Source organism: Triturus cristatus, chromosome 3_1 (genome assembly GCF_964204655.1).
Source record: "Triturus cristatus chromosome 3_1, aTriCri1.1, whole genome shotgun sequence".
In the NCBI taxonomy this organism is placed as follows: Eukaryota; Metazoa; Chordata; class Amphibia; order Caudata; family Salamandridae; genus Triturus; species Triturus cristatus.
In genome coordinates this window covers 315,687,028-315,975,385 of record NC_140583.1, presented here as the reverse complement: position 1 = coordinate 315,975,385, position 288,358 = coordinate 315,687,028, and the positions used below count along the sequence as shown (strand labels likewise).

Here is a 288,358-nt window from a genome sequence, read left to right as displayed (position 1 = left end):
TTCATTATCAGCCACATGTACTATCCCCCTGTAGGCCTATACTTGCCTACATTTTGTTGAATTTCCACATGTAAACTCCAGGGTCCCCACTCTCTAACCAATATGCAGATGCCACTCACCTTTACTCCAAAGCGTCATCAACTATTAATTTCAATTTTAAAAAAATGAATACCACATGCTTTGACACCACCCTACCCCAACATGTGCTACATATATGAACCTTAATGCATCCAACGTTCAGTTCATACTCATCAAAATAGCGCACTCTCACCACAAATCCAGGAACAGCGATCTGACATAAACCTCAACATTTTTGCAGGTCGCATAACTGCTTGCCAAATCCAAAGGCTTTTAAATAGCCACCAACCTGAACTTCAAGGATCGCATGAAGAAAAAGGCCCAAGCAGGCTGATTCAAACAAAGACTTCTTCACAGAATCAAATCTATTCATAACATTGTCCTAACAAATTTAACTACACCATCCAGGCCCCCATTGTTTCTCATATACATGGTGCTTGCACCCTACCTATCAGTCTTCCAAACACCACTCTGACTTGTGAAAGACACCCGGAAACACTTCAGCCCACTCTTAAAGAATTACCTTGACCACGCTCTGCATCCAAATCAAATGAAAATCAGACTGCCAGACTGGAAGCCAGTACATTTCATTTCAAATAATGGACTTTTGCGGAAAAGCTCCATAACTCCAGAGGACTCTCCTTACATAACAGCGTTTTCCTCCTAAGAATAAAGATTTAAAAGGACAAAAGGAAACAATTAAAGTGAGTTTTCCCCACTTATGCCTAAACCTTTGATCCAAGACTACCTCCTATTTGGATGGAAGTTTTTCTGGTCACATAGAGTTGGTGCAGTTGAGATGAGAAGTTGCAGACTTTGGGTATTAAATACAGATGGTGGCATTCTTAGTGGATAGTTGTTGGATGAGTTCTTGGCCAATCCACACTTGCTCAGCGGTCTGCGCTGATGGCTTCTTGACTCTGTCTGCATCTCACCATAGTCTTCATAGCAATCTTAAGTCGGGCTGGGCAGCAGCCTCCAATCTCAGCAGTACCTTGTCAGGCAACGCTTCCTTGTGGCAGTATGTGGAACAGCTGTACTTGAGGTGCTGGACTGCACACCACGGCACATTGCATACATGCCAGGTAGTCTACATCTTGTTTTCTTTCAGGATACTGCAGCAGCAAATCTATTCCTCAGTCCTGGAGTCTGTTGTCTCCGTCTTCAGGGTATGCAGTTAAGTTATCCTGCCTTTGCCCCTGGTCTCAGCCATTCTCTGTAACCTACCACTTGCTCTGAGACTACTTCAGGATCTGCTGCCCATTAGAAAAGCCCTTAAGACATTGTTGTTTCAGCAATAACTTACCACTATGTTTTCCTGCATATTACCCCGCCCTTTTATATTAGTCTTCACTCACTCAGCGCCGGGACACTCAGTAGAGTAGCTGTGCACTTTATAAAACCCCTGTTAACATAACATAACATAACATAACAGGTGTACATAACTTTGTCAAACCTGAAATTATAACTCTGAGCTAACCCACGAAGCCAGCATCCACCCAGAAACAGTGGCTGTTGCCCCCCACCTCCACCTCCCCCACTCTTGGAGAAAATCAGGTATAGCATTCTGCAGACTTGATTACATGTCTCAATATTTTCTTCTTGCACAATCCCATTGGTGCTTGCATTGAGATCTACGCTGAGGATAATATAATCCCCCAATGGACAGCTCTAAGGATGAACATTCGTGATAATCTCTGCAACTGCTCCATCCATTACTTTTCTGTTGTCTTGCATGATCCGCTGTGTATTTTTACTGTTTCCCTGAACCCCAGGGACCCTCCGGAAAATCTGATGCTCCTGAGGGACATCCATATTATGCCCTAAAACTTGACAGATTGATCTCCCCATCATGAATATTTGAGGGGGCACTATCTTGACTTACATCTGTTGAGAGAAATATATAGATTTCGGGTGCAGCAGAACTGAATATCAGCCTCCCCATGCAATTTAAGTCTCATGCGATGTGTCAAACATGCTCTCTTCATGTATATAACATTTTTATTGAATATAAAATGGTCATCATGTACCTGTTTTTACAATAGTGATTACGAATACTGGAATAGAAGTAGACATGAGGCTCAACCTGATCACCTTTGGGTGCCCCTGTTTTTGGGGTTACCCTTAGATGATTAAAAAAAAATTTGGATTAAAATACCCATTACAAAATGAAGAATGGGTGCTGCCCACAGGGCCTCTGTGATGTGGAGTCAGGGGGGCGAAGACGGGTAGGTTTAAAAGGTATTCTGCCTGTGCATTGCACCGAATACTCGACTTGCCTGGTGTCAGTAGGCCCCAGCCCTAAAGTCTGGTAACAGGGCAAGGTTGGCCATTGCCATCATCCTGTCTAAGGGGGAATACTGCCCCAATCTGGTTGGTTTGGACTTTAAACTTTGTGAATGGGCAGTCCATGTCCCAGAAACTGTGAATATAAGATTTAGTCTAAAGCCTCATTTCAGCATATTGAAGAGCTATGTCTACACAGACCCATGTGGATCCTACTGCGGTGCCTGAATGTCAAAAGTGCATGCCACCCATTTCATCATGGCTAGGACTAAGATTGATGTCCTCTTCAAGGTATTGTGCATGACATCTATATCAAGACGTAGCACTGTAAGACCAGGTAACAGTCTATTGCATCATTCATCCTGGATACTCAGTCCACGCAATTCACAAGGGTTCTTCCCTCCAACCCATGATTCATCTAGTATGGGGCCATCACAATGAGCACTGCCTTCTTTGATATGAACTTAGATCTTTCTTCCCTGAATAGCAGGTTTTTGCAGGTGATAACAGGTATTTGCAATCAAATCACGGGACTGAGGTAATTCATGTGAGGTGACTAACAAATCAATGCACGATCCTGGATCTCTCCTAATATTTCATGTAATTATCAGTGGTTTAACAATGCATGTACTTTAGGTATTGTGCATTACCATCCTGCATTAGATGAATACAATTAATGACAGCAACTGAGTGAGCATCAGTGGTGTCAGCCGGCCCATGCGATGGGTCTCAGCATCACGTGCTTGTAAGCATTCCCGAAGTTTAAGGCCAGATGTACACAGATTTCATTAGAAAAAACCTGTTGCAAATTGTGCACTGACTTTTTGGGAAGGACATCAGATTTATCAATCCAACCTATGGACGATTAGGTCGGACTGCAAAATCACCTTTCGGAGTGGGTCGTAATTCACCCTACATCATCAATATTCATGAGGTAAGTCGCAAACTGCTTCTATGCTATTACCTGGATGGTGGACTGCTGCGGTCAGCAGACTACCATGTCTATGATTGCGTTTAAATATAGTACTTTTTTAAATGTAGCCCATTTTCTTTAATAGAAATCGGTCTGCATTTAAGGAAAAAAAATACTTTTAAAAAAAGTGAATTTAGGAGATGGACATGGGACCCTAGACCACTGGCCATTCTCAAACAACCGTTTTTCCATGATGTGCAAAGGAGAATTGGTCCTACAGGGCCACTTTTGCTTTGCAAAGTTGGGTACCATCTCCTTTGAGGAGTTATTAATCTATTGATGGTTTGCAACCAAAATTGTGGTTGCACACCATTGATACACATTTTGAATCGGAATTCGGAAGAGATGCTCTAAACACACCCCTTCCACACTGTGATATGTACTGCATTTCTAAACCCATTTTACAATTGTGTAACCAGTTACTGCATTGAAAAATGTGTTAAGTGCATTTGTGCAAGTCATTTAGGGCCATATGTAGGTAGCCAAATACCGGTCGGTAACGGCCGATTTTCGGTAATTATACCGTTACCGACCGGTATTTTGGCTTTTGGTATGTAGGGGGCTCATTTTTGTATTCGGTAATTTACCGAATCGGTAAAATTACTGAATCGGTAATTTTACCGATTCGGTAAATTCCGAATACAAAAATGAGATGTAGGGGGAGTGTGTGGGTGTTTTTAGGAGTCGGTATTTACCACCAACTAATAGTTGGTGGTAAATAATTAATGGATGTGTTTACGCATTTTTAAGCGCTTAGAAGTGTGCAATGTGGCAGACATACATGCCCTTAGGGCATGTATGTGTGCCACATGTGCACACGTGGCCGAATCAGGGGTGCAACAGGGTGTCAATGTGACACCCTGCCACCCTTGCATGTGTTCCCCTAATTACCGAATCGGTATTTACCGATTCGGTAATGAGGCATACCTTCCCATCAATGGGAAGGTATGCCTCATTACCGAATCGGTAAATACCGATTCGGTAATTACCGACTTTTACCGAATCGGTAAATATTACCGACTCATTACCTACATATCATTTACCACTTCATAAATACCGAATCGGTAAAATTCGGTATTTATGAAGTGGTAAATGGGTCCCTACCTACATATGGCCCTCTGTGATCGCAAATCCTGTCAGCCAGCAAATTGCAGGCTTTGCAACCGCTAAATGACTTTGTATATCTGGCCATTAGTAAGATTTATAGATTTACAAAAGCACACCTCTTTACAGCATCCATCTTACTCTCACCAATTACCTACTTTGGGAACATACACTTCATGAAACTCGCTCCCTTTGCTGCCCACAGCTTTCAAGTATTGTGCATCCTCCCATTTGCCATTTTGAGATATCATCTTCCAAAGTATTGCCAATTTTGAGCCGAGTGATTATATGAAGCTAAATAAGTTAAACAATTTGATACATTTTCAAAAATCAAAGTTGAACTATGTGTGCTTCAGTCAAAGTAGAAAATGTGTATGAATTCCATTATCCCAGTAGGATTCTTTCATCTAAAGGAATTTGAAGTAAAAACTAGCACAGCGACTTTTATATGGTGCTATATAATGGGAGGTGCAATTTGTGAATGCCGAGGCATTAATGCCAAGTACTCTCACATCTAAAATACACAGGACTAATGCAGATACATGCTATGTATGCTTTACAATGCAAATTCTAAAGTTAAACGGCCCAAGATGATTTTGCAGGAATTGCTGAAAAAAGAGCAGCAAAATTGTGCTTGAAAATGAAGGGTGAGGGTATCTAACTGTGAAATGTAAGTTAGCGCCCCCCCAAGAGTGCAGAATGCAAAAGTCACAACACTCTTAGATTAGGAGAGCATGTATGATTATGCTATCCCACAACTATTATTTGCCAAAATGCCAAAAATAGTCTGTCAAGTTACAATAAACTTGTGGCTAAAGTTGAGTTTGAATCTTATCTTTTAATTTGCAAATTATGTTTTATTATTGTAATTTTCAGAACCTATAAGAAAAATTGATTTAACCGTGTATTTTTAAGCACAAACCATTAAGGGCCTGATTACGATCTTGGCGGACAGAATTACTCCATCACAAACGTGTCAAATTACAAGGCCATTATATCCTATGGAACTTGTTATATGGCGGACGGGATATCGGTAACGTTTGTAACGGAGTATCTCATCTGCCAAGATCATAATCAGGACGTAAGTTATCCTAGGTAGCTGCCTTGAATGTACACGCATCCAGAGTGGCCATCTTTGAACAGGATTTGTTACAACATAACAAAATGCATTAAAAGAAGGGTTTCCAGTTTTAGTGTATTTATTTTTTTCACATTTCCGTCTGTATTTATGCTTTTTTATTTTTTGCTAATTTTATCTGTATTTATCCACATCTATTTACCTGAGAGGTCTCGGGGATAGGAACACCCAAAGATGATAAATCAATGCACTTATATGGAAACCTGCACACTTTACTACAAGTCTTGTACAAATCTACTGCTGTTTAAGCATCTTTACTTATATTCCTTTTTTGTTTTTAACACCAATGCATATCAATCAGCACAGCTATTGGCTTAGCAGTCATAAATGTCAGCATTTAGAATCATGTAGAAAGCAACACAGTTTCTGTTTTTATCCACATTTAAAAATAAATACAGGAAAATAAATGTTTTTTTGTCTGAATTTGTCTGGAAAAATCAGTAAAAACAGAGAACAGGGAGCCTTAATTAAAAGATGGCCATGATGGATGCGCACACATCCACAGCAGCCATCTTTTAATTCATTTTGTAATATTTTACCAAATTCCATTCCGAGATGGCAGCTGTAGCTGTACATACATTCAGGGCACCTATCTAGGAGAAAAAAACACTGCCAAAGCCAATAGTTTTCACAGTTGAGAGCTACTGGCTTTACCCATGCTTGTTAAAATGTACCGTTATCATCACAAACTCCGAGCAGGACCTTAATTTGCAATGGATTTATTATGGATTACTTTTTGTAACCAGGATGCCTGCTTCTTAAATTGAGAATACGTAGAATGATTTTATGTCAAGGACTCTGGCGACTAACATATTTATACAATTTGTATAAAGTGGTGCAGTGTCCTATATTCATAGCTGCGCTTCTAAGAGGTCCTTCAAAGTTTGCAATTGATTTTAAATAATCATGTGAAGATCGGAAAGATAACCCACAGAACATTGTTTCTGTAGATTTTTGCCAATATTCGCAAATCATAAATTCCTGTAGCATCTGCACAACATAGACTTGATTGACTATATGATGCAAAATGTGGAGCATATGTAATATATCTGCTCTGCGGATTAAATTCTAAATCTACTGGGAAATATATGCCCATGTCCCAAAGCTACCTTCAAAGAATCATCACTGTGAGAGCCTTTAATCCTTTGAGTATAGCAAGGAAATGTGAAGCCAAGATTAGAGGGTTGACCACTTTTCCCCTTCTGACGTCAAACAGGACATGGCTGTAAGATATGGAGCCCTAAAGACATAAACCCATGATAATGTACCTTTAGGTAATAACTAGACTAAGATTCACTCATTAGCCTGATCCACAGATTTACTGGAACCCGCCTCATCACTATCGACCTCTCTTGGCTCTGAAGGTAGGAGGTGGCAGGTCCCTGGGTTCTTCGTTTATCGAATGTACGATTGTGGGAATCGCTTCACCGCCAAGACCAGACACTATTGTTCTGAATTTCTTTATTCCTCTGTGGAATCATGAACTTGAATCTTGTCGAATCTATACCGTTAAACAAGCTATACATCCTCTTTAAATAATTTTTAATTTCACATATCCTTAAATCTCCGAGTTGGACATAAGCCTGCCAACATATACTACGACACATATACAGAGAAAAGTGGTGACGTGACTATATATTGAAACCACTTGATGAAGCAGCATCAATATAAACATACATACTGCCGTATACTACTACACAGTACCAACACGGACAACCAAGTTCCAACTATTGGTCTTGGACTCTAAGGAGCAAGAATTGTTATTCCCAACCCTAAAGATTATTACTGATTACATTATTGAAGAAAAAGGTGAGCTGGGTTTTCCTGACGAAGGCACACACGCCGAAACGCGCGTAGTTTTCATCTACCACCAGCCTTTGAACTGTTCTATAGCCTATCACTTTTCCGTGTATTTTAATTTTATGTATAGTGTTGTTTTGTACAATCTTTGTCATATAATGCTTGTATATATTTCTGTTCTCATAGGCATATAATTCTGTATATGATTCTTACAGAATTGAGAATAATATAAACATATGTACACAAAATTATATATTTGATATATCTAAAAAAACAATCACAAAAAATTAGAGTATTTTCTTCAATGAAATATCTTGAATAAAAAAATATTTTGTAATATAAGAAAAACATAAACGGTCTCTGTCATATGTATATGCCTATTTAAATGTATCTCACTGTGTTTCTTGATGAATAAGATATGGAAGTGTATGGGCTGATATGCTTTATATGATTACTTGACTTGCATTAGCTGTTACTTTACCCCATTTGCGTCAAACACTTGCATCACTTGGTCGCCAGTGTCAGTGCAGATAATCCAGTAGAAAGGTTCCTGGTAGTTTTCTCGTATAATTAATTTCTCCTTGAATGCAGTTATTAAATCTCTGCTCTTCTGACTAACTCAAAGCTCTAACAACCCTTCAAGCTGTAGGATGAGCGATTACGCGTATGACATGCCCGGACAAAAGGCAAACAGGCGACATGCCAGCTGTGAAAGAGAACACATCCGAGGCGATGATGCACTCAGAGACCTGGGAACTCAAATGCAAGCTACCTTTCTACCTGCATGCAAGTTGCTGCTAGTAACTGGAGCCTGGCAGTGGTTGGGCCGACTGTGTGACAGTGAAGAGCCCTGAGTCTCATAATAAGTCTTTCTAGGTTATATGTTACAGTGCCAAATAGACCCAACAGGTATCTTGGCGCTATAGAATGGCTTAGGTTTATAGATAATGTAATCATTGCCTACGATTCGATTTCACAGAGCCATGTTTGCACTTTTTTTCTAAACCACAGATGGTCGGTTTAATTTTTAAATGCAATGGCAGGGAGTTTCATAACTTACTTCTTTGAATTCAGAAAGCTCTCCCTTCCAGCCTGTGATCGACCTTCAGGGGTAGAAGGAGAAGATGTGTAGCACAGTGACTAGTGTGCGATGGCTGGATAGTGGTGTAATAGTGCCATTGCATGATGCGTGAGGGCTTAAATATAATCATTTTCCATCTTTCCTGCTTTCGAGTGGTATGAAACGAAACAAATGATCCTTACAGATGTTTCTGCTGTCTGAAGCTTTATGGTCTTTGCGCCTCATTTAGGGCCTGATTTAGAAGTCGGCAAAGGGGAACACTTCGTCACAAACGTGCGGGATATCCTGTCAGCCATATCACGATCACATTCTCAATCAATCAATCAGGGTTTGTAAAGCGCAGCTACTCACCCGGAAGGGTCTCAAGTCGCTGGGCGAAGGTGGTGCGCGCAGCACCCAAGCCCTCGCGGAAAATCATAAGATACCATAGCCCATCACGGTGCGTTATGTGCCGGACGCTCATAGTGATTCGTCGAAGAGCCAGGTCTTGAGATCCTTCAGGAACTTGGAGATTGTTGGTTTCTGGCGGAGGTGGAGCGGGAGGGTTTTTCATGCTTTGGCCATGAGGAAGGAGAAGGAGCGACCTCCTGTTTTGGTTTTTCTGATATGTGGTACCGTTGCGAGGGAGAGCTGGGCTAAGCAGAGGGATCTATGGGGTGCATAGAACGAGAGGCGGTGGTTCATGTAGGCGGGGCTGGTGTTGTGGAGGGCTTTTCGGGCATGGGTGAGAAGCTTGAAGGTGATTCTCTTCTCGACAAGGAGCCAGTGTAGTGCCCACAGGTGTTGGGTGATGTGGCAATGGCGCGGTAGATTGAGGACTAGTCTGGTGGCGGCGTTTTGGATGTTCTGAAGTTTGCAGGTGAGGTTCTTGTTGATTCCAGTGTAGAGTGCATTCCCATAGTCCAGTCTGCTGCTGATGAGGGCATGGGTGACGGTTTTCCTGTGTTCGAGGGGGATCCAGTTGAGAGATTTACATAGGAGACGGAGAGGGTGAAAACAGGAAGAGGTGACAGCATTGATCTGGCGGTCCATTTTGAGTTTGGAGTCAGGATGATTCCTAGGTTGCGTGTGTGGTTCATGGGTGGGGGTGGGTTCCCGAGGACAGGGGGCCACCAGGTGTCATTCGAGGCGTCACAATGTGGGGCTAAGATGAGTACTTCGGTTTTGTCTGTGTTCAATTGTAGGCAGCTGTTATTCATCCACCTGGCGACTGCTTCCATTCCTTCTTGAAAGTTGCGTTTCGAGATGTTGGGTTCGTTGGATAGTGAGAGGATGAGATGTGTGTCATCTGCGTACGATACGATGTTGAGTCCGTGTGCTCTGACAAAGGAAGCGAGGGGGGCCATGTAGACGTTGAACAGGGTCTGGCTGATGGAGGATCCTTGGCGGGACTCCGCTGGTTGTTGGCGTGGGCTCCGAGATGAAGGGAGGAAGTCTGACCCGCCGCGTTGTGCCGGAGAGGAATGAGCGTATCCAGTCGAGGGCTTTGTTCCGTATTCCTGAATTGTGGAGTCTGCTGGCTAGGGTGCAGTGTGAGACTGTGTTGAAGGCTGCGGAGAGGTCTAGGAGGATGAGGGCCACAGTCTCTCCTTTGTTGAGGAGGGAACAGATGTCATCTGTCGCTGCGATGAGGGAGGTCTATGTACTGTACTTCCTGAAGCCTGATTTGGAGGGGTCGGGGATGTTGTTCTCATCGATGAAGGAGGCGAGTTGGCTGTTGACAGCTTTTTCAATGACTTTAGCCGGGTAGGTAGGGAGGGAGATTGGTCTTAAGTTCTTGAGGTCAGTGGGGTCCACCGAGGGTTTCTTTAGGACAGGGGTTAATCTCTGCGTGTTTCCAGTCATTGGGAAGGAGGCAGTATCGAAGTATCGGTTGATGATTCTTTGTAGTTCGGGGTGATGATGTCTGCAGCTCTGTAGTAGATGTGGTGGGGGCAGGGTTCCATGGGGGCCTTGGAGTGGGTGGTCTTCATGATCTTTTGGGTGTCCGTGATGCTGAGGGCGGTCCTGCTGTTCACTGTCGGCTGTGTGGTGCAGGAGGCGGAGGGTGATGGTGCCTCGTGGAGGATGTTGTTGTCCAAGTTGTCATAGATGGTCTTGATTTTGTGATGGATGAAGGGGCTGAGTTTGTCGCAGAGGTCCTGGGAGGGTAGGATGTCGGTAGACTAGCTGTTGGGTTGGGCAAACTCTTTGATGATCCCAAAGAGTTCCTTGCTGTTTGGAATCGTGGGTGGAGATTCTGTCCTGGAGTGCTTTCTTCCTTGAGTGTCTGGAGATTTTGTGGTGGGCAGTGGTGGCTGTTTTGTAGTTGTCGAGGTTCGCTGGGGTTTTGGAGATCCTCCAAAGTTTCTCAAGACGTCTGCATTCTATCTAATGGGGATCATAATATGATGGACGGGACATCCCACACGTTTGTCAATCAATAAATCAATCAGGGGATTGTAAAGTGCGGCAGAGGGTTTCAAGGTGCTGGGGAGTGGAGCTGCTGATCTGTCTGGGCGAAGGGGTTCAGCCATAGAGTCAGGTCTTGAGGTTCTTCCTGAATTGGGTCAGCAAAGGGGATTGCATGAGGTGGAGGCTAAGAGTGTTCCAGGTGTTGGCGGTGAGGTAGGAGAAGGATCTTCATCCGGTTCTGGTCCTGTGTATCTGAGGTTCGTGGCTAGGACATGTTGGGCGAAGCAAAGTTGACTGGCAGGTACGTGGAATACAAGGCGGTGATTTAGATATGCTGGTTCTACGTCATGGAGAGCTTAGTAGGCATGTGTGAGGTGCTTGAAGGTGATTCTCTTGTTGACTGGGAGCCAGTGGAGTTGTCAAAGGAGTTTGTTGATGTGGCTGCGGCAGGGTATGTCGAGAACAATATGACGGCGGCATTTGAATGTTCTGTATTTTCCTAAGCTGTTTCTGAGGGATGCCAATGTAGAGTGCATTGTCGTAGATGAGTCTGCTCGTGATGAGTGCATGGGTGACCATCTTTCTGGATTATGTGGGTATCCATCTGAATGTCTTTCGAAGCAGGCGGAGCATGTGGAAGCGTGATAAGGATACAGCATTGATCTGGTGGTTCATTGTGAGCGAGAAGTCCAGTATGATGCTGAGATTTTGTGCACAATCCGTGGGTGTGGGAGGGATTTCCAGTGCAGTGGGTCACCAGGAGTCACCCCAGGCTGAGGGGGCGGGTTCCAGGATGAATACTTTGGTCTCGTCCGAGTTGAGCTTGAGGCAGCTATCTTTTATCCAGGTGGCAATGGCCTTCATCCCTCTGTGAAAGTTGATTCTGGCGGCTGTGGGATCATTGTTGAGGGAAAGAATCAGCTTGGTGTTGTCGGTGTAGGAGACGATGTTGAGTCTGTGATTTCTGATGATGGCCACGAGGGGGGCCACGTGAACGTTGAAGAGGGTGGGGCTCAGGGAGGAGCCCTGGGGCACTTTGCAGCTGATCTCTCAAGGCTCTGAGAGGAATGGAGGTAACCTGACTTCCTGTGTTCAGCTGGTAAGAAAGGAGTAGATCCAGTCCATGGCCCAGTCACAGGTCCCTGCGTTGTGGAGACTCGTGATTAGGGTGCGGTGGGAGACGGTGTTGAAAGCGGCCGGCAGCTCCAGTAGGATGAGGTCTGCGGTTTCACCTTGGTCGAGGAGGGAGTGGATGTCGTCAGTGGGGCGAGGAGTGAGGTCTCGGTGCTGTAGTTGCCTCTGAAGCTGAATTGGGAGATGTCCAGGACGTGGTTCTCTTTGATGAACTCGGAGAGTTAGGCGTTGATGGCCTTCTCAATGACCTTGGCTGGGAAGATATTTGTCCTTGACTACATTTTGAAGTCAGTTGAGCTTTCCTCTGCTATTATATCACAGAATTCTTGCATTGCGCACGCCCACCATTCCCAATGGGTCCTTTGCACTGCTTGATGTTGGTGTCCTGGTGCTTGGTTAACCCTGTAAGCAGGGTGTACAGATGCAGTTTAAATTTAAGTGACACTAGGCAGCAACCTGTAGCTATATATGTGTGTAATTATTCTTTGTGTAGTTGTGATTAAGCCTTTATTTGTCTGGTGCTGCTTTATATTAGTAGTTGTGCTTTCTCATTTTCGAATTCCATATGGTTTTCCGATTTACCATCAGTCAGATAATAAATCTGACCAAATATGGGGGACGAGGGATATATATGATGTCAAAGACTTTATCTTTATTATATGTAGTACATATCTTGTTGTCATGTCCCTTGATATTGTGTGGTGTTACCTATGAGTTTCCCTTGTGTTTCTCATTGGCTCCAGTGGCACACTCCCGGTGGTATGTGCGCAGGCCTGGCTGCCTTATAAGATTTTATAATCTCCCCTGCTTTGGCCAGACCTACTGCAGATTTGAAATTTCTCCACGATCTACATGAGGTTGCTTGATTCCATTGAGGTATGCAAAAGGGTTGATCTAATTGTCAGAAACCCTAATAGAGGGCTGTGGGGCAATCAGGACCTACTGTATTCATGGGGTGGAGCATGGAAGCTCTTTACTCCTGATGTTCCAGGGCTGCTGTACTATGGGTCCTGAGCAATGTTCCCTCTAATTTTTTTTCTTGGTGTGCAGCAATGCAGTGTCTTAATGCGCACCATTCTGAGCTTTGTGCAGAAAACATATACAACCGGAGTCACTCTGCGAACAAGCCTACTATCTCCTCGGGGCATGATTGTGAGGAACACTGAGTTTCCTTTTTGAAAGAAGTGACTATAATAAACATATTTAAATATTATTATTTCATCGCTACTGGCAAACATATTTAGAGTGGGGGCTCATAAAATAAATAATCAATTGCTGCACGATTTGAAACCACACCTAGAAGGAATATTGCTCTGAGGTAGAAAACGAATGTAGGTATCTCTTGATTATTATTTGTGGAGAACCAGATGCTGCTAGGGTGCATGGTAGACTTCGTATATAGCACAGGAGAAATAAATCATGCATGTCGGAGAAACCAGGCAATGGCTAAAATCAAGACCTATAGCATCCATCATACATTCTACGAAAGGGTATAACTGGGTACGGCATCTGCTATGGAAGACAATATGCTCAGCAGAACTACCATGCCACAGAATGAGTAAATTGGGATTGATATGATAGCCAGAGAACAGTGTAGAGAAAAAGTTTGCTGTTAAGAGAATTATCTAACAAACCTATGAAGAGCTAAGTACAGTGCTGCACAGAGGAGCAGTCTGATTAAAGTCATGCACTGTATCTTGTCCCTTGCCCCAGGACTCTGCATGCAGCCATCTGCAGAGTGCAGCCTCAGCCTCTTGCGCACACGTGAAGATCCTTCCAAACTGCATCCCTCTCCAAATATTCCCCCAGGGCAGCCATCGTCATGGTCCTGACTCTGCCCTAGATGCATGAGTGACGTTGGTATTGCACCTGTACACTTGCTCAGACATGTTCCCTTTCTCACTCACTCCCTATGACTCCCTCATTCTAAGTGTTTGTGCTTTATTTTGTCTTGGCTTTGCAACACTCTGATGAGGGCCCGGCAGCTTCCCCAATAAGATTTAAAAAACTATGTACTAAAGAAAATAGTTAAAAGCAATTATATTTTTGGGTCTCCAATAGCACACATTGCCATAGTAGTTCCTAGCACTTAAGTGAGATACTTTGTGTGTGGCTTCAGAAAGAGCAGAAGGCCATCACTCGCAGTGTAGTTAGCCTATGGCCAAAGTGAGCTGATCCATTAGCCCATGCTTTAGTGGACAGGAGAAAAATGTAATTGACACAACACAGACCAATGGATGAAGAGAGCTGGCTGAAAGCTACCATAAATATATATAATTTTAGTAAACCAAAATGTCTTGGCCAATGTCATACCTAAAAATGTATATGTGAGAAGTGAAGTGTCTATTTTAGCACTATTTTAGGACTTCATTTTCCTTTCAGTAAACATTGTCATTAATTAATTGGCTTCTCCTTTAGATCCCTGCCCTGCTTCCATGACTCACATGGCGCTGGGCATTTTAGCTATTGTTAACCAACGTTGTACCACTTCCCTTGCTAATGTGAAAATTGCTGTTCAATTGAAAAAAATATTAGTCATTTCCCTGCTAATGAAGCCCACAGCAGATCCTCAGGTCTAAAGTAAATGTAGTCCTTTTTCCCTTCTCCTGTTTCAATCAATTAATGAATCAGTCTGGATTTATATAGCCCGGCTAATCTCCCACGAGGAAATCCAGGCGTTGAGTGTGCTGCTGTAGGGGGTTCAGTTGAATAACAAGGTCTTGAGTCCATTTCTGAATTCCAGAAGAGATGGAGAGGTATGTAGGTGAAGGGAGAAGTTGTTCCAGGCCTTCGCAGTGAGGTAGGAGAAGGAGCATCCTCCACTGCCCTCCTTCCTCTGCCTCGCCCACCCCCAGATGCAAGGCATGTTGGCAAGGCAGAGGAAGGCGGAACACAGGTGTCTGGAGGGAAGGTGGAATTTCAGTCAGTGGTTGATGTACACTGGTCCCTGGTTGTGGAGGGCAATGAAGGTGTGGATCAGCATCTTGAACTGGCATCTTCTGAATGGGGAGCCATTGGATCTTCTTGAGGTGGAGGGTGATGTGGGTCCATTTAGGGGGGTCTTGGATGAGTCCGGCTGCTGAGTCCTGAATAGTTTGCAGCCTTGAAAAGGTGCGAGGTGATTTCTACGTTGAGTGTGTTGCTGTAATCCCGTTGGCTGGTGACAAGCACCTGTGTGACTGTGCATTTTGGTGACGATGGGGAGCCACTTGAAAAGTTTGCGGAGCATGCGAAGAGAGAGGAATTAGGATGATGAGACTGTGTTGATCTGTCTTTTCATGGAGAGCTTAGTGTCCAGGTTGATCTCAAGGTTGCGTGCATTGTGGTCAGTTGGAGTGGGTAAGGGTCCTAGTTTGGGGGGCCACCAGGTGTTGTTCCTTGGGAAGGTGTTGCTCCCAAGGATCAGCACTTCCGTCCTGTCAGTGTAACACCACTTCCGTCCTGTCAGTGTTGAGTTGTAGGCAGTTGTCTCTTATCCAGTTGACACTTTACGTCATGCATCTGCTGAATTTGATCAGCGTGGCAGAGGGGTCTTCTGAAAGTGAGAGCGGAGCATCGGACTAAACTGGCCAAGGGAGTCATGTAGGTGTTGTACAGGGTAGGGCTGAGGGATGAATCTTGAGGGACGCTTCACATGGTGTTCTTGGGTTTCAACTTGATAGGTGGGAGGCCGATTCTTCGGGTTCTCCCTGTAAGAAAGGAGGCAGTCCACTTGAGGGCGTCTCCTTGGATTACAATGCTGAGAAGCCTTTTGATCAGGGTGCGATGTGACACTTTGTCAAACACTGCAAACAGGTCAAGGTGGATCAGGGTTGGTGTTTTTTGTTGGTCAAGGAGGGATCTGATGTCAACTGTGGCTGCAATCAGGGCAGTTTTGAAGCTGTCGTTAGTGCGAAATCTGGACTGGGACGAGTCAAGAAGTTTGTTGTTCTCCAGATGTTCTGTGAGTTGATGGTTGATAGTCTTCTTGAGGACTTTAGTGGGAAAAGGAAGCAGAGAGATGGGGCGGTAGTTCTTGGGTTCGTTGGAGTCGGCAGATGGTTTCTTGAGTAGGGGTGTGACTACTGCATGCTTCCATTCTTCGGGGAATGTGACGTGGTGATGGATGTCTTGAGGATGGCAGTGAGCTCACAGCTGAATGTTTAGTTTCTGAGGTTGAAGATGTGGTGGGGGCAAGAGTGCGTGTGTGCTCCCGAGTTGACGGAGATCATGATGGCTGAGGTGTCTGCCCCCAGGTGGTGAGCAGGTGGTCGTGTTCCTTCTTCATGGGGTTGAGATGACTGTGGAGGTCAGTGGGTTGTGGTCTGAAATGTCTGTAGATGTTGGAGTGCTTGTCATGGAAGAAGACCACCAGAAAGTCTCAGAGTTCCTGTGAAGGGGTGATGATGTTTCCAGAGGCTGGGGGGCCGGAGAACTCTCTCTCGATGTTGAAGAATTCCTTGCATTGGTTAGAGCTTGCTTCAATGTGGTCAGCCAGGGCACTTCTTTTCGTCTTTTACAGGAGTTGGTCATATCAGTTGAGGGCAGTTTTGAATGTTGCTTGGTCCGCGGGCTCCATGCTGGTGCGCCATTTCCTTTCGAGTTGGTTGCAGGTATGCTTCGTGGTTCTAAGTTCCATCATGTACCAACTGGCTTGCTTGGAGGTCCTTTTGAGCTTGGTGGGCTTGCTGAGTGTGACTGTCAGCACAGACTGAGATGCAGGCAGAGAAGTTCACACAGGACGTGTTGAGAGGGGTTGGTCCATTGACTCTCTAAGATCTTGTTCTAGCTGTGGTGTGATGTGTTGGGACTCATGGGGGCAGTGCCGGGGATCCCCAGATGGTGAAATGGAATATGGCGTGGTCGGTCCAGGAGAGCTCAGTGACATGGGTGTACTTTATTCTGTCACTGGTCGTGAAAATCGGGTCGAGTGTGTGTCCTGTGTTGTCAGTGGGGTTGGTGACTAGTTGGGTGAGGCCGATGTTGCTCATGCTTTTGAGGAGTCTGGCAGTGTTGTATTGTATATGTTATTGAGGTGAAAGTTGAGGTTGAAGAGGAAGATGTAGTTATCGGAGTCACTGACGAGCAGAGCGATGAAATCTGGCATGGCATTGTAGAAGCTGGTGTGAGGTCCTGGAGGTCTATAGGCGAGGGTGCTTCTGATGGTGGCTTTGCTGTTCGTTCGGAGTTGGAAGTTGAGGTGTTCCATGACCAGAGTGATGTTGTCTGCAATGGCGGTGCAGTGGATCTTAACTTGTGAATGATGGTGATTCTACCTCTGTGCTTGTTGATGCAGCCTCAATGTGAAATCTTGTAGCTGGCGGAAGTGGCCAAGGCAATGCCGGGTGAAGATGAGGAATTGAGGTCTTGGTAAGGATTATGACATTGGAGGTGAGGGAGGAGATGGATGCAAAAATTAAAGGCGTGCTTGCGAAGAGATCGTGCGTTGAGCAGTGGACTTGGTCTGGGATGGTCATGGTAGGCGTGGAGACACAGATCGCAAAAAATGGCGAGAGCATCAGAAAAAGTCATCAGCTAAACAGGAGAACACCAAAGTACAATAAATACAATACAATAAAATGGAATGAAATACACTAAGCAACAACAGAGCAGGGAGTTATGCAATTGGGGGACTATGGCAGTCCCAGTACCAGTGAGTTATTGGCAGAAGCGGGGGAGCAGCACACTGACCACGAGGTCCTTGGCTGATCACAGGAGCCGCGCTGCCGCCTGCATAAGTAGAGCTGGGCAGTGGGAGGGGCTAGCAGGAGGCAGGAGGGCACGGAAGCCAATAAAACAGCAGGTGGGGTGAAAAACAGAAACAGAACAACAAAAAAACAGCAAAATGCAATAAATACAATACAATATAATGAGATACAATGAGCAACAACAGAGCAGGGAGTTAAGCCATCGGGGCACTATGGCAGTTCCAGTAACCGATGAGCTATTGGCAGCAGCGGGGAAGCGGTACACTGACCATGGGTTAGGGTAGCTGTTTGCAGCTAAAATCCTGGAGAATAACATTTCCCACATCTTTCTCTTTCTAGTCAAGTAACAAAAGTGGCAGCTGTTTTATTACCATTCTCTTGTTCTAGGCTAAATCTACTTCTCCTTTCTGACTTCCCCGAAACAGTCATCCAGGCTATTATCGCAGCAAGGACTGACTCTTGCAATTCCCTTGACTTGGGTCTCCCTGCTTATATTATCAATAGCTGCGGTTAGTACAGAATGCTGATGCATGTCTGATATTGGGGCTTCCCCCTCTCTCCAGTAATTCTGCACCTTTAACCTTTCTGCATTGGATACCAGTGGTCAAACAGGTCAGCCTTCAAGACATTGCCACAAAGTCTCTCCCACAAAGCCATCTCTGGCATCGGACCACCTTTTCTTCAAGGGGTGGTATCTCGCTAATCTCCTTCTAGATCTCTCTGCTATGCTTCTGTCAATTTATTTCTGGTCCCTGGACTTGGACGATTCAGACATTGGGGCAGAAAATGTTCAATACTTTTGCCGAAATACTGGAACTCTTTTCAATCTCTAACTCTTACATGCCAGTTTTAGGGGGGGGGAATTAAAACCGCAGGTATTCTCAAGCAGTTCATTTGAGCCAGGATACCCTTTCAGGTTCACAGTGTGCTTTCTAAATGGCTTTCATTAATCTAATCAGTGTTTTCCCGCTTGGGTTTCCACAAAAGGCAGAAGGAATGATGTGGCACACTTTCCTCTAAATCCTCGCTGCTAACGATAGCAATTACCATACACTCTTTCCACAGTGCTGCTGACAAACTCCATGCCCAAGATACAGTCAATGGCTCAACTGAAGACCACAGTCTACTCTTGGAACTAAGGCAAAGACAGAAGGGGCTGGTGCCTCTTCTGAATGGCAAAAGAAGGGATCAACATCACTCCAGTATTAGTCTGTGCACATCTGGATTGACTACCAATCACGTGCGTAGGTTAATAGTTGAAGAAAAGCACAGTAATGCAGTCTGATGAACAGTAGCAGCATGTCCCAGCTGGATTTAAAGGGACAGTACAGCTTCCAAAGTGTGGGAAGGTCTCCTAGAAGCACCCCGCTCAGAGTTGGCATCTGTAGTTGGCAGCTGAAACCCTATGTTTAAAATAGCAGAGGTAGATGTCATTGCTTTAACACTTTATTGATCAATCAGACTCCTCCAATTAACACCATCCTAACCAGTAGAAATCTTACTGCGGAAAGTGATGCCTATAACAAAGTAGGCTGAGAATCTATGCTGTGAACACCTACTTGCAGAAAGTGGTTTTGAAGGCGGAGAGGGAATGACATTGATGTCAAGAGTCAAGACTATCATTGTGCTTGGATGAAAGTGTTTTTGATGGTATAGGAATGGCCATCAAGGCCACTGTTTATTATTTAAACCAAGGACCTCTCTAGCCTCCTCGTAAAAAGTCTTATTTATTCCGGAAAAATTACTTCCCATAGTCTGTATACATTGAAATGTGGAGACAGTGACACCTCCTCAACAATGCTTGGATTACAATTATATTTCTTGGGTCATTTTTACAGAACACTCAAGTTTCCCAATTCCAGGCACGAGGAGCTCATCCAGTCCAGATTGTTTTCACTGCATGCTGGGATTTGTAGTTCTGATGAACCCATTTAAAACCAGGAATACAAGTCCATGCTTTCAGAGCAAAAGCCTAGACTGGGTGAACTGGAAAACTTAAGCGCTCTGGTCTTATAATATTATGAAGTTTAATGCTGGTACTTATTCTGGGAGTTTTACAGTCATCTATACTGTTGAGCGCGTGCCGCTTCCAACCTCTTTCTGCACACCATTGTTTCCTTTGAAGCACATCAGAGCTCTGCTGAAAATGAACATGCTTACACTGCTTATACCAGAGCATAAGCTCTGATTTATCTCTTGGTGCTTATTTGACAATGCAAGCAGGCAACCTTGCTAAAAGGCACGTAGCAATGAGGTGGATGTGTTATTCACACAGATAATGACATACTGTAATGGCTGGCAAGAAGTTTCCTATTGCATCAGTTCTATACGGGCACGTAAGCTCTTTTGAACATCCCGAACGTCTTCTGGTATTTTATATAGTTGAACTGCCTCATAATTTGCATTAAGGAGTGCGTTATACTTGCATTACAAACTGCCTGATTATATGCATTTAGGATTGAATTATTCTTGCCTTACGAACTGCCTGATTACGTCCATTGAGGATTGAATTATTCTCGCATTACGAACTGCCTTATTACTTGCATTGATGATTGCATTATTCTTGTATTCCGAACTGCATTAGTCTGACAATACGAACTGCATTACGAACAGCATAGCATTGCATTAGGCCACATTTGCATATCGTGAACTGCTCATTAATACCGCAAGAACCTACAAGTGTTTGTTGGTCTAATAACCGGCAGAGTGAAATATTACGAATACTCATATGTTGGATTTCTATCGTTTGGTCTTACCGTATTTTTCGTCTTGATAAAGATACTGCTATTTTCAAACATCAGTGTGGTGTCCATTTGTGGTGTTATCACTGTGTCACTGGGAGTGTGGTTGCAAATACTTTACACATTGCCTTGAAGATAAGCCTGGCTGCTCGTGCCAAGCTATCAGGGGGTGAGCAGGGGTTATCAAAGAGGGTGTCCCTCCTTTCCCTGACTAGAAGCAAGGGTCCCTATATCGACTAAGGTAACTGTTTCAGCCAACTAGAGACCCCCAGTTCTAACATTGGTGGTCAGCGGTAGGGGATTGGAACGTGTATTTGCAATTCACTCACAGTGATTGGTGTACATCACTGATTTTAGCGCAGACCACAACGCAACCACATATCGTGTTTTTGATTTTTTGGTTCTATTTTTGAGTGACCTTTAAGCCACACATTATGTCTCAAAGGAGTCAAGTTGCCAGTGAGGCTGCAGAATTGAAATTCAACATTGAGGCATTGCTTACAAAGTTGATCAATTGAGGCAATTCTGCAGAGCTTTGGGATGTCCCATGAAAAGTAGTGCCAAGAAGGAGGACCTGCAAATGGCCTTGGGGGCCTGGTGGGAAGCTAAGGAGGCTCAGGAGACAGGTGATGCTGAGGTGGATGAGGATGACCCAGGGAATGGATTTGGTCCACAGGATTTTCGGGTGGGAAGACAAGCCTCTGGGGCTGGTAGTAACCATTCAGGGAGGAGCTTTTCCCTAGAAGAATTGGAAGAAAATCAAAGGGTCAGAGAGCGTGAGTTGGAGGTTTTGAAACTAAAGGCTCAGGCAGATGAGAAGAAGTTGCTTATTGAGAGCAAAAGGTGGGCAGAGGAGAGCAAGAACGCTCTCGCTTTGGAGGAAAAGAGATTGTTTTTGGCACATAAGTTAAGAATGAGGGAGCTTGATTTGGAGCTTGAAAGGCTCGAGGCCATGATTGTCTCAGCCAAGCCAAAAGAGATGTGTGTAGCTCAGGAAGTGAGCTCTGCTGGGTTGGAGGTGGAGTCCAGCTCAGATGGTGGCAGCAAAAATGTAGTGTCTAGTGCTGGGAGAAAAGTACATACACCCAGAGATGTGGCACCTGACTTGAAGGAGGAGGTTAACATACACCAGGGGGTTCAGGTTTCTGAGGTAGCTCCAGTGGTGTGCAGTGTCCCTGAAGTAGATTGGGGAACTGACACCGGGGATCCTATTCTTAGTGGTGGGAGGGACACTCTACTGACCCTAGATGAGAGGTGCAGGGAGAGGGGTTCCCCCATGGTAGAAACCTTGGTGTGTCAGTATGGAGACCGCCCAGAAGAGTGTAGGTTTAGTGACGAGGACAGTCAGACCCTGTCTTGCCAATCTCAGGAGAGTGGTGTGATTCACTGGAGGGTGAGGCAAAAGATAGCTAGGTTAACAACTGTGGGGGGCTGTGTGAGTCATTTGTTGGAGAGCATATTTTAAGTCCTGTTTTCCAGAGCTATGCTGACACCCAGTTGGGTGCGAGTTCTCTGATTCCAGGGAGCTTGCGCAGGAGGCAGACCTTTGGGTGGACTCCCGAGGGTCTGAGGAAGCTTTTGGGAGTGACCCAGAAGGGGGTGGTTCAGGTTTCCCCAACCAAGTGAGGTAGGGGAGGTGGGTGGTAGCCCAGATAAGTCTCAATGTAGTGGGAGAGGTATAGGGTCCCACGTCCTGTCTCAGAGGAGAGGGAGTGGGAGGGGGCTGTGTCCCAAGGTGCCCAATACCCAGTCCCAGGACCTGGTTGGTTCCATACGGGAACACCAGGAGGGGAGCCTAGTCTGTACCGGGAGGCCACTTCCTGGGGTGGATCCCAAAGTGTCAGGTGAACTTAGGGGGACTGCTGTAACCAGCATCCCACCAGTTCTGGTGTCTGGTAGCACCACTCCAGTGGGGAGGGTGTATGGGTCCAGAGAGGAAGGCAGGGTGTGGGAGAGCCCACCCCAGTCTCGTGTCCAGCTGGAGGGTACAGACCCTGGGCTGTCGGGCCAGTGTCAGGATGCCATACAAGACTTGGAAAAAGGGAGAGTGGAGGAAAGGTGCCAGGCACATGGGGCTACTGCACCCCGCTTTCTGACACCACAGAGGTTAGAAAGGCCTCGCTCTCATTACTGACAGCTGTCAGTGGCAACTGTGGCTGGTTGTCCTGGTGGACAGAGTTGCCCCTGGGAGAGGGGCTGGAGTCACACCTCGAGGGTGGACTGGGTCAAACCACTGTGTTGGCCATGTGGGTACTGTCTACCAGTGTGGACACATCTGTGAGCAAAGTGAGTTTAGGCGCTGCACAGATGGGGTCCCCAGGTGAGGAGATGGGTCTCCCCTGGGTTAGCTTAGGGGGCCCTGAGAGTATGGACAGAGGGATCCAACTGAGTTCAGATTGGCGTAGAACTGGAATATGCCCATACAGTTGCGGGCCAGGGTCCGTGTTCTATCGCCCAAAGCATGGAAGCCCATCAAGGTAGTGATTGGTCCACCCTGTGTTTTGGCTGGAAGGGGATCGTGTTGGACTTGGCCCTTTTTGCAGGATCATCACTGAACTTTGTGCCTTCCTCCTGTATTGTTTCTGACCTGTTGTTGTTGGTTTTATGACTCTGGGCACTTTACTACTGCTGATAGTAAAGTCCTTTGTAAAGTGTACTATGTGTGCCAGGGCTGGTAATGGAAATGCTACTATTGGGCTGCAGCACTAATTGTGCCACCCACACAAGTAGCCCTAAAGAGAGAACTTAGGCCTGCCACTGCAGTGCCTGCGCGCTGTTTGCTAACTACCATGTTGTCCTGACAAGTGCACCCACTTGCCAGACCATACTCTTCCCTTTCCATGCACATCAGACACCCATATGGTAGGCTCAAGGTACCCCCCTGGGCAGGGTGCAGTGTCTGTAAAAGGTAGGACATGTAGTGAGGTGTGTACCATGTCCTAACAGTGAAATACTCTCTGTTTCGTTTTTCGCTGTTGCAAGGCTATCTTGCCCATAGGACAGAATGGGGAAGGCTGTCTAATATGTTTCCAGCCTATCTTCCCATAGGCCAAAGATGGCGAAGTGAAGTTTAGTGTGCCTGAACTCACAATTTAATAACATCTTTTGTGAAGGTGGTTTTTGAATTGTGTGTTTAGAAACCACGCTTTTAGAAGTAGCTAGTTTTTTTGTTCTAACAAATCTGTGTGTCTCTGCCTGGTTGTGGATGGACTGTCTGGATTTGAATGTAATAGGATCTGGGAAACGTTTTGACCCAGGGGAGGAGTAGGTGAGACAGCAACAGGCTGACCTGCATCTGGAGTGTAGAGGGGAGGAGAAGTCCCCCAGATGTGAAGAGGCCTGGGCTGCTGCCATAAAAGAAGTGCTCCACCTCCTGCTGAGTGATTGAGGAACTAGACCCCCACTATCAAAGGAAGAAGGTGTCGCTGGCAGGGAGACACCCAGAACTGGTTTGGACAGGGGTCAGTGCTCCCTGAACACAAAGACTTCAAAGACAGTTAGGGGTATAACTATGAGAGCTGAAACCCCTGAATGATGGACTGATCAAGACTGAAAAGGATTGAAACTACTTCGTGGTCAAAAGGAACCTCTGCCAAGGAAGAACAGCTTAAGAGACTGGAGAAAAGGATCGACCTTACTGGGTGTTCTGGGGCTGGCCTGCAGTTTGCTGATTTAATCAGGGAGAGTCTAAGCCTGAGACCTTCGTAAGCATTGCCCCGGGACTGTGTGGCCCGAAACCCAATCGAGTCTAAGCTAAGGAAGTCGTGAGGTAATCGTGATCGTTATTTGCAAAAGGAATCTGCCCAAGATCGTCAGCAACGGAGAAGGCAGCGCCATAACCTTTCCGGCTACAGCGTCGCCTTGCATCGGAGCTGCGTCGTCATCGAGGGCGCCCAGCAGGACATCCGACTAGGGGGGAGAGAGAGAGAGCGAGGCCACGCATCCCCCAGGTAAGGCTTGGACTCCTGTCGGGAGCCGCAAGCGTGTGTGGCCTGGGGAGGCGTAGGAGTACAGGAGTGCTCCTGTCTCTCTCCCGCTGCATCGCGTTAGATGCGTGGAGTCCTCAAGCGGCCCGGCCCTGCCCTGCCTGGCAGTACCGGGGCCGCCCTCGGAGGTTCAGTACTGTTGTCTGTGGTTGGGTCCTAGTGGTGCCCGTGCTAATCGCATCAATTGACCTGGTATTATTCCCGCATTACGAACTGCCTTATTACTTGCATTGAGGATGGCATTATACTTGCATTACGAACTGCCTGATTATGTGCATTGAGGATTGGATTACTCTCGCATTACGAACTGCCTTATTACTTGCATTAAGGAGTGCGTTATTCTTGCATTACGAACTGCCTGATTATGTGCATTGAAGATTTAATTATTCTTGCATTACAAACTGCCTGATTATGTGCATTGAGGATTGAATTATTCCCGCATTACGAACTGCCTTATTACTTGCATTGAGGATTGCATTATACGTGCATTACGAACTGCCTGAATACTTGCATTGAGGATTGTATTATTCTTGCATTACAAACTGCCTGATTACTTGCATCGAGGATTGCATTATTTTTGCATTACGAACTGCATTAGTCTGACATTATGAACTGCATAGCATTGCATTAGGACTGCATTTGAACATGGTGTACTGCTCATTAATACCGCAAGAACCTACAAATGTTTGTTGGCTTAATAACCGGCAAAGTGAAATAGTACGAATACACATATGTTGGATTTATATCGTTTGGTCTTACCGTATTTTTCTTCTTGATAAAGATACCGCTATTTTCATACATCAGTGTGGTGTTCATTTGTGGTGTTATCACTGTGTCACTGGGAGTGTGGGTGCAAATACTTTACACATTGCCTTGAAGAGAAGCCTGGCTGCTCGTGACAAGCTACCAGGGGGTGAGCAGGGGTTATCAAAGAGGGTGTCCCTCCTTTCCCTGACTAGAAGCAAGGGTCCCTATTCGGACTAAAGTAACTGCCTCAGGCAACTAGAGACCTCCAGTTCTAACATGTTATTGGCCTTTTCAAAAGCTTACTTGAAACACGAAATAAGGCTTTCACATTTGTAAATTGAGAACTATTATATTTGTAGTGCTGAAATGATACCACATCATTCAGGCTGCTCCACAAACTGTAAAACATAAATTTTGGAGATGGAGATACCCTAAGAGTATGTGATCTTCATAGGCATTACCGTGCATCAGTGCAATAATGTGAGTTTTGCAAAGACTTTGAATTTGGTGCCACCCTCATTGGGCCAGGCAACACAATATTGTGCTCCTCTGAATAAGGCATTAGAAGGGCAAGGTGAATTGAACCACCTTCACCAACATAGCTCAGGAGATGCTTGGAAAAGCGACCTTATATGAAGCATACAACTGCCATGTGACATATGCCACCTGTGTGTTGGTAACAAACACAACTGAATGAAAGTTAAAAGTTTGCCTCAGATGTTGAGAGACCTCGAAAAGGATAAGGCTTGTTGAACCAGAGACACTTATCAGCATGCAAGGCAGTGAGCACCCCAAGAGTTCAAGGGTAAAAGAGAGAACTAGCACATTAGCAAACAGTTATATGGCTAAATATACCGCTGCAGTTAACCTGCAGACATTGACTAACAGGTCCAACTGCTTGTCAAACCAACAGGAAAACCAAGGCATCGGGGGTGAATCATCAAGAACTTCTTATTCAAACTAGTTCCTCAAAGTTAAAATCCTGCAGAAATTGACTAACATTTTCTACGGCTTGTCAAAGCAACCAGGAAACCAAGGCATCCGGGAGTGAATCACCCAGGTCTTTTGAATTCATGTGTAAAGTATTTATGCAGAACACAAACAGCTATAAAGTGAAATAACAACACAAGAAAAATACTGAAACATATTAGAAAACAGAGAACATTTTAATTAATAAACAGATGCCAGAATTTCAAAAATCTAATCAGTACAACCGAAGATATGTAATTTCAAAGATTTTTTGTGAAGATATCGCTCAAAGACATCGACAACTCACAGTCATCTGGTCGCACTAGACTGGTTCAGGCTAACTGTGATGGAGCACAGGATCAAGTTAGTCCCATTAAAAAAGTTACTGTCTCAAAATCTGGCACAAAGAGTTCCATTCACGATGGAGGAAGCAGTGAGGAGCAGAGAGTATCGCAGATGGTCATCAGTGTTGCATGAGGAGCAGGCTTGGTGTCACAGGCTGTTATCGCTGTAAAGCGAAAAGCCAGTAGGATTTTGTGGACAGTTGTGGCTAAAGCCTTGAATTGGCGGTCACCACAGGCTGTCATTACCGTAGCATGGATGTACAATTCATATTGCTGGCCGTCTCTGGTGGTCACTGTAGTGGAAAGACCTGGTCTCACTGGTGCTTCATGTTGGCAGTCATTGCAGGTGGCAGAGTCTCGGTGCAAAGGAGCCCGTCAGTAGTCGCGAAGAGCTCAAACTTCAGGACTTCACCTATTTTTCTTTGGAGGAGCTCAGACTGATGGCAGTCAAGTGTGCAGGATCTAGGAGCACTTCTTGGGGATCAGAAACTCACTTCAGCAGAGGCCAGCTGGGCTCAGACAGGTCCAGTTGCAGGTCTACTGCAGGAGGTCAGCTGGGCAGTAGCAGGGAGGCATCTGGAACTTGTAATGTCCCTGTATCTCAAATAGGAGTCAGCCAACTGACCCTTGGAGTCAATCAAGTTAGTCTGGGATGCAAGGGAGTCCTCAGCAGCAGGGACGTCCTTCATCTGTAAAGTCCACAGGCCCAGAAGTGTTCTGATGAGTGACTCTGTAAGTCCAATATTTACCCCTTGTGCCAGCCTTTGTGTGTGGCGGGACACCTTGTCCTATCCCCACACCTGGTTCTGGAAAGTTCTTCCTTTAGCCTGTCAAGACTACATACTGCCTGGGGTGAAAATAGGCTAGTGTCAAGTTCCATTGTGTGTGCTGTAGCACATGTGGGACAGGGCACAGCTCTGCTCCCAGTCATCCTGGCAGGATGGCCCATCCTGCCCACACCTGGTCCCCTTTGTGTCCCTGTCTGAGAGGAAAATACAAACCCCAACAGCAGATCCATTCACAGACTACTGATCCAGGACACTAGCAGAAGGTACAAATGAGTAGGACAAGAAGATGCCAACTTTCTAAAAGTAAAAAAGAGGGGTTTGACAGCATGCACTCCTTTTTATCTTCTTTTTATCCTGAACTCTTATTTCATTTTGAATTAGATTGCGTGCTAGCCCGGAAATCGTGGTTTGCCCTGTCCCACGTAGGTAATAGTATCTGTCAAAGAAAGGGCGACGTCTCACCCCAGCCGGACTCACAGCATACATGAAGCATAACTCTGATGCCATAGTATCCATTTTCATCATTTTTATTCAAATTTCTTCAAGCTTAAACATTTTCATCCTTGGTACTTCTCGTCACATGAGAGACATCTTATGTATTTTAATCCTTATCAACTACAAACATGCCAATCCTGGCCTTATTTTGTAGCGCGGTACATAAGTATTGCCCATTCATTGATCCAAATAACCCAATGCATTTCGGGCCTCCGTTCGGCCCTTCATCAGGGGTACTCTACAATTTAAAAACATAGTTGTCAGAACGTGCCTTTAAATCAATACACCGCACCAATATCTATGTTGAATTGTACTGCTTTTACCTTGTATGCATTAACGTTTTCCCGCTAAAAGTAACCCTAGAGTTACCCCTAAATTGATGCCCACAACCATCTCAACAATACCCTCATACAAACCCTTCAATTTGTATCCCAATCCAGTTACAAAACACCCCTTCAAAAGCAAGTTGTTGCCTACCAGCTAAATCACCCCAAGCCTTTACCTTCTAAATCAACTTTCTAAAAGTGCCATTTTTAGGTTTCGCCTGCACAGCACTTGCGCTCTGCTTCTGAAATCTATTGTTTTTCAATAGAAACTTAAAAGGAGCTTACATCCCGCCTCCTCTCTTTTCTGGCTGTAGCATAGTTTCCTGCATCTACCATTGCGTCTTTTATCAGTTTCCCATAGCCAAAATACTGTTAACATTCACATTGGTGAAACTATTTTTAAATAAAGTTTTGCCTCTTTTTCCTTTTCTGTCCTGCAGCATATTTTTATAGCTACTTATGGAGTGATTAAGTGATTTTCCCAGAATTGCAGGATGTTGCACAGCTGAGACTCGAACCGGGATCCCCAGCTCTAGAGTAAGGAGCTTTGGCCGCTACACCACTCCTCTCCATTCCTGTGATACTTGTTTTCCTTTCCACCCTCTGTCAGCCCTTGTAAATAAAATAATTACACACAGCAGCTTTTAAAATAATTTACCCTGCCTCATTCATCTTCCCCCAAAGATAAGCAGGTTCGTCTGCTCCCCTATCTCATGTACTTGATTCACCCAGATCAGTCTGGATTCATGCCAGGACGGAACACAGCGCGCAATCTGCGTCTAGTGCATGGTGCACTGGGCAGTGTAGGTACTCTAGAAGAAGAAGCGATTCTACTGGCACTTGACGCCAAATTGGCATTTGACACTATAGTGTGGGAGTATTTGTTTGCAGTCCTTGCCCGCATCGGGTTCGGACCCAAATTTATTGGGTGGGTTAAACTGTTATACATGCAACCCATGGCTCACGTCTCAGTAAACAATCATCGCTCTACCCCTTTCCCCTATGTCGAGGCACAAGACAAGGATGCCCGTTGTCGCTGCTCCTTTTTGCCATGGTTCTTGAGCCTCTAGCGGTTTGGATAAGGGGAGACCCGGATATTAGGGGCATTAGATGGACGAATGATCATGAAGACCGCATATCACTGTATGCGGATGATATTCTGCTTTATCCGGCCTCCCCGGCACGCTCACTCTGCCGTGTACTTCATATTTTTGGGGCGCACTCTGGGTATCAGATAAACTGGTCTAAATCCCAGATGTACTCCCTTTGGGGAGAGCCACCGCAGAGTCCTCGAGGATACAATATTCCGGTGGCATCCCAGGGCTTTCGTTACTTAGGGATTTTTATAACTATCAATGCCACACTATTTTTTTAACAGAAACTGTTGGGGCCGCTACAGAGGTTTCGCTCGGATGTTACACATTGGAAGACGCTCCCCCTTACTCTGTTAGGATGTGCGTCTTTATTCAAAATGCTCACTCTGCCACGCTTTCTTTATGCATTGCAAAACACTTCCATTCCGGTGCCCAACACGTACTTTTCGCATATCGATGCAGCAGTGAGAGATTTATTGTGGGACAATAGACCGCCTTGAATAGCCATGGCCAAGCTTACGATGGGATGGTATGATGGGGGTATAGGGCTGACGGATATGCGCCTCTACTATCAGGCTTCACAGCTCACGGCCATCAACCAATGGGTGTTCGGGCGACATGATGATCCCAGCTTTCGTACTGATCATTGGTTGTTAGGAAAGGGGGCTACAATAGAGCGCTGTATACGAACCACAAGAAATTGTACCTGACCGGTCCGACGGCGCGTACGGTGGAAGTGTGGCATGGAGCGCAGACACGGATGGGTTGGTGGGGGCGCCTCACAAAGGCTACCCCTTTATGGGAACCGGACTTTCTGGGACGGCTTAGTGCCTATGCAGGGTTTGATAAATGGGATATGATAGGGATCTCTACAGTGGGCGATATGTGGGGCAAGGGCAAGAAGGCATCATTGATGGATCTCCAAACAAAGTACCAGCTAGCGCCGTCGAAGAGTTTTCGGTATCTCCAGATCAGTCATGCCATTGACTCCACTCTCCCTAAAGATACCTCTCCCCTGGAGGACAGCTCTTGCTGAATCCTATGAACCGCAAGGCCATCTCTCTCACATATAAAAAGTTGATCAATAATCGGGTCGATCCAGTGTTGAAGCTGAGGGCGTGTTGGGAGGATGAAATAGCCGATGAGGACTGGATAGAGACGTTGTCCTCACCCCGAGAAGTAGCAATCCCGATGCGACTTCGCCTGGTGCAACTTAAAATTCTCCACCGGGTATATTTCGGTGCCACACTGCTATACCGGTTGGGTAGGAGACCGGATGCACTCTGCCTCCGACACTGTAATCAGACGGGTACATTCCTACATATCCTATGGGACTGCCCTCACATACAACAATACTGGACAGACGTCAACAGACAACTGACTGGGCCGTATGACAAGCCTATCCACCTAACTCCCACACTGTGTCTCCTCAATATCTGTGAGGCAATGGACCTCACACATGCCGAACAATCATGGGCCACGATGGGGTGGAGTATAGCAAAACGGAACATTGTTTAGAAGTGGGGTGTAGACACCATACCACAGCTGAGAGATTGGGCAAAAGATATGGACCACGCCATGATTGCCGAGAAAACAGTATATTAAGGGAGGGGTTGTCCACGTAAATGGGATCACAAGTGGGGGCGATGAAATAAATATAGGGGGGAGATATGCATTTCTCCGACAGTGGAACTGAGGAGGGAGAGACTCTTGGGGTTGGAGGAGGGGGATGATGAGATGATGGTACAGACTGTGGGCAATCGGGAATAGATATGGACTAATGAAGTTTCCTGACCCGGGGACATGATATTGACCTGCTTGCAGATTGTTACGAAGTAGCTGGAATACGCTCCCCTGGGCTCCTGCTGGATTGCTGATTGGAAAGATAACGCTGTAGTATTATGAACATTTTTGCCTAAGCTGTCAATGTAATGTCTTTATTGCTGCCTATTGTTTCTAATCAAAATTGTTTTTAAAAAAAAGATAAGCAGGCAACAACGAGACAGCCTCATCACAGCTAACTCCTCACCACAGCGCATAATTCTTTATTGAGACATAATCAAATATCTGTGTGCTGTTTAAGCAAAAAAGGTCTCCCCCAGTCATTCTGAGTGAACTAAACATTCAATTTAATGGTTCAAGTAGAAGCGTTCAGCGGTGTGCATCCTTTAGCAACAACAAAACAAATTGCATATGATATTTACAGATGTATTCTCCAAACTGTCCTAGTGACACTTTAATTTTGATAAAGTGTGCTGTTTCCTTTGGGCTCCGTGTACCACATGATCCAAAAATGAGGTTAGGTTTTGAACGCCTTATGTGGTGGAACAGTGTGCGTCTCTTTCAGAGGGGAGCCGAAGTTACAGGCACATAACAATCACAGTGACAAAGAGGAAGGCGTTCGACCCTTCAACAATTATTTCAATTAGTACATGAGGCTTGGAACGCATCATACTCTAAGCCTCACTTTCATCCCTGAGCCCTACCCTCCGCAAAGCTTCAACGTTTATTTTTCATTTCGCGTGTTCAGTGGCACAGACCATGGCTTTCACATTCGCTACAGGTGAGAAGCCTTTTGCAGTTTGGCACTACTTTTTCTACTGCTTGCATTACAGTTGTAGTCGGAACCAGCTATTCTTTTGAACATGTCGTTTGAGTGAGGGATGAGCAGATGGGGCATGGAGTACAAGCAGGCCCTCACTGCTCATGAAAGTATATTAGGCTTTTCATTAGTTAATTGCATCAATGCCTAGTTGTAGGGTAAATTGATCACCGCTTGTGTGTTCGTGCTAATTATCCATTGTGTTGCGCTTTTTATTATTTACAGGCGAAACCGATGCATTACCAATGCTTGTTAGAACTGTGACTTAAAACGCGACTTTACCATTAAAGAGTACTTTAAATAACAAATCATTTGAGCATAAACACCATACATCTACCTGCTCCCAGTCCAAAGTTATCACTTATTAAATGTAATAAGGTAACCCAGTGTTAGTTAATGGGGAAGGTAGGCTTTACAACAGTGAAAAACGGCTTTTGGAGCTTTTCATTGCTAGGACATATACAACTTAAGTACACTTGTCCTACTTTTTAAATACAATGCCATAGGAACCTGTAGGGACTACCTTAGGTGTGACATATGTATTAAAAAGGAAGCTTTAGACCGGGAAAATGGTTTATTTTTCCCGGTTAAATGGTAGTTTAAAACTGCACTGCAGGTTGCAGTGGCAGGCCTGAAACAATTTTGAATATGCTATTTTAGTGGGTAGCACAAGAGAGTGCTGCAGGCCCATTTAATTTACAAGCCCTGGGTATGGGGAGTCTAGTTGTTGCACTGACCCACTTCCTCCCGGGATAAAACCCGTTGATGGACAAGGTGATATTTTACGATCTCCTTTAACACATAGTCGCCGCTTTTTATACTGTTTGCTGTTTTTATTCTTTTTAAATGTTAAGCATGCGGTTCTTTCTCTTTCCGGCATTGCTATTTGGGGCAGCAGCCAATCTTCACTTCTCCCCGGTCCACCGCAACACTCGCGTGCTGATTGAGGTGAGGAAGGGTTACTCATTTATGTCCTCCCATTTAGAGATGTCACTCGGGGAGGGTGGCAGTCTAGTTATTGCATTGACCCACTTCCTTCCTGTGATAAGACCCGGGGTTGGCGCCGCCACGCAGTGCATGCAAGCAGTGGGCGCGCCGCAGGCACGTCAAGAGCGCGCCAAAGGCAAGCCTGTCAGCGGCTGGACCGTGCCCAGTGGTTGTTCCCATCCAGAGTCTTTTCAGCAGTTTAGATATTCATGAGAAGCTTTATTTAATTTAAATACAGTGAATGTCGCAGACACATGTCCTCCACTAAGCCTTTCAGATCCATCAGAATCAGATTCTATCTCTTGCGGTAGGTGTAACAAAACTTTCCAAAACATGCACTCATCTAGACTAGGCTCGATTTGCAAAGCATTTGCTAATAGTTTTGACCCTTCAGTCGATAACTATCTTTCTTTGTGCTCTTGTAAATTCCAGATTGCTGGTCAAGCACCATGTGGAAGTTTCTGTCTTTATTCTGAATCAGCAGCTAGATCTGCTTTTTTGTCAGAAACATGGGCAGATGACCTTTCAGGCCCTGAAGTCATTGCAGCGATGCCTGCTGGATATTCCTTGTTCCATCTAGATAGGCCTATTAAAAGGAGCGAGGCGCAGGAGATATTTTATAAAGACCATTTGCAGACCCTGTTCACTCCAGTTATCATTGAAGGTATAGAGGAATTAAGCTTTAATATCGAAGTCTGAAAGACCCAATCACTTAATGGCCTGCTCGTTTATCGCCCGCATGGGGCAAAAGAGTTATTTATAGAAAAAATCAGTCACGAATTGGAAACACTTTTGTTGAAAACTGATTTCACAATTTTGGAGAATTAACATTTTCAGCTGGAAAATCAGTCCAACACTGTTACAGAACATCTTGTAGTCATGTTGGCGAGTTTTAGCCTAGCCCAGATAGTGGAGGGGCCCACTCATATTCCGGGCCAGTCAACTCATCTTCCCGCTATCTTTTCCGTCATGTTCAACACTGGCATTTTCCCCACCACGTAGAAAACCGCGTCAGTGCTCCCTCTTATAAAGATGTCTACTCTTAACACGTTAGACCACAACAATTACTGACCCATAGCAAGACTTCCCTATCCAGCCAAACTAATGGACAAAGTTATGAATCTCCAACTCTCTTCCTTTATTGAGGCTAATCATCTGTTAGATGATACGCAGTTCAGCTTTAGAAAAAAATCACAGTACCAAAACTGCTCTTCTCACAGCCACAGAGGAAATCATAGTATCTCTTGACAGTGGGGGCAATGCAGTTTTGATCCTGCTGGATCTCTCAGCGGCTTTCGATACGGTCAATCATGAACTACTGGTTGACTGGCTGCAGGATTTAGGGCTTGACAACGCTGAACTGGCGCTAACTAAATCTTTTCTTTCAGGGAGCCAACAAGCAGTATCTCGGGGTACTTTCAACTCAGAGCCTTATTATCTGCCTTGTGGGGATCCTAAGGGGTCCTCATTGTCCCCCACCCTGTTTAACCTCTACGTCACACCTCCTGCCGCTCTCATCAAATCTTTTGGTCTGTCCTTGGCGTCTTACGCCGATGACACAAATAATTGTCTCACAGTCAAAAAATGAAAGTTACTCTGGCAATATGGTTAACAACTGCCTGAGTACAGTGAGTTGTTGGATGGCCAATAATTGCCTGATGCTTAACCCTTCAAAAACAGAGGTTATTCAGTTTGGCAATAATCCAACCATCTGGTCTCCTATCTGGTGGCCTTCTGACTTCGGCATGGTGCCTACATCCAAAGTAAAGAACCTGGGATTTCTGTTGGACAGGGAGCTAAAATATAGCAAACAAGTTAACCTGATCACATAATCCTCCTTTTATTGGCTTAAAATAGTAAAAACAAAAAAAATCAAAGCTTTCTTCTGGCTGATCTTGTGAAGGCTGAACTATTCTCATAAGACACAGGGTCAAGACTGATTTGCATTTAGCTGGGTCTAAACTTAGGTGGTGAAGTGAGCTACAGAACGATGATGGATTCAACCCAGATCTGTGACTGGGTGTGAGTGTCTGAAAAGTTTCAGCACTCAGTCCATCATCTCCTTGCGTTTGCTTTGTTCGCCCTAAGTTGGCAGGGTATGCCCAGACGTGGGTCCCTTACTCACTTTGCCACCGGATTCAAGCTAGCCTGGCTGAAGAGGGGTGTTACCCCGAAACCGGTCCCAGGATGCTTGTTTCCGGTTCAGGGAAGACCTGGCTTGGCAGTTCGGGCTGGACTGTTCCCACGAGGCACAGGGTCATGACTGATTTGCATATTGCTGGGTCTGAACTGAGGTGGCGAAGTGAGCTATAGAAAGATGATGGATTCAACCCAGATCTGTGACTGGGGGTGAGTGTCTGAAAAGTTTCAGCACTCCGTCCATCATCTCCTTGCGTTTGATCTTGTGAAGGCGGTGGTGATCGCGACTGGACTATTGTAACAGCCTTTACATTAGCCTTCCGAAAGGGTCACTCAAGAAACTGCAGACCACTAAAAATGCGGCTGCACGTTTTCTCTTAGGGATCCCTAAATTTCAGTCAGTCAGGGCCGTCATCAGACAATTGCATTGGCTCCCGGTCAACCACTGTATCACCTTCAAGGCTCTTTATTTAGCAAAGAAAACACTCCATGGAAAAGCCAAGTCTGCCACAAGAAGACTTTTAGGCTGTATATTTCAGGCAGAACGTTGGAGTCATGTTCAGCCAATCTTTTGAGAGTTGCTCCCTTCAAACGCGTCACCTGGGGTGGGAAATGTTTTTTCTGAATTACGGCTCTCCATTGGAACCGTCTGCCACTTGAACTGTAAACAGCGCCTTCACTCGCGGTCTTTAGGAAGAGCCTTAAAACCTGGTTATTTAATATATGAGCTTTACTTACACTACTCAGCTTGTTCTGGTCCTTTTTCTCTGTATAGCGCCAAGACGCCTCCAGGTATTCGTACGCTTTATAAGTTGCATCATTCATTCATATGAGGCACCATAAACTGGGGAGTTGCTGGTAAATTAATGTGCCAATCAGGTGTAGGCCAATTTTAACATATTTAATGGCGTGAGCACAAGCACTTTAGCACTCATTAGTAGTGGTAAAGTGCACAGAGTCCTAATAGCAACAAAAACTAATTCAGCAAAGCAGGAAAAGTGAAGGGAGATATTTTGGGGTATACCACGCCAAGGATGTCAGGTCTAACACCCACATAAGAACAACAAATAGCATAATCTTTTGAAGAGATTGAAGTTTTCTAAACCCTTCCTAAGAAGAACCTAGCCAGTATTTCTCCCTGTTTCTTTTAATGGAAGACACTTGTTCCTTCTCTGAACTTTTGTCTGTTGATCAAGACTCTTAACTGCAACTTCATATTGGCTATTTAAACTGTATGGTAAATTACTTAGACAAGCCTTGATGCAACCACAAGTAGAGAGAGGAATCCGTTTTATAAAATCATCCACCCAGCACCTTCCCAGGGTAAGTGTTGAGCTTCAATAAACAAACCTAGCGGGTCCAACAGGGGCACTTTAGTTTAGGTCTGTGGAGTCTTCTTCAGAAGGGTAAGCTCAACCTATACCAATATAGAGGCCTCTATATACTATTTCAACTGATTGTGTCCACTTATCAGGGCAATAACTTGCACGACCTACAGAAAGTGAAAAGAAAATGCATGAATCCAAAGAAAACCAGGTCTGGTGGGATTCAAAGTGGATATGCCAGTGGAATTACAGGCCCTGTTCTGCCAGCAATTTTGGACAATGTTGCATATGCCAACCATCATCTACAAGACATTCTATAAGGGTTCAGGAGTCATGCCAGTAGGACATGCCTTGGCCACAGAATTTTGTAAAGTGTCATTGACGTGCACCCAGTGAGGTAGAGCTTCTGGGAAACGTGTCCTCAGCTAGTGTTCACATAGCTTCTGCAATGACCTACTGATACTTTCTCCCCAGCTTTTCTACTTTCTGATTTGATTTAGGGACATTCACTAACCATGAAAAAGAGACAAAATACTGCCCATCAGTGAAGCCATTACCCAAGATGTTTTGTAATAAAGAGACAATGACAAAACGTTATCCATAACATCGATTTAGGTTTTCACCCAGTGCCACCTGCTTTATCTTTTGCACACACATGACAGTTTTGAGTGGCTAGGAGAGGTGCAAAACCACAAAGGAAGTAAAGTTACCTGACATGTCACTTCTGCCACCTGAAATCTGCAATGCGTCACATCAAATGCAGCTCTTTATTACGTTGGGGACAACACAAAACAATTTGGCGACTATGTGTATGGCACTACATTCACAGTTAGGTTAATTAAAAATACCCTCTACTGCTCTATGTGAAAACAGTGGCTTTGCTGGGCACGTACACTTCTTTGAGGACTGATCTGAGAAAAAGAGCATCAAACCAATCACTCTGTCCTAGCATCGGCATACGAGGCACCTGGAACAACTTTAGAGAAACTTTCTACTATTAGATTCAAGAGCCTCTGCCAGATCATGGAAATCAATGATGTGGTGTACCCGCTCCCTTCTGCGGATAGCTCAGGTGGCAGCCCAGATGATATGTTATCTGCATATTCCATGCAGGATACTGAATTTACACTTTCAGCTACACAGCAAACATATCAATGCAGAAAACGGGGATAATTCAGTCACTCTGGGATCCTGGAAGCCAAAAGGTTGAACAAACATGGGTTAGCTGCACTCATACAAAGATCCACATGATTCTTCCAAACGTGGACCATCTGGTTATGTGCAGAGGCCTCCTTGCTGGACAGAATCAGAATCCACAATTTCACACATGTCAAAGCACTGTACTACCCCTAGCATTGCACAATAACAAGGAGTCTGTCAGAAACTCATCTATCTATATTATGATTTTTAAAGTGTGGATTTACATCTCAAGGAGGTCTCCTGACACTGCATGTACTACAAAGAAAAACCCAGGGGACTGAGTATGGTTTACAATCAAGAAGCCTGATTTATAACATTTTCTTTACCTTAAGGACATTTTTCCAATTTCTGATGAATTGAGGAGGTTTCTTCCAAAAGCTGGCTCTCAGGATTTGAAATATTTCACTGTTGTGGGAAGCAAGCATAAAACTAGGAACCACTAAGAGCCTATAAGAGGTTAATTGAAGCGCATGGGTAGACACATAGTAGTTAAAATTCATAGCTGGACAACTAACGAGACAACAATTAAAATGTTTGTGTATGAGGCATGTGTTGCAGTTTGACAAGATTTGTTGAGGCTGTGGTTCCTAAAAAGATTACATTACAGTAATCAATACAGGAGTGAATAAAAGCATTTATGATTGAAATCGTGTAGGTCATTGACAAAAAAGGAAAAATGCACCTGTTGGGAGAAAAAAGCTACTTTTTTGATAAAGCTAAGATGAGCTCATCTAAAAAAAGAAAGACACCAAGATTTCTCACTGTGGAAACAAAGTCAGGAAAGATGATGACGAGGATGACCATAAAAGACAGGTTCAAACATTGGGAGTGCTACAGAAGAGCTTGATTTCACATTTTGATAGATTTAACTTGAGATGGTTGGAGGACATCTCCAGACTTTCTTCAATGCTATGGAAAACAAAATTAGCCATTCTAGTATTTAAGCCGCTCTTTGTTTTCTAGTTCGTCTTCTGTTGATTTTTATTTCATTACCAAATATTTATACACAGTTTTTAAACACTTCCTGCATTCATGATTATTATTATGTCTTTGTCCTTCTGGCTATGTTTCTCAGTAGTTATTGTTCAAAGAACACATTCTCACAGAATGAAGGTAAGTAAAATGGCACCAAGCCATTTTAAGCTAATTGATTGCTGTGACAGATTCAACAATGACTAAATAATGTTATATAAGGTCAGGGCAGGGTGTGAGAGATTGGAGAAGTACTTCATTTCAGGTGACACAGATGAGACAGGAATCGCATTATTCATTCTTGCTGAAGGATAGCAGGAGGCATTCACCTTTCACTTGATGAGTGCATCAGCCCGGTTGCGACAGCAGACAAGAACAGCAGACCTTGCTTTTTTAGTGAACACAAAGCCTTATTGTTCACACAGATCTGCGAGTGTGAACCATCAGAAACTCAAATTAGGCCTTTTTTGACCAAGATTAGTTTAGCAAAAAAAAGAGGGTGTGATTAATCTAAAATACGAAATGCCAAAATAATAGAATATTTCTTGCTGTTTAGTCAACGTTGCAGTTACCATCTTATTGATCTTTATTGTAGTTACAATTCTCATTGTGTGCACTAGGATAGGGTTATGATTTTAACAATAATTAAAACATATCCGCTGTTTGCTAATGTTTTTGAGTATGCTTTTCCTTCATGAAAAAGGGTCTGTTTTTCACTAGCTTTGCTGTCATTTCCTGAAACACATCTCACTCAAATATTGCTTAAGGAGTTCTGGGGTGGTTACAGTCCAGCTGTTTTCCTGTCTCGGGTTGGCACCCTAAGTCCTTAGTACTAGGGGGTCTAGAAAAACAAATTCTGGGCCATGCCCTAGAGGATATCTAGAAAACATATCACTGCCACTGGGGGTCGTGTAATTTGTTAGCAAGGGAGGATTATTGCTCATTTTCAGAATTACCCACATAAAACACTCCACCAACTAGGAACGGCCAGGTACCATCATTCACAGAATTGAGAAAGAGCAATGAGTCGGTCACTTCTTTCTGTATCAGGGGCAGGTAAGTTTTGCAGAGAGATGAAATCTTGTCAATTAACAGAGGGAAGAAAGACAATGTTGCCTATCTACACCACTTCCAATGTTCAGAAGAAGTTGGATATAATCTGTATACACGTGTCCTTCAAACGGGTCAAATTCCAATGTCCTGGAAAGATGCATTAACTAGCCCATCTACAAAAAAGGCCAAAAAGTTCATCTGAAAAATTACCATCTTGGGCTCGGAACTGAAGCTTTTTTCCATATTTTTATTAATCCATTTGCAGGATTGGGCAGTTGATAATTAGTCCCTTTCAATCAAACTGTATCGAAAGCGGGCTGCTCTGTCACTGATATAACTGCCCTCAAGCTTTGGTTAACAAGACAATAAGTCTGTCATTATATGGGTGCTTTAGCAACTACTCACAGGCCTGCGATAGAGTAAACTGGAGCAAACTGTGGGGCAATAACTAAACCCTGCTGTACTTCTTCATGCTGTTGTGTTACAATACATGGCTGCCAATAAAGCTAGCGGGAGGTGTCTTACCACCAGAATGTATACTGCAGATGGCCTAAAACAGGGATGTGTTTTTAAACCTTTACTATTTTCCCAATGCATAGCTGATTTATCTTTGGGATTGAACCATCCAAATGGTTTAGCACCCAAATTTGGTTCCAAGGCAATAAGTTACCTTGCTTATGTGGACGATATAGTTCTCTTTTCATTAACCACAAAGGGCCTTCGATGCCACCTGGCAAGGTTATGCGACTTCAACAAGCAGAATGACTTGCAAGTTAACTTTGACAAGACCAATGTCATGTTTTTTGGTCATGCTAGAATTTGCACAAGACTAATACTTGATAATAATTGCCTTGAACAAACTGACCATTATATTTATCTGGGTGTAATAATTGATTAAAAAGTATCTAGGGTAGAACACATAACAAATAGTCAAGCGAAGGCACACCTTGCCACTCAGTCGCTTAAAAAATACAAATTACGGACCCGCCATCCTCCAAGCTATTGAGGTGTATTTAACAGTAAACCTATTGCAACTCTTCTACATGCTTCCTTGATCATCCATGATAAAACAATTACAGCACTGAATAACTTTTATATGAAGGAAATTAAGCTTGTTAGACCTCCGCTCTTCTACTCCGCATTGTAAAATCTTACTTGAGTTTGCTTTTTAGGTCTCGCCTCGGCAGCACTTGCACTGTCTCTTCGAGACATGCTGTATTAAGGATATGTGCAACAAGCTTCGCCTACTTACCGCCCATCTTTTTAATTAGCTCCTGTCCCTGTACTTTGTAAATGGTGGCTTTTCATTGGGCAGTAGGCTTTGTAGTCTCTCCTTAGTACTACCTTGTCTCTTTTTGTAACCTCCCAGGAGGACACCCCCTATTACATGTGTTGTTATGCCATAGGTCTTAATTACAGCCTCAAGGCACTATTTTCTTAAAGGCCTTCAGACAGGACACTCACTTGGTGTCCTAAACAAGGTTGGCAGTGGTTACATTACTCGCTATAATCAACAATAGAAGGAGCTAGTCCACCTGATGCAAAAGGTAGTGCATTGGATGAAAATAAATGAAATATTCTTTAAAAAGAACCCTCACTCACCAACCTAGTTGGTGACATGCTCCATCATAGGGTCCCCATCTGAGTGGGCGAATGCCGCTCGGGTGTGCTACAATGCCCGATTACTGCGGAGCTGGTTTTAAGGCATTGCAACATGAGTAGTGGTAAAAGAACTTACATTTGCTTTTATTAATCCCTAAACTTTTATATTGGAGTAATAAGGCAAGTTTAAAACCAAGGCGGATGTCCTGTCCGGTATAATTTGGCCCGTGACATCCAATGGATGAAAATGAGTGACAAAACTACGGTCTACATGTTTCAGCCTCAGTATGCATAATCGCAGGGCTTTCTTCAGGACCAACAATGACACGAGCGGTATGCACACGCTAAGGTGCACCTGTCCCTGTGTCACAATGCAACCGCACACTTACGGTTTTACCTTCTCAGCATGCACTGAAAAGGAATTGTAATATGGTACAAAGGTATGTCCTACCTCATGGATCCCGTCTGGGGGCGTTAGCTATTGTCATACTTTTGTCAAGCTCAATCGCCCGCCTTACGCACCTATTCTGTGCACTGTTCAGGACCCAGAGGGGACTGGGAGTAGTGCCATTGTACCCTTTCTCTCTTTGTATTTGATTATACTTTACTCCCTAGCACATCTCACATTTATATTAGACCTTCTATAAATGTCCCTTCATCAGCTCCACATACAGTACAACCTAATCCGGAATTAATATAATAATTCTTTTCACAAAATCCTCAGCACACAGTCTGTAGAGTAATATTAAATACCAATGCAAGTATACACAAATTATAAACACAGTGTCAGAAATCTTCTCTTTCTTTTATTCTTTTTTTTCTTTTCAGCCAACACAAACTGGGAAATTGTCCAGCGACTTCCTCCAGGCTGAGTAAACAAGAAATAAAATAAACAATGGCCATTGTGACACCATACATAAAACTGGTGTGCACAAGCTCAATTCAGATATAAACGAGACATAATGTGTAAGTGCAATTGCATGCACATGGTGGACCTATAGTCAATGATAGTGACTCAGTGAGCATCAATTTGTGAAGTTAAAACAAACTAATCGTGCAAGAATATTTCATATTAAAAAGCTCTCAATCAAGGTGATGGAGAAAAACCTAATGATGAAAAAGCTCCCAAAGCCCCAAACTGTATAAGAGCATCTAGACCAAGCCACAAATACACAAGACCGAAACCATAAAGAGACACCTGGGCCGTGTATGTCAAACCCTTCTCTCATTACTGTCAGTACACAAATAAAGTCCTCAAAGACCAAAAGGGGTGATCACTATCTCACCCATCTAGCCAACTACATGCATCACCATTGTGATATTTCTTCTAAAGGGGGTACCTTCAATGTCATTGGTAGCAACCTATGCGGAAGTAACAAACAAGCATTTGCAATGCAATAGGTCTCGCATTTACGCGAGTTGGAGCTATTGACATTGCAAATAATGCCTTTTATTTTTGTTTTAAAAACATAAATAAAAGGCATTGTTATTTACAATGCCAATGCCTGAAACTCTTGTAACTGTGAGACCTATTGCACTGCAAATGCTTGTTCTCATTCCCCCCACCCCATGCGCTGTCAGGGGTTACAAGAATCCAAGGTTTCCCACCACACCCACACTCTTTACTTCCCTCTCCACGCCATGGATGTTCTGCGAGCTCTGGGTTCTGCTAAATCAGAATGATGATAGCACTCTTATAATTCCTATAACTCTGCTCTCCCCTTCTTATACTCTGGTCTTTCTTTTATGTCTCCTTAGTTTCTCGTTGGGTGTAATTTCTTATACTTATGTTTCCCCTTATTCATTGCATGATTTTTCTCACAAGAAAATGTCACTCATAGTCATTCAAATGTCACTCTTAATTACACTGAAAATATGAAAATTTCACACATCGCAATTTGAAACCTTGGCAGCTATGTATAGGTGTGCTGAACCACAGCATTGTCACTACCAGGCTATGTTTATATACTTTGTGCCGGCTGAAAAACGCAGCACAGTCACTCCGCTCCAAGTTCTAAACTACTAGGAGCCTGGTGAACATTCACATCCAAGGATCTGATAGTTGGGGCCCACTGAACTGGAGCTTAATTTAAAAATTTGCAGCAATCAGTACAGTGCAAAATCCCACTTGGGCATTCAACTCCTCCTCTAACTACAAACACATAGGGGTTTACTGTTTTTACACATATGCTACAAGCTTTGGAATGGCATACTAATTGCAGGTGCTCACTATCAACTACTGGGGCAAGTTGGTAACAGACAAACCAGTCCAACTCGCTGCCATCAGCAGGCCGAAGCAATCGATACACTCGCCAGCCTCGCCGCTCAAGCGCTCGCCGAAGAACTGAGCGCGGCGGTCCACGTAATAAACCGACGCTCCTAACCGCCACAGGCAGGTTTATGAGATTAAAGCCCAGCACCTAATGCATAATTTAGTGGCCTGCTGCAAAAACACACAGTGTATATGAGTTAGCATCTCCAGCAGCCTGATGTGTACATACAGGACATTTACAATGCACACACCTTTCATCAGCTTCCAACTGTCAGATGCGGAAGCCAACACGCATTTTTAATAGTTATCATTTACAACAACAAGAAAATTACGTGGGAACGATAACGGAAAAGGGTCATTTGAAAAACAGGGATAGAATCTCTGCTCGCCTTGGGGAGGGGGCGCAGGGGACTCTCTCTGTATAAATAGAATTATTCCGTGTTCGTTTGACGAGGTTAGTCCTCATCTCTCGATGTATGGGACTGGGCCTGCAGAATCATAAATCCTTTGCCAGGCAATTACACATTCACAATTTCAACAAGCACGACGCGGTCCCGAAAGTGAAAGAGGATCTCTTGTCTTTATAGGGCCATGTGTTTAAACATATGACCCCATAAAGATAAGAATCCTTTTATGACGCAAGGAAGGCAGACGAGCCCATCCAAATGGGACGGCTCAAAAAGCCAAACGGAAACGTCATGAACAGCTCTTTTCCAATGGCTGGCCACCGTTTAGCATAAACGGTGACGCCAGCCAATGGAAAAGAGGGGCGGGGCTTAATGCCCTTTACAGAAAATACCCAAAATGATTAAATCTCGCCAGCGAGAATGCGCATGTGCGCTGCCCACGCCAGGCAAGACCTAAAAAGTACAGTTAAGAGCCTGTCAAAATTGATCCTTTTGATCAAATATATCCCCAAAATAGCCTTATGTATCATGTTACCACCTACTGTCCATGTGGTGATAATTCCATCCCACACGCTTCTAGTATCTTTGCTTCGAAGTGAGCAAATTCGTAATTTTCAGTAAAAGCACCCCTGTAATGAAAAGGAATAAGCTCCGATGTGACCGGCTTCCCAGACGATAAGTGCTCACTTCGATACACTTTCCAAAATCATTAGTAACTGTATGGCGCTCAAGCGAGACTCACAAGTAATAGATCCCTTAATTCAAACAAATTCCTGCACTGTTTAAACTCCGGTTGCAAGCCCAGAAACTTACCGCTACGCGCCGTAGTACAGCCGCAACTAGATCAGTCAGTCCGGTCCACAAGTACGAGAGCCGACAATAAGAGTTTCCCGCTCGAATATCCCTGGAGCTATGATAATAGAAAGAGGACTAACTCTGCCTGAACATGGAAGCCAGCTTGTAGTGTGAAAATGTAAATTTCATATACATACGAGTGTATGCATTAAAGCTAGGTAAAAAATATTGATTCATAACCAGATCTGATTGACATATGCGACCCCCTGTTAAATGCACCGTTAATTCCAGCCATTCGGTTCATATGTTTTTAAACACAATTCACTAAATTGCTGGACTGCGCATATCGCTGCCTTTGATTTTATTTGTCTGAACTGTTTTAATTTATTTTTAAAAAATTGGGATTTTAACATTTTGTATTAATTAATTTGATCTTAATATTGTAACTGATAGTTTACTATGCCAATACAATATACAAGCATCCATTCATTCATTCCTTCACATGCAGATTTACTCATGAATAAAGTTACTTTTGTGACCAGCCCCCAGTTTTTATTTGACTGTCAACAGACGACAGTGTGTCAGATTTTAAGACCAAACAAGATTTGAGACTAAAGGGATTCTCAGGAAAGACAGCGGGAAGAATTGACAGCCACATCTAGTAGGTTGCACTGAAACCTTAGGAGGAGCCCTTCCCACTGTGGTTGTTGTCCAGGAGCTTAGCGCTTTGAGTCTTCCACACAGAAAGCACAGAGAAGAAAAAAACCTGAAATAGGGGAAGTTTTCAGGAAATAGGTGCACATAGATTTACAGAATACCTCAACCTGAATGAATTACGTGTGAATAAAAAAGCATTATATTGAAACCACATTGACAAAACAAATTAATGACTTATAAAGAGCTAATTAATTAATAAGTTTTGCTTAACACTGGATGTAGTTGACTTTATATGTTTTGTTTTTTCATTTGCAACCGAACCTAGTAAGGCTACTCAATCACAACATTAAAGCAATAAAAACAATGTCAGAATAAGTTTGATGTTGAGGATATTTATAAGCTTAGGGTTCTTTGAACGGAAAGGGTCATGTCAGTGTTATGGTAAGCCTAGTGCCCAGGCCCAGCACTCAACCTACCTCTGAGTGGACTCCCAGCCAACTCCAGGATCCGCGTTCTCCTACTCATTCTTCAGGCCGATTCCCTTCTGCTGCATTCTTCTTCTAATTTCTTCTCTATGGGCCACATGCATCAACGAGAAACCTGCTTGCAAACGGGCAGATTAGCAGAATCTGCCCCTTTGCGACCAGTATTTTTGCATTTGGGATGCATCATCCCAAATGCAAAAATCGCTAATTAAGGAATCTCTAAATAGCGATTCCTTAAATTGCGATTGCATTTAAGGAATCCCAAATTGAGATTCCTTAAATGCAATGCATGAAAGTTTAAAAATTAGTGATTTCGCTAATAGGGGGAGCAAATTACCATGAAGTTGAACTTCATGGTAATTTGCAAAAACTTTGAAAAATGCACTGAAGTGCATTTTTCAAAGTTCCATTTTACACACACACATGCCCTTGGGGCATGTGTGTGTGCAAGATGTATTCCTATGCAGATTTCAGGGGTGCAACAGGGTGTCCTTTTTGACGCCCTGGCACCCTTGAAATAGCATGAGCAATTTGCGATTCTCTAATTGAGATTAGCAAATTGAGAAAGTCCTCCCATTCATTCCTATGGGCCTCTAGGCCCATAGGAATCAATGGGGAGGTATTCCTTAATTGCGACTCGCAATTTGCGAGTAGCAATTAAGGAATGTTTAGAAATCGCTATTTTGTAAGCGATTTCTACATGCATAGCCTTTTGCTATTCCTTATTAGCGAATCCTTATTTTTCGCTATTAAGGAATCGCAAATGGCATTGTTGATGCATGTGCCAGTATCTCTTTTACTGCAATTCTCCCTTTATTGCTTTTCATTTCCTTTCCTCTTCTCCTTGTCCTCTTTGGCCTCGTGTCGGGCTTCCCATCTTGCTTCCCCTTTTTGCTCTTCTTTTCTTCTTCCTTCAACCTCCTGTGTTTTGCTCCGTTTTTCACCTTATCCCTCTTTGTTCTAAGCTTTTCTGCTCATTTTCACCTTGCTCCTATCCTCTTAGCCTGTTTGTTTTTGCTGCTGCTTCCACCCTTCTGTTGCTGCCTTGTGCCTTTTCCCGCTCTCCCCGCCAGCTCCCATTCTCTCCCACCTCCCCTGCCACTCTCTCCACCCCCTCTTCATCTGCTCCTGCTCACCTTACCACCTTTTGTCAGCCCCGCCTACACCCCCCTAGCACCCTTACCAACTCCCAGGACCTACTTAATGGCTGCTGCAGCGCTGTCCCATTGAACAGGTGGCCATACTCAGCACTCAATTTACCTTGGAGTGGGCTCCCAGCCAACTCCAGGATCCTCGTTCTCCTGCTCATCCTTCATGCCTTTTCCCCGTCTGCTGCATTCTTCTTCTCATTTGTTCTCTTCCTTTTCTTTTACAGCCATTCTTCTTTCATTGTTATTTACTTCCATTCCTCTTCTCCTTGCCCTCTTTAACCACGGGTCTCTTGTGGCAGTTTTCCTTCTTGCTTCTCCTTTTCACTCTCCTTTCCCACTCTGTGCTGCTACTCCTGCCCATTTTACTTTCCTTTTTCCACTCTCAGCCTCTTACTTCATTCTCAACTATACTTCTTGTTTTGTTGCTTTTTTGCCCGTGCTCTGCACGCCTCAACCTCCTGTCTTTTGCTCCATTTTTCACCATATCCCTCTTTCTTCTAAGCTCTTCTGCTTATTTTTCACCTCACTTCCCACCGTCTTAGCCTGCCTGCTTTTACTTTGCTACTGCCCTTCTATTGAGGCCTCGTGCCTTTTCCCGCTCACCTCACCCACTTCCGCCGTCTCCCACCTCCCGGGCCTCTCTCCTCCTCCACCTCTCTTTACCTGCTCCTGCTCACCTTCGTGCCTTTCGCCAGCCCCGCCCAGCACTTCAAAGCACACCTCCCAGCACCTACTTAATTGCAGCCGCATGCAACAGGTGTGTCTCTGGCATGCCGAAGAAGTGCCAAAGGCTGGCCCGCCTGTGCCCATCTGCGCCTGGACCGAACCCCGTGCCAGGAACCCTGGGCCAACCACTACACACAGCTACTGTTTAGCCAACCTCCACACCCTTGACGCCGCAACAAACAAGTGCAGCACCACACAGTCCAGTAGGACCTTTCACCTGCACCCACTGCCACTTCAACTGCCACAACATGCACACCCCCACCCCTCTCACCACCACCTAAAGCACCTAACATAATAAACCCTCTGCCCACCAGCTCGCATGCAGCCTACTCAACACACGCTCACTCTGGGAACACCCCACCGAGGTCAGACCTCATGGACACTCGCGCCTGAGCTTTTCCTCACAGAGACCTGGCTCAACCCCACACCTGCCCCTAACATCACAACTGCTTTTCCGCCTGGATACAGGATTACCCACCGCAACTGCGTCAACAAGCTAGGTGGAGGGATCGCCATCATCCACAGGGATTCCATCAGATGCACCACCACAGACAACACCACTCCAACAATGGGACACCTCAACTTCATAATCCAAATGGACAAGAAAACAACCATCAGAGGCACCCTTGCCCACCGTCCACCAGTACCCCCACAACCCTCTGTAACCTCATCACTGACTTTATCACCCCTCTCGCCATAGACTCCAAGGACTACATGTTCCTGGGTGACCTCATCATCCACCTCGGCGACCCAACTTTGCTAATCTCCTTGATAGCCTGAACAACATCGGCCTCACTCAACTTGTTCATGACCCCCACGCGCATCGCAGGACACATGCTCAACCCTATTTTCAACTCCAGTTACCACATCAATTACAGCCACACCACAGAGCTCACCTGGACAGACCACTCAATCGTACACTTCAACAATATAACCCCTAGGTCACCCACTGCCCAGGAGCTACCCATCACCACTCGTCATGGCTGGACAAAACCTCAGAGACAGAATGGACCAACACCCTTGTACTCAACCCACCCAAACACTGCAACATGAGCCAGGACTTTAGAGGTTTCAACACCTGGATCAAAGACTGCGCTAACATTATCAGCCCCATCACAAACACAAAACATAGAGGATCTACCAAGCAAGCCAGCTGGTACATCAAAGACCTCAGGACCACCAAGCTCCACTGCAAGAACCTCGAGAGCATGTGGCGCTCCAGGAAGGACTCAGCTGACAGAACCTCCTATAAAACCGCACTCAACCTCTACCACCACCAATGATGGGAGACCAAGAAGAGGGCCCTAGAGCATGCATCAAATCCAGCCCCAACGAAGCAAGGAGCTCTTCTGCATCGTAAACGAATTCACCAACCCTACAGCACTAAAAAGCAACATCACTCCCTCTCAAGACCTAAGCAACAGGCTAGCAGATTTCTTCCATGATAAGATCGCCAAAATCTACAGAAACTTCAACCCTCTTCTCACGCCCGAATATTTCTACAACTGGTACACTCTCACACCCACGACTATCCTCCTGGAACCACCTCGGCACCGAGGACACCATTACCGTTATGACAGCCATCCACTCAGAGGCCCCTCTGACCCTTCCCCCCACCACATTTTCAACCTACGAGCATATAGGATTGGCTATGAACTTTCCACCCTACTCAACACCTCTCTGGATTCCGCCACCTTGCATGAAGACTGGAAACAAACAGAAGTCAAACCCCTGTTAAAAAACCCTCAGCGGACCATTACAAACTCGGCAACTACAAATCAATCTCCATGATTCCTTTCCCGGTCAAAGTCATCGAAAAAGCCATCAACTAACAAATTACCTCGGACACAATTACCTCCTGGATGACTCCCAATCCTAATACCACAGCAACCACAACACAGACAGTCCTGAACGTGGCCACTGACAACATCCGGGCCCTCCTCAAGCGAGCAGAGACATTCGCTCTCCTACTCCTCGATCTCTCAGCAGCCTTCGATACCATCTCCCACCACAAGCTCATCACCAGGTTACATGACATAGGCATCCAAGGAACCGCCCTCAGATGGATCGCCTCCATCCTCACCAACAGAACTCGAGTCCACCTCCCACCTTACACTCCGAACCCAAACTGATCATCAGCGGAGTCCCACAAGGTTCATTGATCAGTCCCACCCTATTCAACATCCATTCGACTACCCTGGCCAACACAGTCTGATCCCACACACTCAACGTCATCTCCCAAGTTAACAGCATATCATCCTCCTTCTTCTGCATCCTGTGCATGCCATTGAAGATCTTCAAGTGTCGTCCCCAAAATGCAAGACGCACTGTCACCCAGGCCCTCGTCACCAGTCTACTGGACTACGGAAATGCCCTCTCCGCTGGACTCTAATCCCCCTTGCTCAAAGACTGCAGGCTATCAAATCAGAACACTATGTCTTCCTAGGAGACCTCAACTTTTACCTCAACGACCCTACAGACACCAACTCCACCGACCTCCTGGAATGAATGGAGAATATAGACCTTACACAGCTGGTCCCAGACCTCATACAGAGAACTGGACACACGGTGGACTACATCTTCACATCCAGCAGCAGAGTCAGATACAGCCACACCATAGAACTCACTCGGTCTGACCATTTCATTGTACACTTTACCATCGCCGGATCCCTCAGCACCACCCCCAACCGCCACAGCGCCCCTTGCTGAAGCTGGACCAAGGTCATGCAGCACCAATGGACCAACGCTCTCAGCCTCTCCCAGCCAGATGCCTCCACCAACCTGAACCAGGCAGTAGAAAACTTCAACGCCAGGATCACCTGCGCCACTGACCGCGGTGCCCCCACCAAAACAGCCAGAGGGCATGGACCCATCAAACAAGCCAGCTGGTACTCCCCATATCTCAGCACGGTGAAACACAGATGCAAACAACTGGAAAGAAAATGATGCTCCAGCAGAAAGAACAGGGATCGGGTCATTTTCAAGTCTGCCCTCAACAACTACCACCACCTACTCAAAGCAGCGAAAAAGATGGCCATGACACATAGCATCAAGGCCAGCACCAACCAGACCAAGAAACTCTTCGTCATCATCAGAGAGTTCACCAGCTCATAAGCCACAGAAAACTAGATGCCTTCCTCACAGGAACTCTGCAACACTCTTGCAGACTACTTCCACAAGATAGCCACCATATACAGAAATTTTGATCATCAAGTTACCAATCTCATTAGCATCCTCATGTCAGTGGAGACTGCCACTGGCCACCCACTCACCACATGGGAACAACTCAGTATGACAGGCACCAAGGCCCTAATAAACTCCATCTACTCTGGAGCACCCAGCGACCCATGCCCCCAAAGGCTCTCTAACCTCCAAAGCAACGAGATCAGCCACCAGCCCACCACCATCCTCAACGCCTCAATCTCCACAGCCACCTTTCCCAATGCCTGGAAATACGCAGAGGTCCGACCCCTCCTGAAGAAATCTTGCGCAGTCCCGAACAATCTCCAGAACTATCACCCCATCTCGCTGCTCCCGTTTCTTACCAAAGTCCTGGAGAATGCCATCAACCTTTAACTCACTGAACACCTGGAGAGAAACAACCTTCTAGACTCCTCCCAATCAGGATTCTGAGCCAATCTCAGCACCAAGACAGCCCTGATCGTTGCGACAGATGACATACGCACCCTACTCGACAGAGGAGAATCAGCTGCCCTAATCCTTCTCGATCTCTTCGCTGCTTTGACACCAAATGCAACCACACACTCAATTGACTGCCACAGATTCATATTTGTTTTTTGTTATTTATTAAGATATTGTAAAATTCATTTTTCTTTCTAACTGGGTCTTCCAGTCACTTCATAAATGTATTTCTTCGTTTTTCCATTCACCATTATCACAGATCCTGTTTGAAGACTCCAAAGGAGCATATAGCAACACTGAAAAAGGTTGTACATTCCAGATCTCCCCCTATTCCTTCTCGCTTCCACTTGAGCCCAAATCATAAAGAACACAAATCCATTTCAGATTACTTGCTTTAGTCAGTCTGCAATCAGCTACTTTGTGAGAAACAAAACCAATTCGCAATTAGGGGTTTTATCACCTTCCAAAATGTAATAGGAGGATGGTTCTAGATGCATCAATTTAATTAGTATGATTGTAATCATAACAGCGTTGATTCAGTAAAGTTGTACAGAGAGAACAATTTAAGATAAGACATTATTTTACAATCCGTTAACGGCAGAAGGTACTTTAAAAATAGAAACTACACAGACCACTACAGGTTTTACAGAGTCTACTGTGACTCCTATGGTTACATTTCGAGGACCTTATCCTACGCTTTTCTTGGACTGCCAAGTTTCTTCCTCCGCTGAAATCTGATGGCCTTGAATAGATGCGCGTGTGCAGCTAACATCACTGGTTCACATGGATGGCTGGGTTTCCGTTTCACTAAAATTCTGCCTGGAGTCAACAGGCCGTTGAAAGGATTGCAAAAATCAAAGATAGTTTTTTTTCTGGTGAAATTGATAAAGGATAATAATTATAAAGCTTAATTGGATTTTTAATTTTTCTTTCTTGTGCTCCTCCAAGATGGTGGCACATATGAACACAGATGCATAATCTTGGCGAACTTGTAAATGCTGTCAAGGATTCTGGTCACTCTGGTCACATTTCAGCATAACCTTTACCCCCAAGCCTTTCCGGGTCGTCTCAAAGGCCTCAAGGGCTTGCTCAAGAGGGAAACGGTGGGTCACCAAGGGAGCTACGTTCACCCTTCCTGAGGAGAGCATAGAGATTGCCATGGGCCATCTAAAAAACAAACAATATTTATAAATAAAAATAAAATTTGAGCAAGTCAGAAGCTAAACATGATGAATAATCAATACATCAGGCGCACAAAAAAGGCACAATATAATACAGGGTGCACTGGATTCCACCATAACAAAGTACATCATTTAGGTAAGAGATATATTGGCACAAGCAATCCTAGGCAATTATGCAGTGCTGTCAAACAGAGGTTAGAATAGAGATTGGAGCCATTGCTAAATTAGGTCTGGCTACCTTGAATGCTTTGGCTGGTTACCGTACAAAGAGCAGCTACAATTTGGAAAAGTCAAGCGTAAACCTGTGTTCTATGTCTGTAACGATATGAAATATAAACAGAAAGCAGAGTATTACCTGATGGGCATACTGGGATACAAAAGGCTTACTTACCTGAAATAGTATCACCTTAAATCTAGGGTTGTAGTGTTGGTAAGGTGTGTAGTGACCAAAATAAATGCAGCATGGAATGATGAGTTTGCATAGCTATGCATGGATAGGTGAGATAATCTCAAATCACCTCCCTGTCGCCTTGTGACCCTTTCAGTTAAAGTGAGCGATTTGGTACCTAATTCGCAGAAGCGGAATGAAAGCCACCGAACACCCTAACTAAAACTTTGATGGAGCTAAGGAGGGTGCAAAAATGCCACAACTAATGCTTTGTCAACAACCTTCAATAGAGGACTTTCAAATACATCATGCAGATTTCACTGACACAATAGCGGCCCAGTGGCCCACTGCCATATGTGAGTTGAGCCAGTCTTGTCTAATATCCAACAGTTATAAGAAGGGGTTTTTAACTCATACTTGTGATTATAAAGGTCCACAAATCCGAGAAAGTAGAGTGCTGTTGGCCAATGGGCCAGAGCTGGATCAAGGCGTCACACATTCCATGCAATGGCAAATGGAGGAGCAAAGTGGAAATGTGAAATAGATGTGGGAAAAGGTGGTGGTCACACACAGAACACCATGAGGGGGACAGGAGGTGAGGGGACTGGAAGGAGGAGTATGGAAGGGTATGTAGAAAAATCATGGAAGTAAAAAAACAGGACGCGGACAAGGGGATGACACAAAGGGTGCAGGAGACTCTTGGTGTCTCGTCTGATTAAGCACAAGCTAAGCAAAGGAGAAACGTAGGGGAATAAGCGTGGTTGGTGTAAACAGTGACAAAAATAAAGAATAAGGACAAAGGTATAAGTGCCCATACCCTATCGACCTCAAAGAGGCATCAGGCTGGTGTATTCCTGGATCTTACCAATCTTGAATATAACTTCTTTGACACCACCTTGGTTTGTGACTTAATACATGCCAGACGTTTTGGCCTCTCAGAGTCACAGGCTGTCAAACACTTGGCTAGAAGCATTTTCCGGACGTTGCTGACTCCTTGCCTCAGCACAACTTACACTCTAGAGACATTGGTCTAATATGAGGTTGGCTTTTCCAAGACCCACTACAGTCTAACAGGATCAGACATGAGAAGATTAATTGTGTCTCATTATGACCAGCCATTTAGAGGCTTTGTCCCGACGGGCTCTATCCCATATCTAACAGCTTTTTGAAGGTACTGGGTCATATGTCACTGACTGGGCACCTGGCGGTCTGTCATTTCTGAATCATACACCTGGCATATGGTCAGCTCTGATCCAGCCTTAACGGCCATTAAGAGACGCAAACTGGCCATGTGATCATATCTGCCCCAGCTATTCTGCTTTTGAGGGGTGAAAGTGATGGGTCTTGTTTTACAGTTAACCTAAATGCCTTATGGGTGACAATTGCATGTGGACTGAGAGGTGAGCCTCGTTTTCAACTGGCTTTGCCCTCTTTTTCAACTGGCTTTGCCCCCAGTGGCATTGCAGAAGGACTGGTCTGATGTGACTAACTCTATTCCAAGCTCACCTGGACCTGCACTTCAGTCTGTACCCTTGCAACTTATGTCCCAGCACTTGGCATTCATAACAGATTGTGGGCGAGGACCAAGGTAATGATGAGGCAAATACACATTCATATTCAGCTGAAAAGGAATGCACTCCTTTATTATTCCAACAAGGCCCATGAGTGGAAAAGTAAACATCAGATGTGCAGTGCAACCTACCCTTGCAGGAAAGGCAGATGTCACCACCCAACATTTTCTTAAGTGCGACAGATGAGTCTGACATGGCAGGCAGAGCTCAAAAAGGACAATGTAGGGAGGAGAGAGAACGTTTAAAACCCCTGCGAAACCCAGACATATAGAGAGGACAATGCTTGGCAATATACTTACAACAGGTATAATCGTAAGGCGTGGAGTCAGACGCAGGGCCCTTCTGAGAAGGAATTCAGGGATCCCAAGCCTGCAGGGCTCATAGGTCAAATGTTGGTGGAGAGGGAGAATAGTAGGCAGTACCACCCAAGTGAGTATGTAAGGGTGCTGTGTGAAGGGGGGAGGTACTGAGCCCGATTTGGAGTTTGGAAGACGGGTACGCAATCACAAATATGATGGATATCCCGTCCACCTTATTACGAGTCTATTATACCTAATCCTAACATCAAAGCATGTTTATTCAACAACAGGACCAGTGTGTACATTTCAGCATGAATGCTCAGATTATGGAGGGAAGTACCCAGTAGGTCAGTCCTGTAACTAGTTGATGAAGAGTGGAGGTACATTCATTGGAGCCCAGAGTAAATGGCTTTTACTTCTGTTTAGACTGGCATGGTGGACGGTTTCCCAGCATGCCACCCTTACTGCTAGCAAGCAGCACGGTTGGCAGGGATTCAAACAGGGTTTCAGGATACCACACTGAGGTTCTATGATGGGGAGGTGGGCCAAACACCTGTCTTTACTGAACGTAAGAAACTGAAAAAGGCACTGAAAGAAGAAACAGAGACTGACCTCTTAAGGGCCTCGCTTTCACACAAATCAATTCCATGACTTTTAGGAACTACCCCCAGAAGGTATAAGAGATGTTCCGTTTAATTCGCTACCTCTGGTGGCCGAAAGGGAATCTACACATGATATTACTGAGCACGAGAACTGCACTGAAGTGTATTCGATCATGCAAAAACATAAATCTTATTTGGTGCATAGTTTGGTGCTAGGAGCCATCTGGGTGATGCTGGAGGGTGCAGCCGGAACATGTGGGAGGACTGCACTTAGACACTTATAAAGCACTTGTTGTGGAATATTTGGGGGGCATGGGAAAATGTAATTCGCAGTTTGAGATAAGGTCATTTGAAGCAGCATTGTCTTCAAGCCATTTATCGTACCCGATTGAACAGTGAATATTGCTGCTAAATATGGACGGATGGATATAGCGACCACTTTTCAGCTCGGAACATACAGATCAAATTGGGAGCTCTGGGCACCCAGTAGGCCGGGCACGGTGTGTCTGGTAGCTACCCTGCACAAGCTGTTGACTGTGACAGTCGGTGGGGCAGGTACTGTTGCAGTGAACACACGAGACCAGCCTGAAGGCATGGACTCCGTGCAGTTGTTGGGGAAGGCTGGCTGGGAGTGAACTTGCAGATATGGCAGTGGCTGAGGGCTCCAGCATGGAAGAGGGTGAAAGGGACAATATGCTTCTCAAGAGGTGGAGTTCACAAAGAAAGGTGCGTCTTGAGGTGAATGACTGCCAGTGGAGATATGTGGGTAATGTCGAACACTGTTGTCTCTTCTGTAATGTACGGGGGGGGGGGTTTAGAGGCGTGTACCGGTGGATATGGCCAAAAAGCATTGCCATGCCAGGACTGGTACAGAGACAACTATACAGTAGTGCCTGGCAGCCAAGAAAGAAATGAATGGTCAGTGTAATGTGCTGTGGCTATGGTGCTTTTCCACCTCTTCAAGTCCATCAAGAAGAAAACGGTGTTAGTTCCAGTATCACCTGTGGGAAGTCATTTAGGGGCTGGCGGTGCCACTGCCCTGCTGAGAGGTGGGCAAGGCTTTAGCTGGTTTCCCCATTGGAAACCTATGACCAACGGGTGGCACCTGCGCTGTCGGTCAATGCAAGCCAAGAGAAGATCCGCACTATAGAGGGGGCTCCTTCTCAGGTATACTGTTCTGACCAGGGACCACCGGGAATAAATCGTGTTAGGAGGCACCTAGCATGTTCAAATGCTACTGCTGGGATGCGGCTGTCCCCCATCTCTACATATGTATTTTAATGTAATGGTTGTTTCTGTTTTTGCAGTGCAATGGCAAAAAACGTATGGAATTTTACACATGCAAACGCTAACATGCAGGCATAACACAGCCTATGAATACATCCTAGGAACGAAACATATGGCGAGAACCATCACACGCAGCTGTAGGCAGAGTGAGAGCTAGAGACGGGCCAACGGAGGGACCAATGGATAGCTTAAGAGGAGAAAATGTAAAAGAGAAAGAGAAAGCAAGGTGACAGCGTCATTCCCAGGATGACTCTACAGTAGGACACGTATGGCGGCAGGAGTCACTGGAACTCAAGAGGAAAGGACCGGGCAGATGCGCGCGACACTGCAGCCTGCCTACGCTCCGCGCGGCACGGAGTCCACAGTCCCATCGGTGCCCCGCGGTCAGGAGCCGAGCGCTCCCTTCTGCAGAGTCCAGACACACTTAATACAAACAACTAAGGAGCGCTCTGAGTCAGCTCCACGTCAATACATCCATGACGTTGCATCACTGACTAAACAACATCGGAACTGTAGGATTAAATATTAACCTCTGATGGAGGAAATCTTGCGGCACGCAATACCCCAATATCATGCAACATTCTCTCAATGGTAGTCAATAAAAAAAGTGGAAATGATAACAGTAGGTCACACAAAGAACACGTAATCGCATTTTTTGTAAGTTCAATGATTTGTAGTTAGCAAAAATATTGACCGCATACTTCACAGAGAAATTTGACGGCAGCATCAATAGCGATTTTTAGGTTCTGTTTAAAGTGCAAGGTGAACACATCGTGCCCGTGAAAAGCACACAATACCCCAGCAGGGCGCAATCCCCGAGGCTTCCAAAGCAGACGAGAACTGCAAGGAAAGTCACCCGCGCTGCGATCGCGGTTACTCCCTGCAGGGTGCGAACATTTAAGTACAATGCACATTTACAGCATTTCCTGACCAAGGAGTCACCAAGGAAGAATACTGACTAGAAACCCCAGAGGATCAAAATCAACTGTTTCGATCTTACTACCAGCAAATGGCATTCCTAGGGATTGGGGTTACAAGCATTGACAAAGCCAACGGGTATGTCTTTTTGAATAACAAAGTGTTTCATTACTGATTGGCAAGATTGAGCGTGTTTTTCAGAATTGATGAGTTGCTTATGAAAATGTCTCAATGGGTGGATCAATGTATAGATGAGTGCAGGGATGATGACTGGGTGAGAGTTGCATGGACGGATGAAGAGATGTTGGAGAGATAAATGAGCTCAGATTCTGAAGACCGAAAACGAGGGACAGACTAAATACATTGATGTAGTACTTAGTGTTGCTCCTGTGCAACAGCATCGTAACAATACCTACTACTTACAGCCTGGAGACAGGTTGGAATGAGTGTTGGAAATTCCCGATGTCCAGGACACAAACTCCTGCACCTTCACTACACTTCGCTCTGTACACCAACCACCACATGAAGAGAGACAGTATTGGAGCAGGCTGAGACAGGAAATGCATGCCCCAAGACGAATCCTACAGAATAAAGCCATTTAAACTACATAGAGAAGACATACTGTCATGAGTGTAGACTCACACAAAAAATAGAAGAAATACTGTCATGCGTATAGAGTTATTAGTGAATCACGGTTGTATGACATTACTACGCATTCTGTTGCAACGCATGCCTTTACCACACATGCGTTACAACGTGAATGCCTTCTCCACGCATATCCTTTACCACGAAAATGCCTTTAACACGCACACTTTTACAACGATTTTCGTTGTTAAACTATGCATGTTAATGGCATTTTCATGTTAAAGGATATCTCCGATCACTACTAATTAACCCTAAAAATGAATCCTTATAATTTACCCCTGTGCGACACCACCCCCTCATTCCCCCTTACCTCTCCACATCCTCTCCACTTCAATCACTTCCGATTTGCGTTTCACGTCGTAAAGAGGAAGCAGAAGTGTCTTTACGTTTCCTCTAACGATGCCGATTGCCTCCACATCTTTTTTCTTCAGATTCTGAAAACGACAATATCAGGTGAGTTTCTTCCCCCCCACCCCCCAAGTCCCCTTTTTTAAACCCGCTTTTTTTAACCTTAAGCACAAATGCCTTTACTACGTATCTCGTAGTAAAGGTATGCGTGGTAAAGGCTATTCGTTGTAACCACGCATGCGTTGTAATGTATGCGTGGTTATGGTTATGCGTGGAAACGGCCACGTTGTAGTGGCCGTTTCCCGTGAACCACCCAGCACATCATACGCGGCAAGCCAAATGGCACAATTGAAGAAGTGAAATTAGATATTTTTGCTCACAGAAGAACACCACAGCTGAGACACTTATTAGCTGTGAGGGGATCTTTCTGCTGCTGTGGGGGCTTAGTCACATTTGTAACCCTTAAATAGGCATGGCTATGTCTCCCAGAGCAGCTCTTACTGACCTGATCTGACTGGCAACTCAGAAGGCTGTCATCAGGATGTTATTAAATATTTAAAATATATTTTAGCAGTCACTTGTAAGTAACAGTAATAGTACAGGCCTCCCTGTCCTTTTGCTTATGGTAATTTATAGTAGCTGTGGATCAGGACAAATTATTCCCTGCTGATCTTCATATTATTCATAATTCATGATGTTCTCATCGATGCACTGTTTCCTCATGGGTGACTTCATAATCTGAGTAGATTCACCTTTAAATGCCTTTGTACAAGAAGCAGTGGAAGGCAGGAACAATTTAGGACTCTTGCAACTGGCATCTTCACCTTGAAACAAATAATCTACTTTTGGCCAAACTACAGAATCATCAAGATAGACCTTGTTCTCATCCGCTTTTTCGTAACTGATAAATTTACCTTAAAGATGGTTCAAAACCACACTGGGTACCAAACTCCTGAGCACCTAGCATCAATAGCATTGATGGCGACGCCGGCCTATAGTCCTTCTCTGAAACAATGTTTTTACACCCTTAAACACATTTTAGCTCACATTTTCCAGGTATCAACCGCTGTCCTTGTACTGGTGGCCTCTCTGCTAAAAAGAGATTCCAATACATGTAAATAATGTAATAATAAGTGGTTCCTCTAAAAAACAACTCAAAAAGAAAAGTAGAAGGGTCTTTAAAGATTTAGGAAAAACAATGTGTTTTATTCATGACCATAGATACGTGCACCATTATGAGAGCATCTAAGTGCTTTTGAAGCAAATCATTATTTGACGTAATATCTTAATTTATCAGGCACCTCAGGAAGCACTCAAAATAGGGGAGTTTAAATGGGCAAGTGAAATGTGATCTCCATTAAAAAAGAAATGCAAACTCTTGAGTACCCTCACCAAACTGAAGCATCTCAACAGGAATATGGTGCACACTGCTCTACCGTTCCTTGATGGGATCACACCCTCCCTGAGAACTGACAATTTTTCGTGCAAAAACAATATAACGTTTCCAACCAGCCATCAGGCAGAGCATCACAGGGATCATCTAAACTTCCTTAATGGCAGGCTCCCCTGAATATTAAGCATGCTATTGCTACTATCAAATTAGGAAAACAACTGATCTAGAAACCTCGGCCTACTACAGCCGATCTTTGGCCAATCAACTTTCACAAAGATTCTTGCGACTATAGCATCTTTGCAATTCTCCATTCACCCTAAACTCATTGCCCTCCTCAGCCACTTTCAATCAGACTGCCAACAACGTTGGGGTACTGAAACTTTCCTAATGAGTCAGGAAGGTCTATTGATCTTCTGATACCCCTCTGCTGCCTTTAGAACTATTCTATTCTCCTCATGCACCTAATGCACCGCTGTTGACATGCAGAGAGTGTTCTTCCATGGTTTAAGTCTTTCCTATCAAATTACACTCAACAGATCAAACTTCCAATATGACATACAGCTACACAGTTGTATTTTCGTATAGTCCTAGTGCTGATCTTCAATATACCTGCCAACTATCATCAAACACAACATAGTGAATCACTTGTACAATGATGACGCCAACGATAACAAAGAATGCAGGAAACAACCACTCTTCCTTGAAATGCCTCACCCACATTCAAAAGGGAATGAACTTCAACTAGTTCAGCTTCAACAGATCCAAAACTGAGATCTGGCTTCTAGGTCTCACTGCGGCAACGATGATCTGCCTCGATTAGCTCTATTCAGTAACTTCTCACCCACTGAAACTTGCCATTACCTGACATCCAAACACCGTTAAGCTCAGTCTAAAATCTGGGGTCATCTTCCAGTCAGTGCTCTCTTGAATCCCAGATAAACAGAGTTAACAGAAACACGTTTCATCGCCTTTGCTGTCTCTGGCTTTTAACTAGATTGAGCTGAAAAATGGTTATTCGATTCAAATTTAACACATCATGAACCAACATACTTACAGCTTAGTTACCCAAAGAGACCCTGGAGGATCACACTGCTAAAAAAAAATTGCACGCTTTTCTAAAAGCGATGAGAAGGAGGAAGCAAATTTGAATAAACAGATTAATGAAACAGTATCAGGGTCTACAATGGCACACACTCTGTCGCACTCAAGGAGTGGACATCGGAGTCTTGTCAGTGTCAAGTTTTATGATGTTATAATAATGTTTCCAAACGAAGGGACTTCTTGCTTTTAAGATCTCTTTGAACAATGGAAAGGATAGGCATATGGACAACCTGAGGGGGCTGCTTTAAAGAGGTAGCTTTGAAAACCAGGCATCAGATTTGGTATTCCCAAAATCCAAGTAACAGATAACTATTGTAATCAGCACATTTATGACATATATAAAAGCACAACTATTACCAGTGCACTTTACAATTAACAAACCACAAGAATATGTTCTCTACAAAATACAAAGACCAAAAGAAAAAAATAATCATAAGTACTAAAAATATGGCATATAGTAAAATGCACTGAGAATTACAGGTGGGAAAGTTTGGAATTATATAAAGGCATACTGAAAAAGGGAATTTGGGATTCTTCATATGCCAAGATGTGCGGGACAAGCACAAGAATATAGGCTTAGTTAGTAGCCAAATAGTAGAGTATCAAGATTTGCACAAAATGAGATAAAGTTTGAATTTCACCAAGAGGGAGCAGCTCCAAAGAAAGATTTGCATGTAGCAGAGTCAGATTTAACTCTTTTCCATTCTAGTTATAGACATTAAAACAAAAAAATACCTGCTTTCCAAGCCATTCTTACAACTCTGAGGGGCCTTGAACACTGTGAATCGTCACACTTGCAGCACTGTGATGGCTAAAAGTTTTCTAAGTACTGTCATTGGCCGAGACATCACTGGCAATGGGTGGTGCAAGCCGGCTATGGCCTCCTTACGGTGTCCCCGGCACTTATTTTTTTACAAATTAAGCATTGGACCAATCAATCAGCATTTGTATGGCGCAGTACTGTCCCCCATAGGGGTATCCAGGTGTTGTGGATGCGACATCTCCATCGAAGAGCCAGGTCAGAAACGAGCAGAAATAGGAAAAATAAAGGTCAGAAACTAGCAGAACGAGCAAACCTAAAGGTCAGAAATGAGCAGAAAGAGGTAAAATAATGGGCCAAACGAGGAGAAAGAGGCAAAAATAGAAGGCAGAAGTGGACATTAAAACAAGCAGAAAGCATGCAGAAAAGAAGTTGGAAAATGAGAAGAGGAGGCACAAACCTGAGGCAGCAGAGAGTAGTGGACTGTGGGCAAGCTGGACAGGAGAACTGTTGCAGGGGGAGCTGGCATGAGGACCATGCCTTTTTATATGTGTCAATGGTCAAAGTTCCACTTCTAAGCGCTAACCCAGACCCTGGCACTAACCAGGCAAGTGTCTATGGTGCGTGTTTGTGTACGGTGGCCAGTACAGCACATGCATTGCCTGTATGAGTGAGCCAGAGTAATAGAGGTCTGAGGATTCCATTTTTTGAGCTGCAGGCCTGTTCCCGTGCACAATATGAAGGCATGGTTGTTTTTGCAGACAGTGGTAGGGGATTATTGACATTACTGAACCTGGAGGGGAGACCTAGCCAATGAGTGGGGACAGAGAGGACAAGGATCTTTTGGGAATTAAATGAGCACTTTATCTGTGCACGGCTGCTAATTAGTCTTCCTGTAACACTGTTAGTTGGTAGACTGTGGAAGTAAAGTGTGGCATCGCAATCTCTGTTTTTTGAAGGTGAGGCCAGCCTTTTGTCTCTTCTCTCATCACTGCTTATGATGTTGATAGCTAGGTGTGGGTATCTCACAAGTCTTTGTGCTTCTGTTGTGGGTGCTTCAAACTGGAGACACTCGAAAGGTGACTTACCACAAACCGGTTCTGAAAGGGCCGTCAATCCATGTCTACTGTCTGCTTTTGCTGAATAAAAATGGAAGCCACTTGACCCACTTGTTTTTCCAGTTCCAAGTTTCCTTTGACCAATGAAAGGAATGCTCCATAATCTACTCAGAGACTGCTGTGCAACCCAAGCTGGAGTCTGCCTGAGAACCATCTTCCCAGTGGTGAGGGGACATCACCTGAAGTCTTGGCAAATGGAAGGAACTGTTCCTCTGACCTAAAGTGCCTATACTTCAACCTGTCTGCAGAGAGAAGGAAGAAGTCTGACAAACCTGCAGGAGGTGTGACTGCCCCGGTAGGGTCAGAAGCAGCTTGACTCCTGAAGGGGGTGTGGATCCACCAGAAAAGTAGTACTGTGAAAGGCGTTTTGCATGCTCCAAGAAGCGTGGGCCCAGTCTCTCTTTACAAACAGTTCTGGAAAGGATCCACAACAACCAATGTTGCCCTAAGTGGGCAGTGCTGCTGCATTAAGACCATTATATCCAAATTGGCTGGTGCCACTGTATCAAAAAAGTTGTGCCTGAAGCAGACTGTGTATCTGCATCGAGGAAGTTGAGCGAGACGTGGACTGTGCTGTTCCATTGAAGAAATTGTAACCAAGAGGGATTGCGCCAGAGGTGTACCATGCAGCTAGACTTGTGCACTGTACTGAGGAGACATGCTGTGCAGTCGCTAACTCTTGGAGCTGCTACATACTGCAGTGAGCTCTGCCCCAGCAGCCCAATAAGACCGCTAAAGTAACTGAGCGATATAAACTAAACAAATCGGGTGATCTGCACCTGAGTCTTGATATCTGGCCACAAGTACGGGATCCTAAAAGGGGGGACCTGTCTAGAATTACTGAAAAGAAAGACACACAGGAATTGGGCTGGGGGAGGGGGTACGAGTTTACAAAGTGCAATGGCCCAAGCACCAGTGTGGTAATTGTTTCTGTAGCCAGTTCTGTGGAGAATTACGTTTTGAGTGTGCATTAAAGTACTTTTATTTACTCAAATCAAGCTCTGGGTTGAGCAATCAGTTTTTGCGATGAAGCGTGATTTCTGAATTCTAAGCTTGCGCACATCACACTACCTCCCTGAGAATCCTGTAACTGCCAGGGCAGAACTGACCGTAGTGGGCATCAGGCGTTTCCCCTGGAGGCTGTAGAGGTTTTGCAGCAGTGCTGCAACATCAGGCCAGGTAACAAAATCAGCAATCCAGCATAAAACTCAGCCCCCACTTTAGTTTCCAGACTCCCTGTGTTTTGAAATATGTTATCGTTTTAAAAGCACCTGCTGCAGAGTCCCTTGCCTATCCAGAAGTTTCAGGCAACAATAAAAGTGTCAAGATGTGTCTGGTGATTAATCTTCCTGCTGGAGAGAGATCTGAGCTTTCTCTAGTGGCAGTTTTGACTCATCTAAGGTAGCGCAGAGGGTTAATATGCCTGCTGCAAAGAACGTGTACCACATAGATCACAGAACCTTATTTTATATGCATAGCTCAAAGGCTACTGCTTTTGTCACAGAGATCCTTTTGTTACTGGGCAGTTCTTAAGTTACAATCGTAATCTAGCACAGTGAGCTATAAACTGCCATCAAAAATCTGTGTGGTACAGGTTAGAAAGGCATGTTTTTCCCAGTCTTTTATCAACCTAATCTTGCTGAAAAGGATTTACTTAGGTAGAAATACATTTTTGTTAGTAAAGCCAACCCTAACCACTGTGTTACGTTTTGAATCCTGAGTTTGTGCTTCTCTAGACCAAGCAATCTTAAAAAATGCCTACATGGGGCTGTATTACACATTATCATTGTTTGCGCCCGGCGCACCTTTCAAATGATGCGCCAGGCACAGACAATGATAATGTGCCCTATTATGGTGAATGCGCTGCCCCCAGGGCAGCTGCGAACAAGCGCTGCCCGGGGGGCAGCGCATTCATGTGAAGGCACGGAGTAGCTGCTCCATGTTTTCACTGTGCAGGCGGCACCCGCAGGCACTTTCAAAGGGGAGTAGAGATCCCCTTGCAGGTGGCTGCGGTCAGTGACTGCACCCGCCTGCAAGTGCATGTCAGGGGGGTCCATGGGACTCCCTTTACCCCCTGCAGAGGGCTGCTCTCAGGGGGTGCACTGCCAGAGCACCACCTTTTAAATAGCACAGTCAGTGCGCCCCCTGCGGTCTTCTTTGACTCTACACCACTGTCTGTAATATGACGCGGGCGCAGCGTCAAAGGAATTCCCTCATTTACATAGGGCACGCCCCTATGCAAATGATGGAACACCCTCTGAAGGTAGCACTAGCACATTAAGTGTGCCAGCGCTGTAGGTATTACAGAAGGGGATGCACAATCGTCTGTGCAGCCTTCTATAATACCAAAGTGCCCCAGGGGCGCCCAAAGCGGGCGCAATCGTCCGTTGCGCCCCTGGGGCACCTTCTGTAATACGGCCCCAGGTTGGATGACGTTTATCTTACACACCTTCCAGTTCCCTTTATCTTATGTCAACTTTTTCTAAAATTTTCTATGCACAGATATACATTGTCTCTACATGTGTGTAATATAAAGTGCTCCGACACAGTACACAGGTATGAGAGGCACTATATAACAAATTAAATACATGTGAGAGAGAGAGTCTATGGAGAGATGAGGGGTATGTTTGAGGGTGATAGTGAAGGAATCACAGAAGGTCCCCATAAAAATTCTGGTATCCTGGTGCACTGTAAGGTCATCATTTACTATGCTTTAATAGCTAATACTATTCATTATATAATAGAACATAGGTTGTAGATTGCACCATTTTTACTACATTTTCTTGGGAAAGAATCGCACACCCTCCAGCCCCTCCATTGTAGTGATCCGACTCACATGTTTGCTACACAACATATGGGGGCTGTCTGACTAAATTTGCCAGGGCTCCTATGGGCTGTCAGTCCGGCCCTGGTGACTGCTCGCCATCGCTACCGCTAAGAGTCAAGTGCAGAAGAGGTTGTACTTGGGTCAGTTTGCAGAGCCATGCCAGCATGACATTAGGACATCAGAGGCAAACGACCCCTGCCCCCACAGCTGAGGCCCTGTTTGCCCGTGGTCGCCCACTCCCAACGAACAGGGTATGACACTAGGTATGCCTGATATTGATGTCTGATGGCTTTATAAGTGAGGTACATAAGTTTAAATCAAGTCATGCCTCTAAAAGAAGCCAATGAAGTATTCTTAAAACTGGATTTTGAGGCAGTGGTGTCTAATTTTCTTAAGGGATAAACTGAGATATCAGGCAAATATTTTGCACCATTTTGACAAATGTAATGTGTTACATTACCCTTGACCCTGTTCCAGGCAGATTGCTCCCCAGGCCGCACAGCTCCACCGGTTTTTGCCCGTGGTTCCCGCCCTCGCTACTGCCGTGAGTTCGAGCCAGTCCCCTGCCTTTGTTTTTCTCTCCATTTGCCTGTCAGACGTTTAATTTCACTATCACTGTATTTATTTCCACCTTCACTGTATTTGGTTATATTCTTTGTATTTCTCTTTATTATCTCCTTTATCTCTCTTATTTCTTCCCCTTCCCACCACTACGTCCCCTGCGGCCTTCCCCCCTCGCTCGCTCACTGGCCCCGCACCCGCTTTCCAGCTGCTTCTCCCTCCCACCTCCCCTTCTTAATGGCGCCCGCTGCGTGGTAAAGAGAGCGACCCTTGACCCTGTTCCAGGTAGGTCACTCCCCACGCCGTACAGCTCCACCGGTTTGTGCCCGTGGTTCCCGCCCTCCCTGCTGCCGCGTGTTCGCACCAGTCCCCTGCCTTCGTTTTAGTCCCCATTTGCCTGCCAGCCGTTTTCTTTCACCATCACTGTATTTATTTCCACCTTCACTATATTTGGTTATATTCTTTGTATTTCTCTTTATTATCTCCTTTATCTCTCTTATTTCTTCCCCTTCCTTCCACTACGTCCCCTGCGGCCCTGCCCCCCTCACTCGCTCATTGGCCCCACACCTGCCTCCCAGCTGCTCCTCCCTCCCACCTTCCCTTCTTAATGGCGGCTGCTGCGCGGTGAAGAGAGCGACCCTTGACCCTGTTCCAGGCAGTTCGCTCCCCACGCCGCACAGCTCCACCGGTTTGTGTCCATGTTTCCCGCCCTTGCTGCTGCCGCGAGTTCACGCCAGTCCCCTGCCTTCATTTTTCTCCCCATTTGCCTGTCATCCGTTTTCTTTCACTATCACTGTATTTATTTCCACCTTCACTGTATTTGGTTATATTCTTTGTATTTCTTTGTACTTCTCTTTATAATCTCCTTTATCTCTCTTTCTTCTCCTTCCCACCGCTGCGTCCCCTGCGGCCCCGTCCCCTCCTCGCTCGCTCATTAGCCCTGCACCCGCCTCCCAGCTGCTCATCCCTCCCACCTCCTCTTCTTACAGCCCATCTGGACCGCACCCAGCATCAGACCCCCTGGCCCCCGTGAGAGCCACGACGCCCGACGCCGCTACGACACCAACATCCTCCACGAACTCAACGCCGGCCGATCATCCACCTGCTTCCAGGCCACACCGAAGCTCAGGCACGGACCCTTTTCCTGCCGGAGCTGCAGTTTCACCAGCCACCGAACATCGGCACGTCCTGCCCCTCCCACCAGGGCAGGTCACAACCATCTCAGATGCATACTTCTCAACGCTCGCTCCATCCCCAAGCATGCCATCAAACTCTGGGACCTACACGACTCATCCTCTCCGGACGTCGCCTTCCTGACGGAGACCTGGATGAACCTTCCTCGGCACCCGACATTGCCATAGCCATCCCGGACGGCTACAAGATCACCCCCAGGGACCGCACCAAAAAACCAGGAGGTGGAATCGCCATCGTCCACAGGAACACCCTCAGAATTTCAACCAGCACCAAAGACACCCTCAGCACTGCAGAACACCTGCACTTTCAGATCCACATCGACCCTCAGAGGAACCCTCGTCTACAGACCCCCCGGACCCTGACCACTGTTCAGCGACTCCTTCGCCGATGTAGTCAGCACGCACGCCCTTCCCTCCACAGACTACATCTTCCTCGGTGACCTGAACTTCCACCTCAAGAACGCCAACGACAGCAACTCCACCACCCTGCTCGACAACCTCGCCAACCTCGGACTCAACCAGCTCGTCATGACACCCACCCACTCCGCCGGACACACGCTCGGCCCCATCTTCTCCTCCAGCAACCACGTCACCTTCAGCCACACTACTGAACTCCACTGGACCTGCGACCGCTGCATCCACTTCTCCTACAAGAAACACACCACCCACATCCACCCGCAACGAATCCCCCACCGCAGCTGGAACAAGGTAACCGAAGACCAACTAATCACCACCCTCGCCTGAGACCCACCAACCGACCACACCGACACCGAAACAGCCGCCCGCAACTTCAGGCACTGGATCGACGACTGCGCCAACGCTCTCGCCCCGATCAGGAAACCCTCAAACCGATGCACCGAAAGGAAGGCCATCTGGTTCACCACCGACCTCCAGGCATTCAAGCAGACTTGCCGAAGACTCGAGAAGAAGTGGCGCCACGAACAGACACCGGACAACCACGCAGCCCTCAAGAACGCCAGACGCAAGCACCACCAACTCATTCGAACCGCAAAAACGACCTCCTTCAAGGAACACATCAACAACAACGCGCACAACAGCAAAGAGCTCTTCAACATCGTGAAAGAACTCGCCAACCCCAGCTCCAGCTCCAACGACATCCAACCGTCGCAAGACCACTGCGACTTCCTAGCCACCTTCTTCCACCGCAAGATCGCAGACATCCACCACAGCTTCAACACCTTGACCGACCCGCGACACTACAGACTGACCGCCCCCCAACCACACAGGCCTCCTGCTCTCCTGGAACCACGTCAACGACGACGACACCATCAAAACTATGAACACCATCCACTCTCGGCTACCCATCCGAACCCTGCCCTCACCACACCTTCAACAAAGCAAGCTCCATCATCGCACCCCAACTCCGGAAGATCATCAACAGCTCCTTCGAGACCGCCACTTCCCCAGAGAGCTGGAAACACGCCGAGATCAAAGCCCTACTCAAGAAACCCAAGGCGGACCCAAAGGACCTCAAGAACTTCTGGCCCATCAACCTGCTTTCGCTCCTGGCGAAAGTCATCGAGAAGACTGTCAACAGGCAACTGACCCGCTTCCTCGAGGAGAACAACATCCTGGACTCGTCCCAATCTGGATTCCGCAGCAACCACAGCACCGAAACCACCCTCATCGCCACCACCGACGACATCAGGGCCCTGCTGGACAGTGGCGAAACCGCGGCCCTCATCCTCCTGGACCTTTCGGCCGCCTTCGACACCGTCTGTCACCACACCCTACGCACATGCCTTCACGATGCAGGGATCCGCGACAAAACCCTAGACTGGATCACCTCCTTCCTCACCGGCAGAACCCAGAGAGTCTGCCTCCCCCTTTCTGTTCCGAAGCCACCAAGATCCCCTGCGGCGTACCCCAAGGATCATCCCTCAGCCCGACCCTTTTTAACGACTACATGACACCTCTCGCCAACATCGTCCGTTCGCACGACCTCAACATCATCTCAAACGCTGACGACATGCAGCTGATCCTCTCTCTCACCAAGGACCCCGCCACCGCCAAAACCAACCTCCACGAAGGAAAGAAGGTCGTCGCCGAATGGATGAAGAACAGTCGCCTGAAACTGAACTCAGACAAGACGGAGGTCCTCATCCTCGGCTCCACCCCATCCGCCTGGGACGCCTCCTGGTGGCCGGCCGAGCTGGGAGCTGCCCCAACCACCACCGACCACGCACGCAACCTGGGGTTCACCCTGGACTCGTCACTCTCAATGACCCAGCAAGTCAACGCCGTCTTCTCCTCCTGCTTCAACACCCTCCGCATGCTTCGCAAGATCTACAGATGGATCCCCACCGGAACCAGAAGGACGGTCACCCAGGCCCTCGTCAGCAGCAGGCTGGACTACAGCAACGCCCTCTACACGTGAATCAGAGCCAAACTCCAGAAAAGACTTCATTGCATACAGAACGCCTCCGCACGCCTTATCCTCGACATCCTCCGCCACAGCCACATCACTGCCCACATGAGAGACCTGCACTGGCTCCCTATCAACAAGAGGATCACCTTCAAGCTCCTCACCCACGCTCACAAAGTACTCCACAACGCAGAAACCAGCATACCTCAACAAACGAGTCACCTTCAACTCCCCGAACCACCAGCTCCGCTCCGCTGACCTCGCCCTTGCCACTGTTCCACACATTCACCGAACGACCACCGGCGGCAGATTATTCTCCCACCTCGCTGCCAAGACATGGAACACCCCTCCCATCCACCTGTGACAGACCTAGGACCTGCTGACCTTCAGGAGACTTCTCAAGACCTGGCTGTTCGAGCAGTAGCAGCACACACCCCCCCCCCCCCCCCACTCCCTCTCTTAGCGCCTTGAGACCCTCATGGGTGAGTAGCGCGCTCTACAAATGATTGATTGATTGATTTAAAGCATAGTGATTTTACTCTGCAAGTTGGTGATAGTGAGCTGCATTCCACCCTGGAATCGGCATGAAATGTTGTGTTTGTTTCAATTTTTTAAACAGTGCCAGAACTCATGCGAAGCCCTGAGTAAAAACCACGTGACATTACTAACCTTCTGGAGATGTGTTTACCATTCTTCACTAACTTACAACGGTTGTAAAGGAAAGAAGATTAGAGATGCAGTTTGGCATTTTTACTTTTTGCTTGTGGCCTGCAGCCCAAACAGAAAGTCAAAAACGTAGCATATTCTCTAGGATGCACACTCTTTTTGCTTTGTGCCATTAGGTTTTCCACAGTCTCTGGATTGAGGAATCCTTGCTAACTGGTTCCAATGTGCTAAATCGTACTACATAGGCGAACATTTCATTTTTGGTTTTGTAATACCATCTTGTGGTTGCAGTCACCACAGTTTTTAACATTAATCGATTGACAGCGTATGACGCAATCTAACACGTCCGCCTTAGTTAGACTTCCACTGCAGTAAGGTGTATGTGACGAGGGGGGTGGGATAGCCCAGCTAATGCAACAAGCATTCGAGCTGCTGCTGCTGCTGCGTGTCCTGACACCATGAGCAGCAGGCCGTGCGCTGTGATAGGCCGGCTGCTGTCACGTGCTTCTGAAAGACGCTGACTCTGAGGGCAGGAAACGGAGGTTTAGGGCTGTATTAGGATTTGCACGGAAAGGCTCGTCAGCTCGGACGGACGGGCGTAATTTACGTCACTGAATAGTTGACATTGAGTGTCTCAGCACTTATTGGGATTCCATTATATCCAACAGCTCACGAGAAGGCGCGGTCATGGAGTCACTGGGTGCAACAGGTCAAGGTCTGAAGGTGTGACTGAGAGCGGAGACTGAAAAGGGCTATAAACAATATATATATATACTATATTATCCTCTCACCTACAGGTGAATGCTTACAGAAAAAACACCTACACTCGTGAATGATGAACAAACATGTTTTAGAAAACCATATCCTTTATGTGTTTTTGGCCTTTCACTTGCATAGAAAACTCTGCATCAAACCACACACTTAATTGATAGGCGAACCAGGTTTTCTAGATTTTTAAATCATAGTTCATTGACGTGTAATCACTGTACACAGCCTGCACACTGCTGAAAAGGACCGATTTCACTTGAACTACAAATGACACAGGTTATAGCAAGATCGCATATAAATATAAGTGGAAACTGAAATTAAACTACACAAGAAACAAGCACTGAGAAAGCGCTATTTTAACTTACAGCCATGTTGTATAGGAGCTTCTGTGCAATATGTCTCTCTGAAAGGCATTTTGAGAAGCGCTGACGCGGCAGCTCTTTAGTTACAACATGATGTATGGTGCTAGGAACGACACCTTAGCTGATTGAAGCGTTTGCTTTTCAGGGCTCTTTGAAGGACTTGGTGGGGGAGCACTCGGGGACTAAGTTCAAACATGACATCTTTTTGTAGACGTAGACATGGAAATCATATGTCACAATGGAGAGAGTCATATAAGGGACGCCTGTGGTGCAATAGTCTTGTATTTTAACATCCTGTTTGAAAATAACTTTTTAAAACAAAGTCAAACTTACTTTTGCCGAAGCAGGGTTGGCACATGACTTCCGTTTACCAGCAAAAGCACATATGGAATTATTTTATCCATGGTCTTGTCTCTGTGCTATGCATGACTATTGCCCATCCAGCTCCAACCCCTGAACTCACCACGAGCGGCAGAGCCACGAGCCATTGGACTCGCACGGGCTGGGGCAGCAGACCCAGATGACTGGAGTTTGATCTCTAAAAGGCAGGGCCAGTCTCCCAACTTATCCAGGCCTCTACCAACAAGAACGATAGACACAGGCAGAAGCCCACTAACATGTTCCATAGTCTGTCATCACACAGTGATATCAGGCCAAGCAGATATGCTACCATCACGATGAGGGGTGAAGTGGGACCAACGAAGACCCTTGGGATCGAGGGGTAGCAAAGGAGAAAGAGGGCCTGGATGAGGTGTGGAGATTATCAGAAGGACAGAAAGAATACTGGGGACAAAGTGAAAAGAGGGACTGGGTAGGAGACTGTTTGAAAGGAAGTTGGGACATGAAAGTTAGAGAGAGCATGATAACAGGGAACTATTCTGCATGAGAAAAAGAAAGCCGGAAGAATATTAGTTAGTGAGGCTAAAAAGCAAAGGTGAGAAAGAGAGGCAGAACAATAGTGGAGGGGAGAGATCCCAGGAATGCTGAGTCGGGAGTTAGTTTAAAAGTACCCATTCTAAAGAAGAAAAGATCAGAAGTGGGCTACAGCACAGTTCTGAGAATGTTTAAAGGGTATTAAGATGTAATACATATGACTGTCTAATGATCGTTCACCATCAAGCAAGATTCTGAGCATCCATCCTGTTTGAGAGCTGAGTTAAATAAACACAAGGGCGACGCAACGAACACAGATGGAAATAATGGTGATATTAAAGGAATAAAAGGTTCTTAACAGACTCTTAAAACTATATCTTTGAAATTCTTTACATTGTTTTACTTACATTTCGAACTTGATATTTTGGGGCAGACAAAGATGTTGCAGAACGTTTTAAATAGATATTCTGGTTTCAAATATTAAGCAAAACCACTTATGGCCACAATCTACATTGGGCAAGAGCCCCTGTGATAGCAACTGCCTTAAAATCAAGCATTTTCTTTCCAGTAAACTAGGACTGGAGTACTTCAAATCTTCCCAATTTGTCTTTAAATCTGTAAGTAACGTTAAGAGGCTCAGTTCGGCTTTTTTTAACCTATAAATACAATTAAAAGTCTACGACCCAAAATTATTTTGAAATGCAAAGTGAATCTCAGCCTGGGTCTGGACTATGAATCTGCAAGCATCAGAAAGCCGTGGGAGGAGCCTCTTTTCTTACTGACATCTAAAAGAGCAAGGAGTGGGCTTTCCTTGGTTTTACCCTTCAATGCGCCTTTTTGATATAATAACCTTATCTCAGCCTCAAGCAAATCCCTTCCTAAAAATTAAAAAAGTTACACAAGTTGAGAGACTTCCCTTAAATCATGTGATTTAGCAAGAGCTGCTCCCATTTTCCCGGTGCGATAAATATTTCAAATAAAATGGGCTCCAGAGAGGGTAAGTACATCCTGAAAAATGAAAATAAATGATATGAGGAGTCAAAATCATAATTTCGAGCTTTTAAAAAAAATTTGGAACATTATAAAACTGCAGCCTTTTTAAAGTGAATTCTTCACCCCCCAAAAAATCTACTCTCGTTTCATCATATGTCTTTACAACAAATGCACCATTTATTTGATCTCTGCGGTGCCATTTTGCAAACCCCAGTCTAGGCCACAGAATGGGGCTGCTTCAGTGCCTAAGTCTCACTTGAATGGCGCAGCGTGGATGAAACTGCCACATCAGCAACATGTGCCAGATCAGCTTTTTAGTGTAAAAAAAAAAAAATGAAGCATTGATACAAAGAAAACTGTATTTGATTCGTAGAACTAAACTTCCAAAAAATCAAAAAGTCAAAATCTGGTTATTAAAGCACTTGCTGATTTTTGGGAAAACACAATTTTCCTCTTATTTGTCTGGAAGATGGCTCAGTGCGGTACATGCTTGCCGCCGACACATTTCGTTTTCAGAGGCTTTTCTTTTGGGAGGAGTAATTTTACCACCATAAAATGGACAATTGTAGTATGCATGTACTACTTACAGTGCTGGCAAACAGTGAAGTGCATATCTAGCTTTATACAAACAAGTTAATATTATAAATATCAAACTATCACGAAATCACTCCAGCAATTACATCTATGGTAATAAATAAAAGGCGACGGAGTTTGCGAATATTGTAAACACAAGGAGATGATGGATGGACGCTGAAACTTTTCAGACACTCACTCTCAGTCACAGATCTGGGTTTAATCGATCATCTTTCTTTGCGAATATTGTAAACACAAGGAGATGATGGACGGACGCTGAAACTTTTCAGACACTCACTGCCAGTCACAGATCTGGGTTTAATCGATCATCTTTCTTTAGCCCACTTCGTCACCCCAGTTCAGACGCAGCTATATGCAAATCAGTCTTGACCCTGCGCCTCATGGGAACAGTCCAGCCCGAACTGCCAAGCCAGGTCTTCCCTGGACCGGAAACAAGCATCCTGGGACCGATCATGGAAACAACCCTCATCAGCCAGGCTAGCTCGAATCCAGTGGCAAAGTGAGCAAGGTACCCACATCTGGGCATACCCTGCTAACTTAGGGCGAACAAAGCAAACACAAGGAGATGATGGACGGAGTGCTGAAACGTTTCAAATACTCACCCCAAGTCACAGATCTGGGTTTAATCCATCATCATTCTTTAGCTCACTTCGCCACCCCAGTTCAGACCCAGCCATATGCAAATCAGTCTTGACCCTGTGCCCCATGGGAATAGTCCACCCTGAACTGCCACACCAGGTCTTCCCTGGACCGTAAACAAGCATCCTGGGACTGGTTTTGGGGTAACACCCCTCATCAGCTAGACTAGCTTGAATCCAGTGGCAAAGTGAGCAAGGGACCCACGTCTGGGCATACCCTGCCAACTTAGGGCGAACAAAGCTAGCTTGATTCCAGTGGCAAAGTGAATATTGTAGTCTCGAAATTACTGTATTACATTGCAATTCATTCAAGCCTGTTTGTCCTGGATGAGTTAACTGAAAACAGCTCCCAAAGGGTGGTTAAAGCATTATTCATAATCACGATTGGCCTGTTAAATCATTTTCTAAAACTGCGTTCACCGAGGTAGACATTTTTGGTTGTAAATGCATTATGCCTCAACAAATGCCTATGGCATAGTGAACAATTCAAAACGCTGGGCGCGCATTCACCTGAGGGCACCTGACAAAGCCTGTGTGACTGTTGAAATGTACTTAGCTTGGATTTGTACATGGCCACCCTGATGTGCCATTCAAATGTGCCTTCTACTGAGCGTGGCTTCCCCTCTTTGAGAAGTGTGACAGGGCACTGCCCGAGTTGACTAAAGCATCCCAGCCAAGCATATTTCTCGAGTGGGAAATACAATACCATTCCCGCAACACTCTGACATACACAGCTCAGAGCACTGCTGTGAATGAAAGCCACAAATCCCATGTTCCAGTGAAGAAGTTAATAAATCGTGTTCAGAGAGTAAGGCGGCTAAACCTTTATATTTGAAAGCTCTGGTGAGAATGGGGGGCCTTACTGCAAGGAGTCACCTCTGGTCAGATGCCAGCATGCTGTTGGTGGCCATAGGAATGCGCCACTGGTTAATTTATAAAAAGATAAGTGCGGGGTCTCTCCTCAGGAAGCAGTTTGCACCAGCCCATTTGTCCGATTAGCGCCGCCTAAAACAGAACCAACTACTAACCATGAAAGTGGGGAGAGGATGAGGCGTAACAGCCAGAGCTGTCAACTTCAGAGCTGGGAACCAGGTGCGAGTCTCGGTGTGGGCTCAATTGTGGGCAAACCACTTAATCTCTCCGTAAATGAATGTGTGTTTAACTGGTGCTGGTGTGGTTGATTAAGTTCCGGTGCTGAGCACCGTAAACCACTGGCTCAGATTAAGCACTGGAATGCACTCTCTCTCGGGATGGAGCGGCAGGAGATACACAAAGAGGCTGGGAAACCCAGACTGGATATACGAAGAAGTGGCTAACGGGGGTAGAGAAGAAACGGAGATGAGGTGGGCAGGAGGGGGAGAAGGGACAGGGAAGAAAAAACAGGGTGCCTATTTCAATGACGTACACCGCTGCTCCACCAGTTTGTCGACTTCTACCCTTTTTAAGAGGAAAACACCACACTTCTAATGCTTTGTCACTGTGTTTTTAAGCAGAATAAAATGACTCATGTGCAGCACCTCTACTTTAAGAGTACTGGTAGCTGAGGAACTCCCTCAAAATGTGGGCATTCTTCCTATAAGATACGGCTGTTATACAGTCTACCTTCCCGCAAGAGTCCCACTGTCCATTACAGGAACTGCCTGTCTGCCAGAGCCTTCTGAATGTAACGAGCCACGCACAGAGAGTATGTGCATGCGCAGTGTGCCGAATGTCAGACCTGCCCCTCCCATGACAGATACTCTCAGACGCTCTGGTTCAGCTAGTGGACAGGGCGTTGTCAGGATCAAAATGAGCAAAGAAGCTTCTTACATCACATGCCAACATTTTAACAAGCCATAACTGTGAGAAGTTGGCCTGGTATATGCTGTCCACTATTTAAAGTGGGCACCTTGTACCTGTCCAAACGACCCTTCTTGATTATAACGCTAAAAACAACCTTTATAGAGAGCTATCCTAGTGGCAGTTGTGGAGACCAGCCATTGGCTAAGTCTCAAAGGAATGCAAAGCAGATGTTTTACCAGATCAGAACCTCCTGAATGACCAAATGAAAGGAGAACCACACAAGAGATATATATAATATATGTATTTATTACTAAACACTCTCTCCTAACCTTTTTATGAGATTAGGGCACAAAGCACACAATATTAAATTACTAGAACAACAGTAAATAGCACAATACACAGCGGGCTCCAGGGGGAGACTGAACCATATCCTAAAAAAGTGGTATAACAACCACGACTTAACTATACACAGTGCCTAAAGCATGTAGAATCGCTGGGACCCCAAGGAACCACCCAAAGTAGTGACACAGGGGACCCACGGAGGACGGGTGCAGTGTGAGAACACAGGCGCGAGCTCCATACAACCCTATTGGAAAGTCGCGGTTGGAAAATTACAGATTAAGGACACTTCGGAGAGGACTTCAAGCAAACCCTTTGGAACATAGAAGGTTCTAAGGCCAGCACCCTTGTGAGTACCCATGTTACCTATCCCAGAGGAGCCGGGTGCATAGGGGTCAAGTGGTGTCGGAAACCCACGTCGTTTTCAATGGCGTGATGCGAAGAAGTGCTGCTGCCGGGAAGATGAAAAGTGTCCGGTGGAATCCAAGCCTGGATCCGAGGTGAGAAGAACTTGAAAGCAGAGGGGACAGAGTGTGGGTCACTCCAGGGTGACCAGGGGATCAGTAGACGAATGCCCACCGATGTCGGGTGCTTCAGGTGAGAAGATAAGATGCTTGATTCTGCAGGCCCACACAGGGACCAGGAGACGCCGACGATGACCAAAGTCCGGAGGTGAGCTGTCCCATGAAGGATGTCGAGTGCTGGGGGGTCAGTGTCTGGATCGAACACCAACAAGCGTTGGCAACTGCAACCCATGCGGGCAGAGGAAACAAGCTACGGTGAGGATCAGCAAGGTCCTGGGGACCATCCAAGCAATGGAGAGTCAAGGCACGTCTGGAGCAACCAGGAAAGCCCAAGGAAAGTCAAAGTTACCTTCACAGGGACCCACAGGCCAACAAACCAGGGATCGCAAAGGGACCTCGAGCTGAATCACGAAATACCAGCCCACGGAACACTTGTGGAGTGTAGGCTCGGAAATCTTTGGTGGAAATACTGCTCGGGGTCAGGACTACACATAGCCCAAAGCACAGCCTCAGGGATCGCCACAAAGCATATGCTGCTGCAAAAGTACTCTGTGCACAGGGGTTCGGGTTGCACGGTCCCCACGAGGGATACTGATCTCAGAATTGCTGAGAGAGCAGATCGACCTCAGAGACCTCGGGAACCCACCTCCTATGTTGCAGAAATCTTCGGAGTCCTCAAGAGCCCGGGAGATGCAAACCGGTCAGATGCATTAAGGTGCAGGGGAGTAACTCCTTTACTCCAAGGGAGATTCTTTAGTCGTCCAGCGAAGTGTAGATCATCGAAGCACTTGGTTTCTGTAGCAGAGTTTAGTCCGGGTAAAATCTAAAGTCCTGTAGTTAGGGTTCCTACTTTATACCCAAGGAAGGGGTGGGACAAACTCTGGGGACCCACCTATGGGAGGGTCAGAACAGAGTGGTGGCTACACCCATATCCTTTGTCCAGTTTCGTGCCAGAGCAGGAGCAAATGGCTCCTGCAACCGGTTTGAACTGGACTACGCACAGGGACAACAAATGTGCCCCCAGTGCAGACTTTCAAACACTCTCAGAGTGCACCCACCCAGCCCCAATACACTAAATCCTGTCTAGGAGGTGGCGACACCTCCCTGTGACAGGAAACCTATTGCCAAGCCTTCCCCTGCTCGAGCTCAGCTCAGCAGCAGGAGGGCAGACTCGTGTCTGTGGCTGGCAGCATCCATTTTGTGATGCCCAGGTTGAGAAAGTTGGTACCAGGTGTACCGGTGTTTCACATAAGTCCCTCTAGAAGGGTGGAATCATCCCCTGCCAGTTACTGGCGAGGAGGTATGATTCCAAGGTGTTTGACACCAAACACAACATGTTTCTAAGCGCCGTTTTAATGTTAGCATTTACCGCGAGGTTATAAAGCACTTAAATATATTTAGTTGGCTGCATCACAAACAACCCCGGAAAATAGGTTCCGAAGGCTGCAGAGGGGCTCTGCTCATGCAGGGACACCCTCTCACATAAAACCAGCACCCTGCCTTCAGGATTGTGAAGGCCTGCCATAGGGGTGACTGATCAGTTTATATGTGCAGTGATTTACAATAGATATAGTGAACCTAGATCTAAGTAAAGGGTGCATGCACTACCTTACACAGGCTGCTGTAGCAGACCTGTGGTGTCAGTTTAAATGGTCTCTCAGGGGTGGCAAAATACATGCTGCAGCCCCTGGGAGGCCTCTGGGGTACCTAAGCCCTGGGTACATGGTGTACCACATACTAGGGACTGATAAGGGTACCCCAGTATCCAATCTGTAGTGTACCTAAAGTACATGCACAACCAATTTAGGGAGAAAGCAGAAAAACTGGGGTCCTGTTTAGCAGGATCCCAGTCAGACTAGTCAAAAACCAGCAAAACACTAGGAAAAAAGTGGGGGTAACCATGCAGTCAGATTCCACCTTCCTACAATAACTTTTTCTTGATTTCCTAGAGCACTCTATTAGTTGGAATTGCAATCACTTGCTTTCAAGATGGTGGCTTCTGTAGCGTACTTTTTCATTGTTTTGAATTAAGCAAATCGAAGTGGACAAACGAAAGGGGTGAAAGGGGAGTAGACAAACCCTCCAATAAGGGCGTGCACAGCTCTGTGCATATAGCCAAGGAACATTTCGGGAATGTAGGAATAGCTAAAAACAACTGAAATTGTGAAAATATTTCAACTTTAACTATCTATGCCGTTCATATTTCATAACTGCTAAGGTCACATTCAAAGATGGTAAGACCCCGTGACAAAGTGACCACAAACATGAAATATTTGCGATATCTCTCTCTTTTTTTGTTTTGTGGTTTTCTTCAAAAAGAGATAGAAAAGACAAAAAGAAAACACCTGTAGTCCACGCTAAACCAGGCCACCATGGCATTTAATCTTACTCCAAATGCAGTAACCAAAAGAGAGGTTGCTCAGGCGGGACGTCATTTTCAAGATAATTTTACACCAATAGAAATATTAAACCACAACAACCATCTTTAAAAAAAATAAGCAGAGAGTGAGCATATGGGCAAGTAGTTGACTTGGATAGCTAACCGGTAAAAATAATATTAACTCTATAAAGATTAAACGAAATCCTGAGGCAGGCAGAGTAGTATCTCAGCCGCAAACGATAGCAGAGGTTTTTAGGGGTCACTATTGAAAACTGTATTCAAAGTCTTATAGCCCCTCTTTGGAGGCAATTAAAAGCTGGCTAGATAGCACCAGTATGCCAACAAGAACAATGGACTAAAGGGGAACCATCAGTGCCCTGATAACTATGACCAAAGTTACACAGGCGGTTAACTCCTCCCCCAGTGCTGAAGCATGTGCTAAAGACGGGATACCTGCGGAAGTTAATAAAACCTTTTTTTCCGCAACTGAATACATTTTTAGTCAGGCTCTTTAATGAAATCCTTTCAGGCTGTGAAATCCCTAATACTTTTACTGAATACATAATCGTTAGCTTTTAAAAACGATAAAGACAAATTTCTTTTGTCCAATCAACCTGCAAAACAGCAACTATAAATTATTCACTAAGGGGCATATGCATCAACCAAACTAATACCGATTCCTTAATAGCGAAAAATAAGGAATCGCCATTAAGGAATCGGTAATTGGCATGCATCAACAGATTCGGTGAAATTTAGCGATTCCCTAAAAATCGCAAAATTCACCGAATCCTTAATAGCGGGGCACGCAAACGGCCTCACTAGCAAATAGCGAGTTCGGTAATACCGATTTGGCTAATAGCGAGTTCGGTAATACCGAATTAGCTATTACCGAATCGGTAATAGCGAAATCGCAAATTGCCGCGTCGCTCCAGGAACAGGCTGATGACATCAGCAACCAGGAAATACTGCTGCCCCACCCACATAGCCTCGACAGAGGAGCAGACAGGAGCTGGAAAGAAGGACAGGCTGTGCAGAGTGAGGCCACACAGATTCTGCCATTCACATCACACATCCATCATGTCGCAGGAAGTGCCATCCAGCGCAGAATCTGCACGCAAGCGCAAGAAGAAGTTTTCGGACAGGGAGCTGGAGTACCTCATCGAGGGAGTGTCCAGCAAACACGACCGCCTCTTTGGCAAGCTGTCCCTCAAGGTGCCTGAGACCGAGAAGCGACGCATCTGGCAGCGCATCCGTGAGAGGGTCAATGCGGTTGGCGTCACTAGCCGCAGCATCGACGACCTTAAAAAACGGTGGTATGACCTGCGGAAGCGCGCAAAAGAGAGGATTGCTGAGAGGCTCCGGGAGGCACGAAGGACTGGAGGCGGAACAACCACTGCATCATCCAACACAGCCCTGGAGGACCTTGTGGAAGGGACGATAGAGCGGGAAGCCGTCGTGGGGGTGATCCAGATGGACACGTCCGGCGCAGCCACAAGTGCCCAAGGTAAGATGCATGCCTGTGCCACACCCAGCATAGCGTAAATCCATACCCATGCCCCCAGCCCAATCTCACTGTGTCTGCAGCTCTAGCACAGACAGCTCCACACATGACACTACTGCATCTTGGGAGTTGTAGTCTAGTCAGCCCAGAGTGCAGGTACAGGCGTAAATCCTCTGAGCACACACCACATATTTTGTACATGGCTGTAGACTGTTCATTTGTTGGACCACAGAGGGACATCAATGGGTACAACACTATGTAGGTGTAATCATCCCACTAATCATGCACTGTTTCACACACAGATGCATCACCTGGGGACTCTGACGACAGCGACCAGCTGATCATTTCTGAGACACCCGTGGAGTCAGACCAGGAGACTGCGCAGGATGCGCACGCACCGCCAACACCTGCCACCCCACCAGCACCACCTCCACCAGCGCCACAATCAACGGCACCAGCACCAGTGCCACAAGCCAAGGCACCAGCACCTGCGCCACAAGCCAAGGCACAAGCACCTGCGCCACAAGCAACGGCACCAGCAAGACAGCCTGCAGCTAGTACAGCCACAATACCGCAGAGGCACAGGCACCAAGTTGCGCCCTTGCAGGAGATGGCAACCCCCCCCCCGCAATTGGCACCCACGCAGCGCACATCCACACCACCTGCTGCACCACCTGGAGGCTCAAGACACGCACGGCGTCACAGGGCCCGTCGCAGTTCCGTCTCCTCAGCAGACCAGGATGTCCCAACAACCTCTGCTATCGAGGAGAGGATGCTGCGTACACAGAACCTGCAGGGAAGACATGTGGCTAGCATCAGCTGCAATATCGTGCGCCTAGCGAGGGAGATGCGCGCCATGACTGCAGCAGTCACCGACATGGGCTCCGCGGTCAGGGACATGGGCACGGCGGTCAGGGACCAGACCACTGCGGTAGCTGATGGCAATGCTCAGCTCAGGGAGGAGGTACGTGAGCTCACCCGTGCCATCAGGGAGGGCCATGAGTCCCAGAGGAGGAGTAACCGGCAGCTAATGTTGCGTTCTGCCGCCGCTACCAAGGCCATACAACGGCACAGCAACTGCACCGCTGTGTTGGCACGCCGCACAGTCTCCCTGCAGGTGGACCTTGGGCACTTCTGCGGTGATGTGGCCAAGTCACTGGGACACATCACCACTGCTGTGGAACAACTTCAGAGCAGCACATGCAGTGCTGCAGCATTGGGAGGGGATGACACCAGTGAGGCTGCCTCCAGTGTCAGCAGCGTGTCACTGGCAGAGGCCAGCACCAGGCGCCGAAGTTCGCGTGCCTCCACGGGGACAGGCCGTGGTGAGGCTTTGGATGCACCTGAGCGGAGGCTTGGTGTACGTGGCAAGCGCCACTAGAAATTTGGACATGCTGCAGGTCCATGGTGGAGCAACCATGGCCATCCAATTATTGTGTTTGCACAGGCCTGACTTTAAGGAACCTTTTATTTACATTTATGCAATCGGAGCATGATTCCCAATGCTAGTTCTGTTGCACAATCCTCAGTGCTACTGTGCATTAAACAGTTGCACCCAACACCAACTTGTAATGTCTCATTTTAGCCAGGGTCAAAAATGATTTTGCATTATGTCTGTCCGCCTCCTATGGCCCTCTGCTGTGTTTGGGATGTGTGCCGGTCGTCGTTGGGCGGGTGGTTGGTCAGCCTGGGGTCGTCATCCCTGTCCACCTCCATGGGTATCCCCCTTCTGGTGGCTATGTTGTGCAGCATTGCACATACAGCAATTATTCGACAGCATGTGTCTGGTTGGTATAGCATGGCGCCGCCAGTCTTGTGGAGGATACGGAAGCGGCTCTTGAGAATCCCAAAAGTCCGCTCTATCACATTCCTCATGCTGATGTGTGCAGCGTTGTAGCGATGTTCCTGCGGGGTTGCTGGATTTAGGTATGGGGTGAGTATGTATTCCCGCAGGGCGTAAGCACTGTCACCTAGAAGATAGAAGCATAGACTTAGCATTGGTGATGTACATACATGTGTGGTGTTGGTGTGGGGAAGCGTAGTTCTACGTACCTAACAGGAGTCCCTCTCCAAATTCTCCATTGAGTAGTCGCCTGTGCATTCCACTGTTGCGGAAGATGTATGAGTCGTGTGTGCTCCCTGGGAATTGTGCCACTAGGTCCGTTATGATGTTATTGGCATCGCACACAACCTGCACGTTGATCGAGTGGTATGACTTGCGGTTCCTGAAAAGGTACTCATTTGCTGACGGAGGACATATGGGGATATGCGTGCAGTCGATGCATCCAATCACATGTGGAAATTGTGCCACCTGGTAGAATGCCTGTTTGGTGCGGTCCAACTGCTGTGAGGTTGTTGGGAAGCTGATGTGTGTGTGGAGCATTGTCAGCATGGCATCGAGGAATTTCTTGAAGAAGCGTGACTGTGCGCTTTGCGAAACACCTCCGGCAACCGCAATTACCCCCTGGAAACTCCCTGAGGCCAGTAGGTGCAGGCTGCATAGGACCTGAACGTGCGCAGGGATAGCATTTGTCCTGTGTGTCTGGTGCTGCAGTAATGGTTCCAGGTCTGCAATCAGGCGCATGATCATAGCGCGATTGAGGCGATACTTCTGGTACACCTCGTCCTCATTCTGGCCGAGCAAGGTTATGCGCAGTCTGAACACTCGCTCCTGGACCCTTCTCCTGCGCTGTCCTGCTGCATTGATCCGCATCCTCCTTGCAAGCACGTAGAGGGCAGCCATTTTGTGGGAGCCAACAGGGTCTCCTGGGCCACATTTAAGGGTTTAGTGATTGCCTCAATCATTTGCACATGTACGAAGAATTTGTATTTTTTTTTTTTTTGTAACTTTACCTCCAGGTTTTGATTCCCCTTATTTAGCTCTGGCAAAATAGCGATTTTTGGGATTTTCGGTATTAGCGAGTTTTGTTGCATTGGGGTGCGATTGGTTATTTGCTATTGGCAATTTCCGGGAGCTAATAGTGATTTCGGTAATTGCGAATTCGGTATATAGCGATTCGGTAAATTAGCATTTTGGGTATTAGCGATTCGGTGTGTTCGAGGTTATTTATTTAGCGATTCGTTATTTGCTCGGGTTTTGGGTTGATGCATTGGGATTGGTTATTTTTCACACAATACCGGGAGCTATTAACGAATCGGTATTTTACCGACTGGATTTTGGCTTGATGCATAAGGGTGTAAAATATTTACAAATTGACTAGCACTCGTAACCCAATCAATTGCCCATAATGATCAAAAGGGTTTCCTACCCCCAACAGAAGCATTACCATTAACACAAACTATCTGATTCAGGCAATCGACTATAACACAACCCAGAGAACTAAGGCATAGGTCATAACTTAAGACACGGAAAAGGCACTCACCCTGGTCCAATGGGAAGTTCTAGTTGCTCTTCTTCTTAAATTTGATTTCCTCCCTATAATTATACAGCTACTCCAAAATATCTATCTAAATGCAAAGGCCCATATAATTATCAACAGCAGGCCAGCAGAAGAGATTACTATTAGGCAAGGAACACGAGAAAGTTCGCCCTATGTCACCCATTCTGTTCTCCTTATTCTTTGGACCATTCGCCTGTGCTACACGTCAAGACCATAATATTAGTACCCAGTTATCGGAGCAGCTAAACTAAAACTTTTTGGAAATGATGGTTTTATATCTAGCAGCTAAGGAAACAAACATCTTGCACATTTTTGCAAAGATGAATCAATTTACGGTTATAGGCGGCTATATGATTAACCACTCCCAAGTCAGAGGCTCTCCTTTTTAATTGTTCCCCAGAAATGATGGCAACAATAATGAAAGCCCATTATTGTCCAGCTCGTTCTATAAGATATTTAGAAATTTCTGTTATCTCGAAAGTTGACGATTTATTCGCACTTAACTATACTCCCACATTTATTAAGATGCTCAATGTATTAAACCAATGCCAAAATTTGCAGTTGACAATTGTAGGCTTGGTTGCTCTGATTAAAATGAATATTTAACCGTTCTTTTTAATTAAAATATTATGATTTAAGTTTCAGAACTCTTCAACGCAGTTGATTCAGAAATATGAAGTTTTATTTGGCAAGTTAAGAGCCCAGGCTTATAATTCAAGCCATTCAATTAGATTTGGAGATAGGAGGGCTGGCACTTTCCAGAATGATATCATGCTAACAAGATCTGCAAGAACATATCACATGATAGCATTTTATTTTTTTAGACTAGGTTGAGCAGGTCTGAAATCGATACTTTTGCTTTTAAAAAAATGTCTAGATTACCTAAGAGACACTCCGGATCATAATGGATTGATTCAAAAGGATCTAGGAAGAATATGAGGCCCCCCAGCTCCATTCTCATTGGAAACTGATGGAATGTACTAAAACGCTTTAGTCGCTCAGCTCATTTAGAATTACGGAGGGTGAGAGATTTTTATCATAATAATGAATATATTCAATGGCACACTTTAATTAATAACAGCCCCACCAATAGCTGTTTTTTTCCTTTTTAGCTGTATACAAATTAAACATTTCTGTGCAGGCCATAAAAAAGGCATAAAGATATTAGCTGAAAATAGTAGTAAATCTTATTTTATCTCAAAACAAACGGGTGTAGGAAGTTGGTACAGAATTCTATATCTTAAAATCAGGGAAAATCTGATTCCAGACTTTTTGAATAAAATGACATCTTTAACGGGTTGTAAAATCGATTTTGGCCAATGGAAATTTAAAAAACGCTTGAGTTCTAAGGCCATACATGCCGCCAAATACAGGAGAATTGCATTTCATAGCAAATGGCTTCTTTATTATACCCTGACCATGATTAAAAAAAATGCATCTTGGGGCATCATCTTCATATTTTAGGTACACACATGGGAATGGAGATTTGCTGAATGCAAAATGTACCTGCCCTAGAATGAGTCAATCTCGGTGGGTGATTTTTGTAGAAATCAGTACAAAATTAAAATTCAAAGTATCGCCTGATGCCCACAGGGATCTATATGGTGTCATGACATTGCGTAGTGCAATACCGATAGGACAACGGCGATTTGATTTTTTTAATTTGCACACTCTTGGCAAGGTCATTGATACTAGCCAATTGGAAATCAGAAACAATCCCCACATTAGATCAATTGATTTCGAAAATGCACAGGGTTAATTTAGGCGAAAATCTGTACGCTAAGAGAGTGGGGGTCTCTAAACTGATGATCTTATTAAAATGACTATGTTAGTTAAAGAAACATTGAACAAAACTGAGCCAACTTGCCGTCTAAAGAGACCTTGGCACAAACTTTCTACCAGTGACCTACATGTCACCCTAGGAGAATTCCATCGTGAGGCAAACCAGGACATCAATATGACCTATGAGGCTTTCCACGGCTGGATTACTAGAGGACTAGATGCTCTCATCCCAGCCAAATGGACCAAAGGGCGCAGCTCTCCCTCCAACCCATGGTACAACGACACCCTAAAAGCCATGCGAAAAGACTGCAAAAAAGCTGAGCGTCTCTGGAGAAGGGAATACAATAATGGGGACAAAGGCCTTTACCTATCCAAACAAAAACTTTACCACAAAGTTATCTGCGCCGCACGCGCCTCCTTCTACGCAGAAGAAATTAACTCGAGCTCGAATCCTGCAAAAATCGTTTTTAAACTGGTACAAGAACTACAGAGCAACAGATCTCCCTCCTCCAGCATTTCCTCCGCGCAGCAATGTGACGACCTTGCCACGTTCTTTGTAGAGAAAGTACAAAGAATATACAGATCATTTCCACAGCACTCCCCCAATCCGACCAACCCCCCCAATTCCATTACCAACGGCTCTACCATGACGCACATACCAGAAATCTCATATGAGGACCTCATTAAACTATGCAGGAAAGTCAAATCCGCTTCCCCAGCAGACCCCATGAGACCTACCCAATTTATGGAATCTCTCGAATTCTTTCTGCCTTCCCTGGCCTCCATACTGAATCTCTCCTTCTCATCGGCTAGTGTCCCGACAGCCTGGAAACAAGCTTGGGTCTCCCCTATCATCAAGAAGCCCACCCTGGATCCTTCCAAACCGGAAAATTTTCGACCTATCTCCCTGCTCTCATGGCTGTCCAAACTTGCTGAGGCCCATGTCAACAACGTCCTGTCCCTACACATGGACCAAAACAACATCCTGGACCCATCCCAAAACGGGTTCAGACCGGGCCACAGCACTGAGTCTGCCCTCCTGGCCACGACTGAACACCTCCGGACGATCCTCGATGCCGGTCAAAGTGCTGCGCTGATTCTACTAGACCTCAGCGCAGCCTTTGACACGGTGTCCCATAACATCCTACTCAATCGTCTGGAGACAGTAGGGATCTCCGGTCTTGCCCTGGAATGGTTCCGTTCCTTCCTGAAAGACAGATCCTTCCGGGTGTCAGCTCCCCCATTTCTATCAAAACCCCATCCCATCGGACAGGGAGTCCCGCAAGGCTCTGCACTGAGCCCATCCCTTTTTAATCTTTACGTGCAGCCACTTGCGGTAGTGGCTAAAGAGTGGGACCTAACGCTGGTGTCTTACGCTGATGACACGCAGCTGGCCATCACTCTCACAGAAGGCCCTTCCACCCCGGCCTCGAGATTTAGGGATGGCCTTGCTGCAGTGGCCCAATGGATGACGGACAACTGCCTGCAGCTCAATGCAGGCAAGACGGAGGTGCTGCTCCTTGGAAAGAACACCAGTTACTGGAATGAACACTGGCGGCCCTCGTCACTAGGCACCATCCCACCTCCTAAATCCCTGGTCAAAAACCTAGGAGTTTGGATGGACTCCTCACTCAGCTTTCAGACCCACACAAAAAAAGTGGCAGCTACTTGTGTCGGTTTGCTGAGGAGTCTCAGCCCCATACTTGGCTTCTTTGACGACAAGGTTCGTCAACTCATTGTCCAAGCCACGATTCTCTCCCGCCTGGACTACGCCAATGTTCTTCTTCTTGGCGCCAACAAAGGAGAGATAGCGCGACTGCAACGCGTGCAGAACTCTGCGGCAAGAGCCTTGGTTGGTCTTTCTCGCAGATGCTCCGCTAGAGCAACGATCCGTAAGCTGCACTGGCTACCTATCGACTCCAGAATCCAGTTTAAAACCCTCATTATGACATTCAAAATCATTAAACTCGGACGCCCAGAACTGTTGTGACCTCTCCTTACACCCTATGTACCGCGGCGCAATCTGCGCTCCTCAGGCCAACACCTACTGAGCGTACCCCGCACAAAGCTCTGCCGCACTGGCGGTCGCTCCTTCAGGGTTCTGGGAGCCAGGCTTTGGAACACTCTGCCACTGAACATCCGCTCCTTGGAAAACCTGTCTACCTTCCGGAAGGCCATCAAGACCCACCTGTTCCCCTCCCCCTAGGCCACCTCTTCCCCTCTCTTCCCATCCTCAGTAGAGTATCTGTAGTTCCTTAGCGCCGGGACGCCTCTTTGCTGGGGCAGCTGTTTGCGCTTTACCAAACTATAACATAACATAAAGGAATATGGCAAAATTGGGATGATGGAGACAACATATTGATTTCAAGATAATTAAAGAAACTACTTTTCATGAAAAGTTTAGTGTTATAAATGAATTGGTTGATATGTATCTAATATGTATTTCTATACAATGAATTGTATTACATATATCTTTTTAGTCTACTATATCTTATAAATAAATAGATAGAAAAATGTGTTTGCAATCTATTGGCCCGTTACTGTGGTAAATTAATCACAAGGGAGAGGGGTTCCCTGGGAACCACTTACCTTTTCAGAATCATATCAGGGAACCTCAGGGGAAGCAGGCAGTTGTCCATGAGACCACTGCTAGATCTCACTGATGACTTCCCAAAGAGAAACTATTTTTTTTTATAAAACAGTACCTGTTCCTTTAAAGGAATCCCTGTGGTCTCCTACTAATGAGATGCCTAAAAATAATTGTCCTCACCTGGCTTAAATCTAACATGAGGGCTCGGACTGTGACCTCTGTGCATGCCAACCCCTCATAAAAGCACAGAGATTGTGCTTAGAACTAGGCGAGCAGATCCTCTGCTCTTTATTTGCCAAATAACAACAGAATTTCCTTTAGTCCACTGTGGTTCTGAGCAGAGAACTAGTCTAGCCCCCATTTCAGCCCAACATGCAAGAGAGCGGGGGCTGGCTGGGTCACGGTAGCGAAAGAAATTTAATACATCTCTCCCAGCAACCTCCATAAAGCCAACTCATGGCACCACATGCTTGCACATTGAAGGGATGTATTTGAACCCCAGTGTAAAGACAAATAACAATCATAGTCATATGAATAAGTTTTAGTTCTAGATGTATTAACTTGTTCAAAAGACTGAACCTGTAAGATTGGTTTAACCTATGTTTGCTGAAACTGTAAGATCTGTCACTCGAGGAATAGAGCTGCCTTTTAGCGCCTGAGTGTGACAGTTAGGTAACTTTTCATTTTTCCATGCTTCCCTTACCAAGAGGATTAGTAAGGAAAAAATTTCCAGGGACAATCAAAGAAAAAAAAGGTATATGTGAAGGAGATACTTTATACATTTTACAATACAATAGAGTAATTTAAAATTGCACACAAGATCACTTACCTCCCTGAGACTAACCACGTTCTGACAGGGAAACTGTTTGGTTCTATTTTTGCAATATATCTGGATGAGCAAACGAACAGTATTAAAAGTACCATTTAGCTCCATATCTTTCACCATTTTTTGCCCCATGAGGAAGCACAGAGGCAGTGGGGAGGAAGCACCGAGGCAGTGGGGGGAAAGCTGTAATCTGCCCCACACTGTTTTGGTGAATATTTAGCTCTTAGTAAACACTAAGTATTAGCACTTTGCTTTGCCTCTACAACCTCTTTGTCTGTTTTCTCATTTATTTTGGATTTATACATTTAAAAATGCTTCTAGTTGCAGCATTTGAATGTACTTTCGCTATATTCTTGTTTCATATTTCCACAAAATGCACAACTAGTTCACATCCTGCTGTGGCCTTCAATGATTTAACCATGGGTTTGATTTGACATTCATGTTGATCTTGAAACCAGCTTCTCTCTTTCACCAATTTCTCTGAACGACTCTGATGAGGCCCGAATGCAGCGTCCATTCTTATACTGTGTCCATAGATATGAAATCAGAGAAATGGTCCTTTTCAGTAGGCAGTCCTCAAGGGTCCTTTGACATTTGACTAAGCATTTCATAGCAGCCTTCCCTACATAGTCCCTTCCAATCTCCCTTAAATCAACATTCAACCAATGAATCTGGCAGACTAAAGATGACATTGTTGCACTATTGCATGGTCAGCTCAAAAGAGATTGACGTAGGTGCCTTAGATGTTCACTTAACTCAGGTGACATCAGCTTTAATTGCGGGATTCAAACAGAGGATCTCCCTCCTGGTAAAGCACAGCACATGAGGCGGAAACACCAATATCAACACGTTTCCACCTCATTGGGTCTGAGTCAAGTAATCCCTTTCACTCCACTGTTGAGCAGCACATTTGTGACAAAGACTTACAAAGCCACAAGTAACATTGTTAATATTTTGCATTTCATTCCTTGAATGCCTGATGGCCGTCAGCATGGGTTTTGGTTGTCAGGAATCACATCTTTTCACGCAGGGAATGGCGGCTCTTTTGTGTTCCCTAATCCTTCTGACCATAATCGGATTAACAAGGAAAACCCCAGCAGGGTATGAATCACCATTTGCATCAGAAATGTGAGCAAGTACAAATAATTGTTGAGGGTTAACAATTTCACTGTTCCTTTTAAACACAATCCTGTATTAAGGTGTGCTGACCTACGTTCTCAAGGCACCTTTTAACATGACATAGCATAACACAACATAACATGTATTTGTAAAACGCACGTTCATCCAGGGGTATCTTGGCGCTGAATAACAGATGTTTATGTTTGATTATTTAGGTGGTATTTTCCCAGGGCAACATGTGCTTCTCTACTTCCTTGACTGACCGAGGCTCATAGCTGAGACTTAACAGAATGATTTTCTTTCATGTCTACATTGTTGATGAGGAGGTCCCAGAAATTACTTTAACATTACATCATCTTAAAACAACAAACCTAAGTAATCAGTAACAGTCTGTCGCCAGACAATACAGTCCTAGTCATCGCTCTACAACAATGGAATGCACTGACACCATTTATTGACCAGATTACAGGGTTTCATTGACTTTAGTTTTTAAAACAATCCCAGTTACAACCTCAAACTGGATATTTCAAATTCCTAATAAATAATTTCACAATAGGTAAGTGGGCACATCTAATACTTGCAATTGTAGGACCCTATTTCATTATATAGCGATAGCCACCAACAAGTGTAAGGCTTATACTTTTTTTTGTTGTCTGTATAGTGTTCATGCTGCTTGCTAGTCTTCTTAGAATACTTTTGTGGGTTTCCCTTAGAAGTTGCAGACGACACAATGGGAGTAAAACAACTATGCGATGGACTATAGTTTTGGTGAGTCAGTCTAGGAGCTGGGTTTTCAGTTGCTTGTGGTACTTCACAAAGTTAGATTGAAGACAATGAGAGAGTGGTAATATGTTTCATCAGGTAGAGCATATGTTACCAAAATGTCCCTGGGCCAAAATACTGTGGTCAAAATATCTACTAACTACAAATATCAGAGGTACGTATTTTGTGAAATATTGTAACTTTTTTTCTGTTAAAAGTTTACTGTTTATTATTTATTTTAATAAAAACCATTTTGAGATCCTTTTTATGTCATTTTACTTTTTTGGTTCTTACATTTCACTTTTTTAGTCGGGGTTTACGTTGGTAGTTAAGGTGGGTAGTGTTTTATTTAACTTCTTAAAAAATAAATATTTTATGATAATTTACTTAATCACTAGTCATATTTAAGTATTTTTACCCAATAAGTGTGTGCGTCGACCAATGACTGATGTCCGCACTACCTCTCCAGTAAGCCCGTAGGCCAGTTGCCAAAACTGGAAGGTATTAAATGGTTCTTTCGGTACTTGCACTGGGGAATTTCTTTTTTTTCTACAAGGGAGGTGGTGAAGCACAATCGCGAGCCTTGCTGACGTCAAAGATCCCCACTGGAAGCAGAGGAGACAGCAGGTGAGTGATATCTCTGGTGTCCCGTGGGATTTTTTAGACTCTCCGTGCCAGTCTTAATTTAGGGGAGGCATCGTTACAAAGATGAGAGTCTCAATCCACAACCAGGAGACCAAGAGACCGGGAAATGTGTTTGGGGGGGGAGGGGGGGGGCGAGGGGGGTCGCCCCTTGAGGTGAACTGGCCAAACCTTCCTGTGGGGCAATATATTTTACTGGGCGTAACGGGGGGGGGGCACACATATAAAAAGAATGTAAATCGGAGGTAGGCTTGCCTAGCATACGGGTCGACCCCCTTCGGGGCATACATATTTATGTTTTAGATGGGTGTTTTCCCCGGGGGGACGGGGAGGGGGTGGGGGCGCAGTAACACATTTAAAAAAATAATATTTGTAGGGGGTGTGTATTGAGCCCTCTTCATCCATTGGTCTGCTGTATCATTCACATTATTCTTCCACCCTGAGCAGCATGGAGCAAACGTAATTGCCTGATGGCAAATATCAACCTTTTATCTCATGAAGCACAAATTCATGTAGTAGTTTTGCCTTCAGGAAATTACGTTTACAATGGCAATGGCCATTTAGGGCACACCGGTGGACTTGCACTTCGCTTGAGAAGTTGAGGACATTTTTTTGCCTTACACTCACAATAGGGATAGTTCACAAACCAAGCTTGCAGTACTACTGGGGTACTCACATGGTTTTGGTAACACCCATCTATGCATCGTACATGAGCAGAGATCGTTTTTGCCATTGCATCATATGTGCATTTCAGTGATAATTCTGCTGCATTGTCCAGGGACCACCCAGACCATGACAGGTTGCTCAAAATTAGACCGGTCATGGAAGATTTGTCTGCCATGTTTTCAGAGATTTATACTCTTGGAAGTAATAAACCCATTGAGGAATCCTTGATCCTGTACAAATGGCAGGTGCTGTTCAGGCAGTACATACTAAGCAAAAGATCTTGTTATGGCATAAATTTGTGCATGCTATGCGAGAGCTCTACTGGCCATGTATACAGCTTGAGAGGGTATACAGGGAAGGACTCAGCTCTAAACCTTGTAGGTTGCCTTCCTTTCTAAGAGTCACAGCAAATATTGCATAGGAGCTTTTCCAACCACTCCTTAACAAAGGCTATAACCTTTATGTTGAAAACGTCTATACAGGAGTAGAGGTGTTCAGTGAGCTCCACAAAGATGGCACTGTGGTGTGCAGTACATTTGGACGTCACCGCAAAAGATTCCAGCAGGAAATTGTTTGTTATAAGCTCCAAAAATCCAGGTCACTGTTCTGCGTTCCAACGAAGTGCTTGCAGTTAAATTCTCTGATTGGCGGGATGTGTATGTGCTCACTACAATCCACGATGAGAGCACTTTCTCCATCTTGGTTTGTGGTCTGTTGGCCGAAGTTCACAAGGCCACCTGTCTACTTGATTACAACAAGCACATGGGCTGAGTGGATAAGAATGACCAGGCTCTTCAGCTATATAAAAAGAGTTGTAGACTCAATTGCGGTGCATGGATACCTACCTTCCATGGGCCACTACTTCAAAAGGCAAGCAGCTTTACAAATTGTTTCCCTCTATTTGAGGAAATCATGGGCTTGTTCATGGAATGCTCTACACCTTCGGTCAGAACATGGTAGGTGTTCTGTTCACCGTATGACAAGTGCATTACAGTCACCACACTGCACATAACAGTGGACAGAACATAAGCCACATTGTCACAAAATGCAAAGTCTTTAGTAGTCTTTGAAGTGCTCTTTAGGGAACTTAGGCAGTCTTCCTCAGCATGTTTAGCTTAGTTTCCAAGGTAGATATGCTCACTTAGTTTGTGGAATGTAGGCCTATGAAGGCACATTTTGACAACCCCCAACTTGCATCCACATAGAGGAAGGAGTTGGATTTAGCACAGTAAGTGCACTAAAGGCACAAGAAAGACACATCTACCTGAGGCAGTCGTGGCTCTCTTGGAAGCCGTTAGTAAAGGTTCACTAGGCATGTGTTCGGTAATGCTCAGAATATCGACAGAGGTGGATACTTGACAGGTAGTAAAACCGTAGTAATTTCTTTCTTTATTTCTAAAGGTTATTGGGGCACCACCTATGAACATATCTAGCCATATATGTTTATAGAGATTTGCTTGTGGTGTTTTGTATGCAAGTTGGTTAATGACATGGTGAAAGGTGTTTTGATTGGGAATTTCGTCATGTGGTGTATGAATGTGATGGGCCCGTGAATGGTGGACCTATATTAATGTGAGTGCACTGATGTGTTAAATTGGGCACGTGGCTGGCGGTAGGAAAGTCTTGTGTGTGGTGCGTGAATGGTGTGTGAATGGCTCATTAAGCAGTTGGTGCCTTGATAAGGCTTTATGGCTCACCTTTAGTGACTTGGTTTCAATATTCTGACTCTGATAATATGATTAGTATTTGTTCTTTGAAGCTAGCGTTTCTGGAGGCTCCAAAACAAACCTGTACAAGTAATCTTTTCACTTAGAAAAACGAGTAGCAACCCCCCATTTTTTGGTCAACCGAACACCCACAGGTGTCCAAGATGGTTTAAATTGCATTGATCCCCCTCACTTTCCTACAATGCCCTGCAAAACTTGAAGGTTTGCGTAAATGGCTAAGATTACTTCATTATTCAAATTTGGTATGGATATTTCTCAAATCTTTTGTGATCCAGAAATTAAACAACCAACCAGTGTTCCCACACCTCCACATAAAAGTTCCCTCAAGAGGGCTCCCATTGACCTTGGTTTGAGCCATTCCTGTCATGGGGCACTAGGCTCTGCCCACAACTGGGACAGCATTTTTATCGGCACATGTGGAGTAACGCTTGGTGGTAGGACTATTGTCGATTCCTGCTGATTGCGGAAGATTTCATCACAGAAATGTAAGGAAAATGTTTGATTTGAGACAAAGTTTGAGATTTGCAGGGCATTGTGGATAAGAAAACCTCATGGGATCCACGCAAGGCACACTGCCCTGGAATCCCCTGGTTCTGTACTTTTCAAAAATGTCTGAGGTCGATGGGGGGGGTTCCCATGGGGTGCGGCCAAGCATCCCCAAATCCTGCAGCTAACCCTATAACTGATCTCTCTAAGTAGCGCATTAGAGTTGTTTGTGTCTTGTGCTCTTGGCCCACCCACACAAGTGATGCACCATTCTTACCCAGAGATTGGTGGGCACTCAGGATAATAGGACATTAGTGTCTCTATGCATATTTCAGAACTTTTCATCACATAAATATGAGGAAAAGTTGGGTTTTTGCCAAAGTTTGAGTTTTGCAAGGGCTTCTCGGTAAGACAATGTGGTGAGAGGCACACAAGTCACCCCATCCTGGATCCCACTAGGTTTCTAGTTTTAGAAAATGTGCAGGTTTGCTAAGTTTCTCTAATTGCAGCCTGAGCTAGGGCCCAAAACCCACAGCTACCCACATTGCAAAAAAAGGGCCTGTTCTCAGTGGAAAAATGTGATGTGTTTTCGAAATGTATTTTGGAACATAGAATCTTAGAACATTTGTTCTCTCCAGTTGGATTTCCCTGCACTTGTGCCTAAGAAGAAGACATTTTAAAAAATGCCCTCTGAATCACATGCTGATATAGATACCCACAGAGATGTACAAATAACCATGCTCCTAACCTACATATCTGGTGCCCATTTCAGAAATACATAGGTTTCCTTGATGCCCATTTTTCATACTATATATTTTACAATATGGATTGCTCTATAACCAGTACAAAATTAAAAACTACTGAAAGGTGCAGCTTGGTTTTCCTACAAACCATTAATATATCCACAACCAGACATCTAGCAGATATATATAGTAATGATATATTGCTTTTGTAAATCGGCCATGGTGAAAAGAAGTTACAGATAAAAATGTTTTTTCCTACTCACTTTTTCAATATTTATTTAATTTCCACAGTTAGTTTCCTCTGGAAAACCTTGAGGGATCTACACAAATATCCCCTTGATGAATTCAAAATGTTGTCTACTTTTCAGAAAATCTAAAGCTTTCCAGGCTTACTCATGGGTTTCAGACTGGTTTCCACCGCAAACTGGAGGTAGACTGAAAGCACAAAAATGGGCTACCGCTTTCAAAAATACCAAATTGTGGTAACAAAAGAGATTTATTGATTTAGTTCAACATGTTCCTATAAGCTGGGAAGATGGAGACTTTAGCACAGCAAACCATAAATTGATGATATATTTTAGTTAAAAAATGTTGCTATATTTTGGCTATGTTCTTAGTCCCCTGCAAGGGAATCCATCAACCCTACCAACCTATAGAATCCCCAGGATGTTAGAAAAACACACATTTTGTGTGGATACCTTTTGCGGAAAAAAGTTATGGGGGCCTTAGCATGAAATATCCCAAATTGCCAAAAAAAGGGCTCAGCACTTAGGTGAAAAAGCCTCAGCAGTTAAGGGTTCAACACTAGTTATACATTTTTCCATAAAGGTGTCATTCACTTTTTTCAAGCTGCATCATTTTTTTTAAAAATATTGCAGGTTATGATTTTTGGGGGGGAAGGGGGGAAGTTTAAGCACTTCCCTAATGCTGGTCTGGAATTAAAATAGGAAAGAACACATTCATTTCAATTATGCACATTCTCCAATTTTATAGGAGAGGGACACACTGACAGCACCAGTCCCCTACAAGACATTATAATTAATGCTGTCCTCTATAGTGCTGTTAATCAGTCACTCAAGTATTTGCCACCCAGTGATGGCATAGCCCGTGCTGGATAACCTCAAACACACGTTTTAGTTTAGTTGGACCATATCAGCAATAAGCAATCCAGCTTAAGGGTGGCTGTCAAGCTACTTTATTATTTCAGGCTCTGTATCACTGCATGCACAAACATCCCCAGGATTTGTCAACCTAAAACATTTGAATAGTGAGGGAGGGGAGCTCATTGTCTGACTGCTTGCACCAGCTCCCTCAAAATGTTATGGTAGATGTAGTACTCAACAGCGTTTATATTCACAGTCACACAAGTCCTTGCCAAGCAGTGTTGGCAAATACAGTTACTGGTGAGTAACTGAAAAACAAGCACTTCATTTACCATAATACTTTGGGAGAATGTGTATTGTTCTGCTGTCAATGTGCTTTTCACCAGTTCCTTTGAGTGTTGCACTCCTACAGGAACCTTAAGGCCGATGATCCTCAATAGCATGCACATGAATACTTGGGAGTTGCAGTTCATCTGACAAACATAAAAGGAACACTTCAAGCACCACCAGTATGAATGCTGCTTCCCTTTACAGACAGGAAACAATGCAGAAATGTGTTCAGGAGTGCAACTAGCACCAGCTCTGCCAATATTGACCGCAAACATACTTTCTTGTGTATCACTGAAAAGAATGGGAAATGATCACTGACGCACATGCGATGACGTACTAGCGCTGTGTTCACGACTGGACTTCCTTGACACCTGTTGTATAGTGGACAGAGCTATACAGCTCTAACAAACATAAATCATAAAAGCAAGACTTAAAGCACCCCAATGTGAATCCTTCTTCATGCTGAAGACAGGCAACAACACAGAAACATGTGTTTAGGAGTGCAACCAGCACTAGTTGTCACAACACTGACGGCAAACATACTTTGTTGTGCGTAATTGAAAAACATGAGAAACGAAGGCTGACGTGGTTGTGATAAAGATGCACCAGCGCTGTCCTCCCAACTGGACTGCCATGGCATCGGGCTGTATAGCCACCCACCCCTAGCCGGAGAATGGAAGGGGAATGAAATGAAAGCAGCAGCCTTGAGTGCAAAGGACACCACATTCGCAATGATGCAGCCAGGCTTAGTGGAACGTGGCTAGCTGGAGCGGGAAACATGGTCGGACTGGGATTGCAATTGGGCCAGGGACGTCCCCAAAAAAGTGGCCCACATACGCGGATCATGCCCTTTCATGAAATATCATTTGGTTAGTCTCATCAGACTAATTTTTAGATAAATGTTTGGTTACCTAAGCATTTTAAAGCCTATAGAATCAGTAAGATTGGTAAAAGCGAGAAAGATTGCATTTTGGCCAGGTAGGCGAAGTGAAATAAAATGTTCCAAGGATCTCTATACCAGTTCTGGTTAGAGCTGCCACCTGGGCATTTTTTACTGACATGGCCTGTGTTTTAATATCCTGGCCGGTGCAAAAATGAAGAAAATCACTGGAAGTTTGTATTTTTTCCTCTACTCGGTATGTATTCTAAACAGTCAACGTAAGGTGAAAGCACTTTAAAATGTAGATAATCATCCGTACTAAGTCGCTGCAGTACATAAGTAGATGCTCATTGATAGTATATGCTTTGTGTTCTTTTTGATATATATATATTTTTTTCTTCTTCTTGATAATTAGTACACTTTGTAGTATTGTATTTATTTTTATGTGTGTTGTGTATTCATTTGTACAAGAAAGTAATCAATAAAAACTTTGTAACATCAAATGTGTCCGAAAGCTGCTTTACTCATCCATGATTAATAGCTAAACATAGACAGAAAAGTCATGTAAAAAATAATATGGATATTTTATATAAAGAGTGCTCCCTAATTATCATGCTTTGGCTCTTGCAGAATCTTATAACATGAACAAATTGCAGTTTTTTCGTAATTGCTTTTTTATAGTTTTACACAGGATAAACTTGCGCTGGGGCATTGGAGCGATTTACGTGAGTATCAGTTACACTACACAATATCAACTACATTTTTACTTTAGGCGTTGGGAGATTAAGTGAATCACAGGATATTGAGCGGACACCGGGACTGGAACCTGGTTTGCCACTTCCTGCCCTGATGGTACCCTACCATTGCAGCCTCTGTGAGCAGTTTTAAACCTTCCTCCTTATTACAGACACATCACCCCAAGGGTAGGACCTAAATAGTTCTTAGGGCAGGGTGCATTGTATTTAAAAGTTAGGCATGTACTTTTAGATTTTTAGATTTGAACTGGCTTTCGGCAGCCGTTCACACTATTCCCAACTCTTGAAGCCACGCCAACCAAATACCACCTGGCTCCCCACTCAGCAACAGCTTTTCTATGTGCTCATTGAATACAAGGGTTCTGACAAATAAAATGAATCACCCTGAACTATTACAACTCTGGGGGTTGCATCAAGTGGTAACGTTACAGGAAACATGATTAATGGCCCCCATCCCAATTCCGGGCAAGAGGTGGACTTGCAACTTACATCACCGCAGCTATCCAAGCAAAATGTGCAGCTTTATCAACACAAAACACAGGAATCCCGATGGTACAATTAGATAATTAGCTAGAAGAAAATCAAAGATCGCTGATAATAATGAACATCTAAGTGTACCTGCATCTAAAAAGCAAACACTTAATTGCTGAGAAGCTGACCTCATCCATTATCTAAATTTAACAAGCATTGGCATAGCCAATAGGTCTCGCTTTTGGGACCTTATAAGTATTTAGTTATGCAGCACAAGATCCTTGGTGCAACAACATCAACTGTTGCATGGCTAAACACTTATAAGGTCACAAAAGCGAGACCTATTGGCTATGCCAATGCTTGTTTTCTTTCCTGCCTGCGGTGGGGGTCTACCTCAAAAGCAATGTAACAGGTGCTCATGTAGGATGAGCCAATGTGCTTGGGCTGATTTAGCGCTATATAAACTACAAATATTGAAAGAAAGAAATGGTGCACTGAATACTTAATTATGCCGCCCCGTGGCTAACAGCTCTGCTCTTCCAGATTAAAAATAAAAATGTTGCACTGCAGAAATATATTTTGGTGGCCCGGATACAGCCTCGTAAAAGCAGCCTTGAGAAACAAAGTTTTTGTAGGCGGTGCACTCGCGAATGTCGTCACATTGACGCGAGCCCTGTTAATCCCGCCCACATAATCTAGAGTGGAAAAAGAGTCCGCAAAAAACATGAGCATGGAAGCTGGAGCTATAAGTCTGGTCAGACAACTCGAACAGGATGTAGGCTGGAGAAGATGGTATGGAGTTTCAATTACATGACCGAGAGGCGTGACGCGGCAGCTGGGGACCAATGGGAAAACGTACAGGGAAGTGCGAAACCAAAAGTGAATATGAGACCGAACAGTCAAAGTCCTGCTAATCTTTATTAAATCGCACAGTTTTACCCATACTTTAGCGGTCTCACATGCCGATTTTGGAGCGAGACTCTCCCTCGCAAAAACAGCTTACCTTTAAAAAAAAAAGTTGCATTTGTATCGCCCACTGTCCGTCACTGCTTGTGTATGTGAGCTTTGAGAAAGAAGATAATTAGACATAAGAACCATGACTTAAGAAGGAAGCCTGACACTCAAAGTTTTTCTTCGATATGGCAATAGGTGTTTCTCATCAATAAAGTAAACAAACATTGGCCGCGCTGCCGTGAAAGTGATCGCGATCACGCATGGCGAGCGATGCAAGCATTGGCCACATGTGAGCAGCTGCGAGAAGTGATCTGAGGAGGGGAGAAGCGAGATTTGTGTGATGGAGGAAAGAGAGATGGCGGCTGTGTGCATGCACGCGAGCGTGCACGCAAGCTAGAGGCCACCAAAAGCCTGTGGTGGCACTTTCAAAAGCCGCTTACTAAATGTCTCGCAGAACAGAGCATTTGTGTGTGGTTGTGTGTGTGTATGGTTGTGTGTGGTTGTGTGTGGTTGTGTGTGTGTGGTTGGGTGTGGTTGTGTGTGTGTGTGTGTGTGTGTGTGGTTGTGTGTGGTTGTGTGTGGTTGTGTGTGTGTGTGGTTGTGTGTGGTTGTGTGTGTGTGGTTGTGTGTGTGGTTGTGTGTGTGTGGTTGTGTGTGTGGTTGTGTGGGTGTGGTTGGGTGGGTGGTTGGGTGTGTGGTTGGGTGTGTGTGGTTGGGTGTGTGGTTGTGTGTGTGTGGTTGTTTGTGTGTGTGGTTGTGTGCGGGTGTGGTTGTGGGTGTGTGTGTGGGTGTGTGGCTGTGTGTGGTTGTGTGTGTGTGGTTGTGTATGTGGTTGTGTGTGGTTATGTGTGTGGTTGTGTGTGTGTGTGGTTGTGTGTGTGTGTGGTTGTGTGTGTGGTTGTGTGTGTGTGTGGTTGTGTGGGTGTGGGTGGGTGGTTGGGTGTGTGGTTGTGTGTGTGTGTGGTTGTGTGTGTGTTTGTGTGTGGTTGTTTGTGTGTGTGGTTGTGTGTGTGGTTGTGTGTGTGTGGTTGTGGTTGTGTGTGGGTTCGGGTGTGGTTGTGGGTGTGTGTGGATGTGTGGTTGGGTGTGGTTGTGTGTGTGATTGTGTGTGTGGTTGTGTGTGTGTGTGTGGTTGTGTGTGTGGTTGTGTGTGTGGTTGTGTGTGTGTGTGGTTGTGTGTGTGGTTGTGTGTGTGTGGTTGTGTGTGTGTGGTTGTGTGTGTGGTTGTGTGTGTGGTTGTGTGTGTGATTGTGGTTGTGTGTGTGGTTGTGTGTGCATGGTTGTGTGGTTGTGGGTGTGTGGTTGTGGGTGTGGTTGTGTGGGTGTGGGCGGGTGGTTGGGAGTGTGGTTGTGCGTGTGTGTGGTTGGGTGGGTGTGGTTGTGTGGTTGTTTGTGTGTGTGGTTGTGTGTGTGGTTGTGTGTGTGGTTGTGTGTGTGTGGTTGTGTGTGTGGCTGTGTGTGTGGTTGTTTGTGTGGTTGTGTGTGTGTGGGTGTGTGGTTGTGTGTATGTGTGGTTGTGTGTGCGGTTGTGTGTGTGTGGTTGTGGGTGTGGTTGGGTGTGGCTATGGCTGTGTGTGTGTGGTTGTGTGTGTGTGGTTGTGTGTGGTTGTGTGTGTGGTTGTGTGTGTGGTTGTGTGTGTGTGGTTGTGTGTGTGTAATTGTGGTTGGGTGTGTGGTTGGGTGTGGCTGTGTGTGTGTGGTTGTGTGGTTATGCGTGTGGTTGTGTGTGGCTGTGTGTGTGTGGTTGTGTGTGTGGTTGTGTGTGTGGTTGTGTGTGTGGTTGTGTGTGGTTGTGTGTGGTTGGGGTTGTGTGGGGGTTGTGTGTGGGGTTGTGTGTGTGGTTGTGTGTGTGGTGGTGTGGTTGGGTGGGTGGTTGGGTGTGTGTGGTTGTTTGTGTGTGTGGTTGTGTGTGTGTGGTTGTGTGTGGGTGTGGTTGTGGGTGTGTGTGTGGATGTGTGGTTGTGTGTGTGGTTGTGGGTGTGGTTGTGTGGGTGGGTGGTTGGGTGTGTGATTGTGTGTGGTTGTGTGTGTGTGGTTGTTTGTGTGTGTGGTTGTGTCTGTGGTTGTGTGTGTGGTTGTGTGTGTGTGGTTGTGGTTGTGTGTGGGTGCGGGTGTGGTTGTATGTGTGTGGATGTGTGGTTGGGTGTGGTTGTGTGTGTGGGGTTGTGTGTGTGGTTGTGTGTGTGTGGGGTTGTTTGTGTGTGGTTGTGTGTGTGTGTGTGTGTGTGTGGTTGTGTGTGTGGTTGTGTGTGTGTGGTTGTGTGTGTGTGTGGTTGTGTGTGTGGTTGTGTGTGTGGTTGTGTGTGTGTGGTTGTGTGGGTGGGTGGTTGAGTGTGTGGTTGTGTGTGTGGTTGTATGTGTGGTTGTTTTGTGTGTGGTTGTGGATGTGTGGCTGGGTGTGGTTGTGTGGGTGGTTGTGTGTGTGGTTGTGTGTGTGTGGTTGTGTGTGTGTGGTTTGTGTGTGGTTGTGTGTGTGTGTGTGTGGATGTTTGGTTGTGTGTGGATGTGTGTGTGGTTGTGTGTGTGGTTGTGTGTGTGTGGTTGTGTGTGTGTGGTTGTGTGTGTGTGGTTGTGTGTGTGTGGTTGTGTGTGTGGTTGTGTGTGTGTGTGGTTGTGGTTGTGTGGGTGGGTGGTTGGGTGTGTGGTTGTGTGTGTGTGTGGTTGTGGGTGGGGTTGTGTGTGTGTGTTTGTTTGTGTGTGTGGTTGTGTGTGTGGTTTTGTGTGTGTGACTGGTTGTGTGTGGGTGTGGTTGTGTGTGTGTGGTTGTGTGTGGTTGTGTGTGTGGTTGTGTGTGTGGTTGTGTGTGTGTGGTTGTGTGTGTGTGTGGTTGTGTGTGGTGGTTGTGTGTGTGGTTGTGTGTGTGTGTGTGGTTGTGTGTGTGGTTGTGTGTGTGTGGTTGTGTGTGTGTGTGGTTTTGTGTGTGTGGTTTTGTGTGTGGATGTGTGTGTGTGGTTGTGTGTGTGTGGTTGTGTGTGTGGTTGTGTGTGTGTGGTTGTGTGTGTGTGGTTGTGTGTGGTTGTGTGTGTGTGTGGTTGTGTGTGTGTGGTTGTGCGTGTGTGGTTGTGTGTGTGGTTGTGGGTGTGGTTGTGTGGGTGGGTGGTTGGGTGTGTGTGTGGTTGTGTGTGTGGCTGTGTGTGTGTGGTTGTTTGTGTGGTTGTGTGTGTGTGGTTGTGGTTGTATGTGTGGGTATGTGGTTGTGGATGTGTGTTTGTGTGTATGTGTGGTTGTGTGTGTGTGTGGTTGTGTGTGGTTGGGTGTGTGGTTGTGTGTGTGTGTGTGGTTGTGTGTGTGTAGTTGTGGTTGTGTGGGTGGTTGGGTGTGGCTGTGTGTGTGTGATTGTGTGGTTGTGCGTGTGGTTGTGTGGTTGGGTGTGGCTGTGTGTGTGTGGTTGTGTGTGTGGTTGTACGTGTGGTTGTGGTTGTGTGTGGTTGGGGTTGTGTGTTGGGTTGTGTGTGTGGTTGTGGGTGTGGTTGTGTGTGTGGTTGTGTGTGTGTGGTTGTATGTGTGGGTGTGTGTGGTTGTGTGTGTGTGGTTGTGTGTGTGTGTGTGTGTGGTTGTGTGTGTGGTTGTGTGTGGTTATGTGTGTGTGTGGTTGTGTGTGTGTGTGGTTGTGCATGTGGTTGTGTGTGTGTGTGTGGTTGTGGGTGTGGTTGTGTGTGGTTGTGGGTGTGGTTGTGTGGTTGTGTGTGTGTGGTTGTGTGTGTGTAGTTGTATGTGTGGTTGTGTGTGTGGTTGTTGGTGTGTGTGTGTGTGTGTGTGGTTGTGGTTGTGTGTGTGACAGTAATACTAAAAGCATATCAAAATAAAGGAACACAAACATCGAGTTTGTGGAAAGAGAAAGCACATTGTAAGTCAAACGGGCAGCAGCAAAGCATTAACACAACAACATGTTCTTTGATGTTCTTTGAACGAGAACATCAAAGGGGCGCCGCGAAACTGATCGCGACAAAAGTGAAAGTGATCGCGGGCGCTTAATGAGCATGATGAGGTTTGCCATATGGTGCCTCTGCTTATAAGCGCGCGCCCGCGCACATGCACTGTACTTCTAGGCTGCCATGGTAGCATTTTTATAGCCCTCACTAAAAGTCTCACCAGATCAGCGCATGCGCTGGGTCAGGCAAGACCTAAAAAATAGAGCAACTCATAAAAAAACGTTAACAGTTCGGGCTGACGACCCTAAATGGAAGGTTTTCAGAAGACAACCCTCCTGTCCCAACTCTCTACTAGACTACACACTAGTGACCATGCCACACTCCAGCTATATAAATACCATCAAAATAGCCCAGCAGCTAGAAATTGATCATCAGCCACCAACAAATTGAATTGTGTCATCCCCAATGCTTTATCACTGAGAAAACAGCTCTCTTGATTCATTAAACACCGTGGACTATAAAAGATTAAAATGAACAGACAATTCCATAAAATAAATCGGACAAGCAGAAATTTTAATAGAGGAGTGTCAAAGCACCAATCTATCTCCTGTAAGAGTCCTGGGAAAAGTTCAGGAAGACCCTTATATTGGTGTTCAAAATCAAAAAACGCCTTCAGTTATAGGGGACCAGGGTCTTGTACATGGATTTAAAAAGCCGTCAAAATCTGTATGTTTGCAATAAGAGGGGTAAATCAAGACTGCGGAACCTTACGGAAAGTCCAGACAAACCACAAGTTGATAGATAATTATCGGAGCCAACAGGCCATATAAAAAATAAAATCCTCTGGAAGGAAAAACGGCAAGATGAGAATAACTTGTGGATATAACTATTTTATGCTAGCAGAGATCGTAACTCAAAGAACTTCTGGCATACAGTCAACACTAGTGACAGGGGACCTCACAGGGTAAACAATTCAAATATCCCAGAACCTACTTGGGTATTATTTCTAGAAGCTAATTTCAGTTTGCCCAAAAGAACAATGGTACCAGCAAAAAAGAATGAAGAAAGAGATGCCCTAAAGAGAGCATCTAATGCAACATGCAGTGGCCATAGGCTCGTAAACAACAGAATCAGGCTAAACAGATGTCACAATATACAGAAACCGACTCAAATCATGAAGGTGATAATGGAAGGATGAAACAAAGAGGCACCCGGCATATCTATAGAACAATCAACACTTTTTGGGCTCTGCAATTAGAATGTGTATTTGACGATGTCCTACAGTGAGAAATACTCCCAGACTGTCAGAAGGGATCCAAAATAAATCCACAGGGTCAAGACTGATTTGCATATAGCTGGGTCCAAATTGAGGTGGCATGGTGTGCAAAATAACAATGGATTTGGATGTAGCCCGAGTGATTGTCAGTGGCTGAGATTAATTTAAGCATTCCATCCACCACCTTGTTGTTTTTGCATTTAACGGCCTAAGTGGGACGGGTATGCCCAGAAAGAGGTCCTGTGCGCACTGTGTCAATGGAACCAAGCAGTACATGCCTGATGAACCCATAACTAGGGCGAAACCGGTCATGGGTTGCTTGTGTTGTTGTTCAGAGAGGACCAGGCTAGGCAACTCGGGATAGACTGTTTCTACTGGAGCAGGGTCAAGACTGATTTGCATATAGCTGGGTCCAAACTGAGGTGGCATGGTGTGCAAAACGAGAGTGGATTAGGATGTGGCCCGAGTGATTTCCAGTGGCTGAGATTAATTAGAGAATTCTGTCACCACTGCTTTGTATACTTAATGTGTTGCCCTAAGTGGGACAGGAATGCCTAGACGTGAGTCCCATGCACACTGTGGATCTGAAACCAAGCTGTACATGGCTAATGAGCCCATATCTGGGGTGAAGCTGGTCATGGGTTGCTTGCCTTCTGGTTCAGGGAGGACCTGGCTTGACAGTTTGGACTGGACTATTCCTATTGGAGCAGGGTCAATAAGCACTGGAAACTGTGTTTCCGACAGTGAAGACAACTTCGGCTCTCACATCTGAAACACAGCAGTTCTCTGCCTGTAATCGTGGGGGAAGTAAAACAGAGAGCTGATTGGTCAGAGAATCAACCAATTGTTGACCAATGCCTGTTACTGTCCAGCTCTGAGTCAATTCTTTTAGTCTCGTATTTTTTTCCCTACCATTTTGATAAACTTTTTGATTATTGCTAATTTGAGGGACTTGCCTCTGCCCTGGGGTCATTAAGTGACATTTAGATTTGTTCACCAATCCCATTGTCATTTGCTAATTCACTCGACTATCATACTTTTTTTATTCTGAATTGTGTGCTGAAGTCACAAGATTTAAACCCAACTACCTAAATCTGAGGATCGCCCTTGCCCCAGCCCTGTCTCAATATCGCTATAAAATCACTTTAAAATGATATCCAGAGATATTTTGGGTGGGAGGTGGAGGAAAGTAGAAGTCATAATCATTAATAGATACCTCGTATTCTGGGCTTGAAGACTACAATTAAAGCTTGGGGTTAAAAGAGGGAAAGACATGGCTGAAGTGGCTGCCAGTCCCTAGGTATTGCTCCATCCACGGGTGACTGAAAGAGAATAGCTATGTAGCTCCAGCATCCTCAGTGAATCACCTGTAGATGCTGCTCCGAATCGGGACATAACCATGTGAAAACGAAATGGCAGTTGGGCATTTGCAGCAAAAGGGCCTCTGGAAGCTTGTTGTGTCCCTAAAGCTCAAATGGGAGGTCAGCCAACTAACCCTTGAGGTCACTTCTGGGTTCCTGGGTTCAAAGCTAGCAGGTCCAGTCTTCCTTCAGGTTTGTCAGACTTCAGGGCAGTCCTTCTGCTTGTTCAGAGGCCCATGGCAGGAGTGGTCTGTGTGGTCCACTTTATGCCCAGTGCCAGTATAAGGGTGAAGCGAAAGACTTTTTCCACCCTCTAAACCGGTTTTGGTCAGTTCCCCTACCGCCACTGGTTTGGTGCGAGACTCAGTAGAGAGACAAAAGGGAGGAAGGGAGGGAGGCTTAGTTGCGAGCTTCATCCGGCATTGGCACGGTAGGCATCCTTTGAAGCTCAGCAAGTGGTTTGGCACTCCATTTCCAGGGCCCTTTTTCCACTGTCTTAGAGCAATACACATCTCACCACATGAGAGGCATCAAGGGTCAGGTGGCAACTTTCTAAAAGTCTAATTTCCAAAATAGTAATATAAAAACCAATTTGACCATTATGTTGGATTTTCAATTAATATTAATATGAGGCCTTGAACCATGTTTTGGTTGCTTCCAAACTGAATTTAGCACTTATTAAAGACATTAGTGTAAACCAGTGTTAACCTATGGGAGAGCCAGCTTTGCCACAGTAAAAATAACTGGAGATTTAACACAGTAAATAAACATGTCCGACTTTTTAAATATATTGCACCTTGGGCATCTGAGGCCTGCCTTAGGGGTGACTTATAAGTATTAAAAAGGAAGGTTTACGCCCGACATGAGTTTTATTTTACCAGGTTGAAATAACAGTTTATATCTGGAGGGGCAGGCGTGGAGACATGTTTTATAGTGCTACTTTAAAGGTTGGTACACTAAGTTCTGCTGCCGACTCGTAGCGTTATATTTCCAAACCCTAGGTACAGGTTGTACCATAATCTAGGAACTAAAAAGGATATAAAATTTGGCAATCATACCAATTTTAACATGTTTGAAAGGCCAGGCACAAGCACTTTACTGCTGGTGTAATGTGCGCAGAGGTCAAAGGGTTCAGTAAAAAGGCAAAAACAAATCCCACGGTACCCTGCAGGAGGGTATATTTCCGATAGCTATACTATATATAAACAAAGACATTTTCTCTTTCTGGGTTAACAGTTCTAGGTTATTTGGTTTTCAGATAAGAGATATAAGAGGAGTTAGAATAACTATACTCTCCTGTTTGTAATAGGTAGTTTATGATATCACTAAACTTATTCTATTTTTGGGTACCTGTTTATTGCTACTTCGATATTTTAATTACCAATGTTGTTATTGCCTCACAGTTAACGTTTTAAGAACTTTCTACACAACTCAACATCACTGGTAAACTCTGTCTTCGAGGAATGACAGTACAAAAGACATAGTGCAGCTTGTGCAGATGCTACTTTAACATGTTGGTGCCATATTTTCACTTAATCTAGATCAAAATTAAAGAATATTTCTCGACACATTATTGAGGAAAAGCTAAAGTTAATGTACAAGTTAACAGAAGTCTGTAGAGACGTGCCTTACCAGTACATTTTGCATTCGATAACGATTCTCATCTTACTAATGGCACAACACAAGGCAAAGTTAGCACCAGGCCTCACATCAGAAATAACCCAAGTATGGAAGACAACTTTACAATCAAATTAAACAGAAGCCATGGATTATAGTATGAAGAGCATATATCGGCATTCCTACATGCACAAATGAAATGAAAACAGCAGGGAATGTTTTGTAGGAGCTTGATAACAAAATCACTTAGGCTCTCCAACCTTGGCACCCACAGGACGCAAGATGAACAGGTCTGGGGGAAAGGGGCCTGTGATTGTTGGGTCCACTGGGAGGGTTGGAAAGACTGCTCTCTGGCATCTCTCCTACCCCCTCCCCCTATGACTGGCCGGAGGCTGACTTTTGGACCTGGCCCTCTCTGCAAGGTCAGACCCAAACTTTCTGCCTTAACACTCCTGTTTTCTGAACCCCTTTTTGTTGGTGTTTAGGACCCAGCACACGTTACCACTGCTAGCCAGTGCTAAAGTGCTCGTGCTCTCTTCTTCAAACATGGTGACATTGGCTAGCACTCAATTAGCACATTTAGTTTACTTGTAAGTCCTTAGTAGAGTGGGACAATTGGTACCCAGGGCTCGTACATTAAATGTTAGTACTGGGCCTGCAGTACTAATAGTACCACCTACTTAAGTTGCCTTTTAAAACATGTTCTTTGTCTACCATTGCATCCTGTGTTAGCAGTTTTAAACTGGCATATTGACCTGGCAAAATAACCCTTTTGCTATGCCTAAACCTTCCTTCTTATTACAGACACATCACCCCAAGGGAAGGCTCCGAAGAGCCCATAGGGCAGGGTGTGTTGTATTTAAAAGTTAGGCTTGTACTTTTAGATTTTTAGATTTGAACTGGCTGTCGGCAGCCGTTCACACTATCCCCAACTCTTGAAGCCACGCCAACCAAATACCCCCTGGCTCCCCACTCACCAATGGCTTTTCTGTGTTCTCATTGAATATAAGGGTTCTGACGAATAAAATGAATCACCCTGAACTATTACAACGCTGGGGGCTGCATCAAGTGATAATGTTACAGGAAACATGATCAATGAGACCCATCCCAGTTTCGGGCAAGAGGTGGACTTGCAACTTACATCACCACAGCTATCCAAGAACAATGCACAGCTTTATCGACACAAGACACAGGAATCCCGATGGTACAATTAGACTGTTGGCTAGCAGGAAATCAAAGATCGCAAATAATAATGAACATCTGAGTGTACCTGCACCTAAAAAGCAAACGCTTAATCGATGAGAAGCTGACCTCATCTATGATCGAAATTAAAAAACATACACACACTTCAAACCAAAATCATGAGTCCGGGGAATTTCAATTTAAACTTGATGTGCACACCTGAACCAGATGAGCAATGATGGAAGTAGCAAAAAAAACAACCGAATAAAAAATAGAGCAACTTATAAAGGAACTTGAGCAGCTAGGAGTGAGGGCCCTAAATGGAAGGGTTTCAGAAAAGAGTCAACCTATCCCAACATACTATTCAACGAAATCAAACTCTCTACTGGACCACACAATAGTGACCATGCCACACTTCAGCTACATAAAAACCTTCAAAATAGTACAGCGGCAAGAAAGTGATCACCTGCCACCAACAAATTTATTGTGTCACCCGCAATGCTTTATCACTCAGTTAACAATTCTCTTGGGTCATTAAACACTGTGGACTATAAAAAATTAAAATGAACAGACAATCCCATAAAATAAATTGGACACGCAGAAGTTTTCATAGAGGAGTGTCAAAGCACCAATCTATCTCTTGTAGAGTCCTGGGAAAAGTTAACGAAGTCCCTTATATTGAAGTTCAAAATCAAAAAACAACAAACTCATTCAGTTTTAGGGGACCAACGGCTTGTACATCGATTTCAAAAGCCGTAAAAATCTATATGTTGGCAATAAGGGGGGCAAATCGACCCTGGGGAACCCTACGGAAAGTACAGACAAACCACAAGTAGATAGATAATTATCGAACCCAACAGGCCATATAAAAAATAAAATCCTCTGGAAGGATAAAAGGCAAGATGAGAACAACTTTTGGGTACAACAATTTTATGCTAGCAGAGATTGTAACACACAGAATTTCTGGCATACAGTCACCACTATTAACAGAGGACCTTACAGGGCAATCAATTGAAATATACCAGAACCTTCTGGGGTATTATATCTAGAAGCTGGTTTCAGTTTTCCCAAAAGTACCAGCAAAAAACAAGCATTTGCAATGCAATAGGTCTCACATTTGAAGGAGTTTTAGTTATTGGCATTGTAAATGACAATTACTTTTATTTCTGGGTTTGGAAAACCTGGAATCGGTGTGTAAACACGCACTTTAAACTGATAGTCCTTGCTTAAGAGAAGCAGGGCTGACAGTAAAAGAGGTGCAGTTACCGCCAGCATTGCTTCTCCTAAGGAACGACTATATGTTCAAAGTGTGTGTTTACGCACCTCTTGCAGGTTTGCAAAGCACATAAATAAAAGGCATTGTTATTTACAATGCCAACCGTTCAAATATTCGCAAATGCGAGACCTATTGCATTGCAAATGCTTGTTATATACGTCACAAGCAAAACACTTTTCTATAGCATTAGGAAACATCTATGTACATCTTACATCTCAGTGGGCATGGCGTAAAAAGCATGATCCACATTTTTTCGTATACCGACAGCTGGGTTATTTCTTTCCTGCCGCATCTGACCCCATGCTAGTTTAGAAGTAACCTTTATGCAACCGGAATAAGGGTTTCTCTCCTCATTAAAAAAGGTACACTGCCTTTCAGAAATGTAGCAACAGGTACAGCAGATTGATGTGCGGGCCTCCTAAGTGATTTATACATTTAAACAACAAAGCAAACTTTAGGTGAGTCATTGGTATGCTTCTGATATGAGCATTACCTTGAAGTGTTGGTATTTTTAGAGCCCCAGGCTTACTTTTAGTGCTCCCTTTGCCTTAGCAACAGTATGTGTGAAGTCCGAGATGCGTGCTAGCACCCACTTAAGGCAGCACCATAAAACTCCTGCCTACTACTTCTTTAATGTGCCACATCGATGACCAGGAACATGGTAATGATTTTTAGGTCGAGGACTGCCGGTTTGCCGAAGGCAGAACCGGAAGTCGGAGATTTAATGACTTGGAGAAGAGGGGCTTGAACCCGCCCCTCTTCTCCCCTGTTCTCCATTGGCTGGCCTCTTGAATGCTGGCCAGCCATTGGAGAAGAGGTCCGTCACTCTGAACAGGCGCCGTCCTTTTCGGATTCGGGGGCGTGTTTTTTTAAAGAAGACTAATTATCTCCTCCAGCCAATGGCAGGAGGAGAACACGCCCCCGAATCCGAAAGCTCCGCTGCCTTTCTCCGAGGCATTTCTGCTTCGCCTCGGAGAAAGGCGGTGGTGTCTTCCGGTGCCCTCGTTTTTTTTTGCTCTTTAACTTTCTGTGACTTAATTATTTTTTTTGTTTTACTCGGGCCCTCCCCCTGTATTGCAAGCCGCGACAGAAATTGTGCAAGACTGTTTTGTGACCTTAACTTTATGCGCTTTGGTTCGTCTCCGTGAGCCTCGGGGACTTACAAAAGGAAACGCTGAAAACAACACCGAAGATTGTTCTCCAAGTAAACGCAGCCACAGAGTGAGCAGGCCCGTCACCGGGCAGTTGAAAGGCAGTGGAAACAGCCTGAGTAAAAACATACCTGTTGCATTATGAATGGAGGAGTGCGTTGTAAATAAAAGACACCTACCTCCGCCGTTGTAAACCTGCACAGACAACCTTTCCGTATTCGTGTCAAAAACCTCCTTTTCAGCAAAGAAAAAGATGTTAAGGCTCTGTATGTCAGCCGTCCACGCTTTAGGAAGGCGATTCCAACCCTCGTTCAAAACAGCCCTGGTGCAGCTGTGGGGCCCCGTCTCTCTCCCAGTCCCCCGCTGGGCTGCTGTCACTTCACGTGGCACAGCGAATCACCTTTCCTGCCGGTTGAATTAGCCTGTGCTCTCCCTCCAAATGTCGGAACCACTCGTTCCGACATTTGAGGGTGAGCACTGACTCGTAGCGTGAGCAGTATAGCCTCTGGCTGCCGTCTTCCGTCAACCAAACTGGTGTCTTTGGGGCCCGATTCACCCTCCGGCCTCTGTTGCATTTCCGTCACCACACGAGGCCACCGAGGGGCCTCTGCTGCTGTTTGAGACAGACCGGGCCGCACTTGTCAGGGCCGACCAGACTGTCACGCCGCGGAACCCTTCAAGCACACTGAAATCCTATTATTTATTTTATTGTGCATTTTTAACTCGTGGTAAACCCACACTTTAATGTTTATGTAATGGTTTCCGTAAAGCGCTCGTTGCAACCCTTCAGTATCGAAGCGTGACTCTGTAATGAAGTGCGTGTGACTCATGCGCGAGGCACAGGTGATTTGAACAGGATCGTAGTTCATTAATATCAGCTTTAATGTCATTTAATGTGGGCTTGAGCAGTCATTATATTTACCGTGGGGTAAGCCATCAAAGAGGGCCGCAGCTGCAAGCCAGTCCCTGGGCCCCGCTCTTTTGGTTGTCGGGTATGTTAGTGCATCACTGCTGTAATCCGGCCATATGCCAACAGCAATAAGCATTCAGGGACTCCAACCTAAAATGCCACGAGTGACCATAAAGGTCTCGGCATGCTCACTGTAGCTGGCTGAAAGCAGGGCTGGCGGAAAAGCTCTCAGATGGTATGTGTTGTGCACCAGCTGCTCAGCCTCGGACAGAGACAAGCAGCTGGGCATCCAGAGAAGGTTCTTATCCCCGGTGCCTGTATTTGGAAAATTCTCTTGCACCAGCTGCGATGTCCAGCTGCATATACAGAGCATGCACTCTGCGGGGATTGAAAAACGACACACATACTCTTAAAATGTAACGAGGCGCTACATATGGAACTTTACGCATACCTATACTGGAATTTTAAAATGCTATCCACGTGCATTTGTTTGCTTAGATGTTCTGCGCGCGCACACAAACTCACTTGAAATATATGGTGATGCTAAACCTGTAGCTGAAAAGGTATACGGTCCACGCGATAGTTTTAAAATAGTGTTCATTATGCAGAGCCTGTTATGTGCACACCACACACACTTAACATGTAACGCTCTTCTTGAGGGGCACACACATTCTTTAAGAATGTTAAAATGCCACCCGCAGTCGAGGCATGACTATGGTACAGTTCATATTGATCTTATGTGGAAGCAGTCGAGTAGGGCAGGCTGACGGGAGCCTGTTGGCATTGGCCGTTTGCGGTGACGCCTGTTTTTCAAGAGGAGGAGGAATGTTGCAGGTTCAGACGCCGAAAACGTGAAGTTCATTTCAGCATACATTCCCAAGAAACCATTCAGTGGCATCAAGTCACACTTGCCCCATTTGATGTGTAAGTAGTCTACTGTCACTCAGCATTATGTTAATTCTCGTATCTTTCTTCTGTTGCCAACTTTACCAATTATTGATGTAGGAGAAAGCCCAACCCCCCATCTTAAATGGATCTTCCGGAAATTTATAAGAAATCACAAGCCAGCCCCCCTACATTAAACGCAGGCCAGTGAGTGCACTATTTTATTTGGACAACCCTACATAACTTGATAGAACTGCAGATGTACAAGTAAGCCAGCTAATTTCCCCTGAAATGTCTTGCAAGGCAAATAAACGTATTAATATTAAAAACCCGAGGTCAAGCACATTAATAGGAATAGTTCGTTTAGCCGGACACTAAATAATGCACAGAAAGCTCAACACTGTGGACCCTTATAAGGTGAGTGAAAAAAGACTGTCTGCTGAAGACCTGTTTCTCTCAAGGATGTTCGGCAATCAAAGACACATTTTGTCCTGTTTGCGGCTCACCGAGTGAGGCAGCTGACGGTGCAGGTATAATTTTATGATCTGCATTTGCATTTACACCCTCGTTGTTTCTGTGTTTTGTACTGCACACAGTGTGCTTGCATATGGCTCTCTGCGCTCTGCCTTCGCCAGCGAAAACCGCTCTGGCCACGTGGCCCGCGCTATATAAAATCCAAAATAAATAAGCCACGGAGAGCAGTGCTTGGGTGTGGGGGAGGGGGTGTTTCCTATAGGACAGGTTCTGAGAACCCACTAACAAGGTCTCTTAGGCACACGAACAAGAGCTACACCATATGCTAATAACATTTGCACCCCTTTTCACACTTGCTCCTACGAGGGCAAGGTGTAACAAGCATTTACAATTCAATGGTCTCGGCATTGGTAAAGTTAGAGCTATTGGCATTGCTCATGACATTATTTTTGTTTTTGTTTTTAAAACATTTAAAGAAACGGCATTGTCATGAGCAATGTTAATAGCTCTAACTTTAACAATGCCGAGACCGTTGCATTGTAAATGCTTGTTAGCACTGCAGGCAGCATATAAATTTGCCTTCTAGAGCACTTGCCAAAAACTTAGAAATGGCAATTTGTTGGTCTTTTGTATCACATTACTATCGGCAAGAGGTGGTGCCTTAAGGTTTCTTAACCTTTTGTTATCGAAGCACCAACCATGTAACCTCCTTGCTCTGCCACATTACAGTCCGATGCTGTGGCCCTTAAAGTAATTAAGGAAGTAGACGAGTGAGTTTGAAAACCGGACCCTGTGAAAGGAGAGAGATGCAGGAGTGGGGAATGGAAAGCAGCAGGCTCTGCCATGTACAGTTTAGCAGCCGTGCTCATACAGAAACTACAGAGATACGTTGCAGCAGGAGCTGCGTCACAGAGAGGAATGTCGCTAACAAGCCAGCTGGTAGAATGAAGCGAAATGAATGAGCAGGGTCGAGTAGGGGATGAGAATAAACCACAGGACTGTTTGGAGGGAAGGGGGGTTCAAACTTTCCAGTGACAAAGCCCCTGCAAAGGTTCCTATTGTTACATCCGAAACCTGATCAGCATGGGTGTCCACTCCACTCTGATCCCCAGCTGAGAATATACGTTAAACCTGTCCCCTTGCTACAAAAACAAGATACCTGTTTATCTTTATTTTTAGAAGATAGACTCCGTAAACGAGGGATGTGCACTGAGACAGACATTATAAAACAAAGTGGGGCTGTTCTTAAATACCTCGCAAATAATGATTAATTGTTACCTCTGCCTCATCATATTTCCCTAACATCAAAACAGGAGAGAAAAAGTGTGAATGCATGTGCCCATAATAGCACAAATGGAAGTGTGTGTCCTGTTTCGTGGTGGACATTCCAAAACAAAATGGCTTATTCTGGGTTCAATGGTTGCATACAAGTTTATAGACATTGGACTATACGTGATCAGTGGAGTGGACAGTGATAGTTCTCTTGTTTTAAAAAAAAATCTGAAACAATACACGCAGGTGACTAGCACCAAAGACGCACCTTTGAATCAAGTATTCGTGTTGCAGAGCAGTATATATGTGTTCGAAAAATCTCTTATTAAGGTGTAATGTCCCTTGCTACCCAGTGTCAGGGTGTAGTGTGAATCTGCCATACTCCGAGGTCACGTGGATGTGTTGACTACCTCCTCTGAGAGGTAAAAGACTAACAGAGATTATAAAGCCCTTTCTAGCAAAAAGAAAATTGTGTCTGTTTCTGTCTCTTTTGAAGTCTATTACTAGCTGTGGCAGTGATAACTATGGTGATGGAGATCTGCATACTGAACAACGTGGGGGCTAAACTGACTGGGGAGAGTCCTACAGCATGCCAAGAATCCATCGCCCTGCACACCTTCAACCACTGCTCATGTAGTGTCAAATGTTTTTTTTTCATGTGAAATGTATTCCTGTGTGATATGCTGCAATGTCATTGTTTAAATGATTGGAGGCAGAATCGCTTTACAGAGCTCCTCTAAATGCAGAAGTAGCCCGCAAGCCGAGTCTTTGTAGTCTGCTTTTCTAGAGCTGCCTCCTTCTTGCAGGGTTTCTATTTCTAGCATCAGCTGAATCTGTGTCTTTCACAGGAACTGTGTGTTTTTTTTCTCTCTGTCTGGAAGTGCAGCTCTGCAGAGCATTACAAATTCCAGGCTGAAGCCCAGTGGTGTTAACAAGAGCAAATCAGAATTCAGAGGGCCAATAATTGATGGCTAGAAAGAACCTCTAATTTATTTGTGCGCATTTACAAGCTGCTCTTATTTTTCAGCCTCTGTTCAGCTGTGGAGGTCATGTCTGGGCCGGGTGATGTACTCCACGGCAAACTGTCTGCTAATGATGAAGGTACGTGGGCGGCGGTAAACTGCAGAGCTACCGTATATACTGGAATAGAATGCGCAATGAGGCGCAGGGGCCCCTACCATAAACCGCAGCCCTCAATAATAAATACCAAAAATGTGCACCTACTACAGTTGAAAAAGTGACTGTCGGCAACGCCCATTGTTCGGCAGGTGGGGTGGGGTGATGTGTGTGTAACAGTGTCTCACTGGCACCTTAAGCGCATTCTCGATTAAGAGAGGACACCAGGGAATGTTGTTTAGTCACTTTTATACTGAGCTTCAAGCCAGGGTCTACTTTCTTTTGGGATCAACGTAATGGTCTCTAAATAGCTATGGCAAATCTTAAATACTGGTCCTCAGCTTGCCTTTGTGTCCTCAAAATCTGGCAGATGCGGGAACAGACGCGCAAGCAAACAATGTTATTTACCTAGATTCAAAAATTGGTGATGAACTGGGTGGAATTACAATCCACAGCCCTTGCGCAACAATCGTAATTTTACCGGCTAGTTAAATCTCCCGTTAGTAATTTCATGGCGTACCTTTGTGTGCGGTGAAATAGCTCAGCTGCATGGTGCGCATGTTGCAGTAATCTGAATGCAATCTATAAACCGCGTTTATGTCCTTAAATGGCCTATATTCCAAAACAATCTTATAACGGGAGAAGCGCAGGTCCCTGCAGCCCCTGCTTGCGGGTGCCCCATTCCTCCCCATAGCTAGAAATATACTTGCGATGCGAGAGGCTTAGGGGAAGGGGGGGCTCGCCACGTCCTGTGTCATTTTGTGTTAGCCCCACAGTGTTGTTCTAGGAGGGAAGGAGGTAAAACATTGTTAATAGTGAATGTGGTTGTCTCCCTGGTAGACCTGTCGAGTTGGCTGGTGCATAGACCAGTAAGAGGGGTGTGGCCTTGTTCAAAGACAGCTCCCAGACACTTCTACTAACTTCAGTCGTCCCCGACACGATTTATGATTGCCAAGGGTGACACACTGTAAACAGCCTCAGAGTAAGTAACACCGCGCGCCTAGTGGACAGTTGCAGCTCCCAGACTCCAGGCTGTGGTTTGTTTGCAGTGGCTTGTTGACATCTTCTTGCCTCCCATTTGAATTTGAAAGGGCGCTAAATCGTTGGTGTTCGACTTGAGCCGGTGCCCATCAAACACAAAGCGGTGCCTCGGATTGTGGGTCTCCTGCTGTCTGGCCGCCTCTTTTCACATAACAGTATTTTATGTGCTGTACCACAGCCTTAAGTACACAAAAGAAATTCAAATATACAATCATTTAAGCATCAGATTTTCATTAGCGATTTCATTTTCAGCCTCTTGGCCACTCTTTTAGCCAACATGTTTCGTGGCAGTGGGCATCCGGCCCTGCAACTTCAACCAGGGCTGTAATTGTCCAAAGATTTAGATTTCGTTGCTTCCCTGTGAAATGCATCCAAAAAGAGAACAATCCCGCGAGTGGTGCGCGCGCCACAGCTAGACATGTGCTTTCAATTATAGCGCCCGTGTCTGGACCCGATAATTGAAACCACATGATGGCTGGTGCTCGTAACAGACACCAATAGGCCATGGGCGGAGCAATGCGCCCGCCTTTGGCCAATTGCATGCTGTCTTTAATAAAAAGACGCACGCAAAGGCCAATAGCGGCCACAAAAGGAAAAGCACACGCACCAGCGTGTGCAATTCCAGGCTCTGTTTTCAAACCCCAGACAAAAGGGCTCTCGCCTGCGCGAGCAGTGCTGCGCACTGCAACGCTAGGGCGCGAGCCCTAAAAAGAAAATAGAAGGGATGCCCTAGAGAGAGCATCTAATGCAACATGCAGTGGACATGGGCTGGCAAACTATAGAGTCCGGCAACACAGATGTCACCTCATATATACACCAATTCAAATCACAAGGTGATAATGGAAGGACGACGCAAAGTGGCGCCCGGCACATCTATGTGCTACAGTAAGAAATAATTCAAACCTATTAGAAGAGATTCATAATAAATCAGCAGGGTCAAGACTCATTTTCATATAGTTGGGTCCAAACTGAGGTGGCATGGTGTGCAAAATAACAATGGATTTAGATGTTGCCCGCGTTATTGGCAGTGGCTGATATTAATTCAAGCATTCCATTCCACCTTGTGTTTGTATTTGACGGCCCAAGTGGGATGGGTATGCCCAGACAGGGGTCTTGTGCACACTGAGTCAGTGGAACCAAGTTGTGCCTGCCTGATGATCCCATAACTAGGGCAAAACCCGTCCTGGGTTGCTTGTGTTCTGGTTCAAGGAGGATCAGGCTTGGCAACTCGGCCTGGACGGTTCCTACTAGAGCAGGGTCAAGACTGATTTGCATATAGCTGGGTCCACACAGAGGTGACAGAGTGCAAAATTACGATGGCATGGCAATGCAGCATGAGTGATTACCAGTGGCTGAGTTTAATTCAAGGATTCCGTCAATCACTGTTTTTTATACTTATTATGTCACCCTAAATGGGACAGGTATGCCCAGAAGTGGGTCACATGCCCACTGTGGCACTGGAACTAAGCTACTCAGCTGATGAGCCCATAGCTAGGGCGAAACCGATCCTGGGTTGCTTGTGTTATGGTTCAGGGAGGACTGGGCCTGGCAGTTCGGGCTGGACTTTTCCTATTGGAGCAGGGTCAAGACTGATTTGCATGTAGCTGGGTCCAAACTGAGGTGGCGAGGTGTGCAAAAAAATGACAGCTCAGGATATGACTCCAAGTGATTATCAGTGGCTGAGATTAATTCAAGCCTTCTGTCCATCACTGTTTTGTATACTTATTATGTTGTCATGCCATGGCAGCATAAAGAAACAGCAGGCATTTGTTTTTCGTTCAGAGACAAATCTCCAAAGTGAGGTTTTATTTAAAAAAATATAATAATGTCTATTGTTGGAAGGCGTTCACCGGGGGGCTTCGGAATACGTTCCTGACCACCCGTTGACCCACCTCTCCCAGAGTTAGGCTGAGCAAGGGCGGGGAGGCCCTTCCTGGAAGGGTCTCGTACCTAGGATCGCACACGCTGCGCCTGCACTCTCTGACAGAGGGACACCACACAGTAGTTCTTCGTAAGACAGTGTACTTTATCGTAGACGTAATGGACCTTTATGATCCGAAATGCAGGTACAGCGCCACAATCAGCGGCGATCTCGTGATCGGGGTATGGGGGTAGCGGGACAGTCTTTGAGTCAGTGTCTCAGCAGAGTATCCTGCGCACAGCTCTCAATCCTCGAGCTGGGGGATGTTGCTTCTCTCGGCAATCTCTGCGGATTCCCTCGGAGGGGAGTGCCGCGAGTCACTCAGCAGGCACAGGTGGTTCGGAGTTCGGGGAGCCGCGACCGCGTCAGCAGGGCTCAGATGGTTCAGAGTTCGGGGAGCCGCGACAGCGTCAGCAGGGCTCAGATGATTCAGAGTTCGGGGAGCCGCAACAGCGTCAGCAGGACTCAGATGGTTCAGAGTTCGGGGAGCCGCAACAGCGTCAGCAGGGCTCAGATGGTTCAGAGTTCGGGGAGCCGCAACAGCGTCAGCAGGGCTCAGATGGTTCAGAGTTCGGGTAGCATTCTTCGGTTCGGGGAGCGATCGAGCCGCGACCAGGTCAGCAGGCTCTCGTCAGTCCAGGTCTTCTCTGCCTCCCGTCCCTTTCGCACCCCTTGTTATACTCCCCCTCCTCTTTGAAGTCCGGGGTCCTCGCCGAGAGGGGTCTTGGTGCCTGGGGGCGGTGTGTCGGGACTTCCTGTCGCTCGGCCCCTTTGATCCGTTCAGGTGGGTCCGGGAGGGACTCCAGACACCCAGCAGGAGAGGCGCCCGCTCACCGGGGGCCTGGTGGCCGATCGAAACCTTCCTTGGGGGGTGTCTGGGTTGTTTAAAGTGGGGGTGGGTTGGGGTACTTTTGTGGGCTGGGGGTTGTTTTGTGAGCTGGGGGTTGTTTTGTGAGCTGGGGGTGGGTCAGGAATATTTTCTGGGCAGGGAAGGGGTTGGGAATGTTTTGTCAGCTGGAGGGGTAGTTCGGGGGTAGTCTAGCTTCGGACAGATGGAAGCGAGAAGCAGGAACAGATCCGCAGTGAGTTAAGTGGGGCTGGGGAGTGGGGACATTTTGTGTGCTGGGGGATTGGTCAGAAATGTTTTGTGGGCTGGGGGGTGGGTTGGGGGTAGTCTAGCTTCAGACGGATGGAGAAGTAAGCAGGGAGAGATCCACAGTGAGGTATTTATTTATTTATTTATTTATGGCGATTTTTAGAGCGCGCAATTACCCGAGGGTGTCTCGGCGCTGTTGTCACAGAACTCTCTGTCGGAGAAGGGGGTTTAGGCTTGGAACAACCATGTTTTCAGTTTTTTTCTGAAATTGAGCAGAGTTGGTGCACATTTGATGTGGAGAGGGAGAGTGTTCCACAGTCTAGCTGTGGCAACGATGAAGCGTTTGTCTCCCCAGTTAGCCCTTCTTGTGCGGGGGACTGTTAGCAGATGAGCTGAGGATGAACGCAGTGTTCTTCGCTGTTCGGGCGGGTGAAAGGCTTGTTTTAGGAATAGGGGGCCATGATTGTGGATCGCTTTATAAGCTATGCACAAGGCTTTACATTTGATGCGGCTCCTCACCGGCAGCCAATGTAGCTGTTGGATGTAGGGGGAGACAGATGCAAATTTGGGAATGGGTAGCAGGGTCCTGGCTGCTGCATTCTGTACAGTCTGTAGTTTGTTGAGGACCTTTTGTTGTGCATTTAGAAGCAAGGCATTACAATAGTCCGTTTTAGAAAAGACTAACGTGCTGACTAAAGTTTTGCCTGCAGAAGATGGTAAGTACGGAATGAGTTTTTTGATCTTTTTTAAGGTGTGGAAGGAGGATGAAACCACTGAATTTGCATGCTGCTGGAAGGACAATTTGTTGTCAAAGATAACCCCCAGATTTCGTACCTTGACTACTGGTTCTGGAGGTTGTCCCATTTGTTGGGGCCACCATTGTGGAGACCAGATTGGTTGTAGTCTCCCGAATGTCATCACTTCTGTTTTATCAGAATTTAGCTTAAGGCAGTTTGATGACATCCAGGCGCTTATTGCTTTCATACCAGATTGGAAGTTTGAAGCTACTGTTTGGCCGTCATCGAATACGGACAACACCAGTTGTGTGTCGTCTGCGTATGTGGTGAGATAAATTCCGTGGGATTTGATGACCCTCGCTAAGTCAGACACATATATATTAAATAGTGTCGGGCTTAGCGAGGATCCCTGTGGTACACCGCAAGGCAAGGAGAAAGTCTGGGAGGTGTATTGTCCCAACTTCACCGTTTGTGGGCGGTTTAACAAGAATGAGGCGAGAAGCTCCTTAGCCTTGTCCCTTATTCCTATAGCCGCGACACGGTCGATCAGTGTGGTATGATCGACCGTGTCGAAGGCTGCGGACAGATCTAAAAGTATGAGGATTGCAGCTCCTCCATTGTCCATAGTGGATCGTATCTCGTCCGCAGCTTTCAGGAGTGCTGTCTCCGTGCCGTGTCCCTGACGGAACCCGAACTGGGTGTCATCCAGTAAGTTGTTGTTGTGGATGTATGTTGACAATTGCTGGTTCATGATCTTTTCAAAGATTTTGGCCGGTAAAGGGAGGCATGCAATAGGCCTGTAGCTGGCTGGAAGAGAAGGATCTAAACTGGGTTTTTTGAGTAGCGGTTTAATAATGGCTTCCTTCCATACCGAAGGGTAGGTGCCGGATGTGAACATTGCGTTGCAGATAGTGGTGAGTGACGGGGCAACGGCTTCTGCGACGAGGTTGAGAACGGCAGGAGGGCATGGGTCAAGTGGTGATCCGGATTTGGTTCGGGCAATCAGGGGTTGAACAGTTTCTTTCGTGGTATTTTCAAAGGCTGAAAATTGTGGAGTATTATTGGCAGTGGAGTGCTCGGTATGGGATAAGGAAGGGTCAGGCGACAAAGTGGAGAAGATGGCTCTGACCTTATCTTCGAAAAATGTGGCCAGTGCATCTGAAAGAGCCTGGGATCCTTCTGAGGAGGGTGGCAGAGGATTGGACAGGTATGTTACCACCTGGAACAGTTTTCCTGATGAGTTTTTGGCCTGATTAATTTGGTTGGTGTAGTAGGTGGTTTTCTCGGATGTAATCAGTTTTTTTTAATTAGAGAGGGCGTTTTTATAGCTAATCTTGTCCGGGTTATTATAGTGTCGGCGCCACTGCCTTTCTAAGTTTCTGCAATATTGGCGCTGTAATCTGAGAGATTCCGAGAACCAGGGGGCGGATGGAAGCTTTCTGTTCCTGTGAGAGGTTTTTGTGGGGGCTAGTTTGTTACAGGTTGCGTTCAGATTCTCCAGGTAGGTAGCTGAAGCAGCTACAGGGTCCTGATTGTTTAGCGGAGGGCTGTCATGTATGATCTGAGTGAGCTGGTTGAGATTAATGTTCTTCCAGTCTCTGAATTTCGTTGATCCAGAAGTTGTCTGGGAAGGTGGACAAGGATTAATGGGAACTGAAAAGCATACTGCAGAATGGTCTGTCCATATTAGAGGGGTGACCTTAGTGATTGTGATGTCTCTGTTGTTGGTAAATAGGCCGTCTAGGGTGTGCCCTGCTAAGTGGGTGGGTGATTTGACAATTTGCATAAGGCCTACTGTCTCCAAGTCACCGAGTAATGTTCTTGTATCAGGGTCATCATGAGATTCAAGATGAAAATTGAAGTCACCTAAAACGGTGAAGTGTTGGGATCCAATAGACATCTCGATGATTTTGTCTAAGTTTGAAAGAAATTTTGATCTGGATCCTGGGGGGCGGTAGATTAGCAAACCTCTAAAGGTAGTTTTACTGGAGATACATATGGCGAAAAGGAGAGCCTCGCACTCAGGAAGAGTTGTTTCTGATGTTGTTAGTTTTAGGTGTTCTTTGTGTATAATTGCTATTCCTCCGCCTTTTCTTAAGGGTCTATCTAGCTTGCTTACACAATAGTTGTTAGGCATAGCGTCTCTGAAGTCAGGTCCAGAGGATTCGTCTCCCCATGTCTCGGTAATAAATAATATATCCAGATCATGGGAGTCAATGAACTCGGCGATTTCAATTTTGTGTTTAGGTAAGGAATGGACGTTTATTAGGGCTGCAGACACTGTGGGTGGGGAGGTAGTGGTGTCTGTGGACGGCATCTCCGTGCATGTGGGACATTTAAGCGGTCCGATGCAAGAGTTGTAGTTAAGGAGGGGTATGGGGTGGGCTTTCTCGGCGTATGGTTTATAATTCAGGAGTTCTGCGGAGGAGTAGGATAGCAGAGGAGAGTTGGTGATGGGCCGCGGACCAGGCAGAGTAGGGGGGGTGGCCCTAGGCCCGGCCTCAGCGCGGACGAGCGCAGACGAGCTTGCCTTATGCGCGCCTTCGGCGCGCAATCGTCGCGCCCGCTGCGCTCGTCCGCTGCGCTTCCGGTTCCTGTGCATGTAAATAGTATTGATTTGGATAAAAGTAGAGGGCGTGGTGAGCGCCGATGGGCGTGTCCTGTGGCCGAGGGCGGCATTGCTGTGGCAACCCTCTCCGCTACAGCAATGGATCTGCTGGGCGGTCAGGTGTCATCAGCGAGCGAGCGCATCAGAGTAAATTCAAGTGACAGTCAATTACAGATTTAAAAACACAACGTGCTAGTGAGGCTAAAATCTCCCGGCTTCCGCCTCAGGAGAGAGTCTGTGAAACAGCGCTAGTACGCAGCGCGAATCAATTTAAGGACTGGCTTGTAGGCGTGGTGAGCGCCGATGGGCGTGTCCTGTGGCCGAGGGCGGCGTTGCTGTGGCAACCCTCTCCGCTACAGCAATGGATCTGCTGGGCGGTCAGGTGTCATCAGCGAGCGAGCGCATCAGAGTAAATTCAAGTGACAGTCAATTACAGATTTAAAAACACAACGTGCTAGTGAGGCTAAAATCTCCCGGCTTCCGCCTCAGGAGAGAGTCTGTGAAACAGCGCTAGTACGCAGCGCGAATCAATTTAAGGACTGGCTTGTAGGCGTGGTGAGCGCCGATGGGCGTGTCCTGTGGCCGAGGGCGGCGTTGCTGTGGCAACCCTCTCCGCTACAGCAATGGATCTGCTGGGCGGTCAGGTGTCATCAGCGAGCGAGCGCATCAGAGTAAATTCAAGTGACAGTCAATTACAGATTTAAAAACACAACGTGCTAGTGAGGCTAAAATCTCCCGGCTTCCGCCTCAGGAGAGAGTCTGTGAAAGGGCTAGGGAGTAGGTATGGAGGGCTAGGGAGTGGGCCGTGGTACTTTTGTGGGCTGGGGGGTCAGGGTTTTTTAGGGGACTGGGGGGTTGGGTCAGGGTTGTTTTAAGTGGGGCTGGGGGTAGGGCTAGGTTTTTTTAAGTGGGGCTAGGGGGTGGGTCAGGGTTGTTTTAAGTGGGGTTGGGAGATGGGTCGGGGGTAGTTAGGTGGGTTAGTCGAGTTAGTTTTGTGGGCTGGGTTGTGGGTCGGGGTCGTTTTCTGGGCTGGTTGTGGGTTGGGGTAGTTTTCTGGGCTTGGGGTGTGTCGGGGGTAGTTTTCTGGGCTGGGGTATTCGGGGCTAGTTTTCAGGGCTGGGGGTGGGGCAAGCTTTTAGGGCTGGGATGTCAGGGGTAGTTTTCAGGGCTCAGGGGATCGGAGAAGCTTTTAGGGCTGGGGGAGTGTTGGGGTAGTTTTTAGGTCTCGCCTGACCCAGCACTCGCGCTGGTCTGGCGAGACTTTAAGTAAGGGCTTAAAAAAATGCTACCGCCGGCTACAGCTTGCACTGCATGTGCGCGGGCGCGCGCTTGAGCAGAAGCGCCATATGGCATTCCTCATGCTCATTAAGCGCATCGCTCGCCACGCGCTTGATCGCGATCACTTTCGTGACGCGCGACGGCCGCACGCGCACCACTTGAGACACTACCACTGCCACACTTTCACTGTACATGCATATTCAAGCATGGAATGTCAGTTTGTGTAACGGGCGCAATTTTTTCATCATACTGCAGTTCTGAAGCGGACAGTAAGTAATCAATAGGAGCTACCAAAACTGACATGAAAAACAAAAATATCTTCGTGTCAACTCTACTGTTTTTTTCGTCTATAGTGCGTATATAGTTCTGGGCTTTTGGCGCTATATCGAGCAACCCCTAATAACCGAATGACCTTTGACGCCTCTCCAGTCACACGGCACCATCTTTGATAGTGTTCTTCAATGGGGGAGTTCAAAGGAGCAGGGAATGCTCTGACTGGCAGCGAGGGTCTGCGAGGGGGCGAGGTGGGCAGCGCCTTTTCCTTCATCAATCTGTTTCCTTTCAAACGCGCTCCGCGCAGCCAGGCTGTCTGTCTCTGAGCTACATACTGGCCTGGGGACGCAGTGCTAAGAGCTACGGGTCCCTGGGGGTTTCTATGTAAATTAGAGGTTTTCATTGTCGATAACAGTTGACTAATGCTCTTGACAGGCGGCAGACACGTTTCATAAAAAACATACCATGCGGCTGTAAAGTGAGGAATTATCTATTCGCTATTCAAGGTGTGTATGAGCGCCGAACAAAGTGGATTGATAGGGAAAGTGGATGAAGCTGAGAATTCAAAATGAGCTTTTAACTGAAATTCGCCAACTATGTGCCTTCAAATGTTTAGAGAAACATACAGCTTCTGCAGATAACAGGCGGGGCCATAAAGTCTGGCAATGTTCCGCCCGAGACTCCAGTCTCCAGCGTTTATCTTGCTTTCACACCTCGATTGCTAGTTGTGTGTTTGTAGGCCGGGTGTTTTTTAACTACATTTATTCCCACGACGTTTAGTCTTGGTTATTTCTAAAAATCTATTATACTCTCAGTAAAGGGAAAAAAACAGAAGATACCATGTCAACGTGCGCCGGTCTCTGTGGTCTCCTTTGATGGTGTTTTAAAATATATGTTGATTAGAAAATTAGCAGCTCTGTCCCCTAGAAATCACATTGAGCCAAGACTTCAGTTCCACGCAGCTTACTGCAATCTTACCTTCTGAACCCAACCTCCCCCACACACACACAGACACATGCATGCACTCTCAACGCATGTGCAGTGCACACACAAACACACATCACAAATATGCACACAATGCACACACACACACCTTGCATTATACACAAATACATGCAAAGTACAAACGTTTGTAGTCCCTAATACAGAAGCACATGTGTGCACATCGACACACCCCCAATCACACATGTATTGTATTGTAGCATTTATATAGTGCCTACTACCCCTATTTTAAAATATTGAAGCACTTATCTACAAGGATAGCAAGCTACACCATGTATGGTGTGTGGGTGGAAGGGTGTTAGTTTTGTTTTGGGTTTAGGTGGGAAGTGTTTTCATGTTGTGTGTACTGACCACCGAGGGGAGTTTTTTGTGTTATGTGAAACAGTTCCTGCTGGAGTGATTGGTGAGAGTATGTGATAAATCGATATGCAAATTATTATTATAATAAGAGCTAAAACATACAGTCAGTAAGAAAGCACAAGCCTAGCCATAGAGGGTGCAGGCTGTTGTGCGCATGTACACCATAAAATGGGGTAATCAGAGAAGAACCAGTTATCCGTATGACAGCATACGCCAGTTGGAGATGCTGTTGAATTAGTAAAATTATGTCAAAAGGGCAAAAAAGAGGTATTGTAGACACGGGCAGCAGCTATGCACCTTGTTTCTTTCTTTTTTTAGGTCTCGCGCCTAGCGTTGCAGTGCGTAGCACTGCTCGTGCAGTGAGAGACCTCTTGTAGGGGGTTTCAAAACAGACCTAGGAATCGCACACGCTTGTACGTGTGCTTTTCCTTTTGGCCCACGCTATTGGCTTTTGCATGCGTCTTTTTATAAAAGACAGCACGCAATTGGCCAAAGGCGGGCGCATTGCTCCACCCATGGCCTATTGCTGTCTATTACGCGCACCGCTGCCATGTGGTTTCAACTATCATGCCCAGACACGGGCGCGATAATTGAAACCACATGGCTCGCTGTGGCGCAAGCACGTGCACCATTGTATATATCTGAAGGGGGTTTCAAAACAGACCTAGGAATCACACACGTTCGTGCGTGTGCTTTTCCTTTTGGCCCACACTATTGGCCTTTGCTTGCGTCTTTTTATAAAAGACAGCACGCAATTGGCCAAAGGCGGCCGCATTGCTCCGCCCATGGCCTATTGGTGTCTATTACGCGCACCACTGCCATGTGGTTTCAATTATCATGCCCAGACACGGGCGCGATAATTGAAACCACATGGCTCGCTGTGGTGCGCGTGCGCGCGTGCACCATTGTATATATCTGAAGGCTTCTGACGGTGTGAACACAAGTGCAAGACATTCTGGGTGCAGCATATTTGCAGTTTATCTCTTCTCATTAAATGTCACTCCAGTTGTAAACGCCTTAATACGATAGCATTCTAATGTTTGTCTTAGGTGCTATGTTTTATTAAAAGAGATGTACATTTCTCTGCGTTCCAGAATTATTGCTGTCTGTGGTCCACAAGTACTATTAGTAGGCGCAGGCCCCCTACTTGAAGTCATTGTACATTTTATGTACTCTCTACGCATAAGAAACTAAACGACACTCAGTCCAGACTTCAGACCCAGTCATTGGCAAGGCACAACTTCTGCTGTATTTTATTATTCAGATTATGAATTGTTGATAGGAATTTTTGGGTCTTCCTTCCTCACATGAAGAATATGCTGTGCAGTCGAGCCTCAGTGCAAAACGATGCTTGATTAATGGCGGCAGGCACATGAATAGTGTCCTTTGTGGGCAGTGTTATGTTATGTTATGTTAGGCCGCACTTTTTGAGCGCACGGCTACCCCAGAAGGGTGTCCCGGCGCTTTGGCAAAGAGGCCCAGAGAACAAGAAACCAAAGGCACAAACCTACTACAGTCACAGCGGGTTACTTAGTGAACAACAAAGTCTTCAACTCCTTCCTGAAAGCCAGGAGGTTGTTCATTTTCCGAAGGGAGAGTGGGAGCTCGTTCCACAAGCAAGCTGTCACGTATTGGAAGGAACGACCTCCCATCCGAACACGTTTGACCACAGGCACCTCCATTTTAGCCCGGTCCGCCGACCTCAGCGGCCTCCGCGGCACATAGAAGACAATACGCTTCCTCAGATAGTTAGGGCCAATCGCATGAAGGGCTTTGAAAGTCAGAGTGAGGAGTTTAAATCTAATTCTCCCCGAAATTGGGAGCCAGTGCAGCCTAGCCAAAAGCGCAGAGGCACTAGCTCTCCTGGGCAGCCCATAGATAGCTCTGGCCGCCGAATTCTGAACGATCTGCAGTCTGGATAACAAATACTTAGGTAGGCCTGCAAAAAGTGCATTCGCATAGTCCAGGCGGGAGCCCACGAGCGCCTGGACTACATTCCTACGGTACTGCAGTGAAAGTAGAGGAAGGAATTTCCTGAGCATCTTAAGGATGCTGAAACATTTCCCTGCTAATCCCAGGATGTGTGGACGGAAAGATAGATCATCGTCAAACACCACTCCGAGATTTTTTACCTGAGAAGATGGCTTCTCTGGGGGGGACATGTCCTGGGGCCACCATGTCTTCCAGCCCGGATCAGGGGCACAGCCGAAAAAAAGCAGCTCAGATTTATCTGAGTTGCATTTCAGGCTGTGCCGCTGAAACCACGCAAAGACTGCACTCAGACAGTCCTTGATTCTGCCGCCGCTAAAGGCCTCTCCCTTCCTGCAGGTGAACAAGAGCTGGGTGTCATCAGCATATGAGATGACCCGGGCCCCAAACGCCTCCGCTACCTCCGCAAGAGGGGCCATGTATATGTTGAAGATGGTGGGGCTCAGGATAGAACCCTGAGGCACCCCCACCTCCAGCGGATGCATTTCGGCCGAAAACGGCGGAGCCCAGATCACCTGTCGGCGGTCGGCAAGAAAGGATTGAAACCAATCCAACACCGTCCCACGCAGACCAATCTCCCTAAGTCTTGAGAGAAGACCTGCGTGTGGGACGGTGTCGAATGCCGCCGATAGGTCCAACATAACTAGCATAGCCTTTCCCCCATGATCGAGCGTCTCCCTGATGGCGTCGGTAACCTCTACCAGAGCCGTCTCCGTGCTATAATTCGCACGAAAGCCGGACTGGGAGTCATGCAGCAGTATGTTGTTCTCAATAAAGGTGGTCAGAGTATGCTGAACATGTTTCTCCAACACCTTCGCCAGAGCAGGGAGGAGGGAGATTGGTCTATAGTTAGCGCATTGCAGGGGGTCGAGCAGAGGCTTCTTAATCAGCGGCAGAATGAGTGCGTGTTTCCATTGACGTGGAACCACCCCTGAACTCAATGAAAGATTAAGCAGGGGGTTCAGCAAACTGTTCAACGCCGAGGCCACCTTGCCCAGGCATTTCGCCGGACAAACATCCAGAGGCGAGCCAGATTGCAGCCTGGATAACAGCTCGAGCGATGTCTCACAGGACAACTGGGGAAAAACCGATAATACGGGCCCAGGTTCAGCCTGTAAGGGAGCTAAACAGGTCAACTTGTCCCCTAACACAACATCAGCCGTTTGGGAATCCACCGTTGGAAAAGTGTCCTGAATCTTTGAGATTTTAGTCACAAAAAACTCGGCGAGCTGTTTGATCCATTCTTCCGTATGAGAATGAACCGGGGTCCCTACTACAGGGTTGACAAACTCCTTCACAATCCTAAAGAGTTCCCGGCTCGTATTATCGGCTTTGTCAATTCTCTGCTCCAGATAATTCTTTTTGGCTGCGGCAATCTGCTTATAATAAGATTTTATCGCGTCCCGGTAGTTCATTCGCTCCACAAGATCGTACTTGCGCCGCCACCGCCTTTCCAGCTTTTTACAATCTTGTCGCATTGTACGTAAAGTGGAAGAGAACCAAGGAGCAGTGACCTCGTAAGAAGCTTTATGTGATCCTATCTGCTCTTTGTTTATTATATTTTGATTTTAAACAATAAAGCCAGATGTCCTAATCACAATTTTTGGCGCGCTAGTTCAGTACAGACTGGGTCATACTATTTATCTGACAGAAAAGACAAAATGAAGGTAGATGTGCAATATAAACCGATGTCTGTAACTCTTTTCTGTAGCTCGCAAACAGTATAAACATTTGAAACAACTTTTACATGCGAGGTGCACACTTTTCTCCCCCTTTCTTTGAGTTGCCTAGAAAATGCCAGCTTTCCTTCAGGGCTCCTCTTCCTTAAAATAGATAAATGTTTACCTTTCCCCTCATCAGCTCTTTCTAAATATCAGAGGAGAACTCTTGTGATAAAGTGGCCTTCATCTTTCTGTTGATGTGTAGGACTAAATCGATTTCTTGCTTCTGCTTGTTATTGCAGTTATGTAGCACCTCTGTGGAGGATGCTGCGAAATGCTTACTGTGCTTGTGTATCACTTTATCCACTCAGCAGAGCGTCCTCCCAGTGAACTCAAAGGCTTCTCGGTTTCCAAGAAGGCTTTCAGAGCACACCTCATGACCAAGGAGGACCCCCACAAAGAACCAAGGACACCCCTTGAACTATCGCTACCATTAGGTGACATGTATTGATGGAACCATCCACTGTAGTCATTTTTGCACTGACGTACGTACAGCATTACTTATAACAGTGCTGTGCCCTACAAATAAGTAACTACAATACCAACAGGCATACTGAGTTGCAACTTACATGAAAGTGCTGCACTTTACATATTTCTTTCGAGACAGGTCTATAGGCATTTTTAAGTCTCTGTAGTGAATGAATGTTGTAATTTCTAAAGTGCGTTAATACCCATGGGCATCAAGGTGCTAGTTGTCTCGCTACCCTTAAGTTTTTCAAAAAAATCCTAATACACACACCTACCTACAAGAGCTTTCAGTCAAATCAGTTCAGGTATTGCTCTGCTCGTGTGTCAATCACATTTTACTTCCACCCACCCGACTACAACATACAGCAGGCGGCAGTGGGTCAGCCTGCTTCATCCATTGGCTATTAGTACACTTTAGCGTCGGACCTGATGAGTCAACATCTTTAATTTCTGCTTTGGTTCTGTTTTTTGATTTATTTTTGTTACTGCATTTTTTTTTAACTTTTGCAAGCATATACATGCCACATTTAGATGGCAGTGTTTAAATTTTTTATCACTTATATACTTGTAAAGCCTCTTGCACATATTAGCAAAAGAATCACAGACTTGCCAAAACCAGACCGGATAACTATTCCAGTAAATGTTCTTACATGCTTGCAGTAGTTCGCTGTTCAGTGCTGTATACATGGACATGAGAGATTATAAAATTCAGAGGGTACATCTGAGCATCATTATGTCACAATGGACTAATTATTGGCCCTGAAGCTTCCCAGGTGCCTATGCAGTTAGTTGCTGTAATCCTTCTCCCCGCCCTCTTTCGCTTGAAGATGTTGTAGTAAACGTAAGTTTTAACAAAACAGTATTGCTACCCCCAGACAGCTTTTTTTGGTTATTGTAATGGTTATAGAAATACGTACCTGCATGGTTCATTCATGTTGTTTTATTCTTGAAACGCAGAGATGTGTTACAGTGCAGTGTAGCAGTAATAACACGCATTTGCAATGCAATATGTCTCGCATTTAGGCAAGTTTCAGCTATTGACATTGCAAATAACAATGTCTTTTATTTTTGTTTTTGTTTTTAAAAACATAAATAAAAGGCATTGTCATTTACAATGCCAATAGCTTACAGTCACGTAAATGCGAGACATATTGCATTGCAAATGCTTGTTTAATTAGGGGTTAGGATATTAGACCTCAGGGCAGGGGGTGGGTAATGGATAGTCAGGGTAGTTTTAAGGACTTGGGGAGGGCGGGGCAGTTCTGAGGGATGGGTCAGTGCTGGCCAGGGTCAGGTTTAGGGACAGAGTTTTAGGCATTAGGGCAGGGGGAGGGCACAGCGTGGGGGTTGGGAGGCGGTACGGGTATTTGCACCTCAGGGTGGGTGGAGGCTGGGGGGTTTTTGTACTTTGGGGCGGTGGGGAAGGGGTGGCGACCTTAGCCATGCATACCCCTTAACCTTGCATGCCATTACCACGAACATTTGTGGTAAAGGCATGCATGGTAAAGCAATGCGTGGTTAAGACGCGGTCGTTATTCACACCGCGTTGTTTAGGCATGAAGGGTTAGAGATTTCATTGTTCCATCATACAACCTTTAAATAGACACCAGAATAGTCATTCCCTAGCACTACAATCAGGAGTCATAGAGCTTGCACACTGAGGGACATCAAGGAGTTGTGGCAACGAAAAGGAGTGCATTGAGACGGAGTATGGTTCCAGGGACTGCACCAGCTAGTTGTAGAGACACTCAAGGAATGCCGCCCCTGCCAGGCAACAAGTGTGAAGTAACAACCACCACCACTTTAAATGCCAGCTCTACCAGAAGCAGCATGGCACACTGTCACAACTTCTTTGGACCTCTAACACTGTGAAAAATACTTTCTAGTTGTGATGTACGAGTACTTCAGATTCCCAACTACCGAGCAGATCTCATCGGCCAGCACAAAATCAGTAATCCTGAGATATTAGTGGAATGAGGCATTCCAGAAATGATCAAAACTGACAATGGCCTCGAACCAAGGACAGGACTTTGCTGAATTTGCCACACATTTAGACTTGAAGGCATGAATAATCACGCCTCCTAGGTCACAGGCGAATGGCATGTGCGGAAAGCTTCATGAGAACCCTAAAAAGGCAGCACAACAAGCTTAACAAGACCACACACCACTACAACAAATTCTAAGCATAGTCCTCAGAGCTTATCACAACTCTCTACATGGCACCACGGAGAAATGTCCAGCCACATTCATGTATGAGCTGTAACTTAGGACCAAATGCTAAGCTGAAACCACTGCCGAAGCACAGAGCACACTCAACAAACGAATGCTGAAATACAAGCCAGAGACACAATAGCAGAAGAGAAAATGAAAGAACGTGCAGACGATCAATGATGGGTCAAAGACTCCAAAATTCATGTGGGTGATTGGATGTTGGTAAGGCCAAGAAAATGGGCATGAAAAACGATCCATCTCCTCTGCAAGCTGCAGAGAAGAACATGACAATGTTCACCGCCAAACACAGAGATAAACAAATAACCCAAAATATTTCACATTTCAGACCATACCATAACACGAAATACAACACTGGCAATCATCCCAAATAGGATGCGGAGTAGGAGAGTGAAGACGAATTTGCCAATTAGGCTCACCCAGCAATGGTAACTACCCCCAGCATCTGAAAGTTGAAGAGACCAACAAAGAAGCCTAGAAGGCTCATACAAGGGAATACACTTTTTGAAGTGTGTAGGGGGTTGTTCAGAGGACTCACAGAAGAAATAGAACAATCTTTTGAAGTTGGGGGGAGATGTAGTGTCACCCACTAAAGACAGGAAGCAAAAGGTTATCAGTGGTTAGCTACTCATCGACAGGAACTTCCTGGGCGAACAGAAAAAGTCAGAGAAAGGACAGACATAGGCTGGGAGGCACAGAAGGACGACATGAGAAGACATGCTCATTTCAACGAGAATATGTAAAGTTGCTGATCGAGAATTTCAAATCACTGGTGCTCCAACCACCCTATTGTTTTGGATTAATAGGAACTCGAAGGCAGGTTCGAAGAGTCAGTAATCAAATCAAACTTTAATCAGATTGGTTTAATATTTTTTCAGCACGGGATCAAGGGTTGGAGGAAAGAATAAAGTTACAAGATTATTTTAATATTTTTACAATGATGAACTAAAACCGTTCTAGGCTAGGTGTGTAAGTAAATCAAGGCGCAGTGACTATTACCTGTTTGTGCCATCTTTTTTCCAGCTAGGTCTCCTCTTCTATCAGCTATTTCCTTTTTAGGTCTCGCCTGGCATTAGCAGCGTGCATGCGCTCCTCTTGCCATGCGAGGGCTTCTTGGAATTGATACGGTTCCAGAAGTCATGTCTGAGCTCCGCCCGCAATTGTGATTGGTGTGCGTCGTTTGTCGTCAGTTATTATTCAGAACGGACTTTGTTGATTGTCCAGGAGTATTTTAAGTCCCTCCTGGTTGCCACCCTGTCCGTTTTAGGCCCCGACTAGCAGGATTGGATCTTTTACTGGCGGCAGGAGACAGTGTCTCTTAATTAGCCGCTAAGCACTTTTTTTTTAATCTATTACTGCGTTTACCTTCAACAACAGCTGGCGCACCTTTCATTTTTCTGGCGCGGCTTCAATCTTTCCTGCATGCTTTCCGAGGGTGCCTATTTCCTGTACCACACACCCTCCTTCTTGTTTTAATTCTTGTTTTATTTTAATTCAACAAGCGTTTCATGTGTGGTAAATATTTAAATTACCTGTACTATTTTTTATGCGGTAAAGTCTAGTAAGAATAACTCAGTCAAAATAAGAGGCAGAATCCGTGGTATTAGAGGTTCTGAAAAGGGCTTTATTCCTTACAAAGGAATCATAGTTCGAACTAGGCAATCTTATTCCATCACCACGAAGGTTCAGGAAGGGATAGGCAATACATTATTGACAAGTAATACTATATATATGAAAAGCATTGCATTAAGACAGATGCAGGAGGCGTAACAGCTGATAATACAGATAAGAATACACATACGTAATGAAAAGTAGGCGTAAATACAGGCGTATACTAGAAACGTCATTTAAAATGATGTCACAAGTGGGTGGATCCTTAAGAGAATCCTGCAGTGTCAGCAGAAATATTTGGCAAAGATGCGCGCGCAGCCGCATGACGTGTGATTGACGTGCAACTAGAGGGTGAAGGGGAATTGACATTTAGCTCTACATGTGGAGACAAAAGTCTGGGGGGTCAGGTCAACCTAATCCCAAATCGTATCTAATATCTTTGTTTAAGGAACTGTGTTATCCAAAAGGAAAGGTTTCTCGGACGGAATCTATTCTATACTGACTGTTAGTGCATGTACAAGCGTCTATGTGTCTACATGAGATGCGAGGGGGCAGGAATCTTCCATGGTAACAGGGGCTATGAATTACTTGCAAAAAGACAGCGAGGCCAAGCTCTTTGCTCGGTAGCTGGAAGGATGTTTACCTAAACTACTAGACAGGAATGCATTGGATGAGGAGCGGAGCAGATAACTTGAAGGCTGAATACAGTTTTTGGCAGGCAACAGGCCGCGTCAGGCACCGTTAGCCGCGCAGGGAGTAGGACAAAGTTCATGGATACGGATGCAGGTCCAGGCTGGAGCATTTCAGAGGCAGAAGCATGAAATGGCTTGATGACAGAATTCAGGGCCTACTCGCCTGAACTGGAAAACTAGAAAAGTGAACCATATAAAGTCGGTGGCCAATCATACTTAGGAATGAAATATTTGACCCATTCATGGCGGATCTGAAAGAGGACATGTTGACGTTGGACGCACATGTGTTTGCGTCTTCATAGCTGGAACTGGAGGGAACATACATGTACTTGTAGCATGTACATGGAGCCGTTGGGGTCTAAGATAGGGGACACAATTGACCATAAAAATTCATATTTCCTCATATGGCTCAGCGCAGCACCCACTTCACGGACGCCGCGCTTTATATTTCACTGGCGCTCACTCTTTGTTCCCTCTCTTTGGGCTGCCTCCTCCTTCCCCTTGTCTACGTCAGGGGCGGCCGCTGAGAACTTGGATTCCCCTCACAGTTCTCTATCGACATCGCCTCCCCTGTGCAGTGTTCCGGGATACCTCGCTCGGGTGCCCATCAGAGAAACGAGAGAAAATGAAAGCCTTCGGGTTTGATTTAAAAATAAGCTATGTGGAATCGCATTTTCTTGTAACACTTCTATATATTTGTTCTTTTATTTTATCTAACTTTTATTTAGTCCATCTTGCCACTGCCTCCCCTCTACCCCCCTTCCATTTCTGTCGGCCCTTTGTTCTGTTTCATTCACGATCATTGCTGGAGCTTCCTTCACGTATCTCAGCCTCCCCTTCAGCTGCGTTCGCATTGTCCACATTACTCCATTCTCCACCTACGGACTTCACTCCATGCCTCCTGGAAGTTGCATGTCCACTCCTTCACGTCAGGAGGAAGGCTCCCCCCTCACACACTCTACGTGTCTCAGACCCCACGGTCCGCAGCTGGCGTGTCACTGTCAAGATAATGTTTGCCCATTTTTTTTCCATTTTGTAGCAATTTATTCAAGTGCTGTAGCAACAATGGCTGACACGCCTGTCCACTCCTTCATGCCTGGAGGCAGGTTCCCCCCTCACACACTGCGTGTCTCAGAGCCCACGGTCCGCGGCTGGCGTGACACTGTCAAGATAATGTTTGGACAGTTTTTTTCTATTTTGTAGTTATTTATTCACGTGCTGTAGAGCCACGAGAACCGCATTGTCGACGTCTAGGCGCTTTCTATAGAAAGTGCATCATTTCAAACAACCCTGCATGCAGGTAAAACAAATAAATAAAACACAGGCTTTAGAAGGAGCGGCTTCAGCGCAATTCATGACTGTTGGAAGAAACGGAAATTCTGCTTAAATTCTCGTGGGTTAGAACGTTTTAATTTAAGTTGGAAAACAAACTCAATAGACACATCACATCTAGTAAGCCAAAATAAACAAGTTAACATTTCATTCTGAATTTAGACGAGGCGGGTGATCACAATATGATAAATGCTTCATTTTATGGGGGACCATCTCTGAGTCCTGTCATTTGGGGGCGGGGGGAAGGGGGCCAGACGTGCCCATGTCCCACCCTTCTATCATCATCTCTTGTCAAAGGAGCATCGCCGCTGGTTCCCAACCTGCCATTAAGGCTGTTCAAAGAGTCTCTCTGAGCACGAATATCTGCGCACCCTCTGATCCTTGAAGCGCCGCCGCCAGATCAGGGCACTATCACGTATAGTCAAAATGTAATCATAGGCCTGCAGACACACGTCTGTGCACATTTTTGCTTGTGCCTGCAGTATGCACCCCCTGCCCCATTCCTCCTAACACCTTTCCGTGAATGTGTGAATAACCCTGAATTAAACCCTCGCTGATGACGTGCAGTTGGTGCCGATAGCGCCACTTCACCCGTGACTGCTCCTCTTAATAACAGCTGAGAGAGTGTGTGTGATGTTTTATCCTGGTTGTGTCTTCACGGGCGACCCTCCACCCACCAATGCGGGTCTCCTGCAGGCTTCTCAGGGATAAATCTGATTATCACCTTGGGGGGTGGGGTGTGTGTGTGTGTGTGTGTGTGTGTATGAGTGAGGGGGAGGGGCAGATTGTGAGAGGGATTGTGTGTGTAAAAAATAGACAGACTGATTATGTGTGTGTGAGAAACAGATTGTGTGTGTGAGAAAGATTGCAAGTGTTTATGTGAGAGAGATTGTGTGTGAGTGTGTCTTTGCGAGAGTGAGACTTTGTGTGTGCACCTTTATGTCAGATTGTATGTGTGTGTGAGAGAGAGAGACTGTGTGTGGGAAATATTGTGTTTGTGTCACAAAGATTGTGTATGTGAGAGAGGCTTTGTGTGTGTGCAAGTTAGAAATATTGTGTGTGTGGGAGAGAGATTATGTGCGTGCGTTTGTGTGAGATTATATGTGTGTGTGCATGATAGAGAGAGACAGGTTGTGTGCGAGAGAGACTGTGTGTGTGTGTGAGAGAGACTGTGTGAGTGATAAATTGTGTGCAAGAGTGAGATTGTATGTGTGCATGTGGCACTGTGTGTGTGTAATATAATTACAAGTTATATGGACAGTGTAAGATTTTGCAGCGCAGGACACCCCGGTACCCAGCCACCTCCATCTGGCAGTCTCTATGCGCTCAGGAGCACACATCGTGCTGCGCAGTCTCGTTCTCGTTCTCTGTGGGCAGACAGGCGTTTCGAAGCCTCACTGTAGCATGCAGCGATCGAAGCTCGGTCCAATTCGGGATATCCATGAACTCCGACACTCGCTGCTCCGAAGCGGCACATCTTTCAGCTTCAGAGAGACCCCTGGGGCGGCTGTGTTGGGGGATGTGAGAAGGAGGAGAGCCGGGAGCATTAATAGTGTCAGGTCCTGAGATGTCCCACAGCATGTATGCGTCTGTATTTACATGTACCTGTGTGTACACGCGCCTCTGCATGTGTATGTCTGAATGTGTGCGTGTGGTTGTACCAGTCTCTCCACGCCTGCCAGTGTCTCTGCCCATACATGTGTGTGACTGTGCATCTGCGTGTGCACATGTGTGTGTGTGCAGCTGCACTAGTCTATCCATACGTGCGTTCGTGCATGCCTGCCGCATGACATATCTGTGTCCATGCCTCTCTGCCTGTCTGTTGTGCTCACACTCCTGGTACTGTGTGCCTGCGCGTGCACGTCTCAGAGTGTGCACGTCTGTGTGTGAATATTTGTGTCTTCATGTGTGTATCTTTGCGTCTATGTGTTTGTCTGTATCTCTATATTGCTGGGGTTGTGTCTGTGTGTCTGAATGTGTGCACTCATGCAACATACACTCCAAATAATACCACTCAGTGCCACATAATTACACGCACATAATTACACTATACTGAATGCAACATACACTCCACATAATACCACTCAGTGCATTAAAAATGCAATAGGTCTCGCCTTTGATTAAGTTAAAGTCATTTGCTTTGTTATACAATACCATTAGCAAAGCAAATGGCTTTAACTTAATCAAAGGTGAGACCTATTGCATTTTCAATGCTTGTTCTTTCTGACACCCTCTATAGTAGCTTCTATTGACACAACTAGAAATAAATAGGTGAATTTGAAACCCTCCAATTCCATTAATATTTCATGGTTTTAATTTAAAGAAAAAAAAGGACAAGTTTTTACCTAAAAAAATAGCATTTTTTTTGTTCATTTTAGGTTTAGTCAAAACTTTCTCCATTATGTTTTTTTTTAATTTTCACATTTTCCTGAACTGTCATCACAAAGTGAGAGTCACAGGAGGCGTATTATTGTCACTCCTAGGAATTACTGATCAAAACTAAATGTTGCAAATAAGGCAGTGGGTTGGAAGAACTTACTATGGGTAATACAACAAGGATGTTTTGGACGATATCATCTTCCTTCTAATGTCAATTTAAGCGAAATATAACAATAAACATAACAGCAAACATAAAAAAAATTCCAGTGCTGCCTGCAATGAAATAAGTACCTCACTAATCCCTATAATTAGACCTGTGCACTAGCCCCAAAAAACCCACAGCTAAGGGGACAATTAACCTAAGTACATGTCGTTGACTCACCTCCTCAACTTCAACTCTGCCTCATGAACAGAACTGCAAAAGGCCCTATTGATGAGCACTCTCATGGTGGCAACAGGATCATTTGATGGTATCCTTGCTGACACCGACACTGACAGTGTGATTAAGGGTCATGTTCCTTTTTCAGGCCTGTATCACGGGTTGTGATTTAGAAGAGCCGCCTAACACCAGTCTGAGGTAGAGCCATATTGTACCTACCAGCATCTCCAGGATAAGGCTCACACGTTGTACAACATATACCTGACCAAAACTATTCTGTATGATGGCCTGCTGAGCGCAACGTATTGTTGTGGTTTGACAGTCATGGGGTCATAAGGGACAGCTGTGAATATAAACATGACTGGAGCATCATGAGGCTCCTTCAGAAGATGCTCTGTGCCCTCTGTCATCAGCCTGCTTGCAATACTATGGAGTCTGTGGCACTTGTATACTTTGTGTCTGTCTGTTCTATGACAGATAGTATGATCCATCGCCTGGTTTCCACTCCTAAGGCATTTGAAGGTCAAAGGCGCGTCATCGCCGGGTATATATATTGCCATTGGTACGGACTCATTTTACGGATTAGTGTGGGTATCTCATCTCATCTCGGGTGCGTGGCAGTGCTCTTACAGTATTTACTTTGATGCATATGTTCTCTCACCATTTTCTGAAATGCCATTCCCCTTCCTTAACAATCTGATTCAGCAACACCTGCAAATCTTCACCAGAAAATGTGATTTTCTACTGTCTGGCTGACACTGATCCGACTTTGCTGGTGGAAGTCTTCCGCCGCAGTGTGAGGAAACGTGTGTTGTGGTTCAGATGTCTTTTGTGAGGCTGCACAGTATTCACTTTTAGTGCATTAGATAAAACCACATGCTCTTCACCTTTGAGTTTTGGCACTTTTAACACTCTAAAGTATTTTAGTTTTGACCACCTAATTGTTGCCTGAACAAAAGGTCTGATTTCTGTTCTATATTACATGCTAATTACCACTGATTTCTAATTAGGATCTGGGAGAGGATAATACCCATGAGCTAAACGCAAATGGTCAAATTACTTAATCTGCTCGGTTTGCTCACGTCAGACTTTCACAATCTGTTCATGATGATTTGAAAATGAACACGGTACAAACCAATTTAAATCTACAAGTTCAGATCTTGGACTATAGTCAAGCAGATTGCTCATCAAGCCTTGATAGGCTTTAATTCATTATTCTCATTTTGAAGAAGCCCGGGACCACAGCTGTTTCACTAAGCACTGATCACAAGCGGTAGAGAACACACAATTATGTGGCTGAAACTATGCCATGCCAAGATAATGTTTCTGTTTACTAAACCATGCAATGTAGAAACATGTTGATAACTGAGTAAGATGAAATCCTCTCCCTTCTCCTTGCCCAAGGTATAAACCTTAGAGAATTTTGCAACTAAAATTGTCTATTCTTGTGATTTCCTCGTCTTCACAATTAGACTAGTTTACTGGAGAAAATCATTTGACTTACGTTTGTGAATTATCCACAAACACGCCCATTGGATCCTCTCATATTTCAACATTTCAGATAGGATTACTTTACAGGTCCAAACCTTCATTTGGCCACCTTGGGCAAATCAAGATAGATTGGGAGTCGTTCAATTGAGACAACCTGTTGGTGTGAATGTTGTGTATTGGGTGCATTTAGTCCATGCACAAATTTCAGAGATTTGCTACATTTTCACTTTGTGGAGTGGACCCAGCTTGGTCTAGAAAAGACGCAGGAGTGCTATAGACTTTTGTATCATTCCAATATATCCATAGAATAACTTATTTGATATTTCTGAAAAAGGTCAAGGAAAATAAAATTTAAAATTCCATATGGTCTTCCCCAGCATGTAACTGTAAAGCCATACTCACGTATTGCAGTATCTAAAGATTCCTCGGATGTCCACCTCCCTTACGGCTGCATCAACGATGGGAATGTTGACCATGGCAGGGCCCAGCCCAACTAGGATCAGAGTTCCACCGGAGCGTGTGGCCTAGGAGACAAAAACAGTCACATTCAAACATATGACACAATGCATGCATGAGCGCCTTCACTGCAACATGCACTCACTACAACGACACACTTGGTGCACCATATAATTTCTTTTATTGCTAGGATGTATGCCTCTGCCCTTTTTCTGATGATAAACCACTCAAAGAACGTCTTTTCTCTGCAATGACAGCTGTACAAATAATGTATCAGATGACTGTTTGCTGCATGCACTTTTTAGATCACTCCTCGCACTGTCTTCACCGTCACATTGATTCTCTTTTATTTCCCATTCCTCTCCACCAAACCACCCCTCTCTACACCTTTGTTTGCTTCTCTGCTCTTTTATCCCGCCCACATCAGTGTCTGCACAAGCACTACTATTTCTGCATGCTAGCCTCTGGTCCACTTCCCCTATCTTTCTTTCCTTCCCATGTTTCACCTCCCATTCACTTCTTTGCCGTACTTTCATTACCTCTACCCCTTTCTTCCCTGTTCTCCACTTACCTTCTCTTTTTATTCTCCTCTGTGCCCTCAAATGCTGCACATCTCTTCTTCCCATTTCCGGATTCAGTCTCAATCCGATCCTGGTTCTCTACTCTTTTCATTGGCCCACTCACCTCTCTGTTCTTCCTCTCCCCTCTTTGCATTGCCAACTTCACTATTTCAAACATTCCTCCTCTTTCCGCTCAGCTGTCTCTCTACTCTTATCTGAACACGTCCCTTCCCTCTTCACCCCACTCTCTTTTCTTCCCTATGATAGAGCATAGATAAATCTAACGTCTACCTTTATCAATCCTCAACTGTAAAAGATCATTACGACAAATATTTCTTGATAAAGGCATGCTAACCTACTATGTAAAAAAATGTGAGAATATATGCTGCATCGTAAAGGTATGCAGAGTGTTCCAAAATGATGAATACGAAAATGTAAACAAAATAAAGAAATACAGTGAGAGCTATACATGAACATATTTACGTGTTATGAGAAAATAAAATATTGTTAACATACAGAGTTAATAATAAAAACATTCAAAATGTGCATCATACCTGAAATATATAGACTCAATGAAATTCTTTAAATGCAAAATTGCTTAAATGAGAGAAATGACATATTGCAAATCTGAGCTTCTGTAACGTTCATACAATATCACATGTATTGAGAGTGACACGTTAACAATTAGTTTTGAAAATGACAGCATACAAATAGTGCCTAAGAACATTTTTAGCAGTGCCTAATATTGGTATGTAGTACCTGAAGGAGACTATAACTGCTCTAATGGAGAGAATTGAAATGCATTTATGAAATGCGTGATTTATCATGAAAATTAAACACAGTAGTGATTCAGCTAAATCTCATGGAGGCCTCAAATGCTTCTCTTTCCCTGCATTAATGTAAAACCATGTGAGACAGTCACCTAAGCCCTATGAGAACTTTCTGCGAAGTTTCATTTCTGTATTAGCTAAAAATAGACTCACTTTTTCATTTTCTATAGAAATGTAACAATATTGTTGCAAACCCGGGGAAAAGCGCCTGGGAACGGACGGACTGTGAGCAAAGTAAAGTTCCATCCACTTCTGTAGCAATGACGAAATGGGAAAACAATTGAACTTAATGAATTTTGATGAAATTTGCAAAAAGGATTATTTAATTCTTTCGGATTTGTGTGATTTACTGATCACCTCACAACAACCCTCTATGAGTGACCAATGAGAACCCCATGGACTGATGGAATGGATACATTAAGGGGTGTAAACCTGGAACATTTGGAGATATAATTGTCCCATTGGAGGAATCGGGGGCTGGCTGTCATTTTCCTTTCCTGCCTGGCATGCTGTCGATCTTTGAATCCTATTGTCTTTTCTATGCCTCCTATACTGTGCTGGGTGGTAAAGTTGTGCAGGAAAAATAACCTTTCGTCTGAGAGGTAACTGACTCCGACTGTGGCACGTGGTGCTGCAGATTCTTACTTGACCAGGTCTAACTGAGGAGGAACTTGAAGCGATCAGCCTTGCTTGGTTTGTATGATTAATAACTGAACCTCAAATATTATCCTGTTTCTCCCCACAGAGGACTTTCCATCTGTCCAATAATGCTCTGTTCTGTGTTAAATCTGATTTGAAATGTATTTTCTTACTTGTCTATGCAATACGAGGCATTAGATAAATGTTTTCTATGAATGATTTTTATCGATTCTGTCGCCTTCTTTTGGTCATATTTCTTGTCTCAAGGCATCTTTATTTGTGGCTGAGAAAGGTTTTGGATAAGGTTTGAGGTAATTATTTTATTCCAGGTCCTCATTGAATAATTGTTCACGTTTCCTGGTTTGTTGAATTCAAAGACATTATTGAGAATATTGTGAGACTGAGGGTTGTTAATGAAATGTGCCTAGTAAGATAAGATTTTTATGCGGATGAAGACAAATTTGGTAAGCTTTGCACTGCATCACCTACCTAACCTCTTCTTAACCCATCTTTGGCAACCAGGAAAAGTAACAGAACAGAGGCAGGAGGGATTTACCATTTCGAACCCTGCCCCTGTATCACCCCTAACCACACATCCTTTAATGTTTAGACATTCAAAGCCACTGTAGCCCTCATTTATGGATATTTATGTAGAATTGCCACCTGGCAGCATATCGTCAGGGCACCATGTTTCCATTTTTGCTATTTTCTGTTACAAATCATTGTGTCAGTGAAAATGGTGCAGTTCAAGTCACCCTACATTACACCAGTTTGTTAAATGGAAACAAATGTCAACAGACATGGCGCCTCAATAAGTTTGGAAGCTACCAACAATTGAGACACCATCTCATTTTTGGGTCCAGGAACCACTGTGTTTTCACTGCCTTTTACAGCTTTGTAGTTGGTATCATCCTTGTGGCTAAGAAACCGGTGGAAATGGTTTGGATGGCCTGTCCTTTTTAGATCAATGCACTGAGAATAAACCCTTCTGGTTTTCTACAAACTCCTGCTGTGGAGATTTAGGAGCCTATTAACAAAGGAAAAAGAACAATTGGTGGACAGAATGCAGAACAATATCATACATTCACCCCAGTACAGAGATCTGGGCCTAAATCCATCGTTTTTTGCTCTCCATGCCATTCCAGTTTGAATCCAGCCATATGCAAATCAGTCTAGACCCTGTGCCCAGTGGGAACAGTCCAGCCCGAACTGCCAAGCCAGGTTCTCCCTGGACTGGAAACAAGCATCCTAGGACTGGTTTCAGACTATCAGTCCTCATCAGCCAGGATAGCTTGACCCCAGTGGCATGGAGAGCACGGGACCCATGTATGGGCATAACCATCTCACTCTGGGTGACAAATACAAAAAAATAAAATCAGTCTCGACCCTGTGCCCAATGGGAACAGTTCAGCCCGATCTGCCAGGCCAGGCCCTCACTGGACTGGAAACAAGCCTTCTAAGATCCTAGGACCGGTTTGGGGGTTTCAATTCAAGCTATCCTGGCTGATGGAGGATGTAACCCCGAACCGGTCCTAGGATTCTTGTTCCAGTCCAGGGAGGACCTGGCTTGGCAGTTCAGGCTAGACTGTTCCCATGAGGCACAGGGTCAAGACTGATTTGCATGTGGCCAGGTCTAAACTGGGGTAGCATGGTGAGCAAAAGAATGATGGATTTAACCAAGATCTCTTGACTGGGTGTGAATGTTTTGATTTTTTCTGCATTCCGTCCAGCAATTCAGTGTCTTTTGCTTTCTCGCCCTAAGTGCGCCAGTTATGCCCAGACGTGGGTCACGGGCTCACTGTGCCACTGTATTCAAGCTATCCTGGCTGATGAGGGGTGAAACCCCGAAACCAGTCCTAGGATGCTTGTTTGCGGTCCAGGGAGGACCTGGCTTGGCAGTTCGGGCTGGACTGTTCCCATGAGGCACAGGGTCAAGACTGATTTGCATCTGGCCATGTCTAAACTGGGTGGCATGGTGCGCAAAGGAATGATGGATTTAACCCAGATCTCTTGACTGTGGGTGAATGTTTTGATTTGTTCTGCATTGCATCCATCAAAAAAGGAAAACGTACACAAGTAAATCAGAGAGGATCGAGGTAAACAGGGGGGTACGCCAGGGCTGTGTATTGGCGCCGACCTTGTTCTCCCTCTTTGTGAATGGGGTGGCAGACCATTTGAGGGAGTTCCCGGCCGACGCACCAGTCCTGGCGGGTGAAAAGATCCCGACCCTCCTGTACGCCGACGATACCCTCTTGCTGTCAAAAAGCCCAAGTGGTCTCCAAAAGCTGTTAGACAGATTCAGCCTGTTCTGTTCTGGTCGAGGCTTAATTATCAATACTGTTAAAACAAAATTGCTGGTTTTATCTCCCTCGAAGCGGTTTAGAAATAACATTACCCTTGAAGGGAAACCATTAGACCTAGTTGAGTCTTTCGATTATCTGGGTATACGGGTCACTAGTGACATGAAGTGGAATTCCCACTTGACTAAAATGCTTCTGAACCGCAAGCGAGTATCCGGGGCAATTTTAAGGGAACAACATCTCTCTGTAAGCAAACCAGTATCCCCGGCCCTTGTGGTTTATGAAGGCAAAACACTCCCCTCAGCCCTGTATGGGGCTGAACTTTGGGGTTTTGAGAACACCACCAACCTAGTAAGATTGGAGAATACGTTTTTTAGAGGTCTGGTTTCCCTTCCAATTTCCACACCACTAAAGCCCCTGTATTTAGATCTGGGCAGATGTTCAATTAAAGATATTGTACGTCTTCGCCCTTTACTTTTTTGGGCCCGTATCAGATCGACCCCAGAGTTGTCTTATTATGCAGCAGCCTTTAGTGACATCAACCAAGCAGACACGGTCCAGCGGGTCAAATGGATTTCAGATCTTAGGCGTTTACTAACCGATATAGGTTTAGGGGAGGCATGGGTTAGCGAGACCCCACCTCCCAAACAGGTTATAAAAAAAGTTTATTGGAATTGGGTGGAGGTGGTTCAAGAGACCAACGCGGACAGGGGAACCCTCACTGAGCGGTTCATGGAACATAAGCCCGTCCGGAAATTGGAGGCATATCTTGATTTTATTCAAATTCCTAGAGATAGGTCCCTATACATGAAATTGAGAATTGGAATACTCCCTATTAATGATTTAATAGCAAGTTGGAGGAGGACCGAACGATCGGCATTAGTATCAGCAGTTGTACCATGTCCAGGATGTGGAGCTCGTACTGAGTCCATTGCCCATTTCTTGTTTGCTTGCCCAGTATACAGACATATAAGAAGCAAGTGGTTAAAACCTGTTTGTATTCAGTTGGGCTCAAGAAATTATCTGTCTGTTTTACGAGTTCTTAGGACAGATACCACCTCCCTTACTGTGATCTGTGGGGTGGCTAAATACCTGGGATGCGCATGGGCGTTACGTTCAAAGCTTTTGACACAAAATAATACGGTCTAGGTCTATACGAATTGTTCTGTACCATACTGCTGTATATTATTTTTATGATATTTAACTTTTTAGGGGTTTTCCCCAATTCTTTTATTTTTCGTTTTTATAAAAATGAACTCAATTTGATTATCAATTTGTAAATGAACTGTTATTGTTGTTCTATACTAAATTCTTTTCATGAATTGCATAAGAATTGATTCTGCTTTTATGATATATTTTGTATTGAATAAAGCTTTTATACAAAACGTACACAAGTAAATCTACACGTGGAAGTTTACTCTTACACTTTTGACTAACTTTACTAATTTAGGCTATTCATCATTTACAAGTGTATAGTTACTCAACAGTGTAGACATGCATGACGCCATCCAATGAATTCATGGGGTGGAGTGTAATATACAAGCGTTGGGTTACTATTAATAACCTTTCAAAAGTGGGTGGATATCTTCCAATGGTAAAGTATAGAGAAGAGTTTAAAGTTTTAATGAGGATTATAACTCCATACTAAATTACAATTTTAATTATGTTGTATATATTAAATTTAAAATAAAATTGTTTTTTGGTGTTTAATAAAAAAAATCCAAATTAAATTCCACCTTACGAAAGAAAAAATAGATTTTGTTATAGATTTTAAATTATGAAACATGATGGACAGAATTAACCGTAACTTAATTATTGATTAGTAAATATTGATGTCATGTACCTTTTTATACTTATAAAACATTATTGTAATATTTAAAAGGATAATTATGATTTATTTGTAAATTTTTTGTAACTTTAAATAACATTTAAATATAACTGTAAATAGTTTAATAATTATATTTATTTTAACATTAGTTGTAACGGGGTTTCGTTTTAAGTCCCTACCTCCATTATTTACTATTGGAGGGTGTTGCAGTACCTGTGAGTGGCCATCGGTGGTGTAGGACTAGCACATTTATAAGAGTTTTGGGTGCTTTTTGGCCATAATAACTATGGAAGGGCAGTTTGTGAATAGTTATGGCTTACTTTTTTGTGGGTGTGTGCCTCTTAAATCCACAGAGGTCACTTCTACTACAAAGGCGTTCCAGTACTTCCAATATCAGCTCCACAGGATATCTCAGGGAGAATGGAGCCAGAGGGTTTGGGAGGAACTCCAGCTGAAAGGTCAACCTTACAGCAGGCTCATTCACATCCAGAACACATGGTAAGGCAGCCCAAGCCAGCTGCTCCTCCTCCCCCTCAGCAATTCCTTCCATACCTCAGCAGGGGCAACTGGGCGGCCAGTATCCTTTGCATATGTTAATTGGATTTCTCATCAGCCTAGAATTTGTCAATACTTCATTAATTATCTCTGGCTAAGAAAGGCACAACATATTTAACATCTAACAACTTAAAAAGTAAAAGAGATAACTTAATCCCATTTTTGGATTTTAGTTTTTCAGTGACTAGAAATAAACTACTACTCTTAATAAATGGGTAAATGACACCTTCTCTATGAGAGATGGGGCGAAACATTGTTGTTCGTCTTCAACATTTGAACACTAAACCGTGTGAAATAATAGACCATGTGACCAAATTATACTTCACACCAATATTACCTGCGCATACTTAAATGGTTTGAGATTATGCACACTTGATGACAATTTGATGAATGGAAATGAAATAATAATAAATGATCAAATTATAGCTTCCCTATGAGAGATGGGCTGAACATTGCTGTTACTCTGCTCATTCATACACTAAGCCTTGAGAGGCACTAGATCATGTGACCAAATAGTTTTGCACACCGGTGTAACCTACATGGAAATGATTTGGGGTTGTGCAGAACTACTAACACAAATTTACCATGGGCATTTATTCATTTTTTTGCCACCTCACAACTTAACCCTTGTGACCTGAAATGAAGTCAGGCTAGTCCAAAAGTAAGACACATGCGCTTTAGGTCTAGACAGCATGTCTCAGATCACCACAGTGTCGAACATCGATAGGTCTAAAACACTGAGGGCAGAACAAACTGTCGTAAAACCTGCCACACCTGAAAAAAATCCGCCATCCAAAAACCTCAAGAGATTGATACATATTTAGGAATAATTTTATGCTACCTGTTGTTCCTCCATTTTAATCAGAACGCTAACAAGAACGGCCTACTGCTTTGTATGCATGTTCTTACCATGAAGTAGCCCAGAAGGTCACTTCCTGTTTTTAACACTTGAGCCTGATAGTTTGTTTGTTAGCCGTCCAATGGAATTACTGAAATTCAAGATGACATCTGACTGACATTTCTCGGATGGATCGCACAATCCTCTGAGGGAGTCCATAAAGTATGAGTAAGGAGACAGCACTGCCCATAAACATGTGCACTTAACTTAACAGGAATGTTTGTCGTAGGGCGTGGTGGAAGTTATGAAAAACTGGAAAATTAAAGCTGGGGACATGATCTAGACCGCCAATCCATCTGTGTAATCACTTGCAGGTCATTAACCTAATTTCCAAGGCAGTCCAGGCAGTGGAAGCATTTGAGTCTGCTGTACGCATTCAGTAGCCGTCTGTCAACTTTCTACTGTGTTGTATGGCTTTCTCTTCCAGCTAGCTCTTATCCAATTTCCCACTCCTACACGTTTTATCATTTTTTTCTTAATCCAATTCTCTTGTTCTATTTGGGTTTTAGGCGGAATTGTTGTTGCTTGTTTGCTTGTTTGTATTGTCTAAGCAAATACCTTCTTCTACCAGTCCAGAAACACCTTGGTGTCCTGGGGTTCTTCACCTGTATCCTGGTTGGCATAGGGACTCGTAACAGCACCGTCCGCCAAGGAGTTCAGTAAGGCCTGACGATATTGAATGGTCATCTTTCTGTTTTTACCAATCTGAGTAACTTATTTTTATTTGTACAAAGTACTTGTTATACCTGCTGAGCCTACTAATGTGCCAAAGAGGAAGAGAAGTAGCACCTGTGTGTGTCTCTCTCTCCTCCCCGCCCCTAACCACCCCCGCCCCTTCTCTCCAATTCCATCTTCCACCTCACCTTTATGAGTGCAGATTAAGGGGGAATACATTTAGGTTGAGACTACTTTACTTTTTTGGGTAACGCTGTGTGCTTTTTTTAACAAAAGGATGTAAACATAAAAGAGCTAAATGCAACTCTTGAATCAGAACTTCTGCAAAAAGCTAAGAACTAAAGATGTAACTGCAAGTGTATAAAACATCTGTACTTAGTGGAACCTAGCGTTTACAGAAGAGAACATAGTCACAAACTCAAACAAGCCTTACAAAATATTTTACTGATATAGTGGCCTTGTATATCTATCCAGCAAATGCCTCCTCATTAGAACCCAAAAATGATAATGCTAATTATGCTAACTAGATGAAGCAGAAGAAGAAGAATGACTAAAAAAGAACGAAGACGAAATAAAAATAATGAAGAAGAAAGAGGAAGAAAGAAGAAGGAGTAATAATAATAGTTGTGGCCATGGGTTGAATTATATTTTTTGAATGCCATAGTTGACTGTCTCCAGAACGGTATTTTTTCGGTTTCTATGGTAGGCACATTTTGGAAAACAAAGGGCATTTAACACTCCTCTTTGGAGATTCGAACAGCTCATTGTGTAGTGGCTCCTGAAACGTGTATCTTAAATGTAAGAGCCTCTTTCCACCCACAAAATGTTATTAGTATCCATGCCCTCTGAAATGTTACAACATTTCTCTCCTCAGCCCTTAAAGGGGCTGAGGAGAGGATGGAGTAGAAAAAGACAAAGTGGCGTTAGACTGCTACTGGGGCCAATGTTAGGCTGCAGAAATCCTGGCTGCACTCTCAATCATGTAATACAGGTAGAGAATGTGAAACATTGATTCATCATGAGGGACATAGAATGGTGAGCTATTGAAGACGCGCGAGCGCGTGAAAACAAGATGGGTGCCTCCCGGTGAGCTCCGTGTCGGAGGGGCCCGTTTTTGACGACGAAGGATTTATTTCCAGTCAGAATTTAGTGGAAAATGGTCTAGAAGTCCTCTGAAGCCCTACTTGCTGCTGTGGTAGTTTTCCCTGGTGTTCAGGACATCAGAAGTGGTGTTTTTCTCCCTCCTGTTTCAGCTTCGAGCTCTGCTTTAAAGTACTGCCCAGATTTCCGACACAGGGGGAGAGCTAGTACTCAGGAAAGGGCCTGGCTTTGGCCTAACCACTCCCACAGTCTGTTTTAGCTGCTGCGCCAGCTTTTTCTTTGAAGCATTTTTTCTGCATTTATGCCCTTTTCCTGCACTTTGCATTTATTTACTCCTTTCATTTTTTAAATAGGAAAATGGAGAATAAAAATGCGCAAAATCCTCATAATAAGAGGGAAAAACTGATTTCTCCTCCTCCATTAAAATCTAAAGTGGTGGAATCTAGAGAGCCTTCCTTGGCATTAATTCTTAACGAGCTGCAAGCACTTCGTGCCAACACCGATACCACAGCATCAGAGATTAAAAGCCTTCGCAAAGATATGGCAAGTATGTCAATGAAAGTTTCAGATCATTTAATTAAAATACAAGATAACAAGGTTAAAATTGATGCTTTCACACCACTCGTGGCAAAAAGTTCTCCTATGTCTGCTCTTCTTCTGGACATGGAAAATCGTAATAGGCAATACAATTTGCTTATTTTTAATTTACCAGAGAATGTTGAAGGTTCTAATTGCAGACTATACTTGGAGAATTTGATACCTGGTCTTTTAAACATTAAATTTCCGGAGAAATTTGAAATCGATATAGCACATAGGATACCATCGCATCTCAATCCTCATCACACTAAGCCAAAACAAATTATTTTTAAGGTTCTACGTCACCATCCTTTAGTCTTGATAAGGAAAGCAGCACGGGAAATTCCATCCTTAATGGTAATGGTAATACAAATTTTATTCACCAACACTTCGCTAAATAGACTGTTAAGATTCGTAAAGAATTCACTGATATTCGTCCTCAATTGAGAAGTCTTGGATTTAAAGATGGCCTTTTTGATCCTTCAACAATGCAAATTTGGAAAGATAATTTTTCAAAGTCCTTCCAACGTCCGGAGGATTTAAAATCATTCCTGGAACAACATTCACAGCATTCTATGGATACGCATGATTCTGCTACTTGAATATTGCTTTAACATGTATTTCTGACTAATTGTACTGTTCTCTCCACACTAGGCTCCAACGGTTCGGTCATGCTTGTGTGCGTTTCAAATCTGTTATTAATGTTTATTTGTGGTCGTCTTTTTTATGTTTGTTTGTCTTTTCTCTTCTCCCTCCTTTTCCTTATACAATGTTCTAAAACTACTATTTTCCATATTTTTCTTCAACTTTTTCTCCTCTTCTTAAATCTTATTTCTTTCTACTCTTTATTTTATTATGGATAATGTTCATCATGTTAAAATAATATCTTTAAATATCAAGGGTTTGAGACATCCTTTAAAACGTACAAAGATTTTGGATTATTAGGAAGTTGTAAAGCAGATATTTGTTTCATACAAGAAACGCATATTGAAAATAAAATATTAGATTATATAAAAAAAGTGGGTTGATACTATTCTCCTGCAAAGGGTAAGAAAAATTGTGTTGCTATTCTTTTTGCTAAAAGAATACATTGTCTAATTTTAAGTAAATCATCGGATTTAGAAGGTAGATATGTGATAGCTAAAATTAAAATGTATGATTCGGTTATGTTTTTACTTAATGTCCAATTGCTGATGATCCTATGTTTTGGTCTAATCTAACTACTGAAGTACTCAAATTGGGTAACGTCCCTCTTATAGTTGGAGGAGACTGCAACCTTTATTTCTGATCCCTTATTGGATAGATCTTCTCTCACTAAATTTCGACCTCCAAAAGCGTTTCTAACTTTTAAGTCTTTCGTTTAAACTACAAAATTGATAGATATTTGGCGATTACATGTTCCTATGGAAAAATGTTCATCTTTTTTCTAACCCACATAACTCACATATGAGACTTGATTATGTACTAATGTCCAGACAATTAATTAATTCTGTGGTTACTCCTATTATTGGTAATATTGATATATCGGATCATGCTTTAATATCTTTTGTTTTGCAATTTAATTCAAATTTTAAAACACAATGGTATTGTTCTCAATAAACAAAACAAACGGAAACTCTTAGATGCTCTTCAGGATTATTTTCGTCTTAACCCAGAAGGTGCTACATCAATGGTGAATAGATGGGACGCTTTTAAAGCTTATATTAGAGGTGCTTCTATTTCTCTCATGGCACATGAAAACAAAACATTTTATGTAAGAATTAAAGAATTGGATAAGCAAAGTGCAAAATTTGAAAGACTTTTTATTACTTCCAATGACCCCCAATATAGGTTGAAATTGCAAAAACGTAGATATGAATTTAATTCCATCCTTAGCAGAAGAGCTGGTATTCAACTCTCCAATTCTAAAGCGAAATTCTGTTTTAATGCCAACAGATCGCCAATTATCTACGCATTAAAAAATTTAAAACTCAAATAATTTTGATATATGGCCCCAACGGGAAAATTGCCCTATCGCAAAATGATATTGTTAATGAATTTCTAAATTATTACACTACTTTATATAATAAACTTAACTTTGATGATTCTTCTTTAATTGATTCTTTTTTATCTACAGCTGGCTTACCCAAGATTTCCCCTTTAACAAAAAATAAATTAGATTGGCCGATTACTGAATATGAAATTCGATTAGCCATTAAATCTCTTAAACAAAATAAATTCCCAGGAGCAGATGGCATTCCAGCAGAACTTTATAAGGAATTTCAAATACAATTCTTCATTTATTTAATTTATTTACCTTTTTTAGCTCCACAGGGACTCCTACAGGTTCTTTTACTGAAGCTTTAATTGTTGTATTACCTAAACCTAATAAAGACTCAACACTTTAACAAATTATCACCCTATTCCTTAATAAATCAAGACTGTAAGCTCTATGCCAAAATACTTGCAACTAAGTTAACCTCTGTTTTAGATTCTATCATCCATCCAAATCAGTCTGGGTTTATGAGAAAAAGATATTCTGCAAATAATACAAGAACATTATTACATGTTATAGAACATGGGTCCAATTTACCTTTACCATCAGGAGTGTTAGCATTAAATGCTGAAAAAGCCTTCGATAAAGTTCATTGGCAGTTTTTATTTCGTACTTTATTTGCATTTAATTTTATTGACATATTTATTCGTATGATATCTGCTCTTTATTCTACACCTAGAGCTCGTTTATTTATTAACAGCCAAACTTCAAAACAATTTTCTCTTTTCAGAGGTACCAGGCAGGGTTGTCCCCTCTCCCCGCTCCTATTTCTTCTTGTTATTGAACCTTTGCTTGTTTCCATTAGGAAATTTAATGATATTACTGGTATTAATATTAAGGAGGTTTCTGTTAAAACGTTAGTATATGCAGATGATGTACGTTTATTTATTAGCAATCCTATCTCCTCACTCCCTCCTTTATTTGAGATTATTTCATCTTATTCCAGGCTTTCTGGTTAAAAGATAAATACTAATAGAATGGAATGTTTTCCTATGAATATTTATTGCAACCCAGATATGTTACCCAAGAAGGATATCATTTGGAAAAGAGAAACATTTAAATACTTAGGCATTTTATTCTCATCTTCTATGAAAACTACAATATTATTAAATTGTGATTCTATTTTAAGTTACATTAAGGATAAAATATCCAAATGGTCTTCACTTCGTCTTTCATGGTGGGCAAAAATGGACTCCATAAAAAGGACTATAGCACTACATTTTTTTTATTCCCTAGCCATGATTCCTACCCAATTTCCTATGAAGTTTTATAAAGATGTAGATCGACTCCTTTCTAAATTTCCTTTTTTTGTTATCATAAAGCTTTTACATTAAAGCAAAGTTCTCTTTGGTTTAATCATTCTCATTTGATTAATCCCCCTACATGGCTTTCTATAGAAAAGAGTTTAATAGATCCGTTTCCTTTACCTTCTTTGTTAACTATAGCCAATAAATCAATATTTTTTAATACATCTGTTATTTTAAAATCCACTAAGTTATTATTACATGATTTCAATTTAATTTTTCAATCACCCATGTCCATTACTGAAGATATGTCGTTATGGTATAATTCACGCATAAAACTTACTAAAAATGTTAGATTTTGGCATTCATGGATTAAAGCTGGTATTTTCTGCCTCAAAGATATCTATTATAACAATGCTTTTATTTCTTTTGATGTTCTACAGGAAAATTTTAATTTACCTTCCTCTGATTTCCTCAAATATGAATTTTTATGCAATTCTATTTTAGATTAATTTCCTCATTATATACCTTCTATTGCTAAATCAGATTTATCAATTTATATTCATACTCTCTACACTTTGTCTCATGGTGTTTCAATATTGTATAAAAAAAGATGATTACATTTAAAGGTAACAACATTAATGTGCTTTCCACATTTTGTAATAATGAGCTTTCTCTATCATTATCTTGCGAAACACGGAAAACTATTTGGCTTAATAATATTTCAGGATGGGTGCCTGTTTCGCTTTATCAAACAAACTCATATATTTTATATCATTGTCTATGGACTCCACTGAGATTGTTTCAAGCTAAACTCCTTATGACTTTAAAGTGTTGGCACTGTAATTTACATACTGGTTCGTTAAAACATATGCTTTTTGTATGTCCTTCTATATTTAAGTTTTGGACTGAAGTTTGGGATGTTATAAAAAAAATACTTAATATTCATGATGATTTATCATTTAATTTGCTAATTTGTAAATCTGTTGTTCTTTCTCAAAAATTAATATACTTAGAAGGTAAACTTTTTTATTTCCTGTTATCAGCAGCTTTAAAATCCATTACCTCATGTTGGAAAGACGTTTCATTATTATCTGTTCATGTTTGGTGGTCATGGGTTATTTTTACTAGAAGAGGAGCCCATTTATCTTTAAATGATGTTAATCATAATTGTAATTCTTAACATTTATTTTGGAAACCTACTGATAATTATCTATCTTCTTAAAATGTATTTTCTATAAGTTAATTATTTATCGATATTATTGCATAGTTTCTATTTGATAGTAGTTCAATTTGACTTAGACTCCCTCGATTGTAATACTATGATGGTCTTGTAACTTTCTTCTGTGAAGATCGTTGAGAGACTAGAACGTAAGGACAAAGGTTCAACTACTTTTTAATCCTTCATATGAATAATTGAAAATCTTTGGAAATTTTTTATAATGTTTTTAACTTACATTTTGGAATGCTGCTCTCACCGCCTATAGAAACAATGAAACGTGCGAGATATTTTACAAATGCATTATTATTTTAATAGAAAACATGTTAGCCGTGAAAACGTGTTTAAAAGGTTTTGAAACTGTGAAAAATTAATTGGCAATGTTTATATACTTCTATGTATGCTTTTATGATTTTTATGTGATAAAAATCGAATAAAGTATTATGAATTGTATTGATAGTAGTTCTATTTTAATGATTATTAATAACATATGTATAATTGTTTCTTCTCCCTTTAAAATTTTCAGTAACACTATATTATATTATAATGTACCTGTTAAAATGTAATTGATGTTGATAATCTCCATATATTCTCATTGGGTACTTTCATTGTACTATTTTTTGTATTGTCTGTTTGTTAATATAAAAATGTAATAAACTATTCTGAACACAAAAAAGAATGGTGAGCTATTGCAGGATAAACAGGAGAAGGGGCCAAAACATTCCCAGATGTAAAAGGCATTCTTACTTGAAATACCTCTCTATAACAATGAAGTTTATATAGAGTAGCCGACACTATCCTATTGGGTGCAAGAGTAACATCATCAATTACTGCTTTTAGAGAGACTAAGGAGATAAAGCATTTCATATACTTTTATAACTTTCATGATCAAATATGGGTAGTAAGTGATTATATCCAAGCTGTTAAAAAACAGACATTTCACTATTATAATTCTAAAATTGAAATCTTTGATGGCAAATTAATTTAATTTCTCTTATTTTACTTAATGTATTTATGGGTTATTCAGTTACTATCCGACGATTACGTGGCACATATTGGAGGTTATTACTTATTGCTGCTTTTTCTGCCACATTTAAATTAGGACTCAGTGAAGTATTGCTCCATCTATCAGTAGATGGTATAAAAGGAAACTTACGCTACATGCATTAACCATTTTTTTTTATTTATACATATTACACGTGTCAGCATTCCTTTCTGCACCCTGCATTGGAATGTTATGTTAATGTTAATTGTGATTTGTAAAGCCCCTAATACCGGCAGGTCTCTAAGCGCTGAAAGAGAGTAGACATAGCCCACCCTAATGTGTGAATGTTAGTCCCCGGTCAGCATCTGCATTATGTCCAGGCCTCTGTGAAAAAGAAGGTCTTCAGTTTTTCCTGAAGGGCACATTGTTGGGAGAGTGAGGGCTGGCAGACCCAGTTAGCGCGAGCGCCCAGGGACAGTGTGCTTGCGCCGGCGTGCAGATCTCCCGACATGCTGATCTCCAGGTGGGGGGTTTTTTGGCGTTTTCTTTCCTCGTAGGGCGCCCCGGTTATTCCTGCCATTTCCCTGCTTCTATGGAAACCGGTGCAGCGTTTCCTTGCAGAGAGTGCGGGCGTGTGGCCCCATCACACTACTTAGCGCGAGCCCCCAGAGACTGAGTGCTTGTGTCGACATGCATATTTCCCGACATGCTGATCTCCAGGTGAGAGCTTTGTTGTTTTTTTGACCCGTAGTGCGTCTCGGTATTTCCTGCCATTTCCCTGCTTCTACAGAAACCAGTGGAGCGTTTCCTTGCAGAAGGATCAAGGGGGGGGGGTGCAGGGGAAGTGGTTAGGTGGCAACTACACTGGAAGCACATATCCTGAAGGTTTTTACTGTCATACTGATGACACTGGCTCAAGTGGCAACTTAAATGTGATTTATGTGCAGCTAAGTGGTATTGGTCTTATTGCACTACCTGTAATGTTAGGCATACTATATTCAGTGTGGTGTTCATGACGTGTGCCCTTATAGGAGTACTTACCTTGGTGCACTGTGATGTGAGTGACCATTGCCTTATGCCAAGGTGTTTATTTATTTTAGTTTACAAGTATGGGCCTACAACCCCCGGGGCCGGCCGCTAAGCAGTTGGATTAACAGAAAACAAATTTTTAATCACAGGCAGCACCTCGGGGAGCAGAATCTCCATGCTAGTATACTCTTGGCCACTTAGCAGCCCAAGTAGGAAACCAGGACATAAAAGGTTTTCATTTTATAATAGAGAACGGAAGGATCAGGTGCCAAACAATTTCCCAGTAGCGAAAAATGGCGGGCAGATAGTAAACGTCAACAATAAACAGCAATCTATCAAGTCAATGGCGCTGAAACAGGAGGTTCAGGTTGTGGAAGAATATCACGAGCCATTTGCGCCTGCAGTCCCCTGCCCTAAGACCCAGAAAGCACCACGGAAATTGAGGCACAAATGAAAAAGCAGTGGTTGACAGCGAAGGAAACCTACCGTACTGACCCCTGAAAAGAAAGACAAAGAAAGATGAAAGAAGAGAAAAGAGCCCATAGAAACAAAGTAAAAAACTAAAAAATCTCCTCCCCCAGCCCCCCACCCTGCACCTCTGCAGATGACTACGGCCCCCCCCCCCAGCAGTGTGCCTGTCGCCCCAGAACCAGACCCGAAATATAGAAGAAACAGAGAAAAAGGAGAAAGAAAAGAAACCCCACCAAACAGGGGAGTGGAGAGAGTATTAATAAACTGGAGGAGGGCCTTCAAACATGCCCCCGGCTTCTCCCTCCCGCACAACGTGTTCCTCCCCAAAGCAAACAGTAATCAACAAAAAAAAATTTTCCCCCATGTCAAAGGAAAATGGGGAGCGTTATGCACCTATTACACTATTAGTTATGCCGTGCGAGCACGCAACCCCTGTGCCCGCCCGCCTATTAGATGACACCCTCTGAAGGATCAGCCTTATCCTTGGCCTCTCTTTGCGAATCCACCGATGCATACCCATCGACCCAGTGCCATGTCCAATGTTACAAGAAAAGGGAGCGTCCAAAAAGGAACCGGAAGTGACACACACATGTAGGGTGGACGTCTCTGAACACCAACACAGTCATCATTATGGGGGATCATCTTTCCCAGTACTGCCCCAGGACATGCCCTGCACACAAGGTCCAGGATGTAGGAATCAGCCAGAGCAGGCGACCATTGCTTGATTATTGCCTGGGTCACCGGAGGCTGTGCGTGGGACAAAGCCACCACCTTCTGCTCAAATCTAAGACCTCCGGAACAGACCCGACCTACAGCCAGCCGACCACACGTTGGCACATTGTCAGGAATTTCCAGCTTTCCCCTATTCACAGGGGCGGCCACGACACTGTCCTCCTGTGTGAAGTAAAACAAGTCCCTGGTTACCTGGGGAGAGGCAGATCGCAACTGTTCCGACGCTGACGCAATACCATCAAGCTTTCTCCCCAGTACCCAGGCGCCGTGAACCAGGGTGGAACGAAGGGCACCGAGAACTTCGAGAAGGTCACCGTACCCCCGCACAGCTCCTCGCGCACGCTGTGCTACGCTCCTCTTAGCCACACACTCCCAATCTTGCTGCGACCCAGTGTAAAGGATGATAGAATCCATCCTATCAAGATGGCCGCAGGGTAGTTCCACCCCAGGTTGGGACTGGGACTCAGGCACAAGCGCATCAAGTTCCATGGTACTGCAAACAGGGTTCCGGGGGCAGGCAAAATATATATCCGGTGTATGGTCACAGGTAACAGTTATCCTCACCCTGGGCGAGCGCCCGCAAAAATCCGGGAGCAGCCCGCGAAAATCGGGACGAGTTACAGGCAGCGTCCGAGCAGCTCACTGGCGAGGGCTCAGGCAATTACCGAAGAATCTTGGAATTGCCACCTCGGGCATGCACTCGTTCCGCTACGCCCAGTGGTAGGAATGACCACGGCGAAATTCCGGCCAATATCCGCACCGCTCCGGTATTCCGACTCCACCCAGTCACCAATGGCCGCTGTTGTTGAACTGCCGCCCGGCCATGTTGTCCACTCGAGGTCCCGGTTCCAGGGCTGCACAGGCCGCAAACTTCAGGTGAACATTTCTCCGGCGGTACCGCCGCCAGAAACTTCAAAATCACGCGATCGGTTGCCGCTCTCAATCACCAACACGGGCATGTAGTGCAGGCTAAGGATCTCATGCAGGATATCTGTGCGGGATGCGGAGGTTCACGGAGCCGGGAGCCTACGCTGCCGTCCCGATCGCCATCTTGGCTCCTCCCCCTCGCCAAGGTGTTTATTGATTCATGTGACTATGGTCTAATGTGTTTGGTGGATAATACAAAGGATATTTTTATATAATTTTGTGTGGAGTCTCTTTTCTGGTGTGCCTAGTGTGTCACTAGTGTGTGTGTGTTTCCCAAACGCTTTACAAATTGCCTCTGGAATAAGCCTGACTGCTCTGCCAAGCTACCAAGGGGGTGAGCAGAGGTTATCTTGTGTGTGTAACTCCCTTACCCTGACTAGAGTGGTGGGCTCTGCCTGGCTTAGGTATATACCCTAGCCAACCAGAATCCCTATTTCTAACAGGAGGGGTGTCCCAAATTTGTCTGGCTGCTGGAGGGTTTTCAGCAGGGGACAGGGTGGACTATTGACAATGGTTTTCTTCCCAGGTTGTCAACTTTCACAGCTCTTTCAATTCTTACCTCGCTCAGACTGGGTACTTATACAGTAGTAGGCAGTATTCCTCGCTTTACTGCTCATGTCACTGTTGTGTCCTGCTGCAACAATATGTGTATTCTAGCAATTAATAGTTTACCATTCACTCCCCCAGGGCTGGCCTTTACTCCACCCCACACCCATCCAACATACAGGTGTCATGAGTGACGTTGGCATATTAATAAAAGGGCCTGAGCACATTTTCTTGTGGCCAGTTTGGTACAGTTACACACTGTGTCAGTGTGATTCATTATTGAGCATGTGGACCTAGGGCTCGCACACCATTACAATGGCATCAAGGGGATCTGACCCTATTTGTGAGATGAAGGACCACAACCTTTTGTCGGGGGGAAGGAGACCATCGAGAATGGTCCCGGGGGTGGGAACACACTGCGCATAGGGCGGAGCACAGTTCCCAGCTCTGGAAGGGTGGCGAGTGACAGAGTCGCACCCTTCGGGGAGGCCCTCAAGCAAGGAAGACCGACCCGCATGACAGTGTATGGAGAGACAGGAGCACCGGAGGTGAGGCTCAGAGCAGCACTGCCGTGAACATTTCCCCGCCCCATCCTCACTCAATTGGTTCTAGGAGGAGTCTGTGGGCGCGGAGAAGTGCTGCAGCCCTGTGAGTAACATCCCGTCACATGACCCTGCTGCCGGCGAGGCTGCCCCAGCACTGAGTGCCCTCATGCCTGTCTCTGCAGCACCGGCATGGGTGAGTAGACTATGCCCACCCTCTGGCAGCTCAAGTGCCTGCAGTGAAGTGAAGGGAGAGAACAACTCCGCCATTTAATCGGGAAAGAGCAGTGAAGTGGCGAAGCGAGAGGCAGACCAGCTGCCTGCTGAGGTCCTGCCCGCAGGTGGAAGAAGAGTGACATGACCCCCACTGTTGAAGAAAGCTGCCACGGTCTGAAAGGAGTGGTCGCGGCAGCGCCACATAGCAGTTTCTTGATGCAGCGCAACTGGCCCTGAGTGTTTTGAGTACGTGGCTCGCAAAGAGACAGCCACAACTGTGAAATAAAAACATTTATGCACATGACAAAGCTGCCCTGCTGCCCGGCATTAGCAAAGAGTCCCCAGTGCCCCGCCACCTCAGCCTAGGCAGCAGAGACTGAGAGAGAAGCCCGAACTGCGCCTATACGTACTGCCCACAGTGTCAGATTCAGGGGAGAAGGCTCATGTGCGAGGCTCATGTTTCCGCCCAGAACTAACCTGAACTTTAAAGACTGCAGACTGCACAATCAGAAACCTGAATTGCCACCACGTTCCCCCCATGAACTGCACAGACTCACCAGAGGTGGGCAGTGACTTACAAAGCACCCCGTCTCCCATGCTGCAACAGAGTCCAAGGCTAAACAAGAGAACCTAGACTAGCTGAGAGAGCACTACACACCCTCTGGTGGTCAATGGCTGCCACCACATGCAGAGAAGAGAAACTGACTGCCTCTCTCCCTAAAGGGGGAGGAGAGCATTGTGCGCTCCCCGGTGGCAAGTGGTCACCACCGCAAGAGAGAAGAGCAAGCGTACAGGGAGCAGGCAGAACGCACCTTTGAAGAGACTGTGAAGCTTCACAGTAAGAGCGTGGTAACTCTTTCATCTACCTCACACACATGTACAGCGCCAACAGCGCACTCCAGAGACAAGAGGGGAGGAACAGCCCAGTGTGGCCTGAACACAGGAAGGAGATCTCACACACACCCTATCTGCATTAGCACCGCCCCGCAGTGAGCCAGTGACTGTCAGGGAGTGTCCTCTCCCACACTGCCTTAATACTGTGCTGCACATTGGCCCATTACAGGCATGGGGAGAATCGCACATACCCTAACGATAAGCTGCCACCACTGCAAATGAAAAGAGATCCTCGCCTCCGATGGTGATCCCAAATTGCACCCTGAAAAGCTTGTCCAGGAGAAGAAATATGGAAGAAGCTGCAGACCGGATCCATGAAAATAAACCTACCGCCACTGCACTCCACAAAATGGCTGATGCACCTGTGAGAAGACGCCCAGCCCTACAGACAGGACAGCACATGCTAGTAGTCCAAGATGGGAGAAGATGCGCAGGATGGAGTTGGCAGGAGGTCCAAATGAGGAGAACCAATGGCATGTGGCCTGATGCCATCTCGCACAAACTGAAGAACAGAACACGTGTGACGTGTGAAACGTGACAGGACGCTGCATTGCAAGCAGGAGTTTTAAAAGTGAGAAGAGTGTGTGACCAGACCTGTCACACTGAAAGTACTGACAAACATAGATGCGCAAGATCAAAATATCAAAGGATGAAGACACCGAGGCCTTGTGCCACTACCGGAGAGTGCACCTACAGGTACAAGCCAGCCAACAATGTAGAGCGACGTTCCTGGCGACAATTCAGCAGGAGAACCAAACGTAAGCCACCAGCATGCTCAAATTGCGTATGTAACCCATGTTTCCCAGTGTGACCATTAAGTCACCATCACCGGCTGTATGATTAAAGATGGCATCCCTGCTATTGAACAGCACATGCCGGAAGGAGAACAGCACCAGCAAACACACGAAGATACATGGATGCGAGATCCCAACAGTCCCCCTTACTCCCTGCTAGTCCATATCACCAGTGGTCCAGGTCGTCTAATGGCAACCACACCATCATTCCCGTGTGCATCACCCTAACCAACAAGGAGCAGAGCAAAACCAGGGGGGAGCCTTACACCCACAAACAATTGTCCAGAGACTATCTGCTAGCCCCACCCGCACCTGGGCCCTGTTGGCAAGCATACCGACCATGTGTCCTCCACCCTTGTGGTTGCACAAATGTTTTGGCCGTTGTTTCTGTCAGCAATTCTGCAGCTGCCCCCAGATGGCCCACACGCAGTCCTGCACAGTCCATGCGATCCTGTGGCAACCAATCGGAAAGGTCTTCAATAAATCCCTGACCGAGAGATAATCTGGAAGCTGCTTTACCGACAGGTACCAGGAGGATCCAAGGCATCAGAGGAAGGCGCCACAACATCATCAGTTGCACCCTAGTCCTGATAAGGTTGACCTTCACAGAGTCAGGACACCCCCAAAAGTAAGCTTTGCAGTGGACTCTACCTGTACTCCTGAGGCACTGTTTGAATTGTTGACACCAATCACATCGCCGCAAGAGTACACAGGACTGACCGACAGCGCTTGAGTGGACATTGACCCAACTGCCATGCTGTCAAAGACTCCATCTACATTGTGTTTGTGCCCAGAGGTGTCTGGTTAAACCATGGACAAATGCGAAGATGCCAGAGTGCTCCCAGCTGCACCTCTCCACTGTTGTCCTGCGGAATGCCTCTTGAGGCTGAGAGACTAAGTGGTGTCTAGATAGTTTATTTACCACAGGTTGGACTCCTCTTTGTTTTTAATAGTTTCGGAGGAATGTAGTGTCCTAATGGACACATACGTGTGTTCTAGCACATACTGGTTTACCAGCCAATCCACGGGCTGGCCTTTACTCCCACTCCACACCCATCCAACACAAGTGTCACGAGTGACGTGAGCCTGCCAATAAAAGAGCCCAGCTTACGTGCTCATGGCCAGTTCAGTACCATTACACACCGTGTCTGCATGACTTATTTATGAGCATTTGGGCCTAGGGCCCGCACAACATTACAGTCACCAACTCCCATTCTTGCCCATTTGGCAACATTTTACTATTTTGAAAGCATCTTTGTCTTGTGCAAGATGCCACACACACACACATCACCCTCACACCCCTACAAACCCACTGCCTGTCTATGTTGTTGGTGAGCTACCTGTATGCTTTAGTTTCTTCGCTTCCTCGAGCCATCATCAAGGTACAATCCTGCCTCTTGCTCCTGCCCATCGCCTACTAGATATCACGAACCATATCACGGTGTAGACAGAGTAATGTATACCCACTAGCTAATTAAATTATATTTTGCACGCTGGGTGCTCATCCTCCCTTATACTGCTAGGCCCTGCACCACCAGAAAAGATAAGAGCATCTCTCTGGTCACACACATGCAATACCAAAAGACTTCCCACACAGAATCACAATAAATACAAGATTGCCAACTACACACTCCTTGATGGCAGAGCATGCTACCTAACCAAAGGGCACTTTAACACCCCACAACAGGATATGAAGGACTATATAACTGCTAGAATGCAATGAATACAACCATCCTGCCCTCACCCCATTCGAGTGGCCCATAATTTGTTTTTATAACTATAAATGAATTTTGCACTTTACACAGCTATTACGGTTTTTAAAACATGTGTGCAAAGTTGTGAGCCCTGAGAGTTGGCATAGTTACACACCCCTTATTTACAAAACATTTAACACATTTCCTTTACTACAGTACAAGAACTACCCAAGTGACAGAAAGGTTTCAGAAGATACCTTGCCTACGGGTTCATTAATATATACAGATTGCTGATGAGCAGTGGTGTAGCAAGGGTGGGGGGGTCCGCCACGGGTGGCATGAGTTTTTGGGGAGGAGGCCTCCCCCCCGCTCTTACCTGCAGCTGTCTTTCATGGGAATCGCCAGCACAACCCCCACCCCGTTCTTACTGGAGGCCGGGCAGCAAAAGGAGTTACCGCCGTGGACAGCCAAAGACATAGCTACAACACTGCTGATGAAGAAGGAAACAGAGCATAAAGTGAAAGGCTTTGACTCACATAGATTCCAGTTTGGATGCAGGACTCGGCACCGGTGCACTCGATGGTAATCTCAGGAATGCAGCCAAGCAAGTCTCCCACTTTTTGTGCAATCTGCTGGGGAGTTTCACTGCTGATCTGGAGAGTGAAATCTGCCCCAACTTCTTTGGCCTTTTCTAGCCGAGGAGCAGATAAATCTGAAGAGGAATATGAACTGGTAAAGATCAAGAAGTATATTCACAGATTCCCTTTTTCCCTTCCTATGAACATTTTCACCTTTTTCCAGATAAAAATTCTACACACCTGCCCACAGATCTTTTATACATAACAATTAAGGGCATGTTTGTGGCAGAGAATTAAACAAGTTTTTCATTGTGTGTTAAGTATACTAGGTGGGCTTTTCACATTGTATCAAGGCTCAATAACTGAGGAACCAGCAGGTGCTCCCTGGGCCATGGGTTTTCACAGCTGAGGGAGGGGACAGGGCTATTCAGTAACTAAACTTCAGTCTTCAATGGTCCTACCAGCACAAAAAATAGCTTTTCAGAACATTTAGTTAAATTAAATAAGATTAGCCGTCATAGGGCTATATTTATTAGTCCTTCAACAATAATGTTCAAATGATTTTTCAAATGTACCATACGCTTTGTATGAACCATACTAAAGGAAAAAAAAAAAAAAAAATTCCATTAGACGGCAACTGCCGGCTCTTACTTCTCTGGGCACTGATATGGATCTTGCCAGAGTCACAAAGGCTCTGGTACTTATTTAATTTAGTGATCCAATTTTGAGTCCGAGCCATACGCCTTGGGTGGCCTTCAGCCAGCTCAACACATAATTATCATCTCATATTCACGTCCCACACAACTAACTTCAAAAAGTCATGTAGGCATACCGTCTAGGCTGCACCTACTATCTTAAAATGGGAGTATTGCCCTTCTTACATTCAAAAGCAAGGAGTAATATGTTAAGACTGGTGAAAGACTGCCAATTTTAAAGATGGATACAGTGATGCTGACACCTCCAGAGTGTAATGCGGAGACCAATGCTGATTATGCAGAACGCTCAAGTTTTCCCATGCAAGAACTAGTATTTCATTTGCATTCTGGACTTTGTAGTCATCTATTTAGAAATGGAAGCCAATGCCTGCAGTGCTGGGGGTGCTCAACTCTGGGTGACCTTTACACCAATTACATTTTTATCACATTTAAGTAAGGAAGCACAGGAGACCTTTGGAGTGGGACTGGGCCAGGTTTTAACCTATGCAGGCACTGTGGAAATTTTGCAAGAGGTCTGGCCCACATACCCGGACGTCCCCCCCCCTCTTCTGAACTGTTTCGAATGTTACTAAAATATGGTAGAGGTAGACATTTGGTTTCTCAATTAAACAGAGCCATGACTGCTGACAAACCAAAGATCATACTTCGGGCTGGGGAGATGTGGGAAGAGGAATTGGGTGCCCCTCTAGAAGACACACAATGTAAAGCTGCTTGCACACTTGTTAAGCAAAGGACAAGCAATGTGCAGTTCAAACTAGTACATTTCAATTATATACACCGCACATATGTTACCCCAGTGTTCCTACATAGTATTGACCCCACCAGAACTGACGGGTGTCACCAGTGTCAGGGTGAACCTGCAACCTTTCTTCACTTAGCCTGGTACTGTCCCCTAGAACATGCTTACTTGGAGACGGTGGTCAGACGATTAGAGGGCATTGAGGATATAGACGTGAAACTAGAGTCGGCCACATGTCTCGGGTATGGTCAAGAAATGCAAAGGCAGAAAAATGGAATGGAAATTCACGCAACTGGCCCTGCCACTAGCAAAACGGTGATTTGCAATCTCATGGATTTAGGAAACAGGGGTGGATCTAGAAAGTCATGGAATGGGCAGTAGGCAAAGAGGTGCGACTCCGTTAGTGTAGGCGAGATGACCAGGCACAGGAGGATTTGCAAACATGGTCGGAGACCCTTGCTAATTCTGGGGAGATCGAGGTGAGCTCTGCACACGACAGACAGGAAACTGAGAGCAACTATAGGTTAGGGGTAAATATCTGGGAATAACAGGTGATCTTTTTTCCTACTGTGATGTTCTGTACACGAACGGTCCCTCTATGAGGAATTACTGCTGTTTTTATAACATATATGCGCTAATGGCTGGAACGTTTAAATGTGTTTCAAGTACAATGTTTGTAATGTACTGACTGCCTATATAACAAAAGAAATACATTCTTTAAAAAAAACAAAAAAATGGAAACCAAAATTGCAATTGCCAGAAATGCATTGAAAAAAACAGAACTAGATTAACAGTAGCCTCACTTGGGGAAACTTCAGAGCTTTAAAAGAGGCATACTGCTAGCTACACAATGAATCAAATGAAATTTAAATAGATGTTTTTCTGGATTAAAAATTAACTCATACCACAAATCACTGTGTGAGCAGCTCCCATTGCCTTTGCAACCAGAAGAGAAACGAGCCCAATAGGTCCTGGATAAGAGAGAGAAAGGAAGTACAATAGAATTGACTAATTAAATGTTCTATTTAACACATAAGATTTGGCTACACTATAACCAGCAAATTACAACAGCTTCATTCTACATCATACCAATCCATGCTATAGGAGGAAAGTCCACCCCCGCAAAACAGGCAACTCTCATTTCTCCCAACATCAAATATCTTTCTCTCTACATATTCAAAATATTCTCTTGGCCTCTAAGACACAAAGTTTAAAATTGGCCAGACTCACATGTATCAGGTGCATTACCTTCCTTAGAGACAGAATAATCAGGCTGGGCTACCCCAATGCCCAGCTTTACCGCTTTAATGGATTTATTCAGTATGAGGGAGCAAAAATTCAGCAATCACCTGAGGCCTGTGCATATGCTAGCATGAGGCCTTGGTCAATAACATGAACTTCTTTTCTGTGATCCCTTCCTTAATAGTCAGGTTGTTATAGGTATTGCAGACAACGAAGTGTCCAAGTACTAAGTGAACTATCAGAGATGTCCAAGGACCTCAGGTTTTTCAGGCCAAAGTCTATTTCTGCCTCGATCCTAAGTTATCTGAAAAATTACACATTGACTGGGCTAACGTTCCAAACATCTAATTGTATAAGAGACACCAATTATTTTAAAGTTTTGCTCTGAAACTCTCTGCCAGATTGAGATAACTCATCAATTCCAATATCCAAAGGATTTCTGACACAGAAGGACCAGCAATCGATGTGCCGACTGTCCCTGAGGTCTACAGAGGAAAGGCCCCTCTAATGGGGTGGCTAACTGAGTTCAGGATTTTTTTTCAGTACTCTCCCCTTCAGGTTTACGTCTGGCACTAGTCAAGTTCTCATCTTGGTTTTCATCTAAAAGGCTGCATTCGATGTGTTACAATCCTGTACCGATTGTTGTTGCTGCTGGTTTACGAGGGCTAGGATCTGTAAAACACAATTTAGGAACTTATAAGAACGTTTCCCATGTGGATCCACTGGCCTCATGCGTTTACAAAGTTTTGAAACCCACTGGACAGTGATGCATTTTTCTATTGCATCTTGACATTTGCCTTGCCCTATAGAAAGAAACCACTGTTGATTCTTTGAGAGAGGTAGGATTTCGTTTTTTTCCTGCTAAAGTTAACTTTTCAGTTACTTTTAAGTGAACTAGAAAGAGTGGGGAGTTGGTGCATGGCTACAAAGTGACCCTGATCTCACGCTCCTTATAGATTAAGTAATTCTTAGCTATGTCACTCAAGTCAATAAATAGCTTTATTGGCTTCACAAAACAGACCATAAAAGCCCATGTACATAAAATACATTAAAACTGCTAAAATTACACTATAAAATCATATGTAGGAGAAAAGGTGTTAGATTTGGGGGTCTCTAGTTGGCAGAGGTAGGTACCTTTGACAAATAAGGACCCTTGCGTTTAGTCAGGGTAAGGGGGTACATTCCTAAAATAACCCCTGCTCACCCCCTTGGTAGCTAGGCAGGAGCAGACAGGCTTATCTCAGAGGAAGTGTGCAAAGCATTTGTGAACACATACAGTAATCAAGTGACAACACTACAGATGGACACCACCCAAGTTTTATATCAAAAATAAGTATTCTATCTATAGACTTATCACAAGACCACAAAACAACAAAATTCCACAATACTGTAATTAAAATGGTAGAATTAGCTTAGTTCTCTTTAGATGTTAAATTGCACCACTTTGAGTTCAATGTACCTTACGATGCATAACACAATACAACGAAAGTGTTGCAGGGAAGGTCAGTTCCTTACATGCAAGAATGGTGATGCGTCGGGTCCCTACTGCTGTGTAGGGGATGCGTCGGTTCTTCTCTGCGAGGGGAGGTGATGCGTCGGTTTCTGACTGCGCTTCCATGGCGATGCGGCACGCAACGCCGTGATGTGATGCAGATCCGGTGCAAAGAAACAAAGATGGCGTCTTTACTTGATGCGACACGATGCGGACCGCGATAGGCCCTGCGACACGCTTCTTGGTGATGCGGCGGCGTCTGCTGCGACGTGGATCCTCTTCTCCGATGGTGCGAGACGCTTCAGCAACGATGCGAGCTGCGACAGGCCCTGCGACATGGTTCCCGGTGATGCGGCGGCGTCTGATGCGACGTCGATCCTCTTCTCTAGTGATGCGAGATGCTTCGACAACGATGCGAGCCGAGACAGGCCCTGCGACACGCTTCCCAGTGATGCGGCGGCGTCTGCTGCGACGACGATCTTCTTCTCCGGCGATGCGAGGTGATTTCTCGTTGTGAAGCGACAGCGGCAGTGCAGCGACATGCTTCTTGCTCGTGAGTCGCACTTCCAGCTCCTTGCGACACGCAGTCCCTCAGAAAACCTCACAAAACAGCAGGCACTTCCAAAGAACTCTTGAGGAGCTGGTGGGTGAAGTCTGTTGTCCCTGAGACTTCAGCAGGAGGCAAGCTCTTTTCCCAAGCCCTTGGAGATCCTTGAAAAGTTGATTAAACTACACAAAGTTCCTTCTCCTCTCTTTGGCAGTCAGGCAACCACTGCAGGCCAATCCCTCAAGCTTAGGGATAGTCTCTCTGGTTCCACTACTCAGCAAAAGTTTCTTCTTGTTTCCCAAAGTGATCTAAAGTTCTTGGGTTTTGGTCCCAATATGAATACCCAGTTTCTCTTTGTTCTCTGAAGGCAGAGAGGCCTTTGCCTAGTCCAAACCAGTTCTGGTCAGTCCTGGAGCACTTTGTTGACAAGACTCCTTCTTTCTTTTCAGAGTGCAGGGCAGAGACATCAGAAGCACCACAGGAGGTGGAGCCAGCATAGTGGAGGGAAGGCACAGCCCTATTCAGGTCCCAGGTGCAACTCCTCCCACCCATCTAGATGCAGATCTCTCTATTCAGCCCTGTGCTGACTCACCCTGTCTCCTGGAATCCCCTAGCCCCTTTCACTCAAACTCCAGACAAGGAATACACAACCTAGCAGAGGCATGCTTGAATGGTTAAACAAGAAAATACCTACTTTCTAAAAGTGGTATTTTCAAACAAACAAAATGTTAAAACCAACTTCACTAAAAGATGTATTTTATCATTCTGAGTTCAGGCATACTAAACTCGAATTTCTACCATGTTCCCTGAGTCAGTTAGGATTATAAGATGTAATAATCAAACTGCCCATTTTGTTCTATGGGGGACAGGTAGCCTTGCAATAGTGAAAAACGAAAATGGCTGTAATTCACTATTAGGACATGCTACACACACCAGGGCATGTCCTACCTTATACTTACAATGCACCCTGTCCTTGGGCCTACCAGAGGGGTGTCTGATATGAAGAAAAGGGAAGGTTTAGGGACTAGCAAGTGGGTGCACTTGCCCAGTCAGCATTGCAGTACCAGACTGCACACAGGCTCTGCAATGGCAAGCCTTAGACACACTTTAACAGGCTGCTTCTGTGGGTGGCACAACCAGTGCTGCAAGTCCACAAGCAGCATTTGGATTACCAGCCCTGCGCACTCCTGGTGCACTGTACTAGGGTCTGACAGGTAAACCAAACCAGCCAATCATGGAATCACCAATCCATACATCAATTTAATATAGGGAGCACTTGCACTGTAGCACTGGATAGCAGCGGCACAGTGCCCAAAGCATCTAACACCAGCAAAAAACACATGAGGCAACAGCAAAAAATGGAAGAGAGACCCACGCCAAGGTGCCAGGTCTAACAAAAGGCTTATTCATAGCGCAAAAGTTCCAAATGTTTCAGACATTTTCTATATTAGACCTAGGGGGTGATTATAGGACTGCCAAACATTAATGGGGTTGACAAGATACGGCAGATTGGAAATTCTGATTTGTAATTTTAATATATGCAGGTGATGCAGTACTCTTACCCAGAACTGCAAATGATCTACAGCACTTGATCAATCAATGTACTGTATACATTGAAGAAAGGAACATGAATATAAACGTTATAAGATCATTTCCCTTGATCTGTGGGCAGGGGAAACACAAGACTTGACGCCATAAAATAAATGGAATCTGAGATTAGCTTGTTGTCCTACTCCATAGCACCTTGCAACCCAGCAAAAGTAATCCCTCTCCTGAAATCCACTGCTCTTTCTAAGTCACTATTCTCCAGAAATTAAAAAGAAGCCCCTCTTCTGAGACTACATATACCATCTGAGTTAGGGCCTATCACCCTGAAAACTAATATGGTCCCGACCTTGTCCCCTAGCCACACTGGAGTGAGACCAGCAAATCTGAAAAAGAGGCATTTCCCCCAGGAGATCTTGTTCCCCTGCACCTGGTAAACTAGTGCTACACCTCTACCATTTCTCTATTCTCTGCCGGAACATACACACTTGGAAAACAACACAACCCACCAAGGCCTCATTTTCCCATCGATCCATTCATGGAACTGTTCTCCAAACCTTGAAACCCAGCCCTTTCACTGAGGCTTCCTTCTTGCCCTCCTTAGTCAACTGAGATATGGATAGAATGTGTTATGAGATTGTATTGTTCCCCAAGCACCTTTGAGGTTTGGACCTCCACTGGAAAAGAACATACCAATGTGCTACCATCACAGCTTCATTTGAGCTACGATCATCCAAATAGGAAATAAAAGTCCTCTAGGACAGTCTCAGCTTCCTGGTTCCTTAGATCCACAATCTTTCAAGTGTGGAAAAGAAATGTCTTGGCTAAGGCCTTTTTGCCCCCTAGTATTTCTGAGGAATGCGGCTCTAAGTCTGAAAATGCTGTCCGCCCAGACTACCAAATTCAGCTGCTCCATCTGCACTATTATCTTCCTGAAATAGAAAACAATTCATTCTCTGAAGGTACCTTACTTCTCTGCTCCATTTGTCCTAGTCCAACACACCCAAGTGGTTTCTCAGTGGGTATGCCAAAACTAGAAACAGAACTCCTCCCAATTATTGCATGTCTACTAGCACCATCTTAGCTTAGCTGTCCAAACGGTGTAAAGAGGATCCTGCCTGTGCTCTCTGCTCCATCTGAGTTACATTTCCTCCACCCCAAAACCTGTAAAAGAAATTCTAATGCTTCGTCTAAACCTCTTCATAGTATAAGGAAAAGGGACATTTAAGAACTGAAATCTATGATTTTTGTCATCCAGCTAGAATTTTACTATCGACAACTCCTTCGCCCCAATTGAAAACCATTAACCTGAGTGTTCTCCGAGTTCTCACAAGAGACACACCACCTCTAACCTGGAAATAAAACTCAGATATAGCCAGCTGGCCATGTAATGTCATTCGTTGGGAAAGTAACTATTCTGCTAGCATCAGTACATGTTCCTGTAGCATTTGAATTCACCTGGATTCAGTTGGCTATCACCAGCCCTTCCAAGTACCACGTAACAGGGGTTAGACAAATGCATTTTAGTGCTGGCGTCCACATCACTGCATTAAAAAGCATCGGTCATGTACTTACAGAACTCCTGGAGACACTGGGATCATGAGAGGCACTCAATGGCTGAATAAAAGTAGCCAGTACCTGGTACTCGCTGTGCAATTTAAAGCTTAATATCCTGCTGCTGCTGGGAGGATACATTCATTATAATAATGACACTGGTGCAGCCTTAGACGTGAGTTGGAAACATTGTTTTGGCACCGCAAAGCTAACACAAATTTTACTCCGGTTGTCCCACTTCTCAGAGAGCCATGTGGGACGCTGGGTGGTTGGTGCGGCAGAGGAAACTCTATACAAAATTAAACACATATCAGGGCGGGGCCAAGTCTCATACAATTCGGGGCCTTTGCAGGTATTTTGTCAAACTTTTTCCTGGTCAGTGGCATGAGAGTGGGGTCAGGTGTCACCTCTGTGCCCACTGGGTTCCGGATCAGGGTTATCAGTGCTGCCACCTACACAATGTTGTATTTGGCAAGCATGTGGCATTTTTAGATGCTATTCTTTCATACCGCGCGTGCTCACATCACCTGTGCGCTCCTGTAAGCCTGTGATGTTTTTGTGTGGGCAGAATGCCTATCGCACAGACACTGACGCTCTCATTTACGTTCTATACAATGGAGGTAGACACTGGGGGAATATGAGGAAAAAACGCGGTTGTGGTTCACATATTTTCTTTCATTTTCCAACCATGACCGCTGTGGTGGGGAAAGTGCGAAGTGTTTTGCCTATTAAATGCGGGCCTGCTAAGGAGAAGACGCAGAGACTGTGGGGAGAAACAATGGACGTAAATACCGGAGGGTCTCTGCATATTTTATTTTCCCCATCACTCTTGCCCATGAAAACAGAAATGCGTTCCATGGAGTATTCGGACCGCTTTTATCAGCCGCAAGATTTGAGGTGGACGGTCCATGTGGAAATGTACAGTGTGAAAGGGGCAATGTCGGCATAGTGATTTTCATGAACAGAATATATGATCACTAGAGGTTGGCCATGAATAGCAATTTAATCTGAGCCACTGTGCCAGTATGCGCAAGCTTACAATATTCAGTGTAGTAACTTTTTCATATTTCAAAAGCCCATACACAGCACCTACACCTCTTATTTATAATCTATACGCTGATATGCTAGGGATTTAAAACGGAGTATGCAGTGTATAGGCCGACAGAAAAAACATGTTTAAAAACAGGACATGAAGCTATCAAATATGCTGCCACACTTCATCCTCACCTTAAAGAGCAAGCTATGCAAAATATATGATATGTTATAAACCCGTGGCAGGGACAGCACAGGCACCGAGGCTCTTCCTGCTTCCTGACAAAAACGCTGGCTGCTATGAATGTCCGCCCAGAAACGCATTAGTGTGAACCACTGGTAGAAGTGGGCAGGTTCGGAAGGGCACGGCGTCCCTCTACTTCTTTAAATCTATAGATTCCGTACCCCTATTATTTTATATATAGGACGGCAGAAATAGCCAAGGCCTGCAGAGAAGGCTCGGCGCTCGTAGCCGTGCGGGGACGTATGGGTCGGGCAGAGAAGGAAAGGACTCAGCCTCTTCCTTCTTGCCCAGAGAAGACAAGGACAGTGGCCACTCCTGCTCTGCCACTGCCAGTTGCCCACCCCCCTCTTTCTTACTCTTATTCCCTCTCTTTCTGTCCAGCTCCTCCTCACTTGCTGAAAACCATGATTTCAAGAAATGGTTCTCGTCCTCGTTTCGTTTATTTGCTCCCCAGTGAAATGGACCCAAAAACAGTAAAAACACTTTTCCTGGAAATCTTGTTTTTTTCTGACATTTTTCTATCCAAAGACCAGGCTCGAGAATAAAAGGTTACAACTATGAAATAAAAATAACTAACTAAATAAAGCCAGACAGAGTGGTCGCAAAGTGACCGGATAGATTGTATTCATACCAAACACATTAGCGTCACTTTACAGAGTTTGCCAGTGAAGCGCTACTTTTGTTTTCCTGCCTTTGTTTGAACATCACCGTTTTCCCCGGTTGGGGAAGTGCACCAATCCTGAAGGTACTAGAATGCCTGATTGATGGGTTAATTGGAAAACAAAACCTGTACTGGGATTCTGTGTTCACAGATGTGGTCTTTTTAATCCATACTGCTTACGTTTTGTAAGGATATAAGCAATGGACTTTAAAAGGGGTTCCTTCTGGGCCCTGTAGTTATGTCCTTAACTTTTCAGGCAAAAGCACTCACTGATTTCTGAATACTGAGTGTAAAAGCGTTATGGTAACCATGTTGTTCCTGCTTACATTTCACATGCTTTACCTAATCTTGCATACCCTATGAGTGTTTACTTTTTCAGGATGTTGTTACGTTTTTTTAGACTGCATATTGATCTTGTGTAGTGCATAATTTGAATTGAGGTGCAACCAGGTGTTTATACCGGGCACATTTGGGTTGTAGTTGAAGGCAGTGCAAGTTTCTCTCAGTGGGGGAGAGGATGTGGCACTATGGTCAGAGCTGCCAAATTTGGAACTGGGGAACCAGGTTCAGCCTTCATGCACAGTCCCCCAGACCACTCTCCTGAGGGGTCACATTGCCGTGCTAGACCTTAGAAGGGCCCGCAAGACCTTAGAAGCCCTGGTGTCTTAGCACCAGCAGGTGGACCCTAGCGGTGGCAAGTGTTGGTTAACCTTGAAGGCTTGCCCACCACAATCCATACTGAATTTACGGGCATGCTTATGAATGAGCACACCCTAGAGCAACAGTGACTCTGTCACTGAGGTAACAGGACACTTGAGCAGGGCGGCTCTAGGGCAGTGCGACCGGTGTGACCGCATCGGGCGCTGACTTTGGGTGGCAAGTATAATATGGTTTTAAAAGTGCTTGTTGACTCCTTCCTGGCCTCCAGCAATATTCAGCAACAATAAAAATGTTATGAGAACTCCGTTGATTAATGTTCTTCCCAGAGAGAGATGGAGTTTAGTCTGGTGGAAGTTTTGAATCATGGAAAGGTAGCCCAGAGGGTTAATGTGCATGCTGCAAAGAACACGTACCATGCAGAGCACAATGTGCACATAATGTAAATAGGTCAGTGGGTTACTGCTTTTATCAGAGATATTTGTAACTTGCAGTTTATAAGTTAAAATCCTAACATAGAACAGCAAGCTATTAACTGTCACCTAAGAGCTGCATGCAAACAGCAAGGTATACATTAGAGTGTTATAGTTTTTTCCCCAGTCTTTGATTATCCTAATGTTGCAAAAAGTGTTCATTTGGATAGAAATCAATTCTGATTATTAAAGAGAACCCCCAAATATGATATTACGTTTTAAATCCTGAGTTTGTGTTTCTCCATACCAATCTCTGTTAAACTATACTGCCTACTACTATGGTTGTCATGTGACTCCTACGCCTTGTAGTCCTTTGTCTATTGTAACATTTCCTATACAGTGATTTACACACATATAAATGATTGTCTTTGTGTAGTGTGTGTGATGTAAAGTGCTCTGACACCCTACACTTATATGAGTGGCACTGTAAATCAAATTAAATGCTTCTGAGAGAGAGTGTGGTTATGGAGACTTGAGGGGCACTAATAAAGGGTGGTAGTGAGTGAATCCGTGGCGGAGCTGGTCATTGGTGGCCACCAAAATACATTGTTACACAGGGTGCCACCAGTGCTAAAGCCGGCCCTGCCCTTGAGGCCAGTCCGCTTCACCCATTGATACCTCCATTGGCCTTGTTTCAGCAGTAGTAGCTGCAACTCACCAGGGATCGGCAATGCAGGATTTGTGCGCACACAAAACTAAGTTCGCAGACTTTAGTCTCTCTGCTTCATGCAAAAGCACTTTTAAAATGTGCTGCCTTCTTTGGGGCCACTGGAATTATGCAGCAAAGGAGGACAAAATGATGCCGCAGTGTTGACTAAATCATGCAGCAAACATAATGCTGCAGCGTAATGCAGTATATTTTCTGATACTTTATTATTTTGACATCTTTACTCAAGCTAACAGTCTCTGCAAAGATTATGACTTATTAATACCAGTGTAACATACAAATACAGCAGTGAGAAAGGTTAGCAGTCAACCTTTGCAAAGGGCCGTCCACTGCGCAGCAATACAAGTCACATTTATTGTAACTTTTGATCCTTTGAGCTAAAAACAATGTATTAGTTAAAACTGTCAGATTATGCAGCAGATGTATTTTATGGCAGCGCCATAATTATATAGAAAATATTTGCAAACTAGGATATTTTGCCATTCATTTTTTAACTGCTCTTGAGGAAAAAGGGCGGAGAAGTGCAGATGACAGAAACTCCATGGCTCGGAGACAAATGGCTTGTGCTTCCACTTTTAAACGTATTTGGGACATTCTGTGATATGAAACATATCCCACTTTGTGAATGTATTTCAATGTCAATAACTCATATTATACCTTAAATAATTATGTGTATCCATTGATTGAATTAAATAACATAACACGCTGTAACTGGTCAGTAAAATGCCAAACAAATACTAAAAATTGAGATGCTTTGCGCATTGTGGCCACACCTCTGACTCCGCCCACTGCTCAAATTCCCGGGTTATTCCCGCCCTCTGATTCTCGCCCACAGTTCCCCTACTTTTTTTCCCCACTTTGACCACTGGTGTGAACCACAACAAAACTGCATCTTATGGAAAAGGTGCATTTTCTATAAACAAGGTGCACATTTACTATCCACTAATGCAGAATTGTAAACACGACATGTGCGGGGGAGAGGTGTGGCCCAGCGGCCAGAGCGGCAGGCTCATGGTACGATACCCAGCGGCAGCTAAGCTCAGCATCATGTGACTCTGGACAACAGCTCACTTAATCTCAGCAGCGGCCCCCAGCGCCTGGATACCCTACGGGGTAACAGGTTTGCGCTTTACAAATGTGGGATAATGTGTGTAGACATTGCAGCACTGGAAGCCTGTGCCACCCTGCGCTAAAGCAGGTGTGGAGACTTGTTGGAAAATATGAGATACATGGCTTGTCTCGAGGTAATGTTGCCACTTGGGATGTTTGGGGCAGCCCCATGCCACTCTCACCTGCCCGGCATTGGGGTCGGTGAAATAGAGAACTGAACATGCGTCACACTCGCCAACTTTTCTGACCATAGATTTCACAGCCGTACCACTGAGTGACTCCTTATCAGGCCAAACACAGTTAACTTCAACTAACATTTTGCAAAAGTGCTTACATTTGCCCGATGATGTTTCTGTAGCAGGTTCTTGAAACAGGTATAATAACTTTTCTACAGTACATTCTCTGAGTTGGGTATAGGTGTCTGGGTAAGTTTAAGGTTTTGTGTCGGTGCTTATTTTGAGCCAATAGAGAAAGCTGTGTAGCTGAGGCTGAAGGCAGTGAGAGTTTCCAGTATCAGTTGCTACTGGACCTGGATGAGGGGAAATGGGGGAGCGGGGATAAAAACAAAACAATGAAACAAAAATTTTAAAAAGCCACTTACCCTGCTGAGGCCAGCTGTGTCTCTCTTCTGTCCTCTCCTTCCTCGCTCCAGTCAGAAGCAGGAAGCTCCCATGCTCCCCTGAGCCAATCACAACGTTGGAATGCAGTGTTGTGATTGGTCTGAGTGCCATGGCTCGGTGCTCAGATGGGGACTGAGAGGCTTTGCATGTTCCTCACCAGGCTGTGTAACGCAGCCTGGTGGAGAACATGCAAAGTGTGCAGAGCTGTTTGGGCGGCCCGAGAGTCTTGCGCACTTAAGGAGTGCAAACCACTCCACTCCCTGCTATGCCCAGCCCCACCCGCCCCGAAAGCCACTGACTCTAATAGGAAAACTAAAATGACAATAACGAGACAACCCTTGCCCTTTCCAGACTACATCCAACACTTGGCATCTCTGAAGAATGCATAGAGTGATGTTAATATATGTGCGAATAACTGTAATTTCTATTTTGCATGAAAGTGTGTGAAGTAAATATTGATAGCAAGGTAAGAAAATGGGGTGTTACAGTTGAGCAGGGAAAAAGAGTGTGGAGTGGTCTGTGGTGATAGGGGCTATACATGTAGTGCATGCAGCCCAGATTGAATAGGAAAGAGATGACGTACAAGATATGCAGATTGCAAATTTCAAAAATATGAGGAGAAAAAGAACGTAAGTGGCCAAAATTGAAAGACTGAAAATTAAAGCAGTGTGAAGGAGTGATAGGAAAGAGAATTTCCGAAGATGTGAAATATTTTAAAATATAATTATTCACAACTAAATCTTTTTTTACTAATTTGGCGGATACTGTTAACAAGAAGATGTACTCCAATAGGTCTGCCTTATTTTAAGTGTGTGTTGATTTTTGTGATATGTTTAGACATATTAATAGAAACCTCACAAAACGTATTCAAATACTCGTTACTGCTTCGATTTAATTATTAGAAAGTGTCACTAAATGTGTCACACATATGACAGGAGAATGGCACTCATAAGCACACTGAAACCATCAAAATATCTCACATAAGCTGTCTTGGCAGCCATGTAGTGCCCTGTTCCAATGTTTCTGCAGCTCAACAGCTTTCGAAACAGCTAGGTTAGTGGTGGTATTTATTTAAGGTTTGCGTTCCTCCACAAAGGGCATTGGCAGAGGCGGCGCTAATGTTCACTGCGAATAATTCAATGGGACTAAAGGAGACACTGAAGGAGCATGTGGCTGGACTGAATGGATAAATGTGAGGTTAAGCTACAACTACACAGCACACTTAATGGTAAACATATCTCTACACGTGGGAGTGATGCAGATGTGTCCGAGAGGAACTCAAGCTAGGCCTCACCCAAAGAGGTAGCATTTGCACTTCTTTCAGATTTTCAGTTGCTCGTGCTCCTAGTCAAAGTAAATGATACAGCATTTTCAGACCTGGAGTCCCATAATTGCAAGCCATTGGCAACCTTACTAAAAAGGGGATGCATGGGGTTACCAACAGACTGATTGCCAATGACCCATTTTAGGGACATCACTTGGGACTGGCTTAATCCACTGGTAAAAAAAATGGAAATTCACAATAAGGGAAAGAATTACGCCTCTCAGGCAATACTGATGGGACCTTTAGCTCTGGGGTGCAGAACTTTAAAAGATACAGTCGAAATGTCCAGACCCTCTAGTTCCTCTCAGCAACAGCCCCGTCACCCAAAAGAAAAGCCGCACAATACTTCTTCATTTAGCCCAACTAATAAAACTCTTCTTGCACGAGGAATCGTAGACCATACAGCAATACAGCCAACAAGAAGTTACCAATCAGCCTTGAGAGTCCCAGCCCAACCCATGATCCTTGACCCAATGAAAGTCCCTAAAGGGCAAACATGTCCAGACCTTTGTAGACAGTGCAGCACCTCAGACCATCCACTGCACAAGGGCCGGTCTGCTGCTCTGCGGTCAGTGTTGCACTTTCACTTGGCAGAGAACGTGCTTACCTTATAACGGGTGAAAGAGTGGGCAACGCCAGGGTCGAGGTGATTGAAAGGACACTTCATGGATTAACATTTGGGTGGAGTAACAGCTCTGACTAAGGCTCTCTGTGCCTATTATCTCACCAGAGGGTGCTGTGAGCAGGCAGACGTTGATTTGGGTTAGGAAACGTCTGCTAAAAAGCGCACTAAATTGCGGTGGAGTTGGTTGCAGGGAGTCGAGGCAGAATTTTCTCATTGGTTTGTTCACCAGTTGTAAGAAATTCTAATTTGCCTGGTGAAGAATTCTCCCCTCTCTGCGAGGCTTGGATCATACAGGACTTCCCAACGGATGCTGACCATTTCTTTTTAAAGTTTCTCTAATTTCCGTAGCCACATTTGATCCTAAAGATTTTCTTTTAGCCATGCTATTTTAGGAGAAAAAGAAGATGTCGCTTGCACACAAGACGGGGCCAAAAAATGCAACTGTGGCAAGACCTCTTCGAAATAGCATATTTTGCTAGGTTTCATCCTCGTTCCCCCTCTGAATTGTCTACCAAGTGTTTGGTTGATGAATGTCCCCCTTTAAAGGGCAAATGTTCCCTATTAGGGCATAACCTTTCTAATAGAAATACATATCTAGCATCGCAGGCCAGTGGCAATGAAGGAAAATCTTAACTCTTCCCCCTGCAGGGATAGTTCATCTAGTGTCTTAACTGAAGAAGACAACTGGCAGGGGCAAATTTATGCTACAGTAGGGAACAGTAGACGAGGCAGGGCCTTCATGTCTCTTCTTATTTCGATTCCTAAATGGCCTTACAGATTCTGATATGCTAGCGAGGCAGACCTTCAGGATTGGGACAAGAGTCAGTTTGATTTACAATAAACATAAAAGCTTTGCCAATACTCCTAGACATAGAAGTAGTGTCTCGCCTGGATAGTGACTACTATCCATTGATTGCAAAGTTACATTTTAATCAAACATGTCCAGACATAATATCATCAAGCCATGCCACACCAACAGGAATACTCACTAAAACAACAATGGGAGGGCAGTTAATTGGAGGTACTGGAAAAAATACTGGAGCTTGGTAAAGGAGATAATTTGCAGGTATTAAAGCTAATCGATCAAATAATTACAAAGGCTGCAATGCGTCAGCCAACGACTAAACCTTTTAGGGGCAGCTGGAACATCAATCAGTATGAGCAGTTTGATGGTGATTTTGGTTAAGAAAATGTGAATTCACTCAGGCATTGAAAGTGGGGTGATCCTTATGGAGACGTGAGCTAATGTTAAAAACCCTTATGAATGAATATAAAAAATGTATATCTAATATTATGAAGGGCAACAAAGATCCCTTGAAGTACGCACTGGGGCACATGATTGGCTGGGTCGCTTTAAGAAACTGCGCACCTGTATATAAGTTATTCACCAAAGAGGCCATTCTAAAGCATTCCCAGGCTTCTGATTGTTGCTCAAACTTAGTTTTCAGGTCTCGCCTAGGCAGCGCTTGCGCTGTCTCTTCGAGACATGATGTATTCAGTTATGGACTTGAAGGCCCATTTTCCGCCCATCTTTTCAATTGTCTCCTCTTACTGTCCTTTGTAAATGGTGGCTTTTGATTTGTGAATAGGCTTAGTGTTGGTATTTGAAATTTGTTAAGCGCACTGTGACCAAAAATGGTATCCTGGCGCTAACTAGACCACTAAGTAAAGATAACGACTGAGGAGAACTTGAAAGGGCTAAAACCAGGTGTTAGCGAGGAAAAAGCCAGGGTTTCAAAGACCAACTTTCATAGGTCAGAGTGAAGTCTTAATGGAGCTGACATTTTATTCCAAATCTGAACTGCTTTTTCAGTGAAAGCACGTCCTCCTTGTCGGACTTTTTAAAATCTATTTTCTTGGATATAGTTGCAAGTAGCTGATCGAAAGGGTCTGCCAGGAGTATATTTTGTTAGTGTGGCCTGTAAGGGTTGTGGTCTTTTATTGTGTAGTGCCTTGTGTACAATACAGAGCGATTTAAATATATTCCTCTCTTTGATAGGCAGCCAATGAAGATCTCTCAGGGCATTTGTGGCAGAGGAGTATCGAGGTCTGTTTAATGTAAGCTTTGCTGTGATTATTTGGATGTGTTCCAACTTCTTTGATAGAAAACTGGTAGCTCCTAATAACAGGGTATTGCAGTAGTCTAGCCTCCTTAATATTATACCTCTAGAGATCAGTGATCTGGCTAGAAGGTCAAGCAGTGGGTATAGCTTCCTGAGGGCTCAAATCTCCTTTTGTAACCTACCATGAGGGCTGCCCCTGTAACATGTTGTTACTCAGTATCTTTTATTTACAGTCTATGAGCACTATTTTATTAATTACTTTCTCATAGCTGATGTTGCAGGCATGACAATCTCTCCCGGTTCCACCGCCCTGGGGTCCAACTGCAACTTGACGCTGCACATGACCTAATTTTAAGCAGCGATGCAGGCCGCCTTCATCTTTAAAAATGGCGGCTGCGCCTTTCTTTTCTTCAGCGCTGCTCACCAAACTCTATTTTTTCAATACTGTATTCTTTTGGTTAGAACCACAGCACGCCACTGTTGTGTCCCATATCAGCTGCCTTCATCTCGAACAATGGTGGCTGTGCATTTCTTTTCTTCAGTGCGGTTTGCCAAACTCTAATTTTTCAATGTTTTATGTTTTTGGTAAGCAGCTTCATCTTTAACAATGGTCTTGAAGGTGGGGAAAGGTCTCGCATACCAAAAGCCAAACATGCCCCTGGCCCAGATTGTGTGCCTTTAGATTTATAACGCATCGAAAAAAAGTATGGGCCCGGTGCTCACTAGGGCTTTTGATTCAGTATCATCACCCAATGCTGTTGCCGACTCATAGTCATTCCCTTGTATAAAAAGATGTCCATGCAAATCCAGTTAATTATTGACCTATTCTAATAAGCAAGAAGCAGGTGCCCAGCCCTTACTTAACCTGGACCAGTCCTCCGACCATCAAGTCCCTTGATGACCTGGGTCCTGAGCCTCCAGGCTCCAGCCTCATCGTCCACACTCTCTCGCACTCTTCTCACTCTCTCCCTCTCTTTGTATTTTTATCCTTTCTGTCTCTTCTTCTTGCTTTTTTGCCATTTTGTGTCTCTTTTGCTCTTTTCAATTCCATTCTATCCTCAGATTTATAGAGCGCTTAGCTTCCCATAAAGGCTTCTGAGCACTAGCTCAAACACATGGCTACTGCTCTGTCGATGGTATTCAAACAATCAAGTCTTCAGTAGTTTTCTAAATTTCAGTTCTTATTCGGTTTGTCTCATATGCAGCTGGAAAGACAAACTGAATCAGTAGTGAAATTTAAGAAACTACTTTTCACCCTTTATGCCTCTTTTGCTTATATTTGCCCTTCTTTGCTTCTCTTTTGCTCGCTCTTTTAGCCTTTGTGAGTCCTTTGCTCACTTTTTGCCATTTTGTGTCACTCTTTTCACCCTCCTTTGTGCCTCTTTTGGTTGATATTTGCCCTTTTTTGTATCTTTTTCACTTGCTCTTTTTCCTCTATGCCTTTTTGGTGGCTTTTTGCCATCTGGTGTCTCCTTCTGCTTGCTCTTTTACCCTTTTGTGCCTCTCTTGGCGACTCATCCTTTCCTCTTCCTTTTCATCCTTTTGGCTTTGTGTGCCACACTCACCATCCCGCCACCCTCCCTCCCCTGCTCCTTTCCGGTTTCTCCCACACCTCCTCACCCGCTCTCTTGTGCTCCTGCTAAGCCCCGCCCACTGCACCCCTCCCCACTTCCAGGACCTACTTAATAGCAGCTGCAGTGTGGACGTGCCACTTGTAAGGTAACCTCATCTGCGCCCATCCCTGCTTGGACCACGCCCAGTGCCATGAATCCTGGCCCGACAGTCTCCCAGAGATACTTTACTGCACTACTGCATTCACTCAACCCCGGCCGCTCATCCTCCCACTGCTGCTGTGCCACACCAGACACCACACAAGGAGCCTTCTCATACACCACCTGCCCCTTCACATGCAATACCAGTTCCACAATGCAGGCATCACCTACAATCACTCAGACCACCCGTAGCATTCCAACTCGCCCAACCATCAAACTAGCACCCTCAGAATCACTCTCATGCATGCTACTCAACACCCTCTCTCACTTCAAACATGCCACCAAGATCTGGGACCTGCTTAGCAACGACGCCCTGGACCTCCAATTCCTGACTGAAACCTGGCTAACCCACTCATCAACCCTGGACATTGATACATCAATCTCAGCAGGATACAAGATCGCAAGATGGGATCGACAACATAAAGAGGGAGGAGTCGCCACAATCATCTTCAAGGAATCTCTCAACTGGCCCACAACGACCAAAAACACGATCCCCTCCATGGAGCACCGTCACTTCGAACTCCAGAAAACTTCACTCTGAATGGAACTCTTGCTTGCCAACCACTCGCACCGCAAACAAATTTCACCCAAGACCTCATGAACTTCATAGCCCCTCTTGCAGTGAACTCCAAATCCTACATCCTGTTAGGCATCCTCAACTGCCACCTGGAAGACAAGACCGACCCCCAGTTCCACAGCACTCCTTGGGAGCCTCAGCATCCTTGGACTCACCCAGCACGTCACTGAACCCACTTATGCCGTTGACACGCCCTTGAACCCATTTTCGCTATATTCAACAGAGTCAAGTCCACCGCCACCATGTACCTCACTTGGACCAACCACTCCATCATCCACTTCCAGATACACATCCCCTGCCTCCAGACACCCGCCAACACCAGCCAGATGAGACGCAACTGGAGCAGTAGCAGAGAAGCAGAATGGGACAACACCCTATGCAAGACTAGACCCACTCTCACTAGAGACATAAACACCGACACAGACCAACTCAACAATTGGTTATCCGACTGCGCTAGCACCCTGGCATCCCTCAAAATAGCTAGAAAGCAGGTCAACAGGTACTCAGATGAACTCTGAAGAATCAAACAACACTGTAAACATTTAGAGAGAAAATGGAGAACCAGCCAAAAAGAGACTGACAAGGACACTTTGAGGGCCGTCCTAAGACGATACCCCCACCAGATCAGAGAAACTAAAAAGATGGCCCTAGCCCAACGCATATAGAACAACACCAACAGTAACAAGGATAGCTTAGCAGTCGTCAAATACTTCAGTGCACCCGCTGCATCCTCAAAGAACATCACCCACTCACAGGACCTGTGTGACAGACTAACTACTTCAGCAACAAAATACGCACTATCTACAACAACTTCAACCCTCAAGTGAACCCTCACAGCCTCGTCACCAGCCTACCAAACCACCACACAGAAAGCAGCCAGTGCACCTAGAAGACAATCACCACAAAAGAAACAACAAGCATCATGAGAACCATCCACTTCAGATCACTTATGGACCCATGCCCACGCCACATCTACAACATGGTAATCCACACGATCGGCCAAACACTCACAGACATTCTGAACACCTCCATCTCCACTGCCACTTTCCCAGATGCCTGTAAACAAGCCACGACAAACACCCTACTCAAGAAACCTTTAGCAGACTCTACTCAAGTACGAAACTGCGGACCAATCTCACTTCTACCTTTTCCGACAAAGATCTTGGAGAAGGCCATAAACAGACAACTCACTACCCACCTACATAACTTGTGGACGCCTCGCAATCCAGATTCTGACCAAACCACAGCCCAGATACCTCACTCATCACTGGCACAGTTGACATTAGGATACTCCTCAACAGAGGAAAAACTGTGGCTCTCATCCTGCTCGACATTTCTGCTCCACTATGATCAAAATACTCCAAGTGACTGGCGTCCAAGACTCTGTCCTCAAATGGATATGCTTCTTCCTCACTAGAGGAACATACAGAGTCAACATGACACCCTACACATTGAAGGCCAGAAAGATCATCTGTGGAGAACCCCAATGCTCATCTCACAGCCCGATCCTACTCAACATGACACCACTGACCAACAGCATCAGATCCTATAAAATCAACATCTTACATTACGCAGACAACACCCAACTCATACTCTCCCTTTCAGACTGAAGATTAAGCCTATAGTCTGCTGCTAGAGTTCAGCAATCCTGCTGCACTGGGAAATTTGGGGCACCGGCCACCTGCCAAACAAAAGAGTGGAGTAAATATAGCTTCAGAACAAAATAATTGACCTGATTTGTAAGCCATTTACCCTTATAAATTTACAAATACAAGTGGCTGAATATATGATTGCTTAGCATTAATAAAAAGATGACCAGACTAAGTAATAATTTGTATGATGCAATTTTCAGCCTAGGCAGTTTGTGTTCACCCACAAACACATCCGCTTATAGCAATTTCCAAACTTCAGCAGACCTGAATTTGCTAGCCAACTACCGGCCTATCTCACTGCAATCCTACCCGGCAAAAGTCATGGAAAAGATGATAAACAAATGCCTAGCCATCGCCTCACTGATAACCACCTCCTCAACACCACTCTATCTGGATTAAGGTCCAACCATAGTAGAGAGACCACCCTCATCCCCACTACGGATGACATCCGGAAGACCTTGGCCAGAGGCGACACAGCAGCCCTCAACCTGCTGGATCTTTCCACAGCCTTTGACAGTCTTTGACACCCCATCCTTATCCAACAACTGCATGAAGCTGCCATTCAAGATCTGGCACTTTGCTGGATTTGATCCTTCTTGGTAAGCAGGACCCGTACGTAAGCCAGAGCCATTCGACTCATCTGCGGAACTCCACAAGTATCCTCTTTCAGCCTTACTCTGTTACTTACTGTTCCAAACCTACATGACCTCACTCGGCAACATTATTTAAAACACAGAATCAATATCAAATCCTATTATGATGACACCAAGCACATACTCTACCTCTCCAACATGACGCCACACGCTGGGACTAATTTCTCTACGTGCATGACCAAAGTCACCTGATGGATGAAATCCAAGTGCCTCAAGTTCAATACAAACTATACGGAAGTAATCTTCGCCAAAGACACCTTGCTCTGGGAGTCCTCCTGGTGGCCTGCCAAACTCTGACCCGAAATCTGACCCACACCCTTCCCAGCAACCCACACAAAAAAAACTCAGCATAGTAATCAACAACCAACCACCATGAAAGGCCAAGTGAATGCAGTCTTCATCTGCTGCTTCGACACACTCAAGAATGCTCAAGATCATCTTCAAATGGCTCCCCACCAACACTCGCAGAACTGTCACTCAAGTCCTCATCACCAGCAAGCTGGAGTACGGCAATACACTACACTGGACTCAACGGTCATGTGACTAGAAGACTCTGGTCACAGAAAACTATGAAGCCAGGCTCACACTCAAGCTCCTACACTGCACTCACATCACACCATGCCTCAAAGACCTCCACTAGCTCCCACCCCACAAACGAGCACTCTCCAAACTCCTCGTGCACATATACAAAGCCTTACATAGTATTGTCCCCACATTCCTCAACAACCGCATGGACTCCCACGAACATGCTAAACACCTCATCTAGGCTCCTACTCACATACAACCTCTGCATCCATCTCTCCTAAAGCCTGTAACAACCTGCCCCTGCACATCAGAGCCTCCACCTCAGTTCTTGTATTCCACAAGAAACTGATGACCTGGATCTTCTCCTAGCCCAAACCCTGGCTCAGCTCATACAGCTCCTGTTTCATCGCCAGGGTTCCCTCCTGGGTGAGCTGTACACTATAGAAATACACATAACATACCAACATAACATATCCCAAAGTGTATCGCCTTGGAAATTGCCAGGAATTTACTACAGGCAACGGCTGGGGTAAATCCCTTTTTAGGGTTAGGAAAGGGAATGGAACACCTCCAAACATTTTGGGGTTCTAATGAAAGGAGTTTCTCCAGAGGCAGAAGTGTGTTCCCCATTGAAGAAAGTTATTGAATATTACTCCATTATTAAAAGAAGCACTTTATTTGCTTGTAATTTAGAAGTATTCTAGAGGAATTATCAATGCCTACAAATTCTTGATATATATGTGACGTTCTTCTCAAATGGTAGGGGGAGTCAATGAATTAAGAGAATGTATGAGTATTCTTAATAACAGCAAGTACAAATTAAGGTTTATGTATAGTTGCAGTTTTGAGCAAATTGAGTATTTTGACTTATTATTATTTGTGCAGATTGGGTGTTTACACAGGCACTTTTTTTTAGTGAGAGAACTGCTATAAACTTAGTTTTACATGCTCAGAGCTGTTAACCTCCATAGGTAATTGCTAGAATACCTTACCAAAAAATCATTAGAGCTAGGGGTACCTGTTCTAAAACTTCTGACTTCCTAGCAAAAATGTCAATACTTGAAATACAGATTTTGAGTTAGAGGTTATGATCATCAAGTCACAAAATTAGCAAAGTCTAAAGTCAGATTCTTGAAGAGGAAAGAATTGTTGGTAAGCAAAACATCAAAAGATGAGAGGGGAATATAGATGTATCACCAAGTTTGCTGGTGGTAACAAGTTATTGAGAATTATTCTGACTGATTGGAATATTATTACTGAAGATCCTGACTTAAAAAACACAGACACTTATGCTAGGGTAAAATCACTTACTGATGAGAGTACACAGCCACTCCGAACATAAAAAATCTAGAAGTATTTTCATTTGGCAAGTGTATGTTGTGTTAATTCGTGGAGGACACTACAGGGAGTGGTGTAAGATATGTTTTCTTTGCATTTCAAAGGATAAAATGATCTGAAATTAACATTTTACTAGGAAATATGAAATTAGAACTTAAATTTTTTGCCAATCTGGTTATGTAGTTTGTACACTTATTTGCCCTTACAACATGATTTATATCGGGAGCATCATCAGGGGCATAATTATCCCCGGATCTGAGAGGGCGCACACGGACCTCACTTCTTCCCCCCCCCCCCCCCCCCCCGCGCTGCACTCTGCCGGGACAATGGAAGCACTGAGGCGGCTTTCACCTTTGGAGTTGGCGATTCAGTAGCACGACGCGCCAACACACGCTGCCGCCGCCCGTGGGCCCTGAAGCCGCTGTGGGGGCGCTGACCTGGGCCTTATGGACGCACACCTGGCGTGACCCCTGCGCCACGAGCTGAGGAGAGGGACGACGCGGGAGAAGGGACACAAGAATACCCTGCGGACTGGAGGGAGACGCTGGGCACTGCCCCAGCTACGACCGGACCCCTCACTAGTTGGGACCCCTGAACACGTGGGGATGGCGGCGCGACCTGGCTGGCTGCGGCGGTGAGACAGGGCGAGGCGAGCCGCTCTCCCTACATTGGAGTGGGGTATCGACGGAGCAGAACCCCCCTACCCCTCGACGACGGGGAGGACGTCTTGCACACGCCGCCAGCTCCATGACTAGAGGGGCGCGAACCCGCTCCGGACCGGGAGCGGCGGTGGAGAGGAGGCGGCACGAGACAACGACGCCCGCGATGGATACTGACCACGTAACGGCGAAATTGGACAGCGTCTTGGCGGCCATGGAGAGGATGGAGGAATCGCTGCAGCAGACGCGCACCTCCCTGGAGACCCGCATAGACAGTGTGGCAATCGACCTGACGCACCTCAGAGCCGATCATAAAAAGTTGCAAACGCGCATCACCGCGCTGGAAGGCGCCATGGCAGAGGTCGAGCCGGCGACGAAACGGACAGAAGCCGGGGTGCAAGACCTTCTGCATCGGGTGGAACTGTTAGAAGGAAGGGCTGAGGATGCGGAAGGCCGGGCACGAAGGAACAATATCCGCCTGGTAGGCATCCCGGAGAGATGGGAAGGGGCGAATCCTGTCCGCAAGGTTGAGGACTGGATACGAGGCCTACTACCAGATGACACACTCTCCCCGCACTTCGTGGTGGAAAGGGCCCACCGCGTGCCCGCGAAACCACCTCCTCCGGGCTCTAACCCTAGGCTATTTCTCCTCCGAGTCCTCAACTACAGAGACCGCGATGCCATCCTGCGAGGAGCCAGAACCTTAGGGGAAATCGCCATTGACAACGCGACAGTAATGTTCTTCCCAGACTACACGGCGCGAGTGCAGAGGCAGAGACACTCTTTTCTAACGATCAAACGAAGACTGCGCGAAGCGGCCCTCCAGTATTCGCTACTCTTCCCGGCCAAACTGCGGGTGGTGGCGCACGACAAAACCCACTTCTTCACGAGCCCCGAGGAAGCGGAGGCCTGGCTTGATGGCGGAATGCCGGACGCGCCACGACGGACGACGGGAGCAGGCGTGATGGAGAGAGCGAGGGGATCAAGGCGACGACGCCGCCGCGGGTCGCCCACGCCGCCGCCAACCGGAGGGACACCGAGCCTTTCCCCGCCAGTGGACCTCGTTCAACAGGAGCAGCGGGACGCTCTGCGCAGGGTGGCAGAGATCAGCAACTCCCCGGCGTCGTCGACTCGGCCGGACGCCAGCCCGACGGTACACTCAACAGACGACGAGGCGATCTACGGCATCCCGGACACACAAGACTCTGGGGGGCCCCCGGAGGTTACACCGCAAACGGTGGACCTCTTCGGCTGAGGTGCCCCGGTGATGGGCTCCCGCCTGACGCGAGCCGCTGACCTGCCGGAATTCCTGCTGGGCGCCCCCCTTGCGAGACTGAACTAGCTGAAGGGCCCTGGCGCCTCTGCCGAAGACACTATGAGGGGTCCACCCACGGAGCCAGACACTGTGAGTACATTTTCTACTTATGACCGCACGGCCTGCACACCCGATTTACAGGCATGCAGAGACGCCTTTTGGTACCGCATGGTCGACTTGTTACTACTGGCGTGACTTGAGAGGGGACATGCCCGTGCCCCCCCCCTCCGCGGGCGCTCCAGCCCCCGCTGGCCTGATGGCCGGGCACACAGCTGCTACGGCCTTGAACTATGGCCCTCAGACGCCTGCCGGCCGACAGCAGCATATACGCAACACCCGGGAGGCATACGAGGCGCTTCCAAACCTGCATTGTTTCCATTGTTGCTCAGAAGCTACATTACCCACCCCCTGAGACTATATAGTTCGTAAGCTCGCTTGAGTGTTTGGACGGCGACCTGTTGTACAGCCGACCTTTTGGTATTCTACAAACTCTCTTTTAGTTGCCATGTTCCGGCTTTCTATGCACCCTTTTTTCCCTTTCCCCTCACCCTGGTGGAGATCACGACACTGCACGCACATCACCCGTTTTAGCTGCGCGGTGGGAGCGGGCCGCTGGCCCTGGGGGACCCTCGAGATGGGAGATGCGCTCTTGGGGGCTGAGGGAGATCCCCGCACACAGGACTACCATGGCTAACACACAAATATGCACCTGGAATGTCAGAGGGATGCACACACCGGCTAGGCGCTACCATATCTATTCGTACCTAAAGCGGCACAAGGTTAACGTAGCGCTGCTCCAGGAGACCCATCTGAATGGGACCGAGGTGAGGGCACTCCATCGTAGATGGCGAGGGCAGCTGTACGCTACGGAATACTCCTCATTTGCTCGCGGAACACTGATATGGATTCGCCCAGGGACCCCGTGGGAGGCCATAGACACTACGATAGACAGCGAGGGCAGATACACGGCCGCGCGAGGCAGGCTAGATGGCCAATATATCACACTGATGTCCCTCTACTCCCCAAACGTTAAACAGGCTGGCTTCCTGACGCGGCTATCATCGACTATGGCAAATTGGCACGACACCTCGTGGATCATAGGGGGCGACTATAACTGCACCTTAGACACCACGCTGGATCGCTCCTTCCCGCCCCCAGCTAACGCCCCTACCAGGGGAGCCACGAAGGCGCTGCTGGAGTGGGCCGCGCAATGGGGCTTACACGACGTCTGGCGACAGCGCAACCCAGGGACGCGGACGTACTCCTATTACTCTGGCGCTCACGACTTACATGTCCGCCTCGACCGCTTCATGGCATCCACAGACCTCCTACCTCATGTGACGGACGAGCAATACATGGGCCGCACACACTCAGACCACAATCCACACTTCATGTCCATAGCCTGGGCCCGCCCACACCCCCCTGTCCCCACATGGCGCCTGCAGCCGGCGCTGCTGCTAGATGCGGCTTTTCGCGCTGCCCTACTCGAGCGCACCGCGCAATACTTCGAGGACAACACCGGCACAGCAACTGACTCGAGGGTGGAGTGGGACGCCTTCAAGGCCGTGATACGAGGCCACTGCCTGCGCACTCAGGGGCAGATAAGACATCAGCTAGAGAGAGACCTTACCAGACTGGAAGCGAACTTGCTTGCGCGGGAGGGGGAGGCTGCGGAGGGAGACGGGGGCCCGCTGCATGATGCCCACACGGAACATGCGCGCCTCCTGGAGCGACTTCGCAATGTCAACTATGCTGCGCACTCGGCGAGGACTCACCGCCTTGGTGATAGACCAGGCAAGCTCTTAGCATGGCTGATTTCGCGGGACGCCCGCTCTGCACCAGTGACGGCTATACTGGGCGAGGGGGGGGAACTGGTGTACACGCAAGCTGGTATCCAGGACACTTTTACTGTCCACTATACCGCACTGTACCGCTCCCGCCTCGCGGTCCCCTACACTGCTATCACGGACTATCTCTCCCCTCTACCGATGCCGCAATTGACTATTGCCCAACAAGATGAACTCGGCGCTCCGCTGGAGGCGGACGAGCTTAGAGAGGCCATCTTTCAGCTCTCCAACGGGAAAACCCCGGGCCCGGACGGGCTACCGGCTGAATTCTACAAGGCTGGCTCGGACATCCTAATCCCGGAGCTCCTGCGAATGTATGCGGCGGCGGCGGAGGGAGCTGCCCTGCCCCCGACGCTGAATGAAGCTACACTGGTCTCTATACTTAAGCCAGGCAGGGACGGCACGCGAGTGGGCTCTTACCGCCCATTGGCTCTGCTAAACACAGACTATAAAATCCTTGCTTCTGCGTTGGCTAGGAGGCTGGCCCCTCATGTACCCGCTCTTGTGCATCGGGACCAAAATGGATTCGTCCCCACACGCCATACCTCCTACAACATCCGCAGGCTCTTCCGAGTACAGGAATACGCCACGCAGCAGTGGCCAAGGGCGGGATGCCTGATACTGGACTTGGAGAAAGCCTTCGACTCCGTCGAGTGGCCGTACCTGAGAGCAGTAACAGAGAAATACCGGCTGGGGGGGGGCTATAACGCCATGATCGCCCTGCTCTACAGTGAGCCGACCGTCCGGGTCCGCACGGGCCGCATCCTCTCGGACGCCATCCGGGTCCGCAGGGGCACCCGCCAGGGCTGCCCGTTGTCGCCGTTGCTGTTTGCACTGGCAATGGAGCCTCTGGCTGCGACACTTAGGACACACGGACTGGAATGGGGAATCCCATTGACGGATGGCTTGCACACGGTGTCCCTATATGCGGATGACCTGCTGCTATACGTCAGAGACGTGACCGCCATCCCTGCCTCCCTCGCTGACGTATTCCGCACCTTCGAGGCAATATCGGGCCTGAGGGTTAACTGGGCCAAGTCGGGAGCCTACCCCTTTGGCCCGGAGACACCTGAATGCGACGTCCAACTGGGAGGGGACAGGCTGCGGTGGTACCCCACCACTTTCCGCTACCTAGGGATTCGGATCTACAGAGCCCCGGCGGACGTCCTAGACGGGAATCTCCTCAGGGCGATCACCTCTGTGCGTACGCAGGTGAGCTACTGGAACACCCTGCCCCTCAGCGTGCCTAGTAGGGTGGCACTGACTAAAATGATAGTGCTGCCCCGCCTATTGTACTATTTCGCAAACCTGCCCTTGTATGTACCCGCCAAACTATTCCGCGACCTGGAGGTCTTGCTGCGCAACCTCATCTGGAACAAGGGGAGGCCGCGTGTAGCGCTGGCTAAATTGTACATGCCCACAGACTCTGGAGGCCTAGCGGTCCCCAATATGGAGCTATATTATCTAGCGGTGCAGATGCAATGGGTGGCGGGGTGGCTGAGCGGCAAGCAACTAGAGGACACTGCCTCGCATGCGGCTGCCTGGACGCGGACGCAAGTCCACACACTGTTCCACCCGCTGACTCGTGCGCCCTGCCCCTCCCAGGTTTACCTGGCAGTGGCGCGCAGGTGCTTCCAGAGGTGCCTCCGCCTCACACGCGCGACCACACCGTACGCTCCAGAGTTACCACTATTGGGCATGCCTGGCCCGACGGGACCCCTCACGGAGGCCCACTTGGCAGGATGGGAACAGGTAGGAGTAGATACGCTAGGTGACCTGTATGAGGATGGCGACTTGCTGACGTTCGCCGCCCTGGCTGAAGGCACGACGCTCCCGGCAGGACAATTCCTCCTGCATGCCTCCCTCATGCAGACGCTCTCGGCTTTTTGGGGTGACATGGCGACGGAGCCGCCGGCACATACCTTCATCCAATACCTGCATATCATGGGACATGGCGTGCATGTCATCCACTGGCTGGTGCAGGCGCTCCTCGCGCATTCGCGACTGTCCACCTTGACGCTGAGGGAGCGCTGGGCGACGGACAGGGGCAGAGACTGGACAGACAAAGAATGGGCGATGATACTGGCTAGCCCGACCAATGTCCCACGCAACCCCCGCTTCAAACTCATACAATATTACATACTACAGTCCTGAGAAGATCAATAGATATTTCTTGCGGACGGATGCCACCTGCCCGCGGTGCTCGTCACCAGGAGCGGACCTTTTGCATATGCTCTGGCATTGCGCTGGCGTACAGGCATACTGGGGCGGTGTGCTGTCACTGATAGAGCGTGGTGCGGATGGACGGCTGCCGCGCACGTGGGAGGCATGTATCTTGGGCCTATACAAGCGCACAAAAGCGAATAAGGTGCAGGCGCGCTTCTGGGACATGGGGCTTGTAACGGCCAAACGCTTGCTCACCAAGCATTGGAAGGCGACGACCCCCCCACACATCAGACACTGGAGGGCCTCCTTCGTAAACTGGGCGCAAGCGGAAAGTGCAGTGCTACTACGTGAGGAAACTGCGGGACTCAGGCAATTCCCCATCGCCCACCTTTGGGATGGCCTCCTTGCCACCTTTCAGACGGCCTGCCGAACCCGAGGGATAACCTGAACACTGGGTGGGCATCGATACACTACTAGCTAGATGGCGACATCTTTGAGACCATGGCGGGGACAGCTCCCGGCCCCCTCTGCCTGTTTACTCCCCTGGCGCATCTCACATACTGTGCGGTAGGTTGCTACTGTTAGATATCCCCTGCACTGTGTTCCCACACGGCCCGGTTTCGCCCCGCTGGGCAGCTCCTATCTCCTCTCACACTACTGCAGGCAGATCTCCACTTCCCCCCCCCCCCACCCCTCTTATTCTAGCCCCCACCCGAGTTTTCGACCCTGGCCCTCTATCCCTACGTTTATGTTACACACCCGGGGAGCAATTCGGCGACTGGCTAAGCTCCCTGGCAGAACCCGTGTTCCAACACAGCGACGGTCGCCACGCGCATCCTTGCGAGCTATGCTGCAACCTCCTTGTCGCGCTCCGGCCCACGCCACGCACGGGCCACCGGGACTCCGATGCCCGCAAATCAGGGCACTTGACGGACAACCCGGCGCCCAGCGCACTTCCTCCTATGAGCCTAGGGGCTAGTTGACAGCGCTGCGCTGCGGGCTGGTACACAACGCCCCCCTCACTCGCAGACAATACACTTTAGATGAGAAGCGACGCGACAAAAAGCAGAAAAGCACCATTGACTCGCTTATACGCAGTGTACACACCCAATTCCTCTACATATGTTCAACTGAACTCCGCCGCCGGACCTCCGGGTTGTCGGCTACATGGCTGTGTCTAATCCTTTGACTGTGTGTATTCAAGCATTGCTGACCTGATGCTTTGACGAAGAACTGTACATTGCCAATTGATGCAACTGTGGTTAATAAAGGTTTTCCAAAAAAAAAAAATCAAGGACATAATTATGAGCATTTTAGAGCATATAGGATCAGTCAGAAATCTAAATAAAAAATATCCTGTTGCAGATAAACGTGCAAGTGGTCCCTCTCTCTTCAAACTATATATAGTGAGTTCAAATGGTCCCAGAGGACTGCATCTTAGAAGAATGTAAATAATTTTTGTATTTCACCTTCTAGGCCTACATTGACTCTCCTTTGGCTATATTAGTTAGCAGCCTTCGCTTTCCGCAGACACACATAATACATTTGTTTTTGAGTCAAGATATTATTTTAGCACGCTATGCATATTATTTGTTATTCGGTGACTGTTCTTGGGATTTAGTCCGAACATTTCATACAAGGTCGAACAACATAATGCACTGTTTTTCTTCTGCCCAGTCAGTAACTACTCCTTACGTTTCTAGACATAACACAGTAGCAAAGCTGCAGGTTTTCTAACACAACAATTTCTATAATATAAACTGTGTCTCGACCCTTTGGAGGTTAGAGTGGGGGAATTCTAGAAGGATGACAGGTCGTGGAACGGTGGCAGTGGCCTTGCTTAAATTCCGTCTACACCTATGATGCGCTACCACCTAAGTACGCACACCAGGTATGAGGATTGGCGCTAATCCTAGAGCTCACTAATATATCCCTGTGCTCACATAGTGAGCGTAGGATATGATAGATAAATTAGTTGCCATGGTCGGACTGTTCATAGTGTACAGTCTGTTAGTAACGTTAATCACTTTTCTTAGTTGTATTTGTTTACTAATCACAGCAAACCTGCTTTAAACTAGAATACAATAGTTTCAATAAATATATTGTAAACTTCCTTTCCATCTTTCTTCTGTTTACCATGAACATGCATGAGTGAGAACGAAAAGGTGATGACCTGTTTCCACGGTTCCCTTGGGGACTAGAGGTTCATGATCTAAATTTGCCGAAATCACCTGCTACTCTGGAAGGTTAAGAGTGCAGGTGAGAAACTGTGAGCTAGTCATATTGGGCCTACAGTTACTGAGGTAGTAGTGAGATTCAGTCCCTACATTCTACCAAGCACAGTCATGTTTTCAAACAGAATCCCTTCAACAGGATATAAAGGAAGGACTGTATACATTTCTCTAATTATATATATGGCTGCCTGATCTATATTTGAATATAAAGGAACCGTGGCCTGTCTGAACTGTGGTAACTGCAGCAACATTATAAAAGGAGCCACCATCACACACCCATCAAAAGGAACCAGAATTAAGTTATGAACCACAGCTACCTGTGATTTAAGGAATGTCATCTACCTACTCAAAGGTCCCTGTGGCTTGGCCTACATAGGCAAAAAAGAACAAAGAGCAAACTCAAATGATTGAACATAACAGCAATCGCCGCACTAAAAACAAGAATTTTACATTGGCTATACATTTGCACACGCATGAACACAACGTCAGTCAATTGAGGTTTACTATATTGGAGTCTTATCAAATTATGGATGGCATTGACAACAAGAAAACCTTGCTTCAAAGGGAGATACACTGGATTAAGACACTTGATATTTTAATCCCTAGGGGACTCAATTACTGCATTAAGTTTAGTTGATCTTTATAAGCAAACTGTCTTGTACTCCAAGTCCACCAGATTCACAAAACTAGACACACAAGCACACAGATCTTTTCTACTGTCTGTGGATACTAAATCACTCAGAGATGTTTCATCTTCATTTCATGTCATTTTATTTATTTATTTTATTGTTATTTTTCCTTTCATATATTGAATTAGACTTAATCGCAGCAAAACATTTAATTGTTTCATTTTTTATGCGTGATAGAGGTGTACAGATCACTTTATGGGTATACACGCAGTTTTACACCACAAGGTTTTAAAACCTAGAGATCAGAATTCCTTCACACAATGCCAGCCCCTCCTGGGATACCCAAATAAATTCAGAGGGTTACATTTTCGATTGCAGATAATGGGCCACCTGACAAATATGTCTTAAGTTCAGACACACACGAAGGTTTTGAGTTCGTCACTATCTGGAATGATCCCACTCACCACACAGTTGTGCATGACCATATTTACCCACACATAGAAAAAAAATTCTGACTACAGTCTTATAACATTTTGGCACAACAATTTGCTTCCCCAACAGAGAAGATACACAAGCTTGTCTGTTTTCAAACATATGCTGAATTCTCTTCATGGCATGTGCCATTTAATAATGGCACCGACCATTTCATGTATTGTAGTCCTTCTGCCATGTTTACCTCACTAACACACGTGCTTAATGAAAACCAAGATGGTGGTAATTATAGATGCCACAAAAGATGTGTCACGGTGAACGCAAACATATATCGTGGTAGGTGCATGAAGGGGTATTATGCATTTTGAACCTCACTATGAGCTTTTTGAGTATCATGGCGTGGTTTTAACCATACTCGTTTATTGCATGTGCTCGAACAGCTTGTAACTTATATGTGACGCTTTACATCAATTAAGGTTCTACGTTGATCACAATCATACAAGTCAGCATTGTCATTGTGGTCATTTTTTTGCCTTCTTTGATCTACCAAGCACACATACTAGCAGCTTTTTAAATTCTTAGAGCCACACAGTAAAGTGTATACAGACGGGTTCACATTGGGACATCACAGTGTACAATAATAAACTTGATGGCATGACACGTGAAATACTCGTTCACGGACTGCGGCTTAACACACTTGTATGGATCTTGGAGCAAGGATCAGGGTGTTTATATAGTCTAAGCACATATCTATGTACCGATTTGTCTTAGGTTATTGTACTCCATTTCTGTTCACGTTTAGGACAAAGTGTCCCCTGGTGAAGGGCATAGACCAAAATGCTTCGAGATAATGAAACACCTGATAATGAATTGATTTTCACATAATACTGTGACCACATGCGATCTTTGATCATCATATATCTGCGAATGAAGTTTGGAATGTTTCATGTTTTCAAATGAATTACATTTGATACAACAGCAACTGCATTAAGGAACATTCAATTCTTGAAGAAACAAATGGAATAACTGTCCCAGAGCAGTGCATGAAGAGGACATCTCTCCACTTTACAATTTGGGATTACCTTATTTATCAATCGATAGTTTTCACATTCATCTGATCAAGGGCAATAGCACCAATTCACAACCATGTCTTATGAAGAGATTTCAAACTTAACTGACAATAGGGCCAAATACCTTTGCTTTCTCACCAGATGAAGCTCAACAAAAGTATTCTTTAATAATCTGAATCACTTAGAGATGTTTCATCTTCATTTCATTATTTATTTATTTTATTATTTTTCCTTTCATATGTTGAATTAGATCTAATCAATGCAACTTATTGAATTGCTTCCTCTTTTTACGCGTGATTAGAGGTGTACAGATCACTTTACGGGTATACACACAGTTTATACTTTTACACCACAAAGTTTTATAACCCAGAGATCAGACTTCCAAGGATGCCTGAATCATTTCAGAGGATTCATTTATCGATTGTGGACAATGGGTCGCCTGCCAAGTTTGTCTTATGCTCAGAAACACACATGTAAGTTGTGAGTTCTTCAATATCGGAAATTATTCCACTCACTAAACAGTTGGGAATGACCATATTTATCGACCAAAAGAAAAACAAGCATTGGCATAGCCAATAGGTCTCGCCTTTGGGATCTTATAAGTGTTTAGTTATCCAGCACAATATACTTGGTGGAACAACATCAACTGTTGCATGGCTAAACATTTATAAGGCTCAAAAGGCGAGACCTGCGGATCCTCAAAACTATAGCTTCTTAAAACAAAATTGACTAAGATAAAAACCTCAGAGCCAAAGCCAGATATGTTGTCTTTGCCAATGCTTGTTTTACAACTTCAGCAGTAGTGCTTGCTATGAAATGTGCTCCGGTTAGAGGGAGAAGCATTGATGAACTCTTGCCACAAAGAAAAGAGTAAAGGTTTTGTTGTTTTAAGAACGCTGTGGTTCTCTCCTACAGTGTTGTCAATGTTTATTTTCAGCGTTATTGAAAAGCTGTAATTGGTTCATTGGAAAACCTACATGTGCCACACTGTAATCCAGATATAGCCGCAGCCATCTTGTATTCCTTTCGTTCGCGGTGACCCAAAGTGTCGGGAAGGCGCAATGTAAATCAGCGCAATGAATAAACCAGCCAAGGGGATTCCTTTGTATAGGCGCCGCTCATCCAGGAAATGTGGCTGGTCTCCATCCCTGTCAGACAGACTGCTGCACCGGCTCGAGACTTGAGGCCCGCCCCCTCCAGCAGACAGTTTAAGACCACTGGTGAGCCTCACCCTGGAGCAGAGCTTGGGGTGACTTGTGTTCACTGTGCCAGCTTCACACACATCCTTCGGAAATAGAGGAGGGGGTTAGGGCCGGCCTTCAGCATGGGTAAACTTGGCCCTGGCCCAGGGCGCCAATATTCTGTGGGGCGCAGGGAGCTGTGTGGATTAAGGTACACCAACAGCAGCGCCCTTCTCGTCTTGCTCCAGCCTTGTCCCTGCCTGTTCATTTCTGTCTGATTTGCCAGTTTAAAGTGGGTTAAGTCCTTCATTATCATACCGTGGGCGATGTTTTTAACACCCCTTTAGCCCCTTCCTTGACCCCCCACTGACCCCTGCTGGCACACATCATAAAAACCATCATCAGCTTGAGGTAGCTAAACTATCCTTGAATTAGGTGAGCTGGGGGTGGTCTGGGGATGTTTGTGTTGAGGGGCCAGTCCTTGCTCATCCATGTACTGACCAGTGAACACAAAAGGGACCCCTGCTGCCTCATTTAATTCACTATCAAACAAATCGAGGGAAGAGAGGGCTTGAAGAAATAACAATGAATTTTATTGTTATCAAGGTCCAGCATACATGCCCAAGTATAAGTGAAAACAGAAGCTATGCAGTTCCTAACGTAAATGCAAAGTGTGACAGAATAACAAGAGGGTAACACGGTGATGACAGGGAACTGTGGTGAAAAGCAGGAGTACAAGTTACTCCTTATTTGGAAGATGAAGACCCTCACACACCCAACAAGCGGGTGTCTTGCTTCATCACCGGGTCTTTGCTCCTTATCGGGCCGGCGGGTGCAATGCCCGATCAGGCACCTAATAGGGCCTTCCTAGCGGAGATCTTTTTATTCCAACGCCGCTGAGTGATGTGTGTGTGGGGTGGGAAAACCAATATTAAGACATAGGTGAGTGTAGGTGCAAATGAGGTTGAAGTGAAACGATTAAAACAGGGGTAGGTGATCCACTAAATAATTTTAATGTAGTGTGGTCACCATCCTGGTTAAAAACTGTATAGTCCGCACATGTGACACCAGTAGTTAAGTGAGTGTATGTGCTGACGTGATCAATAGGTCAACATGTTTCTTGCCTTTGTATATAATAAATGGCAATTCATCAGGACCAGGGAATTATTGTAGCTACCTACACCTCTTTGGTGGTGCCCAATGTCTATAAGAGACTAATTAGTGAGCACGCATACAGCACCCTAAAAAGGTGTGGTACCGTAGCTAAAAAGCACACCTGCAGAGAAGGAAAATAACAACAAGTAAAAAAAGGAACAAAATAGAATTAAAGACAACATAAGCATTGCAACAACAGTTACTTAAGACAAATGGTGGTGTCAAGCCAACCGTGGCATGCAAAGCTTTGCATGCCACGGTTGGCTTGACACCACAGTTCCCTGTCATCACCGTGTTACCCTCTTGTTATTCTGTCACACTTTGCATTTACGTTAGGAACTGCATACCTTCTGTTTTCATTTAATTCACTACCATCAGCAAAGGTGTTTCCCTCTGCCCACGTCCAGGGCGCTATCTTAGCAAAGACCGGCTCTGGAGGGGAGGATGGGCAACGTTTTTATGCCGAATTAATTTTTAACGAGGACTGAAAGTTCGCCAAGAATGTAATCTATTTTACAGACTGGCTGCTGATAAAGTGAAGACACGTATTTTATTAAAGAAGATTAACAACAAATACCAGACATTGTTGACCTTTTATGTCCTTCCTCGTATAGTGGATAATATCACATGTAAACACTCCTTATGCTGAGACAGTGATGGCAGACACCGCATGGGTAATGTCTGAACGCCGGCCCATCCTTCAAGCGATCCTAGTGAGCGATGAAGCCCAACCAGGTGGTAATCTAACTCGTGGGGCACACGGGGGTACATGAGCCACGAGACCTAGGAATTAACGAAAATGAACGATTGCACTGAGGGATTTCAATGTCACACTTCAATCATCTTCATATCAGCATCCAGTGCCATGAAACCTCTGTGTCTCAGGCGCTATAATAAAAGCCACAGTAGATAGTGTCCACGGATAAAGGGACGGATGGATTCACAGAACAGACAGAAAGGATGTACAAGATAGATAGATAGATAGATAGATAGATAGATAGATAGATAGATAGATAGATAGATAGATAGATAGATAGATAGATAGATAGATAGATAGTGGGTGATGGAAAGACAGACGGACAGACGGATGGATCCACTTTAGGCTGCTTCACTGAGGTCCCTAGCATTTTGCATTGACCTGGTACAATGAAAGTTTAACTGACCCCCAATGGGCAGGGATAATCAACCGCCTCCCTCCTCCTCCGGTGATTTTTGTTTTGAAGCCTGCCTGTGGTCTCACTGCTATTACTGGGCCGATCGTCACTTCTCACAAAACCACCACCAAAATCGTCATTGCCGATGGCAGTTTCAGCAGAGAGACCAAGCGCTGAATAAGCAGAGTGTCAGTGATTGCGCAGATCTCTGCTGAAGCACTGATACTCACTGGGCAAAGCGGGCACTGCCATAGGCGCTTCTGTTTCCAACAGGGCGGGAGAGTGTGCTTTACTTGCTACATTCCGACACCTTTTACAGTTGTGCGGTAATGGTACAAATCCGTGGCGCCATGATGACATATATTTTAATAACAGATTTTGAGCAATGCTATTTGTCTGATTACAAGGCTGACTTGTAAATCACAGAAATACTCAGAAAATTTACCAGCAGCAAAAAGCCGGTGGTACCAATGCGATCCTTTTATTGTACCTCCTGTAGGTGCTACACGGGTGACTTCAATCCGTGCGACCCACCACACCCTGAAAGGAGACCTCAGATCCTCGGTACACAAAGTTTAAAAGCACCAGTGGCATCTTCCTGAACGAGGAGCCCAAGGTGAGAAAAGGACATTTCTGAAGAAGTCCCCGCGGGGTTTGGTCCTAACCAGACGTCGATAGCACTGAAAGACAAAACGACCCCTGCGCCTAAACCCGAGAGTTTCCTTCAACAACGTCACCCTGTAATGCAGCCATATTGACGTACTTACTCAGAACATTCTGAAGGAAACCTGCTGTGGGGAAGCTTTCTACACGCCCAGGCTTCCGACTCATTTCAAGACGCCTAATGTGCACGCGTTGCCATTGAAAGCAATGCAACGCGTGCACGTTTTTGGGGACAAAAGCGGATCGATTCCAAGAGGTCCCCCCTATGCAGCGCATGCGCACTGCGTAGGCGAGACCTAAAAACACTGACTACAGTCTTATAACATTTTGGCACAACATTTTGTTTCAACAACACGGAAGATACACAAGTTTGTTTATTTTCAAACATATGATAAATTCTCTTTATGACATTTAATAATGGCATTGTTCATTTCACTTATTGTAGTCTAATCAGATTTACAGTCCTTCTACCATGTTTACCTTACTAACACACATACTTAATGACAACCAAGATGGCGGGCATTATAGATGTCACCGAAGATGTATCACGGTGCACACAAGCATATATCGTGGTAAGTGCATGAAGGGGTATTCTGCATTTTTAACCTCACTATGAGCTTTTTGAGTATCAAGGCATGGTTTTAACCATACCTGTTTATTGCATGTGCACAAACAGGTGCCTCATAACTTATGCAGGATGCTTTACGTCGATTACATTTCCAAGATGATCACAATCACACAGGTCGGCGTTGTCACAGGGGTCATTTGTTTGCCTTCTTTGATCTACTTAGCACACATACTAGGGGCTTTTTAATTTCTTAGAGCCGCACAGTAAAGTGTATACAGATGGGTTCACATTGGGACTTCACGGTGTACAATAGTCAACTTGACTGCAGGACACATGAAATAAATTATTCACGGACTGCGGCTTCTCTAAGCTCATATGTGTGTACCAATTTGTCTTAGGTTTATGTACTCCATTTCTGTTCACAATAAGGACAAAACAGTTCCCCTGATGAAGGGCACAGCCAAAAATGCATCAGGATAATTGATCCACTGAGAGAATGAATTAATTTGCACATAATACTGTGACCACATACAATGTTTGCTCATCATTTATCTGTAAATGAAGTTTAGAATGTTTAATGTTTTCAAATGAATTAAATTTAATATAACAGTATCTGTATTAAGCAATAATCAATTGTTGAAGAAACAAATGGAATAATTGTCCAAAATCAGGGACTTCCGTAGTGCACGAAGAGGACTCCTCTCCCAGCCAGGGAGGGCGCAACTGAGTTCATGCTTGATATATATAACATGGAATGTATCAGCCATCAGGCAGGATTCATTTATTTTTTTCTCTGTGTTTTAACAGACAATGTAGTTTGACACTCGATCAAATAGGAGTTATAGATTTATCTAGCACAGTTTTGGGTTATAATAGAGCCACTTCGCAGGATTCTAGGCTGTTATGTATTTTTGGTCATTTATATTGATTATAACAACATATTTTATAGATCTATGCCGTAAAACTGTGAACCCACTGGTTATTGTCTTCCTTTTGGGAGTTATTATTTTATTTATGGTATACATATGTGTATATGCATTTATATTACCTGTGCCTTTTTAAACCACTGATTTGTGGCCTCTATATCCCCTTTGTGAAAGGCCAGTGGTGGTCACAACATGTCAGGCGGCACACGTTTTGCACCAATAACTTGCACTTTATTTATCAAAGAATTAACTAATTTTATTCCTTCTCTGTGGTGGAGTGTCTTTCAACAAAGATTGGATGTTAGCCTGAACTGAGCTAACCTGGAGGACTGCCCTTAGGAGTAATAAAGAGGTCCACTCTTTTTGTGGGGTTTAGATTTGGAAGCATGTAGATGTTTTTATTTTGAAAACACTGTCATCAGTGCAAGTTGAGCTTGCACCTTATTGTATTTCCATTTAGTACTTACACTAACAATAAAAGCTTTGCATTACTGAATCATACATAAAACATCTCAGATGCATGTTTTGCTTAATCAGCAGAGGATTCGTCTTTGGCTTTACTCTCATGTGGATCTGTAAACTGGAAGCCCATTGCCATGTGCACCAGAAGGCTGGAGCCTACTTCTCCAGTGCCCAAAATAGAAATGAAAACCTGTTGTCCTTGACTCCAAACAATATGTCTTGCGTGTCAGGCTTCATGAATTCCATATACCTGAGTAATGCTTTAATATTAGTACTAGAAAAATGTGCACGTTCTGTGAATTCTTTTTTCTATTTCAAAGTCATATGTGCATGTTTTTGCATGAAGAAAATCAGAGGTGGAAGTGCAAATGTACTTGCTAATTTATTTTCTCTTCCAAGGGGACAACTGATCCCATGTAGATAAATCCATTCCCTTACACCCCTTCAATTTTGGGGAGCGTCACATTCCACTTGCCACCCTAGAAAGGGTTGACAGGATGTCCTCCTTCTCTTGACAGGGATTAATCTCCATTAATAATAAGAAGGAGTCCTATAATGATCTGTAAATAGTCACAAGCTTGGAGATTTTCAGGAATACCCATCTCCCATCTACAAAATTACATGCTGTTCACACGGAAACTTTGTGTAAGTAAAACAGTTTACAGGTCAAAACCAACTTTTCTGGATTCAAAACGTGGATTTGCACTCGTACATAAATCTGCTTGCTCATGTAGGCCTGCCTAAGACCACAAGTAGCTTTAGAAATGAGGCCTTTACGTTTTTCAAAGGACGTAAAACAGTGAACTTTTATTTAGAATCCAAAACAGAACATAATCAGATGTGTGCAGTATGGTAAAATTAATTTTCCAAGATTAACATTTTGGACCGAATGATCTGAATAATGCAGTGAGAACGCTCTTCATGTAGTTTCTGACTTACCTGCTCCACAGATGAAAACCTTGCTTCCAAGAGTAACTCCGGCTCGTCGGCAAGCATGGATACCAACAGAGAGCGGTTCAATGAGAGCTCCTTCTTCAAAAGTGACATTGTCAGGGAGCCTGCAACAAAGGAGACTCAGTATAAATAGTGCTAGGTTTTTGGCTCAGTCCCATTTGCAGCAGTTTGTGCTCACTGAATAATCACTGAACTTGGATGTTGTTACTTCTTAGATCTCTGTGATGATTTGCGTTTGGTGGTTGGTTAAACCTACAATTAATGGAAGAGTTAAAACTCAGAGATTCTGGTCCTGGCATGGTAAATTCAACATTTCCATCTACCCACTTCTTCATTTGTGCATGTGGTCCAGGATATATTTTTCATGTTTTACAATAAAGCAGCTGACCCGATAATATTGAAGACTTGGGCATCAGTTTTATAAAAACAAATAGTGGTTCCTTCTGGTAAAAAGGAGGAGAGCGGGAAATGTAATCGTCTGGGTAAAGCTAAAGTGATACAATATGACGTATACAGTATTTTACAGAATGCTAAATAGTTATAGTAGACAAATCCATAATATATCATATTTAATGGTATTACCTCAGCCGGTATTTTAAAAATTGTTCAAAACTTCCCAACTGCAGGCTACCTCCCCAGCACTGATGGTGTATAGTGCCAAAATCCAAACGGGTTGCACTTTATGGTGCTGAGTAATAGGGACATACTAACTCTAACTTGCTCAAATCCAAAGAGCTTAAGTTTCTCAAGCCCTTGCTTAAACTCCCCTAGTCTGCTCCTAGTTTACCTATTACCCTAGATACTGTTCATAACGTTATAGACCATTGCCTCAAGACCACGTCTTCATTGGATCAGACTTTGGCCCATCCCTGAACTGGAAATGTATAGAAGGGATATTCTTGAAATTAAGAGTCTAGATCTAGATAACAGGATCAATGGGTTCATCGCCTCCAGGAATGGTTTACAAAACTAGTTCTACAGCTCCCCCGAAGGTATCACTCCTAAATTCTCAGACCATCTTAAAGAAAATCTACTAGAATTCCTTAGTGGTCCAGAGGCATCAATCAACTAACCTGGGTTCCTTATCACTCCAACTCCTGACTTGTAAACCTGCCCCTAAATTTGAAGGTTACCACGACGAGCTCACCCCTCCTTTGGCAAAAAGTTTATACATCAAATTTCTCTTTGGCATTCTGCTGTTAAGGGCCTTTACCAGCAAATGGTCTCAAGACTCTCTTCTGATGTCGGAATGCAAATGGTGTGGGCAGAAACTTAAGGATACTGATCACTTCTTTGTTCTTTTGCCCATTCTATTCACGCCCTAGCCACAAATGGATCCGTATCTTGCGCCTCATTTTGGGCATTGATAGCTTCCTGGTGGCACGTAGGATTTTTAGAACTGATCCCTCGAGGATCATAGCATTCACCATCGGTACATACCTACTTGCAGCGTGGTCCAGAACTTCCAGATCCCTCCCCAGTGATTCCGTGAACTCATGTTACATTTTCGAATTTCATTTGATTCCTGTACTTCTTACCCTACATACGTAGTGATAGAAACACTGACAGACTATGTGTTTTACTTTTATGAATTTGATCTGATCTCTAAAGGATAGATGAGTAATGTAGGTTCTCTTTATATCTTACTTACCTCCTATATATGGCATCGTTATCTTCGCAGTTCTTAGATGCCCTAACCATATTGCCTTGCTGAGGTTAGTCATCTTTATCCGTCTGCTGCCTCCAAAGTGGGATAGCCTGGCAATATGCCAGGGTTGCGTCGCCTTTTATTTCTAGCGGCCAGATGACATTATTTCCCAGTTTATCTTTATAGCAGTTAAATTGGTGTATTGGCTCCTTTCCAAGCGCTGTTCAAGTATCTAGATTCATTCACTATAATTGTAGGAGCACATAGCGGACCCTTAATTGAGGTTTTTGTCCTCCCCACTTTTTACTTGAACATGCAATCCATCTATCCCCGATGCTTTGGTCCTTACGTGTGTTAATTCACAGCAATACTTTTTAAGATAATTGCACACCAAACAGAACATAATTATTTCTTTACAGACTAAATGTAACATACTTGTAGCAGAAGTTTGCATTGTGAGTGTAAAATCTGCACAAGTTCCCATCATCAGGAGGTGTGGCACAGAAGAAGATGGTTGGTGACAAGTTGTATCGTCCAGTTTTACAGAACTCGTCGGTCTCACGTGGAACGCCCGGTTCAATTGCAACTCTGTCACCTGAAAAATAGAGACATCTTCTTTTAGAGCATACGACCATGTCAGAATGTACTTCATCTTCACGTGTCAGAACGACACAACCTATGTATAGCTGGTATTCTCACTTTCTTGGTGCACTAGTGAAGGAATATGCAACTGAGTTATTGGGCCTTGGATCATCAACGGCTAATGCAAAAAGCACTCTTCTCACAACAGGATAGACAAACTTGAATGTTTTTAGACAACTGTGACGCAACATACAAGTGACATATCAACAACTTTGTTCGCTTAGCCATTGTCAGCATTCCTGAACAGCTCTTAATGCATGAAAAACAATCAGGAGGGTATACAGATGATTCCCAATACACGGACCACTCACCTGGTTTCAGATGAGTGACTGATGATCCCACTTTCACTACTGTTCCAGCGGCTTCGTGCCCAAGTACCATCGGCTTCTTCACTACAAAATCTCCAATGCGACCCTTCTGCCAGTAGTGGACGTCCGATCCACAAATTCCGACAGAGTGCATCCTGAGGAGAACCTCTGGGGAAAAAAAGTCACATTTTAGGAACAGATCAGAGGTTCTACCCCAAAGTTTGTCTGCCTCTTTCAATAGGAGAAGGATTACTAGGGAATAATACAATTCATTACTTGTAGGACCTACACTCGTATTGATTCAATCTAGATTTGTTCTGAGTTGTATAATTCCTCTGCAAACATATTGAACATAATAAACCACGCACAACCTTCCCATTTTTTCAATCTTGCACTTTAAGCTTTTCTTTATGATGCAGGAATCGTGTTTAATGTCTTGACATCTTTTCCATGACTTTTTAAAATCCTTCTCAATGTATTTGTCAAGTTGGGATTTCAGTTTGGCTCAGTCTTGGGTAGAGGAACCCAGCTCTGAGAAAAACTTGGCTGTATCGTAAGCTAACTTGAGAGAAACCTTTCTTGAATTGATAGTTCCTGGGGGGCTATGGCATGCATTATAATGTAGCTACATTTAACTTTACCTATTTGACAAGTGTCTTTCTTTTGGAGACAAAGCCTTAGTTTTGAAGCCTAAATGGGATATTTTGAATCATTTATTCTTTTTTTCAGTCTTGAGCATGATCTTCCATGAGTACATTTCTACAGTAATAAAAAACTGTCTCTCTTCCTCTCCCAAAAAGTCTGTCTTTTCACTTGTCTATTGTTCAATTGCACAGATTTATACACCACGTTTTGCACATGACTAGCCACGTTTTTAAATCACGTTTAAGTAATCTCTTCAGTTCAGAATTCTCTGCCTGGCTTGATAGCGCTATGCGGTCATGTTCTGAAGCTTCTTTGGAAAGCTCTGTGCCACTTTCTCCCCGTGAGCTCAACCATCACATGCACTTAGATGGTTCCACTATTTTACATGCTGTGATAGACCAGAGCCAAGTTATGATGTTAAGGGTAACTACCATGCCCTCTACCCAAGCTGTGAGAGAACGGCAGTGGTGGCTGCAATCTCGAGATATCTCTAGTTAAGTGTACGGGTCTTTTACTTACAACCCTGTAGAGGAAGGTCTACTGGTGCCCTCTGGAAAAAGTCTGTTCAGACTTCTATAACTGAGGTACTTTGCTTCATCATGTATAGTTCTCTCTGACCAAAACAAGAGTTGGTTACACCAGAGACATGCATCTCTGGAATTGAAGAAGACCCAAGGAAGTTAAAGCTAAAGATATCGTAGGATACGTATTGTGTCATCTGACTAGTACCTTGTTTAATATGTTACTCTGAGAGGAACATTTCTTGGTGCCCTCCCTCCCAAAAGCAGACTGGATAAGAGTTTGACCAGCATGAAGATGAGGACTTGCCAGTCCATCTGAACCATTGCACTGCAAGTGTTTGGAGAAGTGACCAATCATAAGAACAGAGCCCTGCTGCCAGGAATGAATAGGATAGTCTGACAGACTGCCCATCTCCTGAAAGTATGAGGCCACACCCAGACAGCAGACCAAGAACCAAAACCTACCAGCACAACTACATCTGAGACCAGGGCAGCCCATCACATTCAGCCATCATCTAGGGTGAGCTGGCTTCACCCCTGAGCCTTTCTGTGAACAAAGGGGTAGCTCACCTTTGTAGATGCCCCAGGAGGTCTTGAGGGAGCTAGAGAAGGTCATTCAGATTTTGGAACAATTGGAATGCTAATTCTAGCCCAAGCAGTCTAGAGATATATTATCATTTTATCCTTTGTTCATGACCCTGGTGCTTACTTAATCTCCACCTTTGATTGACCAGGCATCAACAACATTTTGACAGTGAGTGGTATGTTTTGAACAAAAGCCACACAATTGATGGAAGGAATACAGAACAAATCAAAACATTCACTCCCAGTCAAGAGATCTGGGTTAAATCCAGCATTCTTTTGCTCACCCTGCCACCCCAGTTTCGACCTGGCCATATGCAAATCAGTCTTGGCCCTGTTCTTCATGGGAACAATCCAGCCCGAACTGCTAAGCCAGGTCCTCCCTGGACCAGAATTAAGCATCCTAGGACAGGTTTTGGGGTTTAACCCCTCATCAGCCAGGAAAGCTTGAATCCAGTGGCACAGTGAGCCCGGGACACATGTCTGGGCATACCCGGCGCACTTAGGGCGAGAAAGCAAAAGACACATAATTGATGGACGGAATGCAGAACAAATCAAAACATTCACCCCCAGTCAAAAGATCTGGGTTAAATCCATCACCAGATACCAGCGCACCCACAGCAAACTAACCAATGGATGCAAGGGTGGACTGGAATAGTTGCTAATTCTTTTCCTCACCAGTAAGCAAAGTGCTGCTAGACATGCAGACTCTAGTGACTGTGCCACAGCACGAGATAACACGGCGAGCATCCAGTGAATACAATTTCACTCAAAAAATCATCAGTGCTAAATATGTAAGAAAGAGAAATCACTGCAAAGCAAACACCAAGTCATTACATTGAAGTGTAGCGCTGAGAACCCTTGGTCTTTGATCTCTAAAAAACTTTGATTCAACTACTGTTTTTCAGTTTGCAATCCTTGACAAAGGGTTGTTAGCTTTGGCTAGGTTGTACTATAAAGTCTCATAATGGCTCACAAACCCCGTCCATAAACAAATACTGGCTGAAGGGTTTTTGTTATCTGTATTCATAGCCATTATCACTAATAGTGTGGAAAATTATTTAACCGTTCAACTCTTGACTTACGACAGAGATCTACAACTCTGTGCCATCTCCGTCTCCCGGTCGACAGATCTTTGCCACCATGTTAGAATAAAGAACAAATCAAATTTCATCAACTTACAGTATTTTAGAGTTCAGTCAATGATGTGAGGTTTACTAAAGTTGTAAAAGCTTTATTTCTCATTAAGAGATCAATAATGTTTATATATAAAGAAAAGAGTCCCTATTTTAATCTACAGGACATAACCTATCCTAAGAAAAGCACACTTTCCACAGTTCACCTTGTTATGCATTTTTTATGTTAATGTCTGGTCACTTTTTCCATTAATGTAAGGTTATTTTCACCTAAACATTTCAGCTTTCCTAAAACTTAGGAGCTATACTAACGTTTAGGATCATATCTTTGTTTACAAAGGGGCTAGAGACGTATGGTTTTCAAGACATGGCTTTATGTGTTCTATACTCTGTTTATGTGTATTAAACTTTTCTGTGTCAAAGTAAACAACTCACTTAGGGTCTGATTCAGAGTTTGATGGCTTCATACTTTGTCAAAACGTAAAGAATATCCCGCCCACCGTACTTCAAGTGCCATGGGCTGTACTGCACTTATAATACAACAGACCGGGCTTCTGACTCGTTTATGACGGAGAATCCCATCTGCCTAACTCTAACTAAGGCCCTTACTAATCATTTTATTGGTTGTTATTACTATGAAACGTACCCTAGCAGTTTCGAACCGGACACCCAGGAGCGGCTCCTCTGCTCAGGCGGAGGAGTGTCGCCCCACTGCTCCAAGAGCAGTGGATAAAGGAAAATACAATAATAACAATGTTATTAGCATTGTATTTTTCATAGCTACGGGGCTAGGTTAGTGGCACAGGGGGAGGAGTTGTTTGTGCACAATAAGTGCGCATGACTGTTTGGCAGGCCGTCTTGGACCAGTCAAACAGTCATGCGCACTTCGCATTTTTTCCATCAGGCTGTACTACAGCCTTGGTGGAGAACATGCACAGGCTCATAGTCCCCGTCTGAGCACCGTACCACAGCGCTCAGACCAATCATGACGCTGCTGTTGAGGTGACAGCATCTTCGTGATTGGCTTAGGGGAGCCTGTGTGCATCCTCCTGCTTCCGGACCTGGAGTAAGGAAGAGAAGCGGTGAGACGAGGGAGGACAGACTTCGAAAGAGGTAAGTGTTTTAAAAATATATATATTTGGATGATTTCAACCCCACCACCCCCGTTCACTACCAGCCGCCGCAATTCACACCTAGTTAATGAGTAAGCCTTTGCTAATCAACCTCACAAACCTGTGGGAGTCAAGTGGTAAAGGAGATTACTTGGCCCCCCAGTTGAAGTACATTAGTATTTTTGGCCCCAGGACAACGCCACTGAATGATTTTAATGGGTACAATTGAGGCACAGTAACCTCTCATTGAACAGGACCCCCAGACAATTCTTGCAATTCCTTATCAATTTCTTGGAACCTGTGCCTCATATTCAAAGAACGGTATCCATCGTCATTGTTAGCATGTATCTAATTTGATGAAAGAGTTAAATCAGTTGGGTAACAAAGAACAGCAAGGGACACTGCGCACACTGTATAATGCGCCCCTTTCATTTCCTTGTGGCATTGCCATGCAGTTTTTTTCCATTTTCCAGATTACCACTGATTTCATGATTGACAGAGAAATTCAAACTCTAAATCCTCACCTGTAAAAGGAACATGCAATGATAACAAAAATGAACTACTTCTTTGACATCTTGTCCTTTCCCTCAAAAGGTACAAGGTGACTCATATCTGCAGGTATCGTTAGAGAAGTTCACAGATGCTATTAATGTGCCCCCCAAAAATGCATTCATTGCTCTCTCAGGGAGTAATACAGAGATCTTGGAGCCTACTAAATCTTCCGATAGATACTATGTTACACTGAAAACCTCACCCACCATTGAACCTTATCTAAGGCTAGGGTCCTCGCTGAGCCATCGTTTTTTATTAACTAGGTTTCAGCTTAATATGATCCACCATTTATTTTGTGGCTCCCCGGGGTTCGCATAAGGAATGTTCCCCAGTACCCTGTAACTGTGATTTGCTCTCGAAACACGATACTGTGCATTTTTGTTAAGTTTTGTTCCTTCTATACGAATATGCGGAAAAAAAAATATTGTACCTCTTTTTCAGAGGGATACATTTTACTATGGTAAAACCTGTTTTGCTACTTTACAGCTACTCCTTTATCAGTGTACTTGCTTTTATGCGGCTTATTTTTAGGTCTCGCTTTGGCAGCGCATGCGCTGCATGCGCTGTCTCAGCGAGACCTAAAGTAATCTCTATATGTTGGCAAGCAGCCGGTAGTTTTTCCTGCTGCTTGCCATTGGCTTAGTGTTGGCGTACTGTTTCTTGCCTTGTTTTTCAGTGGCCCAACTGACTTCCGTGAAGTCCGAAAGCAGCGGCCACCAACTACAGTTTTAGTCCGCACTGTTCAGACTTTTTGTTTGTCTTGCGCATCGCTGCCTAACCTAAACATGGCAGCGGCGCATGCGCAAGACAAACAAAAAGCCGGCTGGTGTGTGCGAGGGGTGGGCAGCGCATGCTGCTTGTTTTTACTTCATTAGCGCAATGGTATGGCGACAGCTTGCTTATTGTGTTTTAGTATTGCTGCAAACGTGCTTACAGGGCTTTGCCTCCCGACAGGTCAGCAATATCGGCTGTTACGGTGCCGCACGACACGCGCTGGGTCGCCGCTCGCATAATGGGTCTTATTATGACGGAGCACCTCTGCGGTCCCCTCCCCGCGCACTATTTATTGCCCGGAGCGCCTCTGCAGCCCACTCCCCGCGCACTGTTTATTGTGTTTTAGTGTCGCTGCAAACGTGCTGTACAGGGCTCTGCCTCGCGACATATCAGCAATATCGGCCGTTACGGTGCCGCACGTGGCTCGCATAATGGGTCTGATTATAACAGAGCCCGGAGCACCTCTGCGGCCCCCTCCCTGCACACTGTTTATTGCGCGGAGCGCCTCTGCGGCCCCCTCCCCGTGCACAGGTTTGCTGCAGTGAGCTCTGGTGTCGGCGAGTGCGCCTACGACGCCGTCTCGAACCGGGGGTGCCAAGTGGGTGGAGGCAGGTCTCAGAGATGACGCCTTGGTCTTCCGGCGTTTTAGGAAGTCTAGCTCACCGCTAAACAATCCAGTAGCTCTAACTCACCCTGAACAACTCCCAGCAGGTACGGCTCCCAGGTGAACAGCCGCAGCGGCTCTAACTCTTCCCTGAACACCCCGGGCTGGTATAGCGCACCCAGGTATTATAACTCACCCCCAAAGACCCCAGCAGGTCTAACTCACCGCTGAACACTCAAACAGGCCCAGCCCACCCCGGAACACCCCAACAGGTTTAGCTCACTCCTGGAGCTAGCCCCCAAATACCACTAACCGGTCTAGCCCCCCTTTAACATTCCCAACAAGTATAGCTCACCCAGTTATGGTTCACCACTGAAAGCCTTGAAGGCCCAGCCGGCGTAGCTCAATCTGGAACACTCCTAGCAGGTCCAGCTCACTCCTGAATACCACCACCAGGTGTAGCTCCACCCTAAAACACCTGCAGCAGATGTTTCTCACACCTGTACCCCAGCAGGTATAGTTCACCCTGGATTACTATCAGTATGGCCCAGCTCATCCTGACCCCCCCCCCTCCGCAGGTCCATCTCACCCCTGAACACCCCAGAAGGGCCAGCTAACCCTAGAACTCCACAAGCAGGCGCAGCTTTCCCTTAGAATCTCTCAGCAGAGGCAGCTCACATATGAACTCCTCCAGCAGGTCCATCTCTCACTAGAATACTCCCAGCACATATGGATCAACCACCCCTGCACTGGCGTTTCTCCTAAAACACCAGCAGGTCTAGCTCAGCCATGGATTCCCCAGACAGGTCTAGCTCACTCTTGAACAACCCAAGTAGAAATAACTCACTAATGAGTGAGCACGCCTAGCAGTTCTTGCTGACCCTTGAACATTCCCAGCAAAGTCTAACTCACACTAGAATTCCCTACCTAATGTATTGTATCGTCAAACAACCCCCTAGCATGTGAGTATAACCCTCACCTGCCCCAGGCAGTTAGCCCCCCAACACGACTTGCTCACCCCCAAACCGCCTCCAGCATATCTAGCTTATTAGAGAACCACAACTAGCTAAAGCGCACCCGAAACACCCCAAGCACTCTACCACACTGTTCAGCACATCAGCACGTTTTGCTCACTTTATTAAATCTCCCCAGTAGGTTTAGCTTACTTTCGAACACCCCCAGCAAGTATAGCTCACCTGAACACCTCAGAAAGTGTAGTTTACCCTTGAACATCTGTTCTGCTCGATTTTCCCGGCCTTCTTGTGAGGAAAGGATGATTAAATGTGACTTCAGTCTCTTACCATTCAAGTCTAAGGGTTAGAGTAGTGAATGGAGCCTATTTACTAGGCACTTCGACATGATCCTGTGCTCTTCCCCATAGATCAGGGCTTGCACACAAAGCCTAGGGGATAGATTCGTTAGTATTAGGGATAACCTGTCCTGTAGTGAGGGTATTTCATGGAGCTGTGCTGAATTCAGGCCTGGTAGGCCTCAAACGGGAGAGACTCCATCTTTCTTTCTGCTCCGGCAGCTTGGGATGCTTCTAGGTCAAATGTAATGTTTTAGTTATGAGGTGTTATTCGCTTGGAGAGAACCGGTTCAGGCCGGCCCTTATCGAAGGATTGTATTTTTCTTCATGCCGAAGACACTACATCAGGCCGGCCGGCTGGGAACGTGTCCTTGGTACGGGGAGGTACAAGAATTTGGTGGGCGGCAGGTTACAGGCCGGAATTTTCCATGAGAAAATGCACCTCTATATTAGTGAAAGTCTGAGGCAGTTACATGTTCAGTCCGTAGGCGGCATCTAGCCGTTAGCAGTAAAGCTACTACTTATTCCAGGGAAGACAGACGCCATCTTGAAGGCGGAGAAGAACCGAGAGACAGATGCCCTCCTAGCAGAATAGCCAGAGAGGAGAGAGTAGCCGATAAGGAAGAGGTCCCAGTGACTCGGAGAAGAGTGACTTCCAGGCGAGCCGAGGCACAGACGAGAAGGGAACCTAGATGACCACTGAGTGCAGGCTACATACTACTAAGGTGATGTCGACCCTTTCTTATTAGAGTGTACAACTTAATCTTTCACTTCTCTTTGCAGGTTATGTGTTATATCGTAATGTTATGTGATTGTGTATGTAATGAGTAATAAAGTACCCAGTTTGTAGTGAACCAACATGTGCTGCGTGTTCTTGTATGAGAGGGTAGCCTATTCTTCTAGTCAGCTGCGGCTACATGAACAGATGTTAACCCTGATCAGGTAAGTGGTAACTGAATAAGGGAAAGAGGAGCCCCTCGAACCTGAAAACAGGCTATGCTCGAACTGGCAATCCTTGTGTGATCTGATGAATAGTGAGACTGATTCCTTTTTTTGTATGTTATGGTGATCATAGGATGAACTGTCGTATGAGACTGCCGTCTAGGTAGAGAGGTCTGGATTCGTATAGGATCGCGAGGCCGCCACTTGTGATACTGTCGTATGGGCAGAGAGGTCTGGATTCGTAGGGGATCGCGAGGCCGCCGATTGTGCTGAGACTGCCGTCTGGGTAGAGAGGTCTGGATCCGTATGGGATCGCGAGGCCGCCGATTGTGCTGAGACTGCCGTCTGGGTAGAGAGGTCTGGATCCGTATGGGATCGCGAGGCCGCCACTTGTGATACTGTCGTATGGGCAGAGAGGTCTGGATCGGTATGGGATCGCGAGGCCGCCGATTGTGCTGAGACTGCCGTCTGGGTAGAGAGGTCTGGATTCGTAGGGGATCGCGAGGCCGCCACTTGTGATACTGTCGTATGGGCAGAGAGGTCTGGATTCGTAGGGGATCGCGAGGCCGCCACTTGTGCTGAGACTGCCGTCTGGGTAGAGAGGTCTGGATTCGTATGGAATCGCGAGGCCGCCACTTGTGAGACTGCCGTCTGGGTAGAGAGGTCTGGATCCGTATGGGATCGCGAGGCCGCCGATTGTGCTGAGACTGCCGTCTGGGTAGAGAGGTCTGGATCCGTATGGGATCGCGAGGCCGCCACTTGTGATACTGTCGTATGGGCAGAGAGGTCTGGATTCGTATGGGATCGCGAGGCCGCCACTTGTGATACTGTCGTATGGGCAGAGAGGTCTGGATTCGTATGGGATCGCGAGACCGCCACTTGTGATACTGTCATATGGGCAGAGAGGTCTGGATCCGTATGGGATCGCGAGGCCGCCGATTATAAGAGGTCTTGGTATGTATAGTAGGAATTCCCTGTCCTTAGGTGGTAGATATATGTGGTTGCACTATTGTAAATAGGCCCTAGGGAGGGGGTAGCGTTTTGTCTGGGTTAGTGAGGCTCTGATGAGCGGGTTCTATCTGATCCGAAAACCCAAGCAGAACAACATCCTAGAAGGTCCAACTCAATTTCAAACAAACATAACCAGTCTAGCTCACTCTCAAACTGTCCCTGCAGCGTAAGCTCGCTTGCCCCTGTAGGTTTAGCTAACTTTCTAAAACCCCAGCAGGTCTAGCACACCCTGGAACACCACAGCTGCCTAGTTCACTCTTGAATACCCTCCAAATGGCCTAAGGGGCACACTACAAAACCTTCAGCTGGTGCAACTCACCTCCAAACGATCCCGGCAGGTCCTTCGTGCTTTAACACTGCCAAAGGACATAACTCACCTTTGAAGTCACTCCACAGTTTTGGCTTATTCTCAAACACCACCAGGCGGTCTGGCTCACCTTGGAACCCCCAGCTGGCCTTATTTACTCTCGAACACCCCTAACATATCTAGCTTACAAAAGAAAACCTCCAGTCCATACACCTCCCACTCGAAGAACAACAAATGGTTCTCCTTCTCAAATACCCCAGCACGTCTACTTGAACCTCGAATAACCCCAGCAGGTCTAACTTGCATCCAAATGACCCAGCATGTTTATATCCTCTTAGACCACACCAGCAGGTTGTGCTCACTAGTTAGTACCCACCCCACAGCAGGCACAATTCACTCTCAAACTCCCTCAAAATGTGTAACCATGACTCAAGCACCCCTCGAACACGTAGCTCGCCCTTAAACACCCCTGCAAATCTACTAAAACAGTGATCGCCATCATCAAGCCATGCTCATCCTGGAGCATCCCCAGCAGCCTACCTTTCTCTCAAATACCACCAGTAAGTCTATCTCACCGTCATACTTCCCCAGTAGGCCTACTTCCCCATCAAATTCTCCAGCACGTCTAGCTCACTTTCCAGCACCCCTAGAAGCCCAGCTCTCTCCTAAGCCGCAGCAGGCCTGCCTCATCGTCAAACACTCCAAAGGACTCTATCTAAACTACCCATAGCAGTCCTCCAGGTCACCTCCTTAACCTCAAACACCCCAGAAGGTTTCCTGCCCCTCAGGTCTTGGGGCCACCTCCTTATCGACAAGCTTCTGCAGCCGGTGTCTGGGTCACTGCAATCATCATCACACCACTTTAGAAGGACTTCTTCTTTATTGGGTAATTCCAGCAAGACACGCTCATTCTTGAACAGTCCCAGCATGGCTCCTGCATCACTGGGCAGCTCAATACACCTCACCACTACACTAAGCACCAGCTGCAAGTCTACCTCACTGTCAAATACCATGTCAGAACAAACATTTGCAATGCAATAGGTCTCGCATTTACGCGAGTTTAAGCTACTGGCATTGTAAATGATAATGCCTTTTATTTATGTTTTTGAAACCAGAACATCAAGAAAAGGCATTGCCATTTACAATGCTAATAGCGCAAACTCGTGTAAATGCGAGACCTATTGCATTGCAAATGCTTGTTTAGCTGCTGCTGTCTTTTATGATGCTATTTAAAAACTAATTGAGAATCTAACAGATAATATAAATGTAAAGGCAAACTGGGCTATTAATTGTGTTTGTAGGGAGGATAATCTCATCCTATTCCACGAAAAAGATGACTATAAGGGATTAAAAAACATTTCCTGACTGTTTCCAGGAAGGTAAAACATATTTTCTTAACCCCTTCCATGCTCATGACGGAACGGTTCCGTCATGAGCGTCGGTTGAGCTGTGCTCATGACGGAACCGTTCCGTCATGAGCCCGCCCGCGCAAGAAACGGTCAGCACCGCGGCGGAATTCGCGCCGCATGGAAGGGGTTAAACGGGTCCACAAAAATGTGGCTCCCTTCACTCAACCACGGCATAGATTAAAAATAAAATACTAGTTTCATTAAGTATCTATCTATCCTCTTTCAAGATGAGTTCACACTTAAACCCTACAAAAGAATGGAGGCACAATTAGAGAATGGTGTATGCAGACTTACCAGGAGGGCATCACTGAAAATACTCTAAAAAGATTATATTATTACTGCCTAAATTATGGTAATAAGAGTAATATGTTGTAATTTTTTTGATGTACTAGGGGTGTCACCAACAACATTAAATATATATTATTACCTAGTAATATTTCTCAGAGAACTAAGGTAAGCTATTTGTAAGCAAGAATTTGGAGTGGTGTACTGTAAACATGATTAGATGCCTCCAAATAGAGAAGTCACACAACGTACCATTTGGGCCTGGCTCAGGAACTGGACGCTTTTCCTACAATAGAGAAGAAAATCAATGTTAAGGGTCCATTTATATGAGGGAAATAATAACTTGTAATCCTGGGTATCCCACAATGGTTATCACCTTTTCTACATGTAAAGGCTATAACTTCAATAAATACAGTGTTATTTTTAGAGACATTTTAAACAATTAACTAGAACCAAGAACAATTTTATTTGGGCACAGTAAAAATGTGGTTTATACTGTTTTTATTTAAATGCAATTTTATTATTGTACTGTATAATGTAGTGAATTATATTTTGAGTGCTGTCTATGACTGATACGGTTGTGCAGTACCATTCCGTATGTCCCTTCATCATATGTTGCTAGCATCAATTTCTAATAAACCACTTTTTAAACCTTCTCTAGGCAATATACATCAGTGTCTATAATACCGTATACATTTTTTGCAGCTGAGCAAATCTGTACACCAAAAAGCTTATTTGGATGTTTTTGTGTCACCATCTGCCAAGATCGGGTGTTACAGAGGACTGCACTGTACTCATTCTTCGTTGACTTCTGGAAGACAGACTTTCTTTTTTGTATAACCTTACCATAAACATTTTTCCCTTCTTGTATTATTTCCATGGTGGTGAGCAGAAAACATTCAAAGCTATTGCTCCATTTCGATCCACCATTCATTGATATCAAACACACTCATGGGATGCTTATTAGAATTCTGATTTCTAATTAATTTTCCAATCTTGCACTTTCAAATGATGAATCTGAGTAAATTTTTGTTTCCTCGAGATTGCTTACTTTTGCTTTTAATATTAGTCTGGATAGGTTGCTATGCAACTTTGGTACGGTCTGGTTACCTTGCTATCTTTTCTGCATTCCCCCACATGAGATCTTTGTGGAATTCCATATTGTATCTATGTGTCTAAAACAATAAGGTTAATGCTGGACAATGGCTATAATGCTGTCCTAATTCTTTTGGACTTAGCAGCGTATGATACCATTTCGCATTCTATAGTCCTTCGGTGTCTCTATTAGAGCTTCTTGGTTGTTGTTTGATGCCCTCTTAAGAGAGTACCAATTTGGCCGGGTATTGTCTTTCTTTGAGTTGAATCGACAAGTTATTTGCGTGCTCACTGAATTTCTCCTTAGATGAGCAGTTTCTTCTGATGCGAAGAAACTGACCGTAGGGCAAATTGTCCCGTAATGATTTTGGGTGGTAACTGTTATAGGACAAGAGGGAATTACGAGCCATGAGTTTCCTGAACAGTTCCGTCCCGAGTCCTTCACTCGTGGGAAAGATGCGTATGTCCAGAAAAGGCAGATTGGTATTACTAAATTCAAAAGTGAATTTAAGGAATTCATTTCTGGTATTGAGCCAGTTGTGAAAGTCACAGATGGTGTCCGGTTCTCCTCGCCAGATGACAAACACGTCATCGATGTAACGCTTCCATAGTAGAATGTGACTCCTGTGTGGATTAGTCTCTGCCAAGATGTGTTCCTGTTCAAAAAGATGTAGGCTGACTGCATTTTGCTCTGTTTTTAATCCTGGCACCAGGAACAAATTAATAAAGTTTCTGTCGCTCCGGGTAGCTAGTTTTAGAATCACTTCCCTCACATTACAACTAATTTTTGTTCTGCACTGCACCCGTCACGCAACAAGTCTTAGTGCCTTCTCTTCTAAAGGGTTTACTATATCCTAAGCAGTGTAGGATCCCTGAGCTCCTCCCTCACAGTGAGGGGGTTGTAGCCCTTGACGGGGGTAAGGGTCCCCATCAAGAGGAGAATCCCAGATAATGAAGCATGACACCTCGGTAGATGCAGGGCTAACATACTAATAAAAGGACTCTTTCAGAGGTAAACTGCGATCAATTTTTGTGTCTCTTTTTCTGTCAATAGTTTTCCACTCAGACCCGAGGATATCTTTTGTTTACTTGTTACGGTCAGGGATTCTATCCTCGCAGGTCTTTAAAAACTCCCTAGGACCCCCCTTTACCTTATTGTATTTATTGAGAGTAGGGAACACACAGGAGTGTGGTCATCTCATGGGTCAAGTACAGGAAGTCCTCCCACCCCCTGTTCCCTGAGGTACTGGTGGACCGGAAAACTGAAACGGAGTGCAAGATGTAGCTGAAACTAGCTGCAAAAGTTGCAGGGCGGAGGAAGGGAGAATCCAGGAGAGAGCTGAGGCGGAGCGAGCCCTAAGCCTACAGGAGAAAAAGTTAGCTCTTGAGGAAAATAAACTGTTATGGGCTCATGAAGTGAGTCTAAAGAATCAGGACCTAAAGCTCAAGCAATACTCAGAGCTGAGTAGAAATGGTGGCAGAAACAGCACAGTGTCCAGTGGAGACAGAAGGCTCCATATACCTGTTGCCCAGCTTTGATGTGGGGAATGACATTGATAGGTGGTTAGCAGCCTATGATGTTGCCCCAAGAATGCATTGAATCCCAGATGATTTGGGGGGGCTAGTCTGTGGAGGAACATGCCAACTATTGGGAGGTATACTCCGTTGGCTTTAGAGGTAGCTGACCACATCCCACACCCCTATAAAAGCAGCCTTAATCACAAAGTTTGGTTTCACCCCAGATGAATACCGCATATGATTTTTTGGGCAGTGATAAACTGTATGGTCAGTCTTCTGTAGAATTTCTGGACTTCTCTAGTGAGACACTGAATGGCTGGGTGAAGGGCACCCAAGTGAATAATTATGAGGGGCTGTATAATCTAAGTTTGAGAGAGCAAATCCTCAGTAACTGTTTCACAGAGTTGTGCCATCTGTGTGTCTTTTGCTTTCTCGCCCTAAGTGTGCCGTGTATGCCCAGACATGGGCCTTGGGCTCACTGTGCCACTGGATTCAAGCTAGCTTGGCTGATATGGGGTGATGCCCCGAAACCGGTGCCAGGATGCTTGTTTTCGGTCCCTGGAGGACCTGGCTTGGCTGTTCGGTCTGGACTGTTTCCATGAGGCACAGGGTCAAGACTGATTTGCATATGGCTGGGTCTAAACAGGGGTGGCACGGTGAGCAAAAGAACAATGGATTTAACTCGATCTATTGACTGAGGGAGAATGTTTGATTTACTCTGCATTCCGTCCATCCCATGTGTGTCTTTTGCTTTCACACCTGGTTGACTGCAAGCTCACGGACATCAGATCAGGGAGCTTGCCAGGGAGGACTGGGTCCATGGAGATGCACAGGTCTCAGGATTCAAATCGGATAATGGATCAGAGGACAGAATCTCGCTATATGTCATCTCAGTCCTTAGGTTAACTGACTTCCAACCCATATGATTACGTTGTTTAATATAATAAAATCCCAAAACTACGAAAGTGTAAATTACTACAAAAGTGCAGTTTATGAATACCAAAAAGTAGCAAACATACTCAAAAGTGTAAACTTATTTTAAAGTGCGAGGTACCTTTGTAAATCAGGCCCTTAGGCTGGTAACACTGCCAAGAGAAAGTAGAATGCTTTCCTTTTCTGGTGTGTACTTTCTAGTTGAATGTGTAAAATGTCCTCAATTATACTTGACTAATCCGGATAATGGGGCTGCCAGAAATCTAATGATGCACACAACTTCATTTGCAACACTTGAGTATATTCAAGTTAATCATGACTGGCAAAAGTCACAAGGATTGTACTAGTAATTCTCGCTTCAACCTTGCTGGGGCACAAACTGCACAAAGGTACAAATTAATGCTAATGACCAGCAACGGAAGCTGCAGTTCACTCGAATAAAGAGAGACGATGCTCACGTGAATACAAAATGCTCCTGTCCAAACAGATACTCCAGTAAGAAATCAGTGCTAAATATTTACCCCAAAAACTTTGACTGCTGCAGATTGGGTGGTAGTAGTGTGGCAAGGGACACAGAAAACACCACTATACACAATGAATATGAAACCTGAGGAATAGGGTGTTGGACCAGCAACTACTGACATCAGGCCACATACAACAACCAGGTGGCACCATCAGTCTTTCAGTGCTGAATGGGCAAATTGGAGTTTGACCCATATAATAACAAATCTGCTGACTAGGGGGTGGGACATCGGTTCATTCTAGGATTTGATAGCACCACCGCATCTTTTAGTCTTTCTGTCTCGCTTGCTGCTACCTACCACAAGGATGTAGATGAGGAGTTGACCCCAAATCTGCCTACCTAGGAGTGCAGCAAGTAGGAAGCACCGGTATCACACCAGAGACATTTTTTATGAACAGGGTGTTAGATCTGCCCCTCTTGGCAAAGTCTTTCTGCCTCTCTGCACAACCCGCCACACCCCCCTGAGGGGGTATACTCTCTCGATGACACGGCTGGGTAATGTAGACGGTCCTTCGGGGTTGTCCCTTAAATCTTGGAACATCAGGGGCCTAAACGACAACCGTAAAAGGAGGCATGTTCTTCATTATTTAATCAGACATAATGTGGATGTGGCTTATATACAAGAAAAGCACCTACCTCAGACTGATTAACTCTGATTTGCTTCCAGTTGGGGCACACACCGGCACTTTGCCAACTTTAGTAACTATGTCAGGGGTACTGCCATACTCATACACAAACAAGTCCCCTTTAGCTTAGGCTCAGTTGTCAGGGACAGGTACGTTATGGTCACGGGATCTCTCATGGGACATAGGGTGGCATTGGTGTGCGTTTACACCCGAAACACTGATTCACCTGAATTCTATCACGCACTACACGCCCAGCTACTACAACTGGATCCCTGCCTGCTCTTGAGGGGGGGGGATTTCAAGTTACTCCTCAATCCTGCCTTAGATAGCACAGCCTCCACCCTGGACACCAAACCGCGTTCTCGACGTGCTCTCATGGCCCTCTGCGAGCAGCTTTCCCTAATAGACATCTGGCACCAGCGCAATCACTCACGCACTGACTACACACATTACGTGGGCCAACATAACACTTGGACAAGAGTTGACTTTTGGCTAGTTTCCCTGGCTATTTCCAACTGGTTTCATGCTCTTGAGAACTTACTCTGACCATTCTCCGGTTCAGCTCAGTCTGAAGATTCCCCATCCTGAGGGATTCGAACGCCAATGGCGCTTCCCTAGCCTTGCGCTCCAGGATGATCTTTTTAAAGAAGAAGTGCGCGAAGCAATAGAAGATTACTTCACTATAAACTCTGGGTTAGTGGACTTGTGGGCAGTCCTGTGGGAGGGCTTTAAGGCATACATAAGGGGTGTGTGCATCGCTAAACACTGGGGTGTGCTGAAATCTCCCGTATTGAACGCAAACTTGCTGACTTGGATGATGCTATATTGCGCTCCTCAGACCCCGCCGCTATAGATCGTCGACTAGCTCTTCTGATTGAATTCCGCGACGCCGCGGACCATGAGATCCTTTACTTAGGTAAATATCAAACAGCTAGGCGGTACGGAGAGGGTGAACGTCCGGGCAGGGTGTTGGCTCACAAGCTAAGGCCTACATACAGTAAAGCTTGAATCGCTGAGGTACACTCTTCTACGGCTCAGACACTCACTGCCACTTCAGAGATCTGCGAGGAGTTCCTAGAATATTTCACAGCCTTGTATTCCACCAGGACAGGGGGGAACCCTTCGGCACAGGACGCTTATTTGTCGGAAATTGCATTGGTATATTTGGAAAAGGACATGTAAGACTTCCTCGCTGAACCGATAACTGAAACCGAGGTGCTTGGGGCCGTAGCCACCCTTCGTTGCTCTTCCACCCCCGGTTTAGACAGCTTCACTAGAGACTTTTACAAGACGTACAACGATCTGCTGGCCCCGCAGCCGATTGAGGTTTATGCGGAGGCCATAGAAAAGCAAATTCTGTCCCCCACGCTTCGGGAAGCGGTGGTGATCCTCCTCCCCAACCCTGGAAAGACCCGACATGATGTGGTTCTTACAGGCCCTATCCCTTTTAAACTTAGACTACAAAATATTAGCTAAAATCATTGCCAATCGCCTCTCCAGTTGATGGAATTCATCAGATAACCGGCCCAATCTGGCTTCGTACCCCACCGTTCCAATTCCTTGAACCTAAGGACACTCTTCTCACTCCTCCACAGAATCAATCCTGCGGTCCCGGCGGCTGCTATCCTATTGGACACAGAGAAGGCTTTTGATTCTTTAGAATGGCCCTTCTTTCTCTCGATAATGCGCCGCATGGGCATGCCAATTGGCTTTATAGCCACCATTGCCCTACTATACATCCGTCCTACAGCTCGGCTCTGCATCAACGGAACTCTGTCCTGTCCTTTCTCCCTCTCCCATCGGCACATGACATGGATGTCACCTTTCGCCCCTGTTATTTATATTGGCCATGCACCCTCTCGTCCGGCACTTTCAGGAACGGTATCTACAAAGAGGCTTGCAATTTAACACTGGCCCCCTCCTAATTTCCCTATATGCGGACAATACCATCCTCTATGTGAGGGACCCTCGGGTTAACCTAGAGCCCCTCATCAGAGAAATACTCCGGTTTGGTCTCTTCTCCGGCTTAGGTATCAACTGGTGTAAGTCAGTCATTTTTCCATTAACCCCCAGTACGATCCCCTGGGAGTGTGAATACCCTCTGGAATGGTGCACTGAATCTGTCAAGTATTTGGGCATTCATATACATCTTAACACTGACCAGATCCTTCGCCTCAACTACGGTCAAGAAATCACCACTCTTGAATCTCAGATAGAGCGATGGCTGCACTTGCCCCTGTCCATTGCTGGTCGGTCGCAATACTTAAGATGAAAGTACTGCCCAAGTTTTTGTATCTTTTCAATAATATTCCTATCCCCCTCACAAATGGTTTCTTTCTGAAATTGCGTAAGCTTCTTGTTAGGCTGGTATGGGGAGGCAAACAGGCTCACGTTTGCTGGCAAATTCTTACTCTACCGTATGATAGAGGCGGATATGGCATACCAGATTTCCCTGAGGGGCACATTTTCTCCCCGTCGGAAGACACACGCTTTCAGGCCGTCACCTTTATGGACAGTTTTGTACTGAATCTGATCCGCTATGCGCTGCGCGCAGCGTTGCCTGGTTTCCCCCTAGAGCCGGAATCATTTCCGCCCTTAACACTAATAATAGAAAGCCCTAACGGGACGCATCTCATCTCTAAATTATATAAAGCCTGCGCATCCTTGTGCCCCGTTCATGGCGATAAGATCCGTGCAGATTGGGAGACAGATCTGGGTCGTCCCATCACGGATGATCAGTGGGCTAAGTGCTGCGCAGTAACACAGGACGTCTCACTAAACAGTAGACATAAGCTGCTGCATTACAAGTTCCTGCGCCGCATGTATTTCACCCCAGCCAAAGCACACCGAATAGACCCAACCAGCCCGCACACGTGCCGCAAGTGCGCAGCCCCACATGCTGATTTTGCCCACCTTACATGGACTTGCACGAAGCTTCACACATACTGGGAGGAAGAACACAACACACTGGGGGCCATGACGAAGCTGACCTTTACCCCCATACCGGAAGTAGCGCTGCTGGGTTACACGGTGAACTTTCCCAAAAATGTCAGACGCTTTGAATCCCTCAGTTTGATGTTAGCTAAACGGGAAATTGCTCTATTATGGGGTGCAGAACCGCTCCTACCTTGGTAGGCTGGCTGCGCTGCCTGGCATATTGTAATACGAATTGTGAGGTATATGCTGGTCTCCTGCCTGGGACTCCCGTCCTAAAGACATTTGGGGGCTCTACAGACAGTACGCAAACAATCTGCAGCAAGTTGCTGACTCCGCGCACGGCATAGTCCCTGAGGGCGTGGGCTGAAGTGATTGACCTCACACATCACCTGTCTTCTTTGTTTTGCTTTCTCCTCACAGGATGTCCCTCATGCAGTCTCAAGGGTTTGATAAATAGGTGAACATGTGAATGAGTTGAGATCTTAGCCACTCAAAGTTGGCTGGCTGGACACGGGGGAAGAGGGTCTGCCTGGAGGACGATCCATTCTGTTCTATATGATATTATCCAGCTGAGATCACATAGCCTATAACATGTCAAGATTGTGTGAATGCTGTGATGCTTTTCCCAACTGTTTTCTCCATTGATGCTTATTGTTTTACCATGATGATACTGATGGTGACCATGTGATTCTGCACTATTTTGTCTTTTGCCAAAATTATAAATAAAGTTTTTTTTTAAAACACGAGATTGAGCTTGCTGTGTTGGGTTGCTCCCCACTTGTTTAAAGATAAGGCCTGAAGACTGGCATCTGGACTGTCAACTTACAGATGAACATTTTGTGGGATTTTATTTAAAGCTCAAGGAATTTATCCAGGAATTGGAGGTTCTATCTGGGGGATCAGGGTAGACTACTGATGAGATGAAAAAGGTGTTAAGCTGGTGGTTCAAAAGGACTCAAAAGACTGGAATGTAGTGTTGTAAATTAGGGTAGAAAATAGGACAACAGATTTTGCTACCTGGAGGCCGGAGATAGAGAGTATTGACTGTGTTGTAACTAAAACATATGTTATTGGTTATTTATAGAGCGCATAATCACCGGGTAGGTCTCTTGGTGCTAGGTAATGATAGTGTGTTCCAGATGCGAGGCGCCGCGATGTAGAACCTACGTCCTCCGATCCTGATTTCCTTGTAGGTGGGGGTGACCAAGTAATGAAGACAGCTTGATCGCAGTTCTCTCGTCTGACAATATTTTACGATTCGAGCTTTCACAAAGCCTGGGCATCTCAAATGCAGCACCGTGAACACCGTGCAGCATGCCTTAAATCTGTATCTTTGCGCCACCAGCAGCCAGTGGAGGTCCGTAGTCACCCGCATGATAGAACCCCCTCTTGAAACCCCTTCCTTAAGTATTAGATTGCTCTCTAACTAATGATTTTTTTTTTTGGGTAAGTGTGTATGATGTATTACTCGTTTTGTTTTTGACGAACAAATGAAAATTGGTCATTTATGTTTGAAATATATGTACAGGTAAACACAGCTTTCTAAAAAAAAAAAAAAAAAAAAAGAAGATTTTTTAAAAAAAGAACCACCTTTTGGTAGCTGAACTATCAGCCTAGCAATTAACTGAAGCTAGCACAAGAGGGACTTCAGGAGATCCAGATAGAGAGAGTTTACATAATCTAATCTGGACATAACCAGTGCCAGGATAACTTTGAACAAGGCCTCTCTCGTCAGGAATTTCCTGATCTTTTTTTATACGGCGAAGTGAGGTTAGCCCGAGCCCAGTTCCTAAATGAGGCCACTCGTCCTCTATGGGGACTTATCTCCTTTGGTCTGGTCACCGAAAAGGAGATAAGATGATGGTCTGACCATCCGCACGGGGCAATGCTCAAGTTCTGCAGAGGTAGTTTTGAGGTCCAGATTTGATCCAGGATGTGGTCTTTAATATGATTCGGTGATTTCACTACCTGTTCCAGGTTCAATTCATGTAAGGCAGCTGTAAGGTCTAAGGCTTGAGGCTCCCCATCTTCATCATTGGCCTAGTAGTTTAAGTCTCCAACCAGGAGAACATTGGCACTAAGGCCAGCTTCAGATAAGAGTTTACAGGTGTTAAGAGGGTGGCACAAGACTGAGTGGTTGTGTTAATAAGACCAAGATTATAATAGTGGCTCTGGACTTGAGGAGGGCTGAAGACCACTGTAACACAGGGTTGAGAAGGGTGCGCGTACTCACTGTATTATGTGTGGGTGGTGTGTTCAGGGGCAGAGGGGGTAGATTGGTGCTGCATGGAAATCAATGTGGGATGGTAGAGAGAAAGGCAGGTTTATGGTGAGCAACTTGTCATAGAACAGTGACATAGCAGAGAAGTGGTGCTAGGCAGAAGCAATGGAAACTGGTGCGGTTTAGGGCATGTGATGACTGGCTTGTAGGTGAATTATGCACTTTGCGTATTTGAAGCTTTGGAAGATTTCACCAAAGGCCAGAAAATTCATGACATTGGCATGGACCATCATGGTGTCATTACAGTAGACATGAATAGTCATCTGCTTGCATTATTAAAAAAGACGGCATGAAGGCATGAGGACACCTGGGATGTCAGAAGGTTTGTTAGAAAGGTATTTAGATTAGAATGGTTGGGTGTGAAGAAGAGTTCAGTCTTGATGATATTTGTCTGTATGTGCTGTATTTTAACCTTTTTTTGGCAAGTGATGTGATGAAAGTTTGTGGATTGGTACTTTGTAGAAGGGTTCTCAGCCACAATGATGCCAGTTAAGTTTCAAAGTCGTGGGGAGTTTGAAAGACCCGCATCACATAGTTAAAGAGATCATTTGTGAACCGGCATAGGATGGACTCGAGTGGAAAAGTAACAGGCAGGTTAAAACGACAGTGGTGGAAGTCACACAGTATCTGTACATGGGCATTCCAGGCTAACAAATTCCTTCTCTGAGAGGCAGTGTGGAAAGCACAGGTTGGGCTCAGGATGAGAATTAGTCATGCTGGAGTTCCAGGGTGTTGCAATAGACACAGGCTAGCTTGTCAACCACAGCCCAGTGCATGATCTCCCAGATCTCCTAGAGGACCTCAGTGGTTCCCACTTCCGCCAGTGGTGAAGCTGGGTGCCTGCAAGGAGACAGGTGCACAAGCAGCTTCAGAGGTCATACAGTGGAAATCCATGTTGAGATCCGTGTCTTCTCTTTGATCCAGCGCTGTGGTTCTAGACAGGCTGGAACTCTGGCAGTGCAGAATGTGGGACACCTCTCACAGATCTGCTGGTAAGGGAGCTGCGTCATGGTAGTTGGGTGTCAATGATGTAAGGGGTGGTGTGACAGGGGAAGGGGCTACAGTGGCTTGGGTGGTAAAAATCACAATTTCACAGGTACTGCTCTGAAAATGAATGACTGCAACAACAAAATGAATAACTGATGAACATTAACAGAAGCTAACAACTGACTATCTGTTAACGTCATACACTTAAGTGTTCTGGATTTAATAGGCACAGTATTGTCTACAATGGGTCTTGGAAACACGTATTTTGAATGAAAGGGAAAGATAAGCAGCGCTTCTGACTACCTGATTGAGTTTCAGTAGAAGAGTCCAAAATCAGTTCTCACTTGTGGTAGCCCTGTGTCTCTGAAGATGTTGAGTTGTCAGTCTTGAAAGAGGATGATATTGAACAGGTGGGTGAACCAAGTAAACAAAACATTTGTTCCTACTGGATCTATCGCCCATCCGGACCTTCTCCAGTCTTGCAGACAAGATTACTTGGGGACGGGAAATGGAGCAGAATAGTCTCCTTACTTATTAATAGAATGCCACTCTGGATAGAGTCTGCTTTGCAGGACACAGTGCATTTCCCATCACTGCAGCAAGGTGAAAAGTCTGAACTGGACTGATGCATCTCCCTCAAGTAGGCTCCAAAACAAGATATAGATAAGAGAGATTAAAAAAACTGAAATCGCTGGGGTTTAAAATATATCACTGTACATTTAACACTTCTCTGGTAACTGAAGGTTTATTAAAGTTTTAAGTAAGTATTACATAGGGGGACTGAACTATATTTATAGTAACAAAACATAGATTAATAGATCGAGTGAATGGTATTTATGTAGCTAATAACATATTATTTGTGGCTGTAGGTTCTCCAGCAGAGAGGAGTAGAAGACAGTGGAAAGGTTTACTGGGGTGTGGTAGAGCTTGCACTCCACTAACTGTTGGATGAAAGCCAAAGGGACATTTTGTCCTGTGTACTGCCAGTTGTCGAGACCAAAGGTTAACCTTGCAAGAGCGGCTTGCTGATGCTGGAAATATACGCAAATGAAAACGGTCTAGGCTGCAACACCTACCTCAAAAGCAAATCACTGTTTTAAGATCTCCTAGCTCGTACTATGCAACAAGTAGTAGGAATATTACTGGTGGTAATGGCTAACCACCAAGCGGTCAATATCCACTCATTAAAGAAGGAAAACATGCCACCGGTAAGAGCACATACTTTGATAGGTTGCTATACTGGGTAAAATTACTGGGCAATTGTAGCATTACTGTCTGTAACTGAATTCCTGCCGCAAGCAATCCTCGTTAAAGGAAAGAAACATGCAGGTAGACAGCCATGGGTGAAAAAAAAGGAGCTGGAAAGGGAGCAGGCTAGTGACAAGGCCAAAGCAATAAGGACGGTTTGTTTCATTAACATAATTAAATTAAAAGACTTAGGTGTAGTGAGTGGAGCACTCAGCAAACCGAAAAGAGGGAAGTAAGATCAGAAGGAAAGAAGAGTAAGTTTAAATACCCAAAGAAGGGAATAGTGGATGAAAATCAAAGTGAAAAAGCTGGCACAGTACATGGACCGAGGTAAGACTGGTACCCAGTCTAATCTTCAGAAAGCAGGACTGGCACCATGTGTGATCAGCTCGAGTATTTATTTTTGGTACTGAAATCGTGTCAATATATCACTTTAGGCCATATGTATGAAAAACGCGTTTTGCGATTCTCAAATTGCGATTTTAGGGAATCGCAATTAGAGAATCGCAAAATGCAATGTATGTAGGATTTGCTAAATATTTTGCAAATCCTAAATATTCCCCATTTGCGAATCGCAAATTGAGATTCGCAAAAAGGAATATCTTCCTATTCATTCCTATGGGCTAAAAGGCCCATAGGAATGAATGGGAAGACATTCTCAATTTGCGATTCCCAATTAGAGAATCGCTAATTGAGAATGCAATTTCAAGGTTGAAAGGGTGTCAATAGGACACCCTATTGCACCCCTGAAATAAGCATGTGTGTACATGTGGCGCACATACATGCCCTAAAGTGCATTTTTCAAAGAAATCTCAAATTACCACCACCCTGAAGTTGGTGGTAATTTGCGATTCCTTAAGCCAAAATAGCACAACATGGGTGCTTCCTACATTGCAATTAAGGAATCACGATTTGGGATTCCTTAAATGCATTCGCAAAATAGGGAATCGCGAATTTCTTATTTTGCGAGTGGGTTTTTGTGTGCTGCATTGCACACTGCCTAAATTGCGATCGCAAACGCTGAAATTCTGCGGATTTCTGTGTTTGCGATCGCCATTTGGCTTCATACATATGGCCCTTTGTGGCTACTTCAGAATTCTATAAGACCCTGCAGGAGAGATTTATTTTTGCATACGCAGTCAGAGAGTGGGAGAAGGGGGAACTTCCCCCCCAAAAAAATTCCCGACCCTTTTTTCCCCCGACTCCTAATTAATTCATGTTCTTACAACAAGAGAAACCCTGGCGCTTAAGATATTTTAAGTTCAATTGATGACACAGTTGTGTCGAGCCTGTGTCATCAATTGAACTTAAAATATCTTGAGTGCCAGGGTTTCTCTTGTTGTAAGCCAATTTACAAGCCACTTTTGTCACTTGTGTTTTCTACACCCAAGGTAGTGCGGTGTTCCTTACCCTGAGTGGCACCATATTTACTCTTTCGTGGTAGGTTATTATGCAACTTACTTTGTAGCCTGTGCATACATTAATTTTGATGTGAGAACCCTTTATCCTCCACTGCCTATTCTTGATTTGCATATCCAGTGTGGTGGTTTGCTGTCAGCTCTTTAGATTCTGGGCTTATAGTTACGTGACATATTACGTCAGGTTGCTTTACATATACTACTCTATTTGACAATGACTTCCTTTGATGATGAGAGGGATAAACTTCTCATGGAACTCTTCACAAGCTCCACGGAGAAAGTAACTAAAAGTCATACAAATACATAACAAGAAGGTCTGAAATTGAAATGTATAAAATTGGAAAGACTCAAAAATCTAGAATTGTCCAGGTGTTGGGACTCCACCATTCTAAAAAGATACATTGACATCAAACAAGTCCCACGTAGCCTACATATTATAATCTTTCCTACCTTCGAGGACTTGGATCCTGATTTGTTGAAGGAGTGGGAGGACCTAATATTGTCTTCATCATATACTATGATGGACATTCTTATCAGACACGCAGACCGTAAACGCAACAACTTGCTCTGTGACATAGAGAAGTTGGAGACAGAAATTAAGAGCCTTAACTTACAAGAAGCTACTGACAAAAATTACAAGATCTTAAAAGAGGTGCTTAGCGCGCACTAATTGTACATAAAAGATAAGAAAATTAGAAAACTCAAGAGGGATGACAATGATTAGAAGAACAACAGAGTTTTTACTTTTTCCAAGAAATTTGATGATATCAAGTCACATCAGGTGGTTCCCAGTGGCAAAGACAAAACTTCAGTAGTCACTGCTTCAACCAGTGAGTCGGACGTATCTAGTATACATAGTGAAATTAGCACTGGGTGGATCCAGAGATAGGAAACGCAGGATTATTACTGAATGCTACATCGTCACATCGTCTTCTTTTTTAGAATAAATGGCACGGTTCAGGAAAGGAACCAGGACCAATTACAACAATCCAAATACAAAAAAAACTAGGAGGGGGCGACACCGCAACAAATGCAAGAGAAGGGGCGACTACGAGATCAGTCTCCCACAATCTGAAGAACAGTGTCAGACCACTAACATTGAACAGGCTAGAGGAGATACCATATGTACCACTGGTCATACTCTGGACGGCATTTTTACGAACAACCCCCTTATTGGATTTGACAAAGCTCTCCCACTCACATGGACAGATCACAAGGCGGTGTTTTTCACACTCCTTTGTCCACTTAGAGAAATGATGCCCGTGACAAAACAAAAATGGTGAAGTCTTGACCCTGGCATAAAATTACTAAAACTAACCTTGAGTAAGCTCTTGGGACTGGCCCTCCCAGCCTAGCCTTAGATAATAATAAGGCGGCAGAAAACTTTGATAGCTGGATTAGGTCTGCGGTAGTCTGTCTGGCCACAGAAACAACCAGCAAGCAACGAAGGGTTCAACCGTCGGCGCCTTGGTATAGCATTGAACTTAAAACCCTCAAATCTAGATGTAGGCACCTAGAGCGTGCTTGGAGAGTAGCTTACGCTGAGCAAGATAAACTGAGCTATAAACTTGTCTTAGTTGAATACAAAGAAGCAATTATGCTTGCTAAAAGAGCTATTTTACCACTAAAATTGAGGCTGCTAAAAGCTCTTCCAGAGAATTATTTAAAATCATCACCACACTCTCCAAACTGCAGAGAACCAATCAATTTACTCCTGATCCAGCATTCTGTAAGAGATTAGCTAACTTCTTTCAGGACAAGGTCCAAACCATCTATAACAAGCTTGCAGTAAATATCTTAATACAGATAGCATAACAAAAATAGAGGGCCCCATTGTAGATGAATACCCTCCTTGCTAATTACCAGCTTTCTTGTCATTGACACAGGAGACTGCATGCAAACTGCTAAAAACAATAAAATCTGGCTTCCCGGCGGATCCCTGCCCCCCTCATATTCTCCTGATGGTTGCAGACAGGGCAAGCACATACCTGACCTGCAATTATAAATAATGCATGGCTATCTGGATCTTTCACCCCCACATGGAAGAAAGAATCCATACGACCCATATTGAAGAAGCCGTCTTTAGATCCCTCTGAAGCTAAGAACTACCGGTCTATTTCATGCCTACAGCTGGCTGCAAAAATCCTAGAAAGATCCATCAATCAGCAGCTAACCACCTACCTTGAATCCAACAATCTTCTTGACCCCGCCCAACACAAGTTTAGATCATGTCACTCCATGGAGTCGGTCCTGGCCTTGGCCACGGAGGAGATCTGCAAACAAGGTGATAGTGGGGGGAGAGCCATCCTCATCTTACTGTATCTCTCGGCAGCGTTTGATACGGTCAACCATCAGGTATTAATACGCAGGCTGGAGAGTCTAGCTGTGGGGGGTGGCCCTGCTCCTACTCACCTCATTTCTCACTGACAGAGAACAGAGGCTGTGTTGGGAGGTTCTGTCTTCTGAAGCCTTCTTCCTTCCTGGTGGTGTCCAACAGAGGTCAGCTCTATCACCAACCCTGTTTAATATCTATGTGTCTCCTCTGGCTAGACTGATCAAAACGCTTTGATCTCGTACGCCGATGACACACAGATAGAGATATCTATATCCGCAAAGATGGAAACTGTGGCGAATAGGTACCCTAATTGTATGAAACACATCATTGAATGGATGCACTCCAACTCCCCAAGTTGAACACCGAGAAAACGGAGGTGGTGGAATTTGGAAAAGGCCACCCCATTTGGAATCCTTCATGGTGGCCAGTGAATGCCGGGAACTGCCCTGTAGCCACCAGGAAGACAAGAAACCTGGGTATTCTGTTCGATGATCAACTAAATTTTGCTGGCCAGTGTAACTCCCTGACCTCCTCATGCTTTTTCCTCATAAAGATGCGTAAGGTCTTACCTTTCATTCCTCTAGGCCTTCGCAAAACAGTGGTAGTAGCACTGATCCTCTCCAGGATCGATTATTGCAATGTACTATTTCTTGGCATTGACAAAGGCCAAATACTGAAACTTCAAGCCTTACTGCTGCTCGGCTGCTTCTCAACATTCCTAAATACCACCCCAACTCCAACAGTCTTAGGGAGCTCCATTGCCTCTCAGTCCAAAAGCGCATCGAATTCAAGGCTATCTGCTTTGTGCATAAGGCACTCTATGGAGGAGGATCTGAGCCTTCAGACACTTTTTCACTGGCATGTCCCGCCACGCGAACTGAGGTCGACTAATAAAGGACTAGTCCTGGTCCCTAAAATCCGTAGATCCAAATGGAGGGGGGGGAGAACCCTGTCATACGAGGCAGCCAAACTCTGGAACACAATGATAATCGCTATCACGCTACAACATAACAGAGCTCTGTTTAGGAGGATGATCAAAACCTGGCTGTTTCGCACTATATCCATCCAATCTCCGCCTGCCACATACCAGTGACCACTCCCATTGCAGTTCAGCGCCAAGACGCCTCGGTAATAGTCGCGCTTTATAAATGCTTTTCATTCATTCATTCATTCATTCACCTGTCTGACCTTGCACTCTCACAATGTGATACTGATGTGTTCAGCAAAGGACTTGGGGGCATATGTATCAAGCCCTTTTCCCGTTCGCAAACAGGCCGATTCTCAGAATCGGCCCGTTTGCGAACGAGAAAAGGCCTTTTGGGATGTATCATCCCAAAAGGGCATCGCAAATTAGAGAATCACAAATTTGCGATTCTCTATTTTGCGATTGCATTTAAGGAATTGCAAATTGCGATTCCTTAAATGCAATGTAACAAGCACCCAAGTTGTGCGATTTCTCCTTAAGAAATCGCAAATTACCACCAACTTCAAGTTGGTGGTAATTTGCGATTTCTTTGAAAGATGCACTTTTTGATATCTTTCAAAGTGCCATGTGGCGCACATACATGCCCTTAGGGCATGTATGTTCGCCACATGCGCACACATGCTCATTTCAGGGGTGCATCAGGGTGTCCATATGACACCCTTGCACCCTTGAAATTATTCTCAATTTGCGATTCTCGAATTGCAAATCGCTAATTGAGAATGTCTTCTCATTCATTCCTATGGGCCTTCTGGCCCATAGGAATGAATGGGAAGGTATTCCTTAACTGCGATTAGCAATTTGCTAATCGCAATTAAGGAATGCTAAGAAATCGCAAAACATTTGCGAATTTTTTATTACATCCCGTTTTGCAATTCTCCAATAGCGATTCCCTAAAAATCGCTATTTGAGAATTGCAAAAACGGAACTTGATACATATGCCCCCTAGTTTCTGCCCGACAACACTACCGGATTTTACACGTGTTCATATTGACCTGTTTAAATTCATCCGTCAAAAAAAACTGAAAAAAGTCTTTGAAGAGAAACCTGTGCCTGTGTATTCTGTCAACCCGATGATATTACCTTGTAATTAAACTATTACAAATTCAGGACCTGCATTTACTTTTATCTTTGGATGATTGTTCCAATACTCCTCCCTCTATCCTAGATATTTTATCAGATTTGGATATTGTGCCCAATATAAATTTAGACAGTGGCTTGAAATCTATGTTTATATCCACTCTACCTCCAGACACTCTTGTGGACTCATTCTACAAAGCAGTTACACATGATTTACACAGGCTAGAAGATAACCTTACTACCAATTTGCGGCACTCAAAGTTCAATCTGACAAAAAAAGAAAATCTGGCTTTAATATCGCTAGCAAACAAGTCTGAGATTGTCATTAAAGAGGCAGACAAAAGCGGGAATATAGCGGTAATGCGAAACACAGATTACATCCAAGAAATTGAGAGACAACTCTTGGATGGCCAGGCATACATAAAACTAACCACCAACCCACTCAGTAAAATTACCAAACACATAGAGTATACACTAACTATGTTGAGAGAACAAGGTCTTATCACTGATATTGAGTACATATACTTGTTTAATCCTTCACCTAGGACTCCATGCCTATACATTTTACCCAAGATTCATAAACCCAGTATTTTCCCCAAAAGAAGACCTATAATTTCCAGTATTGGATCTCCTACTGAACATATATCGGAATATATGGATGTATATTTGCAGCCGTTAGTACATAATCTCCCTTCCTACCTCAGAGATACAGGAGACCTTTTGAACAAACTGGAAGATATTGAGTGGGCCAAAGAATTCTCTTTTGTCACATTGGACGTTTGCTCCCTCTACACTTGTATACCATTAGAAAAGGGTTTACAAGCTCTAAGTGACATACTATCCCAGAGAGGTGCAACTTTGTTCGAGCACATTCAGATGTTCTTAGACCTTACTCGCCTCAGACTAGAAAACAATGTTTTTTTACATCAGGGGAATTGGTTCAGACAGACTGTGGGAGTCGCAATGGGTTCTAAATTTTCATCCTCCTAGGGCAAACCGCTACATGGGCAATTTTGAACGGAGGCATCTGTGGAGGGCTACCCCTCCAGATGTCACAGAGCACATCATCTATTGGGGACGGTATATCGATGATATTTTTCTTATCTGGTCGGGTTGCGAGACTTGTCTGTAGAAGTTGTGAGAACATCTTAACAACAACTCGTACAATTTGTGTTTTACTTATAAAACAAATAAACTAGAGATTGACTTTTTAGACTTGGTGCTATGTCAGAGAAAATAGAATCATGTCTAGACTTTTTAGAAAATCCACAGCATGCAACTCAGTGCTAAATGCCTTTGGTGCACACCCTAGTTGACAAATAAATGCTATCCCACTGGGAGAAATGACATGGATTAGGAGGAACTGTAGCGAAGACACGGTCTTCCTTACAGAACTCAGCAAATTAGAGGAACGTTTCATTCACATCGGCTACTCACAAGAAGTTCTTGACATCTCAAAAAAGAAAATCCTCAATACACCAAGGCAGACTCTATTGTATAATAAGAAAAAGACTTCTAGGAAAGGTAGGGAAAACAAATTGGCTTTTGTTACTGGGTACAATATACACAGCCACTCAATTTACAAGATTCTGCTTAAACATTAGTATTTATTCCGACTAGATAAATCATTGGAGAAATACATTCCCAAGAAACCCCTGGTGGCACATAGAAGGGGAACCACACTGCAGGAGATTCTTTGCCCGAGTTACCTGCCCCCAATTAGACAAAATATCACCTGGCTACCCACCAGGCCATATGGCTTCTACAAATGTGCACAATGTAATGTTTGTCCATATGCACTTAACAAACTAACGGAGTCCCAGTATAATACTCCTATCAAATACTGCATACGACACGTCATTAACTGCAACACCAGGTTTGTAGTTAACTGTATTATATGTTACTGTGGACTAATCTACATAGGAAGTACCCTACGCCCTTTAAAAGAAAGAAAGAATCCAAGAACACATGAGGGCTATTCATAATAACAACCCTGACTAACCTTTTGCTGTACATTTCAATAACACACACCCCTCGGAGAACATGACTGGTATTAGATTTCATGGAATCACACAAGTACAGTGTCACCCTAGAGGGGGAGATAGATTATTGACTATGAGAAGAACAGAGACACAATGGATTCTGAAATTGAGAGATGTAGAGATGGGTCTAAATACAGATAGGGAAATACACGTGTTTTTGTCTGAGTAATTCCTAGGACAGGCACGTTAGTGTTAATATCCACTTGAGACAAATGCTCAATGTATGATGGAATAGTTTTAGTAACATAAATGCTGTGTCAAGAAAGAGGCTTTCATGTCCATAATGTTTTGTTTGTTTATTAATACTGTCAATTAATACTGTCTGATCGGGTGCTTTTTGAGGGATCTCAACAATTCGACATATGTCATTATCAGAACTCTAGGACTATCATTGAGTGTTATATTATATGAAATATAATATAACACTCTACTAACCACACAGTTGGCCGGTCCAATATTCAACTGCTCTATGGTAGTCATGCGAAGGCGAGTGAAATCTGCCGGTCAGTCACTCTCATATTAAAACATTTTGTTTACTACTTGATTTCGTTAGTAACGCTGTGGGAAGGGAAAGAGAAAAGGTTAATCCTAGTATTGACTGTGATGGAAGGATGACTGCTCTTAGGTGCCTCACAAGTTTGGATGGAGAGGTGTCTTAATCACTGATGCTGGATCTGGACCAAAGATGCAGGATTGTTACTTCACAATGGGCCTATGTACACTAAACGAGGTGAGTCATACATTCTATAGAATCCTGGACAAACTTAAGCCTTATGAATTACGGTAGTAAGACCCTACGGGGATAACACTGAACACTTACTGACTTTCCTTACAACTGTGTGTATTTTTTTGTGTGGATTGATGTTTGAAGGTTGTTTCAAATTCCTTATGAATGCCAGTTCAAGCACGATTCCACCAAAAGCAGTCAGGACTTATTTTCTGATATTCAAATGTTGGTTTCCTTCCCATACCTTTGGACAAAACACTGACTAGATATCATTGAGAATATTATTCTGTACACTGCTGTTCTCCATGTAGGGGTGTAGATGGACATGAAGTGACTGCATGATAGGGTCAGTAGGAGTGAAAACTGGCTTGGTGATTAGTAGGGCTGGAACTTGTAGGCTTACACCATAACCCTGTCATTCGTCATTTCTTTCACTTAAAAACAGGGAGACAGAGAATGCCAGGCCCAATGGCAAATTGAGAGTTGGGCATCCTGCTGAACCCCTTTAACATTCGCTGAAAAGGAAATGATGGTCTTTACTGATGACAGCAAAACTGAAAATGAAGTCAATAAAAAAAGTGATGCGTGGGAAACTTAAATTAATCTCAGCCAGTCATAACTACTCAGGCTGCATCCCAGTGCATCACCCTTTTGCCCACCATGCCACCTCAGATTTGACCCAGCAATATGAAAAGGAGCCTTGATTCTGCTCCAATAGAACATTCCAGCCAGAACTGCTAAGCCAGGTCCTCTCAGAATCGGAATACAAGCATCACAAAGCAGTTTACTCCCTAGTTGGGGTTCTTCAGTCAGGTGCAGCTTGGTTCTGTGGCACATGGATCCTTGTCTGGACACCTGTCTGATTTCATAGCTCCAGAGGGAATACCCAAGGGAGAGGTGTGGTGAAGCGGCCAGAGCAGCTGACTCCGGAGCGCGGGGGCTCATGGTTTGAGCCCCTGCGTAGACGGCAGCTCAGCACCCTGCGACTCTGGGCAACAGCTCACTTAATCTCCCCGATGGCCCACAGCGCCTTGAGACCCCTAGGGGTGATTAGTGCACGCTTAACAAATACCGGATACATTCACCCAATGCCCCTGGTGGCTACAGGTGATCAATCGGGTGCATCCCCAAAAATATTGGGGTATATAACACGAGTGGCTGCAAGCATGAATAATTAAAAGGTGAGTGAATGCATGAATGATGCATAAGTGAGTACATAGATGAGTGGATGAATGTGTAGAAGGATAGATGATTATATACAATGATGGATGCAGACTGGTTATACCAATCTTACAGACTGTGGCCTCAGTGGTGATAACGTTATAAAACTGCCAACAATCACCACAAATGAGTCAGTGCAAGATCATACCAAAATTAGACATCACTGCGCTGAAAATATCCAAAATATTTGAAGAATAACTACTGAGAACCCGCTTTGCTTTTTTGTAATTATTCAATATCTCATAGAGCAACTGCCATATTTATTAACCTATAGCCATTTAGCATGCTCATATTATATTAACAATTGAGATTTTTACAGTTGTATCTTTTCGCATGGTCTTATTGCTCTTTTCTCATGAGAAATCACCTTGGTCATGTGAATACTGCATAATTCATTCATGTGAATAAAAAGTATAAAAGTAAGGGGCATTTGGGCTGAGGTTAGACAATATGCTCAATTGCTTGGTGAGGTAAAGATCTGTCTCTATGCACTGCAATATGAATAATTTGCTTCTTTTTTCATAACAGCATGTTTCAGACTACAAGTAGGCTCGAAGCTACAATTTGCTTTTCACTTCTGTGCAAGCATTACAACGGTGGTAGCCACCATTGTGCCAGGAGGGGCTACATTATGTGAAGAATTTCCATCATTATGCCAGTGCAGACACAATGTAGGAGTAGGCATCATACAAAGAATGCTCACAATATGTTATGAAATGCTACTGTTAAACATGTTCATATTTGCCCCATCATTCAATAATCATTAGTTTAACGTCAGATTTGTACCAACACTCATCCTAACTGCTTTTCAGTTTTTCGCCCAACACTCAGTAATTTCTTAGCAAATGGCTGGCTGCTTTTGAAACATTTTAGGAGCTTCAGGGTACCGGTTATAAGTTGTTTTCTCGGACTTGTAGAACAGTAATGCTATAGTAGAAATTGGAGACATATGTGATTGACCGTATCTTGAGCAAATTAATAAAGGATCCTGTACTCAAAAAAGAAAATGCATGAAAGAAGCTGACCAAAAGCTAATAATGAGTATATTATATATATTTTTTAAAACATTAGGTCTTGGATTACACCAGACCAAAAAAATGAGAAGCTTGGTTGCACAAGCAAAAGAGTCACACGGCGATCAGAATGTAGAATGAGTGCCTGACAACTGCAGCAGGCGGCTGTGGTGTAGAGGTCTAGTCTGCGACGCACACTGCGTGTGACGTCAGCGGACTTCCGGGGGCGGCCATTTTGGGATCGGCATTAGCACGCCGATTTCAATGTGATCGGAGCTCCTTGCCGGCGCTCCCGCTAACCTAGTTAATTATATAATAAACGCGCGTTACCATCGCAACCACGTGTGGCCTACTTATTTGTATGAGAGCTCAGAGTGGGGACCTACATCATTACAATGGCGACGAGGATGGGATAAGTGCCCAGCGCTGCTTCCAGGACCCACGTGGTGGCAAGTGACCGGTTGGATACCACAGCACACGCAGGCGGGAGCGTGGCAGTGCAACGGAGAGCGCCCTGAGGGGAAGCCTGGAGGAGAGCAGGTCCCCTAGCCCCGTGCCCAGAAAGGAGGGGCGAGAGCACCCCAGGTGACCCGGAACGGCGGGGAGAGCGCCACCGGTGGGCTTGAGCAGGGGCGGAGTCCTGAAAACCTGGAGGGGGATAGCGAGGACCACGCGGAGAGCGGGGAGTCCAGCCAGGAAGACGAACCAGGGGGCAGAAGCACCCGAGTAACCAGTGCACCTGGCACTTCCACTTCTGGAGCATGACGAGGGAGTACAAAGAGGAAGATGAGTTCCCAGACGTTCTCCTTGATGAATCCCGTGCCTTTCCTAACCAAAGTTGGTGAGCCGGAGATGCCGTGGGAGGATTGGAAAAGGTATTTCCTAAACTACCTGTCGGCGTTGGAGGAAGAGGGCGAGACAGAATTCACGAGCTCGCGGAGGAAGAAGATACTCCTTCATCATCTAGGTCCTGCGGGGCAGAGGGTGTATGAAGACCTGGTGAAGGAAGTGAGGCCAGCGGCGGACGACAACGTGTTGCAGCACACGATAGAAGACCTAGATGCCCATTATCGCCCGGCCGTGTGCACAGCCATCGACAGGTACAACTTCTACCACAGGGCACAGAATAAAGAGGAAACGGTCGATGAGTATGTAGCAGCACTACAGAAGCTGGCCCTTACGTGCAAGTTTGGGACCCTACAAGAGGAACTGATCAGGGACCAGATCATCATGCACACGGTAAACACCTCCATTCAGGAGAAGTTATGGGCAAACGGCGACGCACCACTAAAGACCGTAGTATCCATGGTGAAGAAAGCGGAATTGACCAGGAGGTGTGCGGAGGCGGCCAAACGGGAACGCCTACCAGAACAAGCGGTGTGCAAGATAGAGGATCGGAAGGTCAATGAGGGAAATGCGCCAGCAGGACAACAAGGCATGCGGAACTACAGAAGGTACAACGCCCGCAACACGAAATCGCAGGGACAGAGGCAAGGGAGCACGAGTGCATGCTACAGGTGTGGCAGTGGCGGCCATGCCGCCAACGACAAGGGATGCCCGGCGTTCCGAGCCAAGTGCGCATACTGTGGACTGGTGGGACATTACGAAAGGGTATGCCGAAGGAAATCACCGAGGCAACAGGTGAAATACGTGGCACAGGAAACAGGCAAGGAGGAAGAAGACGAGAACCAGGAAGAGGACGACGAGATCCTGATCGTAGAAGAACAGATACTGGGCATAGAGAGTTCGGTGGACAAGAAGCCGAAGTGCGAGATGAGCATAGGGGGCGTGAGAGCCACTATGGTCGCGGACTCAGGATCGCCCTACACGATCATCAGAAGAAAGATATGGGAGGAAGATTTCGCACCAGGACCAGAGTATTGGCTGAGGCCCACAGACATCCACCCCGTAACATTCACAGGGGAACCCATACCCATGGTAGGATATTGCCCCCTAACCTTCGAGTTCAAAGGCAGAAGGTGCGAAGGGAAATTATACGTGGCGGAGAAAGGACCATCAGTACTGGGCTGGAAGGACCAGGGCGAGCTAGGGATAAAATTGAACCCGGGAGGACGCACGCAAGTGCTCTTGACCGAGGAGGAGCCGGGTCTGGAGGCGCAACGGTGGAAAGAAGAATTCCCGGAAGTCTTCAAAGACTCCATCGGCCGTTTAGCGAAATTTACACACAAGATAAACCTGAAGGAAGGGGCCCGACCGGTGTCCCACAGAGTGCGAAACATCCCGTTCCGGACCAGGGCAGCCGTGCAGGAGAAATTGCAGAGGCTGGAAGACAACGGGATAATAGAAGCAATAGACAACGCGGAGTGGTTGGCCCCCTTAGTCGTGGCGCAGAAGCCCAACGGGAAGGTGAGGTTGTGTGTGGACCTCAGGGAGCTTAACAAGAACATTGTAGTGGACAAGTTCCCCCTTCCCAGGATCAACGAGATGTTGGCCAAGACCCAAGGGGCAAGGTGGTTCTCCACAATAGACTTGACGTCAGCCTACCACCAGATTGCTCTACACAGGTCATGCAACCACCTGACGTCGTTCATCACCCCGTTCGGGTGCTACAAATTCCTGCGGATGCCGTTTGGGTTAGCCTCAGCAGCAGCCGTCTTCCAAAAGCTCATGTACCGGCTGTTCCACAAGAAGGAGAGCATCCAATTCTTCCAGGACGACATTTTGGTGATGGGCACATCCATGGCGGACCACAACAGGAAGTTGGGAGAAGTGCTAACAGTATTAAGGCAGAACGGGCTCACAGCCCAATGGGACAAATGCAAGTTTGGCATGAACAAGGTCACGTACCTAGGACACGAGATCAGCCAAGAGGGCATAAAACCCAAGGCAGCCAATGTGGCAGCAATTAAAGACGCACCCACGCCCTCAAGTAAGGAAGACGTCTGGACGTTCCTGGGCATGGCTGAATTTTACAGCAAGTTTGTACCACACTTTGCCTCCAAGACCCACCACATGAGATCGCTCCCGAAGGACAAAGCGGCATTCCGGTGGACGGAAGAACAACAGCGGGAATTCGAAGAGATGAAGAAAGATATCTGTGAGGCGGTGCCCATTCAAGGGTTTGACCCGACAACGCTTACTGTACTAACCACGGATGCCAGCTACAGGGGACTCGGCGCAGTCCTCACCCAAAGATCCACAGAAGGAAGGACCTCCACGATCAGCTTTGCATCTCGCACGTTGGCTCCCAATGAAAGCAAATTCAGCGTCATCGAAAAAGAAATGCTGGCGGTCGTGTGGGCGATGGAGAGGTTCCGGCAATTCCTGTGGGGAGGGAGATTCCTTTTGCGCACGGATCACAAGCCGCTGGTAAGGGTCATCACATCCAGCGGACATGATCATGCTACACCGAGAATAGCCAAGATGACGCTACGACTCTTAGACTACGTCTACGATGTAGATTACCTACCTGGGCACAAGAACAAGGTAGCGGACTACCTAAGCAGAGCCGCGTCCAAGAAGGTCTCGGAAGTCCAGGAAGAAGGTGGATGGGAAGAGTATGCGGTGGCATTCCCCGGCGACCACGAGAAGGCCATAAGTGGACAAGAATGGGAAATGGAATACGACAAAGACGGAAAAATGAGAGCAGTTAAAGCGTATGTAACCAAGGGATGGCCGGACAAGAGACTACTAGAGGAGGAACTAAAACAGTATTGGGAGGTCCGAGAGGAACTGTCGGTAGGGGACAACCCATGTTTCTTGTTACGCGGCAGCAAAGTAGTTCCCCCAAACACGCTAAGGCCACGCATTGTGGCCATCGCACATGAAGGCCACTTGGGGATAATGAAAACGAAGGGAAGAGCGAAGGAAGACTACTGGTGGCCATGAATGGACCTCGCAGTGGAGCGCCATGTGAGGGCGTGCGAACAATGCAGCAATGCGAATAAGACCCAAAGAGTGCTACGTCCACCCCTGGGGCGCTATGAGTGTCCCGAGAATCCATGGGAAGAAATTTCGATTGATGTCCTCGGTCCCATACAAGACGCCAATGGAGTCCAAAAGTACCTTACGGTGGTCATCGACCGTTACTCCAAATGGCCTGAAGTCCACGTGGATGAGAATGCGGAGACGGACACCATACTGGAATTCCTCACCGAGGTATTCATAAGGGAAGGCATTCCCAAAGGGATCCTAAGTGACAATGGCCCGCCATTCACCTCAGCCAAGTGGCAAACTTTCATGGACAGGAATGGAATCACGGCCTGACACACACCGGTTTATCACCCTGCGGGAAACGGAGCCGCGGAAAGATTCAACAGGGTAATTATGGGGTCGGTACAAGCAGCAATCAGCCAAGGGATAAATTGGGAAAAGGAGCTGAAGCGGCTGTTATGGGCATACCGGATAACTCCTGCCTCCAAGGGGTACAGTCCGTTCCGAGTGCTGAGAGGGAGAGAGCCTTTCACTAAGGACAACGTGGCTTGGAAAAAGCTCACGGCACAAAGTTACTGGTCTCCAGCAGTAGTGCGCAGGAACCTGGAGAGGGCACAAGCAGTGTACACGGACTATTACGACGCAAGGCACAACACCAAGGAGGTCGCACTGGAGAGAGGGGAATGGGTGAGAGTTAAAGTACCAGCACCCGGGAAGAAAGGAGACAGCAAGTTCACACCCCCGTTTCAAGTAGTGGAGCCATACTCCAGGTCTGCCCTGCTAAGTGACGGGAAAGTATGGGCCCAAGATCACATGGCGAGATGCGCCAGGACCAATGGGGCGGAACCCGCCAGGGAGCCGAACGACACAGGGAATGCCAGAGTCACGCCGGGCGCGAGGACGGCACGGAGGAGATCAGGCGGAGAAGAGGGTGGTTCCCAGTCGGGGACAAGGAGCAGAGGAAGAGGAGAAAGCACGGAGCAAGAACAGGACACCCAGGAGACGCCTGAGGAGACAGGACGGAGTGGGACAGAACTCAGAGAAGAGAGGGAAACTTCCTACCCAGACGGGGTCGACACCACCCCTACCACGGGCGAAGGAAGAGGAAGGACACGTTGTGGTAGGAAAGTGATGCTACCAAGGAGGTTCGAGGAGTTCAGCATGGACAACAAGTAAGACTGTTCTTAGTTGTAGATGGGTACTGTAATTCATGCTTTTGCGAAGGAGGGAGATGTGGTGTAGCGGTCTAGTCTGCGACGCACACTGCATGTGACGTCAGCGGACTTCCGGGGGCGGCCATTTTGGGATCGGCATTAGCGCGCCGATTTCAATGTGATCGGAGCTCCTTGCCGGCGCTCCCGCTAACCTAGTTAATTATATAATAAACGCGCATTACCATCGCAACCACGTGTGGCCTACTTATTTGCATGAGAGCTCAGAGTGGGGACCTACATCATTACAGCGGCCACCAGCTATATGGGGAATGAACAGCATGGAGGCAGATGCTGGGCAAACCGATGGACTAAGAGACAGATTAATTGGCCAATCAGCACATGAAGATATAAACGTACAAAATGCTACGTACTAATCCAAAATACGACTTTCACTTCTTAGGGCGAAAGATTGGTCGTATCTAGTAACTCCACACTGTTACACAAAAGACTTCCAAGGGCTTTAGTTTGTCCTGACTGGGTGAGAGAGGCAAGAAAAAAGAGCACACCTGACTTGCAGACTACTGAATCCAGAATTGAAGCAATGCTAAATCGGGTTAAACACACCCTGTCAAAAAATCAACACTGAGAACAGAGAATTCGGTTTTGATGAGAAATCTCACTATGGTCGTTAAAGGTTTATCAAAATTTTCTAAACCAATTTGTGTTGACTGAGTGTATAAAGGCTCAGTACTTATAAAGGACATGGGCTTGTGGAGTAAGAGAGATCTGGTCAAGATTACCCAGGTGCAGGCAGCCAAAATTCAAACTGTGTGAGGCTATGATAGCAACAATTCCTCTCTTAAAAGCACTTAGTGTGAAACAACTTAAGACCATTCAACGGACAGTCACGGGTCATCTCAGTTTGATAATGCAAATGATTTGTTACTTACACAAAGGAAACCTAGTACAGACATTGTTCCTGAACAATCTAATGATTGCATTATGTCCCATAACTCCAGAGCTGTATGCAATAATACTATGCCTTCTAGATTTAGGGATTACTAAATGTCTTACAAACAAAATAACAGCGGTAGAGATGTAAAAATTATGTTTCTATGCTTATTTTATATATATATTTTTAACTTTTTTTTCATATGAATTATTTAACTTCGTTTTTTTTAAAAGGGGAAGTTGTTGTACCATCAGACATTGCAGTAATATATGGAGTTCACGGTACCATAAGAACTTGTTAAAAGCAAGCAAGCTCCTGCTTGCGGAGTGAGCTCACTTGTCAAAATTAAATGCATTCTGTGACTAAGTGATGCGGACCCAACAGGACAATGTCTTAAGGGGGTTGACCTAGGACCTGATTTTGACCTTGGTGAGGCCCAATGGTGACAAGATTATGGGTTGTCTGCCCGAGTTACATGCAGGCGGATCATAGTTTGGCAACAGTGGAGACTGCTCCGTCTCCGCTGTGGTCAAACTTCTTCGACAGCCCAGCAGAGTAAAGGCCATGAAAGTGTGGTACTTTGAAATTTGGGACCGCGTAGGAGGCAGGGCCCTACCCCTGTCTATTCCAGTATTAGCGAACCGCGAATGGTCAAAGCGGTATGTACAAGTGCTTTGTATAACGTTTTAGCTATAAATGCATTGTGTATACGATGTTATACATCACTACGTGGGTTCCATCTTAGAGCGGTGGCCATCTTATGGTTGCCCTCACATAGGCTACACATTACGAACAAATATGGGCCTTTAGAACACATGTGCTTTATTTGACTTCTCTGTGACCTGGGCAGCTTGGCTCCGCTGCCCCAGGTCAGTCCGGTCTCACGAGCTCCCCGTCCTACGGCCACCTGTGATTAGCATCAGGGTTTGACACACCATAAAGCCTTTTCATCCCACACAAGCCTCCAGCTAATCTCTTTCGCACCTGACTCTTCCTGTTTTATGGCTTGTTTACCAAACAGGAGATGCTCGTGTTTATTGGGGCCAGTTGATATCTGATGTGGGATCTGAGCCTCGCTGGGTAAATAATTGTGGGCTGGCTTAACTGGAATGTGGGATGGTCATCATGACTCTGCCTTTTTCGTTTGTAATGGATACACATAGATGGCCATATCGTAAAACAAGGAATGTGTGCCTGAAGCATGATATTTTGTATTTAAGGAGAAGCCCGTTTCTGTAACTTTAAGCAGTCTCCGGAGAACATACATTGCGTTGTACTTCTCGGATACCTGTAATTGGTCTGCAGCCAATAAATCGATCTTTGACTTCACCTAGAAGACTCTGTGTTTCTGTAGGTCTGAAACAGGAAGAACCCGAAGTCTTAGGGTGTGTTCCCCTGCACCGCTGGGCTTTAAATTCCCAGTACTTCAGTTGGCGCCCAACTCAGGGCGATTTCAGCGGTACCAGTCCAAGCCAGAGGTTCGTGAGGAGCTTCGTGTGGAAATTCTGGAGGAAGGCCGCCACTTCATCGACCCCTGCATGTCGACGTGGTCCGAAAGTCTTTTCTGCGAGGTTCTCCGCGTCCCGACGGATACGAAGGACTGCTGCCCTGATTAATCGCCCTGTTTTGGACCCTTGACGATTTTGGTAGAGCGAAACAATCGAGAGAGTCTTCTGGTGACGCCATCGATCATCGATATTCAGTTAAGTATAAGTGGAGCGTCTCCCAGTTTGTTTGGTATCCTTCGGGATCATTTTGATTTGGAGCTTGCAAGTCCCAAAGCCAGAGGACTCGTGTATTCACGAGACTATCGTAATCGATAATCCTTTGAAGTTTTGAAACTAGACTAGTGAGCGAAGATGCCTGGTTCTAGTGTATTTGGAAGATTGTTTTGTTTGGGTTGTGGAAGAGATTTCCAGTTAGAGGATTCATGTCCGGTTCCTCCAATTGGAACTCCAACTTATGAGCTTTATGTAAAACATGGCGTGGGCCCCATTGCATATAATGAGTTATGGATCCGATACACCAGAAAGGACGGTGTTTTAAAATGGCCCCAAAATGGTAGTTTTGATACAGATATCTTAGATAATTTGGAAGTTAAATTGTTTAAAAAGAAAGCCCGGCCGGCGATGTTTGATTCTTTCCGCCTATGGCGAAAGGAAGCCAAACAGAAGGAAATTAAGCTAGCTAAAAGGAATAAGAGAGAAAGAGGTATGTCTGTGATGCAAGCAGCTGTGCAATTTAAAGATAATGAGGAGGAACAAATGAATGAACAGCTACATAGACAGCGAAAAACTAGGGATCGATAAATGTTACCCTGTTTTGTCACCCCTTATGCAAGATGAAACAAAAGAGAAAGAGAAAGATTCCCTAATGTCCCATTTGCTAAGTTCGCCACCCCCGTACGCACAAAATGCCACAGCGCCTCCACAGCTCGTAAATGTGCAGCCTCCAGTTAACATGCCGCAAGCCTTCCCACAGCCGCCAGCTCCTCCTCAGTTGGCTCCTATCCCTGCAGTGCAGCCCTCTCAAGGGCCGCCAGTTTTGTTACCTGTTGCCCCCGCGCTTTCTGCGACTTTGCCTAGCACATCAGCTGCCTCCCCTGGCGCTCCTTCTTACACTACCCAGGTACCTGTATCTGAATCCGCTTTTCTTCCCTCTGTCTATCCCCCGTTTTTGCCTCAACTTCTCCTTCAGCACGACAACGACTAGCTAATGTAGTTACTAGTTTAATGTCGCCTCTCTTTGGGTCATCTAGTGCGACTCCTGGTTTACAACGTAAGCAATTGCGCAGTCAGCTGCCCGGTCCTGACGAGAAAGAGGTGTTAGATAATCTGGCGCGTAGGTGGATTGGTTTCCCTTCACTCTATAATGTGGAATCAGTTGTTAACGTTTTCGACCAATGGGATGCCCCAAAACAGAGATATGTCTTTGACAAAATGTGTGAATGCCTCTGTGAGGATTTGGAGGATCATGGTTCAAGCACAATCCCGCAGGAATTGTGTCGAGTACGATTTGATTTCGACAAAGGTATAATTACGGGTCCCGATGTAGATGAAGCGGTTGCAATTTTACTGTCCTTCAGAAATGGCGATTGTCAGCAATCATTGTTCGAGCAGGAATTCCCTGTGGGGAAAAAGGTAAAAGCGCGCCAATATCCGATGCGTGAGGTTCCCCCAGTTTGGAGACCTGCTGATCCAAATGCTAATCCACCTGTCTTAGCACATTTTCAGCGTGTTTGGGTACATGTCCCTTGGAAACGATCTGAAGTAATAGCGCTTAAGCAGACATTGCCTGACCCCCGTAAAAACCCTACAGGATATTATAAGGAGTTATTCCAAACTGCAGAATCGTGTGTCATGAATTTAGCTGACATAGATATGTTGTTCGGGAATGTTGTTCCACAGCCTTTATGGGGATCCATCCGTAATACGGATCATGCTGCGGAACTAGGGGGCACATGGGCTAATATCATTGCTGCAGACGCTAGACAAGTTGGTGGCGCGAAGCCTGACCCTTTGGTAGCAGAACTCCCTGGTAGAATTATTACATACATGAAAACTTTAATGCCCGCGATGCGCGTAAATTGGGATAAACTATCCGCATGTAAGCAGAAGAAAGATGAGACAGTGTCCGATTTCTTTACAAGGTTTGAAGAAACGTTTATCGACCACAGTGGTCAAGACATGAGTACTGAAGGTGGCCAACGGTTATTTGTTGATAAATTTGTGCAGAATCTACTACCCGAGTTGTGTAAGAAATTAAAAGATTCCGAGAGTTCTTGGGCTGTTTCCTCTTCAGCGCAAATACTGGCTACTGCACAGTATTATGAAAATAGAGATAAAGACGAGAAAGATAGAACAGACAAGAAAACGAAGGAATTGAAAACGAAGGTCCTTTTTCAGCAGGCTTATCCGCCACGTGGAGGACAGAATAATTATAGGCAAACCCAAGGTATCTATCAGCAACCCCAACAGTCTCAGAATAACCAGCAAATGAATGGGTATGATCAACCACGTATCCCTGTAGGTCCCAATCAATGTTCATATTGCAGAGAGGAAGGTCATTTCAAGTATAGTTGCCCTAAATTAATGCAGCGTACTAGTAATGCGTATGGCGCAAGAGGCAGAGGTGGTCAGCAAGCTCCTAGAGGTAGAGGGTGTGGAAATGCTCCCCAGAACGCGCATCCTCTTCCGCCTCAAAATACGATAAATAGCTTTGATCAGCAAGCCAACGCGACTGGTAATACAGCTCAGTACTATAATAATGATTATTATGCAGAAGACGACAATGTGGAAGGTAATGATTACTAGGACAGCCGTAGACAGAGAGAGGGAGTTGTTTCAGTGCCAGTGGATCAGAGTGGACCATATGTTAAAGTAACTACAGCGGGTGTGACAGAGCCCTTTCTGCTGGACACTGGTGCTGCAAAAAGTTCAATCATGCATTCCAAACTCCCTGGCGCGCCTTTGTCTGGCGAAATGAATGTTTCAGTAGGTTTTTCTGGCGCCCCAGTTAAGAACCCGATTTCTAGTCCTATGCCACTCTCTGTTGGACCTTGTGAGCTAAAAGCACCCCTCATCCTAACGACAGGATGTGGTGAGAATCTGCTAGGATTAGATTTGCTAAAAAGATTGCATGCGACGCTATATTGTTCTCCCTCAGGAGTACAACTTACATTAGGTAAGAAAGTGATTTCCCCAATGTATTTGTCTAAGAATGCAATGCCACCTGAATTGTCATCCCTTCCGGATGTCCTTTGGATGTCCTTTGGGCTACTGGTCCCAATGATGTGGTTCTTTTGGAAATACCGCCATACGTGGTCACTTTAAAGGCCAATGTCAGATTGCCACGTATCCCCCAGTACAAGATCTCCAATGAAGGTCAGAAAGCGTTGCTAGCCATTGTCAGTGACTTGATTAAAAAGGGTGTAATTGAAGAGACAAGAGGCAACGTTTGCAATAGTCCTGTTTTACCTGTCTTAAAACGAACGGACACTTCACAGCCACCTGTTTACAGATTTGTGATTGATCTTAGAGAGGTAAATAAGATAGTTGTGCCACAGTTTCCAGTTGTCCCTGATATAACTGCCTTGTTAACTATGATTCCAGCCTCCGCTGCATGGTTCTCAGTGATCGATTTAAAGAATGCTTTCTTTAGCATCCCAATTGCAGAGGAGAGCAGAGACATTTTTGGCTTCAGTTTAGTAGGTCGAAGCTTTCGCTTTAAACGCGCTCCACAGGGCTATTGTGAAAGTCCATCAATATACAGTCAAGCTTTAAAAGCGCAGCTTGATGCACTTGTTTCACCTAGTGGTGCTACCCTCATTCAGTATGTGGACGATTTGCTAATCGCCGCGGATACTGAAGAGATTTGCAAAAAAGCTACATTGTCATTCTTGCGTCATTTGTCTGCCTTTCATCACAAAGTGTCTCTCTCACAGATGCAATATTGTCGACAAGAAGTGACCTACTTAGGTCATCTCTTATCGAAGGAGGGAAGGAAACTGACCCCAGAACGAATTCAAGCCATTGCACAATTGAGTGTGCCAAGAACGCAGAGAGAAGTGCGTGCTTTCTTGGGCATTACTTCATACTGTAGGCACTGGATACCACATTTCTCTTTGCTGGCAAAACCTTTGTTAGCATTAACATGTAAAGACACACCGAATCCTATTCCATGGTCTGAAGAGTGTCAGAAAAGTTTTTGGGAATTACGTGATGCATTGTGTTCAGCCCCTGTGTTGGGTACCCCCGACTACAGTAAGCCTTTTACATTGTATGTTCACGAAAAGAACGGTTGCGCATTATCAGTGTTAACACAGCCTTTTGGCGATAGACCGCGTCCATGCGCATATTTTTCGTCAACCTTGGACCCGGTAGCGAGGGCATTGCCAAGTTGATTGAGAGCCACAGCCGCCGCAGCTATGTCTATTCGACAGACTGCTGGACTAGTGATGGATAATACATTGATTGTTATGGTTCCACATGCTGTGGACACATTGTTAAACAGGACCAAGACACAGCACTTAACTAGTGCGCGATTGTCAGGATATGAATTAACACTGTTAGCAAATCATATACACATAAAGAGATGCAACACGTTGAATCCAGCTACATTATTGCCAATTCCAGCAGACCTAGATGAGATTGAGCAACATGATTGTCTGTTCAGAACAGAAGAAGAGACAAAAGGGAGAGTGGATCTTAAAGATACTCCCCTGACTGAGTGTGCTGGTACCTTATGGGTGGATGGTTCGTGTTTCAAGCTTCCGAATGGTGATACGGCTGCTGCATATGCTATCACGACTTTGCACACGATTGTTGAGACTGCACGAGTGCCACATAATTCGGCTCAAGCATCAGAATTGATTGCCCTTACAAGAGCATGCGTGTTGTCTGAAGGAATGAAAGTGAACATATATACTGACAGCCAGTACGCCTTTGGCGTGGCGCATAGTTTTGGGCGATTGTGGAAAGAACGTGGGTTCCTGACTTCGCATGGAGCTAAGATTCAGAATGGCAAGTTGGTGAATGATCTCCTTGAGTCACTGACCCTACCGTTGCAAGTTGCAATTATGAAATGCAGTGCGCACAAGAAAATCACTGATGATGTTGGTCGTGGTAATGCGTTTGCTGATGAAATCGCGAAAGAAACAGCAAAAAGATGTGAAGACTCGAATGTATGTTGCGGGCCCTGCAAGATGGGTTGGTGATGTTGGAATGTGTGAAAACACGATAGAGAGTGTGAAGTCCCTTCAAGCTGAAGCCACAGAGAAAGAGGTGAGCAAGTGGAGAGAAAGTACGGGTAAATTGGATGAGAATGGTTGTTGGATTGATTTGTCAGAACACCGGCGATGGTTGTTACCTGATGCATATGTGCTTCCAGTGGTTACTATGGCACATGGAATGGCACATATCAGTATGAAAGGAATTTGTAAGTTGTTGGCCCCAGTATGGCAGAATGCTGGAATTCCCAAGTGTGCAGAGAATGTAGTCAAGAATTGTATGGTATGTTTGAAATACAACCCTGGTAGAGGAACCCCAACTCCAGCTGGTCATTTTGCACCTCCATCATATCCATTTGAAGTTTTGCAGCTAGATTTTATCCACATGGAAAGGTGCAACAACCTGAAATATGTATTGGTTGTTGTTTGCGCTTTTTCAAAATGGATAGAAGCATATCCCCTAAAAGACAACACTGCTTTATCCACAGCCAAAGCCCTTGTGAAGGAATTTTTTCCTAGGTTTGGAATGCCAAGAATGGTGTGGAGTGATAATGGGAGTGAATTTGTGGGTCGAGCGATGAAGAATGTGTGTGAGGGGTTAGGGATCAAGCAAAAGTTTCACGTTGCAAATCACCCCCAATCAGCTGGATTAGTAGAGTGCTACAATGGCACTCTAAAACTCAAGCTGGCCAAAATCCAGGCGAGCTCCGGTCTTAAATGGCCTGACTCTCTGCCTCTAGCACTCCTGTCCACCAGAATGACTGTGCACTCACGAGTGGGACTCAGGGCCATATGTAGGTAGCCTAATACCGGTCGGTAACGGCCGATTTTCGGTAAATATACCGTTACCGACCGGTATTTAGGCTTTTGCTATGTAGGGGGAACATTTCAGGATTCGGTGATTTACCGATTCGGTAAAATTACCGAATCGGTAATTTTACCGATTCGGTAAATACCGAATCCTGAATTGAGATGTAGGTGACACTCAAATGAGTGATGTGTAGGGAAAATAATTCGGTATTTAGCACCAAATATATGTTGGTGCTAAATACCGAATTCATTGCAAAAAGCAATATTTTGCTGGACTAACAGTGCCATGTGGCAGACATACATGCCCTTAGGGCATGTATGTGCGCCACATATGCACACATGCAGGAATCAGGGGTGCAACAGGGTGTCAATGTGACACCCTGCCACCCTTGAATGTGCTCCCCCCATTACCGAATCGGTATTTACCGATTCGGTAATGAGGCATACCTTCCCATTGATTCAATCAATGGGAAGGTATGCCTCATTACCGAATCGGTAAATACCGATTCGGTAATTACCGAATTTCTCCGATTCGGTAATTACCGAATTTCTCCGATTCGTTAATATTTACCGAATGATTACCTACATACGAGTTACCACTTCTTAAATACCGAATCGGTAAAGTTCGGTATTTAAGAAGTGGTAACTTGTATGCTACCTACATATGGCCCTCAGTCCTTACGAAGTGGTTTTTGGCCGCCCGGCCAATGTATGGGGTGTGCCAAGACCGACGAAATTCAGCGAAATCGAACATCCAGTACTGCTTGATTATTTGTATGAATTGACGGCTAAATTGCGTGTTTTACACCAACAGGTGCATGATACTCTCCCCCAAGCCTCTGAAGCTCCAGGACACCCTATTGACCCTGGCACGTGGGTTCTCATCAAGAACTTCCAGCGAAAGAGCAACGATGAGCCCCGTTGGATTGGCCCTCACCTCGTACTTCTGTCTACAAGATCAGCTGTTCGAGTAAAGGGGAAAAAGAATTGGATTCACGGCGCCCACATCAAGAGGATCCCTTTGCCTCTACCATATGACCAGTGGGTCCAGGAGGGTATCGCCGATTCTGAAACAGACACTGTACCCCGTTTTGTACCATTTAGTGATGCACGCGTAAGAAGCACATCTTCAGCACAAGAAAGTGACGATACTTTGCAAGAAGCTGTGCCACCGTCAATTCGATTGGACACCACAGAGCCTGAACTCTTGTTTCAAGATCAGACAGTACCTGTCCGTTTCCGCTACAACTTGAGACCAAGGCCTATGGACAAATAAATTCCCTTCCCGTACTATTTTTTGATATTATAGCTCTCCCATCTGAAGGACTTTCTTGATTTTTGTTTTTCGAACCACCATCCGGGTTGAGCTGCAGGGTCGCGGTGCCAAGACTTTGGGGTACAGGCCGAAGACGTTAGGTCAACGGTTCTGGTTGGTCTAGGGCGTTCCCTGGACCGACAGGCGTACTCCTTAGCAGAAGATACTCACCTGCCGCGAGCGGCACGATTAGAGGATGGAGTTTTTCAAGATGGAGAGACCCGCTGAGGAAATGAACTTTAAAGCGAAAATATGTAAAATAATGAAGAGCAAACGTTTTGTATTTTTATGTCTGTTTATACTATGTAGTATGATGGTGTTTACTGTAGGATTTGTATTCTTCTCCTCTCAAGAGCCCATTGCACCCACTGTACAGCCTATACCTCCTCCTACTGTCTCCTCACACTCTTTCCACCCTCTGCCTGAACACGAACAAGCTAGACGATCAGAGTTTGTAAACAACTCGTTTATTCAGCTCCTGCACCAGCATCAACTAGTCATGAATACAACAAATTGCTGGGTGTGTGGTTTAATGCCACATACCATTAACAAGGGTATTCCATATCTAGTGCTGCCGTTTAGTTACAATGGATCGTCATGGGCATTCCAGACCATGTTTCTCTTTGCATTAGATGCCTACTCCCCGCGACAACCGCGTTCCATCAGACCTGGCACAAATAATAAAGCTTTAATGAAAGGAGTTGCCGATGTGAGCAGAGATATCGACGCATACTCATCCATTACCAAGGATGAATTGAGAGCTTATGTAGGGTGGAACGCGACGGGGTATAGCATTAGTCTGGGTGAAAGACAGCGAAAAATTTCATCCCCAATTTGGGTCGTACCCCACATGGGTCGGTTCTGTTTACAAGGTAATGGTCAGAATCCAAGAGCTCAACTGGGGAGAAGTGACTGTACTGAAACGTACACTTTTCCATCACAGTTTTCCCCTGCGTTTTTGGCTGCCAAGGGTACATATTTTGTCTGCAATGACCGAGCGTATACATGGTTGCCCCCTGATTTCTCGGGCACATGTTATATTGCAAATTTGCTACCGCCGACATTTACTGCTGCCTCTGATTATCACAAGACCAGAGTTGTGAGAGGAGTGATTAGTAAGGAGGATACTGCCGGTCAGGAAGCGGGAGACTTCTTTTTGGGTTTCCTGCCGTTTTGGGGACCTATGGTTAATAGTAGGAACCTGAGACAACTGACTCGTGTGGTTGAATCCACCGTTAATGTTACGGCTGGTGCCCTTGGTAATTTGACAGCTGAGCTCCAAGCGGATCGCCTCATGACTTTGCAGAACCGTATGGTTCTAGACGTCATACTTGCAGACCGCGGTGGGGTATGTAAGGTTATCCAATCTAGTTGTTGCATTTTCATACCAGATAACGCTCCAACAGTTTATCAAGCCATCTCCAAACTGCATAAAATATCTGAATCCATACACGTGGATAAAGGAGATTGGTCACTGGTGGGGTGGTTCTGGGAACTGATATCTGCCTGGGGTTGGAAGATTCTGATGGTCATTGGAATGATCTTAGCCATTCTTATCCTGTTCTGTCTGTGTATACAGTGTGCTCCTGCGATATGTGGCCTCTGTGCTACACTATGTGTAAGGAAACCTGTATCGAGGGACGAGCTAAGTAATAGGATGATGCTACAGCAACATCTCCATGACTTCGTGAATATTGACCTAGACTCGGATTGATGTGAGTATAGTTATTGCCTATGTAAGGGCAAAAGGAGGGTCTGTGGTACTTTGAAATTTGGGACCACGTAGGAGGCAGGGCCCTACCCCTGTCTATTCCAGTATTAGCGAACCGCGAATGGTCAAAGCGGTATGTACAAGTGCTTTGTATAACGTTTTAGCTATAAATGCATTGTGTATACGATGTTATACATCACTACGTGGGTTCCATCTTAGAGCGGTGGCCATCTTATGGTTGCCCTCACATAGGCTACACATTACGAACAAATATGGGCCTTTAGAACACATGTGCTTTATTTGACTTCTCTGTGACCTGGGCAGCTTGGCTCCACTGCCCCAGGTCAGTCCGGTCTCACGAGCTCCCCGTCCTACGGCCACCTGTGATTAGCATCAGGGTTTGACACACCATAAAGCCTTTTCATCCCACACAAGCCTCCAGCTAATCTCTTTCGCACCTGACTCTTCCTGTTTTATAGCTTGTTTTCCAAACAGGAGATGCCCGTGTTTATTGGGGCCTGTTGATATCTGATGTGGGATCTGAGCCTCGCTGGGTAAATAATTGTGGGCTGGCTTAACTGGAATGTGGGATGGTCATCATGACTCTGCCTTTTTCGTTTGTAATGGATACACGTAGATGGCCATATCGTAAAACAAGGAATGTGTGCCTGAAGCATGATATTTTGTATTTAAGGAGAAGCCCGTTTCTGTAACTTTAAGCAGTCTCCTGAGAACATACATTGCGTTGTACTTCTCGGATACCTGTAATTGGTCTGCAGCCAATAAATCGATCTTTGACTTCACCTAGAAGACTCTGTGTTTCTGTAGGTCTGAAACAGGAAGAACCCGAAGTCTTAGGGTGTGTTCCCCTGCACCGCTGGGCTTTAAATTCCCAGTACTTCAAAAGATTTCGCAATATGCCCACCCACCTAATTTAGATGGGTGGACATATAACTGTATTTCAATTCCCATCTCTGCCACAAAAAGCCTGGTGGTAAGGGACACGGAAAAGTGCTCAATGTATCCCTAGCCATGGGAGTTGCCTCTCACGGCAAAAAGGGCATTGGTTCCCCCCCGTCCCCCAAAAAAATCCCATTTTGAGAAATACTTTATGCAAATTAAAAACAAAAAATTAACCTTGATGTAAGGCTCATTCATGTTTGGCGGACCCATCAAGCAAAGTTACATTGCATTGGCAGGAACGACCATGACGGTAGTTCCTGTCAATGTTTGAAATGTTCGCTGGGCCGACAGACAATTCAAAATTTGCCATATGCACCTCCATCAGGACGATAGAGTCATTTATTCTGTCGCCCAGGCAGAGACAAGCAGACCACCAAGTTCTAAATGAGGTCCTAAGTGTCTTAACTGTGCAAACAAGCGTATCCGAAGTTTGGATGATCCAAAGCAGTTTGTGAAAATGGCATTAAGAACAAAATGAAAGCGCACAAGAAAGAGGTAACTTCAAGAAAATGATCAAGCGAGGAGGTGGATAAAGTAGGAATCAATGAAAGAGGATAAAATGGGAGCAGCGTGGTGTGTTGTCTTGTGAGATTTTCTCTGTCCAATGAGTGTCTTTTAATCAATGTCTTTGGTTGTTAAAGACACCAGAGAAGGTGAAGGATTGGCACATGGAGGAGAGGGGACATCAAAAGGACAGAGTAAGGAGAATAAGCAGACAACAGTTGGTTAAGGAAATTAGGAACAGTGGATCAGAAGGGTGCATGTCAGCAGAGGAAGCAGTAACACCAAGGCAATTATTTTATTACAAGTACTGCACTGGTTGGAGAGTTTTAAATATAGTATCTCTCCCACCCTGAGTCATAAGGCACAAAATAATTATAACTTGCCAACAACACTTAAACCATCAAACTGTTTGACTCCACTCACTAAAGAGAACCTATTCTCAACACACGCAGATACAGAACACCTGCTTCAACGCAGTGCCTAGTTTGTAAAACAAAGAGTGTGGGTACCAAAAGCTCTGTTCAGAAGCCTGCAGCCTGTACAATTAAACATAGGTGCGTTGAAGTCCAAGTCTGTTGGTCTTAATTCCACCTCATTCCTCTTTAATTCATCATCAGATAGCCCCTGACCCTTTATTTCACTCTTGCTTTTTCCATTCGTGAAAGTTTATCAGTCTTTCTCTATCTCCATCAAATTGTGTTTTGTCTCCCTTGCCCGGTGTCAAAGTCTGATGCAGACAAAAAAGTGCTGTTCCTAAAAAATAACTGCTTGTAGCTCCCACCAGCTTAAATTAAGCCCTGCTTCCACTACATATCTTCACATGGGGAAGGGTCAGTGGGACGAAACCAACTGCCCATGTAGTAGGGGTATCAGGGCATTTAAAATATTGTGTTGGTACTGCTTAGGTTGCCAGCCTTGATTGATTTTCCACTTCCTACCCCGTTCGTAAGGTGTATACAGCAATGTTGCCTTACAAAAAAAAAGGTGTATGGCACTGTTCCCTTACCCATCACACCACCATACCCTGCAGTAACACGATAACCAAACCTCATCAGGCATAACATAAAAAAACTTCCTAAACAGGCTAAAAAACACCCTTCCAACCATACACCCTACATGATGTAGCTTTCTAGACTGTGAATAAGCACACACAAAGTAGTCGCTAGACAAAGGCTACAAAAATGTATGGAAACTGTGATGCTGTGTATGGGGTAAAGGGTCTGAGGGCAGAGTTAAAGAAGTAGCGAAAAAAATAAAACAATTCTGTTAAGTTTTGGGGTCTTTCACCTCCAGGTAACTACATATAAAATAAGGTACAGCTTAAATGAAAAATAAATGCAAGTTAACTTAATCAGTGGGAAATGCACTATTGCACATTTCAAAACCTTGATTAGTTCAGTGATTGTAACTCGAGGTCAATAGAATTGAATCGTGGTTGATGCAGCGGAGAATAGTGACTTGTGTATGTTTTCTGCAACGAGGTCCCAGTCTGTGAAAGAAATCACTGTGAATATGTAAGCCACTATATTAAACTTGCATTACACAGAGTATAAGAGAGGCTGCTACAAAATAGGCAAAAAGGTTTAAAGAAAACGAGTTACCAAAAAACAGATTTTAGTACTAGCCACAGTGTACATAGTAAATTTTTTATAACTGTCCATAAAAGCACAAACTTCACAGCTTAGCTGGTAGCTCCCTTGCAATACAACTCAGAAAGAATAATTCTCTCATTGGCAGGGCCACTGGAATTATGCGATTGTGTGGCCGCTGCGTTTTTTGCATAATTATATATGTACCGTATTTGCCACATAATCCACCTTCTTCTTTAAAATCTGCAGATTTTAGCAAATAAGAAATTCGTTTCTATCTCAAACAGTTCAAAAGTTACTAAAAACCCAGAGTACAGCAAAAAGAATCCTTAGATGACGGATCAAAAGAACCTAGCCAAGAAAAACGGTGGATTCCCCAATTGGGTGAAAGACCACCTCTACTGGTAGAAATGAAACATTTCTTTTCTTGAGTCCCCTCACTCTCCCAGGGTTGCCCCTAGGTGACATGCTTCATCATTCGGGCCATCCCAAACATTTACAGCTTGGGGCGTGCTGCAACGTGCGGAGTTACGTAGGAGCACTTACTTTGTGAGGATATGTGTAGTGCAGTGTAGGGGGAGTGGTGTAAGTGATGTTTAAAAATTTACCTAACCAGTGAGCTAATGTTTAATTCCTGCTCCTAGTTGGTAAGGATAACAAGCATTGGCATAGCCAATAGGTCTCACTTTTGGGACTTTCTAAGTATTTAGTTATGCAGCACAATATCCTTGGTGTAACCACATCAACTGTTGCATGGCTAAACACTTATAAGTTCCCAAAGGCGAGACCTATTGGCTATGCCAATGCTTGGTGTGGTTGTGTGTGTGGTTGTGTGCGTGGTTGTGTGTGGTTGTGTGTGTGTGTGTGGTTGTGTGTGTGTGGTTGTGTGTGTGGTTGTGTGTGGTTGTGTGTGTGGTTGTATGTGTGTGGTTATGTGTGTGTGTGGTTGTGTGTGGTTTTGGTTGTGTGTGTGGTTGTATGTGTGTGTGGTTGTGTGTGTGATTGTGTGTGTGGTTGTGTGTGTCATTGTGTGTGTGCGGTTGGGTGTGGTTGGGTGTGCGATTGTGTATGGTTGTGATTATGTGTGCGTGTGTGTGCGTGTGTGTGTGCTTGTGTGTGGGTGCGCTTGTGGGTGTGGGTGTGTGTGGTTGTGTGTGTGTGTGGTTGTGTGTGTGGTTGTGTGTGTGTGGTTGTGTGTGTGTGTGGTTGTGTGTGTGTGGTTGTGTGTGTGTGGTTGTGTGTGTGTGGTTGTGTGTGTGAGGTTGTGTGTGTGAGGTTGTGTGTGTGAGGTTGTGGTTATGTGGTTGGGTGGGTGTGTGTGGTTGTGGGTGTGGTTGTGTGTGTGTGGTTGTGTGTGTGTGTGTGGTTGGGTGTGCATAGTACATTGTTTATAACTGCCCATAAAAGCACAAACTTCACAGCTTAGCTGGTAGCTCCCTTGCAATACAACTCAGAAAGAATAATTCTCTCATTGGCAGGGCCACTGGAATTATGCGATTGTGTGGCCGCTGCGTTTTTTGCATAATTATATATGTACCGTATTTGCCACATAATCCACCTTCTTCTTTAAAATCTGCAGATTTTAGCAAATAAGAAATTTGTTTCTATCTCAAACAGTTCAAAAGTTACTAAAAACCCAGAGTACAGCAAAAAGAATCCTTAGATGACGGATCAAAAGAACCTAGCCAAGAAAAACGGTGGATTCACCAATTGGGTGAAAGACCACCTCTACTGGTAGAAATGAAACATTTCTTTTCTTGAGTCCCCTCACTCATCCAGGGTTGCCCCTAGGTGACATGCTTCATCATTCGGGCCATCCCAAACATTTACTGCTTGGGGCGTGCTGCAACTTGCGGAGTTACGTAGGAGCACTTACTTTGTGAGGATATGTGTAGTGCAGTGTAGGGGGAGTGGTGTAAGTGATGTTTAAAAATGTACCTAACCAGTGAGCTAATGTTTTATTCCTGCTCCTAGTTGGTAAGGATAACAAGCATTGGCATAGCCAATAGGTCTCACCTTTGGGACTTTCTAAGTATTTAGTTATGCAGCACAATATCCTTGGTGTAACCACATCAACTGTTGCGTGGCGAAACACTTATAAGGTCCCAAAGGCGAGACCTATTGGCTATGCCACTGCTTGGTATGGTTGTGTGTGTGGTTGTGTGTGTGTGTGGTTGTGTGGTTGTGTGTGTGTGGTTGTGTATGTGGTTGTGTGTGGTTGTGTGTGTGGTTGTGTGTATGTGGTTGTGTGTGTGGTTGTGTGTGTGGTTGTGTGTGTGGTTTTGTGTGCGGTTGTGTGTGTGGTTGTATGTGTGTGTGTCGTGTGTGTGCGGTTGTGTGTGGTTGTGTGTATGGCTGTGATTATGTGTGGTTGTGTGTGCGTGTGTGTGTGCTTGTGTGTGTGTGGTTGTGTGTGTGGCTGCGCTTGTGGGTGCAGGTGTGGTTGTGTGTGGTTGTGGTTGTGTGTGTGGGTGTGTGTGTGGTTGTGTGTGTGTGGTTGTGTGTGTGGTTGTGTGTGTGGTTGTGGTTGTGTGTGTGTGTGGTTGTGTGTGTGTGCGGTTGTGGTTGTGTGGTTGGGTGTGTGTGTGGTTGTGGGTGTGGTTGTGTGGGTGTGGTTGTGTGTGTGTGGTTGTGTGTGTGTGTGTGTGGGGGGTTGTGTGTGTGGTTGGGTGTGCATAGTACATTTTTTATAACTGTCCATAAAAGCACAAACTTCACGGCTTAGCTGGTAGCTCCATTGCAATACAACTCAGAAAGAATAATTCTCTCATTGGCAGGGCCACTGGAATTATGCGATTGTGTGGCCGCTGCGTTTTTTGCATAATTATATATGTACCGTATTTGCCACATAATCCACCTTCTTCTTTAAAATCTGCAGATTTTAGCAAATAAGAAATTAGTTTCTTGCTCAAACAGTTCAAAAGTTACTAAAAACCCAGAGTACAGCAAAAACAATCTGTAGATGACGGCTCAAAATAACCTAGCCAAGAAAAACGGTGGATTCACCAATTGGGTGAAAGACCACCTCTACTGGTAGAAATGAAAAATGTCTTTTCTTGAGTCCCCTCACTCACCCAGGGCTGCCCCTAGGTGACATGCTTCATCATTCGGGCCATCCCAAACATCTACTGCTTGGGGCGTGCTGCGACTTGCAGAGTTATGTAGGAGCACTTACTTTGTGAGGATATGTGTAGTGCAGTGTAGGTGGAGTGGTGTAAGTGATGTTTAAAAATTTACCTAACCAGTGAGCTAATGTTTTATTCCTGCTCCTAGTTGGTAAGGATAACAAGCATTGGCATAGCCAATAGCTCTCGCTTTTGGGACTTTCTAAGTATTTAGTTATGCAGCACAATATCCTTGGTGTACCCACATCAACTGTTGCGTGGCTAAACACTTATAAGGTCCCAAAGGCGAGACCTATTGGCTATGCCAATGCTTGGTGTGGTTGTGTGTGTGGTTGTGTGTGTGGTTGTGTGTGTGTGTGTGGTTGTGTGTGTGTGGTTGTGTGTGTGGTTGTGGGTGTGTGGTTGTGTGTGTGTGGTTGTGTGTGTGGTTGTGTGTGTGTGTGGTTATATGTGTGTGTGTGTGTGGTTGTGTGTGTGGTTGTGTGTGCGGTTGGGTGTGGTTGTGTGTATGGTTGTGGTTGTGTGTGTGGGTGCGCTTGTGGGTGTGGGTGTGTTTGTGGTTGTGTGTGGTTGTGGTTGTGTGTGTGGTTGTGGGTGTGTGGTTGTGTGTGTGGTTGTGTGTGTGGTTTTGTGTGTGGTTGTGGTTGTGTGTGTGTGTGGTTATGTGTGTGTGTGTGGTTGTGTGTGTTGTGTGTGTGGTTGTGTGTTTGGTTGTGTGTGTGCAGTTGGGTGTGGTTGTGTGTGTGCGGTTGGGTGTGGTTGTGTGTATGGTTGTGGTTGTGTGTGTGGGTGCGCTTGTGGGTGTGGGTGTGTTTGTGGTTGTGTGTGGTTGTGGTTGTGTGTGTATGGTTGTGTGTGTGTGGTTGAGTGTGTGTGTGTGTGGTTGTGTGTGTGTGGTTGTGTGTGTGTGGTTGTGTGTGTGAATGTGTGTGGTTGTGTGTGTGCGGTTGTGGTTGTGTGGTTGGGTGTGGTTGTGTGGTTGGGTGTGGTTGTGGTTGTGTGTGTGTGGTTGTGGGTGTGGGTGTGGTGGTGTGGTTGTGTGTGTGGTTGTGTGTGTAGTTGTGGTTGTGTGTGTGTGGTTGTGTGTGTGGTTGTGTGTGTGGTTGGGTGTGTGGTTGTGTGTGTGGTTGTGTGTGGTTGTGTGTGTGGTTGTGTGTGGTTGTGGTTGTGTGTGTGTGTAGTTGTGGTTGTGGTTGGGTGTGGTTGTGATTGTGGGTGTGTGTGGTTGTGGGTGTGGTTGTGTGTGTGTGAGTGTGTGTGGTTGTGTGTGTTTGTGTGTGTGGTTCGGTGTGGTTGTGTGTGGTTGTGTGTGTGGTTGCGTATGTGTGGTTGTGTGTGTGGTTGTGTGTGTGGTTGTGTGTGTGGTTGTACGTGTCGTTTTTTGTGTGGTTGGGTGTGTGGTTGTGTGTGTGGTTGTGTGTGTGCTTGTGGGTGTGGTTGTGTGTGTGGTTGTGTGTGTGGTTGTGGTTGTGTGTGGTTGTGTGTGGGGTTGTGTGTGTGGTTGTGTGTGTGGTTGTGTGTGTGGTTGTGTGTGGTTTTGTGTATGTGTGGTTGTGTGTGTGTGGTTGTCTGTGTGTGGTTGTCTGTGTGTGGTTGTATGTGTGGTTGTGTGTGTGTGGTTGTCTGTGTGTGGTTGTCTGTGTGTGGTTGTCTGTGTGGTTGTCTGTGTGTGGTTGTGTGGTTGTGTGTGTGGTTGTGCGTGTGGAAGTGGTTGTGTGTGTGGTTGTGTGTGTAACAGTAATACTAAAAGCATATCAAAATAAAGGAACACAAACATCAAGTTTGAGGAAAGAGAAAGCACATTGTAAGTCAAACGGGCACAGCAAAGCATTAACACAACAACATGTTCTTTAATGTTTGATGTTCTTTGAACGAGAACATCAAAGAGGCGCCGCGAAAGTGATCCCGGGCGAAAGTGAAAGTGATCGCGGGCGCTTAATAAGCATGATGAGGGTTGCCATATGGTGCCTCTGCTCCTAAGCGCGCACATGCACTGTAGCGCTAGGCTGGCCATGGTAGCATTTTTTGAGCCCTCACTAAAAGTCTCGCCAGACCAGTGCATGCGCTGGGTCAGGTGAGACCTACAAAGGGGTTAATAAAAGGGAAAAGGAACTGTTATGCAATTACAATCCCTAGTATTGTGTCGACATGTTTCAAGGTATCCCCTAAACCTCTTCTTCAGGACAACAAAGGGACCAGCCCTTTGTGTACCACTCCGTGCAGGACCTATAATAAAGTGAAATATACACCTATTGTGTGAGCATTGGGAAAATACATACGGTTGATTCTGAACACGTAGTATCTGTCATGGGGAAGAAAAAGCAAAATGCAAATTAATACATTCTGCCTGCCCACCTCTCTTGTGGGCAGGTTATGGCATTACGTTGCGCGTAAAAGAAGGTACTTCATAATATGGTGTGCCCTTGAAAGTAACATTAATTAGTGCTTAGATCCTGTGTGGATTAATATACCACACTCGATATCTCTATTGTGAGAAAGCAAGGTTAAAAGACATAATTAAAAACACTTGTGGTCAAGGACAAAACAGGACGCACACAACATGTAACATAAAATCTATTTCTTTTTGAAACGTACTTATTTTGTGGCAAAAATACGCCTCATGGTCTGTCTGGGTGGAAGAGACTGTAGAAACCCTATATTATAATAAGAAGAATAACAAAGGAGTGAAATTATAAGGATTTGTTTTAAGCCATTCATCTCTTGTGCCTTCCTCTAACTGGTTTGAAAAAGCAAAAAGAAATGCGGTGAAAATGCGGGGAAATAAAAGTTTTGTTGATTCCTGTGGGAAGAAAAAGTCTTACTGTGCTCAGCAACCCTCCGTCATTACGACCTATTCATTCCCAAGTCGGACCGCATCTTAGCGTGTCTATGCCTCGGTACCGGTAGAAGTAGTCTAACAAAACAGCCGAGTCATGTCCTCGTGCTGTCAGAGACTAGAGCGTGTAACGCGCAGTCTCATTTGGTAGAGAAAATGGTCCACCATATTGCTTGTATTTTTCGAAAAGGGGGGTGACTTTAAAAAGTCTAAATTACTTATTTGTGTGCAGGTGCCTTGTATGAATATAGAAGGACGCCAGGTATTTTGTCAAAAAAGGTTGGGGTCGGTATCGAAGGGACACAGAGAGACTCATAAATGGCAGGCATATTAGAATGGTCAAAATGGCAATAAACAGAAAAACAGACTAGGGATATTTGTCATACAGCCTTCAATTTATTCAAAACACGGGGTAAAAACCTCAGTGCCTTTATTCTTGATTTTTGTGTAGGGCGGTCCCTGATTTTCAAATAACATGCCTTTAAAAACATGCCAGATAGGGTTTCTTCAAAAAGATTGGGGGCAGTATCAACCCCTGATCTAAGGGATAAAATGAATCTCAAAGATAGTAGCCATTTTGGAGTGGTCACAAATCAACAGACAGCCTGGGGATGTTTCTCATACTTCCTTTTGGTTAATCAAAAAGACCTAATTTTCAAATAAGCGGCTGTTAAGTAGGTTAGTGATTTCATAAGTAGGTGTCATTTTGCACAAATGTCCTACGATTGTCCGCTTACTTGGTGAAAGTTTTTGTTATTACATCAGGTTTCAAAAGGATAGTTATTTGGTAGCGACAGTTTAAGATTTCAGATATCGGGGTTCATTTATCTAGTGAATTGGCCCCATGGTATATTCTCGTTCAAGCCTGTGATATCTGTGCGTAATTTGAAGACCCATCTTCGCTCCTTCTCTAGTAGCATCTGTTCTAAATTATCACAGGGTTTTATGTGATCCAACACTACCCACCGCATGTCATTTGGGGTGTGTTGCTTCTCATTGAAGTGTGCCGTCATTCTGGTACTTGCTCTGTGGCATCGGATGTTGCTCCGATGTTCGCAAATTCTTATGCTCACCTTCCTGGTGGTCATACCCACATAGTGTAGGTCACAGTGGCACGTATTCTTATTATAATATAGGGTTTCAACAGGCCCCTTCACTCAGACAGACCATGAGGTGTATTTTTGCCACAAAATAAGTATGTTTCAAAAAGAAATTGATTTTATTTTACATGTTGTGTGCGTCCTGTTTTGTCCTTGACCACAAGTGTTTTTAATTATGTCTTTTAACCTTGCTTTCTCACAATAGAGATATCAAGTGTGGTATATTAATCCACATAGGATCTAAGCACTAATTAATGTTACTTCCAAGGGCACTTACACTATATTATGAAGTACCTTCTTTTCCGCGCATCGTAACGCCATAACCTGCCCACAAGAGCGGTGGGCAGGCAGTATGTATTAATTTGCATTTTGCTTTTTCTTCCCCATGACAGATACTACGTGTTCAGAATCAACCGTATGTATTTTCCCAATGCTCACACAATAGGTGTGCATTCATAATTTATATTTCACTTTATTATAGGTCCTGCACGGAGTGGTACACAAAGGGCTGGTCCCTTTGTTGTCCAGAAGAAGAGGTTTAGGGGATACCTTGAAACATGTCGACACAATACTAGGGATTGTATTTACATAACAGTTCCTTTTCTCTTTTATTAGCCGCTTTTTATCCTTACCAACTAGGAGCAGGAATAAAACATTAGCTCACTAGTTAGGTACATTTTTAAACATCACTTACACCACTCCCCCTACACTGCACTACACATATCCTCACAAAGTAAGTGCTCCTACGTAACTCCGCAAGTCGCAGTACGCCCCAAGCAGTAGATGTTTGGGATGGCCCGAATGATGAAGCATCTCACCTAGGGGCAACCTTGGGTGAGTGAGGGGACTCAAGAAAAGACATTTTTAATTTCTACCAGTAGAGGTGGTCTTTCACCCAATTGGTGAATCCCCCGTTTTTCTTGGCTAGGGATTTTTGATCCGTCATCTACGGATTATTTTTGCTGTACTTTGATCACACAGGAGGGTGAACCTAGCCCAATCCTCCTCCTCCCCCTATTTTTGATTAACTAAAAACCCAGAGACACATGTTCCCTTTGAAAACTGGTCAGTTGTCTGTTGCTTATTTCTTTGTTTGGTAGTCAAACTGATACTAATGGTGTGCAACTAAAGCCCAGAACAATGTTACCAAGTGTAAAAATATCAAAATAATGAAGTAATACTATCACAAAATGTGCCACATTATTTATTTTATTTTATTTATGTAAACAACTCTCACAGCGCACAAATACCCATAGGTGTCTCAGCGCTATATGCTGCTGAAGGTAAGGCTTAGAATGTAAAACAACCTGTTTCCTGAAAAGCCAAGTTTTTATTTGTTTCCTGAATGACAGCAGAGTAGGGCTAACCTTAATCTGCAAGGGCAGAGTGTTCCACAATTTAGCAGTGGAAACTGCGAAACTTCTGTCGCCCCTCATTGGTTCTCTTGGTTCTAGGAAGGACAAGAAGATTGGCACCTGCTGATTGAAGGGATCTGATGGGGGTGTATACCTGAAATTATTTCTTCAAAAATTCCAGCCCTGTATTGTGAATGGCCTTATAGGCAATACAGAAAGCTTTAAATTTTGTTCTGCTTCTTATGGCCAGCCAGTGAAGCTGTCACACCACATTAGAGATGGACTTGAATTTTGGAGTACCCGACAGTAACCTACCAGACACATTCTGCACCAACTGCAGCTTATTAAGAACCATTTCTTGAGCATTAATTAGAAGGCTATTGCAATAATCAACTTTGTGAACATGCGCTCCCCTCCTTGGGGAACGTCCCCTTGGTGCACTGCTGTAAAGACCACTAGGGTTTTATCAATTATCCAATGAAAATAAATGAAGTATTCTTCTTAGAAACCAAAATTAAGAATCCATATTTTCTTCAAAAAATTCACTGAGATTTATTGAGAACTTTTCAAGTTGGTTTTGTAGAATCAATAAATACATTCTCCAAAAGTGAGACACTATCTCATGTAGAGTAATGATTCGTGACCTAATGCATTTCGGGCTGGTTTGGCCCTTCGTCAGGGGTATATGAATCTACAAATAAGAAACAAAAATCGAAAAACAAGAATAGTCGGGCGATCTGCCAAAATTAGTGTCATTCATGCAATTGGCTAGTTCCTTATCAATAAAGATCGTAAACAGGCGAAAAGAAACGGTAAAATGAATGCGTGTATCTAAGTGCGTTCGCTGAAGAGTGCACGTTTGAAAATATTAGTGTCAACGTGACAAGTTAAAGGGAAAGAAAACATTACGAGTTAAAGGGAAAGAAATAGTGATATTGAAAAGGAAACATAACGTGAATGTGCCCGTGACTTCAGATAGAAAGGGAAAAAGACGAGTAGGTGCAAGGCATTGTGAACCTCTCCCAATTCGTTTAGGGGTATACTAACGGGTAGAGAACGAGCATAGCGTGTTTCAAGGTGAATTAAAATCTCGTGTAGACCCCGTGAAAAAGAGCTTGAACGGTGTACTAGCGGGTAGAAAACGCGTATAGCGTGTTACGAGGTAAATTAAAATCGGGAAAAGACTCCGGTCCGTATGACAGCGTTGTATGTGATTCAAGAATGATCGAGGATGGTTACCAACGTGTTCAAAGGTGTGTTTAAAGCCGATAGAATGGTGCATTAATGAAAATGAAAAGAGGACTACCACGAGTGAGGATGTTTACAAAAGTGTGGCCATCTTGGAATGGTGAAAAAGAAACATAGCTAATGAGAATATCTAGTAGTAATAATAGATAAGAACATCATATGGTGATAACAAAGCAATTACAGGAAACAACTACATTCTAAGCGGTCAATGAGTCCATTAGGTTGTAAAGAGTCCAGAGCTTTTATCCAATACAGTTCTCTGCGTAGGAGTAGTTTATTGATGTCATGTTCTCCTCTCGGGGTGACGATTTCTAATACCAAAAAGCATAATTGACTCACATTGTGGCAATGATCTTGGAAATGAGCGGCTACACTGGATTTCAAATTGTGTGTGCGTATATTAGACTTATGTTCATTTATGCGTACTTTCATTTTTCATATGGTTTTCCCCACATAAACTAGACCACAGGGGCATTTCAGCATGTAAATAACATTAGTAGAATCACAAGTGGCTGTGGTGTACAGTTTGATTTTGTGACCTTGTCTAGGGCGTGTCACAATGTTTCCAGTTATTATGTTATTGCAATTATTGCAATTATGACACAGAATTGTACCCTTGTATTGTTGATGTTTTCTGATGCTGGTCGTGCTGGATAAAATTTCTCTAATGTTTTTACTCCTTTAATATGCAAATAGAGGTCTGACTGAATATGCAGTTGAAATCTGGTTCTGTTGCTAACATTGGTCAATGTTTTAAGATCAATCTCTTGAAGGCTGGACTTGAGGTTGAGTATTTAGTAACCATTACCATTCTGTCTTTGGTGTCAACACTTGTAGTGGGTTTTAGAAGATCTTCACGTGTTTTTAATTTGACTGTTTATGGCTTGTGTGAGAATTTCTTGAGGATATTTTCTGTCTGTGAATCGTTTTACCATATCCGCTAGGTTGTATTACAAATCTTGTGATTGTGACACAATTCTTTTGACGCGCAGAAGTTGCGAGTATGGTAAATGTCGTTTTAAGGGTTGAGGGTTGTTGATGGAAGCTTGTGAAGTGAAGTGAAGAAGGTTGTTTCTGTCAGTACTTTTTCTGTATATGTTCGTAATAAGGCTATTCTATTCAATGGAAATTTTTACATCCAATTAATTAATGGACTTATTGCTGAGGTCATATGTAAATTGTATGCGTTGGTTCACTGAGTTCAATTGGTTGATCGCTTGTGTCAATTCAATTTCCGTACCTTTCCATAAGAGGAATATATCGTCAATGTATCGAACGAAAAAAAGTAGATTCTTAAGCCATATGTCGTTAGACAAAATGTGTTCTTTTTCGTATAGATGCATAAACAGATTGGCATAGCTGCACAATTGCCCATATATGTACCGGTGAGCTGTAAAAAATATTGATCATCCCACGCAAAGTAACTGTGATACAATGTGAAGTGAGTTAGTTCCATTAAAAATATTTTTACATCATTTTTCCAATCTGTACCGGAAAGAAAGAATTCCAGAGCCTCTAAGCCCATGTCATGTGGTATCGATGTATAAAGAGCCTTCACATCTATAGTACAGAGGTGTATGTCTTGTATAGTTTCCAATTGTATGGTGTTCAATTTATTAAAACAAAAATCCATGGTATCTTTAATGTATGTTGTCATTCCTTGGACAATCGGTTGTAAATGTGTATCAAAATATTTACAAATAGGTTCATGTATTGAACCTCTGGTTGAAACGATGGGTCTGAAAGGTGGTCTTTTCAAATCTTTATGTACTTTCGGGGTCATGTAAAACTTGGGTGTTCTTGGGTGGCTCTGGAGTAAGTATCTTTTATCTTTCTCTGTGATGGTTCCGTTCAATAGAGCTGCATCTATGATCATTGTAAATTTACAAACAAAAGCTCCAAGGAGGGGAGCGCATGTTCACTAATTTATTCCTCAAGCCCTAAGGAACAGAGGGCGATACCCGCAGCAGCACGCTTAATTGGATCCACCAAAGAATATATACAAGAATACATATACAAACAAGGAGTGCGAATATTTCATACTTATAATAATCAACTTTGGACACAACCAGGGCGGAGATTAGCTTTCTACGGGCCCCAACCGCAATTAACAGCAGCAATTTCATTATAATTATTAAAACATAAAAGGATAAGGAGACCACTGCGTTGGCATGATGTCTAAAAGACAGTTTATCGTCAAGAATGACACCCAAGTTCCTGGCTTTAGACTGGAATTGGGGCTGATCCCAATTTAGCCGGCTGCCAGCCTGCAGACCACCCTGGGGATAGGTTTCCAAAGACCATTACTTCTGTCCTGGATGAGTTTAATTTAAGGCAATGCCTTGACATCCAGGTACTTATGGCCAACATGCCATCATGAAAGCTAGTCGATACTGCGTCCCCGTTTTATGAACGGTGAGCACCAGTTGGTTGTCGTCTGCTTATGACGTGAGAGCTAGTCCAAACAATATGATTACTTGTGCTAAGTCGGTGACGTAAACATTAACCCCTTCAGCACGGCGGGAATTCCCCCGCGGTGCTGAAGGGTTCGAGCGCGGGCGGGGCCATGACGGAACGGTTCCGTCATGAGCACAGCGCAACCGATGCTCATGACGGAACCGTTCCGTCATGGGCATGGAAGGGGTTAAACAATTTCGGACTTAATGAGGACCCCTGAGGAACACCACATGGGAGTGAAAAGACTGGGGAACTGAAATCACCCAGACTAACTAGCTGGGTATGATTAGACATAAATGATGACAAAGGGGCTTTTGCCTTGTTCCCAATGCCTAGAGCAGAGACATGATTGATCAGCGTGGTGTGATCAACCGTGTCAAAAGCAGGCCCAGTAGCACATGTATGGCAGCACCGTTTTTGTCCAACACAAACCTGATTTCGTCAGTAGCTTTGAGTGTGGTTTCTGTGCTATGGCCTTTCCTAAAGCCGAACTGTGTTTCATCCAATAGCTTATTCTCCTCAATAAATTTAGCCAATTGAACATTCATAATTCTTTCAACAAGTTTGACCGGCAAAGAGAGACGTGCAATAGGTTGATAATTGTTAGTCTCCCCTGGATCCAGATTAGGGTTTTTTTTACCAACGGGATAATAGAGGCCTTTTTACATTGGGATGGGTACGTGCCAGAACTAAACATAGAGTAGAAAATTTTGGTCAAGTTTGTGCCTATTAGATCTGGGATCAATTTAAACACTGAAGGGGGGCAAGGGTCAAACGTGAACCTAATTTGACTGTGTTAACCAAATCGATTATCTGTTCCACTGAGACTGACCTAAATTCCCTGAAGGCAGAACTGACCTGTCCCTCGCTATTCAAGTCCAGCTGACTCCTGCCCTCAGCAGAGGCATTAAAGTTTGAATAGATTTGCCCCACCTTATCCTGAAAGCTGAGGGCTAACGAGACGCAAAGCGCTTGGGATGCTACCTTATCAGAGCTGTTTGCTGGCGCTGCCAGTTTAGAACACAACTGGAAAAACTGTTTGGAGAAATCTTGTGCGGTTTCTATTTCCCTAGTATAAAAGTTGCTTTTTTCTGTTAGTATAAGGTGTTTATAATTCGCCAGTGCCAGCTTATAGAGATTTTTTTCCTGGCTATTATATTCTAGGTGCCAGCGCCTCTCTTGTTTCCTACAATGTAGTTTCTCCAGCCTCAATGCCTCAGAATATCACAGGCAGAGGGAGTCCTCCTGTTTTTGGAAACTGTTTTATACAGAACAAGCACAGCAAAAGCATTCTGGAGCCAGCCCGTATAGCTTGTAGTGGCCAGTTCTGAGTCCAAAACAGCTCTGGCTGAGTATTCAAAAGATACTGTTTGAGAAGAGCCTGATCTATACAGCGCCAAGCCTTAAACCGTTTAGGAGGGACTGACCAAGTGTGTGGGGGCATAGGGTCCAAAATACTAATGCCGAAAAATACTGCGTGGTGATTGGACCACATCAGAGGAAGGATCTCATTTACCGAGATCTGTTCGTTATTAGTAAAAAGACCATCAGCGTATAACCCGCCGAATGGGTAGGGCCACTGACTCTTTGTAGGAGTCCTATCACCTCTAGCTCCGAGGTAAGGGATAAAGAATCCTTATCTTCAGTGGCTTCCAAATTAAAATGTAAATCCCCTAGAATGGTAAAACTAGATCCAGTAAGTTTCCTACCATTGATGAGTAGTCTCTCCTAGGGCCCGGTGGGCGGTTAATGAGCATCCCCTTAAAAGATTGATGATTGGAAACTGTTACGTTGAAATGTAATGCCTCGAATACCGTAGAGGGAACCATTTCTATCTTTACCAGTAAATCATTTAGGTGTAGGAGAGCCAACCCTCCCCCTCTTTTCTTTAGTCTATTGCATCTGTATGCCAAGTAGCCGCCAGGTGTGACAATCCAGAAGTCTGGGCCCGCTGAGGGGTCGGCCCATGTTTCTGTAATAAATAAGAGATCAAGCTGATGGTTATCTAGAAACTCCACTATTTCATATTTGTGCGTAATGAGAGAACTAGCATTGATAAGGGCCGAGTGAACCTTGACAGTTTCTTCTTTATGCTTTGTGGACGGTGATTTGCTGCATAATTTGCCTTTTCTTGCAGCATAATTTACTCAAATCCTGCTGCATAATTCCAATGGCCCTGCTCATTATGCATCTCCCAGTTAATATGGAAAGTGATACATATGAAAATTAAATCACGTCCCTATTAACAGAATCGTCTGTTGTGAACTCCACATCAACCTGACAAGCAAATACATAGTCAGGCAAGCTCTGAGACCCAGGCCCAGTGTTACTGATTTAGGTCACAGGTGGGATAACACGTAGCTGGCAGAAAACTGCACAAACAGGAAAACCTACATCCATCCCACAGATAGGTGCAGAGACAGTACAATGATCAAGAGAGAATGACCCCAATAGCACACATGACCGGAGGGGGTAAGCGTGCTCCTAAAACACCATAAAAGTCATATGCCACATGAGTTGGGAACAAATAGTCACTCAGAAAACAGCACACGCAGTGATCACAAGTCCCTCCATGACGGACATCTTGATACGTTACCCACTAGCCACATTGTGTCCTTCCAAGGTCGAGGCTCACAGGTAGTAACCATTAAATTATGACTCTAAGGCAGCAACCAAAATTCCTCACCACAAATGGTCCGCCACAAAACTTTACAACTTGATGAAAACTGTATTTAAAAAGGATGCCAACTGAACGTAAATTGAGACAGTCCTCAGGCCCTGTGCATGTAACTGTTCTCCTGCCCGCTATGTTTAATTGAACAAACTATTTGTGTTTTGCCTAATGCCTCTTGGTTTTTTAAGGTATTTCGTACTCAAGTAACACAGTGATTTCATCAATTAAAGCCAATACCGCTTCCAGTCACCCTTTACATTTGGAGAATAACCAGTGGTACACATTTAAATTTATTTCACGCAAGAAGGCCCCCTAGCAAGAAGACTTGTTTAGCTGTCTGGTGCTGCCTCAGTTTCACAGCACAGGAGACTCTTTGCTTTACTCTTAAACTGAAGCATTTCACTCTCTGAATTAATCCTCCCGGTACGCAGTTCTCTTTTCACAAATAGTAAAAGGACTGCTTTTCACCTTGCTTGAATTTCTGCTTTTCTGCCGCATTCACTGCCAGCGCCAGGGGGTCCAGGAGGCCAGTCCGCTCCGCGTTGCCTGGGAGCAGGAACCACAGCTCCCAGGCTCCCTAGCGGCAAGGACGCTGCTAACAACGGCTGGACATCGCGCCAGGAGGCGCTCTTAAGCGGACCAGGGCTCCCGCAGGGCGGGACGAGCGCGGGCACGCCCTGGCCACGCCCGGGCCAAGGGTGGGCCCATCTGCAACCGTCAGAGCCTGGAAGAGGCTGGGCTGGGCCCACCCTCTGACATCGGATCAGGGGCGCAGGATCTATACATCGAAGGTACTGTTCACCATTTATTTTGACTCCTTAATTAGTCAGCATCTAATGGCTAAACAGGTAAAACGAAAGGATGCTCTGATGTCTTCAAGGGAGGGGGGGTCTAGTGGGGATCCTCGATGCATTTCTGACACACGAAATACAGCTAACTGAAAAAAGACTATCTCTAGACACTGTTACGACACACAAAAGATCATCGTTAGGTTGCATAAGCAGGGTTAAAAATTTCCCTCAGGCGCTCTCACAGATGTGGTACATTTGCACGATGACCCAGAAGTCATCGACAGACCGGGGGAGCAACTGGAGCCAGTGAAGTCAGCATTAGTGACATTAGGCGCTGACTTGTTTATTCCAGCAGATGTCACCAGTACAGAGCCTGTCGCAGCGGGGAAGGGTGCCACGCCGGTGCAGGAGGCGTCCCGGTCCCTAGAGGTCTTGTCTACTGTGCCTCCCGCACCTCCGGCCTTAAGCGAAACAGTAACAGCACCAGACCCCGGGACTAGAGAGGTTACCACCAGGTTCAAAAATCATCTAAGGGTTAGCCCAAGGGGGAGTGGGATGGGATCGACATTAACAGCTAATAACGAACCGCCGACAAAACGGACCGGGCGGCGCCCCTCAAAAGCCAAGGCAGAAGCCCAGACTAAAGCAGCCACCTTCCAAACCAACAAATCAAGAACTTACGGTCCCGGAAGGCGCACAAGGGTCACCAGGGCATTCCATGCTATAGGGCACATCCCCCAGCCCACTGTTTCCCGACTGTAACAATGAGCAGTGGAAAAGACTAGAGACAGTGGTGTCTGTACTGCTGGATCATTTATTATGTAAATTATAGCTAATTGAGGAGAAACTTTTGTTGATTGAACAGTTAAACAGTGTATCATCTAACACACCAAATACAGGGGGTGTTGTTTTAATCATCCTGTTCAACATTTAGTGGCACCATCTGTGGCCCAGAGGGCACCGGAAGTGGGAGGGCCCGTGACAGGGATTCCCCCTTCATTACCATTAACAGGCTCTGACCCCGTTTATGCAAGCGAGCTGACAGGGTAAATCATACCCCTCAATCTAACCCTGTAGCAACACGCCCTAAGGCCCAATCTAGGATTTGTGGGACAAGCGACGTAAGGGTAACGGAGGCAGGGCCTGAGAAGGTCCAATTGGAGAATTGTCACAACACACCAAGGGGGGATAGTGCATATCAACAACAAATGAGAGGGGAAGACATGTTAGCCATCACCAATAGTGGGGAGCTTACAGTAATAGATCTTCCACCAGCAAGTTGCCCATATACGGTGGTTCTGACTGGTGTGCAAGTATGCTAGATTTAACATCAAAGATCATCGGCACATTCTCATGGCCAGGAGGGTGTCCTGGATTGGCAAGTTGAGGAAAGTGTTCCCAGGTGACTGCGTAATTATTACGTTAAGATATCCTGAGTTGGCACATGGGATCCTCTCGTATTCAGCTGGCTTATTTGCCACAGAGACTAGCATTAAACCACTGCCCTTGGGCTTCTTTTATAGACCATTGCCCATCTTTAATCCCATACAGTGCTTTGCAGGACAGGATCAGGGATCTGGGTGGGGTGGCAGGCCTATGTTGGCAACCAACACATTCGCATCACTGAGGGATTTGAACGTCAATGATTTATTAAACAAAGAAAGTGGGGGCAGACCTAGTGATATCCTTTTGGCCAATATTGACACAGCAGAGAGGAGTGTGGAGCCCCAAACGGGGATGACTTTACACGTCCCTATGGAGTGCAAGGAGTCTGATATCTTGGAGATAAGTTCTGGGGGTAGGGCCGCCACCCTGCGGCGCAGTACTGGGCTTGCTGATTCCATTGTGGGGAGCAGTGAGGGAGGCATAAAAATTATCTCATGGAATATAGCAGGATTGTCTAGTAAACGAGGGGAGGAGCATTGGCTTACCTATATGAGGGAGTACCATATAATATGCCTCCAGGAAACATGGGAGACAGGTAAAAACTTTTTTATCGAAGGATATAAAACCTTTGTGTGCCCAGCAGTTAGATCGGTCTCCGGCAGAGCAAAGGGGGGCCTGATCATGTTCATAGATCTCAGAATTAAGGGCAGCTGGAAGAACCTGGCTTGGGAATCAAATGTTGTCCAAGGATTACAATTCTCGAATAACACCTGTAGGGTAATTTTAATAAATTTTTATAATGTGAAGGGTGCGAGCAGTTTCCACGAACTAAACACAAGGCTAGAGCACACACGAAGGAAAGGGCTGGCTGAATTACAACTGATCTTAGTCGGCGATTTTAATTGTCACTTGTGTCCACACTTGAGAGTGGTGCAGGGTGACCGGTCATCCTGCCCATTAAGGAAGGGACCACACCTGGAGCATACCCAGGTGGGGCGGGAACTGACTGGTCTTTTATACTCTTATGGGTTAACGCACACGATGGACATGATTGTCAAGAAAAAGGGTAGTCCGGGTCCTCTTACATTTAAAGGGAGAGGGTGCCATTCGTACATTGATTTTATTTTCATCTTCACCCCCCGAAAAGAGGTGCATTACATTTTTATATTGAACACAGTGTGTTTAGTGATCATAATCCACTAATCTTAGTGCTTGCTGTTCAGTCCCAATCGCCACTATTAAACAGACAGGAAGGAGGCTCGTCCATTGTTGTGAGGGATCAAGACAGAAGGCTGTAATGGGCCCAAGATGACACTGTTGCTTTTAATGCTCGCCTATTTGAGGGTGGTCACCAGGAAATGCTGAAATGCTTAGATCTAGGTGTGGATGGGGCTGAACTAATAGAGTCTTTAATGAATATTGCACACTTGGTGGATAACCTGTTGAAGTCCTCAACACACGCGCCTAGGAGGGGGAGCACCCAGGTGGTTTGATAGCCATTGTTCGCAGAACCTGAGAGAGCTAAAAGTGGCACTTAAGCAGACCCCAAGGGATAGGGAGCATGTGGCTGCTTGTCGTTCAAGTTACAAGCTAGCTGTTAAAGGACGAAAGGGCCATTTACAGCGTGCAGCCTGGGAAGAGCTTACCAAGGCGGCAGAGCTGAAGGACTCTGCTCGCTTTTGGAAAGTAATTAATAACCCTTGTTTTACGGATCCGAATAAACCGGGGCTAAGCAATAATATTCTCCCAGAACAATGGCAGCGCCATTTTCAGGGCTTATATAACCACCCACATAGTCGGGATGAGCTGCAGACCTCATCCGCACCACTAAACACTAACTCTCTGACCCTCTCCCTGAAGGAAGTAAGTCTAGGAATTGAGGGCCTGATGAGGAACAAGGCACTGGGGCCAGATGGGATCCCACCAGACCTCTTTTGTGGTACCACGGAGGTCTGGACCCCTCTTTTAACTAGGGTATTAAATGCGGCAATAAATCCAGTAATGCCAGCATCTTGGTCTTCTGCCATAATTGTGCCAATTTTCAAGAAAGGCAATAGGGATAGCCCACACTGCTATCGCCCCATATCCTTCATAGATGTTTCAGCGAAGGTTCTGGGGCAGGTGATTTTAAACAGGTTGATGGAATAGGCAGAAGCTAAACAAATTATTACGGAGGCTCAATACGGGTTCCGACCGGGGAAATCCACGGTAGATCAATGTCTCAACTTATACCTTATCAATGCAAAATACACAATAGCTATGCATGGGGCGCTGTATTTAGCCTTCATGGACCTCACTGCGGCTTTCGACCGCGTGAAACGTAGCAAACTGTGGGCAATGATGGGGAAAATCGGGGTGGATCCGGCAATAATAAATATTCTTCAATTGCAACATTCCAACAACACAGCTGCTGTTAGATATACACAGGATGGGAAGGTAAAGGAACATTTTAATGTTCAAGTGGGGTAAGACAAGGATGCATATTAGCGCCGTTTCTTTTCACCCTCTATATTAATGGTTTAGATTCCACTCTGCGTGTTATTAAAGCAGACCCACCAAGAATAGGTGTAGGAGCGGTCCCTGTTCAGCTTTACGCAGATGATGCGGTGCTCCTTGCCCGTACCCCACATGGACTGAAGCTTTTAATTGATGGCTTTGTGTAGTTTATGGAAAACTTTGATAGGTCCTCCAATCTTGCAAAATCATATGTTATGGAAATGGGGAAGAAGCCGGGTAAATCCTACAATTACACCATAGGCTCACATACTTTAGGTAAAGTCCTAGCCTTTTCATACTTTGGCATGTTTTTTGATAGTCATTTGAATTTTAAACATTTATTAGAGGAAAAGTGCTTGGCCCTGAACAGGTCTACAGGTTCTATTGCAAATTTTGCACAAAGGTTAGGATGTTGGACCCCGGACATGATCTTAAAGTTTTATAACTCAATTTGTTGCTCCAAGGTTCTTTATGGATGTGAGATGTGGGGATTCACTAAGGTTACTAACTTGCAAAGGGAAGAGAATACATACCCGAGGCGTTTACTGAAGGTCCCTTGTAGTACCCCGGCATTTATTGTTCACGAAGAACTGGGGGTTAAATATATCCCTGACCTGGTGACAGTTAAGCCCCTACTATGCTGGTTGCAGATTTGGACAAACGTAGAAGTGGGTTTGACAAGGCTGGTAATTCAAGATTGTCTCTCCTTAGATTTTACGCTGAAAATCTCTTAGATAAAATATGTTAGTTCATTCACACAATCAGGGCGTGCAGACCTGTTTACTAAACCGGACACAATAAGACCCAAGGATGTCACCAAAGATCTGTATTAAAAATTTACCATGGTACAACGTGAATCTACTGAACTTGTTAAACAAACAGTGAGAGATCAGTGAGGGGAGAGGATGTGGTCCGTCGGCTAAACTGCCGACTTTGGTGCTGGAAGCCAGGGTTCGAGCCTCGAGGTCGCGTCCACATCCTGTGATTCTGGGCAAATCACTTAATCTCCCCGTGCCTGAATGTGTAATGTAAATACGGTGCTCATGTAAAGCGCTCCAATACCTTCGGGTCGAGTTCGCGCTATATAAATATGCAAAAAAAAAAAATTCATATTTTTGTTACAACGACTCAGGGTATAGAACCATATCTAACATTAATAACGAGTGCCCATGACAGATTTTTAATTACCCGTTTTAGATTAAACCTTATTCATCGTCTATTGGCGGTACCGGCAGGTTTTATTATAAATTCAGAAGAGAGGGGGCCCTGTGGCTGCGACAATAAGTCTCCGCAGGACACCCTCCATCTAGTCCTTCTCTGCCTGTTTTACGCCTACCCCAGAAAAATGTTTTTGAAGGACCTGTTAAGAAAAGTTAGATCTAGGCAGGCACGTGTAGCTCTGATGTTTTTACACTTGTTTGTGTGACCAACAACTTTTAATAGCTGCTCTAAAGCTAAGAATCACTAGGGGGGACTGAAGACCCGAGACATTTTCTGCCATTCGCCCCGCAATACCTAGCGTAAGTAGCTCTAAACTTGTATGGGGTAACCCTCTGACAGTTTGTTTTTATGAAATGTATTTCTATGACACATTTTATGAATGGTTATTTTTATGCTTTAAATATTTGTTTTTCAAATGGAAGAAAGTTACTATTGATTGATTGACTGCTTTTCTTAAATTAGACAAATATGGGCACATGGTGCCACTACCACAACTGGCTATGTAATAATTTAATACCCTAAGGAATTAAAGCGCGGGCTCCCTCCCTAGCCTAAAACTGCTTTATTCTTCATGAAATTCCGTCTAAAAGTAGAGCTCCTGTGTAAAATACGTCTAAGTGTGTAAAACATGTTAACAATAAGTTATCCACATATTTAATTACAAAATAAGTCCTCTACAACTCCTTTTAGAGAACAGAAACAACCCCAGTCGGATTCAGGGTATGTTAGGAAACTTGGAAGACCTACGCGCGTTGTGTTCACGTCACGAGTCTTAAAGCACACGCAATTGAAAGAGTCCCATAAAGCCCGGCATACAAGAAAGAAAAAAAGTGCCGCCATCATGGAGTTGTGCTGTTTTCAAATACTGAACGAATTGAAAAGGTTAATAGGGAATGCAAAGTTGTGTTTTACATAGCCCAGACTCCTATCGTAAATAAAACATTGTTCGTTTAAAAATAAGTTATGTAACCTCTATGCAATTCTTTTATATTTATAAAACTAAAATGTGCAGGATCTTTCATTAGGCTCCAGGCGACTAGGCGGTTCCGTGTTCTAATTGTAAATCCCAATTTAAAGATTAGCAGGCAGGGAGGTACAGTGTCAACATTTTATGAACATCGCGCAGACAGCAAAATTTATCATATTCCTATTTGAATGTCTGTCTTTTGTGTTGGTGGTCTTAAATATACCGCTTCTATATTTATTTCATTAAAAAGGGATCCTCCGAAAAGCATGTTGAAATCGGGATAGAAGAGTGGTAGGTTGCAACGTCCACCTCAAACGGATTTAAAATAGTTCACTTTGTTGCTGAAACCGAAAAGGGGAGGATAACCCGCCTTGAATCTCGTATTTTTTTTTAACTTTAGCCAACGCAATGAACTAAAACGCCACTTTCCTTCCTTATATTAAAATACACATTCAAACGCCCATGGTGTTTTACTTGCGTGGACACAAAGCTGTGGCTGTGTACATTTTAAGGTACGAACACAATATAGACGGCTCTATCGACTTGGGTTTTGTACTACAATTCCTATTTCTGTGTGCCTTGCCGACTCTAATATTTACCAAACGAAGGTCTTGAACGCCGTGCACCACCACAGACAGATTTTCTGCTTCTTGTTTTGCCATGCCTGCGATCTCGTGAGCACTAGTTCTTCCCAAACACTCTCTCCTCGGAGCGGACTGGTACTTTTTTTCCCCTTCTACACTCGTGATTTCCTCATCCTGTTGCGTTTGCAGGATCAGAACTCGTCTTTTTGCCCTTTGGTGTTTGCTCTTAATACTCTGGCTAATAAGTGGGACAGGAGCTTGTTTGCCCGTGCTCTGTGCCAAAGATCCGCTTCGGCTTACCTGTGCAGCGCAAATCATGAGATATTATATAAACACTCACGCGCTTCTGTTTGTTAAAAGTAAAGCATGGACATTGCGCTGATAACACCACTGCACAGTTTTGCACCTTTCCTTAACTTCATTTTATAAATAAACAAGCATTGAAAATGCAATAGCATACTTGCCAACTCACACGGGGGCATATCATCAAGGCCAGGCAATAATTATCGCTCAGCGCTCCTAGCGCGAGGATAATTATTAATATAAAGAGTTATTTAAGAGGATAGAATTAATGTAATTATAAAATTAAGTTAAGCGGCAAAAGAAATGGCTTATGGGAAATTTGTAGTAAGTAATTGAAAAATAAAAAAATTAAAAAAATGATTTGGGATTCATGTTTTTAAGTATAACGGTTGATGGCTTTAGAATATCTTTTTGACGTAGGTAGTAGGCGGAATTGTAATAAGCGAGTTTAAAGAGGGGATTGAATCATACCAGTGTAATGTTTTTCTTTGACGGTTTGGTCTCGCGCCGGTTAGATCTTGATGCTCGAGATGTTTGAGCTCGAGCTGGATTGATCTTGATGCGTGCGGAGATTCGCATGCTGGCGGTTGTGATCACAAGCATGTTTTCTTCATACGGTACGAGGGAATTTGAGTTTTTTGTTGTTTAGCCCTTCATATCGGCAAGGAGTGGCGCAAGTGTTTATTTGTCCCTACGCTGGTACGTCTACAGTTGGGGAATGACGTTTGAATAATTCAGATCGGGGAAAGAGTGACACATAGCGGCCGCCGTACGATTAACGTAACGTGTGGCGGCCATTTTAAAGAGTTGGGAAGAGATATAAAAGATATGAGGAAAAAAGTGGCGGACATGTTTTGGGAAACGCGGAGAAGAATGCATAAAATAAGCTGAGGTAGATGATTCGTCGTGAGGGCAGGTTCGAAGTTATTATTGGAGAGGTGTAAGTCTGAGGTGAAGAGGAGTATATTGAGGAAAGGTTTGGAATAGTTGGTTGTTAAAGTGTGGAAAATTAATTTGGAAAAAATAATGGATCAAGGAGAAGGTGTAGAATTTGAGGAAAGATTTAAATCATATATGTACAAGATGTTTGGTGAATTAACTGTTTCTCTTGATAAGAAAATAGAGAGCACAGTGGATAAAAGAATGAGTGAGGAGAGAAGAAAGAAAAAGAATAACGAAGAGGAAGTTTTTTGGTCTACTGAGGAATTGGAGGTAGTACCTGGAACATCTAGGGATAATGGAGTTAAAAGAAAGGAAAAGGAGAAAGAGAAAATGATGAGAAAGATGGTTCATGAACGTAAGGTTCATGAGGATGAGAAGGCTATAAAGGCCAAGGAAATCGCTATAAGCGCGAAGAAAAGGAGACATAATGTAGTGGCATGTGATTCTACGTCTTCAAGTGGTGACGTAGAAATTTCGTGTTCCTCAAGCTTTGAGGATAGTGATGTGGAAGACATTTTGCCAAAGAAAGTGGAATTGGGGGATTTTGTAGACCCTTTGGGCGAAGAAATGTTCGACCCTTTGTTAATACAGCACCCTTTATCGCCTCAATGGGTGCCTGCGGACCATGTGGCCAAATATATATCATATTGGATTAGGAAGGAAATTCCTAAGGAGGTTCGGATCAGACTAAGATCTGAGTGTCCGAGGCCACGACTGGAAAATAAGGTGGCATATACTCCAGAACTGGATGCGAAAATGATAAGTTTCCTGAACAAGTCAGGAAGAGACCCTAGAAAGGGGTTGGATAAGGGCCTCAAAGGGTGTCAGGATAGATTATTGGATATATTGGGGCCATTAACGAAGGTCTTTGATATGTGCGAAGAAGCACATGTAAATAATACAGGTGTGGATGTTTCAGAGTTACGACAGTGGGTGCAACGGGCAATTTGCCTATTAGAAAATACAAATGCTGCTTTATGCATTTAAAGGAGGAAGAGTATTCTAATGAAGATTGATCCAAAATTGTCAGAATTAGCAGGAAAGGATCCAGGTGAAAGCTGCGAGGGAATGCTTTGTGGGGAAGAGTTTATAAAGGACATGGCGAGATATGTAGGAACTTTCAATTCACTACAGAAAGTTCAAAAAGATAATAAAAAGGTTTTTGGCACGGCCGGGAGGATGCGGGGTCAATTCCCCGGCCGTGGGCAAGGTATTACTCGAGGATCCTTTATGAGGGGATACAGACACTCCAGTTATGGATATGGCTTGGGCTCAAGGTTTGAGCAGCCAGGATTCTATCCACAAAGGCAGAGAGCGAGAGGCAGAGGATCGAGATCTGAGAGAAGAGGAAGAGCTTCCTCAGGTAAGATCAGAAAAAGACCATATTTGTACCCATGTAAAAGTGGGCGGCAGACTAGCCCTTTTTGCTTTGAGGTGGAAGGAAATAACTCGGGATCATTGGGTTTTGCAAACGGTTCAGGGATATCGGATAGATTTCGTGGATTTTCCGGTACAAAAAA

The 288,358-nt window shown here is 45.0% G+C and overlaps 1 protein-coding gene across 1 annotated transcript; it reads right to left on the bottom strand.

Annotated features, from left to right (window-relative positions):
• Positions 1-51,327: 51,327 nt before the first annotated feature.
• On the bottom strand, positions 51,328-285,875 carry SORD (sorbitol dehydrogenase). Its single transcript, XM_085644015.1, has 9 exons — positions 285,609-285,875; positions 221,021-221,054; positions 209,583-209,747; positions 209,065-209,224; positions 206,967-207,085; positions 168,099-168,164; positions 165,697-165,872; positions 141,817-141,938; positions 51,328-52,347 (listed from the first exon to the last, which is right to left on the bottom strand). Exons 1-9 carry the CDS (start codon positions 285,669-285,671, stop codon positions 52,182-52,184), a joined length of 1,071 nt encoding a protein of 356 aa, XP_085500141.1. The 5' UTR covers positions 285,672-285,875; the 3' UTR covers positions 51,328-52,181.
• Between the last annotated feature and the right edge of the window lie 2,483 nt (positions 285,876-288,358).

Coding starts and splice junctions, on each gene's coding strand:
- SORD (XM_085644015.1), bottom strand. CDS start 285,671: ATGGCAAAACAAGAAGCAGAAAATCTGTCTGTGGTGGTGCACGGCGTT. Junction 209,748..221,020: donor TCCTGAGCCAGGCCCAAATG/GTACGTTGTGTG, acceptor TTTTTTCCCCAG/AGGTTCTCCTCAGGATGCAC. Junction 168,165..206,966: donor GGTTTTCATCTGTGGAGCAG/GTAAGTCAGAAA, acceptor TCTCTTATCCAG/GACCTATTGGGCTCGTTTCT.